The 288,358-nt window shown below is 40.2% G+C and overlaps 3 protein-coding genes and 1 long non-coding RNA gene across 10 annotated transcripts; 2 read left to right on the top strand and 2 right to left on the bottom strand.

Moving 5' to 3' along the window:
* Nucleotides 1–712: 712 nt before the first annotated feature.
* KIF16B (kinesin family member 16B) lies at nt 713–140,349 on the bottom strand. Of its 6 annotated transcripts, none has more exons than XM_062610903.1 (27): nt 140,235–140,349; nt 124,352–124,421; nt 123,236–123,349; nt 118,994–119,110; nt 114,324–114,421; nt 113,639–113,748; nt 112,871–113,013; nt 111,357–111,525; nt 111,042–111,173; nt 107,770–107,945; nt 105,833–105,898; nt 101,502–101,561; nt 74,861–74,980; nt 74,254–74,305; nt 72,861–72,998; nt 68,373–68,455; nt 68,085–68,173; nt 60,669–60,701; nt 60,277–60,330; nt 56,454–57,809; nt 52,896–53,066; nt 51,972–52,077; nt 51,315–51,365; nt 44,024–44,146; nt 37,711–37,800; nt 17,268–17,351; nt 713–2,127 (listed from the first exon to the last, which is right to left on the bottom strand). In XM_062610903.1, exons 1-27 carry the CDS (start codon nt 140,279–140,281, stop codon nt 1,969–1,971), a joined length of 4,011 nt encoding a protein of 1,336 aa, XP_062466887.1. In that variant the 5' UTR covers nt 140,282–140,349; the 3' UTR covers nt 713–1,968. The 6 variants fall into 6 exon arrangements, 5 of the variants coding, with proteins under 5 accessions (XP_062466887.1, XP_062466905.1, XP_062466896.1 ...); XM_062610932.1 differs by lacking the exon at nt 713–2,127 and adding an exon at nt 26,190–26,253; XM_062610936.1 differs by lacking the exons at nt 713–2,127; nt 17,268–17,351 and adding exons at nt 25,045–25,298; nt 26,190–26,253.
* A 23,732-nt stretch (nt 140,350–164,081) lies between these two features.
* LOC134159689 (uncharacterized) lies at nt 164,082–167,770 on the bottom strand. The gene is made up of 2 exons (XR_009963258.1): nt 167,715–167,770; nt 164,082–164,682 (listed from the first exon to the last, which is right to left on the bottom strand). It is a non-coding gene; the product is annotated as an uncharacterized LOC134159689 (long non-coding RNA).
* Nucleotides 167,771–167,956: 186 nt separating this feature from the next.
* SNRPB2 (small nuclear ribonucleoprotein polypeptide B2) lies at nt 167,957–176,128 on the top strand. Of its 2 annotated transcripts, none has more exons than XM_062610963.1 (7): nt 167,957–167,983; nt 168,187–168,274; nt 170,020–170,192; nt 172,101–172,241; nt 173,485–173,538; nt 175,122–175,210; nt 175,743–176,128. In XM_062610963.1, the coding sequence occupies exons 2-7, from the start codon at nt 168,211–168,213 to the stop codon at nt 175,900–175,902; spliced, it is 681 nt and encodes a 226-aa protein (XP_062466947.1). In that variant the 5' UTR covers nt 167,957–167,983; nt 168,187–168,210; the 3' UTR covers nt 175,903–176,128. The 2 variants fall into 2 exon arrangements, with proteins under 2 accessions (XP_062466947.1, XP_062466938.1); XM_062610954.1 differs by lacking the exon at nt 167,957–167,983 and adding an exon at nt 168,086–168,109.
* A 1,354-nt stretch (nt 176,129–177,482) lies between these two features.
* OTOR (otoraplin) lies at nt 177,483–183,493 on the top strand. Its single transcript, XM_062610976.1, has 4 exons — nt 177,483–179,026; nt 179,509–179,648; nt 180,244–180,354; nt 183,213–183,493. Exons 1-4 carry the CDS (start codon nt 178,903–178,905, stop codon nt 183,234–183,236), a joined length of 399 nt encoding a protein of 132 aa, XP_062466960.1. The 5' UTR covers nt 177,483–178,902; the 3' UTR covers nt 183,237–183,493.
* The last annotated feature ends 104,865 nt before the right edge of the window (nt 183,494–288,358 follow it).

Genomic DNA, 288,358 nt, shown 5'->3' on the forward strand with positions numbered 1-288,358 from the left:
ATACTGGAAAGGTGTAAAATAGGTACAGGGCATGATAAGGATCACAGGGTCAGTGATGAAGGGCAGATGAAGTCAGTTCTCTAGTGCAGAAGTGCATGAGGGAGACTGGGAATGGTTTGGGAATCCACGGGTTTGGATTTCTTCACTATGAGGGTGGCGAGACACTGGAAAAGAGAAACTCTGGATGTCTCATCCCTGGAAATGTTAAAGACCAAGCTTAGATGGTGCTTTAAGCAACCTGGTTTAGTGGAAGGTGTCCCTTCTCATGGCAGGGTGGTTGGAACTAACTGATCTTTAAGGTCCCTTCCAACCCAAACCATTCTAAGATTCCATGACTGGAATGCTTAGCTTAAAAACCTGGCTCCCAACTGAAGCTATTAAGGTGCCCAAGTCAGACAGTCAGATACAGTCAGGCATATCCAAAGACATTAAAGTCTACCCTGTTGATAATAGGGCTCCAGTGGTTTAGAAATTTTACTCTAACATTTGCTTTTACTGAAATGAATCAAAATAATAAAAACACTCTCAAAATTTAAATGATCCAGTCTAATATTTTTTTCTTTTCTCCCCCCTCCCCCTCCTCTTTTCAGTCAGAAGTGCTTATAGTAGCAGACTAGACTTAGTAATAGAACCCGGTTATTTTTATACATCGTATTAAACAGGAAACATCACTGTTTTTACAATTTAGGTTATGAAATAAAAATGTCACCAGTGTTGTTACTTTAGGTTTTAATGATCATTTTCTACAACATGAAATAGTTTGATTACCAAGACCTGCCGGTAGTCAATGATGGTAACTCACAAATAATGCTTCACACACCTAACAAACATCACACAAAACGTACCTTTCGTTACGTGTTTTAATAACTGGAAGTAGTTTGATTCTGATTTTTATACAACCAGTTATATATGAATATGTACACATATTCAGTTCCAGTCACAGTGTGTGTGTATATATATATGTATATATATATTTGGATCTGCAGCAATATAAAATGAGCTTTACCTGTATATACATGTGCAAGTCTGAATGAGTCCTGAGTAATTTTAAAGCACTATTAGTCAAATCCAGTAAATTTGAAACTGATGCAAATGAAACTCAGGTTTTACAGTGTTAAGCTATTGTGAAGATGCTATTTTTCAGGAAAAAAAAAGAAATATAGCACTTTGCATTAGCTTTATGCATAGCTCTCAGCTCTGTACAGTGAGTGCACAGTATCCACTCGCAGTCTGGGTAATTAGAAAATCTGAAAAGATGCTGACAGCATTCTTCAGTAACTATTGCTTCCTCTGCTTCTTAATTAATGGCAAGTGATTCGTTCTGCTCCAAAACAACCAAGTGTGGAAGACTTTTACAGGGTTTAAATTATATTCTTTCTGCTGCATATATTTTTGTAAACATTCAAGTTACCCAGGCCCTTTAATTATACAATTATACAGTCAAATAGTTAAAATACATATCTGGGAGGGAAAAAAAGAAATATCAGTGGAGTATGAGCATTACCTCAAACATGACAGTATGCTGTAAGGCAACAGAAGAGGAAGTGTTCTTTAAGAAACAGCTTGGACAGAAACCAAAAGGCTGCTCAGAAACCCTCTGTCAGCATGACACACCACCATGGTAAACTCGAGATGCTCTCGCACCATCAGAACAAATTGTCTGAGCAAATGGGAAGGAAGCACTCCTGCTAAGGAACGGTTCCAAACTCAGCAAGAGAACACAGTATTAACAGAGCAACTTACACAAAAGGTCTCTATACCCCATGCCAGGAAAATGCAGGCACTGATATGAGAGCTGGTAAAGGACACAGGCTGGGGTGTAGATGTCTTTAACTGGAGTTGTTCTGATGCAACTTTCCAGGTATGGAGGAAGATAACTTTTCTTCTTCCCCTCATTTCTCTTGCACGGCAAAAGTGAAGGCACCACTCCAACTGTGCTCCTCTGGCATAAAGGTCCTGGCACAAAAGTTAGCTGGTCCCATGGCTGCTATAGTCAAAAACACCTTTCCTGAAGAAGGGTGAGAATTCGCAGATGGTGTATTTTGACAGAGTTAGCCCCACTTTATCAATGTGCAGTGGAGACGAGGGAGAGTTCAGCATTGCAGAGAAAAAGCTCCTGAGGTATTTCTGTGGAAAGAAATGCAAAATGTCATAAGGCTGATTTGCTCAAACTGATCATGACCTCTTTAAAGAACTAAAACAACAGTGGTATAAAAATAAAAGAAGAAACAAGATCTCCATGACTGTGAAAATTCCTTTTAATAACCATCAGCTTTTAAATCCATCCATAAAACAGGTCTACTGAAATACCTGTATTAAGCTCAGGAAAAGCAGAGAAGTAATATTTTCCACTTTCTTCCTCCACCAAGCTTAGTAACAGTTTTATTCTGTGCTTGTGTGATGCTTTCTGGTTTATTCTGTAGTCATGTAATGCTTTCTCCTAATCATGACCTGCTAATACTGCCGTCTAGCATTACCAAACACTATAGCAGGTGCAAACCTCAAATCCATTCTGCAGGAATTTCACTACATATGGGCAAAAAGGGACTTCAGAAATCCTTCCCTCATCAAGCCTCCACAAGCCTTGCATCGAAAGGGATTTGTTTTGATCAACGCCATCTGCACAAGGATTGTATGACTTCCATATTCTCTCAGAACCTACCAGCATCTTTTCACTGAGCTACCCTCTCAATTTAAGTCTTTTTTTTAAGTCACATAATAAGCATTCCCCTTCCCTTAAGTTAATATCCACCAAACGCTCTGCAACATCTATTTGTACCTACAGAACTCTGACAGATGTACATTAACACCCAGCTAGTTTTCACGAACCTGATGAGGTTTCCTTCACACCTGGGTTGAATTATTACTATCACTTAGCATGGTTTCCTAAGTCGTATTTATAAATTTGGAATGAAACACAGTAGGTAAAGCGGTGATCAGACAGGTGCTATAAAGCACACAATGTCACCCAAAGAGAGACATGTCATCTGGAGTACAGGGAGAAACTCCTTTGCTCTGCCGCAGACTGATCACAGGAAAAGGCAACTTGAGAAATTACTCCCTAATCTTGGATTTAGTGGGAAATATATCTGTAAGACAGAACAGCACAATCTCCTCTAGAGAACACAAAGTTTGCTTATTTCAATACAGCAGCTTTTGCCTAGTGGAAGCAGTTTGTTCAGGAAGCAATCCTAATTATTCACTCTCAAGGAGAATTCCTCCATGCTCTAACAACCTGTTATCTACTGAAGTACCTTGGAAACCAGCTGTATTAATATTACAGAAAGCAGGATAACAGAAAACAAGGGGAAAAAAAAAGGAAAAGAGCAGCTGGCACATCAGCTTTTCTCTTGGCAGGATTGGTGAATTTTCTTTTCCATTCAGATCTCCCACAGGTTGTATTAATGTTCATGGAAAAAAAAAATCCTTATAATAATGCCTTCAAGATGAATTCTAATGGACTAAGAGGTAATTTAAAGTGAGCAACAGATGTCAACATTTGTCACAATTAGTTCAAAGTAGGGCCCTTTAAAAAAAGTCCCAATCCAGTAATGCCTGAAGGATGAATATGGGAGAAAATCAAATGTAAAACATGGCATCCCGTTAGATTTTAGGCATTGTGCTGAAAAGTTACTGCAGTAGTTTCAGTTTATGGTTACTGAAGGCTCAAAATTACCAAAATATCTCGCTGGAGACATTGCAAGACCTATTGCATTCACCTTGGTTTGTATGGTCAGATAATTGACTGTCATGCCTTTTCTGTACAGCCATTACTCATTGTTTTGGCATGATAACTCTAATGGCAGAATGAAAAAATCCTTCTGCTATAAGATTATACTTATCTGACAGGGAAAAACTAGGAACAGCAGGTATACTTATCTTCCCAGATCTCCACACAAGAGCTGCTCAGTGAATATCACAGATTCTCTGAACATGAAAAAGATCCTTGGGAAAATGGCAACAAACAGACCCTACCAGATTATGATGGAATTAATTTTGTACGAAGGTTTCCAGCCATATGGCTTGGCATTATGTGCTCTTCAGCAGCCGCCTCTGAGAAAATTAGCCCTCCTATAAAACCCTTATCTGCATTTGCCCTTGTTTGCAATGCTGATGGGTTAGCCTAACACAAAGCTGACGTGCCCTTGACACAAAGAAGCTGTTGCTTCCATGAAATAAAGGCTGCTCTGCCCAAATATGCTGGCTAGGATTGAAGTCCTGTAGTGAGGGGAACAGTGACTAACAGCAGAAGTGTGTGCTCGCACCACAACCATATGTCTCGATTAAAGAGCTGTGGCTAGGCACTAAGGGGGAAGGTTGCTCTGTCCTGCTGGCTGCAATGTGGATGACAAAGTGGAAGAAAGAGGGAGGAGAGAAGGAAGGGTGGTCCTTATTGGTGCATGGAAAGATGCTTCTCAAATTCAGATGGGATGGGAAGAAAATGAGGGTCACAGCAAGCTGGAAGAAGTGCAGGAGCACATCAACCCCAAGTGCTAGAGACGGTGGAAAGAAAATCTGCTCATAGATCCAAAAGGGACTCGACATGGATTTTGTTTGCAACCCAGGAGGCCACTGCAAGCTGCTGGAGTGGGAGCAATGCTAGATGAAAGGAAGTCCCCTGTCAGGACTCAGTGGGCAGCAGAGGAGTTGTTTTTCAAAGCTTTTATATTAAATCCATTTCCAGCAGCAGATAAAATTTTTCTTTATTTACACAACAGTGTTATTGGTGCTGAGTCAGAACTAGGTGGGAAGCACTCTAGTACTATTATCTTTTGATATGTTCCCTTTAAAAAGCAGAGCTCAGGGTGCCTTCATGGAAACGAGCAAATTTTATACAAATTAATGCTGTGGCTTCCTACCAGCACTTCACCCACAGCATCTAAACCACTGTCCCTAGTATGCAAAACGCTACGTTACAGCAATCCCACTTTTTCTAGGTTTGCATGAGTAACTTGGAAAGAAAGAACTAGACAACTGCTACAACTGCTCCAAAAGGCTTGGGTTTATTAGCCATTTCTGTTTGGTAGCCTTTCTAAACTCCAGCCATTTGTTCTGGATTATTTAGCCTGGTAATCGGTGTTCTTCCAAATGCACTTAGGAGTTTCATTTCACTAATAGTGCTCAACCTGCTATGTTGCTGGAAAATATCCTAATTATACATGTGTAAACATACATGTCTCAGTGTAAGGGCACAGGACCCTGGCAATGAGGATGTAAAATGGGTAACAAACACCAATCATATTGGTTCCTCAGTCTAAACACACATTCAGGAGCAGCACTTTAGAAAAGAGAAACACTTTTTGCATGTACAAAATGCTTAGAGACAGAAAAAAAGATAGAAAAGACAGAAAGGGTAAAAAAAAACAGTCTGAAACAGGAAAAGCAGTGTTTTTTTCTCTTCTCTGCATGCATTAAAACCTTCAGGGCCTGTAACATAAATTTTATGGCAGCCAAACTTGAAAGTTTTAACTTTGTATTTTGCATTCAAGTGTTTGCAAATGAAACAAGGCTGGAGAAGGCGCTGCGAGACCCAAAGGTTTTACGTTACTTGTGAGTTTGAGTAGCTTTCCCTCCCTTTTAATTACATCAACAGCAAAATGGCAACCATTTCAAAAGCTTATTAAAAAGAACTTGAATAGGGTTCACCTTTTTAGCACTAGGCCAGCGTTCATCTTATGCTCAATCCTTCACCAAAGCAAAGTCGTTCTAATGATTTTTGCAGTACTTCGTGACGTGGGACCTCGTAATTTTATACGTTATAACAGAAACCCATAACTTAATTTATTAAAGTTATTACAATTAAAAAGCTTTCTAGAATGCAAAAGTGTTCTTACCATACTTTCAATTGTGGCATAAAAGAGAAATTCAGTTCAATGACATTGTTCTCATAATCCATTACAAACAGCCACAGCCTCAGAGACCAATAGCAGAGCTTAGCAAGAACTGGATTTTCTCATTAAACTTTGGTGTGCTTAAAAACTCATCAACTCTGGGACTTCCAGAAAGCAAAGAAAACTCTGAGCTTTCCCTCTTCTGCCACTTTTTCTAGCAATTAAATAAAAAAACCTCACGTGTTTTAAATTCTTCAAATATAACACATTACAATTAGCATTATGAACATCACCTGCTCATATTTGACAGAGCTGAAAGCACCACAAACTTGAATAAGTTAAATCTTACAAGGCTTTGGGGATTCTTGAAACAATAGCTTCTTTTCTTTGAAACAATACCTCCCTTTCAACATCTACACATCAATGTGGCAGTCAAAAGCTTTACCACAAGGGCACAGAAGGTCACTGGTGGCAGAGACAGGACTAATTAACTTGCTCATCTAACTTCCAGCACCAGATCCGCTCTCCCTTTAATACAGATGCTAGTTTCTCTCAGCACCAATCATATAATTATCCTGTTGACTGGTGTTAAGTGCTGCAAGCTTTAAATCAAATCTTGATTTGAATCATTCATAGAGCAAAGCATACCCAGGTATCAACAGCTGTCTTCTATAGGATAAGAATTTGATTACAAAAGAAGAGACAGACTGAAGCATATTCCCTGACTCTGAAACACCACATCATGCTGCTATTAGGTATTTGCAAAGTAAGATCTTCCCAAGGAAGACTCTAACACAAAACAAGCAGACAGGAACGTGCTTCGCTTCCAATCTGTGATCACAAAAATAAGGATCTGCTTAGAAGACAAGGCACGCAAAGGAAGCCCGCTGTAATGCAGAAATGGGAGTGCATCTCCTGCCTTTGTCTCCTAGAAAGAAATTGTTAGGCATATGCAAAGAAAACTGAACATTTGGGGATCCTTTCCCAAATTAACTAACTTTCTCTATTTAGATCACTGGTACCCTAAAGAGAAAAAACGAATTACTTTAAGGGTGGTTCTTCAAATAGGAAAGACTGCAGCAATGCCAGCTATCAACACTAACTACTGTCTACGGCAAAAAATAAAAGCTCATCTGAAACGGCAACGGTGTCCCACATGAGATTTCAGGCTGGCGAAGGGCCCTGTCTGGGGAGATGCTATACATAGAATCTGATGAGAAGAGATCATGAATCTTCCAAGGAAAAACAGGATTCAAACTTCTCATTGTATCTGCTTCTTCCTTGTGGTTTTGGTTGGGTTTTGTTTTCCTTACCGGCAAAAAGTCAGAGGGAATGAACACACTGTACAGGGAGGTAAACTAGGGCTGGAGTGCAGAAGACAGGAACCCTTAGGAAAAGGGCTGCAAAGCTAAGCCAGCTCTGCTTCATCCAAGACACACACATCTCAAACACCACACAGGACTGGATTACCTGGGTCAGGTGTGGAGGACCAGGAAAGCCATTAGCCATGATATAGGAAGTTTCTTTATGAACTGAATTCAAGGGAGCGAGCTCTCTCATGCTGAATGCCCCAACATTACAAAGCAAGGGGTACTCTAGCTGTCCAAACTAGATGCTTTGTCCAGGCAGGGATCCCAGCAGGCTCCTCCTGCAGCCTGCAAGAGTAGCCTGGTCCTCCAGATCACAACTTGGTTCACCCCAGCTAAGTTTCTGCCCTGTGTCTCCCACTGAAACCATCTCCCCTTTCCTTAGGGACCACCTGAAGCTAAACTGGCTAATTAGCAGTGAGTAACTGCTAGCATAATGCTCTGATAGCCCTCTAAAAGTAGATTTAGATCCATTTCTGAATTTATTAAATTTGAGCAAGCAGGAAAAGAACTGGCAGACAGCAAGAATATAAAATATGAGGTAACACTGCTTTGGAATGCAGCAGCTCAAAAGGATGGGAGACCACATATAGACTATGAGTATTAACTTTACCTCCAGCAGTTCAATATTCAGAACAGCTCTCCATTCACCAGATATTAACTAGCTCAGAAGCATTTTGGCCTTCTGTGGAGTCTTCTCCTTTTTTTTTTTTTATAATAAAGGAAACACGATGCTTCAATTCTTCTCCCCAACACCCTGACATATATTACAAGTTATCATAAGGCAGATCTGAGTAAAATATGTGAGCAGGACAACATGTGATATTCAACATCTCGAGATCTCAAGTGATATTTCAGGCCCTTCAGGGACCTAATGTCACTTCTGGATCCATACACATTTATCTCTTGCACTCACCCTTAGGTTATTACGTGCAGCTGTGATTTCATAGCTATGAGAAAAAGACTTACTGCCTGGGATACTACCTGCTGCCTGAAGGATCTTATTTCTGTGAAAGATTTGGGGAGAAAGCTGCTAAAATTATGACATGAGCACCTGAGCCAATATCTCTTACAGAAAGGCCAGGATGACTGGGTTCTCCTTATAAGAACCTACAGTATTAGGCCACTGTCAAAGCTGTGCAAAGCTTCCTTGAGGAGTCAGGGGTAACAAATGCCTCCAGAATGTATCTATCCCACAGGAACCCAAGACCTTGCTCTAGTTGCACAGGATGTGTGTGAGCAGAGAGATTCTTCAGAAGAATAAAGACAGATTCACATGTTTGCAAATGACAAGTCTCCACCACGTTAGTCATCATATTAAAGGGGGGGTTATTTGCTTCAGATTGGTAAACCTTAATTACGCCCAAGTTCGGATTAACCAGCTCCATGTTGCACAAGCCAAGAATAAAGGACTGACTTGTTTTAATCAAACCCTTCCTGTTCACTTTGATTAGGCCTAATCAGAAGCGAGGCTCTCTACAGATAACGCCCAGGAGTCACTGAAAAAATAGACAGAATTAAGAAATCTAGAACTTCCTAATCAGTATCACCTCACCTTGTGTTTGCAGGTCTTCTACGTACACATACAACTGCACCCCACACCACAATACTTTCCATCCAAACCAAATTTAACATATAGCCATGCACAATGTACATGACCAGCTTTCTATAGCGTGCCTATGTCAAACTCCCCGCTGCCTCACCAACAGACTTTGCCTGCATGAACGTCCTCTTACCACGGGTGGAAAGCAAGCCTAGCACTGTAGTAACCGGTACTGCTGGGGATGCAGCAGCCAGGCACAGCTTTGGGGGGAGCAGAGCACTTGCTGCCTGTGCTGTGGGCTGGCTACGTTTCCTGAGAAACCAAGATTTATGGGTTTCCCTTAACAGAGATAATACATGCATGGCAATTTATGCTATGTTATTAATTATTAGCAAATATCTTGCCAATTTGACTGTGATACACATATGTAAACTCTTAACTTGTTAGGCTGAACTTGTTTGCTAAGGAGCTAGACAGGAGATAAGATTGAAAGCTCCTACCAAATATTTAATGCAGCTCTTTTGTTAGTGAACAGATTTAGCTACACAGCTCCAAAATGTTTAACATGGCTGTAAATGCTGGATCTGTAATATCAGAACTTTACTTTGATAACAAAGAATTTAGCCTTTGCTATTGTTAAAGCTACAAAACTATGGAGTTTGTGGCACTAACACTGCAGCAGTCTGTGTTGGTGGTGGACTTAACCAAAAGCAGATAGAGAAGCAGCAATACCACACACACCACTCCTCTGGGCACGTTTAGAGGTACTTAAATGGCTTTGGAGCTAAGTGGTAAGAATCAAGCTCTCTAAGCAGCTGAATTCCATTAAAAAAAACAGGACTTACATTTTTAGCCCCTTGGGAAACTCTCCCTATGGTTTTTATGTACAGTGTAATGCCGGCTCCTTGAATCAGGGTTAGTTTCCTCCACAACTACGCAGGTGAAAGCAGATTTTACCACTACATCTCCAGAAGTGTTTGAGTGCCACTAAAATGTTAACATTACCCAGGGTGGTACTGAAATTTCCTTGAATTCAAACACCTTTCTGAATTTTCATAATGTACAAGCATTCTGAGAGATGCCAGTTATGATTCAAGGTGAAATTGCTCTCCTAGGCTTTCAAAATCCAAACTATTCATTATAGCTATTTAGAGCATTTTTCTGTGCAAGTCTAATGGCATGAGTACATTATGTTGAATTACTATTATGCTGCATCAAATGAATTAACTTCTGAAGTCAGTCTACGTCCCAAATAACAATATTATTCTGCCTGAAATTAATTTAAAATCTACGGGACTTAATATTTCTCACAACGCCTGCATGCTAAAAGCTCATATTCATTGGCTTTAAGTAGCTTCAATGAAAACTGAACTGTTGGCTGGCAGGAAAAAAAATAACACCAGGCAGCAAGGGCTATGATTTACAGGTGTTCTATCAGTGTGAAGTCTGCTTTTGGAAGTGAACAGCCATATTAAAAAGATCAAAACAGACCTGACTAGTGAAGGAAACCAATCTTTTCTCCGGAGCACAAGTCAAAACAAAGTCCTGTCAAAATCTATTCAGAAAGAACAACAACAGGATTGAATTTACCACGCATCCCTGGGCCAGCAGCGAGAGCGTGTCGTCTGCTGGAGTGGCCTTGGCAAACAGCTACCAAAGCATTTGACATGCATCACCCTCTACTTCCTGTGGTGAAATCAGATACTGGAGGATGACTGATATGCTCACTTTGAAAAGGGATAGCACCAAGTTCAACCCAGCGTCCTTGGTCGAGTGCTCCCTTTATTCATCTGCTTCCATCTGAACGTGGAGAGCCATTATTGGAGACTGATAAGGGTACACAACTCTGAAGCTTGATTTGTAGAAGAATGTTGGGAAATTTATTCTGAACTGACAGCAAAATACATTCAGATGTGGAGCTAAACTGGAGTTCACACTATATGCTGTCACGTATTCTGAACTTATTAAATCAGGATAAACATACCTCCTTATTTTCTGATACTCTGAAATCTCTCAAAGGGAAAGAAAAATAAAAGGCCTCTGTATTGCACATCTTATTTAATTCTTCAACTGTAATGGAGTAAGCATTTTATCACAAAAGATCCAATATCTACTGACTGTAATCAATAAGTAAAATTCCTTTTATTTATCCAGTTTTTGAAGCCAAGAGGGCCCCACATGAGCAGCAGCACCACCCAAAAAAGATGAAGTGCTTTGCTGCTCAGAGGTGCTACAGCTCCTCTTCGAGAGTGCTGCTTCAAAAAGAAAAGCCAGGTGCCTTGGGCAGCCCCAGTGATGCTCTGCAGGATGGGAACCTGACGTGTGAAATTGCTCTCAGATGACTAACTGCAGTTTTACTGTCTGCAGGCAAGGCAGACATCAGCTGAAAAGCAGTTATTTTTGTTCTTAATTTTTTTAAGCAGTTACTAGAGGTTATAAAAGGCACTTGGTGCAGACTAGCTAAACCTAATCCAGAAAATGATTCATGGCGTGGATTTCATATAGTTGATATCCACAAAAAGGCCCAACCACACAAGCTCTTGCTTTTGTGGATGTGTCTACGCTCTTTCCTTCTGTGTTCCCATTGCATCCAAATTCCTTTAATGGGAAATTAAAATCATCACTCCAAGACTCTATAGTTTAGACTATGGGTATGAAACAATCTTCTTTAAGATTATAAAACACTGACATTTGCAGTGGTTTGCTTTTGCACCAGCAGTCATACTGGGTGCATATTCATATCTGTGACAAAAGGAAAAGCTTCCTTTTATCTTTCAATGATCAAGTGTATTCTGAATGCCTTCTGAAGTCTATCTCACTGAGATGCTTCCAAGAACGGTATTTACAACTGCACTGTCACAAGCAAACATTCAATCTGCAAGAGCAGGCTAGTGAGCAGCTGGCTTTAAAGCTCTTCTTAAAATGCTTTGGTATTAGGGATGTTGTTGCAAGTTGAGAGTCTAATAATTCCCTTTTAGTAATCACTTTGAACTGACACATAATCAGTAGCTTTCAATAGTCTCTGTGACTGACATCAGAGCTGGGAAAGATCAACCCCCATTTGACAGGGGTTTTGCAATAGAAACTCCTGTTACTAGCATGTAGCAGGTTGCCTCCATCAAACACATTAAAGGATGAGGCTGTGTAACAAGGGCTGGTGGGATGTACTCATGAAGTTCATACTGAATATTCAGATGATGAATCATCTGCTCATGGCAGAGGGCTGGAACTAGATGATCGTAAGGTCCTTTCCAACCCAAACCATTCTGCGATCTCCAATGTAATTAAAACATTTCTGCCCTCATGACTTCAAGGAAAACCTCAAGCAATGAGGTCTCAAACAGACTCACACACTCCCTTTGCCCAAATTTGTCAACAAATACTTTGAGATCTTTTTCCCCTCGGGTGACTCTTTCACTGTTTGCCACCGAGGTGTTAATTCTGAACCTAACTACACATTTAGATAGCAAGAATGAATTCAAGTTTAAGGAAAGACGCTATTTTCATTATTTCGTGTTTTCCTTAAGAACCAGACTTTTGGAGTCATGCAAACCCAGCAGAATCTCAGCTTTAGAACCTTTTACCAAAAAAAAACCAAATCCCCCAGAAACTACCACCTCCAAAGGAACTCGAGTGAGAATACAAACTAAATACAAAACAAAGCATTTGGCTACTAAGTTAAAGAACTTTTTTTGGAAGCTTAACTTTGACTGTAGGTAACAGCAATATTTCAGTCAGTTCAGTGTCTTCGATGCTCTCCCCCGCCAATTCTACAGATTTGAGAGCAAAATTGAATTATGAAGTTCATACAAGATTTATTCCTGCCTCTTGCATTAACACCTATCATTGAAAACCTCATCAGCAGACATTAGGAAGTGAGGAGGTTAAGGACAATTGTATTATTAATTTTAAATAAATTGAGCGTGTCTACCTTTTAAAGAGCTTCAAAGAATCAAGGGAATAAAAGAAGCGCAGAGACAACGCCAGGAAGATGTATGTGCTCCTACAAAACTTGATGTAAGCTTACCCTACCATACTGTTACGGTTTGACCTTTCATTCTCTGAGCTCTGTAAGTGGCAGCAAAAGGAAACACACGACTCCTACTGACCACTGAGCTCTCTGATCATGCATCCCTGATCAGGGATTTTGTTTGTTCCCCTTTGCTGTCCACAAACAAACATGAGGAAATGCAGGAGTGGGAACGGGGAACGAGAAACAGGGAACAGAGACAAGGAGACAGGTCAAGGCTTGGGGGACTTTTTGCTTTCCTTTCAGCAACAACCCACTGGGATTCTGTCAGCATGACAACTGACTTTTTCCTAAGCGTGCTAGTGACAGCAGGAGCAGAAAAGAAAGCCTTGTGGGTCCATGACTGCAATGCTTCTGACCAAGGGTCAAGAAACACAACTCAATCTGCTATGTCAGCTTAGACTCCTGCCCAGCTTTTCTGGCTGCATAATGGGAAAATGGGGCTAATAATAATCTTCATTCCTACAACAAAGCCTGGGTCTAAGAGAAGAAGAAAAACGATCAGGAGAATGATACGATACGGAGATGCAGTACCTAAAGAAACTGGTATTTCAGGAAAATTTCTTTCTACTGTCATTCACAGATCTAGCAACTCGCCAAGGAACAAAAGATACTCTGCAGTTAAAATGGGAACAGATACACTCACCAAATCACGGATTTCTTGGGATATGCACTTCCTTCATAAAGTTTTTGCTTAAAAAATAAAAAAGGAATATACACCATCTGATTTAATTTAAAAAAGAAAAAGGATCTTGTATTCTTATCTACTGATTTCTAATTGCATGAAGGGATAGATACACACTAACTTGTATTCATTAACTTTAATCAAAAGAATTCTTGGCTGCTTCATTTAAGGCGGATTTAATCAAGCAAGGTTGGCTCTGAAGTGAAATTACAGTCTTTAGACTGTGGAACAATTAATTTAGAGTTTTGCCCTGCAACAGGTCCCTGATGAAATACTGAATTAGCAGATTGCAATAGGGCATTTTGGATAGGTAATTTTAAACACAATTTAGGTGTTTTCTCTTAAGACGTGTAGGCAAAACATTTGTGAAAACTTGCATGTAATTTTTCCAAACCTCTATGGAAACGTAAGATATTGCTCAAAAGTCTTTATACTACACCAAAAAAAAAAGCCCCAAAGTGTTTGTATCACACTAGAGATCAAAGACTTCTCCTCAGGTTAATCTCACAGCAAAACAGTACTCATACTGTGCTTTCCTACCAACAAGGACCAAGAAGGATGGGGAAGCTTTTGGTTATTAAGCATTTGCACCAGCTAGGATAAATAAAAGAACATAATGTTTTACATGAACTTTACATTTACTGTGATTTTAAATCACAATCCTCATAATTTGGGGCTCTCTGGAGTTTTTTACTCCAAGTAATTTAACTTCCATTACAATGAAATATGTCCACTTCCAATCTCAAGCTGAAATAAGGTAACTCTTCATGACAATCTTAAAACACATCCTTCAGCCAGCCCCCCTGACTCCAGTTGACTTGAACGGTACCACAAACCTCACTGCTGTCCTCAGCACTTCTACTGTGGCGAGAACCTCAGAGGTGATGTGTAGGAAAAAAAACAAACTCTTCCTAGAAAACTATCCCACAAAGAAGGTTTCAGACAAATCATAATTAGACACATGGAAGACTTCCCTGACTAAAGCCAAAGCCACTCAGATCAGTAAAGTTTAGATATCTGCACCAGAACCAGATCTCTGATTGTTGTACATTCTGCTAATTGGAAGAGTAGTTTTAACCTACAGTGACTCCCAGGCTATCTGCTTCATTTTCCCAGATCAGACTGGGGAGCTGCAATTTAATTTTGATGTCAAGAAAAGAGCCTGCAAGGCCATTTTAGTAACCAACAGTTAATACCAGCAAATACTCTAGTCAGGCTGTTCGACTGAAATGACAGCTTAAGCTGTCTTACCCCTCACACAGGTGTACACTGGAGTTTGAATGTTAATTTTTATGTGCATACTTAACAAAGAAAAAGGAAACTAAAAAAAGAAACTGCTGTTGCTCAGAGACGTCCTGTGGAAAGCACTGGACTATCTGAAGCTGCACTACCCTGCTTCAATCCAAAAAGTCCACGGAAAACACAACGTGAAGTCACAGCCTATTCAAGATGTATAAATACCTCAAGTAAAAGCTGGAAGAGCAGAGTAATTTCTTTGTCATCCACCATCAGGATGAGACTCTACTAATGATTCTACAATACAGAATATTTGTTCAGAATACTTACTGGACTGATGTTTGTCAGGCTGTCATCTATTTTTAGTCAATAAGGTCAGCTCAGACACTGGATAATATACATTTTTGTTGGCCTGGAAGCTGTTTTGATTTTTCTAAAAATGCTGTATTAGCTCATTAGCTCTTTACTAACCATGTGGAACAGTAAAATCAGCTTTTATATCATACTACAGCCATTACAACACATCACCTGTGAGGCTTGAAGGAGATTACAAAGGGTATTCAGCAAATTGAGGTACAGGATCAAGCATGAAAACCAGCCGAATACAAGCCATGTTTCTGCTTGTTACCAAGGTCTAATGCCTTCACCTTTTACCTGACTGAATTCCCACGTGAGAAATACACTATGGTCAAAGGCTAAGAAAACACATCTCTTACAGAGGCAATCCATCCATTTACTGCTTTCTGGTTAGTGCACTGAAGTGTGCTCAAGGTTCATACTGGACTGAAATCCAGGAGGCAATAACAGCCAGCATTTTAAATAGAACTGGTGTCTGGGCCCTCTTCCACTATCACAGTATAACTTCCATTTTCACAGTGTAATTGAAGATACGCTTTAAGCCTTCAAAGCATTACATGACTTTGGAAACCATGAATACTTAGGTGGTTTCTCTCACCCTCCACCAAGAAGGCTGCAGCTATGTTAGCTGAAACTCTCATGCCGCTGGCAAAGCCACATCAAACCACTGCAAAATATACAGTGAAAAGAAAATACAATGATTAGGGATCCAGACATAATGGAGTATCGATCAGCTTGCTGTGTCAAATTCCTCATGGCAAGGATGGTAACATTTGCTTGGCTCCTTATCCTCTTTATCTAACTTTCCCTTAGGCCACAGGGTACCTTCAGTTTCTCCAACACTAACTGATTTGTCAGGATTACTGGGTGGCATGGCCAACCGTGCTATCTGGTGGCATATGGCAAAACACACTCATGTGAACAGTGGTCATATTATTATGTTTGCAAAATATATGAAGGCAATGAAGTTTTAATGACTTAATTTAAAGACATACGATTTAATTTTAAGCTAAAAATCTGGCTATACAGAGAGCTGTAAGTACCATAACACCATGATTAAAGCATTGCTATACACAGCAGTTTTATCATCTAGAAACATTACAATAAAATCTGTTAGTAAATAAATGAAAGGTCAGAAAGATTAACGGATTAAATCTCTAACTGGTACAAAAATATGCAAACTGAGTACTAGACTGGAACATGGCCATGCCTTTATGCCTTCTATAGAGGACATGAAACAAAATACCCCACATTACATTTTGTACATGTGAGACAGCCTCACATCAAAAGTCAGTGGGAGGATGTTTTGTTGGCAGATCAAAGAAAAGGTGAAGTACATAGAAAAAAAATCAAAACATGCAAGAAAAGATTCCAGTTGGAAGCTATCTACTTTTATATTAATTTCTCTAAATCCCTACTTAATGCTACTTTAGCTCTACAAAGAATATAATTTGTAATGACTTGCATGATCAGGTAATCCCCATGTGGCTACAACAGAGTTGCAGGGCGTATGGCTTAGTCTTTGTTCACACCTCTTCTTTCCCAAAACCCCACCTCCTGCCCCTGGGCTGCAATAACACATTCATTAACATAGAAATTTGAAGACCTAATGTGTGATGGGAGTTAAAATTATGTCACTCACACAGCACTGCAGAACAACGAGAAAACTCCACAAATCCTCATTAACTCAGTAACCTTGTCCACAATAAAAATACTTTTTAAAATTAATCAAAAGGGAAAAGAAACCCAAAACACTCAGAAAGCTGGGTCACAAAATAAAGCTCAAAGATGCCTAAATATTGCATTCCCTCTGTCATATTTGGATATAGTAACTATGATAAAATAGTAAATCTTCAGCTAACAAACTGCATTTAAAGTAGCAATATTTTTTTTAATCTTGTCTTTAACAGAGACCATCTGTCTACAGTGAACACTTAACCTCACCCACAACCTTTCCCCCCTAAATAAACATACCTCCTATGAATATCTCTGAAGAGATGGATTTTTTCATAGACTAGGATTAATTTCTTTTGTTAAGGCATGTTTCATTACTTTGCAACCTACTGCTGCCATCTCCTGTGTTAAACGAGGCAGCAAGTAACTGGATACTTACAAGCAGGCTATTTAGCTTTGACCATATGGAAATGGTTTCTGGTGGTCAAGCAGAGAATTCTCCACCTAAATACCCTGCAGAAGCCTGTTAAAAAGTTGGCATTACCTCTAAGTGACTCCGTCGTTCTGCAATCACTCGTTCATCCTTGTTTCCAAAGAGCTTCTTTGGGGGGAATTCTAAAGTGGCAAGCTGGAAGACATTAAAGGATGAATCGGTATCAGAAGTGACAGGCTCAAATGAGAAAAATTCTCTTTAAACTTCGAAGCAACTGGGAAGAAGAAAATGCCAAATATTCATGAGCTACACCATACGCTATTAGCATATATCACATTACACATTTCTACTGATGTTATTACGATCTGGTCTGTAGTACTGCTAAGTATGTGTTTTGTCACCAGCGAGAGACAGGAAGTGAATTTAGGAATCAGACTGCCACCGTTTGCCCTCATAACGATTACAAAGGTGCCAATTGAATCTGATGTGACAGCACCCACTAGGAAGTGAGAAAGATCTTAAAAGACTGCTTTGAGACTCTTAAAAACTGTGGTCTCCAACTGTACTGCTGTGAAATTCGTCTTTTCTTATGTCGTATTGCAAATGTAAGATCACTGGATCTAAGCACTATCACTGAAGTTATGGTGTGGAAGATGGCATTGCTGGACTCCAGCTGACACCTGAGCCAGACCCAAGTGACCTTTTGTTGTGTCTTGAGCTACAATTTCTTCCTTCACAACAGGGACAGGCTACGAGCATGCACCTATGCTGAGACAACAGCAAAGATAATGGGAAGTGGGACTTCTTGAGCTGTAACGCAACTGTAGCTCAATCACATTCAAATGCGTATCCACGCTGGAAGTGATAGCTTTAATTTCTGAAGAGAATCCCCATGAGCAGGCAAAATCCCATGTATCTCACTGAAAATGAGGCAGCAGCACAACTCCTAAAAACAGCTATTCAGATCTGTCCTTTCAGGAGTTCTTCCACAAAGGTGTTCAAAGTTATCTTCTCATTTCTTTTTCACCCTGTAAGAACCGTGGCAAGCTATACTGGTAAGAGAGAACATAAAATAACTGCCTGTCTTTCTTGTACACCAACAAATAAAATGCTTGAACAAATTCCTGCCAGCTGTATCTGGAAAATACACAAAAAGAGTAAAGAGTTGGTAACAATTACCGGTGAACTTGGTTTGCTAAGCCAGTGCTGCTGGGAACAACGCAGAAGAAAGTAAGTCCTCTCCACGCAGTTTGTGTTAGCACTTGAAGGCACATCAAAACCTATTTCTTCCTAGCTCTCACTGTATGAGACAGAAATGTGCAGCCTCCCATTGGCATTGCTGGAGCTGTTTTGCAGGCAAAAGCCCTGTGTAGAAATGCCTCCTGCATGAATTCTCCTGGCTATTTGATGATATTGAACTAATAAACAAGATACATCATTTTCTAGTATATCAGCACATACAGGACTGCGGAGAATTTACAGCTGGTTACAAGGAGCAGCAATATACTGAATTAAATGAGGAGCTCCATTATTAACATTGAATGTAAGCATCTTTAAAATGCAGAGGAATTCTGCAATACAAATAATTTATTCCCATTCTCTGCTTCAAGTCCAACAGAGACAATTTTAAAGAAATGCCTAGACATCTTCAAATAAGTGACATAAAGTGATGTGAAGCACCAGAGGAGACAGAAGAGATGCCTGCTCTCTGTCAGTCTCGCCAGCACACCCCAATTATATTCCTCAAATTTCTCTAACCATGTCCTTCTCAGTGTGCCTGCTTCTTCATGTTGGCAGGACAAGCAGTCCACAACCAAACAGTTTCCTATAATTATGTCCTTGGGACTTATTTTCACTGCATTACTCACTCCTTACCCTATATAGGATTATAAGGGCTAATATCTTCAAGGACTTCAAAACCCCACCCCTGCAGAAATTATATTTCATTAAACAGGACTGCACCATGTCATTACCAGCAACAAGCAGATGAACCAGCTACCACTGCAATCCCCTCCTGGCTCTGAGGGAATTGTTCTGACATTTATTTCCTAATGAATACTTCCATTATAAAATTTTAAAATAGGGTCTCTTAAAAAACAATTGGCACAAATAAAAAACCAACTGCTTCAACGTCCTCAGACATGCTCTGTAAAGGCAAAGCAAGGGATTTACGGCTAAAATCAGGACTGAATTCTTTATCTAAATTAAGTTTGATTTTAACAGGCTTATGGGGACGGATTGTACAACACTTTGGGACAGGCCAGTCGCTTTCCTAATCTGTTAGCTTTCTGCATACATCTTAGGGGAAAAACAGCTGCATTTTCTAAAGCCAGTAAGTTTTCCTAAACTCACTGAAACCAAAGGAGCTACTCACAGAGTTTTAATATTTCTTCACTCCCAAATCACTATGATGCACAGACCTTTGAAACCAAGCCAATGAAAGACCATTATTACAGTCATAAATTTAATATACAAGAGAAATGCCTCAACCAGTAAGCTCAGCTCTGAAATGTTCAAAGCCACAACATGTACCTAAATGAAAATCATAATTTCACTGCTGGTCAAGACCTGGATCTGAACACTATTGACACAGAGAATGATATATAATAAAAACCTCCAACCAGTTCAGAATGCCAATGTGCCAAACCATATTTGGCCCACATATGTATGTTACTTATGTTTGTAATACACACATGTGCACACAAAATACACTTATACGTACATACATGCAGCTTGGGAGGATTTTGCATCCTGCAGAGGGTACATTACAAAGGTCTAATCACCTGCTGCAGTCACCACCTCTACAGAGCTGGATGCAGAAGGCGCAGAACCTGTGGCCTGCTGGAACATTTCTCTGTTCCACTCTTTTACCAAGGATCCTCTGGTTGCTCTTTTCGCTAAATAACTGGCAGCTGTTCACCTCACAAATAACAAATGGAGACCATTCCTGTCACAGATGACCACCCAGCTATATGACAGAAAATCTTCCAGCCATAGATTTCACCACTTCAGCAGCTCTTGGAAACCCTGAATTATTCCAATGTGTTCTATTTCACTACATGCCAAGAGTCTAATCCCCACCAAAATGAAAAGAGAGACATTCAAAACTCTCCAGGCTTTAGTTTCAGGCTGTCCGAACACTTAATGCAGACATGACAGCAACAGTTTCCACCCAGTTCACAGCTTGAAAATCATCTTTGCAACATGAGAACTAGAACCATTCATGCGGGAATGTGACTTATGCAGTCCTCTATGTGACTGTGTAATTTCACCGTAATAGGAAGCTGATCCATTGTAGTATATTTATATAAAAATACAATATCATTATATTTAGCAGAGGTAGTGTGCATATATATATATATACACACACACACACACACCCCCCCCACTGATCTCTGTCACTCTGATTTATAAAGGTATTCCTTTAGTGTGGGGAGAAATATGCTGGTGTAAGAGTTCCACAAATACAGAGTGATGATAAAATGTTCTCATCCCGTCATAATTCTGGTTTATAAAAGAAGAAAGAAAAGCCCAGCAATATAAATATACTGAAGCAATGACGTTACAACGGTCTATAAAGGCTCTTTGTCCTGATGTATTATTTGACATACAGACTCTGAATGTAATTATATGACTCAGAAATGCAACGATTCCCAAGAATGCTGAGGGTTATCTAAAACACTCATTTAAGTCAAATTGCAGCAGAAAATATTTCAATAAATTCAAATTTTGTTATTACTACTGCTACAACACCTTTAAGAAACTGCACAACAACTTCAGATGAGATTATCACTAATGCACACAGCACAGTATGTGACCGAGCTGCATTTGTTCCATCACTTAAATATGTCAGAGATCTGCAGGTGTAGATTTTGCATCAAGATGCTTGCTTTGGCTCAAACACTGAAAGAGAATTTCACACTATCCAGATTCAGGACTATAAATTATTCTGTTAGAGTTAAATAGCTGTGTACCCTCCGGCTCAAATTAGTTCTTCAAAGGTCACACCTTGACTATGAGATCAGCATTTTGCAGCAACACGACGTGTAATGGTGGGACTCTACAGGTAAATTATTCTACTCCCCTGACAGGTCTGAAGCACGCCCCTCCTCTCCCTGTACCCCTTGCTGCAGTAGCAATGGAAGCATTTGGCAGTCGGTCTTTTTCAGCAGGGATGTTTTGTCGTTTTCTAGTGTTGCTGATGAGGTGATGTGTTTTCTGTCAGGGGAAATTAAGAGGCATATTCCCCAGCCTGGCAGGAAGAGAGAGCTTGAATGATTTCCTGTATGTAGCATGCAAGATTTCTAATTTTTATTTTGGCTGCAGAAGCACTTCCCTACTATACTTCATTATAAGCATCGCTGCAATACGTATTCCATTCTATACATAGGAGCATGCACACACATGCCTATACATACTGTGGCCAAGGCTGGGACTACTCGTAGACCCAAAATGGAAAGTCAGATAGTATCTTAAAATAGTACAGAAACACCTCAAGACCACACGTCAGCACTCCTAATGTCTTTCAGACATTAAACTTTCTACTGTTAATGATGTTTATCCTATCTGGCAATCGTTGCTAGGCAGTAGCAGTCTTAAAGAGAGGCAAACAGTCATTTGCAATTTACTCCCTAATTTCTTAATAATAAATAAAGACTGTGTTTTATTTCTAGGTCTTGTATGACGCGGGGGTATGCTATTTGTCTGTGTCTCAGCAGCCTTATCTGTAGGAAATGATGCTTACTTACCATACTACAGTATTTGTGAGATTAGTACGATCAAGCTTAGACGGTACTACCTCCAGTTGTCAAGGGGAAGGTGCTTCAAACCTAGCAAGTGTTATTCTAGTAAATTTTAAACAGCTTAATGGATTCCTGTACACCTCTCACATTTCAGCCAAGGGACTGGTTTTAACATGGTTATCTGCAGGTTTTTAATGCTGGTAAGAATAGATGGCAGAACAGGAAATGACCCTTTCTTTAGTCCCCTCTTTTATCATACATGCAACTTTCTGACCTTAGGATCCACCTACTTCTGGAAACAGCATATACCTAACAATATCTGCATGGAAGCATACCCTTTTACAGTGAAACCATACATCTTCATAGCCCTCAACTACTGATCCTCAGGAAGAGACGCAAATTTGGAGACTGGCCTTTTGGAAACCAAGAGAGTGCAAATGAAGGCTCCAATACCATGAAAGGCTCAGCCTAGGACAGAGTGCACCCTCACTTCAGGACCTTCAGAAAATGAAATCATCAGTATTTGAGAAGGGTGTCCTTTAGTTTCCATTATATTCAGTTGGAGACTCTTCACTGACATTAACTGAAGTTTGCTAAGGACCTGCTGGACTGAATTCAGTTCAGGGGTTTTATGGTACAGCAGAATATAACATGTTAATAAAAAGCCTTGTACTGTACTTTGCAAAAGATATTTAAATATGTAGTGGACCAAAGTAAAATACCACATAATATAGTCATATAGGCTTGTCACTTCTGAAGCATGAAATAGTTCCAAACGTTATGCTCCCTAAACATTAAAAAAGTGTCATTTTCCAACATCAAGCAAAAATCTACAGGATTGAAACATCTCATTATTTCTGATGGGCAAAAATCTGTGTTTTAGTGCCTACAATATGGTAAAAGATTTTTTTTTATAAGAAGAAAAACAGGGCAGACATTGATGGAGGCTGAGTCATCTTTAATCTTTCATCCCAAATTCTCTTTGTGCTTCAGTGTTTTGATATATTTAAATGGGGGGAAAGAGGGAAAAAAAGAAAATTAAGGAAATGCTAACTATTAAAAAGTCAGTCTTCTTTAACTCTCATGTTACTTTTACAACCCTGAATTTTCTCATTTTTCAAAAGGCATGTCTGACTTTTGATCCTTTGTACCAGAAATCTCTGTCACAGATGAGAAAAATCAAAGAGAAGAATGTGGCATGGTTTTGCAGCCAGTGTGGCTGCACCTGACTTGATTTTGCAGTGAGTAATGAAAGAAAAAAACTGTCCTACTTTTAGTTTTTGAAGTTTAAACAAAGTAACTTAAGCCTCAACTTCTCAAGATGTACTAAGACTCCCAGAGTTTAAAGAAATTGGACAAAAGCGGTACTCTTAACTAGGAACGTGCACTAAATATTTAGGGATTTGACAAAAAAAGTAAAAAAAAAAAAGCTTAACTTCTATATTTTACTAAGATTTTGTCTGAAATAAACCACCTGTTCTACACAATTTCATAAGAGACCTTTAGGCAAAGGGAAAAAGTTAACCCAACGAACAGATTAAATGTTATTTTATTTATAAAGTAGATAAAAATCAGAGATTAAAGATAAATAATTTGAGCATATACTACCCACTAAAAAAGAAACCAACAAAATAACTTAAAAACCACCTTAGTCACATTTTCAGGTAATACAGATCAAACTAAAGTTCAAAGTTGCTTTTCCAAATATGACTGAATGGAGACCTCATAGCAGCCTTCCAGTATCTGAAGGGGGCCTATAAGGATGCTGGGGAGGGACTCTTCATTAGGGACTGCAGTGGTAGGACAAGGGGTAACGGGTTCAAACTGAAACAGGGGAAGTTTAGATTGGCGATAAGGAAGAAATTTGTTACTGTAAGGGTGGTGAGGCACTGGAATGGGTTGCCCAGGGAAGCTGTGAATGCTCCATCCCTGGCGGGGTTCAAGGCCAGGTTGGACAGAGCCTTGGGTGACATGGTTTAGTGTGAGGTGTCCCTGACCATGGCAAGGGGGGGTTGGAACTGGATGATCTTAAGGTCCTTTCCAACCCTAACTATTTTATGATTCTATGATTCTAATACTCCAAACCTATTCTCCTTTAAAAATTAGCAACACAGTCCTCCATTATGTAAACCCTCCAGTGCTTCCCTGATGTGTACCCTATAGGTAGGTGTCTGCCAGAGGACAAAAAAAGATTAGAGACAGTATTTTCCATTATCAACTTATCCAGGGGATTCTTTCATGGATATTCACTTTGCCATCTACTTTTCTTCTTCTATTTCCTTGGAGAAGACTGAACAGCTTTTAACAGCAATAAAAGCCACAATTTATTATAACAAACAAGGATAATTAACCTCCTAAACTAAAGAAAACCCGAGTGACCAGGAAACAGAACTGGAAAAAGGTTGTACATGACCTTCCTTCTACACACAGTGCCCCTGCAGAAGGTCCCCAGTCCAGGCTAACACAGTCAGCTCTTCACTGTCCTTGAGTAGACTCTGCTCCAGCCCCTGTCCCCCAGGTCTTCGTAGTGTTTCTGAGACCAGAAAATCTGCTCTAGGCTCATCCCTGGTGTCTCTGTGAATCCATCAGAGTTGCAGGCTTCCAGCTTTCTGTGTTGTCTCTCCTTGCCGCTACAGCCTGCAGTGCTTGGATGTCAGGCAAACACACACAAAGGAACAAGCATCTCCCTCCTTCCTTGAGGGAGTCTACTCTGAAAAATCCTAAATAAATCAGCCCGCAAGTAACTCCCTTCTGACAAATACACGAAAGATCATATTGCAGAGTGATGCACTGGAGTTTTGTTTTGGGGGAATTTGTTTTGTTTTGAGTTTGTGGGCGTTTTTTGTTTGTCTGTTTCTTTTCTGCTATCTCCTGAGTACAATTATACCACAACTTGGCTTCTCATCCCTTTACAGAATAACCTTTTCTCATCCCATAGAAGCCAGAGTGTACTGGAGACCCTGCTAGGGTTAGCCTGCCAGGCAAACAATACTGCAGCTTCATACTGTACTCAGACTAACTATAATTGCCTGCCTTTTTCCTACTTGATACTCTGCAGCATCACCTATATATATAAATAGGTACCTCATCTACATCATTCCCCTGCAATACTGGCACTAAGACATGCAACAAAGCACAAGCACTTCCATCTCCTCCCATAAGCATATGCAGTTCTATTGTGAGTCCCATTAAAGTCTGGATGCTGCAACTAACCCCCACAGGTCATCTCCTCCATATTCACCAATTCTTCTCATGAGATGCACAAGGTCTCACAGCTCTCCTGTCTCTAACTCCAGGTAACTCTCTTAGAACTTTTAATATCTTCCTGGCACGCTCACCAGTCAGCTTCCTCAGACAGGCATAATTGTTTCTCCAAAGAACATTACAACTTTTTCTGTCACTGAAGAGCGATAAGAACACAAAAAAGAAATTCACCTCCTGTTAACCTCTTACGATGCAAAATTACCACGTAGCACTGGACACCAAATATTTCTCTTTTGCATTTCACTAACCGTGCCTCCTCACTGTCTTTGAACTGGGCCCATATGCCTATCAAGCAATCACCTGTAATTATCAAAAAGGGTTGAGATATCCAAGTTTCTCCTTTTAAAAAGCTGGCTGACCTAGACTCAACAAGTGTTTCTGTAGCTATGGTGAGACGTGGAGTCCACACTTTATTGCGCTATTTTACCTCTATTTAGTCTGCCTCCTGCTATTGAGAAAAATCAAATTGACTGCAGCCAAAGAAGTTACCTTCATTACAGGGGTGTTTTTCTTTCCCTTAAAGTAATTTTGAGACTAGTTGGAATAATAACATACCAAAATGGAGCCATAAACTATGGTCAATCCAATATTTGACAAATTACTTCATAGTTTTGCTCATTATAAGCAGTATGATAGCATTTAAATACAGAATAACTATAAAAATGAGCAATAGGAGATATCAAATTCATGCAAACCTTTCACAGTTCTATAAAATTATGCAGGCTTGGGAGTTTAATCTCTCTTATGAAAATGGGAAACTAACATAGCCAGGGCATCTTTCTAAATATAAACCACTACTTGCATAGCTCAGGATTATCAACCAAGGAAAGAGCAACAAAAACTGGCCCAGACAGCAAAGCAAATATATTAAGTTCTCTATGCAGGTTGCAGAAAGGCAGAATAAGATGGTGCAGAAACTGCACACACCAACCCAAAGGATATAATTATCTCACACATAAACCAGATAAATCCAAATTAAAATAATTAAATACACTTGGAAAATAAGCATGAAAAAATTGTAACATACCATGTCCTTGCAGCCATGATTTTGCTCCTTTGCTCATCTATCCCTTGCCCCAGGATAGAAGTCTCTGGGGAAAGAAACCCAGTACTGCATGGTAGACCACAGTCTAGGACAAGGGCACGTGCTGACCTAGAGAGTCTATGGACAAGTTTAACACACACTATCTATGCTTTTAGCTCATGATTTTGCAAGCTAAACATTTTTTTTTTTCATTTAGTTTCGTGTCACAGTGCTTGGTTATTTCTTTACAGAAACGACAACAACTGCTGGGTTTGCAAGGTCAAGTCTCCAAAGCTCAACACATTAATCAATCTTTATCAATGTGTGGCTCAAATCCCACTTCTCAAAAAGAAGGTGAAAAGGGAATTTTTTGGTGCTCTTTCCAGGGTTTATTTTTCTTTCAAAAATGATTTGGGATTTGATTCATTATCTTCTGGGATTTATAGCAAGGTTATGGAAGCGTCTCTGCAACAGAACAAGGTGGGCCACACAGCAGGCACCATTTGTACTGCATTCCTGCCGATGCCACGTTTGCTACCATGCCACTTAGATTGCACACCAAGAAGTCACAGTACCATTTGATTTAAGCAACAGAAATAGGTTGAGAGAGGAGAATTCACCATAGCAGCTTTCACAGCTCTTCCCAAAAAGATCTGCTTGTTGCATACAAGCTCATCTCAGTGACATCTGGCAGCATTTATGAAACATCCCCATCTCGTGAGCCCAACTGATGCCATAAATTTCAGCCACCCTTGCCTTTGAGAAATGCTAATAATGAAAACTCATCAAAGAGCAGCAATAATTTCTACTGCTCACTAGATGGATGCCTTTCTGATTGCTCAAAATTAATGGCAGATCTCAGGGTCTTAAAGAACAGCTGTCAGAGAGAAATACACCTGCAAACAAACATGCAGTATGCCGCTAAGTTTGATTTGTTACAGATACAAAGCAGCAACTCTCTTAACAAACCGGACTGATTCCATGGAGAAGTTAGCCAGCCTTCTGCATCATTTCAAATGATAAAACTAGAGAAAATGCAGTCCAAGTACACAAATGGGAAGATTAAAAGGAACTACTTAGTCCCCCTTCCAACAGTAACAGTGATGGATAGTCACATAGGTTACATATAAATTTACACTTACATCTAGTCGTAGAGATATTGTAGAACTAGTCACTTTATCACAGGATTAAAAAATAGCTGTAAGCCTCACACAAACTTGGGATTTTTCTCCCACCATCACTGTTGTCCCTAAGTAAAGCTTAAAACAACAGCTAACTAATTAAATGTAATAAGCTGAAAAGATATATTCTCAGGAGTTTGCTTGGCCAAGGATTTTGAATCTGCAGGACAGAAGAAGCAACTATGGGGACCAGAAATAACCCTGTTATGATCAGTTTCATGAGCAATACCCTATTTACTGCTCTTGAGATCCTAGGGTCGTCGCGGTGGTGGAGAATAGATATTTGCTTCCAAGTATAATAAAATTTCTGGATCAAGCACTTGAAGGTCAATGCTTAGAAAGCAAGATCCAATTATATAGTACGCATACAAGGAAAACTGAAAGACACACTTGATCAAAACACCATGGTATTGAAGTCAACATCATTATTTGGGGCAAGGGAGAAAACAGGGATGTGCTTAACTATTCCAAGTATTTGAGTTTGGATTACATTTACGTGACAGTAAACTTCACATTTACTGTCTGCCAGATGCATTCTAGAAGACTAGAATATTTGTCCCCAGCAAGAACTACACCACTGAGCCTGCATACAAGAGATGCTGCTCCTACACAAATTTTAGTAACCCAGGAAAGCAAGAAAAGCTCTAGGACCACAGGAAATCTTTTTTACAGCATCCTTAGAATGAGTTATAGCACGTAAGAGCCTCCAGGTACAATCAGAACGGAAATTATGCTAGTCTACATATGTAAACAAAACCCTACAATACAGCAGTTTGCAATTACTTTAACAATACTGCTATTACCCAAAATTGAACTGAGCTTAAAAGTAAAGGTATTCTTATTTATTCTCCAATTTAAAAATGAAAATAAAATTGGAGGTAGAATTGAATGTACAGTGAGTGATTTATGGATTTAAAATACTGCTAAAGCTTTGCTGCAATTTTTTTTTCCAAAAAAGACATAAGAAGACTAGGATATGCAGTGTTCATCATCAGTTCTATCAGTAATACATCTAAATGTAAAAGGAAAACACGCAACAGGCAGCACAGTTGAAACAAGACTGGTTTTGCTACTATCCATGCTATTTGTTCAAAATTAACCTCAGTATTTTCACAATAGATTTAGAGCTGGGTCCTTATATCCTAAATCAACTGAAACCTAAAGGGCTCTGCTTAAAAGTCTATTTTAAACTGCATATCCCTGACCAACACAGTGAGAACATGCTGTTCTTCACAAAACCCTCCGAAGACAGTGAGACTGTCGATAACAGCTAATGATTAATGAAGCACAAGTCTTCGACTCCTCCAAAGTAAGGTAACCATGAAAAAAAAGAAAGAATGAAAACTCCAATCATCACCTCTGCCTTTCACCAAGCAGGAACAAAATAGAGACACGGAGCTGCAGCCTAAGATGTTCCACCAGCCTATAGATAGAAGCAGCTAAGAAATGGCTCAATCTCAGTAAGCACCTAAGTTTCTTTGTCTAGGAATGGCTCTTCTCAGAGATATATCTCTCTCACAGATGGCTGTTACCCATTTGAAACTAGTTTACTGATGAAGCAACATTAATATTTTGATACCATGCAAATTCACTGGATTATTGAGCAGAGCCTTGAAAATCAGATTATCAAATAATCAAAGCAATCATTCTGTCAAATGGTTTGTGAATTATGAGATGCAGGCCTCACCCTTCTCCAAATGCTTCTTTCAATTTCTATATTACTAATGTGTAAGACCTTTGCACAGCACAATCAATGAAACCCGGCATTCGATGCCTGCCTGAAAGTTAATCTTGTCTCATGATGGATTTACCAGAAGACGTATAAAGCTAATGGTATTTTCCCAGAGAAATGATTGGAAACTCACAGGTTTCACTGGGACAGACCAAAAGTCTCAACATTGACCAAAACACTGGAGGGAGGAAGGAGAAGGAGGACAGATAGAGAAAAAACTACTTCTGCAGACTTGCTTGTACCAAGCCAAGAAAACTTTGCTGCACAAATCTAGCACCCAAACCAACAATAAGTTGACCCATAGCCAGGCTTTCATAAGGCTCTTACACATTCAGATTCAGTTTTACAACAAGAAAAATTCACACACTGAATTCATTTTCCCACTAGAAATATATTGGGAATTGCATATTATGCTGGAAATGCATATGCCAGGGGGGTTGCTGTGTCTCAAATGCTTCAGTCCTGGTTAGCAACTATGAATTCAGACGGACCACATGGAGTAAATACATTTTCCCATAGTCAGACTTGCAGTGAACTACATGATACCATCAGCAGCTGTGTTTTTCATACTTTACTTAGGGGAACAAGTTCTCCTGTTCGTTTGTAGACTGTAGTGAGCAAAGTCCTAAAACTTCTTTTAAAAATAACCAGCAGACAAAACTCTTGGGCTGCAGAAAGGCCAGATCAAGCATTTAAGGATCTACCTCTTAAATCACTTCTGTTGCCAGTGGCAAACTAAAGCTGATACGGAAGTACTACATATATAAATCTGCAGGCTATCAGAATGCTCTGAATTTAATATAATTAGGAATAGGAGCTGGAAATGTGTATGTGACAAAATATGCTGCCTGTGTGTGTACTTCCTATCTGTTAGAGGTGACAAAAATATGACTGTTAAAATTATCTAGACCACAATTACTCTAATCTGTACTGAATAAAGGTGAAGGCTGTTAATGACACGTTTCTATAATACTATTGTAAGGTTTACACACAGAAATGCATCCTAAAAAACACTACTTTGTTTTTCCTTCAATATTTATGTAAAGATACATGACTGAGGCTAGTAAAGTTCCAGACCAGAAAGTAAAAACTATAGTCTGCCATTAGTTTGGGATTTATGTTTCAAAACCTATTATCTAAATGCTTTCATACATACTTTTCATTCTGCCAATGTATTATTTTAATACACATCATGGCACGCACTATTTACAAGTACATCACTGTTGCAAACTATTTTCATTTTAATCTGTGCCCAAATACACTTACCTCAAAAAGAAAAAAAGCTTTTAGAGCGCCTATGCATTCTTGGTGCTTGCCCTGAGGTTGTCATATTAAATGCGTTACTTCTGTTATGTTTTTCCATTGCGTACAAGCAAAACTACAGTTCATATTCTTGATTATTAAAAACAAAGTATTCAAATTTGATGGCTAATATCCAGAAGCGTCCTTCCAATCCAGGCTGAACACATCATTTACTTCTTCACTATATCAAATTTTCAAGTACTGAAATACATCTTTAAATATTGCCATGGACTGTGCTCACCAAGGGTCATAACGCTCCTAGAGGCTAAAAGAACCTGAATGAAGTTTCCATATAGAGACAAACCTAAACTTTCTACAATAATGAGACAGCAGCTGTTGCAAGATTTGTACCATCAGGTTCATTACTATATGCTATACCGTTCCCTCCCTAGTACATACAATTTTAAATTGCATCTTGGCCACAAACATCCTAAACATCAATCTCAGCAATCACTGAACCTGTGAACCGACTGGGACTTCGATCACTGCAGAATGAAAGCATTACAGGTTTCAGAACAAACTCATTGTAAATATCATCTTAGAAGTTTTAGTTACAGAACTTTACAGTACTTGCAACTGGACACTAGAAGCATGCAAACGTACAGAATTTTGCATTCAATGTGAGCATACTACTTAAACACCAGATATTAATTAAATGTACAGTTGCTTATGCCAGTAAATGAGAAAATCCAATGGTAAATCCAGCAGAGCTTCAGGCTGGCCAGCTCTGATGCAACAAGCTTTTCACTTGTGCTGCCAGAGCAGCTCCTAAGCTCCAGGAGCTCAGTAGTTACATGGCAACTGGCTTGCCAGCCCTGCAAGCCAAGTACCTCAAAGTTATTGCTTCTTCATCCTTTTCCCTTTCAAAGTAATCCCAGGAGACTAACATGAATTTCCCATTTAATGAAACACTACAGCTGCACAGTTACAAACCAGAATCAGAGCAGCCAGACAGCCAAGATCCCAGACGAAATGCTGCCCTACGGGCTCTGCACAAGTCTGCTGCCTTAGTGCTCTGTTCCTGGTTTAATTTCTCTGTTCCTGAGGAGGGAGAATTCTGCATCTCTGATAAGACTTTCTAAAGTCATTCAATGATTACATAAATAGACAGAAATGATCCCTGAGGCTAATTGGGAGGAGAAGGGAAGAAGAATAAAAATCCACAACCCCCCAGCAACCATGTCTTGAAAGTTAGTCAACAATTGCATTTCTCTGTCAGTCACCCTGGACACTGACCCTGCAGAAACCTTTTCCAGAATCCAAGAATGCTCTCCTAAAATTAATGGCTTCACCTCAGACTCATCCCCTCAACACTGTCTGTGCCAGTGCTTCACGTTGAAGGTTTCTTCCACTTATTACTCATCAAAGCACCAGATGTATGGACCACTTAAAAAGGAAATGGAGATCCTTCCCTGGCAGTCACCCAAAAGAGAAGAACAGAGGCAAAAGGAAAGGGCAGTGAGATGACTCAGTGGTGGTTACTTGAACAGTTCATGCCTCTTGATTCACCATTAGAGAACTAAATTACTCCTAGACAATAAGTAGTACTAGAAAGCTACCAAAAACCAACTTAAAGAAAGGACATAAAAAGAACTTAAGAAAGGTACGAAACTGGTATCTCTCCTATTTTGATAGCAAACATATACATAGTATTTTGGGTGGCTGCAGGGAGTATGGATGGATAAAACCAGACCTGGCTTCCCCGAGATATTTCTTGTCCCCCTCTTCCAAGAAGCAAAATACTTCCAGTAAAAAACTGACAGACTACTTTTGAGTTTTGAAAAATCTAAAATATTTTAAAATATTAAATAAGCTTGCAACAAATGTTTTTTTAATCAATATATTTTCAAAAATATTCAGTTTCTGAAAAACAGAAATGTTGTGCTGAGTTTCATGCAACTCTTATGGTATGCAAAGCCTGTTATCTCCCAGGTGACAAGAGCCTCGAGTTCACCCAAACAGAATGATACTCTGTCAAACAAAGAGATGTCTGATAAGCAGAGGATATTATCTTCAGAAATGAAGCAATATAACTCTCACCTCTCATTGACATTACCAATGAGAGCCTTTCCTCCAGAACACTACACTACAGCATTTTTTCCTAACAGTTATAAAATACAATCTTTACTGTCCCATACTGTGCGTACCTGAAAAATCTTGTCACCTAAGCAACAGTCTCTAACCCATGATATTGAATCCATGACATGGATGTGTTACTGCAATACATCGTGCAAACTCTTTTCCCTGTCAGGAGTAGCAGACAGAGGTACAGGCAGATGACATGGGAACTTTGGCTTGAAGGTTTAAGTTTATGTAGATGTTCCTGCTGTTTCAGATATGATTATTATACATCCATTCAGTCGTGTAAGATGACAAAAACCAAACCAGCAGAAAAGGAAGCTGGACCAATTACAGCCTAAAAATCTTTAGAAAATTATAAATCATCCTTTTGTATTGTAGACTGTGAAAGATACAAATATGTGTTTATATACAGACCTCCATACATCAAATACAAACACACAAATTATTACATTCTGTTAAATATGTTAGAATTCAATAGCTTTGGCACTCCTGCAGAAATCTTGCCTACATATGAATGTCCTTATCTCCATGAATGAATCTATAAATGCAAGCATACCTCTTAGCTTCTCTTTGGCAGCTCTCCATGGATTCACTGATATTTTAAGTCGAGAAGCCCTATTAGGAATAGAAATGCCTCAGTCGTGTTTTCCTTAACACTATATAGATTTTCACGCACATGGAAAGAGGTTTTAAGAAGACTGACAGGGTCAATAAGCAGAACCTACAGTGAAAGCCCACAAAACCTGCCTTAGATGCCTGATGCAAGTAGAAATTAAGGACTCCCACACGAAGGAATGACTTCATAAACACTGGATTTGGGTAGGGAAAGACAGGCAGACAATTGTTCCTCCGCTGTCCTTTGAAACAGGGAAAAGACAAGAAAATACTAAGAAGAGAGAACTGAACATCACAACCATGAACTGGTAAGAGAAGATTAAGAAGGAGGAAAAAAAGAGAATCTTACTCTCAAAGTTCTCTCTTCGCTATCAGATACACCATTTACTCCTGTTTCTGACTAATAACTAACAAGAAGTATATTCCTTTATAAAGACTGAAACTGAAAACCAAGTATGGTCTTAATTAGAATTCCAAAAAATAGTAAGAGAGTCACTAACAATCTAGCAGTGTAAGAAAGCTGAGGCTGGGCAAGTGACAATCATACAGGCACAGTTAAATGCTTGGTACTTGTTTGCCACTGGCACAATCTTACCCTGCTGCAGCTTCTTCAGTCTTTCAAAATTTGCATGTGACACGTCAGTTACATATTCAGTTGTCAGCAGCCACTTAACTACATTAGAAGAAATGTGCAGGTATATAAAATATACGGCCTATCGTAAGACTAAAAGATGTTAGATAGTTTCTGCTTCTGAAAGAGATACTTTATTTTTTTTAAACCTTCCTAATAAATCAGTTTGCCAATACATTCCTTTGGGAACTCAGTGGCAGCAACACGAAATGCGAGATCAGCAAATTATTAAAATACTGATGTAGTAACTCAGAGCTGAGCAACTAATGAGCTGTAAAGTTCACTTCGAAAAGCAGGACACTCATACATTAAACACGTCCACAGTATTTTCACTGTTCATTATAAATATTAATTTAGAGTTGGATGGTGAACTATATGCAAAATGAAATTCAACTCTGATGGATTCTGACAGCATTGCTTTTAAGGATCAACCTTCTTTGGAATAATACACGGTAACTAAGGATGTAATTTTGCCAAGTTTGGTATTAAAATGCTTTTTAGCATCATGGTGATTCCCAAATTAGGTCAGTGACAGATGAGCAGAAGCAGACAGATGATTTTCAATTTACCAAACAAACTGAACTCTTACTCATGTTGCAAAACCAATCAAAAAATTACCATATATTAAGGCTGCTTTAAATAAAGGTAAAAAATACAGGAAGCCGTCCTCACATATGTGACACTGATGATGACATTCCTTCAAAGAAAATAAACACCAAATCTTTACTACAGAATGTGATACTTCATCCATCACAATGTGCTCCCCTCTGATAAACAAGGACACAGTCGTTTGCAGAAATGCTGATGAGTAGAAGAAACCAACTGCGTGTTAGGCAGGTTACTTCTGCTCACAAACCTGCCATTTCACCTTGGGGTGTCTGAAGTCTCAAATCCATAGACACAACACAACGCCCTGTACTATGTGAAACAGAGAAGACAACATCAGTGCTGCAATGGTTTCCAGAACAGGTACTTAAGTGACAGTACCTATATAAAAGCAGCAGACAACATAATCAAATGCTTATCTTACTTCTCTTGAACTTCAGTGTGCTTTGGACCTTGCAAAGATACGCATTCTTGAACTTTGCTAATAATTTATTGAAGGTTGTTGTGGAGGCTTGATAAAGGCTGAAGAAGACACTACTAAAGCTACCTATCGTTTCAGAAAGTAACACGACTAAGCATTTCTTTCAAGCATATCAGAAACCAAAACACGTCACAATTCTTCTCCAAAGTGGAGAAGGGGGATTTTAGGGAAAGTTATGTTGACAAACTTCTAAGGCTCGGTATTTGCCCCGACTTAAAAAGTCGTTGAGAAGGGAACAGATAACTCAGTAAAACATACTGTAATGCATTTCCTTTGTGGAAATTAGAGGTTTCATTATCTGCACAGTTAAGCAGCTAATCCCATTCATGTACTACATGTGAATCTCAGTAAGTTTACCTAAGACACATATGGCAACACAGAAGTGTCAACAAGAAACAAACGGGCATATTAAACTAGAGAATGTATTGACCTTGCAAAGCATGACCACAGACAGAAGGCAATGAAAAGAAAAAAGCAGCAAATTACCTATATAAGCTACCTATTAAGTGAGTGGTATAGAGAATATAAAATATAGATAAAATCCACAGGAAAAATATTAATCTATTAATTACAGTGAAAACAACTTCAGCTGCGAAGACTCCAAGATGAAGAAAACTATGTAACTTTGCTCTAGGCTGGGTATATGTTATACCCAGTTATATGTTCTGTTAAAGTCTCTCTGGATGACAGACTTTATTTTGACCTAGTAATACCACTCCTATGTTCTTACAAACAAGTCATTCGCCAAAAAACCCACTCCCTCCCATAAGGCCAGAAAAGCCTGAATTTGTACTGTGAATCACAAATACTTGATCCAAAGAGGTGACCTTAGTATGCTGCAGCACACGGGACGTTTTAATAGTGACTTTAAGAACATCAGATTCCTCCTGAATCTGACTACTCCATCCAAGAAAGGAGGTGCTCTCCCTCTGACGTAACTAACAACCAAATTCAATTGTTCCTTAATGGGTTGTCAGTACCGATAACAGACTGAAAAAGTGTACTCAAATACATTCTCTTAAAAAGGGAAGATCAGTCTGCAGAGGGATTCAGGTGGTCCTTTTCTATTTCAGCTGGATGACTGCCTAGCTGTTTTTTCAAGAGTTAGATGCAATTAGGATATTACTGTTGACAGACCAGAACTCTACCATCGAAGAGGAAATGGCAATTCATTCAAATCAAAAACACAAGACTGATGTTCATTCACAAGTAATATTTTTAAAAGCATTTGTGGACAGAGAACATTTAATCTTTCCATTCAAAACTCATTTTCACCTTTAAAATTTTTCTGACAATCAGAAAAGATGACCTAATTTTCTTTTTCTTTTCTCTTTCTCTCATTTTATTTTCGTCCAAACTTCCCCTCAGATATTTGGCGCACGGTAGTTTCAATCTTTGCTTTCCAATTTGTTTCAGAATGGGAATGATCTTACATACCAAAATATCCACAAAATACAGATCTACATATTTTACTCTTTAAAATTCAAGGGGTCAATTAGATTTTAGCTCAAAAAAACACATCAATGAAGACAAAGAAAGCATTTCCACACTACTGCACTTCTCTCTTTCTTGAACCATGTTAGTATTTTTCAGTATATTGCCCATGAATATGTGACTCGGGCTTCTTTACTTGTGCAACTCTGAAATCAAGATCATTTCCATTGCTTGAATGATTTATTTCTTTCAATATCCAAGGCAACAAGTAGAAAGGAAGCAAAATGTTAATGATTAAAAGTTAGATGTGAAACCAAGAAGTGTAATTTGAAACAAAAGCTCAGTGCAATGAAATAAAGCTCTGTCAGGCACAGCTCCTCATATCCTCAATACCCAGTGTCTCTGAGGTGGTCAGAAAGATCAATTTTCCATTTTGCAGAAACCTGGAAGCCACTATTACAACAGGGTATCTGTGGAACAACGCTTTTTAAATGAGGAGTTGTCAGGATGACATGATCTGACTGCAAGTATCTTGCAATGAACAAAACAGTAACCTCCAGGGAACACCAGTCAGCAGTAAAGGGAATTAATGGCTAGAAGCAACACATGGAGTCACAGTTTCACTGCAACATCCATCCTGCACCTAGCAGCTTTGGAGTTTTAAACTGCTGAAGGGGCTGCCAATCTTACTAGAAGCATCAAGCTGAGAGAAATCATAGAATGGTTTCAGTTGGAAGGGACCTTTAAAAGTCTAGTACAATCCCCCTGCAATGAGCAGAGACCTTTAACTACATCAGGTTACTCAGAGACCTGTCCAACCTGATCTTGATCACTTCCAGAGATGGGGCATCCACCACCTTTCTCAGCAACCTGTTCCAGTGTTTCACCACCCTCACTGTAAAAAAAATGCTTCCTTCTGTCTAGTCTAAATCTCCCCTCTTTTAGTTTAAAACCATTACCCTATGTCTTATCGCAAGAAGCCCTGCTGAAACGTTTGTCCCCATCTTTTTTACAGGCCCTCTTTAGGTACTAGAAGGCTGCTCTAATGTGCCCCTGAAGCCTTCTCTTTCCCAGGGTGAACAAGCCCAACTCAATCTGTCTACATAGGAGAGGTGCTCCCACCCTATAAACACCTTCATGGCCTCCTCTGGACTGGCTCCAACAGGTCCACACCCATCAAACCCATATCTCTCCACTTCAGAGAGACGGATGCTGTGGGGGACCATGTCAAAGGCCTTACAGAAGTCCATACAGACAGCAGCTGTAGCTCTTCCCTTGTCCACTGATACAGTCATTCCATCATAGAAAGCCACTAGTTTGATAAGACAGGACTTGCCCTTGATGAAGCCGGGCGGGCTGTCTCTAATCACCTTCCTTTTTGAGTAAACATTGTCCAAAAAACTTACTTTCAAGTCTCTACCTCCACCCTTTTCTACAAAAGAAGTTTTACCAAAACTTACCTCTGGGTACTTCATCTTTAAAGTTTTATGCATTTCTCGAAAACGGCTGTACCGCCTGAATACCGTCCACGTCTCATCCAGGACCGTTATCTGTACCAGACAATACAAAAACAAGAAACAGAAGTAAACCCACACAACACAAAAAGCTATGCAGTATACAAGCTTATCAGATTAAAAGGGGCAATTCTTAGCTCCCTTAGTCCCATTAGGACTTACAAGTTCACCTAAGTTTTTAATCATTACAGTGACAGAACTGTAATTAATAAGGAGCATTGATTGCAAAGCAAAAAACCACTACACAATGAATACACATTTCTGGGACAGAGTTCATTGCTGAATAGAATGGGATTCCAATTTATAGGGTAAATAATTGTATATGCCAGCTTTCAGTAGAAGATATTCCTTTAAAACACTCCTGGTCTGTGTCATCATTATGTTGATGAACATCCCATTTACCCAAGAAGTTTCATTAAAATCAACAAAACTGCTCCTGTGAGTAAAGCACACAGCAACAGGAGTGAAAGGGGACAGCAAGCCAACCTTAGCAAAAGTTATTCCCAAAATCCTCATTCGAACTGAGAAACCAACAAAAATACCAGGGAAAGAAAAATTTTCACTGTCTGAAAGAAAATGAATTGAGAGAAATATCTAAGTGGGTCATAAAAATGCTGCGACTGAAGCCTTTGATTTTACAACAAAGTCCTTCTATAGCTCCGGTGATCCAAGGCTACCAAGAAGCAAAGCTGCACGGATTTTTCTACACCACCTAGCAGAGCTGGAGAAAGCCAGCCAGCATTGCCTAAACCTGGAAAAATCGTTGCTTTTTTAGCCTAACAGGCCTAATATGTGATATTACCTCTGCCTACCTATGATTTTATGCATGAAGATCAAAATAAGCATTTTCATAAAACACATTCCATGAAGACACAGGCTTTTTTATCTTACAATGACTCCTAAAATTAACAAGTAGTTCTTCACTATTGAGCCTATCAAAAAGTTATGGAGGTAATGGAACTTGCAATGGAGCAGGATAACTCAGGAGGAGAAAAAGAGATCAGAGCAATAAGTCCAGAGAAAACCAGCATCCACGAACCACTGCTGACAAGTGCTACTCCATGCTCGCAACAAACTCATCTCTGCTCCACCGTTCTCCATCCCAGCCTTTGCTGCTGTATAAAGAACATGGAAATAGGGGAAGTGTTTTGGAAACCAGAAATTGTTCTGTATCTTATGACATCGGGAACCAGGCTTGGATTTCTTTTTCTCCTATCTTTGCCTCTATTTTTAACTAGAAGATGTTAAGTAAATAAAACTGGCTTGCTCAAAACTTACCACACAGGTTCTTCTAGCACATGTCCACAATGCAAATTCATCATTTCTGATAAAATTCATCTTTCATGCCACCAGCAAGCTTAACTGCAGTAGTACACTTATACATGAAAGACTATATGTTGTTAAGAGTGTCTCAAACTACAAATCAAGTGAATGGATTTAACATGCACAGGCAGGTTTAAGTAAAAAAGTAACTATTCAGGAATATGCATGTTACACTGACCTCGATCAACCAATTAACCATTTTGTTCTGAATAATTATTTTGATGTAGCTTAGTGATTTCAAAGTAAACATTAGAATGCAATGGATAATCATAAATACGTTATTCATTCCTGCTTTCTTTTTGCTTTAATTTTGTATTTAAAATTTTCTGAGTGGTGGAATTTTGCTGCAATAATTTCATTTGTACATGATTTTTTTTTCCCTAGGGTTGTCACAGCAGCATGCCTTTAAGGGACCAATCTAGCGCCAAGCATTCAGGACTTTTCCAGCTGCACAGCCTGGGGAAGAGCAGGTATGCCAGCTTGCCAATGATGTTGTTGGCTGTGCATCTGACAGCTGTCTAGGTGATAGCATGATACCAAACTTACCCAAATCAAGCTGCCTGCAGCCAATTATTTATTAACTTTCTTCTACAAAGTTTAATGAACAACTTGTTAGAGACAGACAGGAAGGAAAACAGCAAAGCCATATATCTGTCCTGCCTAAGAACCGAAGGATTTTCTCTGGAGTGTTTTCTGGTGGCTTGGTTTGATCCTACTCGGTCCCTGTCATCCTCTGTTTTCTTTCCTAATTCTTGTAATGGGAGGTAATGCATTGCAAAATTCTATTGTTACCACTCATATTATTGGTAAGTGAGTTTCAAAGCTAAATAAAATCTTCACTAGTCCCCAAAGCTCAGCAATAATGTTATTAGGACAGACAGATCAAACTCCACTCACATAATGAGGAGAATTACAGCACACCTGGCAGAACAATAGCATTTCTAGAACAAGGCCTTTTATTCCTACAACCAGTTTGGGCTGGGATTCTTTTCCCCCATTCAAAAAAGATGTATGACAGACTACGTGCTCTTTAAGTGCGGGATGGGGATATATGCAGATCTATGAATACAGCATTTGAAAAGCTCTAAATTGCCTAAAAATACCTTGCAACCTTTATTTATTGTTGAAGATATTAATCTGATAGAGTTGAGGGAAGATGGGGCTTTTTCTTTTTTCTAATTTAGGTAGATACAGGGCATGCATTTTTTTCCTTACAAACTACACATCAATGAGCACTGCTCCTGTTTCACTCCCATTCTGCAACAGTTCACTGCGCTCAGTAAGAAACTTAGACTAGAAACATGGACATTTTGAGCAGACACACCACAGCACTTGGCTGAACAGAGCTGCTATTGGACATGGCGAAAAGCACTGCTTTGGGGTGCATCTGCCCAGATCATCTCCTCTAGAGAACTCGCCAGAGATGACTGAAAGGCTTGAAACAAGAAAAAGCCAGTTTTGAAAGAATATAAAACAGGATAAATAAAATGAGAGAACTGAGAACAACGAGGGAAAGAGGAATAAAAATGAGACGGCTTATCTACAACTTTCCCTCTTGCCAGAGGATCCCCTGCAGGGCTGCGCTTGATTCCAGGCTTTGTTTCCATCATCTGCCCTCCGGAGAGCTTGCATGCCTTTATGTGAGCTGCAGTTCCCCCTTCCTTCCTGCCTTGCTGCTTCTTCTGCTGTTCATAGGTACTGTCTGCGACCCCAGGCACTGCCTGGAACAGATACCAACGGTCTTATCGATACAAAAGCTCTTCCCACATGCTATTGCTAGCACAGCAATATTCTGCATATCACAACAACATGAAAGGAAGGGGAGAATACAAGAATAGTTTTCTGGTATTCTAATTCAGCTCAAACATAAATATGTTTAGGCCTGATTAAGTTACTACTGTTCCATCATGTCTTTAAAGACAACAATAAAACTATCACTCAAATGGAAGGGTTTTTGGAAACATAATCTATTCATACTGAATACTTAACAGCAGACCAGCACGAACAGCTCCATGCCACCCTTTGCTCGAAAAGCAGAAGGTGCTATCTTAACTGTAACACAGCATGCATTTGTTTCCATTTTGAATTCTCTCCAATAGGCTCTCCTGGGACTCGCTCAACATCTTAAAGTAGGATCTGTATCCAGTGGAAGAACCCGAGTGGACAGACCATCTTGCTGGCCTGATATCAAATGCTATATATGTCTAGATGCTGAAGCTGCACTAAAAGAAAGTATTTTTGGATGGTATGTTAGGGTTGAAAGACTTACGAGCTTTCTGCGATGCTGCCAAGAAAAGTACAACTCACTCTCTTTTGGCATACAAAGGAAATAGTCTTTACTATTGCATGTCATAAGAAGAAATGTATATGTTGGTCTTATTTAGAAATTTATTAGATTTGTTCCTCTACACAGCAATATACCAGGATTTAACTACAATGACTACAAACATCTGCTGAAGAAAACACTTCTGAGATGCCTAGGATTCAAAAGTTTGGGAACTGTCTTACAAGTCGACTCAATCATCCCTTGTCTCTGTCAGATTTCCAAGTGCTGTTACATGCAAACAGGTCAGCCATCCATTTTCCCCAAAAGCAAGAGGAGCATAGATGTAGAAGGCTTAATTGAGACACAGCAAAGGACATGAGATAAACCGTACCTCAGCCCTTCCCTAAGTCTGACACATTCTGAGGAGATCATCTGAAAATAAACCTGAATAAAGTAATGCTGAAACTGGGAATTATTTCAATAACTTGACATTGTATCCTGACCCATAAGGAAGGGATGAAATAAACCGATACATGTTCTCTCCTCTCTGCCATGTCTTCCTATTTTCCTGATTTTTTTGGGGGGAAGAGGGGTAGGAAAGATGGGGGGGGGATGTGGGTGGAAATCACTATTCCATGTATTCAGATTTCTCACAGAATAACTGTAGCAGCAGCTGAAGATTAATACAGATCAAGGCAGAGCTGAGAGCTCTGCATTGGAAAGGTTTACAATACAAAAGTTTGTGGAATGTCTGTGGATTGTAGCTTGGAGCCAAATCCAAAAGCAAAAGCAGCCCACTGTGTCACACAGAGACCTGGAGAGCACAAACAGTTGATCGATTTGTGTAAAGGAATAACGATAAGAAGCAACCGAAAGACTGCCAAACTAAGGTCCATAGGAGCTTCAGTAAAATATTTAGCGCTCTAATGAGGTTGACAGCAATGAAACACAATTTATTAAAGTGATACCCCTTTCCCTACCCCATGTGTCTTCGTTTCTTTGCTTTGAACTTCATCAAAGCAGTTATTTAAGCAGCATTTTCTTTATGAGGCAGCCTAGAGATGAGACAGGAAAGAGATAAAAGATTGTAGTGGCTAGTACGGTAGAACACCCATTTCATACACATCACTCTTAGCTAGAGCATCTGTCCATTCCATGCTATTACTGAGGTTAGTTAACAAGTCCTGCTTCTCACAGAAACAAATACAAGCAACAGAACGCTGGTGCCTAGTTTGATATGTATTTGTACCTCTCCCTAAATATATCCTCCTGTTCCTTACTGGTTATGAATCTCACCCCTTTCAACACTTTTCTTCTACTCATTTCCTTCCAAGTCAGTCCAAGTCTTTATGCAAGTACTTTTTCAAGTGCCCCTTCATCCTAAGATCCTGCAGATGCTTACATGTGTTTTAGGGATGAGGAGAGAATGCTTGAAAGAGAAATCCACCAACTTACCAATAAGAGAAAATACCTTTTTACTTTTTCTACTTTCACTAACCATTACCCAGTTTAGTAAATCCCATGTGCTGAAAATAGTTGTAAAGCACAACAATCCTTGGGGAAGTTTCATATGCATTTAACTCTTCTCTCAGCACCTCTTTGGCTCTGGGCTTTTGCTGGCCCAAGGAAATTCAGTTCAAGGTTCAAAAGGCAAAGGGAAGTATTCCATCCGTAAAGGTTGCAGTACGTTTCAAGATGAAAATTTAATTAGCACAGAGCTAAGATCACCCATCTTAATAAAAGCCTTTGTAAAAGAGAATGTGAGCACAGCTCAAAAATGGTCCTTCTTATCATGAGGGCAGGTCACTCATCCAACTTTCACCAGATAACGAAGCATCTGGCAGCACATTCAGTGATGGTGGCTGCCAACTGTATCTGATACCATGTATGTCAGTTATGCTACGTGTCCACATGCACTGGGAACACATTTCCAATTAGACTTCACATCTTGCTTTGAAAAAACACTGGCTTAGTACCAGAGGAAACAAAATGAATATGCATTTTTTTCAGCATTTCTGCACAGATCAACTGAGGAAGCCACCAGAATGGAGGAGAAACAGTCTGGAGAAGTGAGACCTTGGAAATGCAGCATGGGAGGAATCAGAACAACAAAATGAGCCTGCAAGGAATCAAGTCTATGCTGCAGATATGTGTAAAATGCTTTGATTATGCTTTCATTATTACAGGTAACTATTTCAAGTCTAATCACTTGTATACCTGACACATCTCAATAAAGGGCTTCCCTTCAACCAATATGCATTTAATCTTCATTTCTGCAACACTTTCAACTGAATTATTTGACTTTGGATCTGGAACTGCTCACCCCAAGAATCTGACCACCAACCTCTTGTGTACAATCAATCCGCTTAGGCAATGGAAAGAGAACCAAAAATTGCACTTAGTGAACAAAAAATACAATTCAATGGGGTCAGTAAGGTGATTTCTGGAACCTGCAGATTCTCTGGTATGTTTCCAGCTGCTGTTTCTATCTTCACTAACTGTGATGCTGACAGTGAACACCAACAGTTGGACAGAGCAAACCAGCAATGACTAAACAAAAGGCATTCATCTATTAATACTGTTACCATGAGATGCTACCATTGTACAGATGCAAGCAATGTGTGTACAGAGACTCCAAACATTAAGGAGAAGCAACTGAAAAGCACTCACCTTTATTTCAAACTCATAGTGTTCATCCTTTCCCTGCCCACACAGGACATAGCGTGGAATACTAATTTTAACAGGGTCCTTTAGGTCATCTGGATTTGCTCCCAGTGAACGACAGACCATCCGCTTTCATGTGCATACCAAATAGGGAGAACAAAGGAAAACCAAAATCACTACATAAGGAAAAAGAGAAAAGAACTTCACTAAAAACGAGAAAATGTTCTTGTCCAGAAGAGCAGGGAAAGAGAGGATGGAGGAGGCAGAAATAACTTCTAAAATGAAGGAATTATTTGAAAACAAAGTGTTTCTCCTTTTATAAGCCAGCCGCAGCATTTTTTTATGCATGAAAAAAATGAAGGTGAAGTGTCCTCAAAAATACTGTTTCTTCTTTGAAAAGGCATTTTCAGCTTAGATATCAAAACCAAGGGAAAGCAGAGGACTTTGTGCTAACCCTCTTAAAAAATAGATATATATTAATCAAGCCTTCACAGTCAACTATGCTTTTTTATGTCTTTATACAAGAAATGTGTTTACAATATCATGCATAGCTGCAGGGGATCTAGGCAAATTAGAAAAAGCTCTTAGGTTTTAAAGATCCAAACTCATTTCATAATTAAGTAAGGTACAAATAACATAGCAATCCACTGACAGAACAGCTTCCTACTATTTTCTTGAAATCACATCTAATTAACAGAACACTCAACCATGATAAATTTGTATGGTCTGGACAAAATGATCTAAACAGGTATGTGTAATGAGGGCACATTCCATGGACTAACAGCCAGATGGAATCTGTAACTCTGAGTTATGTCAAAAACAAAATATCTTTGCAACTGAAGAGATTAATGCTTTGCAGTGACTGTGTCCAAAAGGAGCGTTAAGCATTTACAGTGAAGAAGTACAGAAATTGCCTTGTCGGAAGTCCTCCACTTTTTCAATTGAACATATTTGGTCTGAAAACATTAATGAACTTGTACTTAAAAAAAAAACAGTACCATGACAAGTGTAAGTTAACAATAACAAAAAAGATTGAATACTATCACTTCAAAGATTTGCCCATGTTACATGTTTGTATTTAATGAAGCTATCCGTCACTTGATCTGTAACTGTATTCTCAATATTCATTTTCAGTCCTTTAGCAGCTACCATAAGGCATGTTGCTTAGTCAAAACTCTTCTATCTTGACCAACATTATTTCCAAATGTGAATATGGCTCGTACTTCTGCTCATCAACACTTGGGTTCTTTGTAGCAATTCCTGGTGATTTCCAGTACACACGATACTGTGTACGAACTGGAGAAAAGTCTGATACTCATTCATAAATGCCTCTCAATGCTGTGTGTTTCAGAGAGCTTTTTGGCATCTTCACCTGGCTCTCAAGAAGGAGAGGCTGTTATTTTATTACCAGTCAATTACAAATGCCAATGTCATTTCCCTTACTATGAGCATTAGTGAAAAAGAAAATACAAAGCAAGTGAATTTTAGTTCCTATTAACTGACTTTATCTAGAGAGTGTTTTCCACAAACGTTCTTTTTTTTTTTTTTTTGTGAAAAAATAAGAAAGTTTGTGTTTGAATGGAAAAATATTTTTAGAGACCTCTATTTAGACAATAAATATTTTTGCTTCTCCATTTTGCCCTTATTCTCCTCACTTTACTGGCTTCTCAGCAAAAAAACATTTCTGGAGCGTAGAAATGTAAGCAATTCTTCCCTTGGGGGAAAAGAGGAGTTCACTGCCTTGACAACAATATCATCTGCTTTAAAACAGCAGTAAAACCATAAACGCACTCTTAAAGCCAACTCTGTCAACAAGTAATTTATTGGCACTCATTTTCAGAGAACTCTTACAAACACCTAATAGTCAGAGAGGAAAATAATCTCATGCTGTGAAAAACATGCCCTAATACATTAAATAATGGTTTGATATTCATAAACATTGGTTATTCCATTACACTTAATTTACAGTAGAATTAAAGCCATTGCTGTGAAGTTTGGGTTTGTTTGGGTTTTTTCCCCTATAAAAGTACAGAATATTCATGGATCTAGATTTGAAAGCAAACACAAAAGAGGAAAACCATGTTATCAGAACACAACATTTAACTTTGGAGTATAATCTGAAAAGGAGTAAGTTGCAGTAACTGCCTTCCTTTAACAGTCTTGATTAAGACAGTCCTCTCAGAGAGCACCACTCAATCCTAACGTTCAGCAAGGCTCAGAGGAAATGCCTTTGTGATTTCAATGAAGGAGCTACTCCTGAACTGGACTGACATGATGTTACACTCAAGTTCATAACTAGTCTGGCTACTCCATGCTCTGAGAGGTATTTGTGTATACTTTTTTTGTTAAAAACTAAAATCATACTTCAAAATAATGTGACACATTTTGCTCACCTTTGGACCCCCTTAAGGTAGTAGAAAATTTTGTTATGATCAAAAATCCCTTATAATTCTCTACCCAAACCAACATTCATCCTTCGAGACATAACTTCCTCATCCAATGAAAGTTATTTCGTTTTGAATCCCACGTGAGTTACATTATCGTGTCTTAACATACGGTAAGAACAAATGGGAAATGTTCTTATGATACTAGAGAGACTGAAGTCTAACTCTTGTCTAGTAGAAGATTTCACCTCTACTGGCAATATGCTTACACAATTTAGAATTTCAGATTAGATACCACTGTTTTTTCTGCCAAGGACCATCTTCCTCAAACAAGGCAGATGGCACATTCAAGCAACAGGATTCAAAAGGTATTGAGCTCCCTTTACAAGGGAAGAGCAAAAGATGGGATACCACAGCTTATTTATTATTTGAACACGATATTGATGACTGGTAAAGAATAACCTTGTACCTAAAGGCGTGCCTCGACTAATGGAAACATTTTACTAATGATCAATTGTTTCATTATTTCTTAGAATGTAATATTAAAGAAACCATAAGATGCACTCTCATGGCATCAACAACCCCATTAGTAAGCAAGCAAAAATAGAGGAAAGTCATGCCAAGCCGTTGTACGGACAGAACTCTAGAGTTACTCCATCAGGCAGTATCCCTGGTTGCTAACTATCCATTTAACGGCATGAGAAACACATACACATGTGACAAACTCCAAAGCATTTGTCTTACTACAAGTATAGTGACATGACCAAGAGTTAAAATGCTATTTAAAGCACAAGTAATGTCTGTTTACACCCTTTTTGTTTCTTTTTTACACCACATTTTCCCAGCATCAAGGGAATATAGAGACTTACTGTATTGTGGTTGAGTACAAGTTAACTATTTAGACAAAATAAACAGGAGTTACTTAAAGCCATGTATTATTTCCCTTCAAGAAAAGGAGGTGAGGGGGAAATCTAAAAGGAGTATTGGATGTTCTTGGATGTTCTCTGCATTATTTTTTGTTCTATTTTACTTATTCCACACAGCCTATACTCTCTTAGCCCTGGGCAAAAAGGGCAAACCCAGGAGAAAAGAGATATGGCAAATCCATAATTCCTGGTAACTCAGCCAACAAGTCTTTTGCACTTGTGAGAAATTTTAATGCACGAGTGAATTAATCCTTAAATGCAAAACTCTGAAACAGAAAAGAATTGCCAATGCTATTCTTTCCAAAATTGTAAGTCTAAAAGCTATAAACATCCTCAGTATTAACAGCATAGAATGAATGTAAGATAAAAATAGTATTTTGAATGTTTTGAAATATTGAAATCAAGGGCGTGAAATAAGTGAGAAGCACGAAAAACAAAGATACTCAGATTCAGGAAAAGGTCATCAAGGAGGAACACAGAACACATTAATGAAGACAGAAAGTACATGGAGGGAGCCAGAAAACAGAGCCAAAATGGAAATCAGGGCACCACTGTAATTATAATTCTGATCCACCTACCACATAAGATAGAAATATTTAGTTTCCTCACTTTCCCAAGGAAACGTATGCACAGTGTATCAAAGACCCACAAAAAGCAAGCAGTCAAGTAATAATTATTTGCTAAGATGTGTGTATCCACCCTACGGTATTCCCTTCCCGGCCCAAAGGACTCTTTTGCCTATTGATTAAAAACGAAAAATTATCAATATTCATTAGCCTCTTATTCTGAATGTATCTAAACGTATTTGGATTTCAACACCTAGTCAGATGCATAATTAGCCAAATGGCTTCTTCACTTGAACTGAATGTTAATTTCCAGACTTCCGAAGGGATATGCAAACTGCTTTGACGAATTGATGGGATGACTGTCAGTTGAGTATTTACTTCTTTTTCACAGTATTTAGAAAAATCAATTCCTGAATCAGATCCAACCTAGCTCTTTCTAGAAAACACAAGTTCAAGTTTTGCGAAGTTCTCTTTGTTTGGCAAAACTACACATCGGATATCATTCAAACTGCACAGCTGAAGCCTGTCAAATTGTGATTCCTGGCTTGAAGCATCCAAAATGTTAGGTGCAGGATAAAAGACACCACTTTCCCTTAAGAGACCTATATGAGTAGTTGTAAGAACGAGAGCTCTATACACAGTCTGCTTATCACAGTCTAGTTTCACTGAGGTATACAGCAGTACACGAACATCACCTAATGAAGGTTTACTATTTCCCATATTTTCATGGAGTAAGTAAACCAGATCAACTAATTCAGTTCTAAATTTACAGGACAATCGTACTCCATTTGAAAAAACTAAGTCATTTACATCCGATGTCCAGTCAAGCGAAATCCGCATCAAATCATCTTTCAGGAGCTGGTGATTTAAATAAACAGCATCATCCACTGCAGAAATCAAAACACCCATTATGTCATGGCAAATTCTTTGAGTGAAGTGTTTGTTATAGGTAAATATTGTGAGTAAATCATCTTCAGCAGAGCATAGAAGATTAATATTCTGTCCAGCAAAGCCAACTTGAATCTCCTTTACAGTGATGATGGGAACCTCACGGAACATTGCCAAAGAACTGTGGTAGACGCCTTGTTCAACTGATGAAACAACAACATACAGAACAGAGCTGAACAAAAGCAAGCAAGCAGGTTCTGGTTCAGATTTTCTACAACTGCCAACAGCAAGCCAATATATACCTTTCAACTCCTCCATTCTAATACAAATTTGAGGTAAGGCACAGGTCAAAAATTCCATTACTTTTTCCAGAGAACAGACCTGAAGCTTCAAAAAGACATCAGGAAAATGCACAAATTTCTGCCTTAACACAAGACTGTTTTCTAGCTCTTCCTTTTTACAACAGCATACAAGTCCTTCAGAGGGCTTTCTTGCACAGGCATCAGAGATTTCTGTTCTTGCACACATTGTGACAGACTCTTGCACAGTGGATTCAGGCTGAGCAACATTTTCAGTATGAGATTTGGTGTCATCAGTAGAGGGGGACACATCTTGATTCACATCTGACTTGAAGAATACATTTACTTGCAAGTTTCTTACAAATGGCAGATTTTTTATTAATGATACTGCTTGTGCACATCTCCCACTTCTGTCACAAAAACTTCCCAACTCCTTAATTGGTTTAGAAACCACTGTAGTGTTGAGTAGCTGACTACTGGTATCTTTGTAAAGGCAGGAAAGCTTGCTGAAAAAATATCCTAAACTATAAGTGTGCTCTGGTCTCACATCAAAACAAGAAGCTGTTGACTTAAAAGACATCAAATCAGAGGCTTCTTGTGCTGCACGCTGAGAATTACTAGACTGGTCTTCAATTGTCTGGTGCATAGTCTTAAATGGACTGTTTTCTTTACAAGTTATTATTTCTGAATGCACATTAGACTGTGAAAAGAGAAGGCATGATGTGCTGTTAAAGCCAGCCTGCTCATTAGCACCCATTAAGGATCCTACAGGAGACAGCTGTTTCAAGTGGGAACACTCAGATTCAGTTCTTGAGCTGTCACAATCCGGAGAAGTAATTATTTTATCATCAAAATGATGGAAATTTTCAACCTTGCAGAGTGAATAAGCCACATTATTTAAGTCATGACTTTGTAAAGAAGTAGATGAAACATTCTGATATGGAACATTTTTACTCTTTAAAGTATTAATATTTTTAGAGGGAATTAAACTACTTTCAGTGTCACGATGACAAGCAAAGCTCTCCTGCTCTGAATTACTCCTTTCATTCTCAAATGCCTTCTCTGATGTAAAAGGGGAGGAGATTCTTCCAGAACCGGAAAATAAATCCCACGTCTCTGTATATGCCTTCTGTCTTTTATGGTCTCTTACTCCTTCGTTTTCTCCAAACAAGTTGGAAGCACAAATAGCATCTTTAGACAGAAATGGAAAGCTATAATGTGGCTGCCATTGTTGAATTTTCTGTTAAAAATTTCAAAAGAAGAAAACAGAAATGCCTTTATGAAACTTTCTGATTTGAACATTTCTTAAATCGAGGACTGATTTTGATTAGATTTGTACAATCATTCAAAACTGATACAATCATTGTACAGTCTCTCGAAATCGGAGAGAGAAAATCCAGCAGAAATGATTGAGTCTGATTCAGGAATGCTTTATCTTCCCAGCTCACCACTGCTTTTGCTTTTACAGTATCCATTTCACCCGGTTTATATTTTCTGTACTCAAAAAACACAGGAAAGTCAAAGGGTGACACAGAAATTTATAAACCCTTTAGTATTTTCCACACATGCACAAAAAACTAATCCTGTACTATCCAAAATAGCATAAGAAGTCCAACACTGTTCAAAAATAACAGTGTAAAAGCCAAAAAAAAGATCAAATTAGAGGTGTTGCGACCCTGCTACTATGAAGGTTTAAATCCATAAAGGTACTTAGGATTTACACACCAAGACAAGTAATTAACCATGTTCCAAGTAAAAGCTAGGCAACCAAATATGGTGGGAGGGGCCTAAGCCTTGGTTTGAAAATACACATATGAATCCTCCATGACAAAGGCAAACTTACCCGATGCTGTTTGCTAGTATTACAGACACACTCATAGTTCATTGTGACTCAAAAATGTGAAGTGTTATTCTGAATTCAGACAATCTCTCCTCACTAAATGCTTTTATCCTCTAAAAATCAGGAAAGGGATACTGTTCCAAATTAAGAACTGTGACAAAACAAGGAAGAAAGACTCACAGTAACATCACACCTTCCAAACAAGGAAAAAGCTATGCCAAATCTGAAAAAAAAAAATCAATTCCAGCTGACAAAATGCATTGCTGCCTCTTTAAGCCATTAATCTTGCCTGTGAATTCAAAATTCTAATTATGCAGCTAAACATTAAGAAACTTAATTACAGGGCATGCCATAATTTAAGACAACTACTTCATTCTGACAAATTATGACCTACCTCATACTTCAGCTTGCGTTGAAGAGTGCCATTATTAAGCCTCTCATTATCCTAAGAACAAAAAAGGTACAGGTGATTATTAAAAAGAGTGCCTTTCTTGTGTAAGTTCATTTAAAAGTACTCGTAGTAAGAGACATTCTTTTTAATAGCCACAAATAACTATTTTCTTCTTAATATTTATTAAACCACTAGCTTAGAAGTCAGTCAACCCAGTCTTTGGATTGATTAGATTACCAGTTCTTAAACGAGAATTTGTTTGCAAGTACACACAATTACTGTTCTTCTTGGATGGAATTTTATCACGGTATTTTACAGACATAAATTAAAGATATTTGTTTTATCTGCAAGCTTTCTATTGCCATTTACACACCATTTCCTGTTAAAAAAAAAAAAAAAGGAATACAACATAAAACAGCCACTAGGGGAAATAAAGGCTATCAAATCTAAAACCAATGGGATTGGGACCAGATGATCTTTAAGGTCCCTTCCAACCCAAACCATTCTATAACTCTATGATCCCTCATTTACTGGTTAATTTGTTTGGTAAATCAAATTCAAGTAATTATAGGCAAAGATGAAAATTATTGAACAACAATATCGAACAAGTGGCTACACAAGGTGCATGGAAGACAGGATCTCCTACCCATCTCTGCTCACCTTTAAACTTTCAGTAGACCAGGATAGGCTAACATCATTATCCTCAGCTTTATGATGAATATTCTGGAGCCTTCTCTGCACTTCTTGTTCAATAAAGGCATTTATCCTTCAAGGTATAGTGGGGAGCAGGGGGGAAGTATATTGTTAGATAAAAATCAAGACAGGCTAAAGGGCTCTCTGAAATGCTTATGAACCCTACATCCTGCACAAGTCTTAATTAGCAGGCTTAATGTTAGACCAGTTTTATCCCTCCTTATGGAATATGGACTTTTGAGCAAGTGTTCAGTTAACAGGCAAAGGTTAATGATTTGTTACCACAATTTAATGGTTAAGCCACTACTATGCATACAGCTGTACATACAAATGGCATTGACGGTTAATGCACAGAAGAAGAAATAGAAGACTGAGGTGGCAACTTTAGTTACTTAATGGTTTGCTTTTATCACTTTTATCATGGCAACTTGGACTAACAAAGGTTTGGTCTTCAAACAGAAGAAATGTTTCAAGAGTTGATACTAACAACTTCATGTATGCGTAAAAAGAAAGGATATCAAATAGATTTTAAGTGATACCAGGCTATTAAAAAAGGCTGAAGGCAATTTAATTTACTTTGTTGCTTTAAGCATATATAGAGGAATACCATATAGGCAAGTAACTAACTGTAAACATAACACAAACCTAAATACATTTTATCCAAAAGTTTTCCAACCCTCTATTCTAAAACAAACAGCACATAAGCAACAGATCAGGCTGTTGGTTATTAAAGTCAAATAGAGCAAATGAACTTTATTTCCAGACTAGTTAAGTACAATTACATTATTTAATTAATAACCAACCATAGCAGAATGATCTTTCAGGATATTTCTTTTCTAAAGCTATTGTCTGCATTCTTACCAAAGCAGTGCAGAAATGCAGGTTACCTACCTATCATCAACTAGCGGTGCAGCAGGTGGCTGTAGCCTTGTTGGAGTGGTAGGGGAGGTGGTATGGGAGAGTCTCTCTTCTAATGTGCCATGATTTCCTTTCTGACCACCATCACCCTCATATATTTTTTGCTTCAGCTGCTGGATTTCCTGGTCCAGGCTATAAAGAGATCTTAAAATGTAATTTGCTTTGATTTAGAGTTGATTCCCACAGTTCTTACATGAAGTACTGTACTTACACTGGGAAACATGTAAGATTGTAGATATTCATATTTATGAACACGTAAAAATCCTAATTTTTCTTCAAGCACATTTAGACAGGAAAATAGACACAGCTCAAAAACACTTTACAGCAGCAGTACTGTTAAATAAAACTTAATAGCTTCCAATACAAAAGGTATCTAACTCAGCACATTAAATATTAAGACTATTAAGACTTAACCTATCTATTATGATCACTTGAATAAACTCTCCTCATTACAGAACTCTGTCAATGGACTCAGTTACTAGTTTCCACTGTGAAGTAAACAAACAAATGGGGGGAGAAAATATTATAAGCTCAAAATACAGCAATAATCTGAAAAGAAAAAAGACAACCTAAAACAAGGATGTGGCAAAAGATACTTGTAAGAAAATCTTTACATTGTGTACTACACACATAAATCTTATTTTCCAGTTCTTCCCTCAGTCTGCATATCTGTTTTTGAAAGTTTACTTTCAGAATAAAACATCTAGCATTTATTTTATATATACCTAATAAATCATCTTTTGAAAGAAAACCTCCTCACTTTAACAAATAAATGTCCTACCAGACAGATTTATCCACAGAATATGTAAAATTGGAGCCTGGATTTTTAAGTGAAAATGCCTGACGCACCTAGTATAAAGCAAGAACCACTTCTTGCAATATTTATCACTTAGTCAAATTAAACTGTATTATAATGAAGTAAGCTGCAGAACACACTTCACTTGTAATGTAGCTAAGGTTAGTTTTGTAACACGGTAATAACCTTCCCAGTTTCCATTACAAACTTTGTCTCTAAAGGTAATTATTTTTCTAGAGGTTACTTGAAAATTTAAGAACAGAAGAAAAGAAGTTCCTGCAAAAGCAGGTGAAACTAGGCAAAGCTAGGATTCTACCACTTACCCTACAAGTGCATGCATCTAAACTGAAGTAAAATGCTACAATGACTTTATTCCATCCTGGAGGTTAAAACAGAAAATTGAAGTGATAACAATTGCTGAGGCTTAAACTAGAGTAAAGCAGGCTGAATTGTTACTTCATTTTTAGAGTACTCTTTGCAGCACTGCCAGAAGCTATCTATTTCTTTTGATTAGCAGCAAAACAATCTTGCATCCTGAGGGAAACTGGATAGGAGATGGCTGATGCATATAAGAGAGTGACTGCATCTATGGAAAATCAATTTAACCACAAAAATCAGAGTTATATTAAAGGAAAAAAGCTTATCTCTTGATTTGTATGTAAACATCCTACTACCAAAAGATATCACTTCCTGTAGTTATAAACTTATCCAGCCATGTGATGCATCCACCAGTAAATACACTAAACTGCACCTTGGCACTTGTGAGTGATACATCCTGCTGTTTCAAAGACTTTAAAGTTGCTTTATGTTAATTCTATTGCCCCAAACCTCTGCCATTAAAGACAAAACATATATGTATTATTCCAGTATAAGTTAACTTCAAATTATCATTTTGGGGGTCATCCCTGAAGGTGAAAGAATTTGATCTAACATACTATTTAAACTGTAAAAACCCACCATTTTATCCAGCTATGATGCACTTATACTAATAAAGCATTTCAAATCAATATTACATTTAAACCTTTTCAGAGAGTTAACACTGTTCTGGAAGACAGCACATCATCCCATAATGGTATCTAGATAAACAATAAGAAACATAAAATTCATACGCTTACTATAGCATCAAAGACATTGTGTACGGTGCAGTGGAAATTCAAACAGAACAGTGATAAGCAGCCTGAAATGTTTAACATACTATCATGTATCTTAAGATTTTCTTGTGCCTCAACATTCGTAAAAATATTCTGAATTGAATTTTTCAGGCCCCTGGGCAACTGACTGAAAGACTTCAAAGTTTTATTCAGTTTGTGCAAGAGGGCTTTCAAGTAAACAAGAAAAAAAATCAAAAGGGAAAGAAAAAGAGACCTTTCCACTTCCTTGGTATCTTTTCTAAACCTCAGTCCTCCAGCTGACAATGTATTTTTTTTTACTTATCACACAAGCCAGCAATCTAGTGTGGGCTCTTTTTGTGCAAACTCCAGTTGTTTACAGCTGACTTCAGTCAAGTGAGATGCTTAGAGCAGAAAACGAGGTGTTTGTGTTCAAGGCAATTTTGAAAAATAATGGCAATATCCACAACAAAATGATGCATCACTATTGAAAATGCTTAACTAAAATCCACATAATGTAGCTATGAATAAGTGACCTCTACACAGGGTATAGAAAGGAACTATTCTGACAATGGTTTAAAAGGAAAAGGATACAGAAGAGCTCTTCAATTTGGCTATAGGCAAGTTTCTTTTTTTAGGTCGTTTTTCTAATGAAGCATCTGTTTGAAGGGCTTACGAAAGAAGAGTCAGATAATTACTGGAATATTAAAAAAGCAAGTGATAAATGCTACCTCAAGAAAAAACGTCATTGTTTCATCAATAATCACAGGTTTCAAAGCTCTAGTATTAGCAAACTAGATAACACATTTAAAGATGGCAATCATGCCCTTTTTCCATACTGCACAGGTTAAATGTATTGATCCCAGTGGATTTTTGCTCAGGCTAAAATTAAAACAAAAGGTCTCTTCTTCCTTGTAGAATGCTCCTTCCTTACCTGAATCACTTTTCTCTGAGCCTTCCAGAAGGCTATGTTACCAGATATGCGTATAACTGATGATACTGCTTCTGTACTTAAAAGGGTTTGTCATCCCATAAGGCTGTATTAAAGGCTAGGTATAATATTGCAATAAGCTTAAAAAACACCATCAAATTTTACATGGATGTAGGATGGTTACTCTATTTATTCAGCCCTGAAACTAATAGCAAAAAATTAAACACCTGTTTATTTTGAAAAAGAGAAGTGTTAAGTACATCATCAGCTGAAACAGTTGGCAATCTACTGTAATAACCATCAGTCTGAAAATCTTGAACAAATATCTAGCTCATCTCTGATAAAGAAACAAAATATAGTACATCAATACCTTAAGAGAAAAACATTCTTAAGGGCAGAACATAAGGTTGGCAGTCCCTTCTCAATAGGTAAAACCATTTAAGTACTGTGATGGCTAATGCAAATACTATACTGCCGAGGATGGGATAAGTATCTGAACACAACAGAAATTAAAGAGCGAGCAAGAATCCTTTAAGAAGCAATACAGAGCCTCCATTCTGGGTAAACTACTTGAAACTCATCAAGAAACTCAAATACTGGGACACAGAACAAGTCACTCTCTCAACATCTAAGGTATAAATTGATTCACTTTTAGTGGATAGGTTCTAACAAACAGAAGCCACCACAACACTCACCGTTCCCGGTCTTGTTCGAGGGCTTTCTGCTCAGCTTCTAGACTAGCCTGCAGACCTGCCTGTTCACTGCAGCTATTGTTCAAGGTGGCAAGCTTCTGTTTCTGCTCTTCGATTTCAAAGTCTATTGTTGAACGACGTTGCAAAGCAGAGTGCCTCCTTTCTAACTTGGCAACAGCTTGCTCCAGTGCCTCTCTCTGTTGCTTTTCCCTTGATTCAAGGATTTCTTTTTCCTTTTTCCGTACCTTCTCTTCTTGACGAGCTATGTTGGCTGTAAATTCAAAGGTTTCTTGAAGCTGCTGCAGTTGATTTGTGCTAGCTCTATACTGGGCAAGCCGCTCTTCTTTTTCTTCTATTTCTTTCTCTATTTGATAGAGAGTATTATCTAACCCTAACAAGCCCCTATCAAGGACTTCAGAAGCTCTTTGTTTTTCTTCCAGCAGAGCTGGCAAATGACTACTCTTCAGGTACCCAAGCTGGCGCACTTTGGATTGGAGCCTGTATTCCGCCGACTTTATCTTTTCAACTTCTTCAGCCTTGAGTACAGCATCCACAAAATTTTCATCATCTCTCATGAGATTTAAATGGTCTTCGTGTGCAAATTTTAAGTGTTCCAGAGCTCTTCTTTCATCTGCTATTTCCTTTTCCAGGTGATCCATTTGTTGAACTAAATCTTTCACCAAAATAGTCAACTGTTCCAGTTGTTTCCTTTTAAACTCTACAAAATCATGCTGGGCTTTTTCTAACTCTTCACATTTTTCATCACCTTCAGATCGGGCCTCCTTGACTTTCAAAAGAGATTCTCTAATATCTTCAAGATCTCTTTTCTCTTCTTCAACTCTTTGTACATCCCCTCTTTTCAAGAGCTCTATTATGACCTGCTTCTCTCGAAGCTGTTCTTCTAGATGAGCCACCAGCATCACCTGCTCCCTTTCTTGTTCTTCAAGTCTCTTTTTTTCTGATTCCAGCTTAATATACTGTTCATCTTTTTCCTTTTTAAGTCTTTCTAGTTCACGGAAAATCTGCATTTTCTCTGCTTTTTCATTATGATTAAGTTCTTGTAGTCGCTGCAACTCCTCTTTGACTCGGGCAAAAATTTCTTCCTGCTGCTTTTTCTTTTGAAGCTCTATCTCCTGTTGTTCCCGTAATCTCTCTTCTTCAAATTTTTCTTTTTCAGCCAGCAAATCCTTTAACCTGCTCTCAATGTGAACACTTCTCCGTTTCAGACTCTCTTCCTGTTTTCGAATCTGCAGCTGTACTATTTCTGTCTCTTTGCGTTGTGATTCTACCTCTTGCTGCATTCTTACAAGTTCTGCTTTGTCAGATCTTTGTTTTTCTTCCATCTCTTCTATTTGCTTCCTACAGTAAAACAATTACATGCAATACTTGAAACTTGAAAGTTAAAAAGGTTTGGATAAGGACTTTGCATTATGTATAATGCTTTTTTTAATAGTTTTCTTTTGCTGCAGGTTAAAATCGTACATTGCTTGGAAGTGACTCAATGCATGAGACAAATGATAAAGAGACTCAGTGCATTTCAACATTAAATGTTCTGGATATATGAAGCTAAAGGAAGACATGTTATATAGCACTAATGTTAGTAGAAAATAAGACTATTAATTCTGTCAAATCCAATAAAAATATTCATAAAACACATAAACACATACAGTGAAGAGGAAAAATATGTATTTTTATATATAAATACAGTCTCGTATAAACAAACTCGCATAAAACGACTTGATCAGAAATTTGCCTCACCAAATTCAAGCCAACAGATGAATTAAAACAACATTGTTGCTTTAGATGAACCCAACTGAATTATTGATAACCAGAATTACAAGATTAGGAACAGATGTATTTGAGAGACAAATTACTTTAAGACAAACCATGATACCCTATGCAATCTCTCTTTCAAAGGTTCTATTGCATTCTAAATGAGGATGACCTGAGACTTGAAGGTCATTACTATCCTTGTCATAGAATCACCTGAATACATGTAGAGACAACCTGCAAGCCAGTTGTTTGTTTGAAGTAAAAGACAAATAAATTAAAGGACAAGCAAAACAACTTCAGCACAATCTGAATTCAAGTCCTATAAATGTAACAAAGAGGATAAACATCAGTGATTCCGTTGCACCATTTAATCATATTAATTAGAATAATATCTTCTAATGCTTCAGATTGTCAGGGTTTTTCTGAGTTTAGTTAACTTAGTCCAAGTATATAAAAGCTCTTTCAAAATGGAGCAAACAGTCTACAGCGGAGACGGCAGAAAGTGTCTTTCAGGTTATGAATCTAATCAATGCTGCGATCTGCAATAAGGTGAGAGCTATTACTTCTGAAATCTTAGCAGGCATGATGAGCCAGAACAGTCAGCTCAGTTTGCCTGCTGACAACAATACCTCCTTTGTACTTCAAACTGATTTTGAAATAACTCTCTGATGAACATTTGCTGGCAGTGTGCGCTTGCAGCCCAGAAAGCCAACCATATCCTGGGCTGCATCAAAAGGAGCATGACCAGCAGGTCGAAGGAGGTGATCCTGCCCCTCTACTCTGCTCTCCTGAGACCTCACATGGAGTATTGTGTGCAGTTCTGGTGTCCTCAACATAAAAAGGACATGGAACTGTTGGAACAAGTCCAGAGGAGGCCGCGAGGATGATCAGGAGACTGGAGCACCTCCCGTATGAAGACAAGATGAGAAAGTTGGGGCTGTTCAGCCTGGAGAAGAGAAGGCTGCGTGGAGACCTCATAGCAGCCTTCCAGTATCTGAAGGGGGCCTGTAAGGATGCTGGGGAGGGACTCTTCATTAGGGACTGTAGTGACAGGACAAGGGGTAACGGGTTAAAACTTAAACAGGGGAAGTTTAGGTTGGATATAAGAAGGAAATTCTTTCCTGTTAGGGTGGTGAGGCACTGGAATGGGTTGCCCAGGGAGGTTGTGAATGCTCCATCCCTGGCAGTGTTCAAGGCCAGGTTGGACAGAGCCTTGGGTGGCATGGTTTAGTGGCAGGTGTCCCTGCCCATGGCAGGGGGGTTGGAACTGGATGATCTTAAGGTCCTTTCCAACCCTAACTATTCTATGATTCTATGAGTGTGACTGGTATACCCATACCAGCAGCACGATTTAAGAGAAGCAGAGTTCATAACATGAACTTTTCCTATCAAGATTCAAACCAAAGGCAACTAAACCATAGAAAAAGATATGAATAAAGAATGTAATTTGACATCCTGAGAGGGACTCTTCATCAGGGACTGCAGTGATATGACAAGGGGCAACAGGTTCAAGCTTAAACAGGGGAGATGTAGCTTAGATACAAGGAAGAAATTCTTTACTGTGAGAGTGGTGAGGCTCTGGAATAGGTTGCCCAAAGAGACTGAATGTCCCACCCCTGGAAGTGTTCAAGTTGCACAGGGCCTTAAGCAATCTGTCCATGTGTGAGGTGCTCATGCCCATGGCAGGGGACTGGAACTAGATGATCTTCAGGTCCTTTTCAACCCAAACCATTCTATGATTCTATCCTTTAAAATAACACCATCAAAATTAAGAGTAATATATTACATTTGTATATTCCATCTTCCTCATACCTTTATGTTTGGTATTTTCTTTGCTAAAGATCACAGTTGGCTATCTTTCACTAATCAGTGAGAACGGACAGTTCAAGAAAATAAAACCAGAATCTTCATAGATAACAAAACAAAATAGAATTATTTATATCCAGATCTTCTGCTTGCTGAGTAACACCATGCCTCCAAATTAATGATTTAAATGAGTTTATAATGTGTATATATCCATATACACACATATAAAGACCACAGAGAATGTTACCTTTTACTTTCTAATTTTTCAAGCTCCTCCCGTTGTTGTCTCTCAAATTCCAGCCTGATTTAAAAACAAATAAAGAACACAGTTAAAAGATTATTATTTCCTGAGCATCCCAAAAAATAGGAAGATACAAAGCATTTCAATGTCTGTTTGTAACAGTGGTACAAATCAAAAGTTATATAAAACTACTTTCCACAAGAACAAAAAATATCTCCATTAGAGTTACAAATTAGGTATCATGCTGACACAAGTAGAAACAAAAAGTAAATGAACTTCTGGGGGGCAGAAGGAAATATTTAAAAAGTTAAACAAGACTGATAAATGATTAGCATAGCCTCTGCAAGTTAACTACATGCAGGCATAGGAATCAATACATAGAAATTGAATTTCTCTACCTTAGACAGATCGGTCCTTTTACAGGGAAAAGACTGCCATTGGAGGCAGGGGGAAACGGAGCGATCAATTAAGAAAGGAATTGATAGAAAGAACATATTAGCAGTACAGAATACTTAAAAGTCAACAACAGTTTGCATTATTAGAGGTTAAAGTTGTTAGTTCCATAGAACATTCATCACATTATAACTCACAAGTAAAACTTAAATAATTATTCTTTCTAAACAGGTGTTTGAAATGTCAGTAATGGTTAAACCGATGCTTATCATCCTATGGTTTATTAACTTGGCCACTTCTGAGAAGGGAAAGAGGTATAAAATCATGCTAGGGCATGCTTGTAGTTGTTCTTCCTTTTCCTTCCAAGAAAAAGACCCAAATATCACCATGGTGTAATCAGGGCAACCTTCCTACAAAGTGCAACATTCAAGCACATAACACAGTTCAAACCATTTATCTAATTGGAGATTTTAATGTATTTCGTTTGATGAGGTTCTGAATAATTACGGGAGAGTATTTTATGTCATTTTTAATATCAGCTTATTACAGTTGTACAGGAGTCTCTCCCTTTAATTTCCTTTGCATATTTATGGAGGTTTTTTTAAGGCAGTTTTTCAAAATACATATTGAAAAAGCATACAGAACCTGTATATGGACTGAAATATTCAACGAAATATACAAATAACCACTTATTTCAGGCCTCCTGAAAGGTTAGTGAGACAGGCCATACACACACTAAAAAAATGCAAGACTGCACCACAAGTTAACTTCAGGTATGATGAACTGCAGTTGAAGTTGTCATGGCCACAATTACGTAGACAGGGTTTTTTTTAAATAAGGTATTTTTAATATTTCTTTCTAAAATCATACACATGCATACAGCAAAAAGGAACTGCCCTTGGAAACACGCAAAAAATCATCTCACATTTCTAATTCAATTTAAATGAACTTTGATTCCTACATGCTCAAGAAGCATCTTTACAACCACTGCGATTCTGAAGACTAGTTTAACAGATTATACTTTTGCCTATTTCTCACTAATTCATTAAAAAAAAATGCTTTCTACAGTTCCGAAGAGATAAGCAAATGTAGACTTCTTATACACAACTCCAGATATTCAGAGTTTTCATGTAAATGTTTCACCAACAGACCCTTCACATCTGCATTAGGACAATGGCTAGGAAAGGTCCTATCTCGACATTACAGCACAAGAAGACAAGGCAACAACTTTGTATTTCTAATATGATCACAGTTTCTGCAGCAACAATGCAAAATCCACAGTGTTGAAAGAGAACTAAAAGCAATCTTAAAGGAACTCCAGAAAGCAGAAGCTTAATTCAATGGTTACCAAGAGCTCTGGTTCTCCCCTCACTTTCTTTTTTTAAGCTATACCTCATAAGCTCTCTCTTTGGCTGTGGTCTGCCTCTGGAATTCAAAGCTGTTCATTATCACTTCTTACATAGGGCTTGGCTGACAAATGCCACTATATTCATCATTACTTCTGTCCAAAATAATAGGGACCATGGGGAATATAGCTCTGTTCTGTGGAAATGCAGATGTCCATTGAGCACTGTCAGATGTAGATCATCTTTGCTAACACAGCTGGCAAAGATGATTTTCAAGTATTCCTATGGTTGGTTAACCCTTAAATGAAGTAAAATGTTTCAGACTGGCTAGCATAATGTGCAAAACCCAGAGCAAAACTCTTCTAATATTTTGACTGTCCTATAAAACACATAATTTGGCAAGCATATTTTATATAAGCATAAAAATGGTAACGAGCTTTTGGCTTGAGATCTGATACAAGAAAAACGAGCCATCATAGCAATCAGTGACACACAAAACAGGTCACTAGTGAAAACTCTGCGTTTTTCTCTTTAAGGAAATGTCTGTAACACCTTAAACAGGGGTATAATGACAATCACGTTCACCTGACACTGAAATTAATCTTGGTGGTGCTCAAAAGTTGCTCAGGAAAGAGGAATAAACTATGAAAAACTGGTCCTTTCTTCAGTGAAAATGGCTACTTCACAAAGCCAAATATGGATCATCAGCAACAATCCAAGCAACAGCTTCCAGACACTACCTAGCTATTTTAAAATGCACATTTAATGCATTCTATACAAGCTAATACTCCTATAAAGAGAAGGGCTAGTGCAGCCATGTGTTTTGCTGTCATGTAGATTCAACGGTGCCTAAGAAGGTCTGAGCTCCACTGAAGGCTCTGCTACCATGAGGATATTCAGTGTCTCTGTTCTCTAAGGCACTCACACTGCTGCCTTTATTTCACCAGGGCTAAGAATAATGCCTGTCATCTTTAGTTGGCTGCCTATTTTCTCAATGTATTTAGGAATTCTCCACTTTTGAGACCAGTACCTCTACAATATCTGCTTCAAACTGGTTATGGGCTCAAGGTTCTTTGACAACAGGAGAGAATTCGGGGTTAAGAAGCCAGGCCAAAAAAAATAAATCTCAGCATCACCAAAGAAATCACCGGCTACAGCAAATCACTGCCAGTTTTACAAAGCACAGATGCAAGACTGATGCTTTCCAGTTTAGTCTATCTGTAATAAAAATCTTTTTCACATAACCTCTACTCCTTTTATTAATGTGAGCACTACTGTGAACAGACAAACGTATAAGCTTGAAATTAAAAAGAAAGAAACACAAAGATACTAAAGACTAGAATCCACTCTTTCTTCTTTTGTAGATCTACCACAAAGGAACTTAATCTGATCAGTGTTGAATTAAATAGACACCATTTTCCTGGAAAACCTGGCATATATAGTGATAAAAGCAGTGTAGATAAGCTGCAGAGAAAGAAAGTCAGTTCTACTAGCACAGTACTACAGTAGCTTAATTTACACAGCACAAAAGTGCGATCTGGTACTACATCTGTTAGGAAAGACTGAGGACTGGCAGGAATACAAAGATGTTACAATGCCATTCAGTAGCATAATTTATGAGATTAGTTAAAAAACAAAACAAAACCCCTATGCTAAATCCATGACAAAACCAAGGTTTCTCATGAGTGGTTTTATAGTATAATGTAGTTTACAAAAGGTCCACAAATTAAACCTTCAGCATAAATCTATGTGCAATATTCTATTTTATCCAAAGCTTATTATCTGAAGCAGCGTTGCATGACACCAGATTAAAGACAAAGACTGGGAACAAGCAAAACAAAGAATTTTGCATGTTAAGCCAAAAATTTATGCAACTATATCCACATATGGGAAATCAACAGCCAAACAAAAACCACATACACCCACACCACAAAATTCACACACAAAGGCCACCCATCTGAAAACGCAATTAAAGGTTAACACTGATTTTCATATGGGAAAGACAGATACAGTAAGCAAGATCCATCATTCATCTTCTTTCAAAACAACTGAAAGTAATACACCACAGGCTCTTCTACCATTGACTGCTAAAGACATTAGATCTTTCAAGCTGCTTAGTGCAAGCTATAGAAATTGCAAACTCAGCTATGGGTCTTTAGGTTATCAATACTGAAACTGGAAGAAAAGGTGGTCTTGAAAGAGTTAAATCAGCAACAGGCAGAAGGATAGTCAGCTGCGGAGGTTGCACAAAAAATCCCCAGAGAGCCAGCAACAGAATCTAAATCTACACTGCTGGTGGGCTCTACAACCTTATGTTATGAGAAACTATGATAGTATAGATACTGCAATCTATAGCAATAAAGGATCATACCAAAGGACCACATCCTGCATTGTTCATGGCTAAAAAAAAACACAACCCAAATTTACTATAGGATATTCTTTTCCATCTGCACCTCTCCAGGAAGCAAGATGCTCACCCACATCTAACACCTTGGTTATAAATATCCTGCCTTTGATAGCCAGACATCAGATTTACTGAATGTTCTACCCAGCCTGAACACAATCACCACTCAGAAGAATTACCACTGTAGCACTGAACTTGCTAAGCAGCATTCCTAGCTGGAAGTACAGAGCTCAAGCTTTCTGCAAGCCATCTAACTCTTTATGAATACAATGCCATTGGCTTCGAGTTATTAATAAAGCCTATATGCTTGGGGTCTGCTGTATTAATTTCTTTAATTTGCATTGACTCCAGCCACTTGCTCTCCTTAAAGTAACACTTTCTGCAGAATTATCCATTTTGGACAAGCTCACTGTATGATCAGAAACCCCCGTGTGCTGTCACAAAGGAGGAGATGGACAGAAAACAGTATTAGCATTAACATAAATATAAAATTGCCAACTCCAGCGTAAGCTGAAAAGATGCTGCTGCCCAATTGCTAGCCCTAAAGATGCATCAATTATGGAAGATGCTTTCTTCTACTGATTTGTAAGATCTGGGCTCAGCTTAACTGCAGTGCAAACAGCAAAGCCTACCTTCTCTTTGCAGCAACTGCAAAAGCAGTAAAGAAGACATATCTGAGGTTTGCTGGGGGTTGTTTTGTTTCGTGGTTTCTGGTGTTTGGGGGTTTGTTTGGGTTTTGTTTGGCTTGTTTTTTTTTGTAAATCACTGACCTAAGGATGACACCTGCCTCTGCACTGCATGGGCAATGTGTATTATTAGGCATGGCAGCTATTGTTTTAAACATAGTTGAAGCCTCTGAAGATAGGGGTAAAGGTTTAGATTTTGAATATGCAACCATTGGGAACAGTACTGCTTAATATCTTCATCAATGACATAGAAAATGGACCCAAGTGCACCCTCAGCAAATTTGCAGATGACACCAAGCTGAGTGGTGCGGTTGACATGCCTGCAGGACAGGATGCCACTCAGAGGGACCTGGACAAGCTTGAGAAATGGGACCATATGAACCTCATGAGGTTCAACAAGGCCAAGTGCAAAGTCCAGCACCTGGGTCAGGGCAACACCTCGTATCAATACAGGCTGGGGATGAAGTGCTTGAGAGCATCCCCTCACCTAGAAGGACTTGGGAGTATTGGTGGATGAAAAGCTGAGGTTATTGGTCATGAGAAGCTTAAAACATCAGAAGAAGTGTGACCAGTAAGTCAAGGAAGGTGATTCTACCCCTCTACTCTGCTCTCATGAGACCCTACCTGCAGTACTGTGTCCAGCCTTGGGGCCCTCATCATAAGGACACAGACCTCTTGGAGCAAGTCCAGAGGAGAGCTACAAAGATGCTCAGAGAACTGGAGCACCTCTCCTATGAAGACAGGCTGAGGGATTTGGGCTTTTTCAGCCCGGAAAAGAGAAGGCTCCAGGGAGACCTTAGAGCAGCCTTCCAATACCTAAAGGGGGCCTGTAAGAAAGACGGGGACGAGGCTCTGAGCTATCTGATGTAGTTGAGGATGTCCCTGCTCATTGCAGGGGGGTTGGACTAGATGACCTTTAAAGGTCCTTTCCAACCCAAAAGATTCTACGCTACAATCCATAAACTTCCTTATTTAGGAAAACATATGTAGAGCAATCGGTACAGCATCTATGGATCAACCTCGGATTTATTGATCACAAACAAGTGACAGTCATGCAGACCTACATTCCTGCTTTAATGTGAGCCTTAAGCATAATCCTTCCCTGTGTTTACAAATTATGCAGGACAAAGCATCTATTCCTGCAAGCCAGTTCACAAAGATTAATTGAATGCAGGCTAGCAGGAAAATATCAATAATTAACCCTCTGCTTGCAGTTTGCAGTCTAACAAAACACAGACATGAAGTGTTCAGGAATATGAAGAGTATTTCTCCTAATCTGATCCTCAATTTTAAAAGCAACCACGCTCTCATAATCACACCCAAGAACAGAAAATAAGAGTCACAAGAAGTGTTAGACAGGAAAAATGGCAGCATTTCTAAAAAATGCTGCATAGTATGATAATTTCATTTTATTATTCATACTGTTCAATTTCCAGGAAAGCAAGGCAAGATGTTTGTAGAACTGATAAGGGAAAAAGAAGCTACAGTCCACTACACTTATCAGTGAAAAAGTAGAATTTGCTGCAGTCTATCCCATCAGAGACAATCAAGCAATTCTCCAGACTCTCTTTTTTCCCCCAGATAAATGTTATGGGAAAAGTCCTTCACTATAAGATACAATTTGGCATTATCTGAAGAGTAAGAACTCCTTGGACAGGGAAATCATTCTTAAGCCCACTTTCAACTGGGCCTTGCCCATGCAATTATATTTTGCTGCAATTCTGAAGGACCAGAAGTGAAGCAATGCTGTTACAATCTGTCCTACTCTATGCTGACTGCAAAGTCCAAGTCCATACTGTGAGGTATAACACAATTATTTATAACAGGATTGTAGCAGAGTAACATTATTAGTCAAGGAAAAGCTCACGGTAGCTGATCAATAACCAGAGGTAACAAACAACAGCAAGGAACCCAGAAAATATAATACTAGAAACTGTCACTACAAGTTTTTAGACAGAACTATTTGAAAAGCTAAAGAAATAGAAAAATACATATATAATTTTTTGCTCTCTCATCTCTCTCTGAAAACAGATGTAATTTATCAGCAACTAGCTCACCATCTTGAGATCTCTGTAGGTAGATCAGTAGCAAAAGAGTAACAGTCACATTTGCAGCAGTGTTATTACACATTCGCTGTATTTAAAACATTAACTTGAAGTTATTGCTTGTGCAATCTTCCTAAATTCTAATGGATAAAGAGCAACTCCACAATAAAACATGGGAATAAAGCTGCACTATCCAAGGCTATAATTCAATTTACAGCCAATTTTTCAAAAGCCCATAGGTGGTTAAAGTGCCTCATCTCATACTCAATTGAAAACACAGGCACTAGCTATTGAAAACAAAAAATTAGAACAAAGCACCATCAATTCTCTGTAAATCACTTTAAGAACACTGGTAAAAATATTAAAAACAGCCTCTCTCAACAAGCAGAGTCTATGTCATTGTAACTATAATGAAACTGTTTTCCACACCCTAACTTGGCCACATACTAGGAGGTATGTAAGTGAGAACATAAGACATAGATTTCCCAGCCTTTTTATGCTTGTATTGGGGTTGGAACTAGATGATCTTAAGGTCCTTTCCAACCCTGACTATTCTATGATTACACAAACTCAAAAAAAAAAAAAAAAAATCTTAATTTTCAGTTAAAAATGCATTTTTCTAAGGAAAAATAGTTAATTCTGAAGAAAGTGTAAATGTAAAATTCACCATGGTTTTATTCTGCTGAACTGCCTTGCTACAGTGCAAATGCTGTCTCCTGGGCTCCAGCTACTACAGCTGTCTATCAGTGTCACTTCACCCCATCTTCTAGCATGGAATAGTTCAGGTAACATTTCTGAAAAGTTCTGGCTTCATTCAGGAGCCCATTATTTAACAAGCATAACCTGAGAACAAAATATTGTCTATTACTGACATCTGGAACAAAACAATAAAATGAAGAATGGCTGGAATTTTAACAACCACATTTGGGAATATACTCACCCTGGATTATAAAGCATAACTGCTGACAGGTTCTCACAGGATTTTGAAAGATCTGTCATAGACAAGCTGAAGGAAGACAGCAGTCCACTCTAACAACAGACCATAAAATAAATGTATTAGACAAACACTGATGTGCTTACAAACTCTTCCATTGTCTCTCTTGGTGAAATAATAACTAAAGAATGTGAAGCAAATAATAAAAAGTATTCTACAATAATCAAGGAATGCCTATATGAACAAGAAAACTGTGAAAAGGTTTAAACTTACCGAACACTGATTTAACCTCACCTTTCTTTTCTCCCTTAGCTTAGCAGCTTCTTTGGGGTGGTTAAAGCGAAACATATTGGTTCTTCCAAGTAATATAACAGCACCTGATATAGAAAAATAAACACCACTCACTGACAACATTCTGTACCTGAAAACGCCACGTAATTTTTCAGACAGACTATATAAGCAAAGACCTCCATTAAGCAAGAACAAAATGAAAATGCATTTTGACAATTCAAGTGTATGATGATGCATGGCCACAGCTATGCTAACCGAACTATATAATTTATTCCTTCCTTTTCCTACTTACAAAAATTAAACAAACCACATACATTTACACACAAAAAGGTCTAGCATGTTCATGCAGTTCAGTTAAAGAATAAATATAGGTAGAGGAAAAGTTGCCTCAGTTTGATCTATATACTCTTCAACAGTGCTACTTTGGAAGCCATCGGTAGGTACCAGCTGCAACAAGAATGTCCACAAATATGACTAAGAACAAACTTGTCCATCCACTACTTACTGCAGTCAGGTTTGAATCCACCTCCACTAAAAGCTCCACATCTCCATAATTTGTATGCTCACTTACCTTTTCCTTCTCCATGTTGGAGAAACACCGAAGTTTATTGTCACTCAAAATGGGATTATTAGACTTTTATACCCAATAGCTATTTTCTGAGAGAAGAACCTTGAATAATTCATATTGCTCAACGCACATGCATTATTGTATTTATCAGTTAAGGTACAGGTCACAAATAGATTCTGGGCAATTCTCATCATATTTTAAAGACAACGGCATGAAAATTAATATTTTCCTACTAAGAAGTGCATTGTCAGTGATGTCCTACTACTGTCACATAACATGGAATTCTTCCAAGTTAGCAACTACAGAATCAAGCATTTATTTGTCAGTCAGTATGAGGCATTTCTAAGAAGAAAAAGGTCTCCATTACACTCACAGTATGAAAAAACTGCACTTCAGAACACTTCTTCACTATAAACAAATTCTTACCATCTCAGAATGAAATGCTGTCCTTAATAAGGAATGCTCCTCTTTAAAATTAGCTTGACTAGGAATATCAACTTAAATAAGGTCATCCAGTCTTGGCAAATAAACAGCAAAAGCCCTAAAGTTACGACATCACTTCTTGATACACAACTCAACTTTGGAACACATGAACAGCCTAATCTTAAAAAGAATAACCTTTCATAAATCTGTATGTAGGTTTGTATCGCAAAGTCATTCTGATAGGATCTCTAATTTATGTGATGACCTTTCCTTCAAGTGCGCTGGGTGTATTTTTTATGTGAGCATACTAAAAGGGATCCCTGATGGCCATGACTGCTGTGGTGAAAGGGCTAAAACTGTTTTTAGCCTGTCACTGCTTCATATGCTCACAGTTGTCCCAAACATTTATGCTTGATGACTGCCTGGAGGGGGATTTTGTGACAATGAGGATTTCTATGAAATTCCTTCAGTTACTTTCAAATGAAGATAAAAAAAATAATTGTAAACATTTTTGACCACTTTACTAGGTAGAAGGAACTCTAATTAATTACCTAACATCTAAGATTGAATACAGTTACATATATGTGTCCCTAACTACATGAATTTAAAAGAAAACAGGAGAGAGAGGCTTAACAGCAAGGACATGACAGTCAAATCCCAATGACAGATCGTATGAACAACTCCTAAGTTTCTCTTTTAGTACTATGAACACTTTGGTATTATTCCATCATTAAAAAAACCTCTCCAATCTTATTTCCCACTTAGCAGAGCTTAAATAAGCATCAGCATCAAAGCCTCTTTCGGGAAAAAAAATCTGGATGAAACCCTGCAGTCAAATATTTCCTAAGCACCAGGTTCAATTGGCCACTGTTGTGCCATGCAGCTCTCCATCAGAATGCAAGAGTGTGAAGTGCAGTGTAAATATTGTCATGGAAACAGAATTGGATTGTTATGAGGTTTGCTTTTCATTTATTTACTGTAAACAACGATTCTTATCCTCCTTGAATGTTAAATGGCAAAGAATAAAGGTTTGTCAAATACAGAGAGCACCAAGAGCAACAAAAGCTAAGCAAAACGGACTTTATCATAGAAAGTCCATAGAATAGTTAGGGTTGGAAAGGACCTTAAGATCATCCAGTTCCACCCCCCCTGCCATAGGCAGGGACACCTCACACCAAACCACGTCACCCAAGGCTCTGTCCAACCTGGCCTTGAACACCGCCAGGGATGGAGCATTCACAACTTCCTTGGGCAACCCATTCCAGTGCCTCACCACCCTCACAGTGAAGAACTTCCTCACATCTAACCTAGTAATTTATGGAGCTCTTGATTTCACAATGTAACTGGTTGGCTCCAACACATAAATGACCAGAGAGCAAAGGAGAAAAATTATATACACATACATGCATGCACGTATACATATATAAATATAGATATAAATGCCTGCTGAATGTTATCAAGCATCTTGCCTACACAGAACAGTATTTTGGAACTATGCAAACAACCATATCTATAAGTAAGATCTTACCAACTTCTAAAAGTCACTTCAATATTTTTAAGGGTTTTCTTTTGTTTTCTTTTATTAACAAACTATAAAGCAAGCAACGGGAAGTTATATTAAATACCGAAGCGTTGGCATTTTGGCCTAAAAAGCTGAAAACTTGATTTAAAGTGAGGATATATTAAAGATAAGAGACAGACTCTAATTGTGAATGTTAACGCAGTTACCTCTAGACATCCTACCACATGTTCTTAAGAATAAATAAAATACTGTAGCAAGTCACATTTAACAAAAAGGCCACATTAGCCAGTATTCACAAATGCTGGAAGCAACCTGTAGAAGGAAGTGGTAATTAATTACTATGCCTCTTTTTTTTGTAAACTCCATGACAGTCTAAAAACTTCACCCATTTTCAAATGAACAGTTATTAATGACGAACGGAAACATTTAAATATATCAGCAGTTAATCAGCATTACCTAAAGCAGACATTCAAGGAGGCTGGCACTTCCTGCTGTGAGACTAAATGCTAGCACAAGCTTAGGATGCACGGATCGAGCACAAGTTGTTAGACTAGTTATTTCATCAGTTTTGCCCTTCTGATGTCAGAGCTGTCACCTTGCTCTCAGTCTCAGTCTGGGCGCATGGTCTACAGGACAGCTTATGCAGCTGTTTTTCACAATGTAGTTACTCCGAGCAACCCTTTCCCCTTCTTTTGAGTCGAAAATCTCTTTAGACAGAAATTCATGAGAAAAAGAAAAAATCATGTTTCTGCTCTTCACAGTACAAAAATGAAGTTGTTACATATGTCTGGAAGAGGGAAACTGAATCCAAACTCCTACTTTCTTCTGAGGCAAGCTGAGCTTCTACTGCCTTTGAAATGCAATGAAAAGTAAAGATGAGTCATTGCAACTCAGTTTCTATTGTTTACAGTGTTATTTGCTACCAATGTCAATGTTTCTATTGCTAATAACTTATCAGTGGGATTTACTCAAACATAAGACAAAGAGAACGGAGCTTGCTTTCCCCCCTCGCCACCCAGTATCTGCAACAAAAATGAGTGCATATGCTTTTTGCTCTGCATGAAGAAATAAGATACTTTACAAAATCAATGTCCCCTCTCTACAACAAAACTCCTTCCCTTCTGAAAGCGCAGTTTTGAAGCACTTCTTTGAGTTCAGAAAAGATGCAAGACTTCTCTTTCTCGACACTGCAGTCTTCCTTCGGTAGAATAAGCTTACCCTGAAAGCTCCTTCTAGGGAACATAAAGTGAGATTGTTTTCACAGCCTCACTCCTGAACAGGTCTTCAGCTCATTGCTAAATGGGAAGATATTCTGGGTGCTCCTGTAAAATAAAATACCCTGGCTCTCTGCTGCAGCACTTACCAGATTACTTGTCAGCCAGTCCCTTCCAGGCCAACACAATACACCTTTGTTCCCAGCTCTTTTTCATTTCCAGACTTTAAAGCTTTTATATTAAAATTCTAATTCTCTAAACTTCCTCCATAACGGTTAGCCTTCCCCTCTCTGTCATTTCCCTACAGCTGCAGTGAACAGATACTCCAGCTCAATCTCCTGCTGTACAAAAGGATTTGGCAACAGAGTGCTAAGTATGACAGGTCTGAAGCTCAAAGGAGGGGGCAGGGGTGTCTCTAACATTATTTTAGTCCTATAGAGACCAATATTCTTTTTACTTAATATTACAGCAACCTGAGCAACCTGGCATGGAGTTCACCTTATGTATAAACGTTGAACGAAATCAAAGGGTAACTATTAAATCATGCTCAAGATTATGAAGTGGCTTAAATTAGTAAAGAATTTTTTTCACTGCATGGCAATTCTCTGACAGGTCAAACTCTGTGGCTCTCCTCATGCTTTTGGGCTCTAGTTGAGAAGACATGGAATTAAAATTAAGTAAACAGTAACCCCTTTATATACACAGAGATTTTTTTGTGCAGCTGCCAGAAACAAAACCAGAAATGACATTATACTAGGTAATACCTTGGTTTAGGTGTGTGGCCTCTGTAATCTGAATACCATTTACAGAACACTGCGCCCCATTCAGTGGTATTAGATTCACAGTACCATCAAGATTTTCAAAGATGCAATGCTCACTTTCCAAATCAAGGCCATGAAGAACTAAACACAAAGAAATAAAATAACTTAGTTAGTCCCAAACAAACAACAAGATTACCATGCTGATATTAATTTATTAAGGACACATTACACTACAGACTATTTTTTCTCTTTATCTGGACAATGTTTTCTTCTTTCCTTCATCGCATCCTGCACACCTTAAAGTTGATCCTGTTTGCTGTTTTATTGTAGTGGAAATAAGGGTTGGTTTTAGGTTTTTTGATGCAATGTTCTTGCCTCCTAAGTTTGGCACTGTCCAGCAAATGTTTTTTTCCTTCTAATAAAAAACAGAAAAATAAAATTGATGTATTTGTAGAGAGAGGGTTTTTGGACCAGTTTCACTGCGTAATAATGAAAGCTTCTTGACCTTACAGCAACCATGCTTAAATCTGAAAAGACAGGACATAATTTGCAATTGTAGACTAGCAAGAACGGCTAAAGTAAGATTCTTAAGTTCTATGACATTCAGGCCTTTTATCAAACAGCTCTGCTACTTTCTATTTCTTCTTCAAACTAAGGTACGATTATCTCTACCTGTATTGTTTAATAACATAGAGGAATGCAAGTTTGCTACTTTAATGGAATCTATATAGAAATTTTAATTTCAGCATCTCTTGACCACAAAAATACACCACACTTTTTTACCAAACAAAATTTACCAAACTAAGTTACCCGACTCTCAGTCTGTCACCTGAGAATTAAAAGGATGCAGTTTATTTAAGGAAACTGCCTTCAAGCAACATGTGACAGGGCAGTCCAGGTCTGGCAGTTGGTTGCTTTGATAAGAATTGAGTAAGATAATCGGTAGAAGCAGCCTACCTATATTTTACCAACTTCCAGAATTTTCTTCAACTCAGATCTCAAGTCCAAGGACTGCTTTAGGTATAACAATATAACAATGCAACAATCCTGTCATTATACAAAGGTTAAGAGAATGACTGTGCTGTAATTGTGACAGGTGCTGCATGAAAAAGGATGCTGTGTTTACAGGATGCTATTTCAAGAGAAGCAAGAAATAAATTAGTAACAAGTTTATGAATATACATAAATTTTAAGCCCACAAGCTGTTAGAGAAATCATGCTCTTTGAAGCAAATCCCACATAATTCATCTCTCAAATTTTCTAAACGTTAAAATACTCGAGAACACAAAGACAACTGAAAAAGGGAAAAATACATGAAGCTTTGTTCACATATTGGGACGTTAGGAGAAGGAAAAACAACTGAAGAAAAAACATTAAAAAATGCCAAATCCCATACCAATATCCTGTTCGGTCAAAGCATCTTCTCTGCCAACGTGCGTTTGGCCCTCCTATTTAAGAGAGAAACACACATTATTTCCAGTTAAATCGCCCTTCTGCCCCAAGACAGATATAATTTATTCTTCCTCTTTCTCAGAGTAACCTGAACAAAATACATGTTTACACATACACGAAAAAAATGAGGCAGCATTTTTTAGAAACTTCTCAACAGTCGTTACTATACAATATTATTTTTCAACTATCCTGTGTAGAACCACCTTTGTTGTTTTGAGGGAATTAATCCAGATTTGGATTTCAAGTCAAGCTTTATAACAAGATGAATGACAAACCATATACATGTGCACAAATATTAAACATCCACCTCTGGATAACCAGTTGACCCTAAGGATAAACTTAAACAAGTGAATTAACAGACGTTTTAACTGGATCAGTTGCAACCTCGTAAGAGCTTTTCTCACATAGCCAAGAAACATAATGAGCTTTTCTAACTATAGTGAAGAAATGTAAAGAGCACCAGTTTTTGATAGAAAATTAATATTACAATTTGTCTACTGAACAAAATCACAAGGCATATAAAGGCTACTGAAATACAGGTATGTATGTACCTTCAAGTGGTACAAGATGATACCAGTACTGAGAAGATCATCATCAATGCCAATTAGATGAGGCAGTTCAGAATCTAAAACAACACCTATCCCTTCTTTCCTCAGAGCCAAGGTTTGTTCCTGTAAAGGACAAAAAACATATTTATTAGGATATGCAAGAAGCAGCAATCTTCCTTGTTTTTCTAGACCACATTTAATGTAACATATTCTCTGAAATATCACAACCCCCCTAAAAAGGGCACAGATTTTTTTTTTCTCCTCATTTTAAATGTGACTTTTGTAATTTCATTTAGCATTCCAAGCTTGCTGTTCAGGACATCTGTCAAAGAGTTATTTGAAAGAAACCAGATAAACAGCTGAATTATACCAGATAAGGAAGATCAATCAAGAGCATAACAAAGCAATGTTGTCTAAAAGCAACCTATGTACCACCTCGCATAATGGTAAGGAGAATACAAAACTCCTCAGAATTCAGTACAGCTAAGGAATAGGAAACTGAAAACGCTTTGGCAGTCCTTTATATAAACTGAACCTTCCACAGTAAACCCCCAACATCTGAAAATATGGTAAGCCTCAGCAATTAAAACATCATCCAATGTAAATGAAGCATTGACAATAGCAAATAAACGTAAGAACTACTTGCAGCACATAATTCAACTCTACAAAATTCCTTTGGACCACATTGTACAGCCATGATGCTTTAGAAGCATCATTTAGCAGGACTACAAGTGCGAGACTTCAACCCTGGATAAAACATCGTATGATGAATCAGATAGTTTATGGCATCAATAACAAATCAATTATAGCTGCAAAATTAGTTTTAGTACTTATAAAGTTTATTTCTCAAATTGAAACAAAATCACATGCGCTTCTAGGACTGGAAGATAACAGCAATAGAGACTGTGAACATGTACACACACCACCTTTCAAATTGAATGGGTTTTTCTATATAAAACACCTAAGCCTTTAGGAGTCAAGGAAGACTGACAACCCAGGAAGGAAAGGCAACATCAGGATGTATCACTGCTGTGTATTATAAAGATGCACACTTTTTTTCCTGGAAAAAATGGAAAACAAGTTTTTTGACGGCCACGTGACTATTCCTTCTCCAAGTCATCAATACGCCTTCTCCAGACACTAAACTGTTTGCAAAAAGAACACAACAGAAAGATTGTTATATGTATTTTCCCAAGTACAGCAACTTGCAAATGAAGGAAGAACACAGACGTAATCTCATTCCCTACACATCAGAAAACACCGCCAACACTGATCTGAAAAAGTCTGAAGTAGGGATACACCCAAGCAAGGGAGATGACACAATGTACACAATGATGACACTCCAAAACAAAAATGGGAAACCCCACTTTGGTCATGGATGAATCAAAAAGTTCTCCAGCCTTCAGAAGGAAAGAAAGAACCTGTGATTCATGTTGCCCTGCCGCCCTCTGACATTCAAACTGCACCCAGCTTTTCCTTGATATTATAAAACTGTCACTGCATAAAACCAAAAAATACAGCTTAAATCATTGTTCAGGTGATAAAGTAATTTTAGTCAAAAATACCTATAATTTTAAATATTTATTGAATAGGACATACTATTATACATAATTTATAATGTTCCTATATGATGAGGTTGAGGACTTCAAACACTGGTGGCCACTTAAAGAACCACTGGCACCTCTGGCCCAATGGAACAAATAAATTATTAAGAGATGTACATTTTTTCCCCAGCATAACAAAGCATTTGCCAGCATCCCTGGCTGAGGGAAAAACAGACACCCCAGGAGGCAAAGAAATCATGGGGTAAGAAAAAGCTCTCGCAAATTACTGAGACTGGAGAAAGAAACTTTTTTCACTTTCCAGCTTTTCAACATTAAGACCTTTTTTGCTATATTCAGAAATAAAGCAAGTATAACTGTGATTTAAAATAGACATGTTGCAGATGTAAAATTAAAGGACACAAATTAATGGAGTTTCTAAACTTGTATTTGTAAATGACTACTATTCACACACAGAATGCATGCTGTTGATGAAAACATTATAAATGCAGTGGACAGTAGCTGCAATTAAGTGTAATATTTTTGTCTTTAATCCTCGCTGTAATTTAGCTTTTATCTTCACATACAATTCACTAAAAATTTTGAATCTTAATCAAAAGCTCCTGCAAGGATGCCTCTAAATGCCAAAATGTGCCCTTTTGCCCAAAACTGGTATCACACAAACCTCATAAATCTTTATTACTCTGTTATCCCACAGTGGAAGAAGAAAAAGAACAGAAATAAGTAGGGAAATTGCTCCTCTTTCTTCCTCGAGAGCATAGGAAGGATGTTCCCAAAGAAGGACGGACCTCTTTTGAAATAAATTGAAGGTTTATTAGCTGTTATAAGGCAGCGAAATGATTAGGTTTATTCCATCCTTTGAGTCACTTTCAATTGTGCAACACAATTTTAAGGAGCAGTGAATCCAAAAGTCAAATGACAAGAGCAGGAAAGGTCACTGTCCCTATTAAAAAATATTAATTCAGGAAATTTATGAAATCCTCAAGGTACAGTTGAAGCAAGTTGAATGTACCACACGCATCTTTGCTTGAATTACCCTTGAACAGAAAAGCGTACACTGACTCCCTCAGTATTTAAGATACATTCATAACCTGTGGAAAATAAAACCAGCCAAGTATTTTCCACATGGGAGCACTCCAGTTAATATAAATGGCTACTGCATGAGCAGGACAAAAAGGGTTTCTTCTTAAGGAGTTGCTACATCAAATGGACTCATTTGAAGACTCATTTTCATTGACTCAGAAAATAATTGAGTCAGTACACAAGAAAACACTTCCTTGAGTTAAAGTTAAAATAAGGGGATTATATCGTGCATCTAAATGATGGTCTCTTTGAATTTAGCTCTGATTCAGCAGCCAGAAATATGCTGATACAGTAAACGCATTAGCACTTCTGTGACAGATATAAAAGCTATTGTAAAATCTCATCCCTTTTGCACTGATAATAATTTGCTATATTAACTGATTTGGCAGTATCTCACAGCTAAGATATGTTCTGGAAGTTTAAGAACAAAATCTTTGTTTAAAGTACTTATTTAGGCTGTAGAGTTAATCATCATATATAACTGCCCTTGATAAAGAACACCTCTAAGATACATGGGTTTTCTTTAACAGTATTTCTTTAAATGCACGCACAAAAATGGAACCACGTGAGTTTACTTTTTTAGCAAACCAAATATTGAATTAAAAAGAAAATACAACCAAAAGACATCGCTATTATTCCTTGACCAATCTACAAACAGAGTGACACTTATGCTGTTACTGCTTCAGCAAGTATTAAAGAGTACACGTAATTAGTACACTGACATTTCAGTCACAGAACCTCTTGTAGCAGTTTCATTTCTATTAACACTTTCCAATGCAAAACCTCAATTGTTTTACTTAAATACCGAACAGTTAGCTGCTGGCGCACAGTCCTGAGAATACACTGTGCAGAGTCTTTCAGTAAAACATGACTATTTACTTAGCTAGCACAATGTTCAGATGTCTACAGTTAAATTATGCAAATAACATGTAATTAAAGAAATTATGGGTAAAAATGCTCAATGGCAAAAGTCTTTTTTATTACTATTTAAACAGACTATACTAGACCAGATTCTTACGCTAACAGATAATTTGGGTGTATTTGATTTCATTGGAAATAAACTATGATATTCTGAGTTCACAAAAATGTCTGAAGATACCCAGTAGCCTGGCATTAACATTAAGCTCTCTATAAAATAAGTAGATGTAAACTGTACACAAGGGAAGTTACTCATTCTTAATCGGCTCTCCTCCAGTTATGTATTCAGTACACTTTATATTCCCGCTAAATCACTGGAAACAAGTATTTTATACCTGCAGAAAAAAAAATATTCCATGCTGCTACTGAATTACAACCAAAAAGACACACCTAGACCACGTAAACCTAGTTCATGCACGTGTGCTCTAAGAGGGCTACATTGCCTGAGCTTCCAGAGTTAACCCTTTCAAAAAAGAGAAGAAGTCATAACTGCATGGCAGGCCCATGATGAATGCATACAAAACCTGAAAGGGAGAATTCCTAAATACACAGTGCTTACTTGCATACTTGAAAGGGAGGAGAAAATGATGCAGCAGGATTTCAAAGCCAAAAAGCAACCCCTCATTAAACTGAAGGACACTGCAGACATCAATAATACACAGATACAAGAAATGAACTAGAGAAATAGAAAAGGAAAGGAGGTATTAGTAGACAAAGGCACAGGGCATCTAAGAACCACAGACACAGAAAGCAGGTAAGGTTTCTGGGGAAAGATTCCTATCCACTTGCCCCGTTTATATATTTCAAAATCGAGCACTGTTGTATAAACCATACTTTGCCTAAAGGGCCAGTATGATTTTTCTTTAACAAGGTCTGTCACAAAGGACAAGAATGTTTGAAGTTTCATTTAAACCCACATTTCCTATTGTATTAATGAATAAATATTTCTAAATATACCTTAGAAATCAGTATTATCAATACAAATTCTCATTCTCTTCTGATCCTAATACTTCAAAAATTCTTAAAGCAATGAGTTCTTTAGATACTTTGCACAAAAATCAACGTAAGAAAACATTTCTTATTCACATTTACTGCTTTTTTGATACAATGAATTCCCTTGACACCCTAACTAAATTATCCAGTAATCGGGAACTCAGATCAACAAAACATTATCTTATTATTGTGTGTACCATCTGTGCATTCCACACAAGTCTAATATATCTTTAGAGTTGCAAGATTTTCAAAATATGACATTGGGATATGTGATGCTTTTATTCTTCCTGTATCAGCCTCCATACAGTGGTACATTTATGCGTTTATCTACATTAATCAAACACCCCTGTGAAATATGAATGCTTTCAATACAAATGAAAAAATACTGGTTCTCATCACTTCCTGCTCTTTTTGTTTTTAAACAGGGGAATATTTTTCCTACTTAGATGAGGCAGATGATCTAGCATGCAATTCCCTTCTTATGGAAGCTCTGAAAATGCTGTTTGCGAAAGTATTAAATTCCATATGGCACTGGTAAACAGTAACTGTCCTTCATGTAAATTACTCTCTAACTGCAGTCCTGGACTTCCACTCGCACACAATTCTGCATGACTCGTGTAATTGCTGAGGTCTCAAGTCTGCTGCAAAACCCTTGAAGCATTTCTACAGTGTGGTCTTTAATGTTTGGGCAAATGAATGCAAAGCAGCAACCTGTTACCAAGTCAAAAGTTGTACGAACTCTGATAAAAACCAGTCTTCTGAATGACTATGCAACAAGATGACCACCCTTACACAAAACAGCTGTAGACCATGGCCCAGTTCCATCTCCACGTTACTTCTATTCCCTTCTCCAAACAAATAATTCTATTATTTTTCCATTCAAAGCTTATTCCTCCTTTTTGGGTGGTACAGCCCTAACGTTTGGAGAGGTTTTTAATGGATTAAAAATAGCAGGATTAAAGAGGAATACACTGCAGACAGACTTATGTTTCTATTTACAGAAATTATCTGAATAATTCTAGATATAATTCTTCTGAAAGAAAAGTGCTACATAAACAGATGGACTCTCCTCTGAATTTTCAACTGCATTGCATGTTAATTATTATATTTATAAAGACAACAGAGCCAACTATTGAAGTTGTACTCACAATACTAAGAGGAGAGCATACTAAAAGTACAGTAAAGTTACCAGTAAGCTCTACACAACACCAGAAAGCTTATTTGATTAGTTCTGCAATTTAAGCAAAATTCCAGGGATTTTACCTCTGCTTAAACACTAGCAATGTTTCTCTTACCTGAGGGGAAAGACCTGAAAGTGACCTCTTATGCTATCAAGTGCAGCTCCCGAATACCGTAAGTCACTTTATAGATTACACTCAGGTTCTCATCCCTTATATAATGTGGGGTTTTTTCAAATATTTGGTCTGAACTTACTAATAGTCAGTTCAGACTCATGTATTTTGCATCACCATTGACACTCCGCTGAAACAATTATTGTCCTTCTCCAGCATTCATTCATTGATGCAGTTACTGACACCAGTCAGACCCTCTTACTACGGTTTCACCAGACCAAACTCCAAGCACTTCCTTTCATATGACCAGGCTCGTCATTCCCTGGCATTTAATGCATCCTCTCTCAAGGTCACCTTCCTTGACCTCAATGAGTTACATACCATGTTTCCAGTGCATATACAATTTTTCCAGCACCATGTACAATGGCACCTGAATTTTCCACTTACAGCATGAAGCATCTACCTGATCCTTCCTTCTATTATTCTAAACCTCAGAGTGATCCTGTCCTCTGTCAGATGCTCTGCTAGACAAATTATAGCTCCCCGCCTTAGTATCAGCAAACTTCAACACTTACCACACTGAAAGATACCATCCAACATGATCAAGCGCAAAGATGAGCTCAAACGCCATCTTCCAAAAAAACCCCACCACTACTAACATCCCTCCCCTCCCAGTACCACTGCTTCCATCACATCCTCTAAATAAGGAAACAGTTTCCCATGTGTCTAAAGAGTCAAATGCTTCACTAGCATCCGTAGAGATGAGAACCAGTCCCTGCTTCTAGCGGGGATCACTGATGGACAGAACCAGATCCAGCACATACTGAGCAGACAAACCAGGACCAGCTACCTCTAGAAACAACCATAGACGTTATAAATACTAATTAAATAGTCAATTACTATTTAAAAACCAACAGATTTGCAGGAAAGAAGGTAGTTATGATTGCTCAATTTCTTTTAAAGCCATATGGCAGAAATAAATATACCATTTTAAAGAAGCCTTCACAAGAAAAGCACTCCTTAAAATTAAAGTCTCCTCACTAGTCCAGCAAATCTAAGCCATTCATAAGGCATTATCAGTCAAGGTTTTGAGTCTTTCCACAATTTACTTCAGCGTAACAAACATAAGTCACAGTAGCAGTTCTGAATTTAACATTTGCATTTAGCTTTAAATGTTTAGTTCTGCTAGGCAGTGTTGCAGCAGACTATTTGTCTTTCATTACGTTTTGAGAATGGAGTTTATAATGGCTTTTGTGGTAATTAACGAAGGTATAATCACCTTTTTTTTTCCCCCCAGAAATAACCTGCTAGATTTTACTAGGTCAGTGACAGCAAACGTGAGTTGTCACTTACGTGAAGCTTTTAATGCAAATTAAAGGACTATTAAAAGGTCAGAAACTGCAAAAAATATATTCCCTTTGATCTCAAGGCAAACATTTGAAGATGCTACAAAAAGACAGAATAAAGTGCCCTTTAAAAACTATCAGTTTGATTTTGTGCACTCAAAGCATAATGTAATTGGTGCTTTAAGCCAGCAGAAATGGCATTTGCAACTGGTTGCACCTCACGAAGCGACTACGGTTGTTGATACTCTTCTTTTGTAAAGCTGGTAAACTCAGTTGAGGAAACTAACCTTTCCTTAGCAACTACACGCATCTTCCCTCAATTCAAATTACAGTGAAATAAACTCTATCCAAAACCAAACTCAAATTCTATATTAACAGTGAAAAAGATATGTATACCATAGAATCATGGAATAGTTATGGTTGGAAGGGACCTTAAGATCACCCAGTTCCAACCCCCTTGCCATGGGCAGGGAAACCTCACACTAAACCGTCACCCAAGGCTCTGTCCAACCTGGCCTTGAACACTGCCAGGGATGGAGCATTCACAACCTCCCTAGGCAACCCATTCCAGTGCCTCACCACCCTTACAGTAAAGAACTTCTTCCTTATATCCAATCTAAACTTCCCCTGTTTAAGTTTTAACCCGTTACCCCTTGTCTTATCACTACAGTCCCTAATGAAGAGTCCCTCCCCAGCATCCCTATAGGCCCCCTTCAGATACTGGAAGGCTGCTATGAGTTCTCCACGCAGCTTCTCTTCTCCAGGCTGAACAGCCCCAACTTCCTCAGCCTGTCTTCATATGGGAGGTGCTCCAGTCCCCTGATCATCCTCGTGGCCTCCTCTGGATTTGCTCCAACAGTTCCATGTCCCTTTTATGTTGAGGACACCAGAACTGCACACAATACAAAGCATGAGTATGTATGAAGATATGTATACATATGTATGAACATAAAGAAAACTGTAAACATACACATAGTGTACTGTCAACTGCCTCAAATTCTCTAAATTGCAGCACTTACAGTACAAAGATTGAAAGCCAGCAGAAGGGACACAGGAAGTGCCCATGCCCTTTAACTGCACTTAATGACACTACAGTTTATTTCACAATTTTAACAATGAAATAAAAATTAACAGAATGGAACTAGATGATCTTAAGGTCCTTTCCAACCCTAACTATTCTATGATTCTATGATAGCAATTTAACTGCTTTAAAGAACAGTATAAGGGGACACCAGATGCTTGAACTGTAATTGTAATCGAAGGACCTCAATTTTCATTAGAAATAATAATTGCATCACATGTATAGGTGCCAAACAAGAATCAAACCACCCATTAAAAAAAAAGAGCAGGTCAAAGAGGATAAACACACATAAAGTAAGTGGAAATGGCAAGATGACAAGAGTATGAGTCCCAAAATACAGTCACAAGAAAGAGGTACTATTTGTTTCAAAGGCAAGTGTCCTTTTAAAATTAAATAAGACCAACTTATACTGAGAAATCTATAAGCTGGCACCAGTCCCTCACACCAAGGCCAGAAAAAATATCGTATCTAACTAAAATAATAACAGTAATAAAAAAGAATACTTGAATCGTATTTCACAGCCAAGACAGTCGTTCCAAATATTGACTGAAGGTTAAAGTTCCCATCACGTTTTTGATACGTTCAACTACAACTGAATGGGAAAAGACTCAGAAGGGAGGGATCTCCTGCACCATAATCTAGACTGCAGTATGTTATTATATTATGGCATCCTTGGCAGAGTGCAGTTTTGCCAGACTTGGCTATTTTAAAAATTTAGGGCCCATTTAGCCAGTGAGAGTAAACTAGCACAGCTTTGCCAACTACTAACAGCAAATAACACTTCCTTTAAAGATATGAACCTGCTGTGCCTATAGGGAGAAAATGCAAAGCAGTCTACTCAAACCTCAAGAAGCAATCACTGACCTCTGCATTTTGCTGACTGAACCCTAGCTTGGAGAGCTGTCATCTTTTTTGCACTCTCAGGAAGGCCTCCAGGGGACTACTTTTTGCCAGCTAATACAAAACAGTAAAAAAGAAAGTCACGTTCACCAAAGAAGGTATGACATTTGTCATGTTCACAATATTTTAAAAAATGAGGCAAGTTTCTCTTCTTCAGTGGCAAAGCTTTACATTATCTATATAACCAGCTGAGATGTGAGAATATTAGTGCACAGATGCTGCATATCATGGAAGCCTTGCCTCCCACCTCAATCCTCAGCAACTCCACTACCTCAAAATTATAGATTCAGTGGAGGAAATTCATCCCACTATGTAAATGAAATCAAAATAAAAGACTGATGCACTGACATGCAAGCACAATGTAGGACTTTTCAATGACTTGTAATGACTGGCAAGTAAATATCACCAATCAAAAGAGATGGAGGGCAAATCCACTCTTTCAATCCTAAGCCTTTGAGGCAGCCAAAACACTAATAGTTTCATATTTTCATGAAGTAAATAAGACCTCGTAATGGGTCTAATTTTAACTACTTCAATAAAAAGCAGACTAGGTGTTGGAAACATTCATTTAAATGCTTCATTAACATAAGCTGTCAGAAGCACGTTAAAATTATAATTTAAAAACGTTGCCAACCAGGGCTATATGACATTGAAGACAGCTTGAATTTAACATGTACGATGTCCTTTCTTAATGAAAGTCAGTTGACAAGTAAATTAAGACCAAAAAGATCACTAGTAAATAAAAGTTGATAACTGCCGAATACTACTTGTTCAGTTCAGGACAAACTTTGATATTGCCCTACCAAAAGCAATTTATGGTATTAAATATTTAAATATGTCATTTTAAAAATAAAGAAAACTAAGATTTCCTATTTAATGCAGCCTGTACTTGGACAGAGATTTAAACTTAACTGCCAATATAGGATCACAGAATCACAGAACAGTTTGGATTGGAAAGCACCTAAAAGGTCATCTAGTCCAACCCTCCTGCAATGAGTAGGGACATCCTCATCTTGATAAGTTGCCCAGCACCACATCCAGCCTGGTCTTGAATGTCTCCAGGGATGGTGCATCCACATCCTCTCTGGGTAACTTGTGCCAGTGTTTCACCACCATCATTGCAAAGAATTTTTTCCTCATGTCCAGCCTGTATCTCCCCTCCTTTAGTTGAAAACCACCACCCTCGTCCTATTGCAACAGGCCCTGCTAAAAAGTCTTTCCCTGTCTTTCTTATAGGCCCCTTTGAAGAACTGAAAGGCCACAATAAGGTCTCCCTGGAGTCTCCTGTTCTTCAGGCTGAACCAAATACTCTCTCAGGCATATTTCAATTAAGAGTATTAATGAGTGTCCTAAATTCACCTAATCATTTCAGGCCTCAAGAGAGGGGCAACTTTAAAGGAAAATGGCCAAAAGAAAATTCCTCAGGAAAAAACCCTCTTAGATTTCCCTGAGTTAGGGATACACACAGATAGAATTTCCCTAGGCAAAAAGAACCTTTAACCTTAAAATCCTCCTTCTTTCTGCTATGCTCACTACATATGACCCTGAAACTCATCAAGATCCATCAGACCATAGCCTCTGTCCTCCCCATCTCAGAAATCTGTGTTGGATTTTGAAGCCGTATCTCCAAAGGCTGAAATCAGAAAAAGAAATAATGAGAGACCATGAGCTGATCACATAATTAAAGACTGTGTAAATAGAGGTAAATGGCAGGGGGATTGCCGCAATTCAGCTGGGCATTTTCAGCATCTACATTTCAGCTGCCCAAAAGTGTGACTCTATATTTGCCACATTATCTGCTTCATTTCTCAATGGAAAAAGCTTTCCTTACAAACATTAAGTTGGTATACGTAACCAAAAAAGACAAATGGATGCGTGCTTTCCTATGGGGCCAATTAACAACTCAAACACCAGAAAACTATATGCTCCTCTTCTTTAACACAGATAATTCTTGGTTATGTGACAGTCACTCTGCCTAAGATTTATTTAAAAATAAAATAAAAATTAAATAAATTCAGAGTGTGCCTGTGTAATCAGTAAATAAATGAATATTGCAATGCAACTGCCATATCAATATTCCAAACTCTGGTTTTCTCTGAGTTCCCATTAAAATGCTGTCGCCACAGAAGCTGCAGAAGCACAAATGACAGGTAGATCCCACTGGGGAATGACAAAAAGAAGTAAAATAAGGACATGCCATTCCTTCATGTGAAACATAATCCCCAATTAGGTACCCTGACTTTTTTAAAAAAGCTTTTGGACAGCTTATCTTGTTCTTAGAGCAACAAAGCTTCTCATGATGACCAGGGCATGCATTTCAAATGGTTTCCTCTGACTAGGAATTATTCTTCACAGAAAAACAACCCCACATTCGACTGAAAAAGCAGGAGACACCAGTCATTGCTTTTCCAAAGACTCAAATACAGTATTTTATTGAGGCATGTCAGTACTCTTCTTTGCCCACCATCACCTTGTCAAACCTTTGCGCTGAGCATGCCACTACCCAGTTGAAATTCGAAGCCCAATACTGTAACCTGAGTTCAGGAACGGAAATGAAGGAGGACAGTAAGAAGCTCACAACTGCAGGTAATAAACCAATTTCACTCCTTATAGCACCAGGCTGCTTCTTCACACAATTAAGGTCTGAGCACATTTGGAATGCTACAAAATGTAGCAAGTTGAAACACTGTTCTGTTTTGAAATGTAGCCTATCTCTGGATTTGTTTCCTTATGCTGTGTGAACACAGCTAAGAACACAAGGGGAAATGAAAAACAGTTGAAAACAAAAATGAACTTCCAACCTTTGACAAGCGAAGATTTGCAGAAGTGCTCATGCAGAAAGGTATCTTTTAACAGAAATGTGCTATCCAGAAAATCCAAGAATTTAATGAAACACATTCAGAACAAATCCTTCAGCAACAGTTTCTCCAGATACTGCAGATCAGGCTTTTAAAGACATTAAATCTAAGTGTTTAACAAAAAGCTCTACAGAAGCTGACATTTTGAAGATGAGCAAGTCCTTAACTGGTCTGTTGCAGATTAGCTGGTCTTAATTATGTCTTCCAGATTTACCTAAGGGTAAAAACTCCAGACACAGAAATGGTGATATTCATGGATCAACTATTACTGGGTCAGAAGCTGCCTGAAATCACAAGTCTTTTGCTGAAAAAGTTCCTGCAAAACAATCAGACTCCTTTCACTTTAAAAGGAATTTGTGCTGGGGAAAAGAAAAAATCAAATGCCCCATAGCATTTGGTCTAAATCCTGTGTTTATAAGGTATTCATACCGACAAATCCAACTGAAAGCGCATGGGAATTAGGCGCCTAAAATACCTTCAAGGACTAACTGATGTTTCAGTACCTAAAAGAGGGATAAGCTGAAACACAAGCACATTACCCTGTAACAAATAAAACTCAACCTGCACTCTCTTTAACAAGACTATTGGATGAGTCAGTCACTGCTGACAAGATTTTATTTCCTTCTGGGAAGACTGGAGTGGAAAGAGAAGGATATTAAGTCACATCAGATTGTTAAGGCTCACACTGTTAGAGTACCCATGCTGTTAACATTCTCTTACTATCTCACTAACATCCTCATACTTAAGAGGGAAAAATACAGAAGTTTATCAGAAAAAAAAATATTCTGCATAATAAAGCAATGTTGCTGTGGACTAATTGGAAAAACCTACAATGATGTCAGAAAAATGATTTGGAAACAACATAGGTATATATTCACAGAGCTTTTTGCGTTCGCACTGATGGGCTAAACTACCCAGACTACACACTGAAGGGATGAACAGACCCACTCCTTATTTCTGAACAGTGCATTGGTTCCTGGAAGACAGGCTGACATTTCATCAACAGTTTTCCAGACAACTAGCATACACGTAGTCCTCCTGCCAATATTAGGAAATATTGGAAATGCATGCCAGGAAACATCAGAAATGCCAGCATTAGGAAAGTTATTGATACAATGGTTTAAAACATAGGAAGATTTCTCAAAGAGCAGCATTATTCAAAGAACTAAGAGGAACAAGGATCTTCCACTGCGAAACATGAGGAAACATTCACTGTATGGATGAGATGAACAAGAGGTAGGAGATGAGATAAAAAAAGACTTCAAATGATTGTGAAATCTGGCTTGCACTTAGTAGTAGTAATTCCCTAAATGATGAAGGCAGAAGCAGAGCTGAGTATTTATCTTGTGACGTTTTGAACAGAAACTGGTTACATGAACATCCACCTTGCTCTGCAGGCTGGCTCCCTTACAAAATACCTATCATAAAGAGATCAGCCAAAACAAAACACTGAGCAGCAGCTGAATAAACTTCAATTGTGTCTAATTGTGATTGACAAGACAATTCCAGGGTAAAAAAAAAACACAACCTGTCCCAAGAAAACAACTTTGAAATATTAGAGATTATTTGAGATCCCCATTAAACTGACAGCCTATGTTAACTAGGAAAAGCTGTTTTGCCCTGTATTGTATCAGTGAAGCTACTCTTCCCACTCTGTTAAACAAGCTTTTTTTTGCATTCTATAAAGCTGCATATACAACATTGAATTTCTGTCCTACGTTTTACTATGTTCAGCTTGACACATCTATAGTTTCTGAAATAACAAAATGAATTTTGGATCACCAGCCACAAAAGCAGTAGGTGCTATTTGGGAGGCAAAGAGAAAACAAAAGGAAATGGAGAACGTACCACCACTGAGGAGGTGTATGCTTCAGAATCTGTGGACATGCCAAAGCTACATTTTGTAACATCCTAGGAATTTAATAAAATCCTTTTGAAAACTAAAAACACACTCTTCTTTTATATGAAAGAAATTCATTATTTATATAATCATCAATTATGAAAAGGGATATTGACTCCCTCATGCATACATATGTTAGATAACGCACTAATTCCTATTACTACTTCTCCTTCTAGACACTGGGGCAAAGAAATAACACCATCTTTCTGGCTGCCAGAATCACTTTCAGTACAGTCAAAACAAAAAGTTTAGCATGATTAAGACACTTTAGCCTTCCAAAAGGAAGAAACTTCTACTATCCAAAGCCACAAAGAAAACCACACCTGAGAAGAATCTTCCAGATCAGATTTTTCCTAGAGCATTACACCACATCACCCTCGTCAATCAAGAAAAGCTATTCGAGTCTGCAACAACCAAGATCAGAATCACAGAATGGTTTCGGCTGGAAGGGACCTTAAAAAACGGTTCCAATCCCCTTGCCCCATGGTTACTCTAAGCCCTGTCCAACCTGGCCTTGAACACTGCCAGGGATGGGGCAGCCACAGCTGTTCTGGCCAACTTGTGCCAGTGTCTCACCCCCCTCACAGTGAAGAATTTCTTCCTGATACCTAATATAACCTGCCCTCGTTCAGAAAACTGTAGCTTTGCTGTGAACAGCTTACTGTGAAAGTTCAGGTGCTCCAGCAGCAGCCCACACAGGGCTCAATAACAGCTCTCTGAAATGAATGTCAAATAAAAAGGCAGATGCAGAACTGCTTAAATGAGCAACTGCTATGATAGCAAAGCTAAAATGATGGAAAATTAATGATGCCATTCCTTTAAAGAATAAGGGAATTATACGAGCAGTCCTTAACCTCATAAGGTCAGCTTATCTCTTCCATTCTTTACTGTTTCTCTTTCCCCCTCAGAACCAATTGCCACATGCTCACTGCTGACATGCAGCTGTCTACTAACACACAAAAAACGTATTATAGTAGTACCACCCCATAGCACTACTATTCTTAACATGCTGCAAGGAGTTCCATCAGAAGCCTTGGCAGATTCAAAGTAATTTTTCCAGTAATTCGGCCTTCATTCCTGGAATTACTAGGACAAACTTAACAAGTTGAGATGCCTGGTCCTTGATACTTCAGACCTTGTACAGTCAGAAGTATGCAGGATTTGGTTAACTGTAAGTAGAGGTGCCTGTTTGGGTGCGGCAAGCTTCCTGGTCACTAGCTTGTAAAATCCTGCTTTCCAGTGGCTTATTAAAAAAAAAACATCAAAGCTGCCATTTTCCATGCTGGAGCACCTGCTGCAGGCTGGTTTCTGCTGCTAGCTTGGGCTTAAGGGAAGACTATTCTATCAAAAACAAAACAAAGGGGCACAGAGCATTTTGCTATGTCTCAAGTGGGGCAGGCTTCACTTATTCACACTGAGCATACATTAGTCTCAAAGGAAAAATAAGTTTACATATAGCAGTGTTGACATTCGGGGCAGAGAACCAGACTTCTCTTGCCATTAGTGATCCTTCGTAGTAGGAGGTACTATACCTTCCAGCCAAGAGACAGCAACTCTGCCTTCAATATTCTTCCTTCTGGTATCTAAGAGGAGGAAAGGGCCTGGCTGGAAGAGAAAGAAATAGGCTATCTTAATTCATCCTCTTCCCCCATATGTATTGCAATACAGTTTTTAATTACATGATCATATATTTTCTACAGGACCTGTGAATAATTCATTCCATAGACTGGACTCTGGGAATGAATCAGAAGACTGCAGTGAACTAGACTATTATCTACAGGACTCCTACCTCATTTGCTGCTAAAGCTGAATGACAAATCAGTCATGGAATCATAGAGGGGAAAAAAAAAAACAACCACTAGTCTCATAGCTAATATATTTATTAGCTTTAAAAGCTGTTCTGATTTTTTGTGTATTTCTTGGGAGATGGGAGAATTAAAAAGTGTTTCACTCATCTACAGTTCTGGTTTATTATTTACCTAGACATTCACCTCTACTTCTGTAGAGATGAAACTAAAGTAATAGATTACTTTAAACCTATTAGTCCCTTCTTCAGGGCCAACATGTAACCCTTGCTATTGAAAGAAACTGAAGAAAGAAATAGGACTATGCTACTAGTAAGGAACAACTACCAAGGAGAAAAAGGAAACTTCAGGACTAGAAACACAGGAGCAGAGTATTCTGCAGTAGAAGATGCACAGGCTTGGTTGCCAGCATGTTCTTATCCCTCACAGCCCAGCTACTGAAGTACAGAGTGAATGAACCTGAAGAGACACATAGCAGGCAGAAACTGGACGTGCCCTGTCCTTTGTTCAGCCTGACTGCAACAGTGGCAGATTTGTGTTGCTATCTGCATTTCAGACATCTCTTAGTGGATTCCATTAAAAATATCATCTCTGTAGTTGGGTAGAAAAAAGAACAAGCACATCAGTCCAGTGGCACTTCTACCACAGTATGGCTTTATGAATCAAAGTTATTTGCCAATTAAAACATTAAGTCAGGTGCACAACATTACGATGTATTCAAGGGCCATCAGAAATATGTGGTAATAAACTCCTAAATATGCTGGTATAACCACCAGCAGAATAGAGCTGTTCTAGTATTTCATATCCAATACATATTGCCATTAGAAACAGTTCCTTTGTGAGACTCAAGATAAATTTTTGGGTTTTGTTTAAAATGTTGGAATGCTTCTTTACTCTCCCATAACTAAGTCCAATGATAAATTTACATTCTGTCCTTTCTTGTTCTCGCGTCTCAGCTGATCCTTTAGAAGAAACAGCTTTCGGGGTATATTTCTTCTGTTTTCTGCAGACTAAAACAGGAGCTTCCACTGCTTTCAATTTAGTTCCCTTTTATGCCACAAGAAAATTAATAGAAAAGCAGACCAAATGCCCGGGAGGAATTGTTGAACAAGTGGCATCTGAGCTGTAGAAAGGATTTCAAAAGCAACTCACTCTGACTCCCTCTTATTTGAAAACCGCCTACGAGCCTTAGGGATGGATTAAAGCTAAGCATGGCCTGGATAATCTACAAATGCAGGGTCCCAGTTGTAAGGAGGATGGCAGTGAAATACTTGGGGAGTATGGTTATTCCTAGAAACCAGAGGGCTTCTTATGGAATGCACAACCCAGATCAACCTAAGTATTCAACCCTGCCTTAATCTGTGGTTGGTGAGCTCAGAAGCGGCAGCCCCCAGCTGCGCTTCTCTGATGGTCCAGGTGGTTTCAAGTTGGAAAAAATGGTTTAAAACTGAAATAAAAAACAATCAGTAGGCTTAGGCATCCTCTGATTGCAACCTTCTAGCAGAAACTGAAAGTTAAAAGTGGTCAGTCCACCGCAGAGACATCACAAGCAGCTAAAGAGGCAGCAAGAGAGAAAGGAGGCTTCTTAACAAGGTGAACACAGGTGGCAGGCAGACCTGAAATCAGACAACCATTCCTTTTGAAATCTACTTTTGACTGCTGCACTCAGGCTTCCCCAGGTGGCTGGGACCCTCTCAATAGTGCTTCCTATTAGGAAAAAAGCTACAGTAGATCAGTAGCACCACTTCCCAATTAAGTTTTTTTATTTCCTCTGACAACAGCAAGCCAGTGCTGAGAGTGGACAAAGCACTGAAAAACATCACTGGTGAGTGAAGAGCAATGAGCTGCTCTCCTGAAGAAAAAGCAATTTGTTTCTTGGGATAACCATATAACCCTTTCAAAGCCTGTGTTTGTTTGCTTTTGCAGCCACTTCTCTCCACTGTATTTACTTTCTTCTCAGTTTGCATTCACCTAGGCATACTTATCAAACTGAAGCAAGAGGGATGATGAGGTATAGTAATAATCATCACCTAGTAACAGTGTCCAGTAATACGGTATGAAAAAACAATGTCTATTTAAGGTAAAACAAACCATATTTGGGCAACCTCTGACCAAACTCAAATTCCAAAGCACAAATCTGCATGTTGGCCAATAGCACACAGATCCTGGGATATAAATATATCCATTTTTTACCTTAATGACAAAAAAAACCAAAGTGGAGAGGGAGATACAATATTATGGTTTCATGGCCCTGATTCTGAATCAACCCCCAAAAGAAGAAAATGTCCATCTGTAAAGGTTTTGGAAGAGGGAAGTTATGTGGTATTTAGTAACGACAACTTATCCCAACTTTAAATCTTGTGACTGGACTAGATGATTTAACAGACCACATCCACTCCCACGAACTGCTACACTTGGGAAGTAAATAAATAAAATAATGCACAAAGCCAGGTGCAAGAAAACAAACCCTAATAAAACTGAGAGCTAAACTAGATATTACTTGCCATCGCTGAGGAGGCAGGATTAAAAACGGTACAAAGATTGAGAACAGTAAACATTCCCTTGTTGACAGACAACTTCTTCAAAAAAAGATGGAAAAAAAACCAATAAACTCATTAAATTTTAATGTACTGAAATTCAATTATAAATCTACAGAAGTGATTAATGAAGAGAAAAATGTTAAACAGTTATAAATAGCAGCTGCATATCATTGCCACTGGCTTTTCAACTGCAAGATCCATTAAAAGAGAAGGCAAATAGCAGAAGTGGGCTGGTGAAAGATCTGTATGTCCAAAAGCCTGTTTGCTTTCTCAACTGTTACCTCGTCAAACAGAAGGTACTCCCTCTCCCAGAAACTGTTCTTCTATAGCCATAAACATCAGAGCTACAAAGTTAAGAAAATAAATATGTTTTAAGGGCTATAGCTAAAATAATTTGACAAACATTATAGATACACAGGCGTTTGAAAAGAGCACTGAAAAACGTACTGCCAAATAAGTGCACTAACTTCGCATGTACATAATGACTTTACACTGCAGTCCACCTGTGAATTGCTGCTCGGAAGCATTCCTGTCAGAACAGTTGCTTGGGCTCTTCGGGACCTGCTCCTAAACCAATGTTTTGGCATTCTCATAAACTTACTTCAGTAGATCCGCTCAGCAATGAAAGTCAAGATACTGCAAATCATTTTGCCTTAAAATATCTGAATTAAATCTGAATTAAGCATGCAGAAGAACACGATTTTTGTATGTGCAGTGACATCTAGTGGAAAAAACCAAAACCACATACAAACGGGCTTCTAGAGAAAGAAGCTATTACCATTTCTGGTGTGATTTCTGGCTGAGATAAAGAATTATTAGCACCAGCCCTTTCAAATCTTTCTTAGTATCTTGTCTTCTGCACAACACTCACAAGCCAGCTGAAGGGAATCCTATTAAGCATAACATGTTAATAAGACTATTTAATGCGTATGTACATTTTTCATTCCCATACAAATTCCATTTGATAAACGTACATATCTTACGTAATTGTTGGAGGGCAAACGATTGTTGAGAAAGCAAACATCCCCAGGAAGACAGCTGTTATTCTATTTATTCTATCCACTTTTCTAAAAGAAAAGAAAATCAGCAGCAACATCTGACTTAAATTCTTTCTGCCAGCTCCATAGATATGCAATCCAACTTTAATTTTACAATGATTCTTAAAGCTCTTCCTTAAAAATTCAAGCAGAAGACAGCTTGTAGAAAGGAAACAAAAACTGGAAGTATGCAATGAGTGTTGTCTAATACAGATGACAAATAGAGGAAGTTATAAAATGACAAATAAAAGTTGTTCATATGAAAGTACAGATTTAAGTCTCCCATTAAAAGCAGTCATGCTTCAGACACAGGCAACAACAGATATTCTAACCAAAATGCAACACCAACATGTCTAACTAGCAACAATTTTACTAAAATGATTCACTTACTGAAATGTGAAAAAACCTTAGAAACAAGTGTTATTCCTGCCAAACATACAAATAAACACATATGCCAAAGCTGAAAATGAACAGTTTAAATACAGTATCATGCATATATCATTTATTGTACATAAATGCACACCATTGCTGTAACTCCTCTATTCACTTGACCTGTAAGTCCAACCATTTTAGACCTCTGTCAAAAGTCGCATGTACTTTTTAAGGGCAGGATTAAAGCCTGTACTGGCATCTTTTGTAAAAAATTCATAACAGGCATTTTTCCAATACTGGTAACCAAAATGGTAAAGTTATGAGGTTGATACAAATAATTACAAATATCAAGATGTATTTTGAGTTCATCAGATAATTTTATATGACTTACACATTTCTAAATTTAAAAGTTAAAAAAAGCAGCCATTCACTAGTGATGTAGGACTACATTATGTATCAGGTTCCTAATGTTCTAGTAGTCTTACTATGGAAAAGTAGCAAACCCCAAAAGATTCTGTTGACTGCTAATGGCATTAAATGGGGAAGTGTCATAAGTACTGGTTTTTCACATGATGCACATGTCATGGTTAATGGACTACTAGCATTATTACTGATATAAGTACTTTTTAAAAGTTCTAAGGTTTGCTCTTCAGGAGCCCAAGAGCTTGCACAACTTTACCCTACAGCCATCAAAAAGTGGATTTCATAAACACAATAATTCTACGTGTGAGTAGCAGGTGTTAATTGAGAGCACTTCTCACCTGAGGACTGAGGTTGCTAAAACAAAGACAGACATGAAAAAAAAACGAAAGAATGAAAGAAAAGAACATGAAAGAATGGAAGAAAAAAACAAATGCTCCTTAAGGGCAAGGTACTGGGGTAGAACACAAAATAAGTGAGAAGAGGAAAAGAAGACAAAGCAGTCAACGTTAATAAGAAGTAACAAAAAGGCATAAAACAGGATAACAGTGACGTATGCCCAGCCTTCAGGCAGAATAACTGAGATAATGGTGTTTTAAACACCATTCAGCAACTGTGGTTTCAAAATTACCTGGAATTGCAAATAAATGTAGACTAATGCAGCATTTATATAGAACACAACAAACTGCTCTTGATAGAGTTCACTATGGTATTCAAGCCAGCACGGAAAGGAAATGATTAAAATCAAAATCTTTTAGCTTCTGCCACCCTAATCAGAACCTCACAAAGAGCAATACAATTACTTTGAGTTTCAGTCTCCTAGTGTTTTTGCTGGGTATAGCCAAGATTTCTCAAGAAAGAAAATTCCCCTGTTTATATGTCTACCAAAATAACTGTTTGGTATTGGTCTGTATTTATTCATCACGGCAAGTTAAGAGTATTTCAACTCCCCCCCAAAAAGACATCATATTAAAAAAAAATTATAAATGTTAATGCTTGAGGATAGACATAGTTTTCTTCCCCAGGTAGGAACAACCAATGTTATGGCACAAAAATGTACTATTAACCAGTACTTGATCAAAGGGCACAAAACTCAAAAAGATCAAACAATAAACAGAGTTCAGTAAAATATTTACACAACATGTGGTAGAATGCTGCAGCAGAATTAGTATTATTGATGAAAGAGAGGCCATGTCACTAAATCCAACAGGACAAAGCCAGCTGAAGCAGCTACTAAAAACTATTGATCATGAGAATTAGACACACACACAGAGAAAAGATCCTGTCCTTTTAATAGACTCTGTGAAGCCAGATCTCTGCATCCTTTGACATCAGTTGAGCTCTGCCACACAAAGCTAATGACATGATTAGAATCAAAATACAGGATAACAAAATAAAAGGTAACTCTAAATCAGCTTCAAACTAAAAAATAAAAAAGACCATCTAAATACCTTAACACTGGGCACAAATGAGATACATCAAAAAGGCAAAAGCTAAAAGTCAAACCAATTTCTACCAAGCAGTAAAGGGGAGAAGAAACATAAAAGAAAGTTGGGAAGAAAATACAGCAGAGAATTACATAAAGAAGTATATATTTTTAAAAGATTAATATAAAAGCTGCTAAAGGTTAGGGAAAGAAATTGGAACATGAACAAAAGATGACAAAAGTAAGATGCCAGTAAAAGAAAAAAGATCTCTAGCAGAATGACAACACATGCAGTCAAATATAGCAGCCACATCAAAAGAAGTTTTGTACCAATTAAAGGCTCAAAGGAAGAGAAAAATCGAAAGTTGGTAGGTTACCCTAACATCTTAGAAAGCATCCAGAGAAATTACAGACCCCAGGACTGATCTTTAACAGAACAATACAAAAAGGACTAAACTAAGGAAAAGAGCAAACAGTTTTTCTTCCCTCCTCTTCTTTTTGGGCTTGTGTATGGAAGCACATTAACAGAAATAAAAAAAATCCACAGAAAGGTTCAGTAAGAATGAGATGAAAGGACAATCCTAGAGTTAACTAAGTTCCGAGGTTGCAAGACACCTGAAGATAGAGAAGCAATGTAAAACGGTGCTGTTTTGTACAGTGCAATTCTTTCGACAGCTGGTGACACTTGAGGAAATAACCCAAAGCCTATGGGCTTTACATCAACCATATCACTTTGTTTTTCAATGCAGCATCACTCCACATATTTATTAGATTTATTAAGTATGATAATATCCTCCCTCTGATTAAAAAGAGGGACATGGGAGAGACTGTAATAGTAGGTTAGTAAGCTTAGAATGTCATGTTGTATTATAGTGAGATCAAGGATGAAAACAAACATCACCACTGGAAACAATGCTTGTCACTTCAGACCACCAAGAAGCTGCCATGCTATGAGATAGAGAATACTTCATATAGAGTCAGCACAATTTCAAAACCCCAATGCCCTAATCTTTCTATAATGAAAACAGGAGAATTTGGGCTTTAGGTGTGAGTTGACAGGAATTCATACTTCAGAGGAACCCAGACAGCTGCTCTGCAAAAGGGCTTCTTCCAAACATGACAAAGAAAGAAAGCACACTATCAATACTACCACCACCAGTCCACGATACGTCCAATCTGACAACAGCATCCATGAAGGGTTATACAAGATGTTCACAGCTGATAATGGCATTCAGCCATACAGGCTCTGCACCAAATCCAGAACTGATAACATGTATAGATGAGATAGTTCAACCTAGTCTAGAACACCGATGGAAAACCGCAACTTCAGATGGACTACACAGACACAAACATCAAAGTGGATAAAAGCTACAAGCAGAAATAAGGAAGAACATCGGGATGTTCATGTCAGCTGCATGCGTGGCACTGCGCTGTCTGAAATAACTGGATTTTAAGCTGCCAAATCAAAAACTTGGCTTCACACAGTATTCTCCTCCTTAGTATTTTCTAGCTGGACAGTATTGGATAGTATTTTCTATTCTCTATGAATTATTTTCAAGGTATCATTTAGATGTTGCTGGTCTAATTTAAAACAAGGCTCAAAATAACTGGCAAGGGTGAACAAGTTTGAGGAATATCTTCCCTGCAGAACAGTATGCATCCTACTTTGTCAGGCCTGATGAAAGCATGGCATTCAGTAAAAGCCAGGTAACTTTCCAGCAGTATCTGTTTATCTAGCAGAATACACCAATGTGCCCTACAAATCTGGCTTCCTGTACTATACAAGGCTTATTTAAAATCCTTTCAATTATTTTGGATTTAAACATTAACAGATTTCCCATCAGCCTGTGAGAACAATTCAAAACTGTGTGACCTCTGATATTTACAGTTTGAAAAAGCATAACTACATATAATAGAGTGTGAAATCCCAGTCAGCTACTAGCAAGTGCACTTGCATCTGGCAGGCATATATGAACAGGTAATAGGCAGCTGTTTACATGAATTTTCAAAATCAACTGCCTAAAAGATTTGGTGCAAAAGGTGTTACCTAAAAGCAAAAGGTTTTGAATTCTCGAAGCCTGCTGCAGGGCAGGAACTGAAAGGCAGCAACTATCTCAGGACTGCAAGCCCAGGGGGAGGCAAGAAGGAAGCAGGTTTTCAACATAAATACAAACATGAAGTTCTAAGTACCTGAAGGAAGAATGTCCCAAAAGTTACTGAACTTCTACCAGGGCATGGAAAAAGTTGCAGCTGTGACTGCAGTGACATTCATAAGAACAGTCTCATTTCTCAAAGGGTGCAAAGACATTCTAGTTTTACAAATGAACAATGTGTATGGTCTCCGTGTGCAAATGGGGTACGTCAATAATGAAACGAAAAAGCCAGTGAACTTCTAGCGAGTCCATTACAAGAAACGCCACTGCTCTCTGTAGTTAAAATCTGCTTTCCAGCAACTCGGCCTGGCAAACCTTCAGGTTTTTCCACTCTTATGCTGGCAGAGATTTCAGGAATTGTTAAACAAGAAGTGAACAAAAATATGGATGGCTTCAGTAAAACATTGTAAAATAAAACACTACAACCATGAAATCTCTCGCAGATTTTCAGTTTTTCAGGGCCAAGAAAGGTTTATCAACTGCCCTTAACCCAAAAGTGAAATATAATGTTAATGTATTCACATATCAGCATACAGAACTGCAAAATACAGACGCTGTATGAATTAAACTAACAAAAGCTCAGTACCAGAAATGTACAATTACGACTTCCATGTTTAAGCCCTTTATATTGAGCTATTAACAAATGCAGCCTTCCCTTGTTTATATGAACTGTTCAGTTAACACCTCATGCAATTATGTAATTTCTGTGTAAGAATCAGCGCATTTCCAACATAGAGCTTTAAAAACTTCCCATATGCTACATCATGTTCACTTTCAGAACTGACCAAAATTCAAATTCTCCATGTGACAATGAACTCCCCGATCCAGATCTGAGTGAAGCAATGTACATGTAGATGCTTCAAAATAACACGGAAATTATATAACCCAAATTATATTATATTGGACCCAAAACATCTCTGAGGAATATGCAAACACTAATTCCCAGTTCGGTATCTAGACAGACATTAAGCAGTCCATTCTGTCATGCCATCTGCTCAGCAGTTACCATCCCTGCTCTGTCTCCATGCTGTTTGTGCTTTATTCTCATTTTTAAACACGGAGCCATTCAACTTATTTGGAAGTCAGATAGAAGACACGGTGGTGAACTTAAAAAAAAATTAAAGTAATCAAAAAGTAATACACAGGAAAAAATTAACTACACAAATCAAGTTTCAGGCCATCGATAAGGAGAACTAAAAAATTCCTTCTAAATGCTTGGTGGAATTGCACTGCAAACATGGTTTTGCTCAGCATATACAGCACATCATGAAAGCTTAAACTTCGCTTTCACAATTTTTATTTAACAGAATAGTTAATAATTTTGGAAAAAAAAAAAAATCAGGAAAATAAATTGTGGGAATTATTCCTCTGTGTGTGTGTATGCACATATGGGTGCTTGTATGCATGTATGGAATCATAAAGGGGCCCATTAAAGTACCACCTCAGACTATGACCTTTAACACAAGCCAAATGCCAGTATAAAATCTTACCAGTACAACTGGACAGCAGGAAAGCAAAGACACATGTAGAGAACACAAAAAGTTTTACTCTGCTCTCATGAGACCTCACCTGGAGTACTGTGTGCAGTTCTGGTGTCCTCAACATAAAAAGGACATGGAACTGTTGGAACAAGTCCAGAGGAGGCCACGAGGATGATCAGGGGACTGGAGCACCTCCCGTATGAAGACAGGATGAGAAAGTTGGGGCTGTTCAGCCTGGAGAAGAGAAGGCTGCGTGGAGACCTCATAGCAGCCTTCCAGTATCTGAAGGGGGCCTACAAGGATGCTGGAGAAGGACTATTCACTAGGGACTGTAGTGACAGGACAAGGGGTAATGGGTTAAAACTTAAACAGGGGAAGTTTAGATTGGATATAAGGAAGAAATTCTTTACTGTAAGGGTGGTGAGGCACTGGAATAAGGCTGCCCAGTGAAGTTGTGAATGCTCCATCTCCGGCGGTGTTCAAGGCCAGGTTGGACAGAGCCTTCAGTGGCATGGTTTAGTGGCAGGTGTCCCTGCCCATAGAATCAGAGAATCATAGAATAGTTAGGGTTGGAAAGGACCTTAAGATCATCAAGTTCCAACCCCCCTGCCATGGCAAGTTCCATGGTTGGAACTTGATGGTCTTAAGGTCCTTTCCAACCCTAACTATTCTATGATTCTGTAAGTCTCAGTCTACATCATGCAGAAAATACAGTATGGAAATCTCCAAGTTGCCCTCTTGGATCTGTACTAAATCTGCAAAACATGAGAGAGCACTGTGTGGATTTAACTGCTGCAGAAGTAGTCTGGAGTCATCCAAAGGACACAACACAGGCCAGCTTACATGCATCAGTTGCAAAAATCCCTGTGTTTGGGATTCCAGAGTATGCTTAGGTCAGATGTATCTGTTTGGTTTGATGAAGACCTACTAGAGGAGACTCCACTGAAATCCCATTCAAGTTCACAAGCCATTTCTGACCAAAACATGAATCGGAAGGTCAATGCAAATATCTGTATCCACTCTGTACCACATTCATTGACATACCAAGTGTAAGTTAAAAGGTGATTTTTCACAGGGCTTGTTGATACAATTCAAATACCAAGGAGATGAAGGATCCACTTGCCCTTGCCCCAGGTAATCTTTATTTGCAACTCAATGAAAACATTCAGTTATTTAAAGATTAGTTAGAAATAAGCTGTTTCATGCTGTGAGGTCACGATGGGGAAGAAAAGAAAGCGTTGTGCTAACTCTGATTAATATTATTTAAAAACTTCTTCAAAAATACCACTGTGCCTGAATATTTACCCTTAAAAGCCCTCAAAAACTAATTCCTTGGAATAATCTAAAACAACACTCAGAAAATTTTGTGTTATTAAATAAAAAGCCAAAGAGGGCGACTTAGAACATGAACTTTTTTTAAGTAAGACCACTAAGGCTAGTTCAAATGCCAAGTTGAAAATTTATTTATTTGCCTTACTTTCAGAATATCTTGAGTTTCATTCCACTTGTTTGTCCACTCTTTGGTCAGTTCTTGTACCTAGAAAAGAAAACAAGTATCAGAAATAATCACATCTCTTCAAAGATCCTTGAAAACACATTCTCAGAGAGGACTAAACATTCATGCAGTTCTTCGTGAAGTTTTAACACTTAAACATTTAGATTAAACATATTGCTCCTGCAATAAGTAGCCATTCCTACAACAGCCCACAAAATTCTTATCTATAGTATAAAATGAAACACAGGACAAGGAGAACCACTTCAATGGAAAATGGAATAGGAGGCATTTTCAAAGAAATTTAATAATTCTATGAAGTGCTTCATCAGTCTTAAAAAGTCTACTGCCACAGATCGATCCCTTAGCTATAACAAGCTCCTTTCCTATGGCTCCTGAATAAGCAGGCAGGCATGTTCAGGCTAAAATGCCCTCCAGAAATGGCATGCAGAGGAAGAAGTACACAGGCAGCCTTCAGGAGAAAACAGGAGCAAAGTTTGCTGCTACTCAGAAATCACACACCTGGGGGAAATGAGCACAGAACTGAGAAGCTGCTTGCAAAGGCCCTACAGACTGGGAGAGGGAGAGCACTGGGTGTAGCATCACAGGTTCATTTAGGTTGGAAAAGACCTCTAAAATTATCGAGTCCTAACATTAACCTCAGGACTGCCAAGTCCACCAATAAACCATGTCCCTAAGCACCACATCTACGCATCTTTTAAATACCACCAGGGATGGTGATGCAGCCACTTCCCTGGAAAGCCTGTTCCAATGCTGGACAGCCCTTTTGGTGAAGAAATGTTTCCTAATATCGAATCTGAACCCCCCTGGTGTAGCTTAAGGCCATTTCCTCTTGTCTCTGAGAGAAGGGACCGACCTCTATCTCGCTCCATCCTCCTTTCAGGTTGCTTTAGGGACTATAAGGGAGGGATAAGGTCTCCCCCCCTTTTCTCCAGACTAAAAGGCTCCAGTTCCCACAGCCATCCCTCACAGGACTTGTGCTCCAGGCCCTTTACCAGCTTTGTTGGCCTTCTCTGGACCACATTCCGCACTTCAATGTCTGTATTGTAGTAAGGGGCCTTGTTGAACCTCATACCATCAGCCATAGCCCATCAATCCAGCCTGTCCAGATCCCTCTGCAGAGCCTCCCTATCCTTCAGCTGACCAGCACTCCCCACGAACATGGTGTAATCCACAAATTTACTGAGGGTGCACTCGATCCTCTCATCCAGGGCATTGACAAAGACATCAAGCAGAACTGGCCCCAGTACTGATCCTTGGGGAACACCACTTGCGACTGGCCACCAATAGGATTTAACTCCATTCACCACAACTCTGGGGTCTGCCATCCAGCCAGTTCTCAACCAAGAATACACCTATCCAGGCCATAAGCAGGCAGTTTCTCCAGGAGAACGCTGTGCGAGACAGCGTCAAATGCTTTACTGAAGTCTAAATACACAATGTCCACCGCCTTTCCATCATCAACCATGTGGGTCACCTTGTCATAGAATGAGATCAGCCTCGTCAAGCAGGACCTGCCTTTTATAAACCCACACTGACTGGGCTTGATCACCTGGTTGTCCTGCATGTGCCCCAGGATGGCACTCAGGATGATCTGCTCCATAACCTTCCCCAGCTCCAAGGTCAGACTGACAGAATGATTAGAATTTGCTCTGCCCTTCCTACTCACCCAGTTACCCATCTCATAAGTTAACTTTATAGCCTCCATATCGGAAAAGGTTCTTCTCATTTCAAAACCCTTCACAGAGGGTGCTTCAGGAAGATCCACCTCAAAGCCCTGGCTGACTTGGAGACATAATTACATTAAATCAAAATATACAGGTATATATTCACCCACACACTCTTTCGTGGTCTAAATGACCAGATTTCTGTGCAGGAATTAAATGTATCGATGTCTAAAAACATACACAAATTTTTATTATTTGAATTTACTTTCTCTGAAAAAATGGAAAAAAAACCCCAAACCCCAACTGCTACATCCCTTTATTACTTTACATATAAAACCACTGTATAACAAGAAATTAAAGGTTTTCAATGCAATTCTTTCAAACACCTTCACATTTGCCACTTGCAGTCTACTTTCTTAGTTGCCTTTTGCAGATCAGCTGCAAATCAGTCAATGAGAACTAAAGAAACTTCTCTCACCTCTCCCTGTACCTCAAGATTTCAACAAAGGAAGCACACTTTCCAATGCATCATTATCTTTCCTAGTGCTGCTAATGGGAATGGTAAAACAAAAAAAAATTATTGAAAAGGTTAAAGAAAAACATGAAGAAGGTCTATCCTAAGCATATTCACCATCCCAGAACAACTGTTATTCCTCAGAAACAATTTAGAAGTTGCTCTTACATAAGAACAAATCAACACATTAAAGAAAGCCACCATATATTTGTCAAATAATTTAAATATGGTGATAAAAGTCTTTAGATCTACAGCAACAAATTAATTACTGCACTCATTTGATTATAAAAAAAAGCTATAACCACTGCAGGATCTAGTAAGAATTTTCAGTAATTATGTCTATTGTAATTATCATGACTAGCAATCACACAACCTTCTAATGAAGCTGACAGGAGATAATAAAATATGCTCAATATACTCCCCATGCAGAGGGGCCAACACTTGTGTGCAGGACAAGCAGTGATTATTGTCAGAGCAGGAGTACCCTAATTAGCATATAGGCAGTAGAGTATATTACTCAGCTACTCTCAGATAAAAGCCTTTCATTTGTGCACCAAAAAAAAGGAACATGTAGCAACAGTATGATGATTCATCTCTGATTCAGCTAAAAAGTTTTAAAAACCTAGTATGACTACGACAAAATCACCTTACAACTGAAAGCTCACACCGAGCTTATGTAGGTCCTACCTAAATTACGCAATACAAGAAAGTAAGGATTCCTGTGTGTACTAGAGTTGTAAAATGCGTTCCTAGCAGAAACTAGGGAGATGCCCAGAGTCCACTTTGCAGCTATAGTTCACACTAATACACATATTTTGTCCATTTTTGTCATGAAGTTAATTTTTTTTTATGTATCATTTCACTGAAAAGTATTTCAACATGCCTTATAAAATGGTATTACCAATGGGAATCCTGAAGAGCACAGACAGATACTATGCCAATTACTTAGGTCAACACAGGATTCTCAAAGAAATGCATTTATTCTCTAACTGTAAAGGTGTAAGCAGCACCACTGTAAACGTTCCAATTTAAACCAGCCAAGAAGTCCCTGATTTTTAAAGATGTCATATCCACATTTGATTGGCATCTTGTTGACAGTATTCAGAACTAAGCATTTGCTCTCATGTAGCTGAATGCTTCCAAATACTTTCTGCATCCAAAGTCTGGGTAATCCTATGTTTTTAAAACAGTTTGCAGTAGCTTTAAAAACAAGTAAGTATACAGAAAAGAATCAACACAGAATGACAGAATAAAGAATGAAAGACTGGAAATCAGATAAACGAGAGTACCATTACATCTATAGTCTTTTGGACCCTACATCAAAACTGTCTGAGAATTCTTCTCAGACTACACTGAGCTATTAGAACAACTTGGGATGAGGTACACTACACTAGATCTTAGACCCAGAAAAGACAGCTAATTAGGCACTGAACATATTTGTACAGATCATATTTAAAGACTGAAATTTTCTGAAAACCTACCCCCAACAACACAAGTTATTGATTACCTGAAAACATAAAACAGTTGACCATTTTCCCTATAAATCTTTTGCTGCATTTTCTACACAAGGAATGCACTGTTACTGTGATTACTGGGTAATGATTACTCTGAATTAGTGGCTTTTTCCACTCTATTTACAAACATACTTTTTAATAAGGCAAGCTGGCCTGAGAACAAATAATTTCATTAAATACAACTGGAATGAAAAGTATCAAAGATATACTTTGTTATTACTTAGAATCATAGAACGGTTTGGGTTGGAAAGGACCCTAAGATCATCTAGTTCCAACCCCCTGCTATGGGCAGAGCCACCTTCCACTAGACCAGGCTGTTCCAGGCCCCATCCTGTCTGGCCTGGAACCCTGCCAGGGATCTTATAACGTTATCATATGTTAATTGTATAACAAAATTACAAGTTCACACAGTTTGTTGCTTTGTTTTGTTGGTTTTGTGGGGTTTTTTAAAAAGCACCAAACAATGCTATCTGATGGAAGAAAATCAGTGTGTAAAAAAAAAATAATCCTGAAAATTATCATCTCACATTGAGACCCCCCCCTTCTTTTTTTTGTTTCTTTGGGTTTTATTTAAAAACTACTTATGAAATTATTACTCACCCTTGCTTCATTCTGCTGAAGTTTTTCTTCCATACTTAAAGCTGTTGGAGAATCCAAGAGTGCAATCTAAAATTGTAAAAATTCAACATCATCAAGTTAAAAAAAAAAAACAAAAGTAAAAAGTAACAATTTTGGCAGAATCAAATGAAAGAAATGTAACTGCTCAACTTCTTTGATTATTCAGGATGAAGTATTTTAAACTCCAGTATGTCACTTTACCTTGAAATACTGTAAATGCAGTAATCAAAATCTTGTCAATGCAGATATTACAAATATAAATGATAAGTTTAAGAGCACTATTTTCATTCCCCATGTACACACATGGTCACACAGCTACAATGACTGAAACATGGCATAAGTTTATAATGAGTAATTCCTCGTACATCTATCTTTATATTTCTGCTAAACATGAAAATTTATTATGCACCAATAGTTTACCATTTTGCCATGATACATATGTATCTTGCTCATCTTTAATAAATATATATGAAGGTGACTGGCCTTAAAAGAGGAAAACTGCTATACAACATGTACACATAACCAACACTCATTATTATGTGACCTACACTGAACCCAGCACTGTATTTTGGTAACCAGCATCTTCAGTGATCTACAGAAGCATTTGCAATACAGTATTCTGGGAATATAAAGGAAAACTACAAAAGAAATTATACAGAGATTTATATTCTACTGTGCATACATAAAACCACCTGCTGTTTTATCAACCATCACAAATTCAATTAAGCAAGTTCTCTATTGCCTCCCACACAGCCATGTATCACATCCTACAACTGAACCAGATTTATTTTAACCACTCTTTTACAGCCTGGAACTAGGTCATAGCATTAGATCTTCAAAGGGGTCCATGTTACATCTACTTTGCTAACTCTAAATCAAATCACACTTTGACAATAAATTGCATTTTCCCCTCCTAAAGAATATGAGAGAAACACCAGTATAACAGAGTAATTCAACCCCATAAAGCTAATTGTTTGTAACAAAGCAGAGCTCTCCAATCACCTGCAATACCTATTACTGCTTCCAGCTATGGTCCCATCTTCTTTTTCAGCAAATGTTTTATAGCACAGAATTTAGCTGAAGTACTACCCTTCTATTTAAAAAATTCTGCACTGAACTGATATTTCGCATTGCGCAGCCCATCTAAAATAAAAATAGATAGTTCTAGAAATAAATCTGAAGTATCATTTCAGATACTTCCAACTCATATTTGCTCAAGTATGAAATACAGCAGTCCTGAGTGACATTATTTAGAAGCGACGACTGGCCTGAGCCAATTGCATATTCCTTATTATTTGGTTGGCTTCACCATCCTGGAAAAAGAGATATTAAGCCTAACAGAGCTTGTGCAGCAGATGTTTATAGCTGCTAATACCAAGAGAAGAATAGAAGTGAATTATAGCGCGACACGTTTTCTTACACCACCTCTGAAAATACGTTTACATATTTAGCATGTTACATGCTTTCTAATGTACAGTGCAGCCACACATAAACAAAATGCACTGTTCAAACCTGTGCATACTCCTACATTTTACATTTGCCCATCTTAAATATTTTATACCTTTTTACTTCTTTTAATTAAAGTACTTCTTCATCCACCAGCTAGACCTAGGAAATATGTTACTGCTCAGCTTCCTTATGCTGTGGTGACTACCTGTTCCACAGCACACTGCAATCAAGCTCTGATTATATTAAGAGAAAGCTCAGAGCTTTGGGATGACAATTTTTCCCCTTATGCAAAAAGAGGTAGTCTACTGGCCATATGGAAACTGATTCAATCAGGAAAATAATATTCATTCATAGCCTCATAGAGCTTGTTTACTCAAATCAATATAATGAAAGATAATTATCTCATTACATTCTAGAAATAGATGTTATAACTCAAGGAAAATTACACATAAATTTCAAGTAAAGCTAACCTGATTCCCTTGAGCAAGCAGGGCTTTTAGTCGGGCTATTTCAGCTCTCAGCTCACGGATCAGTTTGACGTTAGGATCCTCATTAATAGTAGGCTTGTTGATGATGTTTTTGGCCCTATTTGCATAGCGAAGTGTACTTAAAGTTTCTCCATAATTGACATCAGCAGGTGAAATAGCTAAGGAGATGAAATCAGAAACAGTTCATCCAGCACTGTATGTTTCATTTAGTAAAGTTAGTTTATATTTTAAAAGTCAGATAAACTTAATGCAGATGAAGAGACAGAAATACACGATTAACCAGTATGGCTACAATTTACACCAGTGCTTCACCTAGTTCCACTGCTTTCATGTTAGTGTAACTCTGCTTAAATAAACACTCTATTAGAGTAGTGTAATAATCAGCTCCAGCAATCAAGTGTTGTAAAGTAATCTTGCTGTCAATCTACTTAACATCTACATTTCTCTGCTAAGCATCAATGTCCTATATGATACGTTACAGGCTTTCTTGCTGTTTTTATTATACAAGTACAGTGGAAAAAATTGAGTATGTAATCATGAAATGGAAGTTATTCCATGTAAAACCACAGCAAGCTCAATCCAAGTTTTGAAGGGAAATTACACAGCATTCAAACAAAGAGCAGACACAAGAAACAAAACAAGAGAAGAGCTTCCGTAATTTACAAACCTCACTGTTCCACTGAGCTGCAGGCATGTGGCAGCACACAGAACTTATCTGATGCCTCAAGAAAAACCAGTATTCTTTTCTCAGGCAAAGGAAAAACAATGGAGTTTAAAAAGAGAAGTGCTGCATCCACAGACATAAGCAAAAAACACAAAAGAGAACACCACACAGAAATTATGCAGGACCAGAAATCTTAATAATCAAACTGAACAAGAGACCCAGAGAATCAGATTATGAAAACACCTGAAAAAATAACCAGGTAACCAAAATTTTCTGTCCTTCCTCATTCTCTCAACAGTAATAAATACTCTTTTTGTGGTAGAGACTCCCTGAATGAGGAGAGATGCACTTGGCAATAGCTCACACTATTACTTCCCTACTTCATCTACTGCCTCCACTTCACTACTCAATTATTCTCTTTCTGGAAAGAAGTTACAATACATTATAGACATATAAAAATACATCCAATTCTGTTTTGTCATAAAAGCCTTTCCTACAGTTTGAGATGATCTTCCTGCTTTTGCTGTGTTTAGTTAAAGAAAAGGCAGGCCAAACATGTCCAGACAGCTTGTCAGGCTCTGTTAGGCAATTCAGCCACATTACCAGTAGAGTTACTGTTGAAGAAAAAATCAACCATCAGGGCTCTGCCTAGGAGAAGCATCCTTAATAGATGAGGAAGTAGCTGAAAAAGCGGCTGGGTTTTGTAATCATTAGTATAGGCACTGAAAGCTCATGGTGTTTCTAAAACCTCTCTTCCCAATCCCTCTGTCAAAAAAAGGCAAGTTACTCAACCATTAACTGAAAAAAAAGCATCAAGAAGAAAGACACCAGCACAGTGTTACTTAAACAGCCAGAAAAATGAAGTAGAGTCTGGTCCAAGATCCTCTTTTGGTACTACTATGATCAGCCTGAGGAAAAAAGTGGCATGGTTTCCAAAAAATCCCCAAAATCATGTAACAAGGGAACTGCTATCCAGAGAATTTGACTGTAAGAAAACAACTGAACAACCAGAATTTGATCCAATGTATTTTAGTCCCTTAATTCTGCTCTCCCACCTTTTCAGGAGAGAACTGTGTCAGCTGAACTGCATTTCATTTGACCGGAAAGAGTGAGAAATTTCAGCACTGCTTTTCTCTTCACTCCTTACATCTCCAACACCCAAAATCCTTAAACATCCCCCAGCTTCACGTCTGGGGAGAACAGAATTCCCATTCCAATTCATTGAAAAATCTGAACCTCATATGCCATAAGTAGGTTTGTAAACCAATTAATCCTTTCAGAGCTTCCTCCAGGTAAGAAGGAAACTGCAAGTTTGACTGACCATAAAATCATAAAAAGAAAAGATGACTGATCATAAATGAATTCAAGCAAAAAGTTAAAATGCTGTGTAGGTTAAATAAAAATGACAGTCCTATATAATGAATGTCAAAGGAAACTGGTTGTTTCTGCTACTAATGCAACAAAAACACAGTTTTGGTAAAACAAACTGATTCACACATTGTGACTAGATATACCAGGCTGGAATTCTTTTTTTCTACTGGGAGTCAATGTCTTCAAGCCTGGGGAGGAGAAGTATGAGGGAACAGAAGTACCTGACTTTATCTAGGTCCAGGTTTGAACATCGACAATGTTCAATCAACAGCTGTCTGAAAGGCAAATCATAGAATCATAGAATAGTTAGGGTTGGAAAGGACCTTAAGATCATCCAGTTCCAACCCCCCTGCCATGGGCAGGGACACCTCACACTAAACCATATAACCCAAGGCCTCATCCAACATGGTCTTGAACACTGCCAGGGATGGAGCATTCACAACCTCCCTGGGCAACCTATTCCAGTGCCTCACCACCCTAACAGGAAAGAATTTCTTCCTTATATCCAATCTAAACTTCCCCTGTTTAAGTTTTAACCCCTTACCCCTTATCGTATCACTACAGTCCCTAATGAAGAGTCCCTCCCCAGCATCCCTGTAGGCCTCCTTCAGATCCTGGAAAGCTGTTATGAGGTCTCCATGCAGCCTTCTTTTCTCCAGGCTGAACAGCCCCAACTTAAGCAGGAGCTATTACTTCAAGTTTAACTGGTCAAATTAGCTAATCATTACACTGTGCATGAGTCAAAGAAACACAGCAATGAGGCAGAGGTCAGAGCAAATGCAAGAACTTAGGCACACACGTTCGAATGATCCTTACTTATGCAACCAGATGTCTGGCACTGTACATACACAACCTGAGTGCCTTGCTACATCTGTGGCCAAATAGCCAAGGATATATGCACCCAAACAGACAACCTGCAAATGAAAAATGAAGCTCTCAAATTCAGGAGGCATACCTGCTGCTGTTCATGACATCGCTAAACAACTAGTCTGTCTCCATATACACAATGAGACCCTGTATATAGTTCTACTGGTGGAAGAGATATTCTGCAGAGTGCAAAAGCAGAGTGTTACTAGAAAACTTAGAAAGAAAAAAAAACATTAATATGTGTAACCAATGTTCTGCTTTAACAAAGCATCTGGAATCTAAATATTTACAGCCACTCCTATTCAGCCTGAACTGTTCAGGATGCAAAGAAAAGTAATTTAAAAACACTTACTGGCAATCATTATCGTTTTAGAGTTTCCTCCTAGGCTATCTTTTAACAACCAAGTCAACACAGAGTCCCTGTAAGGCACAAATACTTGTTTCTTCTTTGAAAGAGGATTTGTTGCATCCTGAGATAAATCAGCTGTGATGTGGAGGGAGGAAAAAGACGCAGCAATTAGGTATATTCATTCATTTTCAAAACCAGGATGCATTAGGCCATTATTTGTATAAGTAAAAATGAACAGAAGTGTAAATAAATAAACAGAAAGGTATTTTGTGACTAAAACAAACCTAAAACAGACAAGCCTGAAAAACTGAGACTTACCTAAGGCAGAAATTACATTTCCCAGAGTAACTAGGGATTTGTTAATATTCCCTCCTTCCTTTAATCTAACCCCTGTGGCACCAGTGGCATCTGCTCTCTCGCTTCCAGCAAGATCTACCAAATGAATCTTGCTAACAGTTTCACAAGGCATTTCAGAATCAAATTTAGCCTAAGGGAAAAAAAAATACAAAGAAAAGTATGATAAGCTATGACATTCTGCAATTTTACTGAAGCCAACCTAGTGATCTTTTTCATGTCATGACTGAATTTAACTTGTTTACAATAGCAGAGCTTCAGAAGATAGGTGTATTAGTGGTGCCACAGAAAGGCATTTAATCCTGAACTGCTGCATAACCCCCACACAAGTTGTTATGTCTATAAATTGTAATATTTGCAACTTTCTAGCCACTTATGGACATACACCAACTGTGAACTGGTACTTACGTGATGCATAGTGAACATGTGCTGCATTCGTTTTATTAAGCTTTCAACATATTATATTTAGCTTTCAACAAGCTATAATATACACAGATGCATTTACACTCGCTTTCTCCCCTGCCTCCAAGTTCTAGTAAGTAGCAATTGCAATTTTGTTCTACAATTTTAACTAAGGCTTCTGCCTAATATTTATCTTAATTCATATAAATCAACACAGATTACCCTATTCCAAACTTCCTTCTACTTTTATAGTATAACAGTGGAACAAAACCTTTTGCTGCCTGCCACTCGTCCTCTCCAGAAAGCCCTGCAATGAGCATCTCATCATTAGCAAACAGCACAGCATTTTGTGTGTCTGTAATTCTGGTAGCGGGGAGACATGAAAAGTTCCATCAGAAGAGCAAACCACCTCCACATTACCTTCCCTTCATCTAGCAGGTTATCCATGGACTGCCTAAAAGCCCTCTCCAAAACAATGAAGAGCATGAATCATTAGAAAATGAGTGTACTCCATCCAGATCACTATTCCCTTGGAAAAAGTGGTAAATCTCTCCATTATTCCATCAGTATAAAACAAAGAATATAAAGAGGTTTCCAACAATAACAGATGAAGACTCAGCAAGAAAACACTCAGAAAACATTTCTACACTTTACAATTTGGGCCATGGAGACAGATTTTCCCATAAACCTTGGAGAACACCAGAGCATAAAATATAGCCCATGTTCAGATCTGGATGGTCTCACCCAACAGGCTCCTCACCCATTCCTGTCACAGCAGTATCATGAAGCACGCCAGTACTGGTCACTGTTATCCAGCCTAAAGTCCCAACAGTTATCTCCTCAAAATCTATTAAATATTTTAAGTAATCACATGACACTGCAAATTTTAAATATTATAATCACCGATAAATGTATTTATAACTCTCAAAACAGTATTTTCTACACTTTCAACTTTCTTGATCACAACATAGTCATTATCTACCCATACTTGCCTACTTGACAACCTTATTTTTTAATTGCCATTATGAATTATTGAATTTAAGCACATATTAAGACAGAGGCTTTAGTTTTGTTACCTGAGTGAAGTTGATTGTGAAAATGGCATGCGACCTGCTACTGACATCATTCATTCCAGTTGCAGCCGTCGTTCTATTTATATTTCCTGCGTCCATAAGCTCCTCTACATCACCATAGTTTTGCACTAAATGTTTAGACAAATCTGAAGAAAAGCAGAGTGTTACAGCACGCTCGTATGTGCACTTGACTGTCTTCAGAAAAAAAGATTCCAATCACCCTCACTACTGCAAAGTATTGCTGCAATTAGGGTTTATTGTCATACTTCATTATCACTTATGGAAAGGAATGAGGCCTCATGTGAACAATGGACCACTTACACGTTTACAGTAAATTAATAAAAAAACATGCAATCTTACTAAAGTACTTAGTGCAATAACATAAGCATAATCCCTCAAGAGACAAACCTTCCCTGGTAGAGGACAGATTAAGACAATTAGATCTTAATAGGTTTTTTCCACGCAAACATTAAAGATTTACAAATTATAGTCAACAAATTCTTAAAACCAATTGCATCTCTTAACATTATTTAAAAACGTGTTAGAAATTTACAAATAAAAACTGTACATGTATAATAATCTTAGAATTGGGAAAGCGAGTGTGGGTACAAAATAAGAGGCTATTCTCCTTTAGTGCTTTTATATCAAAGCACTGTATGCATCATCATTTATATGTTAAAATATAAAAATACCCTGTGCAATTAGACACCACATTTTAGAACATAAAAAGGTAATAAAATATCCAGTGCTAAACACTAAAAGTGTTTTTACCCTCAACATAGGGCCCTTCTTTTGGATGTTCTCGTATTCGTAGATTATTGGTTTTTGATGACTTCCGTCTCAGAAGATCTCTCACACGTTCATTATAAATTTCCAAATAACTGAAAGAAAAAGCATTAGAAAATCGCTGACTGATTCAAGAGTCTCTCAAAAAAGGAAATCCATGTTAATGCTGTGTTTGAAAGCAAGATGCCTGGAGAAGCAAAGAGATGGCCCTGCCCATGGCAGGGGGGTTGGAACTAGATGATCTTAAGGTCCTTTCCAACCCTAACTATTCTATGATAATAGACCCGAAGACAGTAATGACTACAGTGCACTGGTATAAGGGAAAAGGCAAAAAAAGCAAGAAGCAAGCAGAAAAGAAGAAGCCATTGGCAAGATCAGGATCGCTTAATGTCAGCCTGAAATAAAGGATAACAATAAGGAAGACGCTGACCAGTAGCAAAGGCATCTTCACTATCATTTAAATAAAGCAAAATGCACAGCTATTGTATTGGATTTAGAACTATTGTGCATTTTTACTATGACTGCCAACAAAAAAATCAATTATAGGACTGAGGCCAAGCACAGAAATCCATTTGGAAGACACACGTTTCTCCCAGAGATAAAGTGAACAAAGTGGCTGTAACTGAAACTAGTTTGATAACCAGCAAACTATCAACATGTCAAGACCTACCTGACTTCTGTTCGAAAGGATGCCTCATTCCGCTTTGTTTTCTCACTTATTTTGCTGAATAATCCTTCACAGATTCGAGGTATTAAACCAGCATCACCCTAGAATAACAACAGCCCTTACTTCCAAGGGTATATATGCACACATATACATTTTAAAAAAGTAAAACACAAGATCAGTAGTTGAGAGAGTTCCAATATCCAGGAAAAGGGGGAGAAATCAAAACCTTTCAGCAAATCCTCTCTTGCCCTTTATTTAACTGCAGTCACCTTGCCCCTGTAATCCTTCTGTGTGCTGGATTCTCAAATTCTTTGCTATTGGGATATATTTTGCCCCCGTCATGTAGTCCAAATAATTCCAACTGCTGAAAGCAGAAACTGGCTCCTCAGAGCAACATATGCACTGCCTTATCTCAACGTTACCTTTTCTAACTTCTATCTCATTTCACTACGGACTTGGCAACATCTGCAGAAAATGGGACAAGAGCCAAATACATGCACCCTTAATCCATTCTTATTCAAAGCCCTAATCCCCAGATCACAGTTCTTCCTGTCTTGAAAGATGCAGCAGGTCCCATGGATAAATTAGCATGCAATAACAAAATTAAAACTCCACATTCACTGTATCCCACAACGCAGGCAAATTAAATTGGATATTTAATTTCCAAATGCTCAACTCTGAAGTTAGAGTTTTTATGCATTAAGTGCTCAGTTGGTTTAATGAAGCAAACTGAAAAATCACATTCCTTCTCAGAGATCCCTATGGACTATGTGGTTTACTAGCAGCGTTGTGACTATCCATTACAGGGTTCTTGTCACTTCAGCTAACACAGCAGCCAGCAGCAGCAGGATGTCATCTTCTGGGTTAAGCTGGCACTTGAAAATTCTTGAGAATTGAGCCTCATCCCAGTGAGGCTGCTGCTCCACCACTGATGTCAAACACGTCAGGCTGTGAGGCAACAGCTGACAACACTGAGATACCCAGAGACTTAGCATGCAGCTCTCCTCTTCCTTTCCAGCCAAGCAGCAAGGCAGTAAATCAAAGCCAGGGTTTTCCGTAGAAGCAGAGAGGAGCAGGAGAATGCCATGCAGCTGTGGCCTTGGCTCACAAGAGGCTGCTTGCTCCCAGCTGCCCCATTCCCACCATGTCTGAGTAGGTATACAACTAACTATCTGCTGAGCAGAGCAAACAAAGCTCCTTAAGAGCTGAAATGAGTGAACATGGCTCCCAGGAATGAAGAGAAAGGACATACAAATATACAGATGAGCTCTGGGCTCAGAGCTGCAAACTCAGAAGTAGCTGACAAAACAGTCTGTCAGCTGTGATTTGCCTCTAGACCAAAACCACATAAGATTTGATGCGACGGACTAATTCTATGCACTGCTGAGGCAAGAAGTGTTCTTGCTTAGAGTTAAGGCCCTTGCAATTAAGCAAGAGGCAAATGAGGACAAACCAGACCAAACATCCAATATAAGCACAGCTCAAGGCTCGAGGCACCCAGGAGTTTGCCTGGTGGGAGTTTACATATACCAGGCAGCATAAAAACCATGAAGACAGTGGACTGCCCTGAAGCACACTCTTCTGGCAAACATTTCTCCTCTCCTCTGAACCCCACATAAAATCTGACCCTTTCTGCCCAAGCTCATTCCATTCTGCGCCCATGCTGGTCCCCTCTGTTCCCGTTCTTCAGTTTCCCCTGCATTCTCTGTCCCAGCAATCTTCTTCCAGGTGTCATTTCTGAGCTCCTCTTCCTCTTTCCTTTGTCCAGATATAATTTCTGATTCATGGTGCAGTCTCTTCTTTTTTTAATCATACTCTATCCCTCCATTTTGCCCTTTTCCAGCTTCTTCCTCCTCTTAATCAGAGCCCTCCCCAACCAGGGTTAGTTTGAAATAATAATCTATTCTCTCCTCCTATCACACCTAGCCCTTCACCTGAGCATACCTTGGTTTAAAAAGAATAACTCCTAGATTAAGGGAGAAACTTGCAGTTAATGTCGCTTTTTCTGAGAGGGTTGCCTTTAGTAACAGAGGAGCTGCTCTTGCCAATACGTATCAATCTCTACCTCTAGGTAAAGATTCAGGGTTCAATGTTGGAAATTCCCACACACATTTTATTTCATTAAGTTTTTTTTTAAACACGGGAAAAGGAAAAAGACTTTTCTTTCATCTCATGCTTGGAAACACCTGAATAGTTTTAATTAAAGCTTAAGGAAAAAACATGAAAGATCCATCACAAAGTTTTAGGCAAGTCATTAGTGTCTGACATAATCTAGCAACTGCAAAGAGAGTCTTAAAACAGGAAATACTAGCTTTAATTGAGTAACTTCAACCATAGCAATACAGTGATGAGAAAGGAAGAACACATTGTTCCAAGCATATTTATCAGTAAAATGTACATCTTACAGAACGTACATTCTCTATTAGAAACTATATTTAAACATTTTCACCCTTTTCACCCCCTACAGCTCCAGGGCAGGATCAACTACATCACTGATGGTTTTCTTCTGGGTTAGGGTTTCCAGTCATGGAAATCTATAGAACTAAAATAAGTAGTGCACTCCAGAGCTGAATTTTCTCATGAAAAGCCTATGTTACTTCTGTGCTAATCAGAAATTGATATGTATTTCATATTTATATGACATTTTATTGCAATTTATATGTACTGTTTCTTATCCATCTACCTTGGACATAGGTAACAAATCATTCCCTTTCCTTTCTACAGCAGCCTTTCACATCTTGGAAGACTTTTTTTCCTCCACAGTCTTCCTTTCTCTGCATACACAAGTCTGATTTTCATTACAGACCGTATTTTACAGATCTCTGATCACTTCAGTATCTCTGCTCAAGACTTAACTCTAACTGGTCCACATATTTCTTGGAATTACTGCTGCCCACAGTACTGCAGAAGAATGAAGAAGCCTTCAGAGCCAAGAACAGCAGATATTGAAATCAAAGTGAAAACAGAATTCATACTCTAAGGAGAAGTAGGGAAAAAAGAAAATGCATTTCAAATTCAAGTTTTCTTACAGCACTGTAGTCTCTCTGACAGGGCCATCAATTTTCAAGCATTTAACTTGGTGGCTGAGTATATTTTATACACGTTCTGTACAAAGCCAGATTAAAGTATTTATGTCTCATGGCAAGAAGATTAGACCTTTATTATTGAATAGTGTCAAACAAACTTCAGCACCTATTCATTTGCAAAATACCTTGATGATTACAGTCATTACATATAGTAAGGCAGCCTCATAAAAATGTCACTTTTATAAATTTCTGAAACAGAAATCCACAGCTAGGTCATAAGATCTTTTCTGGTTACAAAAGTCTATTTTGTTAAGTATAAAGCTACTTATTCTGTGACAATGGAAAGGGAAAGGTTTGAAGACAGAGGCGCAAAGTGGCCAATCTTACAACATTTCAAACGTGATCTATCGAAGGACAGACAAGTGGCAATATTCCCCTTTTCAATTCTGCTGGAAGAAGACATGATGTATTTTTTCCCCATGATCAGAGAGTGAAACCTATAGAGGCTGCCTGGCAAACAGGCTTCATGAGCCAGCCTTTTTTGAACTGCTCTACTCCCAAGAGTTTAGTGGGTTCTTTCTGTCCTTGGACAGGCATGGAGATAACTGCAAGAAACTACTCCCATCCTTTACTCACAAAATGTCAAATACTCCTCCTATCACATCTTTCTCTACCAGGGTCTATACTGAAGCACTCAACAAGACTTAATCCTAAAAACTGAACTTACTGCATCATCTCACCATGGTTTGCTGAAACTTACATTTAGCTGCTCTCTCCCTCTTTGTACTCCTCACTTTTGCTAAAAGGGGTTAAGGACCTATTTTAATCTTCTGACCCTTCAAAAGAGATATATAAAACAGATCTCTTCAGAAAGGGTTGATCATTTGTGTTCTCAAAATCAGTATCTTCTTTGCTTACAAGCTGAGCATAGAAAATCAGTAATTACATTTGAAATTCTGGGGCTCGCGTCTAACATAGCAGAGCATGACTTAAACACACTTTTCCACCCAAGTATCCACCTATAAAAGAAACATTTCCTAAAACCTCTGATTACTACTAGAAGGTATGATACATGATGGGTCAGTAGTATATGGACAGGATCAGTAATTATTCCATAAGAACATGCTCTTCTAATAGCACAATTTCAATTCATTGGTGCAGAAGAAAAAAACCCACCTACTCAGTTGATGTGGGGTGAGCAGCAGACACGGTATTTCTCTAAAGCTTTTGATTCTGTTTCCCACAACCTCCTCCTAGAGGAACTGATATGTTATGGTCTTAGAAAAGTGGTCCGTGTGGTGGGTGGAGAACTGGCAACAAGCTGCACCCAGAGGGTGGTGGTAAATAGCTCCTTTTCCAACTGATTGCCCAGAGAGATGGTGGATGCACCATCCCTGAAGACATTCAAGGCCAGGCTGGAAGTGGCTCTGGGCAACCTGATCTAACTGAAGATGTCCCTGCCCACTGGACTAGATGGCCTTCGTACGTCACTTCCAACCCAAACTATTCTGAGATTCTAAGTTTCGGCTGGGCAGAATGCCGGGCCATCTTGTCTAAACCATGCTTTTGCCAAGAAAGGTTGGACCAGATAATCCTTGAGGTCCTTCCAACCTGATATTCTATGGATTCCATGACAATACAACATACCGCATTTCCCATCATGGTGTAGGACTTCCCAGATCCAGTCTGGCCATATGCAAAAACACAAGCATTATAACCTTCAAAAGCAGATTTAAGCACATCTGTACCCAGATTTTTGAAAACCTGAAAACAAAGAAATTTTTTTAAGACAACAGAAGCTTGGGGAGAAAAGTTGTCATCAGTCCAGCATGGTAAATATTAAAACAATAAACTACTGCAATATAAGCTATTGACATCAACCAATGACATTTACTAGAGGACAGGAAATTAGTACGTTGAATAAAATGTTAAATTTTACTACCATACTTAGTTTACAGCACTGCAACAATATATTTTCTACTTCTCTTTCTGATGGAGAGCTCCTTGACACAGAATGAAAAAAGTTACCTTATTTTTATAGCTCCAGTTTCTTTCAGCAATCTCAAATACTTCATTTGCTTTTCCTTACTGTTAATATCGCCTCACTTTTTGTATCTTTGCCAGCTCTCTATGTTCTGCAAATACCCAGCCCCTTCTCAAAGGAAATGTTTCAGTGATCCTGTCAGTTCCTTGGTTTGTGTTTTTGGAGGGTTTAGGTTGGTTGGTTTTGGTTTTTTTGCTTTAATCAAGTGCAAGAAAATTACTCATTTTCTCCATATTTCCTCCCTAACTGGCTTTTACATACCAATACTTCTTAGGCTGGCAAATGTGTTTTCCATATGGTAAGTGACTCTCCTTCATCAGCTAGCCCCTTAACTTTCGCACTCAACAGTTACAGACGGGTAACCACCCCTCCTCCACATCCCATTATATGGAAGTCTGCTCTCACCTAATAACTTCAGCTCTCACCAGATGCTTTCACAACCTTCCCCTGTAATATTGGCTCCTGTATCCCTCCCAGATTCCTGACCTTTCATTATCATTACCCCTCATTCCCAGTCATACCCCCACTGGCCCACTGGGCGAGGAGTAACACATTTCTCTCAATGAAAATATTAACCTGGGTCTCCAAATCCAGAGATGACTTTCAAAAATCTCATAGATGTTTCACGTTAATTTGGCTACTATTCTGCAGTATATGTGGTTTAAATTTACCAGGGTCTACAAGTCATTATTAATAGTGAATGGCACATACAGTATGATCGTACCACTCCTCCCTTGAAGGAGTGCTGGGCAATCGCTTTAATCATTAATGCTCAGTTGCAAGCATGTCTTTGGAATACTTAACTTGACCTTCCCTTGAGCAAAGGAGTTACAATGCTGTAATCAGTCATACTTCTGAAAAAGGAAGAGTATAAAGATCAGCTAAAGCACAATTTCCCTTTCACTTGTCATTTGAAAAGTGGCATCTTAGTTAATTCTCCCCCCTAAGTAACTACTCCTGTATTTCCCCCCTGCCCTTTTCCCTTTCTCTATGTCCATGTTTTTATCTCACCAAATCTTTATACACTACTGCTATGACTGCATTTTCCCTTTAAAAGATTAGTCTATACCTTGCAAAGTGATTCAAGGTAGTAGTCAGTGTTTTCTGAACACAGAGGCTTATCACACACAGCTGGAAGAAAATACATTGTCAGGATGGGACTTTGACAGAACCAAATGGCTGGGACACTGGTCTGTCACAAAAGGGCAGCAAATATCAAAATTCTATTAGTTTCTCTTCCTAGAATATAAAGTAAGTAGCTTGATTGTGAATTGCCACTCCCACTCTAATTTTTGAACACTAAACCACATCTTGCATCTAAAAGGCATATTAATGGGGCATGTAGTATTAGACAGACTCCCATCTATTATTTTTTTGCCTTTCAAATGGAAAACTATAACAATCATGAACAAAGCACACTAGGCAACCACATTAACAACAATCAAGATCAATTTTATTCCATGGCAAGATGAGTATGAATGAAAGACCTCCTTTTTCTATGCCACTGGTGCAGTAAACTGGAAATTCTGCAGCAACTTGATAAGAGCTTAACTACAGTCTTCCAATTAAATATGAAATGAATACCACCAGCAAAACAATAGCTTGTGCAGAACTTGTTTAGAAATTGCACTCCCATGGTTTGAAAACTCCTTTTGTTTTCAATGTGTTTCACCCATTGTAATTAAAGCAACACTTGACCCAGGAGCACCAATGTTTTCGTGGCTGAGCAAGCCCACATTCTTACCAGGAAGGATGAAGGAGGCAGTCTGGGGTTGTGAGACACACTGTAGTAACAGAATATTGAACGTGGACATCTAAACCATATTTAGGATTTATTGTTACCATCTTATTACTATAAACCATAAAGCTCACAGCTTAAAACAAGTAAACATTACTCAAGGCTGCTGCAGCCATCTCTATATGGACATTTTAGTTTTACTTTTTCTCTATAAACTCCTGACACGGGCAAGTGATGTTTCCTCAATCTGACCCACCCTGAAACAGGCAAAAGGGCACCAATACGGAAAAACTTAAGGAAAAAAAATTATCACTTTTATATGGAAATCAGACATATCCAATACACCTTGAATATCCATTTATACTAATTCAAGTTTCTTCCATTCTTCCAGTGAGGTCTTGTCTAACATAGCTTTCTAGAAGCATCTGAAATCACGTAAAAAGAAACTGCTATCTAAAAGATCCAAGAATTACATATTCACAAACCTAAGCCACAATTGGTACCTAAGAAGAATTTCTGTAACTACTTTATAGTACATTTTGCAGGCTTCCCCAAACATGCATTGATACATCATTAGTACTGCTTTATGGAGTTGTACTCATCTCTATCTGGAAGAATTCCAAATACAGTAATCAGTTATCGCAGAATTGTATGCATTTTCATGAAACTAAGTAATATTAAACTGAGATCCTAATCAACTTGTATGAGAAAACTTCAGGCAATCTTTTGTTGCATCTGCAGAACCACAACCAAAGTCCCAAGCTTTAACAGAGCTGAAAAATACATTATCAAACTGCTTTAATTAAAATAAATAACTTAATCTCTGCCTGGTCAGCTTCAAGCATTTGCTAAAGTTCTAGTGAAGCCACATGGCCTGAACTGCCTGCTTAAAACCATCCACTGGAAACAAGGGTTCCAATCATTGCACTCAAATACTCCTTGAATTATGGTATTTCTACATCAGTGCCCCAATAAAGGCGTAATTCTTGATGTTTCAGACAATACAGCAAAACCAGTGTTACTTGTAAGATCATCAAGAATTAATAATCCAGAAAGTTTAAGAATATACATGATCAAATGTTTGGATTCAATTCTAACCAATAACTCAGTGAAATAAAAAAGACACTTTCAGGAAAAAAGAGAACCTAACGCTTACACTGATGGTTAAATAGAAATTTCAAGTATAAATTCCCTATCAAACAATTATAGCCATTATATATAATGGCAAAGCTTGTCCTTCTCATAAATATTTTAAAATGGCTTTAATTTATTGCTTATTATTGTTAGTTTTAAATCTGAGGTTTTTTAGGATTAGCGATACCAGTCTCCCTGATCTGGGAGCTAACAGAGCACATCGAGTATATATCCAACTGCCTTACAGCACATTCAAACCCTTGCATTATTTTAAGGGGGAAAAAAAAATATTCTCGCTTGAAGCATCCCAAGTTCCACAAAAACAAAAAACAAGGTAACAATCATGAAACACTTGAACTTTACTCAATAAATTTATTTGGAAATATGAAGTAGCAAAAAAAGGTTCAATGTTCACAAGAAATGCAAGGTCACGAATAATGACCTGAATAATGCCTATAGCTCAGAGTCTGATTTTCTGTTCTGAGTGTGCAGGAAGAAAAGCAGGTTTGCCCTTTCCTAAACTGAATACTCAAAGGAGGAGACTGAACAATCTTCAATTTACACCAAGACTTTGGGACAAAAAAAAAAAACCACTCCTACTAGATAATAAAAATGTTTCTAAGTGAGTTAAAGATCTATCCTCATTTCCCAAAAGTGATGTTTTTAAAAAAGCTTTTCAAAAGCAAATTTAGTGCTCAGAGAATTCTTCTAAGTTGACCTTACAAGCCAAATCAGACAAGAGAACTAGAAAGAAGGCATTTAACCTGCTGTACTAGAAAACACAGCACTTCATGTTAGATAAGCTCGAAAGAAAAGAAAACAAAGCAGAATTCAAATTCTCAGGTACCTAGGGAATTTCTGAATTATACAAGAAGCACTTTCAAGGGAAGGATGTTTCAAAGAATGCTTTCAAGCCAAAGAAAAAAGAAAAGGAGGTGAAAAAAAATCAATTATAAACATTCAGAAAACCTACCATTTCTTGACAAACAAAGCTGGGACTTTTACTGTCTGCTGAGAAATAGGAAAAATCATAGGTAAATGTCTTAGTTCTTTCTCGTCCTGTATCTCCAGTACCACCCTCTGGTACCTATTCAAAAAATAAAGAAAAAGAGCTGGTACAGTACATCCTAATGAAGTAATTAGAAACATTTTACAACAGATAATCAGCAAGTAAATTTAACAGAAGGCTATACACACTTAGAAATCTGTATAATGACAGGTTAGCCTCTTATTCCAACAGTGAAAAAATTAACAACAGATACACTGCATCATAAAGGATAGTCACATCACAGGACAGCACAGCAGGGATTACTTGGATTTAAGCTTACTGCTCCTACCACCACAGTACATTTTTGTCACCATACTTACATTCAGTTAAATCAGCCTTGTATATGCAATTCAGATTATAATAAAGGATTACTCTATGCATATAATTAATAGGAGCCAGAAAGACCTTTGCACTGTAAATAGGATTTCATTGTGGAGCCATAATTAAAATGGTGTTACTTACGTGCTGCTTAAGGCTATTTTCATGCTCAAGACATGACAGCTAGCACTATATTTCAGCAATATGCACTGCAATCTGAATCAATCTAAACAAACTACACACTGAAACCCATTTTCACATATTTGTCATTGGAAACTATCCTGCAAAAATCTATTTGCTGTGCATGATTTCCCTTGCTGACCAAAATGTTAAAATATACCATCAAAATATGATAGCAAGTGATGGGTACTTTGGGTTTAGTTCATTATCATGGGAATTCAAGAATTCTACACATAAAGCAAAGGTTTAATAGCTACCAGGCGTGTACCTGTCTTCTATTGCTGGCTTTCATCTTCCAGCTAAGTAATGACCAGAGTGCTAACCCTTAGAAAAACCTCTGAGATACAGCCTACAGAGTAGTCTTCAGAAAACTGCTGTACAGCAAGTTAACACTTTAACCTGCTTCCCCAAAGAATTACTTCAACGTTGTATTTTAAGAGCTAAGGGCCGCTCTCCATAGTACAGTGAAGACCACTCTTTAGTCCAGTCGTATTTTGGCAGCTATTCAGTTCAGACTTCCTTCTATAAATTGTGTTTACTCACCTTTAAGTTTGTGATTGTCGTTTTGTTTTTTTCCATTGAAATAATAAACTTTGCATTAAGGTCTTTCTCCCTAAACAAAACAAAAAAAAATTAGAGAGACTTGAATATGTTAAAACAAACATCACAATCATCCGCGGTCATCTTTCCACTTGACAGGTTGCTTGCCACAGTCAACTACCAAGTGAATTCATTTCTATTTCATTTTGCTGATTGTCTGACCAATGTTTATGTATTGCTATGGGATGTAATTGAAGTACTTGGGCTTGTCTCCAAATCCCTTCAACTAGAAACAGAGCAGCAGCTTGGGGAAACCTGCTTCAGAAGTTTGACTCTGCAAGTCAGTTACGTGGTTTGCTCTTAATTTGATGTACTCTGATCCAAAGCCCAATGAACTCAATTATGTGGCTTTAAGGAACTGCGAAAGAGAATGTTACAAGATACACCCCAGCCTCTTACCACCAGCCTTGCAGCAGGAGTTCCCATTTACCCATATAGCGTAGGTAACAGGGACTAAACATTTAAACCACAAAAGAGTATTCTAAAACTCTCTTAGAAATGAGGCACTGATTGTATTTTTTGAGCACTGCTGCATCATAGCAGTGCAGGAGAGGGCTCTGCTACCAAGGGAGTGCTACACAGGTTTGTTGCTTCCCAGAACACAGCGATTCCAGGAAGAAGTCCAGTTGTGCAGCAGTGTTTTCATTCACCCAAATCTATTTCCCATCAGTTGTGTCCGTTTTCAAAACTCTCATACAAAAAGCTTAGTGTCTAAAACGAGCACATATCAACTTGCTCGCTAGAGGTGGGATTTCATTATAGTTAGTCATAAAAGTAATACCTTCAGCATAACATCTCCTGTGTTATGAAAAAAATGCACATGAAAAGAAGAGCCAGAAGAGGAGGACTACTACACACATCACACAAAACCTTGCTCCCCAAATGCTAACACACATGTCTGTTCAAAAACCATCTGCTAAGACACCCAACAAACTGGTGTGCCTGACTGGTGTGAAGGAAAGGAGAGGGCTTTAAAGCGATAAAGTGCTGCTCAACCATATTGCACAGTATCTCAGTGATTACTGGATATCTGCTTGCACCAACCAAAACTGAAAAGGAGAAACTTCCTAGTAATCGGAGACCCACATTAAGGATTTTAATGTGACATTTTCTTCCTTGTGGTGCACTGGCTCACCCAGCTCTACACTGTGACTGTGCAGCTATCCTCTACTCACATTGTTTTCCAGTAGAAATGATAAAGAAAAGCAAAATCCATTTTAAAATCTACATTAATGAATAAAGATTAGGCAAATAAAAGTGCTTATTTAAATATCATAGAATTATAGAATGGTTTGGGCTGGAAGAGATCTTAATGATCACCTAGCTCAAACTCCCCTGCCAAAGGCAGGGGGCACCTTCCACTACAGCAGGTTGCTCCAAGCCCCATCCAACCTGGCCTTGAACACTGCCAGGGATGGGGCAGACAAAGCTCCTCTGGGCAACCTGTGCCAGCGCCTCAGCACCCTCACAGTGAGAAATTTCTTCCTGTCAAATATCAATACATTCTTTCTTAAGATAATAAAATAGTTAATTGTAATGATTTGAGCATTAATTCTATGTCTGGATTTAGATTTACCATAGAAAAACATCAGAGTCATGCCTTAAGAGATGCCTTTTAGACATTTCCATGTCACCCATATTAGCTTTTACTAGGTTTTACACTTAAGAGACTGAAATCCTAACATACAGCTACGGGTAATAGATATGGTAATGGAGAAGAAGTTTTCAGTGATATTTTTAAGTAGGAAATAGATTCTGGCATCGCAGTAACACAGCCTGTAGATGGCTGCTATTCATCCTGCTTCCTCAATAGTGTCTACCTGCCTGTAACTATTTGCTCAGCAAAGGTGCCATAGGTAACATGGCCCAATTAAACGGTCTATCTTACTATGAAATGTGTTTCAAATGTTAATTTGTAACCTTCCTCTAGAAGGTTTGGGAGGACTCTCGGCAGGATGAAGTTTGAGCCAGGACTACTTTTTCTGTCTTGATGTCTTCATGCTTGAGTATGAGAGGAAATAATAACATATGTCAGTGTTTTCTTTCCCAGACATAGCCAGCTCTCCACGTTATAAAACCTAAAGGTACTAAATAATCGAAAATTGATACAAAATGTTTTAAGTCTAACACCCATACATGAACTGAGAAGCCTACAGTCATTAATTTGGGAGATAACACTGATAATATTACTAAACATTATTAAATAAGGATTTTAAAGTAAAAAATAAAACGGGGGGGGGAGAGAAAGGCCTTGTGAGGCACTAGCCAATAAAAAAAAACTATAAATAGAATTTTGGTTTTTTTGTAGGGAAAGGAATAGGGAGAGGACAATCTGAAACAGGAATACAATGATCAGAGTGAATAAACCAACCTGAGAAAAGCAAAAAGAATTAACAGGACTCAAGTGCTAAAGCTTCATTTTAATGAGACAGATAAGTATAATGTACACATAAAGGGTTTAAGAGGATCCCACAAAAAAGTAGTTGCCTGCATGATGCCAGTTATTTCCAGGCACTCAACTCAATGCAGTTCAGCAAGGGCTGAATCCCTTTCAAGTTCCACCTTAAGCAAAGTTTCAGGCTGTAAAGAGCTCTACTGCAGCACTGGCTTCCCTCCTGAGGCCTTTCAGAGCTAGGAGAACCCTACTGCAACAAACTGCTCCTCCAGCATCCATAGGAACCACTAAGCCCTACATCAGCCCAGGGACAAGCCCCACTTGCCCCTGCAAGTTCCAGCCCCCTTCCTCATCACAAAGCAACGTAAAGGGGCCAGCTGCCAAAACAAGCTCACAATTAATGCTTTCGTGATTTAAGAGACATTGCTTCCCTCCCAGCCCCAATCTGCTCACACAGCAGTGTTTAGGGACAGCCTGCAGGCTGTTCTCACTGCTGTTTCATATACCACGTGGAGTTCCGGGATCACAAGGGGAGAAAACTCATAACCCGTGATCCCATGGCCTCTAACCAAGCCACAAAGTGATCAAACAGGCAAGTTTCTTGGCACAGACACCAGGAAACATATGAGCTCACTGCTGTTATTAACTCTCTACTATTGCTAAATTCAAACAGTCACACAGCAATTAATTTCAAGAAGGACAGGGGAAAGAAGAAAAGAAAATTAAAAAAGGGGAAAAAATTTGAAAACCTACTTTGAATAATACTGACACTTCATTTTAATATAAATAACATCAACATTAGTACCAAGATATGCTTAAAAGAACTAGTATATCTGTCTTGTAATGGGACAACTTGAAACTGGCTTACTTAAGTAAAGTTACAATTACGTATCTTCACCACAATGAGAATGTGGGTCCCCCAAACTGAAGAGGATTCTGCAGTTATATCAACACACAGAAGCTTCACGGAAGAAGCTCCAACACAGATATCTCTACATCAAGTTTCTTTCTCCCCTTCCCTTATATTCCCTATTTTCAGGGCAAAGACCAGGGCAGTTTTTGCACCTCCATGGGCATCCAGTCAAAATCATACCAATGGCAGCCAAATTGTGGTAGCATCTCCAGATTTCAAGGCAACTTCCAAAGAACGCTGTTCCTTACGTCACTTACCCAGTTCCCCACAAGACTTTCTGAAGATCCCCCCACAGAGACAAAGGGAGAAGTGCAGAGAAAAGCTCAAATATAAATTAACAGGGGAAGCTTTAGGAAAATCCCTATTAAGATGTGCTTGGTCTTTTGCCATGTTCATCTTTAATTCCTTCCTTTAAGGTCCTCCAATGGAAGGTTCAGTTATTTAACAAGTGGTTTTTTATTAATCTATTTTGAATTGTCCAGACACTAGAGCATTCATTATAGCTTATCCCATTAGAAAATCATGATATTACGTTTTCCATTAATTTGGTACTATGGGAATCAGTTGTGATTATCATAATACCTGTCAGACATGACTAAGAATAGAACACAAAGAATGAAACATATTTTCTCTGGGGGATAGGAGGGAGAAACCAAGAAGGACAGGATAGAAAGTGCAATCAGTTTTCACAAACAGTGTTTCAAAAGACCACTTCAGCAAACCTCCCAGGATGCACAGACAAGGACACAGGCACTACCTGAACTGCCCGCAGAGCACCTCTGCGTCAAAGCAGAAAATGGATCTGTAAAGCATACTCTTGGAAATTCACTTCACTGTAGACATCTAATGGACCTTCTATGGGAAAAGGATTATACTGAAGAGCAGATGTGTGATTTTGCTTTTCAGCTACTCAAAAACATAGCTTGAGCACTTGTAAAAGCAACCCAACCATGCTCCATGGCTTTTCTTTTCAGCAAAGTGCCTGTTACTTCTTTTATTCACATTTTAAGCACAGTGTTACAGATTTCCTGTTTTATCACTCTGCTTGTTCACTACCCAGGTGTATTTCTGTGGTCACAAAATGAAAGCACGAGGGTTGCTTCATGACCAGGAGAATTCAAGGTAGATTTAACTGAAAAATAAGCACAAAGTGTGTCACAGAAGGAACCTGGTGTTTTCTTGTAGCTTGGTAACATACTAACTGTACCTTTGCCCTGATGTCCCATTGACCAGGGACACCTCCTTTGTCTGAATAACTCTTGAAAGAACGCTCAGTTCAAACATATGCTTTAAGAAGTCAAACAAAAACTCTCCTACACAAGAAATTCTTTGTTACTTTCTGTACCAACAGGAAAAGTAAAGTTGGTGCAATGTGAAATATCACACAAATTCTCTTTCCTATCCAAAGGTTCTTCTCCAGTTTTGTGCTTTGGGGTTTGTTTTCTAACTTCTTCAGTGCTTATCAATTCATTTTGGACAAAGTACACTATTTTTAAATGTGATTCCATATCTAGCTGCAGTTAAAAACATAAATCTGGTGATTTGTATGTGAAACATATTCATTACCCTTCCGGTTAAAGTCATTTTTGCCACAAACACCAATAACAAGTAGTTTCAATATAACGTTGGCTGAGACCTAAAACAAGAACAAGTCAAACAACCCAATTTTAGCACAAGATTCTGAGAATCCACTGTGGTTTGAGTCACTTGTACTACTACACTGTATAAAAATCACAGTTGTCTGCACAGCAGGGCGATTGCGCTGCATGTCCTGAGCTCAGAGTGCCTGTTGCTGTTGACTGATACAGCTACAAGCCCATAAATAAATGACTGAAGCCATGTATACACTAATTAGTCTGAAAGTTACAACTACACACTGTAAATCAAGCAGCACAACTGCAATCAGATGTCCTTCGCTCTCGGTTTGAGGGAAGGCTCCTACATGGATCCTCTGATAGCGGATAAGGCCTGCAGCCTCCCCCTCTCTCGGGGGAGCTCTGCAGGCTCTTTTACAGCCACTCATTTCTCCAAACAACATCTTCATTATCATCGAGGCCCCTACAAGCTGTCAAACCTGTCTGACATCGGCCAACAGATTCAAAGCTGCCAGATGAGACTGGACCAGCTGACAGACAGGCTATGCCATCTCTCAAGTTTCACCTCAAGAAGACAGACAAGAAAACAGCAGAAAAAATTCCTAGGGACTGAAGAGAAAAGAAACAGCTTTCTATGGGTACGACTGCGATTGTGTCTGAGAGAAAGAAACTGTGCACATAATTGGTACTTTAAGAGAGAGTTGTGCTGTAAAGCACATTTTTGTGGGGGAATAAGGTTTTCTGTGATAAATGTAATCTTACTGATTTGCTAATGCAGACTTATATTGATACCCACATTGCATTTTGTCATAGCAGCAAAATATGCAAACAGTTAAATGGGAGATTCTGCTACCAGAGCTTTCTTCGTAGTGCAGCTGAAACCAGAATAATAAATCCAGTGACAGAGAATGCGGTAACAAGGGAAAATCTTGTACATCTCACCAGAAATATTCCCTAAATTTATATACTAGCACACACATCTCAGTTCTTGTATGAAGGACAACCTAGATTAAATGCCTTTACCTACAATACTGAAAGGCAGGAGTTTAATCTACAGCAGTAAGGCTCTGCTGGAAAATAAACACGGGTGTCCTTGTACTACCTTATGTCAAATGATATCTAGCTTTTGTGGGGGGGGAACTATGTACACCCATAGTGACACATACAGACTGGTCACTACATTAAATCATGTACTTGACCTGCTTTTTAAATTTGCATCTTTAACAATATTATAGGTAGACTTCACCTCCCAACGACTCAGATGAGGCTTGGTGGGCAGACACCTAAGACAATTTTTAACTCCTCAGCAACAGCTAACTTTAAAAAGCTACGGTATCATCCATGCATAATAACCTGAAAAATATTTACTCTTCAATGAGCAGACCATGTCAACAGAGACTTTTCTGCTTCACCTGCACAGATGGAGCATCGAACCAGATTCCGTAATGGTCTTACCAATAGGAGCTTCTCCTGCATAGCTAAGTTTTAAGATACTTATGTGATCCCCCTCTTACACATTCCTGATACTGGCTTTTAAGACAATGTAGCATATGCCCACCTTTGGCAGAAGCAACAGAAAATACAGCTTCAGATATGACCAAGTTGATCTGAATTACAGCCTGGAACATTGTTGTAACTATCATGATGCTATAAAACTTCTCTAAGACTCCTGGATTTTACTTCACAGGTTATTTTAGTATCTTGTTTCTTCTGACCTGTTCTTTTACTCCTGCTACCACAAGTCATAAAGATAGCATTGACTTAACATCCTGTGTACAGCAAAGTACAATTCAAAGAAATCACACGGTTTACCTGCAGTTCCCTTGTCTTTTGGGGCACGAGGTACTCAAAATTAGAAATGCAGGGAAAAAAAAATTGTGCCTGACCTCACAGATCTATTAGCCCCTCGTAAGGCTGCTGTTCTGTCATCCTTTTCCTCTACTGAAATACACAGAAGCCATCTGGACTGAACAACAAACTACCTCAGTTACCTAAGTACAAATATCTTTCAACTGTGTAAGTATACAAAAAAAAATGATGGGTATACTCCAAGTTTCTTTATCTATTGCTTTTTATTCACAATATAAACTCTTTGAAGAAGTGTCTTCATAAAGGCACTATTTGAAGTGTCCGAGTCTTCAACAATAGGAGCTTCTGCCCATCAGCAATTAAGATACTGAGCGCCATGTACGCCCTTTTTCTGTTAGAGAACTCTGAAAAACCCTCTCCAAATAAATAACCCTGGCTTTGTGTTCACAGCTACTGCAAAACAGAGGACTTTGCTCTTCAATTCAGTCGGCTGTTCTTACCAACAATACCTGCTTTCAGATACTCAAACTTTCAAGAGTCTTCAAGTCCAAGAGCTCAGTTAGGTTAACACAGCTGAGTGCTAATCCCATTTATTTCAAAACTGGTCTTAATTTCAAATAAACAAAGCCTGAGAAACCAGCAGACTCACCTTCCTCTCACATCATTTCAGCAGGAAAGCTACTATACAAAGAAACTCATTACTTTTTTCTCTGCTGGTTTCTGGGAGCTCTCAACAAAAAGCTGAGTTTAAAAGTATTATATTGTTCATTGTTTTCATGATATAACATGCCAAGATAACCTGGCAATGTATTTGATAATACTGAAATAAAAGAACTAGGAAACGCTATTAAGAACTAGGTTTTTAAGTCTAAATGCTTAAGACTGTAAAGTTTGGGGGATTAGAAACTGTAAACGAGGCCAGTTTAATTACGTTGCCCCACACATACCCACACTGCCACTGTGCTCTGGCCCCACTGGCACTGGAAGGTCTTTGTTCTTCACTGCTAGGGAGAGGGACAGACAAAACAAGGTAGTGATTGTGACAGATCCCACAGGCATGAAAAACTTTTGAAGCATTTGCACGAAAGCGCTAAAAAGGACAGAAAAATAAGCACATGTAAACTGAAGCTATATGTGGGCTTCCTGATCTCTGCCAGTCCCACCCATTAACTCTTCAGTTAACCCAGTATTTTGCCGAAACTCCTTAGAGCTCCTTCTGCAGCAGTCAAGTCTGCTCCAAGATTTGCTGCTCATCAAGACAAGGATAAAGCTGTTGGGACTCTCCCTCCCTGTTACACCTTGCTTGGTACATGAAAATGGCAAGATCCTGCTGCATACCCTGTTTATTCTCTTTCCTGTGTATAAAGCTGTGCAAAAACCACAACAGAGGAAGTCAGAGCTAGAACCACAAGTGCAGGAGCTACTTAAAATTCACCCAGACCAGGTCTCACCTTCCCACTCAAGCCAGATTGTTTCCTGTAATGAGCTGCTTCTTCAAGCACATTAGCTCTTCCCAACTGCCTCGGTTTTCATTTCCCTGGGGAAGACTTTTCCACAACCTGCACTATCTCATTTCTAGTAATTCCTTAGATACTGTTTAAGCTGATTCATTATAAGCTTCAACCCATTACTTCCAAGATACTATGAAGGAGCAATAACTCAGTATTTAACTCCTCTTTTCAGCATTTAAGCCCTACAAATATTTCAACATTGGCATCTCCTAATCTATTCCAGTAGTTGTGACACAGAGTGCACAGGTATTTTTTTTTAATCAATGATTCCCATATTTTTTCTTGATCTTTTCCAACATAATTCAGATAATGAGGTTCCAGAAACAGAACTTTACAAGATATTGACTAAGGGGCTCGATGGAGGAAACACAAGCCACAACTTCAGTGCTCAGCTCAACAATCTATTTGTGAACAAGAACGGCACTGTGATTGTAGCACACTTTTAAGTTCAAATTCATCAGTTTTAAGCAGAAAAACTGCAAAGATTAACCACAGAGGAAAAGGGCGTAACAAGAGGAGAAAAACAAGCCACTGATGTCCAAAGACCACATACTTTAGCACAGGTGTGAAACACAGAAGAAACAAGCCACCTGACATTCTCTACTGCTTGTACCCCTAAGTTCCAGTTTGCTTCAGCACTACTGACATTTGCTATTGTGGAAAAGGCTAAGGAGAGTCCAACAAGTTTTTCTAGAACATCCTGACCTGTGGCATCCAAATTGCCAGCCAACCATCAGCCTTGGTGCTGGCTTCTCTATTTGGCTTTAACTTCTCATTTTAGCAAAGGCCATACTCATATTAGACACCACTCCTTAACACAGCTGTCCAATACTGCATTTTACCACCCCTTAAGAAACACATAGCTAGACCATCTGCAACTTAAACTCTTCACGAGAACAACTGTTCTGCTTTACATCTGCCGTGTTCTTCTTAAACTACTGAGTAAAATAACTTTGGCATTTTTTCACCCCCCCCTCATGGCTGCTGCTTCTTCCGCATAACCATCTTCTACATAACCAGGCCAGGACTATTTATCTACCACTCATTACCTTTATGCCAAAAAAAACTTAAAACCCAATCATCTCCTATGCCACTATACTGATTAAAAGACTTACATCTCCTCTTGCTTATTCTTGCCACTGACAACCAAGGCTTTTCTGTAAGGCCGCAAGGCTCTTCTCTGTTTTATTTTCCTTTCTCCTTTCCTATTCGTTACAAGTTTGAGTCAACGCTCTGCTGTGAGCAAGCTGTCACTTCTACTTCATTTGCTTCAGCAGCAGGTTCTCCAGCCTTTTCTTAATTTTTAAATGGTCTACTTGCAGCTTTGTAACATATCTTACTACATCCCTTTCTTACATATATGAGCCATGTTGATATCATTTAGAGGAGCCTCACAATACATAGTACCTGTGTTTCCTAGCAAACACTGCTAGCTCAATTGCATCCTTACTTCAGAACTACAGCATCAGCCATATCTACCACCACCAAGATTTTTGAGGGTATTTTTCCACACTTGCAAATGTTTATGTCACAATTTATTGTTGGTACCTCTGTGCTCACAGAACACGCATTCTTTCTATGTTGAACAAGCAGATCCCTCCTTCATGCTGGTCAAGAACAGCTCCCTTAGAACAGGCACACACATGCGGCCCATCCACCTCTCCTGTCTTCTCTCTCAAAGTCCTACACCTTAAACACGTAGCCATACAACAATAACTTCATTTCAGATTCTACACTTCTTTCTCACAACTGAACAAGCAAGCGTGCTCTCTCACGTCTGGCAGCCTCACTGTGCTGCCAAGGCCAAATGAGTGAACCAGCCCTTGCAAGAACCTGGCCATACCCACTGGGTATCACCAAGCCACAGCCAACTATAATCCATCTGTTACAGCACATCCTCACTCAGGTCAGGTAAAAGGCAGTGATTATTAAGGAGAGGTAGTGTGTGCAGCCTCATGCTGATGCTCACTTCTCTGGTCCTGCCTATACTAAAGGGCCTGTCCTGAGAAGGTGTGCATGACCATATTGTAGAATAAGAACTCTTTCTACTGTTTGCTCCTTTTGAAGAGATGTGAGAGATAGAAAATAAAACCATTTCTTAGAGACCCTTACATAACTAAAAACACTTTCAATGTCAGACTTCAAGTTCTCTTAGTATCAAGTTTATACAATCCAAGAATTCAGGTCAGAGCCTACACTTTCATGGTCTGATCCAATGCTAACACACTGACGAATGTATGAAGGTTCTTATATACACACATATGTATAGCTTGCTTCCAGGGAGAGAGGTGTATCTGCTCTAAACACTTCCCCAAAGGGAAATGACCTCCAAAGGGAGGTCATTATATGGGTTCAAGGTTCTGGACACAAAATATGGCAAGGTGAAAAAGTCACATTCAGAACAGTTTGCTTATCTCACCAACCCAGAATCAAAGTAGATTTTTATTTGATTCAGACTCACCCACAGATAAAGGCAAAGGCAAGAGAGAGGTACGCTCACCCCTGGCACATCAGAGCCTCACCTATCCTTACAGGTCTTTCAACTTCTTCTCATAAGGAAATTGTATTGATTATAAGGCAAATAACAAGCACCATTATGAAAATAGGAAGTTCAAACAGCATCAGAAACAGCAAACTCAGCTTGCTAATAAATGGCTTATCCTCATCGGTACTGTAGTCGAGAAAGTGACAGTACTGCAACACTTGGCCATATTTAAGCTCTGAGTTATCTTTCTGCTATCACCCTGGATGCTGCTTAAAAGCAACAACCAGTGCTCAGAAACAGATGCCACAAAAATTTCATCATGCACTTCAGAGACAAATACGAGATTTAACTACGGGTGTCCTTGCTTGTAATCACTGCATCTTTTCTTACTTTACCTGTGTTACCCTGATGTTATACACATACTGTGAAAACACTCTATAAATTCATGAAAATGAAAAATATACACAGTAATCTATATTTTAGACACAGCAATTCATCATGAGCCAGCAATTCATTCCCCTCTTCCCTGCATCAGAAATTCCAAAATATAATCTCCACATACGTCTTTTGCTCCTCCTGTCAATTCAAAAAAGCATGGCTAGTTAATTATAATTTTTATACTCCCAGTAAGCCCCTACCTAAATCACTTGTAAACATCCTGAATGGAAATGAAGACTCCAGCTGGCTCTTTACTGTTTACTTGTTTATCTCTTTCTGCTGCTACAAAAACAATCTAGTCACATGCTCCTTGTAAAATGAAACAGCTTATTTTATATCCCTGTCCTTTGCATCGCTGTATTAATTTGAGCTGTTGAAAACTCTGCTATTGATAGTGAGGCCTGGATTGTGCAAGTAGTTATTTTTGAGAATCATGTAATGTTGGTCCTAAATTCCCCTAAGGTCCTCTGACACCAGCTCTGCATGCAGAGGAGTGAGTTAGACTTAGAAGCATAACTGAGAGGTGTATTAATGTAAAACCAAGAGGTTACATCTAATGAATAATCACACAGAACGTATTTGTGGATTAAAGCATTGGCATGGCTTTTAATCCAAACAAATCCCAGAGTCACACGAAAGCCTTGTCTAAGCAATAAAACATATTTTCCTCTATCTCCCCACTATCAAACATAAAAGCTGTTAATCTTTATGTGGTAACTGTGAATAACTGTGTAACCACATAAAGCACTACAGCCACAGACACAAGTTTCTGCCAGCCTCATCAGTCACTTCTGTTTGTTGAGTGAACCTAAGGAGTGTGTGCACACAGGGTTAAAAATTGATCACTTAAAACTTAAACCAAATAGGAATTTCTGTTTCATTTTATTGGAAGTAAGACTAGAGATGTGAGAAAGTCTACACAGCTCATTTAAATAAACACAACCAGAGACAGCACTGGATAAGCACAGGGAATGAGAATTTACTGCAGTGCAAACCCACATTCTGATGCCAGCTGCATCCTCTGCAGGTGAGGACAGCATAGTATTTGTTCAACCAGTTAAATACAATAATTAGCTTATGCAAACACAAGAAACAAACTTAAAAGGTTAAAAAAAAAAAAAAAAAATATCAGAAAAAAGCTTGTTTTCCTTTCTTACTTCGTGAATGAAAAGCCAAGTAGAACAGAGAAATCAGGTGTAAGAAATGGAGGGGCACAAGAATTAGTGATAGCATCTGAAAGAATCAAGTTAATGTTTCCTTTATTAAATATCAAAACATTTTTTCTTATTTAGCATACATTAGATGCTTTTATCTAACTGACAAACAAGTGTAAAAATGCTTTTCCTGAACACTAATTGAATTCTAGTTTTCATGCAGAGAAAACATGACATAAAATAGAAGAAAAAATTACTCCCTCATTCTTCGTAAGACTCTGAACAGATGAACATAAACCAACATATTTATTTGAACAGTGCAGATGCAGTGCAAAAACCAGAGAGCCAGAACTGGGTTAGGCTTAACAGGACCCCAAATATCTCACGCTATACAGAAGACAGTGACTAGTAACCAGTAACATGAAGTCATCTATTCAGTAAGTGATCAGGAAAGTGCCTCAAAGCTGATTACACTTCTCTATAATCCCGTAATTTTGCCCAGGAAATGACCATGCTGAAGAATGACAGCATCTTGTGAGAAACTGCATTTTGTGGGACCAGATATGGGATTCTCCAGCCAAGTCCTCCAAATGATAAGACAACAAATGAATGCTTATAGTGACTGTTTTGGAAAATAAACCTTAGAAATAATGGTGACCAAAACCATTAACTTGCCCAAGCAAAACAGATCAACCACCCAACCTCACCTCTCTGCAGATCAATACTCAATGAGGAAAACCCAGTCTTCTGTCAGCTGGCAGGTTTTTAGCCACTTTATAGAAACATTAAACCATAAGCACAGACTGAAAGGCCGTCACTGCAATTCAGCATTGAATGAGGGAAACCAAAGGATAGACAGAAACTCGCCAAGTAACTGAATTTTCTAAGTTCATGCTCATGACTGCTTTCAAAGCATAACTGTAAAGCCATCAGACATAATTTCTATTACATTATCCAGAGATACAGTCAAACACCTCTAGTGCAACCTCTGTGTAACACAATTTGGGATGTTAACTACTTTAAGAAGAATGGCCAAGGCTTTGACAACAGCACCAAAATGAAAAATTCCTTCCAGGTCAAGTCAGAGAACAAGAAGACTAAAAATAAATCATAGAAGGAAAAAAAAGACTAAAGTTTATCACCTAAGCAATGGAACAGCAAGTAATCCTTAGACAACAACCCCCTCCCTATCACACGATTCATTCCAAGATGCATGTTCATGACTTATTACACAATTAGCAGGGCTATGACACCACACAGTGCAACTGCTCTATAATGCAAGAGTCTTACCAATAACCATTCATTAACTCTGTCTTCTCTAATTAAAAATGACTCATGGAATAAGCTGTGTTATATGATGAAGCTTTGAACAAACCAAAGCTAATTTAGAGAGACACACAAAATTAAGTTTAATTCTATACAGGATCATGCTAAGGATTTTGAAAACAAGTGCTGCAGAACAAACACCTAAATTGGAAAATCCCTTGGAAAGGAAGACCTTTCCTTTGTAAAACGCTGCAGTGACCCATGAAGAGGAAGAAACCATGGCTAAGAGAAGATAGAGAATCGTAGAATGGTTAGGGTTGGAAAGGACCATAAGATCATCTAGTTCCAACCCCCTTGCCATGGGCAGGAACACCTCACACTATGTACAAGAGAAACTGACAGTCAAAATATGATTATTGCTCCTGGCCTTTGGTTCACCATATCCTCACTATTGTAACAGGAAAAGCTCTTGAATCCTCTAAAGCTTAGGATCTTTAAGATGAAGACATTAAGATGTTTTACACTACACAGCATGAGTCCAGCACTGACTGAAGGAAAGGAGCACCACTGACCCCAACACTGCTCCCGAACTGTAGTACCAATATCACACCAAACAGCAACCATACCTCTGAAAAAGACTGAGACTTAGAAGCAACTTCCCATAACACTGAATCCAGCTTCCTGATGATATTTTATAAACATCAAGCACCATCCCATAAACTGCAAGGTTTTAACTGAAAGACTCTATACAATTATCTTATTTCCACAGTCAGATGATTACCGTTTTTCAGAGTAGGTTTATGCACAGCTACTCACTGTTGAAGACCACTTCTTTATCGCTGTGACCACGCCAGGCCTCTGCCTGCCCTGGTCTTTGGCTCCCTCTTTCCCATCACATCACAATTTCCATAGTTTTCTAGGTATGCTCTGATCCAGCTCTATCCAAGTTATCCTCCCACGTGCAATACAGGCTCAAGGTATAGAGTCAGTGTCTGTGATATTTTTTTACCATGACATTCGCACACTTTAACTCACACTCTATCAGTGTTTCCACTATCACAATCACCAGCCCTTTTCTGCCATGTGCTTTCCATTTCCCTCCCTCTTCTGTCTCAGCAGATCACAGTTCTAACCCACAAACAAAACTTCTCCGTACTACCAACACACTACAAATACCAAGTCTTACCAATACTTGGAAGACCTGCTGTAAGAGAAGGAAAAAACAAGTGTTTATATGGAATAAGTTTAAAAATGTGTAAGAACTATGTGGTCAAACTCAGGGGCAGGAGCATGAGGAAGCAGGAGGGTGCGATGGGATTATTCACCAACCCTGACCTCTAACCACTCGCCTCCATCAAACTGCCTGAACCACCTGAAACCAACCTGCAAGATTTTCCCCTTCCTACCTTCATCAACTTTATTTTCATTAGGTTTGTTTCCCCCTAGACACTGAAAACAAGGCATCGATTGACTGATTTCAGAACCTGGCTAATTATTATTAGTACACCTGCATCGGACCAAGTGAAAGGAACAGTGCGAGCCTGACTGGTTGTTGGTGCTTTTAGAACACTTTTCTTTTTAACTGGCTATGTCATTCCAGAACAAGAGAAGTCAGATCACTGCCAGGAGAACCTGATCGTTTCCTAGCCTATGGTTCTTAAATGATATCATCAAAAATTAACTCTACCATGCATATTATGCACTTCTTTCCCCAAAGAAAACAGTGTTTAATTCCCGGACCCAGCTCAGGAGGTGGATGACAAACTCCTGTCACTATAGTAAATGAGGCAGACTGCTTCTTTTATACTTCGAGGTTGCCTACTAATAACCTTTATCGTAATGCCTCCTCCACACACGTTGGTGTTGCAGACGAACTCGGTAACAACCTCTGTGTCCCAAGCAGGCACAGAAGGGGTTGCAGTTTCTAGATGAAGCAGTCTGCCTTCACATTCAGAAGCCGGCTGCACACCCGTGCCAGGCCCTTGCCCCTCAGCAGCTTCCCATCTTCACCAGAACAACCCTTCCGTTACCATAAAGGGCTCAGACGAACCCATGCTCCAGACCACGGCACACCGGCAGTCCCCGGCGAGCCCCACACCTCCAGCACAACGCGGGGGAGCTACTCCCGAGCCCGCGCAGAGCCGCCCACCGGAGCGCCGAGCTCCTGAGGTCCATGCGGAGCTCTCCGTGAGCCTGCCCCGCTGCAAGGGCTGTCACCGCCCGCGCAGGCGGGACACGGAGCTGCCCGGGCCGCACTCACCTGCGGTTCATGGGCCGCACTCGCACGGCCACCTTCACCGAAGCCATGGCTCATCCCCGCCGGGCCACGCGGGCCCGATCCTGCTCCACCCGCCGCCGGTCCGGCCTCGCCTCGCCTCGCCTCGCCTCGCCCCGCCCCGGCCTGGCCCTCGCCGCCGACCCGCGCCCCGCCCGCCGGGGCCGAGCTCAGGCCGCCCCCCCCCCCGGCCTAGGCCATGTCGCTACGGCAACCGCCGCCCGCCCCCCGGAGCGGCGGGCGGCTATGGGGGCGGCGCAGGGACAAACAAGGTCGCAAGGCGTTGCTGCTCCCGGCCGTGACACCCGCCCTCGGCCGCGCCGGGTGAGGCGGGGGAGGAGGAGGAGGAAGGCCGGCAGCGAGGAGCCTTCGGGAGGAGGCGTGCGGTGGTACCGACATTACTGCGGGTGGGAGGGGGCTTCTCCACAGTGCCGTCCCCCGCGGGGTACAGTTATTTACCTATTTATTCATTCGTTCATTTATTCATGGGGGGTGTGTATATGCCTAGATAATGCATATATATATGTTCAGGCACACCCCTATAAATATATATCTACCCATTATATATTAGAAGATATGTAGAGGGATGTAGATAGGGGTGTCTATATATATATATATATACATATATGCATATACCCCTATATACACCCTGTATATATCTCTCACTTTACATATATACCACACCCCTGTTTATATGCATACCCCTATACACAGACACCTATATTATCTATATATGGTGGAGAGAGCTGTCTGTATAGATACCTGTGCAGATAATGTCCACCTATATGTATCTACATATATAATCATATATATGATGTATGGTATCCTTTTTCTTCTTGGTTATATAGGGGGGCCTATAAGGATGCTGGAGAGGGACTCTTCATTAGGGACTGTAGTGACAGGACAAGGGGTGATGGGTTAAAACTTAAACAGGGGAAGTTTAGATTGGATATAAGGAGGAAATTCTTTCCTGTTAGGGTGGTGAGGCACTGGAATGGGTTGCCCAGGGAAGCTGTGAATGCTCCATCCCTGGCAGTGTTCAAGGCCAGGTTGGACAGAGCCTTGGGTGAGATGGTTTAGTGTGAGGTGTCCCTGCCCATGGCAGGGGGGTTGGAACTGGATGATGTTAAGGTCCTTTCCAACCCTAACGGTTCTATGATTCTATATATACATATGTACATACATACACAGATGTTGAAGAGGTGTGTGTGCGATCCCTGTACACTCTGCCAGGGTGCCCCCAGTGAGACACCACCAGGCCAGGCAGCCGCCACACTGGTACCATCGGGCTGGGGACAGGCCTGGATCCAACACCCCACCATGCCACCCTGCTTGGAGGGATGCACTCAGCAAAGCACAGGCAGACATGGCACTGCCTCAGCAAAGAGAGGGAATGTTTCCAGCAGAGAGAAATGGTGAAGCAGTGGGCATCACAGACAAATAATAATGCATATTTCTATATTTATGCATATAACATCATAAATCTGGGTTATTATTTTTTTACTGCTTATAACAGGGTGCACAGCAGCTCTCCCAGTAAGGATCAGTGCCGACTCCATCCTTTCCTTATAGCAAGAAAAAGATGTTTATGGTCATCATGGAGAAAAAGGGAGTTAAACAATGGAAACTCAAATGTAGGCTAAGGTATGGTGCATGATGGAGAGCCATGCCCTCATCTGCTTGTGCAGAAACACAGCCTGGGCATCCAGCCTGACACATCCTCCCTTAGGGAACAGCCAGCAGCAGCAAGACATCTGGCTCATAAGGGGTAACTGTGTAAAAGACAACATAAAAAAGCAGGATAAGTAATATTGTCACAAATAATAAATATTTTTGTTTGTTTGGAGTTGTCAGTGCCCGGAAACAACACCCGGGATGGAGACATCATTTAAAATGCTGTAGAAACATAGCTGAATTAAAGTCATTAAGGTGTTACTGGCTTGACAAGGCAAAAGTGGCCAATACACAGAAGAGGGTCTCAGACCCGAATTCCTCATCTTTAGGGATGCCTTGTACTAGCAACTTATAGCCTCCAAAAAGGGAAAGGAGTGAGGAAGGGCAAATGACAGGAAAACCTCAGCTGATGAGCAATTAGCGCTGGTGGCAACAGGGATAACATAGATGGATGAGATGCAAAAAGGATGAGAGCAGAGAAAAGAAAGATACAGAAGGGCCCCGTGTTTACACTCCAAAGGTGGGAAGCATTAGGAGTCAGGTCAGAGGAACAAAGCCAGAACAGAAGAGATTTCGAAGATGGCTTGACTGCTGGAAGTGGTCAAAGGGTGGAAGCCCATCAGATGCGGAAACGCAGCTGAAAACCAGAGCTCCGTGGGGTGGAGAAAGGAGGGGATAAAGAAGGAAGCCAGAAAAGTGATGTCCCCAGCAGTGCATCAGATCAAATGAGAGATAGGTGATGTCTGAAGAGAGAGGTCAGGTGCAATAGGTGGTTTTATAGCAAAAGAGAAACCATTATGTGTTCAAATTGCTCAAGAAAGAGAATAGGAGGGATGAGAACAAGAGCAGTCTGGGGCAAGGGGTTAGAAAATCACTGGTGCAGCAGCTTAAAAGAGAAGAATGGAGGAAGAAATAGAGGGCCAGTAATAGGAAAGAAGGAGGAAGGAATAAGATTTGGAGAGAGAAGAGCACAATTTTGGAGACCCAGGAAGCTTTCAATAGCCAGACAGGACCTCTGGCCTAAGAGTCAGACATTAAAACAGTTCTGAAGGTTTGGCAATGGAAAAGAAAGTAGTGAACTTATAATGTGGATTTTTCCTGAGGTTTTCAGCAATGTGAGAGGACAAGCACAGGAAAGATGCAAGGAGAGAGCCGGAGTTTGTGAGGCTGAGACAAACTCCAAGGGGAAAGAGTCAGGAGGAGTTTTGGCACCAGTTTCAGAGTATTGCAAACTGGAGGTCACAGGAGCACTAAAAAGGGAAGGAAAGGATCAACTGTGCTGTGCCATAGAGGTGCTACAGTGGGAGAGAAACAGCTGGGGGCACTGGGAAATCACAGGGGGAGCAGTAGTTGCTTAAAGATCAGCAAAGGACCATGCTGGTGAGTACAGGCACTGTCACACTGCAGCAGCCAAATGTGCAGGTGGGGAGACCCCTGCCACAGCATCAGGCAAATTGATTAAAGCCTGTTGAAAGCTTTAAAGAGGATCCAAAAGATGTATGAAGAGCTGACAGGGAATAGCACAAACACATAAGAAAGGTAAGAATAAGCTCAAAAGTGTGTATAAGAAAAAAGCAGATATGCACAAGCATGCATAATAGGATAAAAGAATAAAAGCCAGTGGTAAAGAAATACAATAAAATGTAATGATTTTCAGCACCCATTAGGGGTCCTAGAAAAGCCAACCAATATGTAGCCTAATTTGTAGAGCATCTACTAACTCCTCTCAGACAGTCAACCTTCATCTCTGATTAGCAAAGCTATTGAAGAAATATATTGAGTTCAGTAAGTACATCTCCTCATGCTGTGCCTTGTGACACCAGCCATTATGGGATACAATGAGCTTCTCAAACCACACAGATCCTCCTGTGAAATGGAGAACACTTTTCCACTTACGTAGTGAGCACCCATTGCAGATGGGAGCTGGACCAGCTGATGCACCTGTAATGCACCCGGCATGAGGCAGCAAAACATCCCAAGCTCCCTCATCCTCCTGCAGTTGTCAGTGACTTGCTGTTTCACAACTTACTTTCCTTTCCTGGGCCAGGACACAAATGCTGCAGGCAGTCAATGGAGAGTGAAGCCAGACCTGGTTTTGTTAAGCAGCATTGACAAACCCTGTCTGTTGGCTGTAACTATAGCATTGAGTGCTTGGGTGACTGCAGTGCAGCCTGGCAGCCGGGGCAGAAAGGCTGGCTCCACTTGGGTTGTAATTCATACAATGCAAATTCTAGCCAGGAAAGTAGGATCATAGAATCCCAGACTGGTCTGGGGTGGAAGGGACCTTAAAGCTCATCCAGTTCCAACCCCCTGCCATGGGCAGCAACACCTTCCACTAGAGCAGGTTGCTCCAAGCCCCGTCCAACTTGGCCTTGAACACTGCCAGGTATGGGGCAGCCACAGCTTCTCTGGACAGCCTCCCTCATAGCAAGTAAGTTTGTCCCAATGTCTAATCTCAATCTCCCCTCTGTCAGTTTAAAGCCATTCCCCCTTGTCCTGTCACCACACACCCTTGTGAAAAGCCCCTCTCTAGATTTCTTGTCAGCCCCTTTAGGCACTGGAAGCTGCTCTAAGGTCTCCCCAGAGCCTTCTCTTGTCCAGGCTGAACAAGCCCAGCTCTCCCAGCCTGCCAAAATTTAGCTGATAGTCTGTTCAGTAAAACTAAGTAGAACTCAGTTCAGTATTGCTGAAGTTAGACACATTCAGCATCCCCACTATTTGCTCCGCTTTAACGTACACCCAGAAGCAGCATAGGTTTGCTCCTTTGACCAGTTTCTGTGTCAGCATACCTCTCTCTTCTGCCCTGGGTTCAGCAATAAGTTAATACTCTCACCAGTTCAGTCTGCCCCACTGAATTATTACACACCGTGTGTAACATCTCCTGCAGTTTCAGTAGGGAGCAAGTTTTACAAGAGGAGGATGCAGGAGGAAGGCTGCTGCTTCCTCAGGGCTGCGTCCTGTAGTTAAACTGCTTGGTGGATGTTTGAAGGGTTGAGGCTATTGGAAAGTCACTCTGTTCTCATCTGGCTTCTGCAAAACTTGCCAGAAAAAGATATTTTTGAGCCCTTTACACATAGGTCAGTTTGTAGATATCAACCCCCAAAACAATATGTAAACATACCACCATAAGCCTTAAAACCCTGGTGGAAAATACAGCTGTCAGTCTCTAAATGCTAAATATTACACTCAGAAACACCTGGCAAAGTTTGCAAACCCAAATAAAAGCCAAGCCCACAGCACATGCGTTCCCAATTACTCCTCTACTCCTTTGGTATAAGTGTCTGTAACAAACACATGGCTCAGAGATGGTTAATGAAGGATTTCCAAGGTTTTTCCATGCACTATCACAAAGACCTACTCTGCTCCCTTCACTCGGAGCTGGGAAAGCCAGTTCCACCTGAGGTAGAAATGATCCTTGGGCTCAGAGATGGGATCTTTGGCACTGCTGTAAGTCTCCAGCCTGCTGGCAAGGAGGCAAGCGGGGCTGTACCTGACTGATGCCTGACCACCACCTTCTGTGCTTCCTTCTTGCTCCTAATTGACCTCTTGCAATGGACCTGCTCATTCAGAAACACCTTCAGGTACACACCATTGTTTCCTGGGGTTGCAAACAGGTCCCAAGCCCAGGAAATGACAGGCTGGACCTTACTAATAACAAGTCTTTCAGTCCCTTCTGAGGCACACTTCCCAGTGGCAATGACCAGTTGCCTTTCCTTGTGTTTATGTGTAAATAGCCTGGAAGGGCAGGAATTAACAACCAATGGTTACATATCACCTGCCATAATGCTCTTTTCCCATCGCAGTCTGAGACATCAACCAGGATCTCTACCTGAGTGTTCTGCGACACTCTTCTAGTTGGCAGACAATGGAGGGGACAGATGGACAGGCATCCCTCTCTGCTTGCCATCAGGCTGGAGCTTGTCACCAGTGTTTGCTAATTTGATGCAGAAAGCTCAGTGCTTGCTGCTAAAGAGATTAAAAGGGTCGATATTTGGGAGAAGGTATTCTCTTGTCACAGATGGATCCTTCTCTCCACTTCTGGAGAATCCCTTGGAGAAAACCCTTGGCCACCATTGTCCTCCTTCTTCGAGGCTTTTCACACCCGATGTGCCACGCAGAGTCAGATCGTTTCTGCTGTCTCCACCAAGATGTGTTGTGAACTCCTCTAACTCAGCCAGGGCAATCTTCCACCTCCTCTGGATGCTCTGATTTTCCAGTCTGTCAAAATCATGAGGAGTAACCAGCCCCTTCCCAGCAGCACACAAACACAGCCCTGTTAATCCATACATGCAGCACGCTTTCCTGAGCTCAATCCCAGGCAAAGTGTCCAGTCTATATTCATACCCACTTTGCACAAGACGCAGCTGCACATCCCCAGTTTGAACTCACACTTGTATTCAGATGGAGGAGCTTGCTGTGGATAACTTCTCATGGGTATGAGTGGCTCCCTGATGAGTCCCGGAGCTTCACTACAGCTTCCCAATGGAAGGTACAAATGGAGCTGCTTGATGGCTGAAAAAGGAAGGATGCCACTGTATAAAGAATTAAACCAAGTGCTGTGAGAGTCCACACTGAGCAAGGAGAATTATCCAATTTCCATCAGGCCTCAACATGCAGTCTCAAGTAAATAAGCACCAAGCTGTCAGCTTGAAATTCTCCTTGGGAGCTGTGCAGTGTTAATGAGCTACCACCGGTGCTGGTTCATATCCCCCTTTGCTCTTTGTGCAGTCACCTTATTCTCTTCACTGAAATGCCATGGACATCGAGCCAGTGCTGCCAGGGTGGGGGTAATGAATTTGGGGCAGCCCAGGAGGGTTGTCTGGAGCTGGCACTACCAGCACCATCCGTGGCAGTGGCCCAGAGAAAACAGCAGCAGCAATTGCAGAGGGTATGGCAGGACCTGGTGCCTTTGGCAGCAGCAGCAGTGACCACTGCTGTGGCAGGCTGTGTGCCAGCACTCTGTTTGCCACAGTTTGGGAAACTGAATGTAATGGTAGGGGGTCCATTTCACTCACATCTTTGTCATCTGCATCCAGTTTGTCACCTGCATCCAGCCCTCTTCTTGACCTTAGCATCATAGAACCACACAATTGTTTGGGTTGGAAAGGACCTTAAGATCATCCAGTTCCAGCCCCCGTTAGAAATAATACAAGCCAGAACGTGACCATTCCTCCCTCACTTGGCAAACGGACCATCAACAGCTCGCCTGGCAGCTGGATGTCACAGTCTGAATGCTGCCCATCTTTCCAGGTGTATCCCTTCCTGGTGTTTGACATTTTCCTATGCCCAGCACACGTTTGGAGGATGCATCAGGAGAGGTTGGTGCAGGGGACAGCGACCTGTTTCCAGTGGAGACAGTACATGTGCAGAGACCCCCCAAATCCTGGCTGGAGAATATAGGGAGATGGCTAGCTGGGTTGAAGCATGTCCTTACTGTCAACCCCGTACACAGACCTTCCTTTGAACCATAAGGAAGGGTACAAAGGGTTTACAGCTGTACTGGCTCTTGAACTGGGACAGCTGGAACACAGCTCCTTGCCCCACCATGGAAGGGACCTAGGAAGCCACCACAGTGCAGCTGTGGCAGGGTGGAGAAACATCAGGGTCCGCATTAAACGCTTCCTGTGGTCTGCTGGACCACACAAAAGAAGTCTGTAAATAGCCTTTGCGTTTGATCATGTGGGGGAATTAATCAAGCAAAGATTCAAACCGCTGGGGACACATCATCATTTTCAAGTTGTTGTGTTAGGCTTGATCCAGAACTGAACCACAACGGCTTCAGCCAAAGCTTAGTTAGAACTGAACCACAGAGTCACTGGGTTGCCTCTGCTGCTTTTGATCTACTGCTAATTGCTTAATTAATTCTTCTGTGAGCTGCTTTTCCTTTTGCTATGCTTTCCACCTCTAGTTTCAAAGCGTTTTAAACATAGTTCATGTGGGAACAAGCAAATAAGGTATAGAACAACAGCAAAACAACTGTACTGCTTATATTTGTATAGATATTGTAGAAGGCGACTTTCTCCTTTGACATACAATTGTCACCTTGAACTCTCGGTGTAAAAACACAGCCTCTCAATCTCTGTTTTCAAATATTACTGTGAGATGGCTTTGCACAACAGAAGCTTGCCCTAATGCAGAAACTTTTTCTCATTACAAAAAGCACCCATGAGGTTCACAGGGTATGCTCCAGCATTTTAATTGTGTTGTTAGCTTCTCAGAAATGAGGTTGGTTTTGTCCCCTTTCCTGCTTCACTTTCAACTAAGGAGCCTGACAAGAAAAAGTGTGGTACAGAGAAGTGGAAATGAAAAATAAGTGGTTGCAGTTGACAGTTAATTTCTGCACAGTTGGGAAGAGAAATGAGATTGTCTATTGTTCAGCTTATTATTTTCCCCAACCACCCCAGAATGCAGCAATTTCTTGTTTCTTTATTAAATACAATAGGGAGATGTTCTGATCATTTTTTCCTTATTGAGTTCTGATGACTTACAATTCAGGACAGTGGCTGAGCTCCCTCGTTTGCTCTGTTTTCTGGTGTATCACTCAATTAACACAGAGGCAATCTGTTTTGTCCAAAAGGTAATACAACAGGGCTTGGTAGGCAAGCAAGCTGCAGAAAGACCTAATAACGTTTAATGAATTATCGCAGTGTTTGGAGATGTTCTGTCGGCAGCACCCTGGGATTTACACAACACATCAACATGTCACTACTTGGGATCGAGAAGAGCCATACATTGTTAGGCTGTGTCAGGGCGCAGGTCATGGGGATACCAGTGTAGTTTTATCCACGAAACCAAGGAAATGCCTTACATAGAGCACTGCTGTTTACCCCTGGCTTGTTAACACACAGGCAGTGCATTCCCATTACTCCTCACTCCAGGATACGTTTTATCACCTTTATTGGCATTAAATTGGAGGTTTGAGGCTGCAAAGTCTGTTCCAGAGAAGCCTCTTCCAGACTTTCGGTGACACAGGAGATTGAGCACCTACCTGTTGGCATCTTGCATCCCAAGCCATGCTGCACCTCAACAAGCCACAGTGCTGGAGGGACCACGCTTGTTCACTCTGCATCCAGAGAAGCAAGACAAGACGATGCTGATGCTGACATCCTCATTGAGCAAGAGACGAAGGCTCTGAAGGACATCTGCCTGGCATGTTAAACCCAGGAGCTCAGCTATGGTTGCTGTTAGGGTACCTAGGTTTAAGGCAGGAAAGTGTCCTTCAGGTATCCTCCTTGGAGGACATAAGCCTCCAGAGTGAGGCCATGAGATGCATGAAAGATATTAAAACACATGAGCAGCTTTCCTTTAGGCCAGAGAAGGTTTGGTTGATGGCACACATGAAAGGAATAAAGATTAACCTTTCTGTATTTCCAGTGTCATTTCTGTTCCTTCTCATGGCAGAAAATCCCTTTTCCTTTGTTGATAGAGGTTCAGGGTGGGAATTAGTGAGCAGTTTATACTGTGGGTTTAGGGTACCTGATAACCCATGGCTGCTTGAGGCTGGACACTGGAAGGCCGTGGGCACAAAAAGTATCACTGCATGTATTTTACAGTGTCTGTTCCCTGATTTTTAGCAATTACTGTATTTCCAATGGAAATGAAGGGTAGTGCTGTAGCCAAGTTCAGACTAAAATAAGAACCTGGGAAAATATAAATTGATGCAAAGCCAAAGGTAAAACATTGAAAATCATTGAGAAATCTTGTACTGACTTCAGTGCAATTTGATCAATATCCACAGGGAAAAGCAGACAAATATATTCTTGGAATAATGTTCCCTGAGAAAACAGTTTAGAGGATTTGGCTAGGACAAATTTGGAGAGAAATAAAGAGATTACCGTGAGTTAGTGTAGAGCATTTATGTCCTAATGCACTGCTTCTACGTGAAATCTTGTTGTATTTAATGTTAAGATTAGGATCAGTGGAAAAACAGACTGGAGTACAGGTCAGCCTTCTTAATAAGATAAGGCTTTATCTGTAATCCCTAGGGAAAGAGACGGTGTAGGTCTGAGCTGCTGAATATGGTAATATCCATAAGAAAACCATTTTAGGAGGTACTTGAAAGGCGGTGCACACATCTTCAAAGGATCTACAGATTCCTCTCAACTGGAATGAAATATTTAGGCAGTCTGGAAAGCCATTTTCCTGATGCTCTCTCATGAAAATAAACATAACCTTCTCTCCAATGGGGCTGGTAAGCCAAGACCACCACCCAGCGTGCCGGCGCGCGAGTCCCGCTGCGAATTTCAAGGGGCAAAAGAGACATTGGGAAAAGAAAAAGCAAACAGAGGCAAGGAGGGGTTCAGTAAGAGATTGCTGCCCAGGGCTGGGGGGGGCAGGCGGGCTCCTGCTGAAGGAAGGAGCCCATAGGAAGCATTGGTACAAAGAGAGTAACTGACTGATGAATACAAGATGTGTTTCTGCACATGGGGTGGACAAGGGAGGGTTCAGCCCATCAGGGGAATCATAGAATCGTTTGGGTTGGAAGGGACATTAAAGATTATCTATTTCCAACCCCCCCCGCTGTGGCAGGGACACCATATCATAAGAAACCCACTGCTTACATCCATCCCTGTAGTTCCTGCCTGTCCCCTGGAGACCTATTGAACTGACTCTAGTCAGTTCAATAAAATAAGCTTAATCATTGGCTTCAAAGGCTGGTTTTGCCTGAATAAGGAGTAAGAATGGCAGGACTGAACCTCTTTAGAAAGGCAGCTGGATGGGTGCAGTTGGTGTGCTCTCCAGAATCCCTATCCATGTAGCTCCAGCTGCAGAGCAGCCTCCATAAGGAAAGCATCCCTTCACAGTGTGCCTGGGGAGCAAACCAATGAAACACACTCCCGGACGTGGTCCCTGGCAGATGGCTTTAGATTAATCTCTTCATTCAGTGATGCAAAATACGCTGCCCATGAGCAGGAATGGGATGTTCAGACAAGGCCATTGAACCTTGAAACTGAAGACTTGGGAAGAGGTGTATATTTTGTAAAGTGTTTTGGGAGAATTTAACACAAAACAAAACCCCATCGGAAAGATTCTTCTCTTCCAAGTCGCCGCTATTACCTGGTCCCAGTTCCTTTCAGAAACAGCCCTTCCTAATAAGAAATGACTCATTTATGATTAAGTAATCTTTAACTTGCAACGTTATTTTTTAATACTATCCAGGGCATTAGGCAATGCTCACTGCAACTCACACTCAAATCAAACCAGGCGAAGTATTTTAACAGAACTACAGCTTGTCATTCTTACTTCATTGTCTTTTTGTGATGAGATAAAATCAGATTAGGATCGCACAAAGCGGAACAAGAAAAACGGGTTTTATGTGTCAGTAACTGCATATAGACGATGTATTTAACACGAATAAAAGGTATGTACGTCCTAAGCAAACGCAAAACCTATTCTCCCTCTAGTGGCCACTGATTCTCCGCAGAAAGAAAAGAGATGGATGGAGATAAACCGTCCCATGCTGGAAAAGAGAGAAGAGTGAAGAAGACCTGAAACAGCTTTTCATTTCAAGTGGCCACTTTTCTGCTTAGCAATGTCTCACTAACAGATCTAACAGTGCTGGTTGAAGACAGCACACTGAGGTTTTGCATATCCTCCTGCACGAGCTACAGGGAGAACTGTCTGCTTTAAACCCACGGTCAAAATGATTCTGTTGGAGCAGGGCCAGCTGGCTTTCAATTGCTGAATTACTGATCCAGTGAAAAAAACACAAACCCCATTTCTAATCTGCCCTATAATATTACATTAAAAAATCACTGCTCGTTACTAGAGCTTCAAAATAAAAGAAACACTAAGACACAAATGTGGTTTTGCCAAGTATTTCTATTGATACCATTTTCCATATGTGATATATGGACTGCAGTGATAGGACAAGGGGTAACGGGTTAAAACTTAAACAGGGGAAGTTTACATTGGATATAAGGAAGAAGTTCTTTACTGTGAGGGTGGTGAGGCACTGGAATGGGTTGCCCAGGGAAGCTGTGAATGCTCCATCCCTGCAGTGTTCAAGACCAGGTTGGACAGAGCCTCGGGTGAGATGGTTTAGTGTGAGGTGTCCCTGCCCATGGCAGGGGGGTTGGAACTGGATGATCTTAAGGTCCTTTCCAACCCTAACTATTCTATGATTCTATGATATGAGGTATAACCAGTATTACAATTATTTAAAGCAATATCACTCTCTTATTGGCAAAAAGCTGTGCATATAAACACATAAATCACTAATACAGTATTTCACCAATACCTGCCTGCATAAAAGCCCTGCTAGCATGTATGTTGGCTGTGAGCAGCATCATTGCTACTATAATGATGATGGCATATTTAGAAATTTCCCATGGGATATTGTTGTACACACACTTGCAGACGATAAGCATTGCCAGACAGAATTTGTGTTCCCCCCCTTGTCTTGGAATAAATAGGGTAATATTATTATTGGCAATAACAATTTATATTGCTATATAAAATGTCTGGAGTATCCACTCAGTCATGCTAGAAAGCCTATGGTAGCAAATATGCTGAAGCATAGCTCCTCCAGTACCAGGGATGTGCAGCCTGAACAGGGAAGATAGGGAGGAAGGAAGGGAAAAGAGATGCACGCAGTCACACAAGAAGTCAGTGAGCACCTAAGAACAGGGCGTTTATGAGCAGAGGTTTTATAAACCATATGCTCACAGCCCAGCACCTGGATGCCACCGACTTGATGGAAAGGGCACAGGCATAGCTCAGTGAACAGTGTGTTAGAAACCCAAGAAACAGCCCCTGCATCCCTCCATCTAATCCTTCCACTGCTTAAAAAGAAGCAAAAGACTAACAATAATAATGCCATACATGCAGTTTTTATCTCGTCTACCTGCCCAGTCTGGCATGCTGCAGAGAAATGGGCCCTGCCTCTAAACAAAAGCCAACCTGCTCATGTATGAAATTGAGTCTAGTAAATCAATACAGTCCTGAAATGTAAGTCAGTGCAATTTTAAGGTGTATTTACCATTCAGAGGCTGAAATGAAACACCTCATAACAGTGTTTAGTCAGAAGACACGTTGCTAATCCTACATGGAAAAGCAGCAGTAATCGGTATGTTCCTGCATGCTGATAGCAAAGGGGAAGCAGCGCTGGATGGTGAAGGTCCTTGCAGGATAAACACAGATTGCCGTTCTCAGGTATTATGTTTCTAATGTGGCCTTAAATCATCTTCCAGTTAACAGAGACCCAAAAGATGTCCCTTTGACGAAGGGCAGCTTGCATGGTCCCTCCATCACAGACATCTTCCAGGTGTCCACCCACCGCCAAGCCAGTGCAAAGCCAGTATTCATCTCATTGAGGAAAGGCACCTTCCTAAAGGCAGGGCAGTGGGCACCTGCCATTGGAGAGGAGCAGCTGTATCCAACACACATGTTTCACAGGGATAAGGGGCTTCCAGGGAACTATCTCACTTCTCACTTTCTCCCTGAATCGGTTTAGAAGAGGCCACTAACACAGAGTGCCTGGGGCTCTGTTTTGTTCTGCTTTGTCCTCTCTCAGAAGCTACCCTTCATGAACAAGCTCTGCCTCTTTAATCACCCCATTTTCACATCCCATCACCTGGAAGGGTCAAAACAACAGGAGCACTTACCAAGGCTCCCTCCTTCAGAAGCCAGGCAATACCTTTCACAAGATTGTTTTTGCTTCTCTCAAGGGATATTTACCAGAGGTTAGTGCACTTTTTTCCTTTGGAGATGATTGCTATCAGCCCTGGAAGAGCTTCCCAAGATTGCTGAAAGGAAATGCCTTATCACAGTACCTAATTTTCAAGGCAATGGCACAGAACAGCCTTTCTACATGCAAGCCCAGAGCAGCACTCAGGAGTTCTGCATCATTTTGCATTGTGGGAAGTTTTTCGTATTATTATGAATTTAAACATTTCTCAGAAGTACTATTTGAATAATTAAGAACAAAATACAAGAGAAGGCTCCAGGGAGACCTTAGAGGAGCCTTCCAGTACCTAAAGTGTGCCTGCAAGACATCTGGAGAGGGACTTTTTATAAGGCATGCACTGAAAGGACGAGGGGGAATGGCTTTAAACTGAAAGAGGGCAGGTAGAGTAGGTATTAGGAAGAAATTCTTTACTGTGAGGGTGCTGAGGCACTGGCACAGGGTGCTCAGAGAAGCTGTGGCTGCCCCATCCCTGGCAATGTTCACCGTTACCCCTTATCCTATCACTACATTCCCTAATGAAGAGTCCCTCTCACCTTCCTTACAAGCCCCCTTCAGATACTGGAAGGCTGCTATGAGGTCTCCACGCAGCCTTCTCTTCTCCAGGCTGAACAGCCCCAACTTTCTCAGCCTGTCTTCATACGGGAGGTGCTCCAGTCCCCTGATCATCCTTGTGGCCTCCTCTGGACTTGTTCCAACAGTTCCATGTCCTTTTTATGTTGAGGACACCAGAACTGCACACAATACTCCAAGTGAGGTCTCACAAGAGCAGAGGGGCAGGATCACCTCCTTCGACCTGCTGGTCACGCTCCTTTTGATGCAGCCCAGTATACGGTTGCTTTCTGGGCTGTGAGCGCACACTGGAGCCAGCTCATGTTCATTCTCTCACCAACCAACACCCCCAAGTCCTTCTCTGCAGGGCTGCTCTGAATCTCTTCTCTGCCCAATGTGTAGCTGTTTGCAATTGCAATTGAAGACACAGTAATGGCAGTCCAGCTAAGGGAGAATGAGCAAGCTTTCCAGGGTGATGGGCACTGTTAACGGCAAGGGGATGTGCAGCTGTTGCTGACGTTGTTACAGCTGAGCTATACTTTCCACTGAGCGTTTATAAAACACACATGGAGTCATTTTAGAAGAGCCATACACGAGAAGATTGGTTTTCTTGAAGATTAAAGGACAGAAGGACTAAAAGCAGGCTTGAACTTTCATCATCCCTATAGGGATGCTGGGGAGGGACTCTTCATTAGGGACTGTAGTGATAGGACAAGGGGTAACGGGTTCAAACTTAAACAGGGGAAGTTTAGGTTGGATATAAGAAGGAAATTCTTTCCTGTTAGGGTGGTGAGGCACTGGAATGGGTTGCCCAGGGAGGTTGTGAATGCTCCATCCCTGGCAGTGTTCAAGACCAGGTTGGACAAGGCCTTGGGTGAGATGATTTAGCGCAAGGTGTCCCTGCCCATGGCAGGGGGTTGGAACTGGATGATCTTAAGGTCCTTTCCAACCCTAACTATTCTATGATTCTATGATTCTATAATCAGCCCCCTGACTTGCACAAAGTCTCTTGTATTAAGAGTCCAGCAGAGCTCAGGGGCACTGTGATTTTCCCACTACTTCGTGGGACTTTTCCCTACCTTGGACGTTTCAACCTAATTACAAACAATCAGTCAGAGTGAAAAATATCTGTTGCTTTAAAAAACACCCTAAATTGTCAGTTTCTCTGAAGTCTTTGCTATAGTTCACTATGCTCACTATGTGTATTGGAACTAATTATTACGAAAGAGTGGTAAAAAAAAAAGAAGCAGAATCATAAAACTTCACAGGATTTTACTACCCTTACTAAGGACTGATGCTAATCCCTTAAAAGTCAGCAGGATAACAGAAAGTGCTCTCTATGGGACAAAACATTAAAAAACTCATCATTTTATGAGTGCACAAATATGAATCTGATGTGTTTCCCACTGAGGGAAGATATTGCGTGCAGAAAACAAAACTATAAGGCTTCACATTTAGATAAAATGCTGACCACTGCATCTCCACCCTCGGGACTTACCAAAGGTTTTGCCTTAATTCTGCTCACAGGCAGGTCTATCTAGAAAAGCTCCATCTTAATTTACCAGATTATATCTTTGCCATTGCAGTAAAAATACGAGCATCCCTCTGCTTATTAACTAAGGTCAACATTTGATGGTCCCTGACCCTCACAGAGGCAAATCATCTTAGTTATGCTCTTCTTACCTAAAAACCAAACAGCACAAATACATTACACGTGAGTATAATTATAGAATCATAGAATGGTTTGGGTTGGAAGGGACCTTAAAGCTCATCCAGTTTCAACCCCCTGCCACGGGCAGGGACACCTTCCACTAGACCAGGTTGCTCCAAGCCCCATCCAACCTGGCCTTGAACACTGCCAGGGATGGGGCAGTCACAGCTTCTCTGGGCACCCTGTGCCAGCGCCTCAGCACCCTCACAGGGAAGAATTTCTTCCTAATATCTAATCTAAATATACCCATGATAGCCCACAAAACTGTATTCTGTGGGGTAGAGGAAGCTTTTCAGAGCTCTAACATGATGCTGTTGTTGGCTTAAGCTTTTCTAACATTCCACATTTCCACAGAACCATTAGCCAAACGACCTTCCCGAATTTCTGACAGCCTGTGCATGCATTCACGTTTGCAAATGATAGAGATCTCGTGTCTGCAAAGCACAGGATTAATGCCGCCGCCCTGCATCCCTATCATCAAGCTGGCATCCCTACACTTTCATTACCGTTTCCTGGCAACAAAGCACGGAGGCACTTCCATGAATGCTAACAATCCATAGTCATCCTGCTTGGAGACCTTTCCGGAGAGCCCTGCCGAAATGAATGAGTGGATCAGTGGTATCTGCTCCTGCAGTATCAGACTCAAACACAAAATCATTTTTCCTGCATGGGGAAAGCATTATTAACATGGTTTTGTATTTAAAAATCACTTCTATCTTTCTTTCTAGGCATTTATTTTTGGAGTCATACCATATTATTTCACCCCAAAGTATAATAAACCCATTTCTATTCACATTGCATAAACAAACCTCATTTATCAGTTTGGTTAGCAATCAGCTGGGCAGTTTGACGGTTAGGTGGGGTTTTTTCCCTGTTTACAGGATCAAGGTGTGGCAATGTGACAAATCTAATACTGGGCATATATACATACGTATTTTTAAGTGGCAAATGATGTTTCCATTTTTGAGCAGAGAGATTGTTTCATTGATACCAAGACTAAAAGACAAAGAGCCATGTCCTGGGATGCTGTGCTTTCTCTGATCTGAGTGATATAACTGAGCCTTCTTAGCACTAAGCTAGGCAGAAGTAAGTAACAGCAGAAGAGCAGGAAAAGGAGATGCTGTTCGTAACTTACACTGTTGTGAATGCACAAGGAGAGAGGACTGCTCCCTCCGAGAGTAAGTCCTTCTTCATGTTCAAGCAGGCAAGAGGCAGTGCAGGAAGAGAGACACAAGTGTTTTCAAATTACAGATGTATTTGCCTTTCTTTTCCCTGCCTCTCCATAGTTACCTGCTGTTCTGGAGGCTCTGAACTGAGCCAAAATGGGAAGGAAAGGGGAAGGGGAAAGGAAAAGGCAAAAGGAAAGGGAAAGAGACAGGGAAAGGGAAAGGGAAAGGGAGAAGGAGAGGGAGAAAGAAAGGGAAAGCAAGTATTCTGAAACCAGGAAGCTTCTCATTTTCCTTTCCATTAGGTTGGGTATATTAGATTATGCAGGGTATCTGCAGTCCTCTGATGAACATCTCATTTGTCTCGCACTCCTTACAACCTCCCTCCCCAGCCCTGGTGAGGCTTTAGTTAATGTTGCAGTGTTTAACTAATGAATGGACGCTTATGCACTGCGTCTGCCTTCCCCCAGGGCTTGCTCATGCCGAAATGCTGCCAGCTTCACAGCATGTGGATACAGAGAAGATATATTGCATGGTCTTATCAAGAAAAAAACACTGCATTGACAAAGAATCGATACTTAGGTTTGTACTGATGCTGTCAATATTGTTAATGCTTTAATGCCCTAAGGCAAAATTTGACTTGGAAAAGATCTGAGTGTGCCCTGGAACACTTTATTTTCTGTGCTTTTCCCTCTGGCAGCTGGCTCTTGTTTGAAGTCAGGGCAAAGAATCCCTTTCGATCATTAACATTGTTCTGTGACCGCCTGCATAGCAAGTTTTTCACCCCCAACAATTGTTTTCTTGGATAAAACTGTCCATGTAGTGAGAAAGTGAGTAATGGGTTTCAATCACACTTGGCAGATCTAAAGGGTTAGCTGCCCCTTGCTGTAATATACGGTTCTGGCTATGTTAGCCTAAAATGAGTTTAAGATGGATTCCCTGAAGAAATGGTTCATGGCATATAATCTGGCTGCCGAGCAGTATTTCTTCGAGTGACAGCATCCCCAGCTGACTTGCTCAGAGGCTGTGGCTGTTGAACAAAGTCAGCTCGGGGACATTTCCTGTGTATAAGCAGATATCCCACAAAAACATTCTTGAAAGACTCACTGAAGAAGGGAAATACAACCCCTGACATAGGAGCTGGGATGCAATCCATGGCTGAGGTCATTTATGCACACGTGTGGTCTCAGTACACAGGGGCAAGAAGTGACACCATTACAGCCGCGATGGACTGGGGAAAATCACACAGAGTGCAAAGCACCGAGGAACAATATTCATCCTCTCCTCACTGACAGACCCATTTTAGGGTGAAGGACAGGCTACTCCTCCCTCAGGGTAGGGATGTCTGCCTCTGAAATTGAGAGTCCAAAGGGGCAACGACAGTCCTACACCTTGTTTGCCACTTAGCTATAAGGAGCAGGTATGTATGCAGCATGATGAAGTCCAAGGGCAACTGATAGTTGACTCTCCCTCATACATGTTCTGGATGGCAGCTCATACCCACAGTTCCTGTTTTCAAGAAGTTAGAGGCTGCTATACCATAGCTGAGAAGCTACAGGCTGTCCCTTGCAGGGCTGTCTGCAGATCAGCAGCTGGTGCCTGGATGGACACTGAGGCAGAGGGAGTCTCTACTGGGAACACCCAAATCCAGTAGAAGAGAATGGGATCAGCAGTAGATTTGTGCCTTTATTTAATATTATAACATTGCATAGGGACATTTCTTCTCTTTCACAGAAAATGCATTTTCAAGCATCAAATTTCTACTTGTCATTACTTGTGAAAGGTTAACACTGCTTTATTCCTAACACAATGTAAGGAAGGACTAAATATTCAGAGTGAGCAATGGACTAGTTAAAAGCTTGACAAAACCAAAACCAAACCAAACCGGACCAAACCAAACCAAAACCAAATGAACCTAAAATATTTTGCAATCAGCAAACAGAAAGGGGCAACCCCTTCTCTATATTGTTTAGCTGAGATTTTATGTAATGCGGAAAAGATAGTAGTACATTTTTAACACTTTACTGCACATTTGGGAGAAGGGAGTGTAGAAGGTGCTACCTAATAGGTACCTCTTCAATTCCAAACTCATACAAGCTGGCTCTCCCCTGCCAGTCCTGCCCCATGCTCTTGGATGGAGGAGAGGTGTGGAGATCCCTTCTCTCATCTGCTTCCCGGCTGCACTTCTCCAGGCATTCTTAGATGGCTTCAATACCCACCTGTATCAAGCAGGGGAGGGAAGAGCAGTGAAATGCTGCCATCCACGTACCTGACATAGAATCATAGAGTAGTTAGAGTTGGAAAGAATCTTAAGATCATCCAGTTCCAACCCCCCTGCCATGGGCAGGGACACCTCACACTAAACCATGTCACCAAGGCTCTGTCCAACCTGGACTTGAACACTGCCAGCGATGGAGCATTCACAGCTTCCCTGGGCAACCCATTCCAGTGCCTCACCACCCTTACAGTAAAGAACTTCTTCCTTATATCCGATCTAAACTTCCCCTGTTTAAGTTTTAACCCGTTACCCCTTGTCCTATCACTGCAGCCCCTAAAGACATCACAAGTGGTAGCGCAGGAGTTGGCCTCCTGTGCTTCTGTCACCTTGATGTTACTGCTTCATGAGCTAGATAAATTACTGTTAGAGCAGTAGTGTCTCCCTGTGCTGGAAATCACACCTTTGGCAGCAACACAGATGTACCTTCCGATAGCAACCACAAGATCACATTTTCACATTGAGCTGAAAAACGACTAACCTCAAAGTAAAGAAGTTGTGTCAGCTGAATGGGATTCTCCAGGATAAACCATCACTTCACACAGAATTAAGGAGGCAGCAGGAGGTGTATGGGAAAAGTTCATAGTTCCTCTGTCTCGCAAGAAAAAAACAAAACACCTTCTGTAAAAGTGCTTTTTCAGTGCTTGAAAATGTTCAAGTGTTTCATCCATTTTATGAAGAACGAAAAACCTTTTCTAAAAACTGAATTTATAAAAACACCCTTAAACAAAAGGGGGTTTTGTCACTACTGGTTCTCTCCTGCAAAATTATGACCAGCTCTATGGGAAATAATTGCCTTTTGGGCTGAAAACAGGACATTTTTATTTGATTTAGGATGTTGACTGCTTAATATTGTACAGCCTTACTTTGTAACCAGAAGTGCAGCGGGAAGGATTGTCTTAATCCACCTGCGCACTTCATTTTAAGCCAGCAGATTCATGTGTTCATATATTCAAGCACCTGTTCTCATTTCACTCTTTGGAGGTGGGAAATTTATTCATTCAGAGTCAAGATCTCATCTCAGAGAGCTGAGATTTATTTTTACATTACTGAAGGCAGGATGGTGTAAATCGTAGCTGAAACGGAGTCTTTTAGAAAGCCAGCGAGCGCAGAGCTGCTCCATGTGGAATTCTGATGGAGAGGAGATTGATGCTGCATTTGATGTCGTTCTTGACCTACAGCATTTGGTGATGTAGGGTGTTTATTTTAAAGGAATGGCACAGGAGAACCCTAATACTTGGAAAGGGCTCTACCACACTGAAGCTAAATGAGAAATAGGCACTGAAGGGCTCTCAGACTCCCAGCACGGCTGCAGACATAAGGCAGCACAACACAGGCAGTCATTTCCACAGCCAGCCAAGCTTTAGAAGCACTGAAAGAATTTATAGTCAGCTCGAGCCTACCAGATATGGCAGATTTACAGCCAATTCAAGTACCAGAGATGGTATGATTTACCAGCACCCCAGTGCCTGTTGTGACTGAGAACTAAATGATTTAAATCAATAAATGTTTAAAGGAATGAGACAATCAAAATAACTCACGAGCTTTATTAGTACCCATACGGGGAACTGGCAGAGTTTAACACAAGCCCAGGCAAAACTTGTTAGAGGAGCTTACTACTGCTGTTTGCCCAAACTACAGTAATTATTAACCATAAGACTAGTAATAAACAAGCTTATTTATGGCTTCATAGCTTGATGCTGGCATGGGTGTTAGCAATTTCAAGGCTCAGCTGGCTTGAGAAAGAAGTGTTTGGAAATCAAAGAGCTTCTTTATGGAATCCTGTTGTTCATAGAGCCCCACACTTGATGCTGATGGTGAGCTGCCAGTAAGCGCTGTGGATACCCTAAGCTGGGCAGACCTCCCTCCTCAGGTAGGGCTGTTGTAACCAAATCTCTGCTCGAGATCCTCCTTCTAGGCAAATCTGTTTCCCTGTCAAGCCATGTTTTCAAGGGCAGGTTTGCTCCTCCATCCAGGACATGCTGTATTCCCTCCCCATCTGGGGAGAGGTTTCTTCAGCTCCACAGTGGTGCCACCAGCTATTTGAGACCACCATGCCCACCCACTGCCCTGCCTTCCAGCCCATGAATGCTGCTTAAAGCAAGTTAAGCTTCCTCCTCACCTCTTTGCTGCAGTATATCTGGGCTGCTGCAGACATCACCTCCAACCTCCTATTGCCCAGCTGCTCCAAGCTCAGCGATACACGTAACATTCCCAGCACCCATCCTCACCTCCCTGCTCCCTCAGATGTCTGCAGTTTGCATCAGGACACATCCCTCCAAGGTGCCTGGCTGCTTAAGCTCAAGACCAGCACTGACCTGTGGCAACTTGACTGGCTCAGGCTGCTATGACACAAGGGCTGTGAGGAGCTTTGCCAGGGCTCCTCTTTGCTAAGGAGCTGTGTTTAGGCCCAGTCTGTGACCTCTGGTCCTTACCTGAGCTGCACAGCAACCGTGCCTGGCCAGGTACCTCACAGAGCACAAGCTGTACACTTGATCTCTGACCTTTCTTGTTGCTTCTGACTTGTCTGGTGGTCAGCAAGCGGCGGCTGAGCTGATGGATTTAGATCTGCTCTTCTTGCTCAGGTGCTGTGAGGCTGTGCCATGCTGGTGCAGTCTGTCTGACATGCTGGGCTCCTGGCTTGCCCTCCTTTATGGAACCACTTGCCCTTGCTGCTCCCTTACAGCATGATGTTACACCAAGTGCTGTTGGCTTCATGGATGACCCAGGCTGGTTTCTCTGGTCATGCTCTACAGTCAGTTCCTAGTTTGCTAGCTCTGCCCTGAACAGGGCTTGCCACACCATGAGAGCCCACCCCTCCTGCACTCGGTGCCCATTGTGAGAGTGTTGTACAGAGCACTGCTGCTCTCCTTTTACCCAGCATTGCAGCCAGGACACCACTGGTGGGCTGAGAACTCATGCACCAGGGAAACTCTGCAAGAGAAGCAGATAAAACTGGTTTGCATTGATGTGGGTGAAGATGTTCACACTGGGGGACTGGTGCTTTGTGAAATTCAAGAAAACAAGTGATGGAAACAACCAGGCAATTTTATACAACTCAGCAGGTAAGTCTTGATTTCATTATACTACAATGTATTAGGATTCAAAAGTATTGAATTTCAAACGCTCAGTGTAAGTCACATCGCTTACACTACATTAGAATGCTGATACCAGTAAAACTAATAAAGTTAACCCAGACTGAAAGAAAAAGGGAAGGAATGTGGCTATTCTTGCACAATCATAAATCAAACCAGTGCATTGCTATTCTCCCCAGCGAAGAGTTACAGCATGGACAGATGGCACTGCCACCAATTAGTACTAATAAAAGGACAACCCCCAGCACCCTGAACTAATTTGGAACCATCTGTATGGAATTAAAAGCACTACCCACATTTTCTCTTTTTCAGTATATTAACACACCAAAAACGAACTGGGAACTACCATGATGATAAATAGCGAATAGAAGGAGTATGCCACCAAGGGCAGTGCTCAGCATACTTGTGATTTCAGAGAAGCTTTTGCCCCAAGGACTGAAGAGATGCAAGGCCCTAAAAGTGTCATCTGCTAAAGGTCTGGCATGTTCTCCAGGGTGCAGAGCTTTTCTTTCTGAGGTTGTTTTTTTTTTTTGGGGGGGGGGGGGGTGAAGGGAGGTGGTCTGTCACTGATGTTAATTGCAGGGGGTTTGTATTAATAGAGCAGTGATAGTTGCTGCCACCTAGTGAGCACTAAAATAAAAGAAACAGAGCTGAGATGAAAAAGCGAATAATTCACTGGTGAACTCGGCTGGCTTCCGTTGAACAAGCTCCTTGTGTGACCTGTCGAGTCATCCTCCAAGTTCTGCTGATTATTTTGCTCTTATTTTTCTTCCTTAGCATGCTTGATAAAACACAAAGATGAAATACACTCATTTCACAGTTTATCACGCAATCACAGAATGGTTTGGGTTGGAAGGGACCTTAAAGCTCATCCAGGTCCAGCCCCCTGCCACAGGCAGGGACACATTCCACTAGACCAGGTTGCTCCAAGCCCTGTCCAACCTGGCCTTGAACACTGCCAGGGATGGGGCAGCCACAGCTCCTCTGGGCAACCCATGCCCGTGTCTCACCACCCTCACAGGGCAGAACTTCCTATTATCTACCTTACCTACCCTCTGTCAGTTTAAAGCCATCCCCCCTTGTCCTGTCACTATATGCCTTACAAAAAGTCCTTCACCAGATTTTTTGTAGGGCTACTTTAGGTCCTGGAAGGCTGATGTAAGGTAGCCCTGGAACCTTCTCTTCTCCAGGCTGAACAATGCTGGATATATATGCTGGATATATTATTCTAGATAAAAATAATTAAATATGAATGTCAAGTATCTAAAATTCAGTCCTAGTTTACTTAACAATGGTAATTTTTATTTTTTTTTTTTTTTAAGCAATGAAACTATTTTCTGTTGCCATAAACTAGAAGTCTATCCAGAGAAACAAAGCTATTTGTTCCTGTGGACTTGGTAAGAGAGAAAGGTGACTTGGTCAATAGAACAAGCAAACAGTTGTATTAATCATGATAGACTGATTTTCCTCTGAAACACTAGTAATAAATACGTGGTTGTGATGGTGTACTCTTCCCTTGGCTGGTGAAGGTCCCTTGACTAAATTACATTGTCTACCTGAGAGGTCTGTCAGGCAGAGTATTCAATAATTAAAAGTTTAAACTGCCAATAATAAATGTCAGATGAATGCCTGGAGGTTCTTCTAGATCAAGCAGTACTACATTCAATCATCTTAGTGATTATCAAACAGCTTTATTAAAAGAACCACAGTACATTGTTCCCTTTCCATACAGTGTTTCTGCTTGCCTCTCTCCCTACCACTGGGTGTTTTATTGTCCCCCAATAGGGGTCAGCTGGGTCCTCTTCCTGAGCGGTTACAGTTAATTCAGGTGGTTCAAATGATGCTTTTCCAAGTGCTTCACCACACATTTGTCAATACTAAATTTCTCCTGCCATCATGTTGTCTGTTCACTTCGCTTTGTTAGTTTGCAAAGGTCGCGTATCCTGAGCCTGTGAACAATGATCTGTAAATCACTGCAGGCTCCTCAGATCCTTCTGGCAATTTACACTAGTGGAAGGCAGTCAGGACAACTGCCCAGCAACTGCTGAATTATAGGGCCCAATTTCTTTTCTTTTGCACCTTCTAATTGAATATAGATCCTGAAATGGTTCACCCTTCAAAGAACCTTTTCTGTCTTAAACATGAGGTTTCACATATACTGACATTGCCGGCGCTCACAGCACCATTTTTGTGCTTCCTAGGGAATTTCCTTATTTTCTGCCATTTTGTTCACTTTGTCCATGTTCCAATGTTTAGGGAGGTATTATCGTGCTCCTTGAGACAGCAGAACACAGCAGTCAAACACTGAAGATCAACCTGGCCATATCACAAAGCATTCACAGAATCTCAGAATAGTTAGGGTTGGAAAGGACCTTAAGATCATCCAGTTCCAACCTCCCTGCCTTGGGCAGGGACATCTCACACTAAACCATCTCACCCAAGGCCTCGTCCAACCTGGCCTTGAACACCACCAGGGATGGAGCATTCACAACTTCCCTGGGCAACCCATTCCAGTGCCTCACCACCCTCATAGTAAAGAACTTCCTCCTCATATCCAATCTAAACTTCCCCTGTTTAAGTTTTAACCCATTACACCTTGTCCCATCAGTACATTCCCTAATGAAGAGTCCCTCTCACCTTCCTTATAAGCCCTCTTCAGATACTGGAAGGCTGCTATGAGGTCTCCACTGCAACCTTCTCTTCTCCAGGCTGAACAGCCCCAACTTTCTCAGCCTGTCTTCATACGGGAGGTGCTCCAGTCCCCTGATCATCCTCGTGGCCTCCTCTGGACTTGTTCCAACAGTTCCATGTCCTTTTTATGTTGAGGACCCCAGAACTGCACACAATACTCCAGGTGAGGTCTCACAAGAGCAGAGTAGAGGGGCAGGATCACCTCCTTCGACCTGCTGGTCACGCTCCTTTTGATGCAGCCCAGGATACGGTTGGCTTTCTGGGCTGTGAGCGCACACTGAAGCCGGCTCATGTTCATTTTCTCATCCACCAACACCCCAAGTCCTTCTCCACAGGGCTGCTCTGAATCTCTTCTCTGCCCAGCCTGTAGCTCTGCCTGGGATTGCTCTGACCCAGGTGTAGGATCTTGCACTTGAGTGGTTAAACTTCATGGGGTTGGCATCAGCCCACCTCACAAGCATGTCAAGGTCCCTCTGGATGGCATTCCTTCCCTCCAGCATATCAACCAAACCACACAGCTTGGTGTCATCAGCAAATTAAACTTACTTGTGTCTGTATAATGTCATGATGAAAACGTCATACTTGTGTCTGTATAATGAAAAGCATATGATTTTCATTACACACACAGGTGAGGTGATAACATTTCTATACCGATAAATTAAAATAACTTTACTTATCCTATGACATTAATACAGGAAGATACCAACTGTGTAAAGCATCAGGCATCATGTGTATGCGGACCAAATCAATGCTGTGAGGATTGCAGAGGGGTGTGAAGCTTCCCCTACAGGCAGCTCCTGCATGTGCTCCTGGCCTAGTTTGGAGAATTGCATCGTATTTAGAAAAGGAAGGCAAAGGAAAACCCCTCAGTGTTCATTACAGGTTTCATAACAAACAACAGCAACAATAATGAAATGCTAGGTTTCCTTGACCTGAGCAAAGGGCAGGAAGATGGAAGAGCAATTGCAAGAAAGGTATTTTCAAGAACCCTGTGCCCTTTGTTTTGTTTCTCCAGCACTGTTTGACAACCTGTGATGAAGGAGCTACCTGTTCAAGCCAGAAGCATGTTCCCAGCCTGTTATATTGGTGATAAATTGTAACTGCTTCCTAAGTTGCTATGGGCACTCTTGCTAAGAAACTTGAAGTAATTTTTGCAATACTTCAAGCTTTCAGACTTTAACAAATGACTGTTTGAGGGAATATGAGAGTACTGCACCTCTCTGTTAGGGGATTAAGAAAACAAAAGTAATCCAAATAAACCTTGGGGAGGAGAAGGGGGAAGCCAAGCTGAAGAATGAATGTCACTTCTATTGAACTGGCAGGCAGACTGTGAAATCCCACCTGAGGAGCAGGCAAGACACAGCTTTTCTGCTTTACTGCATTCAAATCCTGCAAGAATAAATCAGCTGTGCTTAAAGTGACACAGAGCAAGCATGAGTGCTGCACGCTGTGCTGGATCAATTACTGAAGCCATGAATTCCTCTTCACTTTGTGTCAGGGTAAGGTTTTCAGTGCGTTTCTTTTCTCTAACATGTCTTCTCTGTGAACAGCTGAAGGGCTTTATTTTGAAAATCATTTACAGCACGTCAGTAGTTTTGATTCTGTGAGAAAAACTCCCTTAGCTATGCTCACTCAGTAACAAGTAAGTAGTTTTTGAGCACTGTTACTAAATTATGAACTTACATGGACTACACTGATCAATGCATAATATAGCACAGTCAGTGTTTCTGAAGAATGGTGGTTTAATGCATTGCTCGTGCTTGGATTTCAAAGTTAAACTTTATCATGATAAGTACTTCTACAACAGTAAACCAAGGAAAATAATTAGCCCCCTAAAACTTGCCTGGAACTGCTGCCTATCCCATTTTAAATCTGGGGCATGTATGCATTGCATATGGCATCACACTGGCACATCATTCCCCATTCCATGCAATGCTACAAACAGCTGAGGCGCTCGCTCTTCTCTTCCACCAGTAAGTAACATCTCAATGAACAGCTTTTTATCCATTTATTCATATTCAACACACTTTCATCCATGTTTTTCTTTTTAGGCTTCCTAAACACAAGATTTTCTTTTTACTCAAACAAACCCTAGAATCTGGAAGCAATGGTTTTCTCCCTGAAATGCAACTGAACTGAGAACTCTCTAACATTCCTGCTTTTACAAAGCAAGATCTTATTGATTATATTCTCTTTTTGCTACGTTACCAGGTTAAACCCTCACAGCTACAAATTGGTTCCGAAAAAGCCTCATAATTATTCATAGGAAAGAAGGTATGCAGCCCGCAAAATGATTCCAAAAATTCAATGGCCACAAGCTCAGTCTGTGCTGGTTATTTACCCTGAGCTGCCACTACCACAGGGATCCTGAAATACATTGCCCTCTCAGCATCATATGTAAAACCAAACCCTAGCTAATGAATGTCTATGGGCATTTTGAAGTTACTGCTTCCCTTCATTCTCCACCAGTTGCTGTGTCAGCTGCGGTGACAAAAATGAAGCTGTCTGGTACCGGGTAGAGCCGAAGCCTGGGGCAGGAAACCCCCATGTCGGGAAGTTCCAAGCCCCGTTGTGATTCCCGAAGAGCCCCGACTATAATCCCCTGCCCCCCTCACCGCGGGGATGATCCACAGGGAAATGGAGCTCCCCGAAGCGCTTCACCGGCCTCCACTGAGGCAGCCAACAAAGGGAGCTCGGGGCGCCGAGGCCGCCGTTAACCCGTGCGGCTAGCGCCAACAGAGCGGCCGCTACTGCGCAGGCGTTGCCGGGCATCGGCGCTCGGCACATCGATCGCTGCGGGAGCGGCTTTGCCGCCTGCGTCGCCGTTACGCGGGGCGGAAGGGGACGGGACAGGACCGGCCGGCCGCCATCGCGGCGGGAAGAGGTAAGCGGTGTAGGGTTCTCGGGCTGCTGGGAGGAAGAAAGGAGGATGTGGGGTACGGCGGGATGCCGCGGGGCTGCCTTCAGAGCGCCCGTCCCGCCGTCCTTGGGACCGGCCCGCGCGGGGAGGGTGGATATGGAGCGTGCATGTGGCCCAAGCCGCACCTCGGCTGCCGGTAACGGGTCCCACGTGTGCTCTGCCCGCAGGCAGGTGTGCAGCCGCCGCCGAGGATGGACATCAGGCCGAACCACACCATCTACATCAACAACATCAACGATAAGATTAAGAAAGAAGGTATGGGGCCCGTGACTCGTCTCTGGGAAGCACCAGGCACTCCGGCAGTGAGGTGCCGGGCAGGCGGCGGGTGTGAACCGAGCTCTCAGCAGAAAATGCAGCACAACTTTTAGGCCTCTTGTAAGCAGAGACCTTGTTTCTAAGGCAGCTTCTCGTTGCCTCCCTGCTGCATTTGTGTAACTAACTGCACAGGCCAGGTTTGCTTCTCAGTGAATGACCAATGAGAATATCTGATGGATGCTAATAGGGGTGTTGGCATGTGTTTTGGTGGCCTTTGCAGTCCCCTCTTGCTGTGGTGTGGGGACATCTGTGAGCTTCTCATTTGTTCAGTCCTACGCAGAAGTGGTGGACATGGCATGGGCAAGCCTGCTTTGTGTTTTTGCATTGGAGATGCTGCCTTGCAGTTGGTGCAGTGCACTCCAGGGAGATGGCTTCGTGCTGAGGAACTTCAGCACTTCACAGTGTGCTGGAAATAAAATTCTTGCCCTTACCTGGCTGTGTCTTCAGTGTGTAGAACCACCCACTTTATGCTTATGCTTAGTTTACAATCTAAGGTGATTGTGGGTACAGTCACAGTAGTTTATTTGTTACTGTTTGTGAGCAGAGTGCTGGAATCAAATTAGCACTACTTAAACATTGCTTCAGGAAGCTCTGAAAGTGCAAACAGCTTTACTGGGAAATTATTTCTTAACTTGGCAAGATGATTTTACTAAGTAACTTAGGGCTTTGTTCTTTGTAGCATGTTAAGTGTCCTATAAACTAGAATGTCTCCTTTATGACACAGTGGGCTTATACTTTTTAAATGGAGGGTTTCCAATTACCTATGAAGCTTACAGATTTGATTTTTTAAATACAGGTTTAGAAGTTATTTTTAAGGAAAGTGTTTCAATAAAAAAGCTTAAAAATAGAGCAGTTTGGTTGGTCAGGAGCAGCTGGAGGAAGTGACAGTGGGCTGGTATTACCAGCTAATTATTACACGTTACTATTGGCAATAGGGGTTATAACCAGTAAATAAGAGAGAGTGTTCGTATGTTGCTGAAGTATTTCAAATGCTAAGATTTGTGAGGTAGAATGATTACACAATACAGATTATTTATTTATGATTCTATTAGTTTGGTTGGGTAAGATTAAGGTTTTATTTGGTGTGTAGTCAGGTGATTTTAAATAATGAAAATAAATCCATTGCAGCTGTAAGGTACAGTGGGCTCATACAAGAACACACTCAGATACAGACTGAAAAAACACTTCATGTGTGTGAGAGAACTGGTTAAACAGTTACAAACAAAATTTCCAAATTAAATTAGCCTTAAAGTAGTTGTTATTTTGCTGTTGTCTTAAGTGATACCTCTTTAGTACTGCATGTTATGGTATTGATTTTCTGATCAGCCTTTCATGGCTGTCATACATCATGCTTGAATATGTGAGTGTGTGTACATATATGTACATGAAAAAAAATATATATATACTCTTATGTAATTGTTACTCTTAGAATGTAGAATGGATGGCAGTACAGCTTTTTCACTGCATTAATATTTGAGATGTGAAACCAAGTGTTATACGCTAACTTACAAAAACTGGGCAAATAAACTTGGACTCATGCAACAGTTTAGACAAAACTCGCGTAACGTATCGCTGTGTGAGCTAAAGCTGCCAAAAAACATTGCTGAAGGACAGCAAACTCTGTGGAGGTGGACACTTCCATGTAACCTGTTATAATCTAATTTTTTTTTTCATATGGTCAACAGAACTGAAGAGGTCTCTGTATGCGTTATTCTCACAGTTTGGCCATGTGGTTGACATTGTGGCTTTAAAGACTATGAAGATGAGAGGACAGGCTTTTGTTATATTTAAAGAACTTGGATCATCTACCAATGCTTTGAGACAACTACAAGGCTTTCCATTTTATGGAAAGCCAATGGTAAGTTATTTCGTTAGCTTTTTGAAGATTAAAGAAATGCTGTGCTATGATACCAGGGTGGTGAGGCACTGGAACAATGTGAAAGAATTTATCAAAGAAGTGATAAATGCTCTATCCCTGGCAGTGCTCAAGGCCAGGTTGGACAGAACCTTGGATGACGTGGTCTAGGGGGCTGGAACTATGTGGTCTTAAGGTCCTTTCCAACCCAAACCATTTCTATGATTGTATGATAAATTGTTTTGGCACTTATGCCTTGTGTGTTAACCATCATTGTGTACTTGTACTGTTATTCAGTTGTGTCCTGTCTTGTCTTGATGAATACATGCAACCTAGAGGGATGCTGGAGAGGCTGTAGTTAAAACAAAGGGGTTAAACTTTGCATTTAGGTTTCCTAAATGATGGCTGCATGTTTTTCTTTGCCAGATTAAAGCTGTGAACATCTTAAATACTTACATTTTATTTATCATGATAATGATCATGATAAAACATTTATTTTGTTGAACCAATCAAATTAATTGAGTAATATTATTAAATAATAACAAATAATTAATTAATACTAAAAAATAAAATAATGAAACTCTAAGCATCCAATCTACAGTAAGCTTGGTTACTATTTCATTTGTAATAAATAGAATATAATGCTTCCTTTTTGAGGTAACAGTGAGTAGGGTGAAAGAAGTTTTACTTTCCAGATGTGACCAGTGATTTATTTTTGTGAATCAATGGCTAGTTCAGTGTGTGTATGCATCACATCACCAAACCAAGTAACTGAATTTCAGTATAACTTGAGTGAAGCAAATTCACTGGTGGTTGATAGAATGTGATTTAATAATGTACTTGGTAACGTGTAGAATAGCGCAAGGATTGACATGTCGTTGTTGCCTGCTTGGATGATTAGGCATCTTTTAACTCTGCAACTATTTGTGAGGCATAATGATACATGAAGTGTATATTACTGCTGGCTTTCAGATCATGGCTTTGATCACTTAGGAGAGCACAGACAGTTTGTGTTGCTGAGCCACAAGTTTTTTTTTCATTAACACTTTCAGATTCCCCACTAAAATCCTTGATGAGGACTTGTGCAAGCTCAGTTCTGTCATTTACCCTTATCAAGGTTTGAACTCAGTAAAACGCAATAGGAAATAAAAAGATTAAGACTTTATAAGCTTTCAGGTGTACATCCCTCTGAAAATTGCCTGCAGCGTGCATGCTTTGTCTAAGCAAAAAGCATTTTAAAAAATACCTTCAACTACTGTATAATTTTGTATTAAGTCTCACAGTCTCTGACAGTAAAAGTAATAGGATTGTGTGTGTATGTAATACTGCACATAAGTATACTCATAGCTGCCTCTGCATTCCCCGACTACTGCATTGGGCAGCCTCTGTCAGAAAACCAGCACCAATGTGCTGCTGACACGATCTATGCAACTGGTTTGGACTAAGGCATGTACTCGCCTCTTTATTTAAGACGTTTGAGTTTTGCTGAGATCTGAGAAATCACTGTAAAGTTTTAACCCTTAAAATGGGGTTAAAAAGTCCTAGGGTTTTTAATAGAAGATAGTTCAAATTTTGTCACATCCTCACATCACTTCTTACATCTCTTACCTTGACAGGTGCTAAAAAAACACTATTAGATGAATAGAGTTCTGATTTCAAGGAGTTAAAATTAGTAATTTCCATCTTAAGGGGTCTTTTGAGTTCCATAGTTATGTTCAGAATTAATCATGAGGATTAGATACTCTAAGCATATCTACAGTTTATAGCAATATTTTTAATAATATAAGAAATTTGGGGGAAAAAATGTAAATGCACAGAATGCAGTTAACGAAAATGGTATAAAATAATCAGTATCATTAACTGCGTATGTCTTGTTCTGTTTTGTTTGTGGTGGTTTTCCTTTTTAAAAAGCGGATTCAGTATGCAAAAACAGACTCTGATATCATCTCTAAAATGCGTGGTACTTTTGCTGATAAGGAAAAAAGGAAGGAAAAGAAGAAGGCCAAATCTCTGGAGCAGTCGGCAAATGCACCAAATAAAAAGATTATCCAGGTAAGCTGCTTCTTTGGTTAAAAAAGAAAAACATGCAGGGTAATTATTTTATTTTAATTTAATTTTTTTCTCTTATGTGTTGTTTTGTTTTGGTTTTTTTGTGTTGTTTTTTTTTTTTTTTTAGGACTAAGTATTGTCTTTTGGTACCTCTCAGTTCCCTAAATTGTGGTCTATTGATATCTAGTACTCTTGTGCACTCATTAAAAGTTAAGGAGAGGCAGCTGATGATAGTCTTTCCTGCTGTTTATTCCCCCCTCCTTTCCTATTACTAGATGAAAATAAAGATGTAGGGCAAAGGTACGATAAACCAAAAGAGGAGCTAACCTCTTTATAGAAGAGGTAAAAAAGGAGGGCTGTGTCCTTTAATACCAGCTTCAAGTACTCAAACAGCTTTTCCCTTCAGTATTTTAGTGCCCTGTTTGCTCTATAAGCACTGAATGGTAAATGGGAACAAGATAACTATCATAGAATCATAGAAAGGTCAGAGTTGGAAAGGACCCTGTGATCATCTAGTTCCAACTCCCCTGCCATGGACAGTTTAATGAAGAGGGATTGGCTTGAAATATATCTCCACTAAGGGTTGGCCTGGCCTAAACTAATAACATTTAGTAATTTATGTGCTGAAGTATAGCAGAAAATAGTCAGGCACAGAGTTTGAATATTGTGTTACTTAACTACCTTTCCTGTTAAGTCACAAACTGGTATCGAGAAGAGATAAGAGTGTTCATAGAAAGCAACATTTTCTAGATAGAATTTTTCAGGTTTTATTAAAAAGTCAAATCATAATATAGAAATCTCTTAAGAAGAAATAACTACTAGTAGCTAGTAGTAATAGTAATGGCTTCAGTTCTCCTTGCTAAAACAGAGTCTGTGCTGGAAACGCCTATTTTTCTCTTGTTAGGTGTGTCCTGTCTAGGCCTTCATTTCCAAAACTACTTGCTTCCTGTCTATTAAAAATATTATAATGTGGAGAAATAGTGATTTTCTGTATCTGATGACTTGGCCATTACTTATATCAGCTACTACTGATGGTTTGTTTATTTTGATTACCTGGCTTTAGAGTCCAGCAAAATTCATGAACTTTATGTTTACTGTCAGGAATCTTATAAACAACAAACATTCCTTGGATTGTGGCTTAAAAAAACCTTAACATACTTCTTGAGTTGTTCAGGAACATGGTGATACGTGCTTATATATTTCTAACTGAACACCTTTGTAAAACTATTTTGTACTTATTCACTAGGGGGCAACACAGAATTCAGCCAGTGCCCCAGGGACTGCAGCACAGAATCAGCAGGTAATGCTTTTTGTGTGTGTGTGAGTAAGAGCACTAATGTGTAAAATTATTTTATTCTCAATCAATAATAGTTTTACACAAACTCGGGAATCTATTTTACAGCTTTCTTTTTGTTCTGACACATTTGCCTACCAGCCAAATCATAGCAAATAGGCAAAAGAAATTCCACTTTTACTGCCTCTGGCTGACATAAAATAAGAACCTGCAGTTTCTAATTATTATACAGAAAACTGCATTATTAACAAATCCCACTTAATTCTTAAAATTTGGACTGTCCTTAGTATCAGTTGAAGGATACTTAGGTTTGGGGTTTTCTTTGTTGTTAAATTCCCTTTCAATTATTTTGTTCTAGTAGTACAAAAGAAGGAAGAATGCACAGGGTGCCAGAATATCTATGTAAAAGCTTCCTTTCAGGAGTTTGAGGGTCCTCTGCTCACTTGTTTTTTACAAGTGTCTTATTTTCCAAAGGATTGAGTAGAGATGTAGCAACAACTCCCTCTGCTTCACTCATCTTGTCTGCTGAGTGACCTTCTAAATGATTGACATGTGTTAGAAGTAGAGGTAGTAAAGAGGCAAGATGTGCACTAGAGCAAATATTATGGAAGAGTATCTTTGCCTGCCCTGCATCTCTTTCTTGAATACTGTCATTGAGAAGTGCATGCATAATCCACAGGGGAAACGTCTTGCTTCCAGTCTGGATATTATTTGTACCAAGGCATAATATGTGTATGTCAGTTTGCATCAAAGCACAACCCTGAGTAGGTTATTTGTTTGAAGTTCAGAAGTTTATTTTCTAATGGCACTGCCTGGAACACTTCCATCAGCTGAAGGAAATTATTGTGCTGAAGCATTAACTTTGGCACTGTTATCAGAACGTTTGAAGTTGTGGTGTCCTGTTTCTTTTTATTTTTGTAATCTCCTTGATGACTTGGGGAGATTCTAGTCTTTCAGTTCAGTGTCAGCAAACTGACTACTCAGCCTTGTGTCTGGTGGGCTGCTATGTTAGCAGGCAAATCTCTCAGAGACTCCAGGACTTTAAATCTAATGGGGTTTCTAATTAATAAATTCAAATAGAGCACTGTAGTAAAACCATATGGGTTTTGTGGGCTTCAGTTGCCAAAAAACATTCAGTATTTCAGGACTACTGCAGGTGAGCAGGGTATTTATCGTGGCATTTATCCCACTGCTCTTTTGGAAGGATGCAAGTCTTTCAGAGGTTCTTCTGCTGCCATGCAGGTGTCTTGGACAGCACTACAGCCAGAACTTGGGCACCTGGGTCCCACCCTTGACAGTGCTGAGAGTACTGCAGTATCGGCTGTTGACAGAGTCTAAATGTGACATCTAAGACACTGTGTTACTATGATTTTTGTGGAAATAAGAGCCTCTGCAAATGAGTATATCCTTGTAACAGAACCAAGGGGCGCTGTCTGCATATTGCATGAAGGTACACTGAAGTCCAGCAAGCAGTGTTATGAGCAATACTTACAGATATGAGAGCCTTGGTTCAAATAATCATGGAGACAGATGCAGAGGAACAGATAGTTATGTGTAATCTTCTGAGCTTTGATCTTCTGTTGTTGCAGGTGCCTGACAACCCACCCAACTATATCCTTTTCCTTAATAACTTGCCTGAGGAAACAAATGAGATGATGCTGTCCATGTTATTCAATCAGTAAGTTTTGAATAAAAGCACTTCTTTGAATTTTTACCTGTATGCTTTTTCTCAGTTGACAAGCTGACTTTTTAGAAGTAAGAGTTTCTTCTGAAGGTATTTCGGTTCTTTGTCTTACTGCCAGGTTTACAGATGTCAGTTCTGATGACTTTGTTCAGAAAGCAAATCCGATTTTTTTTTATTTTTTTTTTTTTTGTAGCTGGTTTTGATTGTGTAAGTTATCTGCCATCAGTCTGCACTGGATTTCATCTGGTGACTGCAATATTAAAGACTTTACAACAGCAGGAGCAGTTTTAAAACTAGCTTTAGTTGCTTCCGTATGCACACAAGACTGATTAAATTGCTTCCAGATAATGATCCTTAATTGAGGCATGGTTCCAAGACTGGACATGTAAAACCCTTCAATTTAAATCTTTCACTAATAGTTAACTATTATACTAGGAGATGCTTATGATAAGGTCTTACAGCTACTGATAAGAGATGTATTATCAAACTAGGAAATATTATCTGACTCTTTGACCTTATTTTAAAGGTTTCCTGGATTCAAAGAGGTTCGCTTAGTGCCTGGGCGCCACGACATTGCATTTGTGGAGTTTGAAAATGAGAATCAAGCAGGAGCTGCTCGAGATGCTCTCCAAGGATTCAAGATTACTCCATCTCATGCCATGAAAATCACTTATGCAAAGAAATAACCGGATGCTCCTATAAAGGAATTGTGTAGATAGTTGGGTTTTTTTTTAATGCAGTGATACCTTACTCTGTTAGCAAGTTTATTGTTCTCTGCAAAAACTTAAGACTTGTGTACGATTGCCACAACAGCCAGGAGAAACGTTGGATTTCCACAGGTCTACTGGATAGTAAATGTTTGTGTTGAAATACTGATTTTTATAAAATAAATGAAGTTTATGCTGTTCTCAAGCCATGTTGTTCCTCAAATCTGTCTTACTATTGATCTGTTAGGCTTGCATGGCTTACTCAGTATATAGGCTTAACTACTTTTAAGGTGACACTCATTTCTCAGAAGTAAGTGCTGGAAAAATAGCTGTCTCTGCAGAGCAAAATGCGTGAGCAGGAATGCTAAATGCCACCATATTGAGAATAAACGCAATACTCAATCTTCAGCCTCATTACCAAGGGGGCAGCTGCTTTTCAGCAACAATAATTTTGCCACTTGAGAAAAACAGCTTATCATTAGTAGACTCTTTTTTTCTAGGCGTGGGTAGAAATTGATCACAGCACTCCTTGACAGCAGTGTTGTTTAACTTGGTTTTGTCTTCATAATGTTGGCTGGTAGTAGAAACCAACAAAGAAAAAGTTCATCTGTTGTTTTCCCTTCTGCACTTTCCAGCTCGTTAATGTTTTAGGACGAGCTCTCTGGCTCCTTACAAAGACAACACAGATGAGCCTGATGGTCTGTTTCTAGACAGGTTTTTCAAAATACATATCCTAATGCTTCTGGGTTTGTTGAGGTTTTTTTTTTTTTGTTGTTTTGTTTTGTTTTTTAATTGCTTAGTTGGTTTGGGGTGTTCTTTGGGTTTTTTTTTCTCCATATGTCAAAAACCTTTACAGGCCTTGTGTGACATGAAATACACCAACTGACCAAGAAGGCAAATGGTGTCCTGGGCTGCACTGAGAAGAGCACAGGGAGCAGGTTAAAGGAGGTGAACCTCCCCCTCTAATCTGCCTGGGTGAGGCCTCACCTGGAGTATTGTGTACAGGTCTGGGCTCCCTGGTACAAGGGAAACATGGAGTTCCAGTGTATGGCTACTAAAATTACTAAGGATCTGGATCATCTCTCATACGAGGAAAGGCTGAGGGAGCTGGCCTTGTCCAGTGCAGAGAAGGCTCAGGGGGGATTTGATTAGTGTGTATAAATAGCTGAAGGGAGGGTGTGAACTGGATAGGACCAGATTCTTCTGGGTGGTATCAGGTAATAGGATGAAAGGCAATGGGCATCAACTAATAAAAACTTCAAGCAAGCACGATAGCTTTTATATAAAATCTTGGTATACTTCGTAGTTCTGGCACAGTCATTTCATTTCTGAGCAAGTACTATATGATCTTTAAATATAAAACTAGCTCCATAAACCACCTTTTTTGCACAAGACCTGAAAAATCAAAATCTCATCTTCTGCTCCTAGAGTACATTTCAGGATGCTGCCCCTTCCACAGTCATCTCAATTACTGTCCTGCATATATTTTTCATTCTTTTTAGTGGGTTTTTGGGGGTGTTTTGTTTGTTGTGTTTTTTTTTTGGGGGGGGGGATTTCACAAGTGTTCTAATAATAAGTGAGAATGGTTTCCATGTTCTTGTAAGGGAGCAAAAGTGACTGTTATTCCATCATGAACCTTAATTTTTTTTTTTTTTACAGTCATACTTTCATAGGTATTATGCTGTCCTTGCATCCCATTAGTCTCTGTACATGAGACTGCCATTGCATACCACTGATCTTCCCCTGTACTCACTTGGAAGAAGCGTTTGTGTGGAGCTGTCTGCAGAGGAGGTTAGACACTGCATGAGGGAGGCTGGAGGAAGGAGTAATGGGCTGAAAGATCAGAGAAGATTGTAGTGAAGTCAGCTGTAATAGAAAGGTGATGCTAGAAATTGCAAGATGCTCTTTCTTTTAAAGAGTGTGGGATTTCTCATAGCACTTGACAGCTGCTTCTGTTCTGCTGAGAACTGAAAGCTGGTACAGCCAGCAGCTTTTTGGGCTGCCTTGTGAATCAGAATGGAAGCACTGGTACTCTGGAGTGCCATTTGGGGAATCTCCAAGTGTGCTTTTGGTCACTTTTAAGGATTGATTCGGACCAACCTTCTGTAACTCAACAGCAGTGATGTGCATTGCTTACAGTGCAGTAACTCTAGCGGTGGTTCCTTGTGTGCATTTTTGATTCTAATTAAAATACTCTCTACAAGTCTTGCCTCACATAAGTTAGGACAAGGTTTTGGGAAGTTAGATGAATTCTAGATGTCCTCTCCAAGGTGTAAAGAGGGCCTTTTAAGTCAGCCTGTGGCATTGTATGTTGTCCAGCATCTTGCATCTGCAAACTCTCCACTGAGTTCAGTGAAATGTCTGCTGTCCTGGCTTGACCTCTGTGTTTTGCTCTCATGTCTCCCCGTGGAAGGGATCTTGCCTAGACAAGTATGTAGTGCTTGGCCTCCTGCATTTCAAATTTAAATTGCTGACCTGCAAAGCCTTTTTACTGGGTTCAACTCCCTAATGCTCTGCTTACATTTGCAATTGGTTTGTTTGCATCCATGCAGACAAGGGAATCTCTGCCACAGGGTTAACAGTCCAGTGAAGATTACACCTGTCAGTAAGCATTTGTGAAAATGAGTATCTTGAGGATTTGGAAGGATGTAATTTCCTTTGCTGCTTACCAGGGTCTGACTTAATTCTCAAACTTGGCTTGAGGTAAGATTAAGACCATGGACAACTACAGGAAGGCTTAAAACATTTAAGTAATACAGTTGCTGATTGAAATGTTAATACACAATGGCTCTGGGAGGGGATTCAGTTTTGTGATTGGACCCTGAGGTCTTCCTCCTGCCTGCAGCTGCTCTGGTGGGGCGGAATGTCACCACAGCCCCTTCCCATTGGCCTGGTGTGTTTGTCCAGGTGTCTGCCTCTTCCATAAAAGACAGATTGCTGGATCCCGTGTGCGTTCGGCAATCACTGCAGCAAAAAAAAATGACACAAAGTGTCTATTTGGTTGTTTTACTTCTGTGTCTTGGATTAATGTATCCTCTTGTAACTGGGATTTTTATGGACAAGCTTGCCAGCCAGAAGCTGTGTGCTGATGATGACTGTGTCTGTAAGTAATTTTGCTTTACTTTTGAGGACAAAGCAGTCTCAAAAATGACTGTGGAGGTTGGATGCAGTAGTCCGAGGGAAAACTACGGTTAACAGTTATTTAACTATGTTATGTTTGCGTTGTTTTAGTCCACTTTAAAAGCAGAGTGGGAGGGTTTATTAAATGCAGTTTTGCTGCAAAAAGGGCTCTGTAGAGGGCATTTTTCACTCAGGTGTAAGGTAAGTGTAAAGAGAAGGATTTTAACTTCCGCTGTCATGAAATGGCACATTTTTAAGCCGCTACTTTGCTTATTGGAGAACAGAAAAATGAACAGAAAAGTATCTTGAAGACTTTTATTAATTTCAGGAAAACCTACTTTCACCTGTAGAAATAGCTTTACATGTGCACACAAGAACACACACATACTTACAGTTCTCTCTCTAAAAGTATATATGTTTTTAAATTTGTCCATCTCATTCTTTTTTTATGTTTTTTTTTCCTAGACACCATTTCCCTTGCGAGAGCAAAAGAGGATTATAATGCTCCATACTGCAGATTCATTAATATCAAAAAAGGGCAGTTGATTTATGTTTACTCAAAACTAGTAAAAGAAAAAGACTCCGGAGAATTCTGGGCTGGAAGTGTAAGAGGAGATTCTTGTGTATATGAGCAAACCAGAAATAGATTAACATGTATTTCTGTCAAGAAATGGATTCTAATGCTGAGCGATTGTGGGTTTTAAAGCAGCAACTTAGTTTTCAAAGGGACTGTTTAAAATTAAAGTGATTGAGGAGTCTTGAGGGATTTGGGGGGGGAGGGGGGGATGTTTGTTTTTTTAATGAAATATCTTCAATAGCTATATGGTAATTATGAGCTGAACCTTAACAGAAGGGCTCCACAGTTCCTTTCTGTAGCAGCTGAAACTATGGAGGAAAAAGCTTTTATCACAGTTGGTCATAAAACTTAAATTTAAGGGAAGCAAAGATAAATATTAGCTGTACTGATTAAAAATAAAAAAAAGATAAACTATAGATGCCATTAATTTCCTTCAAAAAATGCATGCCTGGATCAGAACTTTTGTTAATGGTTCCTTTAATGTGCCAGCTAATTGGAACCTAGAAAATCTAAAACCAGAGTAAGAAACACTATTAGTAACTGCCTTTGACTAAATTATGAACTAGCTCAAACCAGATGAGGACTGTTTTAAGGTACCTAATTATACATCTCCTTGCTTGAAGGTTTATGGAGAACAGTATGAAGACCATATGGGGACAGTTGGTTATTTCCCTAGCAGTTTAGTCTCAGAGCAACATGTCTATCAAGAAGCAAATAAGACTGTTCCTACAACGGTAAGGAATTTGCAAAAGCCCAGCTGGCTACATAATTATACTTGGCTGTGTAATGCTAATTCGCTGTAAAAACAAATCATAATGGTGGCAGATGATTGTAGCGTATCACAGATGCTTAGGGATCCACTTTTTGGGCCTTTATACAGGCAAATAGCCTCAGTAAAATCCCTAACATAAGCTCTGACATTGCAGATGTTACAAATGCTGCATTAAGGCCTTGATCCTTTTAGAGTGCCTATTGACTGGAATAGTATTCGTTCAAGGCCACATAAGTTTTACCCAAAACTTTCTTGTTTAGAATTTGGATATTGTGGCATACTTCAGTAACATACACAACTGCTCTATTAATTGTATATATAGATGGACACTGTTATATAGAACTGATTTACTGAAAGCACACTTGTTTTCTCCTAACACAGTTACTGGTATGTTAGAAAGCTGAATTAAAAGATTTTTGGAAACACATTAGTGTTCTGTAAATAGACTGTATTTCTGAAGGGATGATCACCCCTCATTATGTCCAGTAGCGTCTTGTGCACCAGACAATTTGTAGTCTGAAACACTTCATAGAGGAGTGGAAGAGGGAGGGTCCTTTCTCAGAGGCTGGTATGGTTTGGCTTACAATCAATGCATACTGGTAGCTTATTTCTATGCTTCAAAAGAAATTGAGTGGTAGGTTTACAGCCATTACCTTCATCAATATTGAATATTTACCCATTTTGAAGCATATGGCAAAATATGATTAGTGTGTCAATCTTAAAATCGTATCTGGAGTCTTTAATCCTAAGATTAAAGATTATGAGATGGGTTTCATTAACACAGAGGAAGTAAGTGAAAGGAAGAATTTTGTTTTCATGTTAATAGTCACTAGGATTTGTGTTATAATGTATCGGGGAAGCTTTGTTTGAGGTAATGCAAATCTTGGATAAGTGATTGCTTTTCTTGACATGACATTAGGTTATTCTGAATTTGGCCCAGAAGCATTGCAGCAATTAATCACTGAACATGAAAGAATGACTAAAATATGTTTCTAAGCTCTTTTCTGTACCATACGACAGCCAGCAGCCGCGTGACAAGCTGGACTGGAAGCAGAAGTAGGTTAAAGCGATAGCTTAGCCTGCAGGCTGAATTGGAGTCCAGAATGGGCTGCTGTCAGGCTGCAATGCAGGACTTTAACTGGAAAGTCATTTTCTTTCACCAAACTAGTGACAGACTTTCACAGTTGTTCCGCCCTTCACATTCTCGCTATGTGGGAACTTTACAATGGAAACAAAGGGTAATTCATGTACAGCCTTTTTTTGTTCTACTGCTCTCAGCTGTATGTTGCAAGTGTGACCCTAAGGATCTCACATTTAAAACAGCCTACAGTGTGTCTTGACCAGTCTGTGTATGGGCATCCTGCCTGCTCCAGAAATATCCCTTAAATGTGCTGTTTTATGCAGAGCTGCTGTTGCACACACCACCACAGATGCCTCTAATACCACCACCTTTCCATCTGCAAATCAGAAGCCAATCTCTTCCTTGCAGCTCTGTAACCTTCCCCCAAGCCACCAGCAATCATTTTCCTCTGCTTTCCTGGCCTTGCACCGGTAAAGCCCAATGCTGGTGTTACGATAGGTTCTCTTGGGAAGGGGCTGCCATTTAGAATCATAGAATCATAGAATAGTTAGTTAGGGTTGGAAAGGAGGGGATCCGATGATGGCCAAAGCTTAATGACTGATCAGATGCGGCACCTGCCCTTGATTGAAGCACTGTGTGGCAGACAAAAAGCATTGAAAGAATGACCAATAGGGAGTTGGATGGGGAAGGTATTAGGAAGAGCATCTGCTGCACTGAAAGAGAACATAAGCTTGGGGGTCTCCAAGTGTCTCTGGTCTTTGTTTTGTTTTTCCCCAAAAAGTCATTTTCACTGTTGAAGTAAATGTACACCATTAGCTACAGAACCTGCAAGTAAACACTTCTGTCTGTGACCTTCTCTCAGCATCCTTTTGTGAAGCACCGGGCAACCCATGCCACTTGGTTGCTGTTTGAGCAATAATCTTAGGACGTTTCTTTTTTTTCCCCTCTGTGCTGCTGCTTCTGAACCGCTGAATCACACTGAATACAATAGACCCAACACAATAGACTGTATGTATTACAGAGCAGTGTTGGATTGCCTGCCTTCTCTCGATTGCTTAGAATTGGCCATTTGCTGGCTTAGATGAGTACTTTCATTACCAGTAAGCATCTGTTCTGGAACAGCTCCCTGTCTTTGCTTCCAGTGGATAGCTATATGCGGTGGTCTGATGTAAATGTACAGTTTGAGCACCCCCATGTAATAATTCCCTGCAACAGAATCAAGACCTACATAGCCATGTAAGATAATAGCAGAAAGTCAGGTCAGAGCAATATGCTGTGGAAGTCTATGCCACGCTGGAAGTTTTCAAGCAGAATACTGGCATTTATTTTCTAGTCACATTTCTCTGTAGCAAGTGGATTGCATAGTCTCAGTCTGTTTAAGGCATCCTTTCATGTGTGATTAGAAGCTGTTTAAGGATAGAGTTATACATGACTAATAAATCCAGGCATGGATGTGGAAATACAAAAGTTAGAGGAATCATTTGAAATAAGAGAGAAGTTGGTATTGCCTAATTCACTTTAAAAACCTATGGCAGGAACAAATCAACCCAGCTACACAAAAGGAATCAAAAGACAAAAAAAAACATTTTCTTTTCCATAATACTGTGAGACTATTATGGTGTACTTTGAATATATTATCCTGTATTCTGCATTTGCATCTACTGTACCTTTGGGGGGTGAAAAGGGAATGCTAATCCTTCAGTAATCTCAACACATCTTTCCTTTTACCTCTTTTTCAGGACATTGATTTCTTCTGTGAATAGCGCTGACAGTGTTTGGGTAATCTGTCGGCTGCTGCCAGGGAAAACTGCCAGGGAGAAACCTGGACACCCTCCCTGAGCACAGAGCCCTTCCTGTGATAGATGTTTGCGAAGCAAGTAATCTTTCTTCAAAACAAGGAAGTTTTCATTTAAAGGGAGTGATTTAGGATGGGGAAATAGTCCTACGCGGGATTTATTCTTTAGAGATTTTTTCACCTGCATATACTTTGTTACTTGTTAATAAAGCTAATAGCCTTTGAGTTGCTGTCTGTGTGGTATAAATATGATGTGTGTGGGATCCTGACCTGCATGTTCCTGCCGTAACTTTACACTATGCTTTAGATCTGAGTGATACCTTCCTTGGGTGACCCATCTGTGACACTGGAATAAATCATCTTTGTTGCAAGAGCTATCCAACAAGTGAGAAATCACCAGTAACTATGTATGGCCATTAACAGTGTGTCAGAAAGAGCATCGCACCCATCTTGTGTGCTGGTGCAGGGCAGGTTCAAGCAGGCACCATAGCTCAGAGGGGTGGGCTAGAGTACGGCTGGGGATGGCACCCACCCAGCACCTACTCCAGCTTGAAGGCAGTTCTATATCCACTTGCTCCCCTATCCTGCTGCTCCCTCTCTGGCTCCAACAGTCAGAGCCAGCACTGGGATGCCCGGAGAGCCGCACTGACTGAATGGGGTGCATCAGCAGATGTAATTTCTTTACGGACAAGCACGTTTCTGCAGCCGCAGAGCAGAGGGGGTCACCCTGCCTCAGAAACAAGCCCGACGCGACTCCCAGCGCACCCTCACATCCGCCGGCCATCAGACCGCCAGCCGTGCCTCAGCCAGCGGAGAACCTTCCAGAAGGGCGGGACCGAGCTCCCGACAGCCAATCAGGATCAGGCATTCTCCCCCCGCCAAGGGCCTGGGCAAGGGTACCTGAGGCAGGATGGCGGCAGGGGTGGTGGTCATGGCCGATCGGGGGGACTTTGTCCCCAGCTGTCTCCGCTTGGATTGGGGAGGGGGGGGGTGTTTGGGCCGCTGGGCTGAGCCTCTCTCCCCCTGAAGCGGGAGGTTGTGTAACTCAGCGTTAAACGTGCCTAAGGGTGAAAGTGGCGGTGGTGGTGGTGACAGCGCTGAGCCTCTGTGCCAGTTTTACCCCAAAAGGTGAGTTCTGGTAAAACTTAATGATTCTGGCGAGGCTGATTGACAGAACGTTGTAGGACTAGATAAAGATCTCTGGTAGGGTGGTCTATGAGCAAACAGTTACTTTTTAATAAAAAAAAAAAAGTGATTTGTTTGTTCCTGTGGCACAGCTTTCCAATATGAGGTGTTTGCAATTGTGTGCGTTCTTTTTAGGTGGGCCTGCTGCTTCATGGAGATGCACCCTACACCTGGCCGTATGTTAGGCGCTGAGAGAACCAGGGTAGTGTGTGCAGCAGTAGGTGTTTGAAGACAACACAACAAAAACCATTAAATTGCCCTGTGAGTATGAATAAAAGCTCTGAAGTGAGGTTTAGCATTTGCTATTGAAAAATAATGAGGTTTTCCTCAAATCATAATCTGATATAATTGCTTACAGTTATTTAAGTACTCAGTTCTACATAGATGTATAAGAGTCACATGTAAAAAGCTGTATATACATTTCTCCACAAAGTTGCCATCCTTTTCACTAACAGTGCAAGAGTTCCAGGTCAGAACTGGACATTCTGTGGTATAGAGACTGGTGTTTGTTAATCCTTAACTCATGTCCTCATAAAGAAAACCTTGCAGACATAACTAGTTTCAGTTCCTGTTTGCTCTTTCACCAGCTTCTTTGAGCTATGGATGCTTCAGGACAGCAAAACAACTAAGAAGAGAAGACATCCTGTGCAGGATGCATACAACACGGAGTAGGTATATATATATATATGTTGTCTTTCTTGAGCCTGCATAAACAGCAGTGTTTGGAGTATCAGTGAAAGACAGCCTATTATGACTTCTTTGGCAGTTACAGTAAGTCTGGGACCATAGTGGCAGAACATGGGCAGTGTATATTTATTTCTCTTTGCTTTTTCCTTAACTGCCATCAGAGACCCTGTTCTGCAGTGATCTCTTCTGTGCAGTAAAATAACACAGCGGGCTTTCAAGGGCCATCAAAGTCTGTCTTTGCTACTTGAAAATCTAATTCTGAGGAAAGTAAGATAAGGGTTCACTGTGTGGTATTCATCAAGCATCTGGCTGCAAAGCAGCATTGTACTGGCAGAGATACTTTTCTACTGAATTCAGTCTCTAATGTGCAATTTTTGATGGTTTCCAATCAAATGAAACTTTACAGCACTTTTTGTCTGTACAATGTTATAGGTACTTGTTTTTGTACATTGATGTTGTAAAATGTGTAAAACTGTCATTTCACAAGCACAGGTGACCTGTGCTACAATCTGAACTCTGGTATGATAAAAGTCAGTGGGGATGGCGTGATTAAGGGCTCCTGAGAAGTGGCATGAGCCCCTTTGGTATGGCACAGCGAAGGGCTTCTGCAGAGCAGCATGATGAAAGTCTTCTCGAAAGCACCACAATGAAGGGCTGCTGCAGAGCAGCATAGTGAAGAGCTCCCCTGTTGCAGCATGATGACGGGTTCCTCAGTTGTGGTGCAGTCAGGAGCTCCTCCAGGACAGCATGATGAAGAACTCCAGAGTGGTGAAGAACTCCTCAAGAACAGTGCAATGAAGTGGTTTTCTGGCAAGCTGTGATGAAGGGCTCTGGGGTGGCATGATGATGTGCTCCTTCAGGGTGAAGCAGTGAGGAGGTCCTTGGGCACAGCACAACAAGGGGCTGGAAGAAGTGCCAAGCCGCACGATGAAGAGCTCCTCCAGAGCACCACAACAATGGCCTCCTCCATCACTGTGTGATAAAGGGCTCCTCCAAGGCAGCAGGGAAGGATGAGCTGTCTGTAGGAAACTTTCGAGTGCTTGCAGTTTGCAGCCCTATTAATGTGAAGTTGACAGTTAAAGATCAATAGTTTTAACACTGAACACAGATCTGTTTTTTGCATTCCACATTCTTAGGTGAAGCTCATTTCAGAACACAGCTTGCCATTCAGACCCCTAAGTGTTCATGCTGTAGCAAACCTGGCTGAAATAAACAGGAACTGACTTTCAGGAGAAGGAGAGGAGAATCAATATTATGCTAGCAGGCAGTGGAGGATGCTTTTGATTTTCTGGTTTATTTCTTTTTCCCCTACAGTGGTTATTGTCACCGCAGTTTTTTACAGAAATCATAGCAGTTTCACAGTTACTGTTTTAGTAGTATGTACACAATCTTCCATGCAGCGTGTGCTATTTATATGACAAGATCTTATCATCTGTTCATTTTATCTCAGCATAGGGAAAATACACAGCTTGATGTGTGTTTCAGTTTTGTGTTTAAATAAGGTTGTGTATGACTCTTGATGTGGCCTTGAACTGCACTTTTAGCTTGTGATCTTGACATTTATTTGGCTGAAGTTAGCATTAAGTTTTCAGCCTTAGGTGGGGATTCAGAAGCTTTTTAACTCCACCGTTGTGTATATTTCAGGAGGGTTGGCTTTGAAGAAGTGTGATACTCCTAAGTCATTACCTGAAGTAAAAAGTTTGTAATTAAGAAAGCCTTCTCGCTGCAATGGGATTTGATCCTGTTTGCCTGTGGGGGAACCGCATTGTTCGGTGAGCACAGGGTGACATCCAGCGGCTGGCTTCTGCCTGGCGGTGAGAAGAAGGCAGATCAGTAGCATCACAGGAGCACTCTAGCTGGGAGGGCCCCTACGGGTCTCCTGCCCAAAGCAAGTCAACATCAGAGTGCTCATAGATTCGCCCAGTATTGAAAACCTCCAAGGACTCTGGGTAACTTGGTCCTTAATTATTCTCAGGGGGAAAATTAGTTTCTTTCTCTAAAACCTGTTCTCATTTATGTCTGTTGTCCCTTTTCCTCCACAGAGCATCTCAATAAAGAGCCCTGGTCCATCTTCTCAGTAAACCCCTTGTAGTTTTGAGGGGGCTGCTTTTATGTCCCCCTGAAACTGTTTCTTCCCCAGGCTCAAGGAGTCCAGCTTGCACAGCCCCTCCTGTCAGGGTTGGTGACCCCTACCCATACCAGTGTCTCTCCACAGAACATGCTCAAACTGCAGAGCAGCAGGCTGTGTTTCTGGTTTGTTCCTAGCAGAAAGAATGACTGAGTTCATGAAGGATTCACACATGCTTATCTAATTCTTTCTTGTGATCACACTAACTTTCTACAGCACAATTTTTTTCTCTGATTACATAGGTTGCTGTAAGCATCTTGTTAGCTATTCTGCTAACAATAAACATGCCCCAGGGCTTATGAAAGATCATAGAATCGTTTAGGTTGGAAAAGACCATTAAGATCATCAAGGCCTAGCACTGCCAAGACCATGCCAAGATGACAAGGTATTCACTCAAGGCTTTCCTGCAATGTGTTTCTTCCACAGACAGCATGTTCTTGCCTTCACAGCTTTGTTGTGCCCTGTTCACTCTTGACAACAAGAGTGCTGTGTGTTCCTGAAGTGTGCTGGCCCTGTGGTGAAGAACAGTGCATGATGTGCCTGTACCCACAGTGGGGTGGTGTTACCACTTTGTCAGCCAGCTACATACAACAAGCCTCAGTGACAGAAAACACCAGGCAGCTGGTTAAGTGCTGAGTTCCTTTTCACACACAGTTTGCAGCATGGTTATTCCAGAAGTGGGATCATTTACCCATCATGCAAAATACCAATATACACACAGAGTCAAGGTATTTTATTTATCTGCTATTTGTGTGAGATAGGGTGTTAGGTGGCAGCTTCACAAAGCTAGCACCTTAGTTCTGCATACATCAGATAATGTATGTTTTTCAGAACAAAAAAATTTTCTTGGTCGGAGTTACTAAATGTATTATTGGTTAGTACTGTATCTTCTACTGGTTAGATTGTCCTCCCTTGCTGTGTAAAGTAGTGCACATACTCTTGGTGGGGGGGAAGGATCAAGCTTCTTCTGTCCTGAATTGAGTCAGTGGTCATGAACTCCCCATGCCACTTTTACCTTTCACCCAGTTACTGCTGTTTCTGTTAACTTTTTGTTTTTCTAGTAATTGTCTAGTCCCCTTTTATCAGTCCTTTAGTGTCCTGGTTTAAACCCAGTCAGACAACTCCTTCACTCATTCCACCCCCACCCCCCCCACCCCCACCTTCTTTCCCTCCCCCTACTCCCAGAGGGATGGAGAGGAGAATTAAAAGAATGCAACTCCTACGGGGTTGAGATAAGAACAGTTTAGTAACTAAGGTATAACACAAATCACTACTGCTACCACCAATGATAATAATGATAAAGGAAATAACAAGGGAAGAGAATGCATCACCTCACCACCAGCTGACTGATAACTTGCCCCCGCCAGCCCGACCAAGCACCTACCAATGCCTCCTCCAGCCCTCCAACCCTGCAGACTCCCTGCCCTTCCAGCTGACTCTCAGTTACATCCTGGCCATGACGTGCTGTGGTATGGAATGCCTCTTTGGTCAGTTTGGGTCAGGTGTCCTGTTTCTGCTTCCTCCTGGCTTCCCCTCTTCCCTGGCAGAGCATGAGGCTCACAAAGTCCTTGGCCAAACCAAAACATCATTGCTATCAGCTCTGTTCCCAGGCCAAAAGTCAAAACACTGCACTGCACCAGGTACCAAGAAGGAGGAAAATGACTGCTACTGCTGAACCCAGGACATTTAGTTTTTCTTTCAAGGTTAAGGTGGTTACTGGGGAATGCATTGCTTGTACAAAATCCTGTTTTGTTAAGTGGTGTTAATACTATGTGAGCCAGGCACTATGATCACTATGGAAATTCCAGTTTCACTGTACATCAGTATGAAGGCTTTGGAGGAGGGAAAATGACATTGCCAGCTGCCCTGGTGCAGGGCTAATGAGGGGCTAATTGCAGCTCTGACTGTGATCAAGGGCTGGGGGGGAGGGGATAAGCAACAGCTGCTATAAAAAGTCACCCGCTTGGCATGGTAAGGGAGAAGTGGGGGATTGCAAAAGCCAGATTGAGGTTGATGTGTATGGCAGATGCAGGAGAGTGCAAGATGTGGTGAACTGTCATCTTAAATGTGGTGGCCTGTGCTCTGCTATTCTCTGTCACCCAGAGTGCTTCATTTGAGTTGACTGTTGCAAGAAGGTATTCTGATACGAATCTGAAACTGCTCATGATCCTTGAGATTTTAGGATAAACCCTTGGTATGGGGGAGCCAAGGTAAGGAAAAGAATAACTGGAGAATATTACTGCTAACTTTGAGGCCTGGGTCATTATTAGAACAGTGCTTGCTATTAAGCTATTCCTGATTTATGTTTATTTATGGGAAATACCTGGTTGGAGCTGAAAGACGGCTTATTTTTATTTCTTCTTCCCTGGTAAAAGGGAGGTGCTTTGTCTTCCGTTAGCTGATACTGACTTGTTTGCAGTGGGTTTTTTTTTCCTCCTTACAGTCTCCACCCTTGCTTGATTTTTCTTGAACCAGCATTGTATGGCTGTCACCAGCCCTCAGAGGTTACTGATGGGTTTGTAAAAGAAGATGGCTTTTAGGTTTAGAAATAGCTGTTTTTTCAGGGGTGGGTTAAAAAAAAAATTGCATTGGGATGGATGAATAGTGTTATGTCAATACAAATCACAAGCAACTGGTGGGAGGCTGATTGTTCTTCTGGCTCAGACTGAAATTACACTGCCAGCCCATGTAAAAAAAAAGCAGGAGCTCAAAATATATGGTATTAGGGAAAACTGCATAAGTATTTAGTACATAGCATGGAATACTTGTATGTGTAATACTTGGGTTTCTCAGCATTGCTCAAACAAAGCTGTGAATGTCTCTGAAGAGTGTAAAAAGGAAAAGAGCACTTAGTCTTGAACAAGTACACAAACTATAAAGCTTGTCTTGCATGATAGTGTGGTGAGAATGCAGCTTAAAGACTGCTCTCCTGTCTGTATGGTAATGCTTGTTTTCATAAAGGCCATAGCAAAGCACTACCCATAGGCCCTTAAACAGTGGAAGTGATGTTAAGATTTGTTAGAGGGTTTCAGATGGGGGAAATTACCATAAAAGGAGATAGGGCTCCACTGCTGTATTTTTAATTGATTAAAATCAATTGGTGGTACTACACACCCACTACTTTTGGGTGTGTAGTACCTCTACTCAGATTTTCTTTTTCCTCCTCCCATATGGCATACCCTTTTAACAGCAGTGTGGAAGAGAATAGCTGCTAGTCCATCTGCTAGTGGCTGTGTTGGAGTACAGCCCACACCAGTCAGTGTTCTGTTAGGAATCAACCAGTTTAAGTGATGTTTTGTTGGCTGAAGGTTGCTCAAGTCACAGGCAGACTTTCTCGAAGTCATAGGTAGAGAATTCCCTCCTCATGCAGTTGGATTGGATTTACTCGGGGGGCTGGACTCTCAGCTGTGACACAGGAAAATCCCGTTTCTGATTTCTGATGTTTGAAACTCTGAGTAACTGCATCCTACTTGTCCTCATTTCTGAAGGTTACTGGCGAAGTTATTGGTGACGGAAAGGAATGGTTCCCAGGTCTGGTGCAAAATGGAGAAATTGTTCAGTAAGAAAGCTTCACAGAAGAAAAGCTTCTACTTTTGTCTGAGTTCTAATGGATTTTTGGAAGTCTTTGAAATGAGTTGTTAGCTGTTCCAGTGAATGGCTTTCTTGTAAGCAATGTTAACTACCAATGCATTCTTTCTTGCTCTTCTCTTTGGAAGCAATGACACAGCTTTGTGTGAACTAAATACAGCTACCTTGATGGCTGGGTTCTTTTTTCAGGCACTCTGCAGGACTTTGAGCTACAAAGGGTAAAATTGCTAGCACTAGTCTGATGTTGGGCTAATTTGATACACTGTATAGCATGTATTGATCATGATGCTAGCCAAAGCATTAAACTTCCTTGTATCTTCTTTGATATGCAAATGGTGCTCTGCAGTGTTCCACATGCTGTCCTGAAAACTCCAGAAGATGTAATAAAGAAATGATGAGCTGTCTGCTTAAAGTATATCTGTAAATATCCTCATCATTTTATATTGCCCCTTAAAAATAATAATTGGCAGTGATTCAAAAGGCAAGGCAGTTCTGAGAAGAGGGACAAGATAATAATTCCTGGAGAAAGCTGAGAATAAAGGACTGAAGCAGTATGGAAAATAATAGGAAAAGAGGAAGATGCAAAGTCACTGTGAGGTCTTTAATATGTCATCCCACTGCACTGTATAATGGGAAACTGTAGAGAGTTGGCAAAGCTTTTTAATTTAGGCTGTAGCTCCTTCTCAAGACTGTGTAAGTAGAGAGCCTAAGCAATGCATGGAGAAGTAAACCTTACCCACGTAGCTGACATGTTTGTTTTCCAGTTCTGCTATAGACCTGTTTTCCTCATCTTTTGCTGCATAGTAGATATGGCCTCTTACTGTCATGTTGCTCTTTCCCCTTGGAATATGATTCATTTTGCTGAAGTTGATATTTTTGCCTGGATTTTGTGAGAGGAGATGGTGAATGTTAGAACCTGAACTCAGTTTTGAGGGGGCATGGGACATTTGGTTGCAAAGATAAAATAGTAAATGTTCAAAGTAATTCGAGGTCATAAGGAGTACTCTATTCATCATGGCCACAGTCTGAGAAAAGCTCTCTCTGAGATCACTGCTGTAACTCAAAGCAAGAACAGCATTGTAAATGTGGGAGTGCACTAATGGGTGAAGTCTCCTGCCTCAGATGATACCAATGGGGGGTGAAAGAACTGCAGACTGAAAGCAAGCAGTGGGAGATTGAAGGATTGGAACAGAGAGATGCATGAAACCTCAAAAGAGCTGAGAGAGGCAAACCTGACATGGGAGATGTTTTATGCGAAGAGAACAAGGCACAGATATTGCAGCTTGGGCTTTCAAGAATGCAACCATCTTGTGTTTAATGACCAATTCATCCTTGAAGTCCCTGGACCAGAGGGTGATGTCTTTGCATTTAGTAACTCTGATAGAGCATGTCTTCTTTCACAGATTTGCTTTGTTGCTTTGTGAAGCTCATCCCAGTCACTGTTGCTTAATCTGCTTAGTGTATCTGCCTGGTTCCATGTTCTGTGTTGCAAGAATACTCAACGTACACCAGACTTAGTTACATCTACATGGTACAAAATCATGTTCTAAGCTATTGATGTGGCTCCTGAAAGCTGCTTGGCCATGTGAAAATGACATTGTACCTTGTGTAAATTAGCCCTGTCTTTGAACTCAGCAAGCAACTTTTGAAGCACACAAGTATTGTAACTCTAATTCTAGCAGCTTGGTTTTAGCTAGCTCAAGGCTTTCCTCCTTATGCTGCTTTTTGCAGTGTAGACAGACTTGTGGATCTTGCTGTTAACTTGGAAGAAAAGGTCAGAGTGTTGTGGCCTGAGTGCCATGCTTTTCAACAGGAAAAGCTGCATATACAGCAGCTTATGCCATTAAACCAAAACAATAGAGAGAAGAAAACAAAATCACTGTCCCTGAGGCATTATCACCACCTCCTTCCCTGGGGGAGACGTTTTTTTTTGCCAGGACAAGTTCAGTATGCTTTCACTAGCTTGTGGTTTGTTTATACTGTAGAGTTGTAAGCAGATGCTACTTGTTCTTAAGGGTTTGAACTGCCACCTTTTGTTACAAATAGAGTTCTGTTTAAAACACTGCTTTTTCTTTTTTCTTTTTTTTTTCTTTTTTCCTCTTTTAAGGATGGAAGTACAGAGGGAAGTAGCTATTCAAGGATATTCAGAACAGGCATGGCAGAAAACTAGTAGTTCTGTGGCTCAGGCTGTTAAGCTAGGTCACGCTGTGTTGTTTGCAGCCTATGTGTAAAGTCATAATGTACTGCTGAGCAAATTCTTCTGTTTAGCTTGTGTTTTCATTTGTGTGCATTAGACACAATGGGGAAAATAGGAAAATATTGAGTGGATTGGAAGCTCATACAATATCCAAGTAAATGTTAGTGTGTGGTGACAATTTGTGGAGTTGCTTCAAATTCCCTGGACATGACCAGTGAATATAGAGAGCCTTGCAAGCCAGCTCTGGAGCTTTCTCAGGAAAAGTGATGTAGCACTAATATCTAGCTAGTAGAGTTTATGGAGAGGAAAAAGTGTGCTAGTAAAATGCTTATTTTGACTCTTTCTGCAAACATAGATACTGATCACTTCCCACCCTCTACATGTCAACTAAGTATCACCCTGTTTGTTGCACAATGAGTGATGGATACACTTCTGTAAGAATTCCTCATGCTGCCTGTTCTGCAGTTCTAGTTTGCTCTACCCTGAGCTGATTGTGGCGCTTCGGCTCTAGCTGTGCTGAAACTTAAATCTGGCAGTAGCAAGGCCCCTGCCTGCAGGGTGCAGTCAGTGGCTTTCTCGTTCTGTTCAAATTGGTAACTGCTGATGGCTAGCTGTATGTGAAGAGCAGTGGTTGGGAAGATTGAGAATGAAGACCTTGCGTCCACTGTAGGAGAGGAACTGGTTCAAGACCATCTTGAAAATCTGAATGTGCACAAGTCCGTGGGTCCTGATGAGATCCATCCGTGGGTCCTGAAGGAGCTGGCAAATGAAGTTGCGAAGCCGCTGGCCATCATATTTGAGAAATCCTGGCAGTCAGGTGAAGTTCCCGATGACTGGAAAAAGGGAAATATAACCCCCATTTTCAAGAAGGGGAAAATGGATGACCTGGGGAATTACAGACCAATCAGTCTCACTTCTGTGCCTGGCAAAATCTTGGAGCAGATTCTCCTGGAAGGCATGCTAAGGCACATGAAAAACAACAAGGTGCTTGGTGACAGCCAGCATGGCTTCACTAAGGGGAAATCCTGCCTGACCAATTTGGTGGCCTTCTATGATGGGGCTACAGAACTGATGGACAGGGGTAGAGCAGTTGATGTCATCTACCTGGACTTATTCAAAGCGTTCGACACTGTCCCACACGACATCCTTGTCTCTAAATTGGGGACACATCAATTTGATGGATGGACCACTTGGTGGGTAAAGAAGTGGCTGGATGGCCACATGCACAAGAGTTGTGTCAATGGCTCAGTGTCTGGCTGGAGACCAGTAACGAGTGGTGTCCCTCAGGGATTGGTGTTGGGACCGGTCTTGTTTAACATCTTCATCGCTGACATGGACAGTGGGATTGAGTGCGCCCTCAGCAAGTTTGCCGATGACACCAAGCTGTGTGGTTTGGTTGATACGCTGGAGGGAAGGAATGCCATCCAGAGGGACCTCGACATGCTTGTGAGGTGGGCTGATGCCAACCTCATGAAGTTTAACCATGCCAAGTTACATTGCTCTGGTTTCCAGTTGGTGTTGTGACATAACTTAAAGCAGAGTTTAAGTTGGTGAATCTACTACTGTACTAGTTTTTAAGATTTTGCATGCTCTTGAGGGAATACATGCAAGTAAAGGCTGTTGGCCTCTTGTCATATCCCACAACAGTTTCTTCACTGAAGCACTGCTGGGATTCACAGAACTGTCCCCAGCCTCCTTAGTGTGTGAATAACAAGTTTTCTTCAAGGTATATAGCTTGTTTCACACATACCATTAAAACTCTTCCTACCTTTTTTTTTTGTCAGCATGGGTGCCGCTGGCATCCCACAGGAGTACAGATTGCAGAACCTACAGAAATACAATGAGCCCCATTTTCTAATCTCAGATGTCTCCTTGAGTAGATTTGTAGAAAAAGCTAAGCCAGCTGGCACTCTCTCCAAACTCACAGTGCCCAGATGGACATGTACACAAGCTGACCTCTTCCACTTTTCTCATAAACCACTGCAGGGAAGAGACTAAGTGAATCAAACAGAAAACTGAATGCCTTTGCAGAACTGGCTGCAAGCCCAAATGTTAGCAAGCTTTGACAGGTAGTGTCAGCCACCCCCTCTAATTTTTTAGGAGAATGCTTTTTGTTTTAATCCTGGCAGGCACCTCTTTTTTTTTTTTAAAAAAAAAAAAAAGGTAAATTGCTTTTTTCTTGTTTCTGATCTTAACTGATGAAGGAAGAAGAACTGTTTGAAGGTAAAAGCTATTAATCTTTCAAGAGGTAAAAAACTCTGCTTCATCCAGTTTTAAATGGCTCTGTTTTCTATATATCAGCCAGCAAACTGACCCATAGGAGTTAGAAAACCAACTCTGAAAGGTGTGGAATAGGTTGTTCTCATGTGTAGAGGTATGGTTTACTTGTGATTCTGTTAGTGAGACTGCGCTGTGAACTGCTAATCCAGTCCTTCAGAGGTACAGCCTTAGTCTCTACTTGTAGAGTACAGGATATGCCTCATGGACAGCTGTTCCTCACCTCCTTTAAGGAGAACAGAAGAGCGCTGTCCTGCACAAACCTCCTGATAGACTTCTCAGTTATGACAAAAGGTTGTGAGTAATACACAATTGTGAGAAGATATTTGGTTGCTGGTGACTAAAATGGGTTGTTTTAGATTTCTTAGTTTTGAGGGACACTCAGTTGAAGTATATATTGTTTAAAAAGTCTTGTGATCTGTTCTGTGATGCATGCTGCCACCACTATTTGTGAACTACCTGGAGGACTTCTTCAAGACATAGAATGAAGCTGTTAGATCAGCTGTTAAGTTCTATTTTCACATCTAGTGTTATTGTCCTCCTTGTGCTGGAGAGTCACCAGATTTATTAAGCAGGATGTTTATTTCTGACTAGTATGTGGTGAGTGTGGTGTCTTAGATACATTTTTGTGGGCTGTTTTTTTTTTTATTTCCATGGCTTTTAATATGGCAGTTGATGAATTTCTGCCTCACAGCTGTAGGTGGCTGCGGAGGCTGTTCAAGTAAAACTTGTGTAAGCCCACTTTTCTTTGAGTACTAGAGCATAGGAACATTCTGTGTTTCCTAGTGTCACAAGCTACCTAGCTACATAGATAATGCTTCATTTTGCTCAGATAAATGTAGGATCTCAACCATGCTGCCTGCACTCTACAGAGTAGTAGTGTGTAACAACTTTAGAAGTCACATTTGTGTATCAGATCAACTCTAAGGAGAGTAGCTGGGTTTAGAACTTGCCTTGCACTGTAGGTGTCCTTGCTCTTAAACTTCAAAGCTTAAGCAGCCTCCTTCGTGCAAATGGAAGTGAGAGCCTTGTGGGCTCTACTGCAGGTGATAGGGCAGTAACTATCATCTTAGTTTGAGTAACTGACTTAAATGCTTTTGGAAAATGCTGCCAGTACACTGGCTTTGTTTTGTAAATTCAAGTGATGTTTTATTGACTGTGTTGCACAGTTGGGGCACTCCCACTTTAAATTCTTGAAGAGACAGAATTGATTGTGAACTTCTGAAACTGACCTGAATTTGTGTAAGAAATGCCTAAGCATGGGAAAAGAGTTTGCGCTGCTACCTGGGGTTCACTTGGATTTTTGACTAGTGGATTACTGGTGGCAAAGACTGGGACAGATACAGGCCAGCTGATCACATTTGGTCTTTCTGTGATTTAGACAAGGCCAGACCCACCCCACTTAAATGTTAACTGTTTTTCTCATTCTTGCCATTGGTATGACATTAGAGTTTCAAAGATCTGTCAGGGGTTGGCAATGTTAAGGCTAACTGCAGGAGGTGTACTGGCAAGAGCTGTGGTAGAAAGGCCTTCAGCAGCATTGCAGAGTTGTGTTGGTGATCTGAGTCTTGCAGTGGTTTGTTGATATGTGCAGCTTAAAATCTCTTCTAGAGGCTTTTCCAGAACTTGCTTCCCATTACACTTATATAGTTCCCAGATTCAGTAGAATTTCATGGAGCTGAAAAGACAATTTTCTCTGAGAAATTGGAAATGGCTGCTGCTGAAGCCTTTGGGACAGTGGAAAAGGTTTCTGTATGAACTGGTATGAGAACAGATCTCTTGGGACACAATACCCTGCTAGCAAAGTGAGTTTGCTTGGGGTTTTTTAACCCTTTTATCAGGCAGGTTGCTGAAGATTCATAGTTTCTTTGCTTTAACCTGTGGGTGCTCAATAAAGGTGCTTTGCATCTGATGCACTAGTTTACTGCTTGCAAGACTGAAGTCTGTTTCATTCATGTGCAGGCCTGTCTCCTCCAGCATGGTGGAAGGGTGGTGATGCCTGGAGGCCTTCAGTTTAACGGGATTAGGCCTGGGGTATCTGCAACTTTCTCTTATGTTCTGGCTGTACTTGTGTGAGTTTTTCTGTTTTCAGCCTGTATTCATAATGTCATAGCATCAGTCTCAGCTGCAGTATTGATTTAATTCGGGGAGATTAATTTGTGCTCTGCAGTATTACCAGCTGATAAGCTTCTCATAGATGAGAAGAGCTCTTAACAATCTTTCCATCAAATACCTGATAAAAAAGGGAAGTCTGTTGGGTGATACAGTGAAATAATAGCTGCATCAGTTTGGGCACCCTTTTGTGAAACAATGAACTTGTACATAACCAGCTCTGTGCAGAACCTTTCCTGGGTCACCTGGGGGGAGTGGACTGACAGGGGTTAGACTTCTGGGAGCTAAGGCTCCTTTGGAACAAGGGAAGTAGCTGTTCAGAGGTAAACCAGGTACAATTGGATATTGGCCTCACTGCTCGGATTTGTTTTGTTCTCTGTCCCAGATCAACAGCTAAAGTCCTGGCTAAATGGGAGTTATAACTGCTCCATAGATTGGTTAGAACAGCTGGGGATGCTGCTGGGCTGGATGTAGGAGACAGCTAAATTCTGGTGAAGAGCTCTGGTTATTGTCTCGTAAGGCTTGAGTGAAGCCTTAGATATCTGCTTTGGTTTTATTATCCTCAGTGCATGGAATTTTTTCACTTGTGTTTAGAGAGTCCAGACTCTCCTCTCTGCCTGTATAACTAATTGAGATTAAAGAAATTATTTGTGAAGGGCTATTTGCATTTCATTTAACAAAACAATAAATTATTAGTGGATGAAAAGCCAGCTGCATCTTGTTAAATCTTTCTTTACAATGATGGACATTTGTTGTGTCATATGCTTATGCAGTACTTTTGATGAGGTTTCTATCTTGTGGGTTGGTAGTCATGTATCAAAATCCTGTTCTATTTCTTTTGTAGTTGCTTGAGATTCTGCATACACAAGCAATGTTATTTCTGTTGCTGTTGATGTATGTCATTTAAATTGAAACTGTTTTCTCAAAGGGACAGCCTGTAGCTGATGAGGAGCTAAAGGGAATAAGGAAAAATCACTGAAGTCACTTTACAAATTGGTCCCATCCTGTTTTTAGAAGGCTCCAATTTAAAATTCAGTAAGGCATAGTTTAAATGTACAGGTCTTTGTGTATATACCTAATCCTAGGTTAGGTTATATTCAGATTTTAAAAAATAATTCAGCATTTAATGCATTTTTGTATACCAGCTACAGTGATTAAATGCTGTGTCTTCACCTGCCCTTCCTGGTTAAAATGAACCAAGGCAATAGCAGATTAAAAGTGATCATTTAGCACATGTAGGAAAAAAGACTGACTGCAAGGAAGAGGGCAATTATTAAGTCTGTCTCAGGGGAAGATGCAGTGAAAGGGAAACACAAGAGCAAGTTTGTAGGGCCAGAGAAACAAATCTGAAGATAATAAAAGAAGACCAACAAAGGCAAAAGGAATAGCTGCTTCTGAATTAGCAGGTAGCATGGAGAAAAAATGTGTTGCAAAAGGAAACTCCCTTTGCATTTATTATTTGTTAATAATTGTTTTGCTGTCCTTAAGGAAGGAGCCTGAAATTCTCAGACAGCCTTTAAAGTTGTGCTTTTCAAAGCACAGAGCATTTGCATCCGTAGGAGTAACATTGCACTATGGTTCTGTAGAATAACAGATTCATCCTGGCTTTTTGTTGAAGTCCTATAATGTAGGCAGGGAAGACTTACTTCTTTCATAGTACTTCTAGGGCTGGTTTGTTTGTGATCTAAGGTATAATTTGGATTATCAAGAGGGTTGGCTTTTTTATTTTACTTAGTACAAAATATTTACAGTTAAATGGCAGGAAATAATGCTAAGATTTTAGTTGATGGGATAGGGTTTTATTTTGCTTTCCTGAGAACATAGACGGGCCCGATCATTGCAGCGTACTGAGAGTAGCAGCTGGGAAGCTGGACGGCGTGAGCTGCTTCAAGAGCCGAGGTGTGCCCTCTAGTGCCTGGCTGTGGCGCGGTGAGGGTGTCCTCGGTTTGCAAATCACTGCTGCCACGAGAGAGCACTTCAAGTCCCAGGTGCCACTGTGTGAATTTACGCTGGTCTCAAGCAGTGTAAGACTTGAAGGCGTCTCTTGCCACACTAGGAGAGCCACAAACCGCCATCTTCAAAGCAACGATGAGCAAAAAGTCCTACGTGTCCTTGGCTTTATTAAAACTCTAGTTCTTCAGGTACTTTTAACTGTACGTAGCAGCATCCCCAAGGAGCATTACTCCCTCTTAAATGGAGGCTTAATAGCGCTATGATTTCCAGAAAGAACAGCAATTCTGTTAGAAGGCCTGTGTATAGAAGACTAATCCTATAATTATAGGAGTGAAAGCAGTAATTTTTTTTTGGGGGGGGGGGACACGACACACTGGAGAAACTAAAGTATGCTTTGTTGCAGTGTGCTGAAGTCTGCTTAATTTTAAAAGTACTTACCAGCAGGTTTAACAATACATGCCCTAGTGTTTCTTGTTTTGCCTTTTAATTTAAAGCTAGATCTTTAGGTTTGTTTTGCCTGACATCTATTCTTGAAGCTTAGCAGTGGCTATAGGCAATGTTTGTCGTGTAGGAGGTGCTGTTGTGCACTTACACTAAAAGTTGTGGGTTTCAGTGGGCAGCCCATGTGCTACGTGCATGATTTGTAGATAACAGGCTACAGTGAAAGGATGACTATGTTGCAAGGCTTTCCAGTGCCTCTCATCCTTGCTTTGATCAACTTCAGAGCCAGAGATATGGCTAATCTTAATGCAGCTTTGTTGTTATTGTTTGACTTTCTTTATGGATTCCGTTGGGAGAAGTTCTGCTTGATTTATTTGCAAAACAAAATATCACTGTGAATGTGTGAGCACGCAGTTTGTGTTCATCACCTAAGGGTGCCTCTTGTTTTTCTGCTCTGTGCTTTTAAAAACCTTTCTTGGTGAAATTATTGGTTTCCATTTTCTTCCATGAGTGTACTACAGACCTTCCTTTAAAGAAATCTTACTTAACCAAAGAAAATCCTAAGAATTAATCCAAAATGTGGGGAATGCAGCTGGACTCTCTAGCAGTACTGAATAGAAAAGCTGTAATACCCTGGAGTGCCTCTTGGTAACCTCTTTTTCTCCTTTCTCCATTTGAAAGTGTTTGTTTGCAACTTCTGTCTTTCTTCCCCTTCTCCAAACCAATTTCTTGAGGTTACCACCACCAAGGAGTAGCAGCAAAAAGGGGGAAGGTAAACGTACAGGAATTTGGGAAGTTTCTGGCTCTGACTTCAGCACCTGGGATGGGGAAGAAGGAGGCTGGACTCTGTGCCTGTCTCTCTTCTGTGCAGGAGTGTGCAGTGTTGTTTGAGAGAGGGCTCCTGAGGCTGTGAGCTGGGTGTGCACTTTGCTACTGACTGCTCCCATGGTGGTGACTGAATAAGGTTCTGCTGTCTGATGACTTTGTCACAATTAATTACTGTGGTTCTGGAATGCTGGACTCATTTTCAGAGAAAAGCTTGTTTTGCTCACCCTAATTCATCATTTATCAGTAGTGCACTAGATAGAAGAAACCTTATAATAAGCTCCAGTTCATCTCTACAGTGACTCAGGTGAAATAATTACTTATTTCTGGGGGGAGAACTTTCTTTTGCAGCTGTGGATTATCTACTGTGGTACTGTAAGAACTTCTTTATCTTATATCTCTGCAAATATTTTTCCATATAACACTGCAAGCTGCTGGCCTTCAGTATGGCTGAAACACTTCAGTCATGCCCAGACTTTGCTGGAAGGGAGTGCTTTACCTGGGACTCAATGTTCTACCAATCATATGGGTTTAAAAACAAGCAGTGTCAACAGCTGTGAATAAAACTCCACAGACTTCTGAAGGCAGAGGCAGTGTTGGGCTGTCTCATTTTCTATACAAACAGTTAAAGTGGTCTTCATGAAGAGAAACATGAAAGTGAGGAGATGAGTGAAACTCTGCTGCTTATTTTTGAGACTTTTTCCTGAGCTACCTCTTGCATTTAGGGGGGAAAAAGGGCTCCTGCCTCTAGGGCTGTCAGGGGTTGTTAGACGAGGTAATGCGTCAGCAGTGTGGAGCTGAGTGGGTGGCTGGCTGCTTTCCATCCAGTGCTGATGGGCCTTGACAGCTTGTACAGTCTTGTGTAAACAAACCTGTCAATTAAAACATGCTCATTGATCTGGTTGAAAGAAATGCAGTGTAGTTTTTCTGAAGTCTGAAACAACAGTTCCCTGCGTGAATCCTTTTCCTGGAAATGCGTCTGTGTTCCCCTCGTTCTAAACGAGAGACAAAAGCAGTAATTATGAGCAGGGAATTTACTTGCCTGACAACCTGGTTAATGGGCCAGTTTTTTTTACTTCAGGATTGATTTTATTTTTTCCTCTCTCCTTAGTATGCACTTATTTCTAAGGTGTGGGTGTAAGCACAGATAAGGACTGTGCAGCATTGTCCCAACTGTTCAACCAGTTGGGAAGGAAGGAGAGAGTTACTTTGTGAATGGTACCTAAAATTGAGCATAATGTACAGTTTTCAGTTGACCAGAAGATTATGAGATCATGCTATAGAATATCAGCAGCCTTCAGGGGAGATGAAATATTTTGTTTATACCTACTTATTCCTGTACTTGCTTGACAGCTGAAAATCAGTAAGGCAAAGCAAGGCATTGAAAAATGCAGTAGGTACCAATGAAGTAGTTTGTGAACAGGGCTGAATACAGAGACTGGTGGACCTAGTAACTGAAACATCTCATACAAATGGTTTTCTGGGGCTTCAAAAGATTATTTTTCAGGTATGTACTGTAGCTACATATGTAGCTATGTATTTTTCAGGTATGTACTGATGAATTGCAGTCAGTAAAAATACCTGTTTTCTACTAACTTGGCCCTCCCAAAAATGAAAACCAGAATCTCAAAGTAGATTTCCACTTACGTCACAGTGGACCTTGGATATTAACCAAAAAAACCCAACCCAGTATATAGAATCATAGAATAGTTAGGGTTGGAAAGGACCTTAACATCATCCAGTTCCAACCCCCCGGCCATGGGCAGGGACACCTCACACTAAACCATGTCACCCAAGGCTCGATTCAACTTGGCCTTGAACACCACTGGGGATGGGGCATTCACAGCTTTCTTGGGCAACCCATTCTAGTGCTTCACCACCCTTACAATAAAGAACTTCTTCCTTATATCCAATCTAAACTTCCCTTGTGTAAGTTTTAACCCGTTACCCCTTATCCTATCACTACAGTCCCTAATAAAGAGTCCCTCCCCAGCATCCTTATAGCCCCCCTTCAGATACTGGAAGGCTGCTATGAGGTCTCCACACAGCCTTTTCTTCTCCACTCTGAGCAGCCCCAACTTTCTCAGCCTGTCTTTATACAGGTTGAGGTGCTCCACAGGGGAGGTGCTCCAGTCCCGATCATCCTCGTGGCCCTTCTCTGGACTTGTTCCAACAGTTCCATGTCCTTTTTATGTTGAGGACACCAGAACTGCACACAATACTCCAGGTGAGGTCTCACAAGAGCAGAGAGGCAGGATCACCTCCTTTGACCTGCTGGTCACGCTCCTTTTGATGCAGCCCAGGATACGGTTGGCTTTCTGGGCTGCAGGCACACACTGAATCTGGCTCATGTTCATTTTCTCATCGACCAACACCCTCAAGTTCTTCTCTGCAGGGCTGCTCTGAATCTCTTCTCTGCCCAACCTGTAGCTGTGCCTGGGATTGCTCCGACCCAGGTGTAGGACCTTGCACTTGGCATGGTTAAACTTTATAAGGTTCCAGTCCACCTAACAAGCATGACATTCCTTCCCTCCAGTGTATCAACCGAACCACACAGCTTGGTGTCATCAGCAAATTTGCTGAGGGCACACTCAATCCCACTGTCCATGTCAGCGATGAAGATGTTGAATAAAACCAGTTCCAGCACTGATCCCTGAGGGACACCACTCATTACTGGTCACCAGCTGGACATGGAGCCATTGACCACAACTCTTTGTGTGCGCCCATCCAGCCAGTTCTTTATCCACTGATCCACCTTATCAAAGGTGGGAAGTAGGAATCTGAAAATGGGGCAAGGAAGCCAGTGGAAGGAATTCAAAGATCGGTGTAACTAGAAGTAAAAAACTTGGTATGGGTTTTTTTCTTTTTGTTACGTATGGTAGGAAATGTTTATTTGGAAGCCAAGTGGAGATCCAACTGGATTTGAATTCTGCAACAGGGATGGAAAGGTGAAAAGCAGAATGAAACGCAAGGGATGAGGAGAATTCAGAAACAATGGTGTGTTGTATTTGGGTTTATCATGAAGAGGGAATAGATGTGTTAGCAGGTGAGGCAAAGTAATAGTTTTGGCCGTACTGAGTGAGAGGCTGTGTGGCAAATGCTGAAAATAGGTGGTCATATTAGGATGAAAGTAGGGGAAACTGTTTCAACAACTATTTGTATAGAATTTACCCCCTGCAATCTCTATAGGAACTACTTTTAATGTGTTACAGATGAGAAGTGTTGTACTGTGGGGCCTCAATGAGTGGGTTTAATTTCTTTTTCTACCTTGGACAGGTACATATGAAGCCCTTGTAGAATTTGAAAGCATAAACGTATAGGAGAATTGCCTTCACTAGTCTGTGAAGATCCTTGCTGTGTGTCATTGGCATGGCCTGAAGAAGATGGGGAAACAACTACTGAGCCCTGGCACAACCTGGGAAGCAGGGAGGTTGTTGATGTAAGTTATATCAAAGGGTTTTCTGCCTTCATTCATTGGGAAGGTGAATGCTAATCAAGGATGACAAGCTTTGTTTGCTTGCCGTAAGAAGGTGACCACGTCAGAGAATGGGGCCTATTGCAAAAATGCTTCTGTTACAGACTAATCTCTGTTTTCAGTTCAGTGGCCATGAAATCTTCATGGAAACAGAAAATATTCTCACTGTTAGAGAAATTGTGAGCTGTTTGATTTGATTGTGAGGTTTGATTTAATTAGATTTTGAACAAATAACCTGGCTTCACTGCATTCGTGTCAACATATACAGCAAGGTTAGGCACTGTCCCAGTGGCAGAAGCAGTTAAGCTATCTTTATTTCACAATATTAATCTTATTTTGGTGAACATTTGCCTTCTGAAATGCAGAGCACCTATGTCCATTATCACTAAATGCATGTCTTCATACAATTCGTAATACATCCTGGTTTTACATCACAAATACTAGTTTGCTGGTGCTTGGATTGTTATTTTTTTAAAACAGCACCCTCCAAAACTGTGTATCTCTAGCATGTTCTTGGCCTTTAGCATTCTTGCTCTTGAAGCCAAGCTCTCTATTTAGTGCTGGTATCTTGCACCTTCTGAAAGTAGCTAAAATTAGGAAGGGGAGGTGCTTAGAAAATGTGGAAAAATAAATTGTTCCTTTTGAATAGCAATTGTTCTGTGTTTATGGGAATGGGAACATCCCCACAGTCTTCTTTGTATAAAATTGAGCAAGTGACCTCACACTGAATTTAGACTGTTTTCAAGTGTCTGTACACATAAACTTGCCTGCTAAACATGGCTACATGAATTAAACACCTGGAGACCATGGTGTCAGAGGGGTTGATACACAGCACAAAGTAGCTATAATATGTGTAAGTTTCTTCTGTTGGAACTTGGCTTGTTTCTCAGCTGATAAATGCTAATTTGTGTAGATCTGAAGTATGTATCTGCTTTGAGAATAGAGGCTTTAAAAACCACTTGAAAAATTGCAGAGCACCTGATGTGATTTTTTTTTTTTATATATATTTTTTCTTTTGGTGAGCTGGTTTAGAAAACGGAATTTGCAGTAGAAAAGCAGCTGTTTATATATATAGATACAAAATTCACTATTATGCAGTGAACCTTCTTTCTAACTTGGGAATTCATGAATATGGATTAGATGGTGGCAGATGACTTCATGTGCCAGCTCTTCTGTGCCTCATTATTTGGGAGTTGCAGCAGCTCATGTCACTTGCGGATCCAAGACTCAGGGTAGCTTTTGCTCAACAGAATTGCTGGAGCCTTATTTCTCTCCTACCTGAAACTTAATGAATAGCAAAGAGACAGATTGATTTATTTTTTTTATCTATGAAGCAGTAATTTAATTTTCAGTACTACATATGTATTATCTTTCTGGCAATTTGCAGCATGCTAATTGAGAATAGAGTCTTTTTCCCACATTTCCATTTTCAAGGACCCTGGAGTCCACAGTCTATTAAACTGTGTTTGTATGTGTATGAATGCAGCTACTTCATTAGCAAAAAGTGTTTAGAATAGTGTGTGAAAGGTCAAGTATTACAAGGCTTTCCTGATAGCATTTCAGGAAGGATGAGTTTTATTTGGAGAGGGAGAGAGAGAGAAAGGGATTGAATTTAAAGCGAGTCTTTAAATTATGAGTTTATATCCCCAGCTGTGGAACATTCATGTAGAACATGTTGGATAAGTAGGCTGCTCTTATAATACATCCTGTACAAGCAGATGCTGCAGTACATTAAATGTACAGGCCAGATCACTGTTCTCTGTCAGAAGGCACGCTAACCAAACAAGCTACGTAAGTGCATGTCCTCCATACAGATAGTCCTAACAATTGGTTATTTAGAGCTGCAGTTTTTCCACTTCCAAATGCACTTCCCTGACATAATAAGCATTATCTGTTGTGATCTGAGAGATGTCAAAGAATCAAAAACCCCTCCAAATCAAATTAAAATCAATATGCTGCATAGAGCCTGATTTAAGATGATCAGAGTGCCGTGTAAGTTTAGGTGCTGCCTCAAGTACTGGTTGGGAATTTTCTGGTATGGAAGAACAGCAACAATTTTCCTTCAGATTCTTTGTAACTCTAAAATGACACATTTAAGTCACTTATAGGTGCAGGTAACACCTAACTCTTTTGAAAAACAAAACAACTTCTCTCCAGTGTGGCAAGAGTCCCAAGCTACAGAGTATCTTGAACGCTTGGGTTTGGCATTTTAATTCCTTGTCTTTGGTTGGTTCAGGATAAAAACACATGGTGGGCAAACAGTCTTGGTGGTCATGCTGAAGGCTATTCTTATTTCTTCAGACTTTAAACTAGAATTTCCATCTTGGTTCTGAGACAAGTTTTCACAGGAACTTGATAGTTTTTGAGGAAAGCTTTGCTTTGGGTGAAAGAGCATCAGAAAACGACCCAGAATGCCTTTTGGCTTCATTTCAAGTGTGTAGAAAATACCAGGCTTTGACTTTCTGCTGTTACTGTGCTCTGTGTTGACCCTTGTGTCTAAGCAAAAATGGGTTTACTCTTGCAGAGCTGAAGGAGAAGCTACTGACAGACTGCAGGACAGGCAAGAAACCACTGGGTGGCATCTGAGACTAAGCAACAGCTCAGCAAGTGGCATTGCTTTGTCGTGCTTACAAGTACAGGGGAAGGGATAGGCAAAATGTGCACAAGCTCCTTGCCGATGTCTTCTAGTGGATTTGTGAGGAAGTGAAAAAGAGGGGAGGGAAAGGATTACTGCAGACCCAAGTATTCCGTGGCCCAGCTTGAGATGCTACTCTAGGATTGCATTGAGGGGCAACATAAACTAATGCATCGTTATGGGATGTTTTTGAAATAACATCTGTGTCCAAAAGCAGCATATGCTTTTAACTATTGTCCTCATTTTCTGTTTACTTCTTAACAAAAAGGTAAACTATTGGGTACTTTAAAGAAAGTGAAATAGGAGAAAGATCTCTATTTATTTTCTCTGGCGTACTGAAAACTTAAATATTGGCCTTCTTCTTCAAGAAGGTTGTAGTGTATTCCCATTTTCCTGTCGTGTGTGTGTCTCATGCTCTGTGATGAAGTTATGTTGGTACGTCAGGATTATAGCTTTAGCAAAAAAAAAGTAAAAAATTTTCTAAGTTGCAGTGGGGTTTTCTCTGATGGAACAGCTCTGCGTTCACCTCATGCTTAGTTTGATAGATTGGTTTCAATTAAGCTTTCCTTAATTTATATCAATAATAATTGTGCTGCAGTTGACTCTGCAGCTCATTATTTGAGGTCTCTGCATAGGTATAGTGCCAGCAAATTCTGAGCTCAGTTGCCCACCCTGAGTCAGGGAGGTGAGGTGTGGCTGCAGCTCTGGGGGGGACCCAAATGACAGCCACATGTTGATATTGTCCCCTCTCTTGCTCTCTGTGCCATGGGGTGGACTGGAGCACCTAGCATATGACTCTTGAGTTGTGTTAAAGCTGCCACTTTAATGTACAATGAACTTCTTCAGCATGTCATCTTGGTAACACACATTTTTAGTGAATCAAACCGAGCCAGCCCCAGAGCAGCATCTGGCAGGTGAGCAGCAGACAGCTTGTTATAATGTCAGTAATAAAGCCAGTTATTCTCTTCCTAATATCAATGAATAATCTAATTTCCCGCTGTATTGAGGAATATTGTGAATTGGCTGAAACTGAAGAGTGGGGACTATGTGGCTGGTTAACAACAGCTGCCCAGAGACTTGAGGTTTGGCAGGAATAACGCCTTTTTAAGACCACCCAGATTCCTAGATGACAGCAATCAGAAATCAAATAGGCAGTGCTAGACCCTGAAAAAGGGTGCTGTTGCGAAAAAATTGTTTGCTTTGTATTTGAAACTGTTTATGGTGTAAGCTTACTTCCTAAAACAGGCAAGTCGGGGACAGTGTCAATGAGCTTATGTTCTGTGCAGATAGAGCCTGGGATGCGCATACGTTCTTCTTGTTCTGGAAATGTAACTTATTGCTGAGACTGTTGCCTTGATTCAAAAAGAGCATGGAAATCATTCACCTAGGGCCTGATGCTTTGCCGTGTGATTGCTTTCATGGTCAGAGTAAAGCTTATCTGCCCTGTGCTAACCCTTCTTCTCTCCATGCTGCAAATTGAAGTAATTAGCAAACAAAAGCCAGCTTGTAGACTTTCCATTGGAGCTGCAGAAGTACAAACAGAGAAAGAAGCATCAAGGCACTTTTTCTTTCTTGTTTAAACATTAAAAATGTCATTGATCATTTTACAGAGTTAATCTTGGAAGGTTTAAAAAAATGATCTAATAGCAGAAAGTGTGAAAGGGTAGGCAGTGAAAAACCATTAGGGTGAATGTTAATGCAAGTGCTCTGGTTGTCACTGGTAGGGATTCAAGCAAACAAGATACTTTGCTGTAGCTTGGCTGAAGAATATTTCTATAATACAGAGAAATGAAGTGTGCATCATAGTAAATGAACTCTGAAGAGCCATTTTCTGGAATCCATTGTTAAAGCTTGGCTGTGTCTGTGTTTTTGTGCTGGGACTTTCCCTTCTTTGCTGTGAGCTATGTGTGTGGTTCTTGTTGATAGAAGAAACATTCTAGGAAGGTGTAGGTGCTAAAGAAAGCAAGTCGCTTCTTTGCTTAAGCGGAGTTTTGCTTGACGTAGCAGCCCAGAAAGTAGGTTGTGATTGCTCCTTTAGTACTGATTTGGGCTCAAATTTGTTCATGAGAAAAACTGTTTTATTTTCTCCCTTCCTCCCCTCTGTTCCCCATTAGGGGTTGAGAGCTTTGTGGATAGCTTTTTGTGGTAGATCAAAACCAGACAGGGTGTTTAAAGGGTACTTGTCTTTCACAGTGACTTGTTTTGCTTTCTCTACTTCATTATGGGCATCTGTACTGCTGTCCTTCATTTTATATAATTTTTCACTTACAATCTTTTAGTGTCTCTTATTTCTTTTATTGAAAGGATTTACAGGCACAGCCATGCTGAGCTCCTGCACCATGTTGCAAAGAGCAGATCTGCAAAACTTACGGCCTTCCTTTCTACTGAGAGCTGGCTAGATGTTCAAGTGCCTGAAATGAGTTAGAGCCACACTATCTGTGCATTGGTCACAGCAGGTTGTAGGAAACAATCCAAGTGAACAGGGTGTGCTGGCTCCATGTGCTTTTACACTCCTTTTGGGTTCTGTGTTGTGCTGTAGAGATGGATCTGTCTGAGAAGGCCCATTTATTTGGCTCATGACAGACTGACTCATGAGCCCCATGAGGCAGGATAAATGGCAAGATTCACAAACGTAAATCAATCATCAGTGGGCCTAAAGATGGGGTTTCTCTCAAGATAGTACATGTTGCTGTTTCCTTTAGAGCACACAGTGCTGATGAATCTGAAAAACTGAGTGTGGAGAGAGCACAGTGCTAGTACCTTCTCCATGAATAAAACATGTTTTTATGCAATGACTGTTTTTATGCCTTGACTGGGGTTGAACTTGTTTTTACAGGTCAGACTCTTACAAATGTCATAAAGATGGAAATTTGTGCACAATTTCTATGTAACTACATAAATAACCTAATTAGCAGTCCAGATTTTCCCCACTTTCTTTTGGCATTAAAGGCTGCTATGAAATACAGCAATTTTTCAGTGAATAAAATTTCTTATTATATTTGTACTTGATGTTAAATGAGTCATGCAGTCAAGCAGTGGATAAGTTTGGGAGAACGCAAAACTATTTCTCTGTGGTGTCATCCCTGTCTTCATTGTATGAGTCATGACACAAAAAAACCCCATGAAACTAACTCCAGCTCTACAGCAGGGATCCTTTGTTGGGAATAGAAATGTAGAAAACAGTCCTACCCCACCGAGTTACAATCTAAATATTGCTGTGAGTGTAAACATCTTAAAATCGTCCTTTCCTGAGCTGCAGCTCAAACAATCTCTGCTCTAGAAATGTTGCTGTTTATTTTTCTTTTTCCCCGCTCATATCTGCTGATGAAATTTTCAGGATTTTGGATCTATCCAACCTCATGTTCAATGATGTTTTGTTTTGTTGAGGGTTTTGGTTTTTTTTTTGAGTTTATTATTCTTTGATGGGAGATACTGAGAATAAAACATTGAGATTAAAACTGAGTGCAAGCCAAAATATTCTTCAGGTAGTTTAAACTGCCTCACCTCCTTCTCTTAAAGATTGCTTCAGAAACAGTGTATTTTCCTCCTCTAATCCTTACAGCTGATCAGCAAAGGCTGCAGTGGTTCACAGGGCAGGCTGCATCAGGAGAGCAAGAATTTCTGGAGGTTAAGAAGAGTTAGAATAACCTTAGCAGTGAAGAAAAGGGAGACAAGTAACTGTTACAGGCAAAATGGGAATAAAACTACAATAATGTTACAGTTTGGGGAGGGCAGTGGAAATGGTAGCAAAAGTCTGGTTTGAAATGCTCAAGCTAGTTCATTTGGCTGGGAAGCTCCCTTAAGAGCTGTATCTGAGGTGTCTCAGTGGTAGCTGGTCTGATCTGCAGTGAGACTGTTAAGATTAGCCTTTGACCCTACAGTCCATTTTCCCATCAGTTTTCCTGAGGCTGTCTGCAGGGAGATGGTGTCTTCCTGTGCATCTTCCCCTCTTCCTCTTCCCTAGGTACATCTGAATACCCTTGACAGTGTATCGGAGAGTGTTTCAGGAATGGCTCTGCTTTGGGGTGTTGTTGCAGCCCTGGAAATGGAATGCCATTCTTGTCACCTGGTCCCAGCTCACCCTTTGTCCTAAAGAGAAATGCAAGGGAGCTTTGGGGTTTGTATTAAGGAGATGTGAGGACATCCTCAAACAAAGTAACTCATACTAGGTGAAGTGTTAACAGAAGGGCGGCCCTGTTCTGGGATGTGCATTTCCTGACATACTCAGATGTTCTCTGAAATCCTTGTGCAGCTTCAAATCTCTTTCTTGCTGGCTTTTTTGTGACCCCAGGTTTAATTAGGATGTTTGGTTTAGCATCTAAATTTTTAGCAATGTTAATTTCCTTTGGGCATGGTTTGTTGAATCCATCTCCTGTCTAGCTGGTAAACAGAAGTGTTAATGAAGTGTTAATGATTACTCTTGTATTTAACTTGCCAATAAACAAATAGCTTATTTTGACATAAATGCTGCTATTCCCTGGAGCAGTGTGTTGGGGGGGGGGGCTTGGGAAGGGGCTAAAAGGATGATATGCAGCCCTTGCTCTATAGATTTTCATTTTACAGGCCAGCTTTTTATATACTTACCATGCTTGATGCTGCATGTTGCAGGTACATGTAGCCTGCATATGAGTATTGTCAGTAACTCATGACTAGGAAATGCTGTCACAGTGAGAGCTGAGTTGATGGTGAGTTTGTGCTGCTTAGGTGGAATTTGGGGGATATTATAATACCAGGCTGACACACAAATAGGAAATAGGAGTAAAACCAGTCTAAATTACCAAAATGAGGTTGTTCAGAAAACACTGCTACCACTTTTGTGTTTGAATTAAAATCACATTCGTCTGGATGTCACTTAGACTTGTACAGTGCCAAAAGAGACATGGACTACAGGGAATTATTACAGGAAGTCTTGGGCCAGGAGGGAGGCAGAACAAGGAAAGAACCAGTCTGAACTATCTACTATCGATTTGTTAGTTTTAAGGCATGTATTTCTGTAGGAGAAATACTACAAAAAGATGGACTGTACGAGTTAAATCTGCTGGTGACCAAGTTAAATAAAACCCAGCGTCATTGCAGAGAAGTACAGAGAAGTCACACAAGGGGTCTCTGCTCTGAAGCCTGGAAAACAAACCTTCACCTAGTCGAGGGCCATGAACTTTGTGATGAATAATAGGAGCTCCTGCTTGGAGCAAATACTGTCATTTTTTAGAACTGAGTATGGTTAAAGAGAAGTGAAAGCAGCTTTAATGCCTTTGCAAACAATGATTAAAGCTGGTCCTCAATACAAACAGCAGCCAGTTCAGAGGATACTTGCAGGAATGGAGGCGGTTGTCTAATTTGGGCTCTGAATTACGGGGAAGTGAGGCATCTTGGCTGCCACTGCTTCTTTCAGAAAAAGGATAACTTTTTCCATAAACATAATATTGAGTATTGGGGCTCAGGGACCCTGTAGGACAGTGGCATGATTTTATTCTATTGCTTTTTGTGACATGGTGCCCTCTTTGGAACAAAATCTGTGCATGAGCTGCTTATTGCGCCTAGTGGACTTGAATATAAATCTCATGACATTGTCAAAAGCACCACTGAATTGCAGACCATGATTGAGCCCCACATAGACTGTAAGTGGCTCACCCTGAAAAAGCTCTGAGCTAATATACAGCCAAGTGAATCAAATACTGTGGTGGTAAAACCATAAACATTTACAGGTTGGGGAGGAAAAAGTGGTAAATGGATATTGGCAAAAAGCTTTGAAGGGGTAAGGAGTGGTATGTTTCTAACAAGGTATGCTAAAAGGATGGCACGTGGGATGATTTAAGCTCTTGCTGATTTTCTCCTACAAGCATTTTGCCTGAAATGCATTGCTCTGAGTAGCTGGATGTGTTGGGTGGTTTGCAGGTGTGGTGGCCTGTGTCTGAGGTCTAAAATCAGAATCTTTTGAAAGGGTCGTCTCGCCTTTTTTTTCAGTGTGGTCAAAGTGTAATGATGTGAATGGTCTTTCTGCATTGTTTCTTGAAGTCTGTCTACTTCACCAAAAATACTTTAAATAACACAAAATATCTCTTGGTTTAGTATCATAGAAACACAGAATGGTTTGGGATGGAAGGAACATTTAGTTCAGCCCCCTGCCATAGGCAGGGATGCCTTCCACTAGACCAGATTGCTCAAAGCCTAGTCCAACCTGGCCTTGAAAATATGCAGCTCTTCAAAAAGCTGCTAATTTCTAAAGATAATGTCTCCAAAACTCCAGTAGAGTTTCATTCTTGACATGTATGGAGATTATGCAACCTCATAATTAAAACATGTTGAAGATTTCCAGGTATATACTTGCAAGTTGGTGAGCAACAATTTGCTTAGAGGTGCTGGCTTTCCATTGGAGAGCAATAGAGCAGAAATACAGAAAGGGTAAATGTTTGCAGGAGGAAGGTAAACTTGTTTGTGATGAGTGCTTATGAGTTGGGTGGTGAGGACAGCTAGCATATGTCATAGAATCATAGAATCAACTAGGTTGGAAAAGACCTTTAAGATCATCAAGTCCAACCATTAAAGAAAATATTTCTGTTCTCTCTGCAGTTTATGTAATAGCTAAGTGCATCAGAGCCTTAATTCAGATACAGTAACTCTGCCTCACATTGCTTCATGCTGGAAAAATAGACCTTTACCAGTGAACCAGAATGAACAGATGCAGTTGCAAATAGCTAGCAGATGTTAGAAGCAAGTGAGTAGGAATCAGCTGAAGGAGCCTGTCTGGGGGGAGTCAGCTCTCCCTGGAGTCAGGAGGTGGGGAAGAAGCTTGAGGAGGTTTTCCCTGAAGAGATGGCAGACAATACTGGAATGACATTTTTAGCTTAACTGAATGAGGTCCCATTAAATTTCAGAAATATCTTCTATTGCCTGCACATTTCCCCCCCCCCCCCCCTTTTTATTTTCCTTTTTTTCACCCAAAAAGGAGAGTGGAAGTATCTTGTGCTGGTTGTTCAGCAGTCCAGGTGAGGCTGCTAGCTTGGGTATACATTTAAGGCATAAGAATGGCCAATAATTATTATTCTTGATTTCCAGGAGCTGTCTAATAATTAAAAAGAAAGTGGTGGCTTTTCTGTTACAGCTTTGCAGAACTGGAGTGAATGGGAGAAGATGATAAATAGGAAAAGGGCCATGTGTGAAGACAGTGGCAATAAAATCATGATTAGTCCCAACTTCTTTCTCTGGAACTCTGAAAGAGCTGATCATTCCCACCCATCAGTTCTGCAGAACTTTAAGCAATCTCTACAAGGGGGTGGGCTACTGAATTAAAAGCTCAAAATTACTGTTGTGGGCAAGATGCTTCCAGTGATGCAGGTTACCTGCTTTGTTACTTTATATAAGGCTTTGCACATGAAGAAACTTTGCAATTTACAGAAATCTATCCTTCAGTCTACTTGTGAGGCCGTGCTGTGCTCTTGTGCTGCAAAACACAGATCCCAACATTAATTAAGAAACTCTTACTGTGGAAAGTCGAAGTGCAGAACGGACTTTAAAGCAGGTAGTTTGCCTCTGTGCTACAGATGAATTGCGGAGTGGGTGGAAAAGGCATTGTCACTGAGCCTGGGAGCCAAAACTCCCAATGTTGTTACAGGAGGAGGTGACTTGGAACAAGGGAGTTGTAACTCCCTGCAGATGACAGCAGGAATCCTAGAACAGCTGAGGTTGAAAGGCACCTCTGGAGATCATCTGATGTAAGGCCGAACCTCTGAGCAAAGTCAGTTGGAGGCTTTTTCAGGGCTGTGTCCATTTGGGTATTGTCTGTCTCTAAGGATAGAGATTCCACAGCCTCACTGGGCAGCCTATTCCAGTGTTCCCTCACCCTTAGGTTTTTGGTTTTTTTTGTTTTGTTTCTTGTTCAGGACAGAATTTCTTGTATTTCAGTTCATGGCCATCTTGTCCTCTCGCTGGAGACCACTGAGAAGAGTCTGTCTCCCTATTTACTAACAGTGTTGTTGGCCCTTCTACCCTGTTTTTATATACACATTGATCCCCACGAGATGTCTTTTCTCCAGGCTGAACAAGCCCAGCTTTCTCAGCCTCTCCTCATGTGTCAGAGGCTCCAAGACCCTCACATTTGTAGCAATATGCAGGCCTCACTCCAGTGTCTGTGTCTCTCAGAACTAGACCTGGCACTGAAGATGTTTCACCCGTGCTGAACAGAGGGGAAGGATCACCTTTTTTGACTTCCTGGTGAGTCTAAAGAGGAATACATGCAGTGATACAGGGTAGGTCTCTTCATGCCTCCACATTCCTGCCCCAACTTGGAGGAGTGTGGTGCCTGAATTCTTCCTGGAAGTCTCTGCAAACATAAATGCCAGGTGAAGTGGATCTGTCTTTGCAGCTCCCCAAAAGGTGCATTATCTCCAGAAAGAGATATTGTTTAGTTTATTACAGTTTGTGCTGACCTCCTGAGTGTGCTGGCTCTTGTGAAGCTTGTACAGGAAGTGAACCCAACTGGGGGGCTGAGTGCCCCTATTTTGGGGCCTGCCATACCCTGGAGGTCAGGTTTCTCACATTTAAGGGAGTGCCAAAGGCCTTCTCTGTATCACAACATTATTTTGAAGGTATATTATTTAAATGAACTCAGGAGAGAATAATGTCCACCATGTAAGTATATATTGGAGACAATAAAGGTGCAAAGAGTATTGAACAAGGTCAACCAAACATCGACTGCAGCCCTTGCTGGGGCTGAGAATCTTCTACTGAATGAACACTCTTATAGTGTGGTAGAATCATAGAACAGTTAGGGTTGGAAAGGACCTTAAGATTAGTTCTAACCCCCCTGCCATGGGCAGGGACACCTCACACTAAACCATATCACCCAAGGCTCTGTCCAACCTGCCCTTGAACACCACCAGGGATGGAGCATTCACAACCTCCCTGAGCAAAAGGTGTTTGACTGGAGATTAGTTATTGTAAATAGAGAGGGAAAGAGAGGCTGATGATCAATATTATGCTTGCCATCAGTTAAAACCAGTCAGTAGAAATGGAGGAGAGCACTGTTTAATGTCAGCCTTACTTTATTGTTAAAATGGGAGAAGTTTTAAATCTAGAGAATATACTGACAGTGTCATATTTTTATTAATGAGAAGGCAGGGAAATTATTCCTGCAGCAGGATCAAACAAGAGCTTATCTTCAACAGTGGTATTTCATTTACAGCCAAAAATCCATTGTGTATCTCCTAAGTAATTGAAGTGACACTACTGGTCCTTACTTCATGGAAAGAAAATCCTGTGCAAATCTTTGGGGGAGAACATATTAAAGGTTTGGCATTAAATCTATACTGAGTCTAGCCCAGCTGCCCTGCTTTGACTTGTAGGTGTGGCTGGTGTTAAGCTGTTTAGCACAGTTTTACTGTCACTTTATTGTAGCTGATGTTACAGATTCCTGATCCCATGCTGTTTAATGCTGTCTGTAACTGTAGCTTGATCCAATATGATCTGTGAAGTCCAGGTGATTTTCGTGAGATTGTCAGTACTCTTAACAAGCAGAGAGTAGTTTCCAGAGCACAGTTAAATACAACTAGATCTCCTATAGGAGCTGTGTCTCTCATCATGAGTGGTTATCTGTAGGCTGGGACTTCACAAGCTCTCAGGAATGTAGGGGTTGCGTGTTCCATACTATCTAAACCCCACTGTAAGTATTGCCCCTTGTGGGGTGGTAAGGAGGGTCATGTGCGCGGGAGATGCTACCACTTCCTTGGAGTAACTGTTGAAAGGCCTGTGGAGCCTGACAGAGCAATTTCCTTCATTTAGGAGCAGACCTCTTTTGCATTTCCCAGCACTAGTCTAGCACAGAAAACATCCTTGTTGTAACTGGTAATACAGCACTTTTTTTAATTTGTTTTTTTTTTTTGAGTGGAGCTTTCCTATGGCATTTACAGTTCAAGCACAAAATAGTTTTCTTTCAGAGCTCACTTTCTGTAACTAGCTTTGCAGGCGCTGGTGAAGTGGTGTTTTGTAAAAGGTGTTCTGTAACATCTTTCTCTTTGGGGGATGATAGCAGTTTTGTGCACTCAGCTTTGCAACAACAGAGAGGAATTTGTCTCTAGTACATGAGTGGTGGCAAAGCAAATGGTACACAAAAATAGCTAATCCTGTTCAGGCTGTCCTGCACCTACTTTTCCCTTTCAGTAAAGTTGTTGAAATATCTAACTCCTAAAGGTAGAAATTATTGAATACATTGTCTTTGTCTGTGATGGAATAAACCCCCAATTTTTGCTGTCAGCTTCTGTGCTTCTGGACTTCTGATAGAGCACTTTAAGGGGTCACAAACAACAAAATTAAAATCCATAGAAAATCTAAGTTTTATGTTTCTGTGACCTTAACCATGTTATTGCACAGGTTGGACCAGATGATCCCTGAGGTACCTTCCAACCTGGTATTCTGTGAAGACTGAACACGTGTTCAATGTATCTATGTGTAGTTCTTGTCTCCACTTGTTAAGATACACCTTTGGGGAAAACCAGATATCCAAAACACTTTTCTCACATTTCCATTTTATCTCATATCTATTGGTGACTCTTATTAACATGTAAAATGTGACAGTGCTGTCATCAGTGTCTTGAGCAAAGACAGGCTATTACTGCAGCAACAACACGTGTGACTGTGTGATAAAGTTTGTGCTTATTGATTGATCAGAGACTGGAGCTGAGGATAAAGCCCACTGTGTTTATATAGAATTGCTTTGTCTGTAACAGATCTAAGTAATGCCAGTCACTCATTCTGTCCTCACAATGGTTACCATTTCCTTGGTTGCACTGATTCACATGCGAACCCTTCCTGAAACATCATCTGTGAAATCAAATCAAGCTTTAAAAAAAAAAAATAAATCAAAATCAACCCAAGCAAATAGTCTTTTTCCTATTCCAAAGAAAAGCTATTCAATATTGTTTTGTTATTTATCCACATATAAACAAGAAGAGGTAGATATGGTTTAAAAGTTAGCTAAATACTTCTGATAGTAGATCTGCCAGTATGGTAGCTCCTGGTAGGGCACAAGGATGGTGCTGGGAAAGGTACTGTTAGCTGACATTAGTGACAGTTTACAGCAGTCCCCCTGTTGACAAAACAGTTCATGTAACCTATGCCTTTGGTATCAATAAGGCTGCATTTAAAAGAAAAATACTAACACCCCCCCACAAAAAAAAAAGAAAAAAAACACACCAAAATTCTCACCCCACCAAAAAACGACTCTAGGCCAGCTGAAAATTTCCTTCCAGATAGGGAGGTATTTTGATGTTTTGGTATCCCCAGGATCTTCAGGTGAATGAAGTCTTCCCATGTAGGAAAGAAAGGATTAAGGGTCATGGTAGTTGGTTAAATATTGAACAGGAGATGGGGTTCTCTAACCTTGTGCTGGGACTAAAGTAGCTTTTCACAATTTCAGGTGTCAGGAAAGTGTGGAAGTTCTTGCCTTTCCCTTTTGGTCTCACCCTGAGGAGTTTAGGCTGAAAGATTGAGTACCAGGGACAAAAACTTCTGGTACAGGATGTGTTATTAGAGTTGGATTTTGTTTCATAGAGATGTAGTAGCTTTGGTTCTGGAGAGCACAGGCTAATGTAGAAATAAAGGAAGAAACAATGAAGATGTCTGCATATATAATCAGGCTTTAGTTCATCCTTTAGGAAATGCTAGTGCAAATCTGGAGTTCCCCTCCTTTTGGAGTGGAGAGAATAAAAAACATCAGAGGTAGCCATAGCTCTTCCTTCTGACTTTTTTGTTCAGTTTTGTTTCATCTCATAGTATACTAATATCAGGTTGCTTGTCATTTCTAGAAAAACTGAAGCTTTTTAGTGTGTCCTTTTTACATCTCTGTGTTTGCTGTCATTTTGGAAATTGAAGGAAAATCAAAGTCCAAAGAAAATGGATTTTGTGCTTCTGTCTGGTAGTTTTCTGGCAGTTATTTAATTTTAAATTACATATATAGATAAAATAAATTGTGATTATTTTTTTTTTCTTTATAAGAACAAAAATTTGGTGGTAGTATTTAAGCTGTAGCTGTGTTCTGTGATTAAAGATTGTCATTCTGCAATTAGGAAAGGTACCAAACACAATCTGCATTCAGAAAAATGAAAGAAAATACTAGTGAACGCTAGTAAAAGTATTTCAGAAATGGGTGTATTGATGCCTTATGAAACAAAGGCACTTTCTTGTGAGCAGAAGGGTCAGGAAACTGGAGAGTAAATCAGTTTTTTCAGTAGACTTCCAAAGAGACTTGACAGTTTATTTTATTTTTGCCTTTCTAAGGCTAACACTGGTGGCCAGGAACAAGCAGGTTAAGAAGATTAAATCCTGGCTTGATCTTTCTAGTAGACTTTACCAGTGGCTGCAGTGGAGTCAAGATTATAACTGTTCTTACAGAGCTTTTCCTAAAATGAGTTAAAATACAGGGAGTATGGATTATCTGTACGATAATACACTATCAAGTCGTTCTGGGTTGCCTAGTTATTGGTAAGCATTTCACTGAAGCATTAGTGACTGCTCTACTGTAGTGCTTTTTGTGGTCTCGTGGAGGTTCATGCTGTATTTACCACCAAGTCTAGGTAGGAATCCATATTTTCCATAAGGGTTTGATCTCGGGTGGTAGCTTGGGAGATCTCAAGCTAAACAAAGGTACTGAAACACTTAAGCATAATTACTATGTAGAGTAAATTTTTTCATTGTCTGTGAACATCAGGTTTTCAATTTGCCTATATGATGCCTTTTAAGAATAAATGAATTGGAAATACATTAATGCTGCTTAAATATGAAAGTATCATGTCTGTACAGCAGAGGAATGTTGGGACATTTCTCTGCTGTACAGCCATGATGTGGGTTACAGAAGTACAAAACTTTTTCTCCTCAGAAGCTGCACACAAACTTTTTTAATGAGAGTATATTAAATACTAGTTTATTAAATTCTAGTATATTTTGAAGAACAGTTTTTCAGCATTCTTAAGATTTGTAAAGCTATTAGAAGTAACCCATGTAACATATATCTGTTGGACCTTTAAAAACAACAGTGTCTAGTGTCCTAAAGCTTTCTGGCTTGGCTGTTCCAGCATGCTCTGCATGCAGTTGAGCAAGTGTAGTAGCAGCAGAGGGTATTGACCTGCTTAAGTTCGGATCTCCACAAGAAACCCATCCGTTTATTTTGGCCAAAATGCCACCTGATGCTTTCAGAGTGCTAAATAAGGGCAGTTTGGCCAGGTAAAGAATTGGATTGATGCTCGGAGGAGTCTTGAGTGCCAAAGTAAACTGCTAGTGTTTCTCAAGACCAGGAAGCTAATGTGCCATAATTACAGATTTAGTCTTATTTTGGATTCTTAATGCTGTTAATACTGTGTAGCTGTGGCCAAGGGAAAAACCAATTTGGTGTGCTGCTGTAGGCTTCTTTTACTGATTATATTCTCACTTTTGCAAAAGCTGTCTCCTCCTTAATATTTTTTCTTGTGCTTTCCTTTTTCCTTGAGGCTTCATTGAGACAAATGGGCACAATACAAAAATACCCTTTGGATGTTATTAAATCATTGTTTGGTGGGGATAAGTCTAAATCAGTAACGCTGCAATTGTGTAGATGTAGCCTTGCCCTCCTGAGCTTCAAGGAGTGCTGAAATTCAATGGGTTATTAAGAGTGCTTTGATCTTGTTTTACTAAATCTGTGGCAGTGTGTGAGCCTTTCAAAAGAGCTAAAAGGACTTGTCTTTGCTCCTTTGTGGGAGGTGTCATCATTATTCAAAGCAAAGAGTCTGCTTTTGAGTTGAACTTTCAGCATTCATCCCATAAAAGAATTCCCCCAACACAGTAATTTCTGTAAAAGTAGCTACTCAGAAGGGTGGATTTTTTTCCAGATGCAGCATATTTTGTGCACAGTAGTAAACTATAGAAAGAGTAATATAATTTATTCATCATTACCGGGACACTTAAAGTTATGATGACATCCTGCCTGGCAAATCTGATCTGAAGTTTCAGTACCAGCAATTTGTAGCCTGGTGTCATGAGCAGCAGGCTCTGGTAAGAGTAAAACAACATGTAAGGAGCTTTTTTTTTTGTTTTCTTGGCAACCAGTTTAAGACCCCTATGGGTTTTTAAAGAGATTTGTGGGATACAGCTTTTAGGCAAACTGGAAATGGATGCTATCCTAGTTGTCATCTTAGCTGAGGACTACATATTTATCATACATGCTGGGTCAAAACTTGGTTATAGTCACACAAAAGATAGCTGAAAATAAAACGAATTAACTGTGTTTCTATAAATGGTCACTTGTAAAAGGGCCCTGAAGCAGAAAATATGGGTCTAACTGCATTAGATGTAGTTTCCTGGAAGATATGGAGGCATGAGGGTCAATGCAGTGATAAAGAAACAGTGGACCATTTCCTAGGAGCTCTTCTTTGTTTAGATGCATTTTTAGTAGATTAAAGTGTTTCTGACTTTGCTCCCATATGCTGTGTAACTCAATGCTGTGTTTAGATCTTATGATACTTATAAAAGCTTTCTCTTGTGTACCTTTGCTTTTATATCTTCTCTTTTACCCAGTGTGTATGATCTGAGCTGGATATTACTCGTTTGGCATCTCTGGTGTACCTGGAGTTCAGCTAATGTTCACTTGACACCCTGAGTGCTCTGAGTAGGGAGGGGTTTGGAAATCTCTGCTAAGAGTTGGGGGGTTTCTGTAAGTGTAGAGCACTCATCTGCACCACTTTGCTAATTGTAGATTGTGCTGTGATTAAAAGGATCGAGAAGGAGAAATTGGAAAGGAAATGAGGCTTAAAACAAAACAACAACAAAAAGCCTGGAGGGTTCCCTAGCAACAGGGATTTATAGAGTTTTTTTCTAGTGTGTGACTGCTTATGAGAATTTGCCCGAAAACCAGAATCAGTTCTCTGCTTTCCACCTGGGGGCATAGGAAAGATAAGTAAATGATTTTGCAAGTCCTGGGTGCGATGAGGAATGGAAGGCTGAGAGAGATTCTCTTTAGGGTTTGCATACTTTAGACTTATGATAATATACTTTTGATTCTTAAAATGACCCTCTAGAAATGTGTTCACCTCTTAATTATGTCCTATTATATATTGTCTTGTTTATTCTCTGTCTCTCAATTTTGTTCTAAAACCTTACACTGAGGTCAGGCTAACCAACCGGTTGTGCTGGGATCATCCTCTCCTGCCGACTCTTCAGAAACAAGTCCAAATGTGATGTTTTTCACCCAGTAGCACAACCCTTTGCATTGTGGGCATAATGTGAAATCCTTCCTACTGTTTCTGGGAATTAATTTTTTCATGCTGAAAATCAGAAGAAAATGCTTAAGTTGTATAATTTTGTTTCTGTGTAATTTCAATTTCCAAATCTTACTAGCTGCTCAGTCCTTGTTAATGTGTTCCACTTTTTCCTTTTTCATGGCTAAGAGTTCATGTTTTGCAGCTGTCTTTTGAGTAACTTTTCCCCAGTTGTCCTTCAATGGTGCAGTGAACCAGCTAGAAACAAGTAGTGAGCAACTGGAAATACAGTACTGAGTTCAAGGAAATGCCTTCTCACTTAGTTGCTGGTGCTGAGATTATATTGTGCCACTGCTCCTGTCATGTCAGTCTTGAAAGAGCTTAGAATCATAGAATCAACCAGGTTGGGAAAGACCTTTAAGATTATCAAGTCCAGCTGTTAACCTAGCACTGCTAAGTCTACCACTAAACCATGTCACTAAGGGCCTTTTTTTAACACTTCCAGGAATGGTGATTCCACCAGTTCCTTGGGAATCCAGTTCCAATGCCTGATGACCCTTTCAGTGAAGAAATGTTTCCTAATATCCAGTATAAGCCTTCCCTGGTGCAGCTTGAGGCCGTTCCCTTTTGTCCTATCGCTTGTTACTTGGGAGCAGAAACCAGCCACCTCATGGCTCCATCCTTCTCTCAGGTAGTTGTAGGGAGCAATAACATCCCTCCCGAGCCTTCTTTTCTCCAGATTGACCACCCCACCCCCCCCCCCCCAAGTTCCCTTAGGCGTTCCTCATCACACTTCTGCTGGAGGCCCTTCACCATCTTCATTGACCTTTGATGGACCCACTCTCTTTTGTGTTCAGTTCTGGGCCCCTCACTACATGACAGCTCATGTTATCTCCAGTAAGTGCCAGAGAAAAAAGTTCCCTAATATTTGCAGGACTTGGATTTCCAGTTCCAGTGTTTGTTTTATACTAAGATTAATTTTTACAGTGCAATATATGAGCTTGGTTGGATCTCTAGGATAAAACTTGCCTGCCTCCCTTGAGCAGTGGAATAAGGCAGCTGAGATTTCAGGAGTATATTTTAAGGCTTTGCTCATGGCCTTTTGTTTAGGTGCCCTGGGAGGATGTGTGCTCTTCCAGTTGTACCTATGTAGAAGTCCTCGGCATCCCTGTGAGGCTCATACACAAATCCTTCTATTACAAATAGCAGTGTGATTACAATTGTTAAGGAAAAAAGTAATCAGAAGTTTGAGAGGTATAACTAATGTGTTTTCCAGCCCTTTGGCATTGCAAAAACACATCCTTATATAAATTGCCTTGGTACACACTGTCCACATCTCCTTGTGCTCTATATACAAGAGGCAGCCTGTGACTGCACTTTGTTAGCCGCCAGCCCTGAATACTGACCTAAATTAAAACTTCATATGCATAGGGACAGTGCCACATTCGGCTTTTTTTCATGTGACTATGTAGGATAATGGGTTGCTATGGTAAAAATTGCAGTGATGACAAGCTGTGTGATGTCGAGCTAATATAAGATGGTTTTAGCAAAATGAAGAAAATACATTGAGAGAAATATTAGGCAGATATTTTGGATGAATAATGCTCTTTATACTTAATGAAAGGAAATACTGTTCTACCTGCATTACTTCTCTTTGGCCAGTGAATCTAAACCAGATGGGGCTCAGGAGCACTGTCATTTCACTTCATACAGGCAATTTATGAGTTTCCTAAGATTAAGCTGAATCACAGATGCTCCTGTGAGTGGAAGAATAGTGTGTTTAGAGGAAAAACAAGTATGAACAGGGAGATCTGCTGGTCTTCAGTGTTTGTTATTCAACTTTCCTCAATCTCATATTGCTACTCTTTTGAGAAGTACAAAGTAGAATGTCTGTAGGTTTTCAGGATTTGTAGAAGTTCAGTGAAGTCCAGTGAATTCACACTAGGGTTTATTAGGCATTAAGCTGTAAAGAAGGGGCATACAGGTACCATTTCTGTTTTTCAAGTGAGCCAAGATGAGCCTTCATTGTTGTTGCGGGATCTTTCAGTGCCTGATTCTTCAAATAGTAGCAATTTTAAAGAAGTCGTAACTACTGTAGATAGGTACACTTCTCACTGCCCATTTCATGCTATTTACAGACTAAAGTTCTATGAACAATTTTTGCTAACTTGTCTGTTTCAATAGAGTTGTAAGTAAATGTGAGATGCAGTAAATGAAGAAAAACTTACTTTTTTTAGTTCTGACGAATGAAGCTGTTGGGAGATGTTACCAAATAATCAAGTCACAACATAAAATTGCTTAGAAATACACTAAGGAATTGGTAAAGTACATGCTGTTGAGAAGGCACCATGACACTTATATGAGTTTTTATGTTTGAATTTAACTTGAAGCTTTCTCTTGTAGTTTTCTGTAGAGAGGATGCTAAAATCTTCTTCATGCCCTGGCAATGATAACTTTTATAAAGTAATAAATTAACAGCCATAAAGTGTGTAGGCTGCAGAGTGGTAAATCTACAACTTGTCTAAGTGCTCAGAAGAAAATGGGTATGAAACTTGCTTGAGTCTGTAAGAATAGAAAAGTTTATGGTCATGGATAAAATGGAGAAAGCAGTATAGTGTTTAAAGAATATTTATGATTGTCATTCACCTGTTAATCCTTTTTCCTAAAGAGAGCTACCCATAACATCAATGTACGATTTCCCTTTAAGTTTTCTTTCTAAAAGGATGAAAAGCGCTCACACTTGACTGTTTACAGTCTGAGCAGATTTCCTGTCTTATGAACTTTTAGATTACTGTGCTGAGAGAAATGGCTGCAGGTTTCATTTAACACTTAACCTTATGACCTTGCATTCATCACATCTTGTTGGTGTCATTTTCATCCAGAAGTTATTTTCAAAGCTTCCTTTCAGCTTTTCTTCCTCTACTTTCTAAAGTCTTTTTTATTTTCCCAAATGGATTTTTCTCAACTCTGGTGCATGCTGGTTGAGGGGATGAATCTTTTAAATCCCTTACATATGGATGGCTGCTGTGTTGTGTCTTAAAGCAATGTGGAAGCACAAGAACACTGGTGGTGGTGTGGTTTAACAACCACTAGGAACATCTCACTGATACTTCTTAATGTCTGCCCCCTTTTTGATGTTATGCTTGCCCTTCCATAGTCTCTCTGGGTCCTAAGGTAGGCTGAGGCTAGGGTGAAGGGCTTTCAGTGAGTTATAACTGCCCCAAATCATTGCTAATGGGAGGAATGAGATGGCTTTTAAAAATGCTTTCTAACAAGCTTTTGTACTTTTTTTCTTGACTGTCTTACATCTTCACATTTCATTTGTTGGGTAACTGTTTTCTGTTCCCCTAAAATGATGTTTACACAGCTCCTGGCCCTGCATTTATTTATCTGCCCTTTGCAGAGTGCTATATAACCTTAGGATCTTCACTATCAGCAACATTACCCCATGCCTGTATGCCTTCTTGTGCTTGGTCTTCCCAGCCCTGACTGTAGATATTCCAAGTGGTCTGGAACCCCTTCTGAGTCACTCCATGCGGAAGAGACTCTATATCCTTTAGGGAAATCCCATGGCAGGTACTACCCCAAATGGGGATAGCCCAGTACCATTGAGAGGGGTCATAGTTTAAAAGTCTCTGGATTGTAAAAAACTTTATGAGTTGTAATGAAGAGGGCTGCAGTTTTAGTTCCTCTCATCTAAGATAGTAAGAAATCTGAGCAGCTTATAAAAAAACCTGTAGACTTATACACGGTAAGACAAACTCTGCTTCTTTACTCATGTTGCTAAGATGGCAGCTTTGTGGGAGGTTTTTTTGGTTTTTTTTTTTTTTAATTTTTTTTTTTTTAGGAAAAAGCTGTATCTGTATTCATCCCATGTCAAAACAAACCTATCTTTTCTCCCTTCATCTGCAGCACCAAAAATACCTTCAGTAGAATTTTAACACAGAATTTAACAGGATTGAATTAGGGGAGAATTAGGCTATCAAGCAAACTGACAGATGGCTTTTCTTCTACAAAGCAAGCAGTTAGAGGCTGGCACAATTTTCTGTACTTCACTATTGAAATATCATTGATTGGATTTCCCTCCCTTTCCTTTTTACCTCCTGTCTTCCCACCCATGCTGCCAGGTTAATTCCCTGGATTCACACATCCTGGGCAGCTGCCTTCAGAGTTGAAGAAGCTGGTTGGTGCCAGCTGGGGTTCAGTGCCCAGATGTGTAGGGACAAGTATGACTTTTTGGTTCATGATCGGGTAGAGATTTCGTAAGTGCTGCAGTACCCTGGTCTATGGGAGGATGTCTCTCTGACAGCTTGCCCTGACAGAGCCAGCAGCCTGTCCCTCATAAACGCTTTATTTTCAGCCTATTCTGATGAAGTGAATAACAAGAACAAATTGAGAGGAGACTCAACAATGTTTTCTTGATCAGGATTTAGACGCGTCACAAAATAGAGGAACAACAGTTGGACTACGTGTTCTTTCCATACAACCTTGTCTCCATTGTGTTGAGATGAGTCAGTGGACTTATCAGGCTCTTTCTATCCTCTAAAAACACCCAATAAAGGGCAGTTTCTTCAGGAAGCTTGTAAGCAAAAGTGCTTTTTTTGTTTATTTCTCACCTTCCACAACCTTATGTGGAGCAGAGGTGCAGGTTTCTGCAGGGGTGGGTGCTTTAACAAATAAGAACTATAATCCAATCTCCTGTTGATGAGCAAAATAAATGGATTTTTCTGTTCAGCTAACATCATGTTACATTTTGAAGACTTGGTAAACAGCATTGTCTGCCAAGATTCATGTCTTAAAATTGTTGGAAACTAGAATACCGCTCTTAGAAGTCAGAGTGAAATACACGGTTTAGATTCGTGTGTCATCCAAGTGTTTCACGGGCAGCTGAATTCATTCTTACTTGTATACTGCAATGTTTTAAATTTGTTTTTGAGTTTTATTTGGAAGTTATTTCAGGTCAAGTACAGAAATGTTTTCTATCATTGCTGTGCTTCATGTAAGCCTCTAAGAGAGAATACTTCCTCAGATTTTTAGCTCTTGTGATCAGAAATGTGACCTGCTGTTCATGTTCTCCAAGATGTAACCCCCTAGTTTTTAGCACCTTTCCTAGGAACCTATTCAATGGGCTTCCTTGGCAGTGGTTTGAGGAAATGGACAGTTCCAGGTAAGCTGGTGTCATGGCAAGTATTAGCTCATGTCTCTTTGCTATCAAAAGAAAATAAAGGACAGAAAATAAGAGCTGCTAAGGCTTGACCTTGTGTTGAGGGACCCCTAGTGAATGACAGTAATTGAGATGAATGTCCCAGCCAATCCATTCTGGTTGCTTTAGAGGAAGTGGGGTCACAAAGGACACAGTCTCATTTGCAGGGCTGGGGGAAGGTGTAAATAGCCCAGAGAACTTGTGAGTCAGTCCTTCAGGTGCTGTTTTGAAGGCTGCAAATAAAGATAGTTTCTGAGAAGTCAGTGTTTTGCCAGTAAGTCAGTGGGAAAGCTCAGGAACGTACAGAGAAGCAAACACCTTCAAATGGAGGTCAAAACTTGAACTTGACTTTCAGTTTAGTTTATTTACTTTTTTGTGCTTGCTTCAGCAGCCTACATAGCCATCATTTCCCACACTAAAGATGCATTTGAAGCCTGGAAGTGTATGGTGCATGTCAGTGATGACAGATACTGTATTACGATGACTATCGTGATTGCAGGTCTAGCCTAGTGCTGAATCGAATCAGTGTGGGCTCCCTTGGACTTAAGTCAGCTCTGCCTCATCAAGGCAGAAGGGAATGTGTCTTCCTGTCTCTGGTTTGGTCTTACACTCGGGAAGTCTTATACTTCAGATCACTATCTGTACCGGGCACAGGCCTATATTTTTAAGTGCCCTTTCTAATGATACCTTGAATTTTTATATCCTTCTATGCAAGTGCAAAATTGCAGTGCAAATTTTATGTGAAAGGCTTAGATTTTTTTTTTTTTTTTCCAACCCACACTGGAGCTGTTTCTTCCTCCCTACTCCATCCCCCCCTGCTTTTGTCCTCTGGGTGCTTTGCCCCTCACTGAGTGTTTTTGTGGTGTTTTGCTTTGTACCATCCATTCCTTCCCTTTAATTTATGTTTTAATTGTATTTTTTAGCATTGCATTAAGTAATGCTTATTTTGGAAGACATTACCATAGTCGGAATTTGCACTAGGAAGAAATGGAGATAATAGCTGTCCTAAGTGGATGTTTGTTTTCTGTACTAAAGTCCCTTTTCCCCCATATGACCTGAGACGAGATTGGTTGTTAGGGATCAAAATTATATGAACCAATGTGTATTTAATAAGAAATAAAGGAATATCATCCTTTTTTTGTCCGGGGCCTATAATCTAGTTCTAGATTGCATTTATTCAATAAGACTATTTTTTTAATTTTGTTTTTCTCCTTCTCTAATATTAAAAATAAACTGCTTTCAGTAAAGCAAAAAGACCAGGCGAAGCTGGTATGATTTGGTAATTTATCAAGTGTGGCTGCCAGGGAATGGGCCCCAAGACCAAAGCAGCTGCTTTGAAAAATATGTGTTTGCTTTCATAATGGAGCTGAAGTGTAGGCGAGTGCATGAGGTATGGAGCTGGCTTATCTCTTGCACAGAAAATGGTCTTAAGAAAACATGCTGATATGTGCACAGTCATAATTAACAATTATGGCAATTTCTCAAAGAGGGGGAAGTCAAATGTTACTGAAAGGACTGTAAGCCCCCCCACGCTGTGTAGAAAGCACTACCCCAGACCTAAGCTGGTAAAGGGAAACAGGAGAAAACAAGCAGAATGAAGCATATGAAGTGAGTTGGGGCAATAGATTTTGTTTAGCACTCTGAGTTACTTCGGTTCTAGCATGGGTAAATATTAAACTTTGGTCCACTGCTAATATGAATTGATTTAGTTCCCATTCTGACCTTCTGTCTGGACTGTGTCAAATTTTTACTGCAGGAGAATCTGACCTAATATAAAATGCTTGTGTTAGTATGACATTAGGAGCTCTTGTTGTCAGTGTTGTCAAAACTCGGTGTAACTTTATTTAGTAAAGTGGGAATTTGTGATCATAGAATCTTAGTTTGTGATGGGAAGTGGCTGAGGAAGCTGCAAATCTGTCAGTCAAGCTACTGCAAAAAGTAAAGTTATTTTCTGAAGATGCAAGTTCTCAGACTGGGAGTTGATGTGTCAGGATATGTGCTGCTCTGGAAAGGCCTGTGCTGTGCACTGGTAGAACAGTTCCTAAATATCAACTTAACAGGATAACACAATATACCTGCACACATTATTAATGCTCCTCTAGCTGTTGTTTCTCCCCTGTAATTCATATCCCGTCTTGCGTGTGGCTCTTATTTTGCAAATAGTTGCTTGTGGTGAAAATGCATGTCTTTCGCACTACCCTGCAGTAATTGAGGGTAAATAACAGTGTTTGAGTCTTTCCTGAAATTTACAGAGATTGCTCTGCTCTTTGTATTCTTTTTTGTCATGCCATGAAAAGTTTTGTAACCAAACATATCATTCCTGCCCATTTCTATCCCATTTCTCCTTAGTGAAGGAGTGCACTCTGCCGTGCAAAGCTGCAGCTTTTTCCTGTAAACTACTTGAAGCTTGCCTGTGTGAGAGCACCTGTGATATTCATACAGGGTTTTTGGGTTGGGAAACCTGTGCGAGAGTCAGTGGGGGTTGAGTGGAGTGTAGATTTTTGTTGTGGCAAATATGTGTTGTCTAGAAAAACTTCTTCCTGTTGAATACAAACATTTAATTTCCCTGGGTAAGTACTTCAGAGGAATCTTGAATCTCAAACTGTAGTAAAAAGGATAGATAATATGATTTATGAAAACTTTTGTCAGTTTTTCATTTCAATTTTTTATTGTACTCTATGGCTTTTGAAAAGCAAAAAGAAGAGCTGAGGTGTCAGACAAAAAGCCCTGAACACTGTTTTCAATAAAAGCCTGCATCTGTTCCATTTCTCTTTTTTATTTCAGTGTAAATACAGATCAGGCATTTTGTCCCTCTAGGCCTTAACTGAAGTCTCTTAAACTTATTCATGCAACAAGTATTCGTTTTACTTGAAATCAAATAATAGGCAAAGTTCATCTATTATATCATTCAAATTTCCGTTTATGGTTTTTCCTTTGCAAGACTGAAGCTACAGGTCATTCTGACACAGCATGCAAATCCTCTATTATTCTTACTGAAGCTAAGGGGATATGAAAAGTGTTTGACATTTTCCAGAATAGCTGTGTTTATGCTGTCTGAAAGATCAAATTGGATGGGAGCTGCAGTGCCATAAGATGAGTAGGAAGAAGTAAAATCACAGGAAGATTTTATGTTGTGGGGTTTTAATGACTTACGTCAAATGCGCTGATTTGGGAGGAGATGCCCATTTTTTTTCCCAATCCTAAACAACACCTCTGTAGCTAATTATGAAATTACTCAGCATTATCTACCATTATAGATTATTATATTCCAAAATCTTAGCTTTATGTATCAGCTCCAGAACAGCATTTGCTTGCAAGATGCATTATAAGTTCTTGAGACAAATCATGTCTTCAGTGACCTTAGACTACTGGTTAATGCAGCATCTGTCATCCCCTGTACTATGGGAGGGTGCGGTAATATTTCTTCATTGCTAGAAATCAGCTCCAAGCTCAACACGTGAAAGAAACCAACTAACTGGCTTGCAATGCGAATAACTGTATATTAACATTTGCTTTCAGCTGTGATTTGCCATTGGTTATTTTGTTAGAATATGCATTTTCTGTCTCAAGAAAATGTTTATTACTGTGTGTTTATGTGCATAGGACAGTCACCTCCCCTTCCTTCTCCCACTCTACAGCATCAGTATTCAAAGCTCAGCACTGCAGTTGAGAGTTGAAAGTGAATTCACTGTATGGAGTCTGTGCCCCTCCAGGGATGTTGCTACAAGATACATGAGCTTTGCCAGACTTTCTCATTTTGCTGTTGGTATCCTTGGGAATGTGGCAATGGCAGATGCCTGTGTAGTGTTGCTGTTCATGCTCATAGCTGGGTGCTGCATGATGCTGCCACGTGCTGTGTAATCGAAGTCACTGAAATGGGCCAGGCGGCAGTATTGCTGCATTGTAAGTCTGTAGTCTGCCACTTGCACACTCCAGCACTTTGCTTCTTTTAAAAATATAGGTATTGGAAAAAGGTCTCAGTTATTCTTCATATAAGGGAAGAGAGTTGGGAGTTGGAGAGGGAGCAGACTATGAGGTTATTGCTGTTAGAAGATAGGTGAGAGATTAAAGGTGGAAGAGCTACAGGAGGAAAGGGAGTTCTGATGTAAATATCACTTGTATTAGCTTTGCTGCTACCGAGTTGCAGGCGATATAATAAATACACTGCAGCCTCGTGCAGTAAAATGTTATAACTCCAGGTACAGGGAATAAAATACAAATTCCTGTTTGGCTTATGTGAAGGTGAAGCATTGCTTTGTGCAAATACTACTAAATTTGCAGAATGTACTTTGCAGGAGGAGTGGATGAATTTTTTCTCCCCACAAAAACACCTGTTTTTTGGAAACAGAGTAATGGTGTCATACCAGTAACTTACAAAAGGTGTTATGATTTAGGGACTACTCTGTGCATGTTGGAACTTAGGGCAGGGCTCTGTCCTCTTCTGCCTGTCCACATGGATCTACATGTAGAAACATGCACTATGTATGACAGCTTCAGGTACTTTGTATAAAAACAAACATGGGAGGGTTTTTCTGTTCATTCTTTTGCATGACTAGAACTGCCTGCTGATACAGGAAAAGAGGAATGAGAATTCAGACACTAGTATGAGTTCACAATGGCTTGTTGGAGATATGCTATCAGATTGTCAAAGTAATGATTGAATCTTGCTTTGGATTTTGATACATCAGTAGGACATTAAATCTGGCTATTAAGACTGTTGTGTCTTCATACTGTGATATCACATTTAAAGTTGTCACGGCGCACAGTTTAAAATATCCCCTCACTCTCAATCCTGTTGGGGCTTTCATCATCTAATTGTTCATTCTGTCTGAAAAATCCAGGCATGTCCCTGAAGGCCCTTCTGCCCTCCCAGGTACCCACGGGAATCCTGCAAGCAGAAGGAAGGCAGAAAGCTATGCATGTCTAAGTACTCCTTGTGTAAGCACGCTGACAAGCACAGGGAGAGATGCTTGCCTGGGATATGGGGCAGAGAGGAGCAGGGTAGATGAAGTGAAAGCTCTTTTTAAGATGAGCGTTGCCATGGAAACCAGTGTCTTGCTCTGTGTTGGACTCTTGTGAAGTGAGGCTCATGTCTGAAATCTGTGATGCAGAAGTGCCTCAGAGGTCCCTGGGGCTGTGCCTGCAAGAAGTCATGCTGCCTGGTCAGGCTGCTTCCATCTCCACAGCTGAGGAGCTGGCCACAGTTCAGTGGCCTAATCAATATCTGCATAAGGTCTCATGGTTTGCTGTGAGGGGGAGCAAGTGTGGTGCATAGTCAGGCCTGCTCTGGATGCCTTCTGAGGAAGGAAGCGTGAACAAGCCTCATGCAACAGGGAATCTTACCCTGTTCTCAAGCCTGGACCCAAGTTCCCTTTTATGCCTTTATTTATCTATCTGTAAAGTAGCATAGATCATCTTTTTTTTTATTTCAAAAAGATCAGGCCAACAATCTTTGTGATCCAAACTGATAAAACCCCTCCATAAGAAAATCTAAGTTAATCAAAGAATGGGCACAACACCTGAAATTGCTAATAAGCTGATAGAAGAGGCATCTGGTACCTCCTTCTGTGCCCCTGCAGTGGAGGGTTTTTCTGGCAGGATGCGTCCTCAAGTCTAGGTACTATCTTACGTTCCCGTGAAATCTTAGAATTCCTACCATCTGCACAGAGTGGCTTTAATTTTTTTGTCTTGCAGCTTTGGGGCATGGAACACATGAGGGGTGTAGTGTGTGTGTGTGTAAGAAGACACTGGAAGGAGGTAAGGAGCCCTTCGTTGGATTTGCAGTCATAAACATCAGGGTAAGTCAGTGTGGCATAGAGCTATGCAGAGGAGACCTGTGCCCTACTTTAAATAGGAACTCAAGTTCAGGTGTCCAAAGGACACATGCACTGAAGTGTGATTAATATTATACCTATAGCTCTTTGGTCAGATTTCTAGCTCCAATTTTGTTAATTTTCTACATGGTGGAAGACAGTCTGTATTTATGAATTGATGTCTGTTGGGTTCAGGCATGTAAATGTACCTGAAAAGTCTCTCAATTATTCTTCTAGGGTTTGTTCTACCTACATAGTAATAGATACTATCTTTATCCTTTGCTTTTTGAATTAGCTTTTTTTTTTTCTTGTTGAAGTTTAAGTCTTGTTCATTCGTCTTTCGTTAAAGGAAGTCAGTGACCAAATCAAAGTTTCTGTCTACAAAGCTGGAATAGCACTTGCACCTTTCTGATGTTGTACAACGTGCCTCCTTCACTTTAACCTGGTGCAGGTTAAAAAATTAATCAGACTGAAAACATGATTCAGTGTTGCGATCATACTTTTGTTTCTGTTTTTACTGAACCTTCAGAGTTCTCCCAGAGAATGAAAGCTGGGAGTCTGAGAGAATTGGACTCCAAAAGCCAGATTTCCAGGAGAAACTTTGGTTCTCAGATGCAGATCTTATTAGATGTACAAATCTTTACAACTTCTACAGAGAATCACTCCTTTTGGTTAGTATTTCTTGGTCTCTGCTCCCCGTGTTTATGAAATGGTGATCTCATGACTTTCTTTCATCACACTAGAGACAATCAGCCTCTTGGCACAGTAAGGAAAGGACGTTTGTACTTACTGTTTGCTTCATACTAATGCTGTTTTCAAATGTTGCTAGTGATAGAGCCATAGTTTTGAACCATCCTTCTGGGATTTTTATGACCTTGCATGCTTCTTTATTGCCTTCTGCAGTTGGTTTATTGCATTTAAAGGTACAGGGAAAACAAGATACCAGAATCCACTGATTTTTAAAAGCTTAGATTCTCTGAAGAATCCAGGAAGAGCAGTTTGGCGACTGGCATTTACAGTAAGCCCCAATACGCAAGTCTTAAAGTTCTAGCAGCTCAGAGTAGGTGTAAATGAGGGAGGTGTGATGACTATGAGATAATTCAGTCTGTTGGCACCCTTCTGTGATCTACGTGAAAACTGTTATGAAATCTTGTAGTTGAATTTATATTAAAAATGAGGGTTGGGGATGTAAATTCAGGGAGTCTGTGTGCAGAAATTTAGGACCCGTGTATTTCTTTAATAGGCATCATGCTATTTATGGGTTGCCCTTGGGAAGGCTCTGGGAGAGAGTAATAATTGCTCACTGCTTCTGTATAATAAAGGATGTTTAATCTCCTTTATAACACTGTATATTGTGTCATTGTAGAAAACCTTTCAGAAAGCCAGTATTTCAGGTGAATTCATGTCAGTGAGGGTACAAAACTGTAATTAGGATGTGTTGACTTAATTGTTCTGGAGCTTGTTGGGGTTCAGCTGGCAACTTCAGTCACTGCTGCTTGAAATGAGGGTAGATAACTGCTCATCCTGGAAAAGTATAAAGCTTGCAAGACTGGGTATTTAACACCAAGATTTTTACTGTCTGGATAGGGATAAGGTTATTATGTAAAAATGAACCTGCTGAGGAGGCTGAAGTGGCTGGTGTGCTACCGTTGTGAAATGCAGAGATGCTTTTTAATAGAGGAAGTTGATAAAAAACTAGTTTTTTATCAGAGTGGAGATTGCTGAGAGTTGTGGATGATGGCAAAGAGAGTTTTATTGTGTTCCAGTTTAATGATGCAGTGCAGAAAAGTCAGTGCTGAATCAGAGCTACTCTAATAATTCATCAGGGTCAGGAGAAGGGTGTTCTCTGCAGTGGGAACACGCTGTGCCTGAGCTCCAGGGGGGACAGTACTGGCCAATATACGAGTGTTCTTCCAGGGCAATGCTGCATAAGAAACAGGAAGAAGGGATAAATAATGGCTGCTATTGAGGCTTGGGTTACTGCTGAAAGGGTTTTGAAAGAGACCATTTCATTGCACAAATGTCTCTTTTCCCAGAGCAACTTGTTCACTTCAGCATGCTGACAGATATGTATAAATAAAGATGCTGAAGCAATGTGCAGGTTATCCCCTTTCCCTAAGAATCCCAGACAGTGTTATTTTGGGGGAAGTGCCATAGTTCTCAATAAATTCCATGAGTTTGAAGGCTAGACACACACAGACATGAGCTCTGGCATCACACCTGCCCTGCCACAGGCGCTTGGTGGTATATTATGAGACCCCACCTGCAGTACTGTGCCCAGTACAAGAGGGATGTGGATGTGCTCCAGTGAGTCCAGAGGAAGGCTGTGAAGATGATCAGAGACATGGAGCACCTCTGCTCTGGAGACAGGCTGAGAGCACTGGGCTTGTTCAGCCTGGAGAAGAGAAGGCTCTGAGGAGATCTTAGAGAAGCTTCCAGTACCTAAAGGGGCTACAAGAAAGCTGGAGAGGAACTTTTTACAGGGACATGTGGTGACAGGACAAGGGGGAATGGCTTTAAACTGACAGAGAGGAGATTGAGATTAGAAAGAAATTCCTCACTGTGAGGGTGGTAAGGCACTGGCATGGGTTGCCCAGAGAAGCTGTAGCTCCTCCATCCATAGCAGTGTTCAAGGCCAGGTTGGATGGGGCTTGGAGCAACCTGCTCTAGTGGAAGGTGGCCCTGCCTGTGGCAGGGGTTTGGAATGAGATGAGTTTTAAGTCCCTCATATACGAAATGATTCTATGATTGATTCTATGATCCTAGTTCTAGTGTAGTAGCAATTCCCAAGAAAACTACATTTTGGCAAATTTTATATGAAAAAAACCTAAAACAACAAACCAGAAGGCAACAAACAAGAAAATAGCACACTAATAAAGTACAATGGGTCATGGCTAAAAAGCAGCCTTCCCTGCAACATGTATAGCTCTTAAAATCAATTTAAAAGCCTTTATTAGAGTTTGTCCTGTGTCAGAAGGGCTAGGCTGAAGCCCGTCAGGAAGCGAGTTGTAGGGTTGTGAGTCAGATGAACCAAAGGAAAAGTAATAGTGTTTAGGAGCTCCAGGGAAATAAAGACATACAGTAATTTGCCCCCCAGAGGAATAAAAAGAGAGAGAAAGGAAGGAAAACAAAGACAACATTTACTGGTAGCTCAACAGCCTCTGTCCTGAGGGGCAATTCTTCCAGGTAGTGTCATGCAGATGATATAAATTTATGCTTTGCAAATTGTTCTGGAGACTGGTGTCCCTTTGAAGAGAGATCCCATTCCAGGCATTTTGTTTCGCATAAGTACAGCTTGTGCAAGTAAGGAAATCTTTGTGCTTTTTAGTGGAAACTGGGGAGCCTGTCCTGTAATTGGAACAAATGCAGGAGGGAATTGCTAGTGTTTACTACACCAGTTACTCAGTATGACGCTTTCTCTGTTACCAAAATATCCATGTCTGCCCTGTTCCAATTCTTGAGGTTTGGGCTGAGCATCTGCTCAGCACTGGTAGGAAGACATATCATGGAATTATAGAATGGCTTGTCTGGGAAGGAATCAAATTCCCTCAGAAGAGATCCAGTTCCAATCCCCTGGCACAGACAGGGACACCTTTCACTAGACCAGGTTGCTCCAAGCCCCATCCAACCTGGCCTTGAACACTGCTAGGGATGGGACAGCCACAGCTTCTCTGGGCACCCTGTGCCAGCGCCTCAGCACCCTCACAGTAAAGAATTTCTAGTATCTAATCTCAATCTCCCCTCTGTCAGTTTAAAGCCATTCCCCTTTGTCCCTGTAAAAAGTTCCTTTCCAGCTTTCTTGTAGGCCCCCTTTAGATACTAGGCTGCTCCTCCAAGCTCTCCCCAGAGCCTTCTCTTCTCCAGGTTGAACAATCCCAACTCTCTCAGTCTCTCTTCATGGGAGAGGTGTTCCAGCCTCTGAGCATCTGGTATACTGAAGGTAAGGTCATGTACAATTGCGTCAAATCTAGAACGTGGTTCTGCTTCTGTGATAGACTTCTAATAGGACTTGAGGCAGCTTAATTGGTGCTCTATGATTGACTTACCCTAATGCTAAACAAGCAGTGATAAAGCCACTTTCCTTACAAGGGTACTATAATGACTAATGCTTTCTCAAGTATTTAGATATGATAAAGGTGAGGAGTAGCAAAGAAAAACAGATGCCTGCTGGTTTGAAATATATTGTGTACAATCTGTGCTTATTTAGCTGTGGTTAATGAACAGTAGCTTATAATAGAGAAGACCTGAAACTAGATCCTTTTCATCATTAAAGTTATGCGTTTCTGGCATCCCCCACTCCTCCTTCCTTCTAATATGCTGTTGTTATGGCAACAATGTTTCTATCAAGAAATTCATATGAACTATAACCCTACTTGCTGTTTTACCTGTTTTGGCACACCCAGCATGCTTAAATGCATGTGTTCGCTTTGTGTTCTCTCACCAGAAGGAATTTTATCATAATTTTGAGCAGAACTTTTCTTGCTCAAAGAGGGCTTTGACAAAACCGTATCTGCTATTAAGTACCAGGTTATTTAACACAAACTATTGCAAACATTTGATGTCGTATTTCCACTTCAACATCCTATAGTTGGGCAAAGAAGCCTTGACAACAGCTTCCTTGCAACTTTTAATAATCATGGGTGAGTGGAACCAGTATCATCAGGTTCACGCATAATTTACTGCAAAGATTTGTATTTAATTTTACTTTCGCACACCTGCTCCTGTGTTCCTCTGACAAGAGCCTTCAGGACTTGCAGCTACATGCATAGCAATGTCAGAGCTAGCTGTTCATCCCCCGTAATAGACAATAACAGCAAAGTGGCACTCTGACAGGATCGTGAAATAGTCACAAGGAGGGCCAAAATAACAGATGGCAGTGAAGAGTTATTTAGTCTCTTAACCAAAAGGAATGGAGGTGTGTGATATTACAAGCTTCCAGATGGCAGAATATGGAAAAGACAGCTTCATGATCTGCTCTTATGAATTCGAACCCCTGCATGTCACTGGTGAATGAAAGGTATAATTATTTAGAGGGGGAGGATGTTTTTAATTTGAGTGATACTTCACTAGTTAGATGTGTTAAGTTGCTTTATGAAGTATTTTCTGAGCAGATAGAGCAGAGGCTTATAGTTGTTTAAGTGCTTGGTGTGCTCACTTATTTTCCTTAATTCTGCCTCAAATCTTAGTTTTTGTTGTCCTGAACATAGCAGTAACTCTTTTCCTTCCTGTAAAAATGGCTAGAAAGCATCTCGCAAACAAATACAAAAAAATAAACTGTGATCAAAAGTTGGCACAGTTTAGTAACACTTCATACTGAGTTGTGCCTTTGTTCACCAAACAAACAGAAGAAAGTGATTCCTCAAGATGTGACAATCTCAGAGGGCTGTGACTGGGAATCCTAATCTTTCTACTAATGAATTGTTTATTACAGTGGGCAGTATCTGCTTCTATGATATGCAAAATACAAAACACATCCTGATGTTGGATGAAGACAATTATGGTACTATCTTTCACTAAGATTTATTTTAAGACTAATCTTGGTCTGCCTTCGTTGCACATCACTTGAAAGGCAATTTGTAATTGTAGTGTTCTAGGTGTGTGAAATACTCATGTGTGTTTGGGGTTTGGAGGGGAAATGAGGGCATGCTCATGTATGGTTTAATGAAAAAAAAATTGCTACTACTCTAAGCAAATACCTTTGAAGATACTTACCTGCTCTTTGTTCCATGAGCTGTATGATTTTTAGTTTCTATGCTGGCTTTTGCAGCTTGTGGTGTTAGTAGTGTTTTGTAGTGTTACTAGCACTGATCTCAGTAACCAGCTTCTATGACTTGTATATAATTTTAGCCTGCAGATAGCCCTCTAAAAGAGAGCTTGATTTCTTTGCCTGTTGCTCTTAGGCTGTAGCTATATATGCTAGTAATTAGTTGTGCTAGCAAAGAACGTGAACCAGTAGATGAAAACGGTGCTGCAACCCTCACATCTCCTTTGTGTGCTGCTTGTCAGGTTTGTTTAGGATTGGATTTAGCCTGGTCTTCTGAACTGAGTGCTGCCATCAGATGAGCTTCAAAGCTGACTGAAGGGTCAGATGTTGATTCAGACTCTTCTCTGCCAGCGAGGTTTGTGAATGCAGTCACTGAGCGTTTTTAGAGATGATGCTGTTATTGCCCTCATGCTGCATAGGGTTCTGTGCACTTCTGCAGGCCTGAGATGGGAGCAGTGACCTTCAAGGCAAAACTTGGTGCACATACTTTCAACTTGTGTTTATCAAATGTTCAGAATCTGTGGATGATTGTTATGGGGCGAGATGAGAATCATAGAATCTTGAAACGGTTTGGTTTGAAAGGGACCTTAAAGCTCATCCAGTTCCAGCCCCTCTGCCACAGGTGGAGACACCTTCTAGACCAGGTTGCTCCAAGCCCCATCCAGCCTGGCCTTGAACACTGCCAGGGATGGGGCAGCCACAGCTTCTCTGGGCAATGCATTTGTGCTTAGGTGTTTGTGTGGTAACGTGTTTACCCGATCACTTCCTCAGTTGGCATCTTGCTCCTCCTCTTGCCTATGTGTATCCAGTGAGATACCTCATACTTTGTGCTACCACTTTGTACCCTGTGCTTTGTCTTCCATCACATGCCAGTGGAGAAACCCCCATCAGGGTGCTCTCATATACTAGACATACTAGACTCATATATTAGACATACAAATGGGGAAAGACAAGAGAGTGGAGAAAGGAAGATGAAAGTTAGATTTTTCTCTTTCCATCATCATTGGGCTGCCTTCTATTTATCAAATGCCACCAGAAAAATTCCTTCTCTGCACAATGTCTTTTTACAGATAAGAACAAGCTGCAACTGCCTGTAGTGCATTTTGACCAGCTTCCACACCTTTTTTAACCACATTTTCTATGTTTATTGTTTTTTGGTTAAGCTAATCCTTCTTTTTATAAGAGGAAATACAAAGATCATCACCTGCTCTGCTGGGTTCCGCATCCCATACTGGTCTCGTTACCAGTTGCACAGTGACATTAGAAAATCTTTATAGGGTGCAATAGGCACTTACCAAAACAAGTATGTTTTTTGCAAAAACCAATTAAATACAGTTCTGTCATTAGTGGTGTTCATCATTCCTTGGCATTCACTAGCTGACCCAGTTGGTTTGCATTGCAAATTAATTTTCCATGGATGGCTGTAAATGTATAACAAGCTATATTATTCATATGCAAATATTCTTTTGATTAAATCCGTCTTCACTTACTAATACCCTAAATCACTTTGATGTTCATTCTTCTACAAGCTTATGAACAACGATTTCAGCCATGCTGCCTTTTTGCGCTGGTTTTTGTCTGCTCCCACAAAGTCTTTTATTTTTCACTCATTAAAAGTGACTACAGCAATGTTTCCTGTGACTAACTAGAAAAATTGGTACCCTATATATCAGAGTTCATCATCTGTTTGATCAGAAATTCAGTTTTGGTGCATTTCTTAAAATTAATTGGAGAACTTTTCCAGTTCAGTTTTAACCTAGGAAAAAAAAGAGTTGAAGAACTTCTGAGTTCTGGCAAGAGAGCTTTTTCACATTCTTACATGCTGTTCCCAAGCTTCTCATTAGTGGGCCGTCAATTTTATAGCCAGAAGGTAGCCTTCTCCCAGAAGAAAACTCTGGGAATTCTGTTTGAAACGGTCATGCTAGTTTTATTTCTACAGCTAATGATTATAAAGATAAACTTTCACGTTAAGCAGTACAGATGACTTAGAGGCTAATTGCCATCAGTTGACAAAAGCCTTTACAGTTTTCTACTGATTTTGGGACCGAGTCTTTAAAAGTTGGCCTGAAGAATGCAAATCCTCATTAATAGGTTTCCTTACACAGCAACGTTGTTGGGTGCCATGTCACCTAAGACCAAGCCATAGTTTAGATGTTGGTCACCATGCTAATGATTCAGGGACTGGACAGATCAATTGCTATTGTCAATGTCCATTACATCTTGCCCTCTGTCTTAATCAAAGAGGCTGGTTCATCTTGAATGAGTGCAAGTGTGGCAATGTGCTGCAGGCAGACAAGTGTCTCGGCTATCTATGGCAAAAACACGTGTGTGCTTTCGTATAATAGACCACCAGAAGGCATAAAGGCTAAGAATATAATTCTTCTGATCTCAGAAGAAACTCATCCTAATTTACATCCATGTAACTGAGAACAAAATCAGACTCTGAATGTCTTAGGAGACATTATCCAATTAGAAGAAAGGTCAGGTTTGCACATTTACTATCTATAATAGTATTTCTCTTCCTCAGTTACTCTTGGTCAGACCTGTGTGTGAAATGCAAATGGGCGTGTGGAGGAGTGAGAGAGAATGTCATCTCATAGAGCAAATTTGAGCAGGAATAGAAAGTCTCCACAGAGAATATATTCAGAGCAAATTTGTCCATTAGTCACTTACCTCTGTTGCTTTTCCAGCTGCCTTTCATCACCTCACTTGCGTCTCCTAAACATTTTTTCCCTTGTGTGTAATTGTAAAAAATGTAAGCTATCAGTAATGCTTTGTTGAGAACAACACTTAATCAGAATTAATCCACGATTCCAAAAGGAAAAGGAAGCAATAAATGTGCTATTTTCCCATCTGAGAAATGGACATAACTTTGTGGTAATGGATCCATTGCTATGAAGATACACTTAACGAAACTGTGATGGATTATCTTGTGAAGGCACAAGGAGTAAACTTGATATATAATTAGCTCTCAAAGTCCTCTTCCATAGAGAAACAGGTAGAGCAATTTTTATCCTCCTGAAGACCTTTCCAGTTCAAGCTCTTCACAGGATAAGAAATTAAGAAATTATGTCTGGAGTCTTAAATACACCAGTTAATACTGGGTTTACATGTAATGAGATTTATGTTAGTACAACCGGAACAGACTTGTAAAGAACTTCTATTTTCCAGCCTAAGAGACTGGGGAGGATAATGGCAAATGAAACTAGTATTTCCATGGCAGTGTAATTTAAGAGTTCTGACAAAGAGAGACTCCTGGGAGAAAGGGTGCAAAGCTAACAGTGTCCCCTCTGCTGCTAGCACTAACCAATGTCTACAATTGCAGCCATGTGATTGAGAGAACTCCACTGTCCTCACACCTCTTTGTATTGTCTCCCTGACTATACCAAGACTGTGGGGAGCCTGATAAAATGAGCCCTGTATATGTGTAAATCTAATCTGACTCACAAAAAAAGCCTTGCAGGAAGTTGGTAATAGTTAAGTCTAAGTCTAAACAGAAAATTGTTGCTAGTAAAACTCATGTATATGACTGGGGTAATGCTGGAAAGCAGCTTCGTTTGTAGGTATTAATTGAGGATCTGTATCTGGGACAATAACATTAGATGGAGCCTTCTTTCTGGGCAGTTATTTCAGTTATGGTCCGTTAAAGGGGTTATTTGATTTATTTAAAGGGGTTATTTAAACTCTCAGGTCAGTACAGTGTGTTGTGGGACTAGGTGAGGTACTCAGGTGAAGTTCTGCATTAGCTTGGATATGTGCTGCTTAGTGCAATTCAGTGCTTTAGAAATCTTCTTAGCCTAGCTTTAGTTCTGATTAGTTATGGGACAGTAATAACACTTCAAGTATGTAAACTGTGAACTACACTGATAGAACTCTTCCATTTCCTGAAGTCCTATGATCTGCGGTTTCACTTTGGTGTTGGTAGGGGGTGTTGAGGTGAGTTGTTAGCGTCTGGAGTCCTTCACCAGGAAGAACAGGATTTTCTTGTTGATGGTTTTCTTCCTTATTGTAGGACATACTTGTTACTCTAGGATGTACTTGGATTCCTTTTTATCTTTCAGAAACACAGTTGTAAACCTTGCTTTTTCTTTATTGTTCTGCAGCTCCATGTTAAGCAAAATGGTCATGCAGAGTAAATTTGAATGTTATAGTCTATTTCTTTGTTCCCTTTGTTACTCCTAAACCAAGTTTTTTCCAGGTTCATTCTGCATTTCTTTAACTGACCATTGGCAAGATTTTCTTAGCTGTGGAGTTCTCAGTGCCAAGCCTGTGCCTGATCTCTTACCATCCCTTGCCTGTACTACTATACTGCATCCTGTGTGTATGCTGCCCAGGCTTCTGATGTCATATCAGGCTACATTTCTCTGTACCACATTGTTAGCCGTAGAACCATGGTGGTACCATACAGAGATAGACAGAAATAAAATTAATTACCCATAGACACCTAGTCAATTAGAAAAAATCCTGTTACAGCTAAATGAAGCAAAGCTGGTTTGTAGGCAGGTCAAAATAAATTCAGGTAGAGCAACTCATTACAAAGGTTATGAGGTCGTACTAGCAATGGTGATACTGTTATCACAGGGCTAGTTGGTTAGGTGCTGCGTCATGAATATATACTGTGATGACTGGCTGTGCTAAACTAGGACAATTGTTTAAAGCTTATTTTGAGTAGCATTTGTTCTTACAAATGAAAACAGCTGCAGGAGGATAACTTTCATTTTTACGCAGTGATTCTGCAACCTACTAGTTTAAATCTGTAAAACATCCATTTCCACCATGGTGTCATTGATGATTACTCATCTGATGACCAGGGGTTCCTAAAAGAGATATGTTCCTAAGAAAAATAATTCATCAAAGAAATTAAAGCAGTTTATGTAACACACTTGGCATTTTGTTTATCCAGTATGCAGTCTCTGAGGAGTTGCAGACAGCTGCCAATGGAAGGTGATGTGTGTAGGTGTGACAGTGTGTGGCTGGGCTTGTGGCTTGGGGATTTTATGTTCTTGTACCAGCCTTCATTTGCTGCCAGGTCTCTCCTGACAAGACATCTGCAGTGAAAAATGGGAGCAATATTTGTTATTCTCTGGCTTACCCCACTGAAATAGTGGAGAGCCAGGAGTGTTGATCTGAAAGTATAATGTTATGCAGTCACATCAACCAATGCATCCTACCTTTATGGTGTTAAGTCTTCAAAAGACATCTGAGAAGGGGTAAGATATACCTCAGTGGAATGTTACTCTACTGTCAACCTTAAAACAGGCTCCTTTCAGTTTCTTCTTGCACCTCTCCTGCCCCCCACTTTTCCTCTGTTTTCTGTAAAAGTGAACATTTCCAACTAATCCCTTCCAAAAGCAGGCTAGGAAAGGTTTACAGGGACACCTCTCTTTTGGCTGTAGCTGGTAACTTTTTTTTTCCTAGGACTGCTTCTGTCTCTGCTGGCTGCTGCTGCAGTTTGTTGGAAAGAACACACCAAAAGCAAACTTTCGTCTATAAATGTCCAAAAGTAATAATTCTAGATCAGTGTCTTTTGAGAAACATCATTTTCCTCTGTAAGCAATATCTAAAATACAAGATTATAGGAGAGGAAATAATGGGGGTGTGATGTGGAGAAGTAGACTTTCTTCAAACTTGGAGTTCCTGAAATATCTTCCTGTACAGGTTGAAGCAGTAAGTGCTGTAGCTGCTGTTCAAGGTAGAAAGTCTCTTGATCAGCCTATATTTAAGCAACATACTAGGGAAACAGGAGGACCAGCCTGCTGACGGGGTAAAAAACTCCAAAATCAAACCATTACCCCAAACAAACTACTGCCTTACTACTGCCTTCATGGGAATCAACTGATATTACCATTTGGTTTGCCTGGGGCCAAAGTAGCAAAGGGGGGGGGGGGGGAATTTTCCTATCTTCAGCAGCTTACAGGTGTCTCCTACCACAAAGACATCCTTTCATCTACTCTTCTTGTCCCTATTTAAGCTATATGACTACAGTGCCTAAGCGAATATGTGATGCCCATGTGACATAAGCTGACCTGACAGCTTTGAAGTATAGAATTGACCTGGATTTTGGGGCTTGCTGGATAGAAAACTCTGAGGAAGTTACTTTCTTTGTTTTGAGTTAGTTTTACAGCTGTATGTTACGTGACAATAAAATATGGCAGTATCAGAGTTATCTGATCCCTGCAGCATTGTTGTAAGCAAGAAAGATGTTTTTATGTTGATGTTTGATTCACTTACCTAAGATGTGAAAATGATCACTAGGATATCCTGTCAAAGGAAAATTATTCTTTATCTTACCCACATTGAGTGCAGAGCCTGAAATTGCCACTCGGGTGTTTGTGTCGGAGATCTTAAATGGCAAAAGATCGTATTACAGACTGTTCTAAACAAACTTCACCTCCTGGTAAACCTGTTTTCTGCAACCAGTTCTGCAATAACCACACATCAGGGAAAAAGTGAGGTTGCTGTTCTGTCTCACTGTCACATCCTAAATCTGTGGGAGCTATCAAAAAGGATCCCACACGGCATGGCTAAGACTTTTTTGGAACAGCATGTAGGACTTTACCTACAGGTCTCCTACTGTGTTTTTCTGAAGGCAGTTTCATGCCTGACAGGCTTCACTTGTATTGATTAGTAACACAGAATGGTGCTTTGAATTTTTCTCTTCCTCTCATACTGGGTGTATTCATGTGGAAGGCGAGCAATGTGCCATATGAGTAATTAGGAAGAATTCTTACTTTGACTTACTGCAGCCAAGGACTAAATCTAGTCATTTATTCTCCCTCTACTTATTCTCTCCTACCCCAGGTAAATGAAAACTTCCTGGAATTAATTCTGGTTGTAGGAATGGAACAGGTGATTATCATAGACTGGAATTAATATTTTTATGTAACTTGTTGCCAACTCGATAGCCCCAGTGACGGATGGTTTGGTCTAGAAATAGAAATGGCTGGGGCTCTAGCTAGTATTTCAAAACACTTCACGACCCTTTTGGAATGCTGGGAAGGAGGAATGTTAGAAACTGCCATTTTAGCTGTGGGAAATGTTCAGTGTTGAATTTTAATATTATGTAAGTGAACTGAAGGAACATCATTCGTACCAAATGTCCTTTAGAGGGCGCTTACTCACCACTGCATTTGTTTCGAACATCTCTTATAATAATGTGATTTAAAAATAATCTGTTACTGCACTAGGTTAGCATTTGACTGCAATGCGTTTGGGCCAGTTGTAGTTACTGACATCAGCACACAAAAGTTGTATATACAAAGTATATACAGCAATATTTCATGAAGTATGCTTATTTTTGTATAATCTGTCAATTTACAGGAGTGCAGTTTCTGCCCAGAACAGCAGGTGCAGAGCAGGTCTATACATCTTAAAAAAAAAAAAGAGCTTTCCCTTATGTAACTGGATTCTGGTACGATTTGGGGTTTTCTTTGGCTCTGCTTCTGCTGTGAGTTTACAGCTGCAATAAACTTTCATGCTTCATCTTCTTCAGTCATCTTCCTTTAAGTAAACTATCGCGTACCTCCTAGAGGTTCAGTAAAAGCCTCTGAAGGGCACAGAACAGCTCTGGTAAAAAAAATGGGCTATGAAGTGCCTATTTTTTGTTGTAAGCCAACTGCTGAGAAATTATGTTCTATTTTCTTAAAAAGATCTTTCTGGTAAGTTTGCCCATAAAGGGCTTGTTTGTAATGATTATAGCAACTGGATGGATGTGCCAGTGGTGTCATCTGATCATTTTCTACCCTGTTTCCAGTGTCTTCATTTTCAGTTTATCTTAATTGGCTGAGGTACTTTTTCATCCCTCTTGATGCTGTTCCTGTAAGGGATAGCTGCCAGCAATAACTTCAGGAAATTTCTCTTGGCAGAGGGCAACCCACTGCTTATAGGCAGTGCTCTCCACTTTCACATTGTCTCTTCCCCCTTTAATATAGCATAAAGTAGTTCTGCATAGGTGGGCCATGGGACAAGTCTCCCTAAACTGGTTGACTATTGAGTACGGCTATGTCCTGTCTTTGCAGTTTCTGTAGCTGTTGAGAGTGTGAAACACCTGAGAGAAGACAAGCTGTAAAGTGGTGCATGTCCTCTGTTTAGAAAGGCAGGACTGGCAGTGTGTATTAAGGCAAAGCTCTAGGGAATTAATCTCTTTCACTGTATCACTTAAAAATTAATGCTTGTTCACAAATAACATCGGATTTGCTAAAATATCTCCATTAGTCCAGACCTTGATATTGGTGTTGCAGTTTTTCTTTCCACATAGAACCTGGAATATGAAGTGGTTGGTATAAACTTGGCATCACGATAATTGGACTGTGCCATATAACACTAGCAGTTATTCCAAAGTAAATGCACGCATAATGTTTCTATCACATGTATGAATGTGAAGTTTATTTATGGCATTGTCTGTTTGGAATGAAAGAAGAGCTGAATTTTCCCTCTTTCCACATTTGGAATTTTTATGTGTACTGGAAAGGTTGCTTAACTGAAGACAGCTGAACTATATCAGCAAAGTTGAGCTTTTCCATATCCATTGAAGAGCTGACCTTCTGCTTCAGTTTTAAAGCCTTCATTTTCCATGTGTAATTAACTCCTTTCATCTGAATCTTGAAGGAGTCAGAACATATCTGAGTGGCCTGTGCATAAACATTAAGATGGTGTATAGGCCACAGACCAAATAACCGGATAATTACTTTGCAGATTCAATTCTGTAACAACATGGGATCTTACAGGAATAGATACCTAAACTTCACATCATGAATTTATAAAGGCATCACTAGTTAGCATTTCAAAACATGCTGAATGTGTGTGCTTCATAAAGCTTTGTGGTCATACACTTGTACAAGTAAAGGCAATTACTTTAAGTTGCTTCTCGACAGCAATGTTGTTGTTTCTTTTAAATACTTCTTCATAAGTGAAATTCAGTCTGTTTGTTTGTTTCTCTCGCAGATGTCATTATGGCACTTTTCAGCTGAAAACAGCTAATTTATTCCAGTGGTGTATAGGGGGATCTGGCTTTGTAATAGCTTTCCGTATCTTGTTAACCTTTGTTTAATATTCATCTAGACAGAGACCGGTGGGACTTAGAAGCACATATCTCTAAGATTACATTTAATTTTTACATCACTAGACAGGATATAGCTTCTGATATTGGAATAAGATAATATTTTTGGAGAGTATGAAATATTGCTCTGTACCTATATCACAGGGTAAAACTGAGTCTCATGAAGTAAGCACTACTTCTTGTGCCTGAAGTTAATTGAAGAAAACATTTGATTACTCTTCCATAGACCTCCAGGACTGCTCTGCCTTTTTTAGGCCTTAACCAGCTTATTGAATACTTTGGCAACAGAGATGATGAGAGAATTCTTTTTCTTGTCTTTCAATAAAATAATAAAATATCTGTTTTATGTATAAACCAGACTTTATTATGACGTGACAAAAGGAGACTCTTGGGGGTTTAAAAGCTTATAGAAATTATCTGACTTCTGTGTCTTTCACAAGAGGTGGTTTTAGATGTTTTGGTACAAAGTGACATGCATATCTTGTGTTTGTATTTTGTTGCTACTGCTGGGGGGATTCTGGGTCTTCAGACATTTTGGGTATCCTTGTCCTGTGTCCTTAAAAGTGCCACTGGGTGGAACTAGTGGTATAGGAACTTGGTAAACAATGGTGACAAAGCTGCTCCCTTCCTGCTGCTAGGGAAAAAAAGTCAGTTTAGGAAAGAAACCTCAGATCGCACAGAGCTGACATCACTTAACATGTGAGAAGTTCCTTCAGTAGCTAAGTGACCCTGCTAGAACCTTCAGAGCTCTTGCCTATGTGCCATATCAGGCATGCAAACCAAAAGAACTGTTTCAATGGGTGGGAGCTCTTCTGTCCTGAGACCTCAGTTGTTTAGTAATTTTTTAGTAGTTATTTTTGGCTACGTTTTAACTGCTCACATTGAAATTTCCTCTGATGCTTTCTAGTGGATTTTAAGGGGACTGTTTCAGCCAAAAAGATCCTGCTGTTCCCAAGTGGGATCCCTTTTAAAAGGAGAATACACTGGCTGTATCAAATGGTCTCATAGTCAATAGAAAATGGTCCAGACAGAGATGCTCCTGAAGAAAGCTACTGCAATTACCGCTAGCAAGCATGTACTCCCATCACATGGGAGTAGAATATTTCTATATATTAGAATATTTCTACCGATTTGATCTGCTCTTGTTGTTAAAAAGACAAAACCAACATCATTGTGGGCAGGCTGACTAAACCAGTGTCTGAAGCTGACCACCTGGTTCTGCAGTTGTCTTTCATGAGAGCTACTTCACTTGTACAAGGGGTTGTTCGCAAAACTCTGGAGTAATAGATTTTGGTTTATTCAGATTTTGCCTTTGAGGCCTGTTTATGGTAAATAAATAACATAATGATACTAATAATGTAGTTGCTCAGACATTGATTACCGCTTCATTAAGCAAGATTACTCACTGTGATCTCTGCACTACAGATTAGGTTTTGATAACTGGACCTGTTCTCTAATGAATTAGAAAAATAAATTGCTGGGCCAGAACACTTAAAAAATAAAAATATTTTGTAAATATGTATTTAAAGTGGCAAAAAATTACCTTCATGTCTCTGTTTATTCAGGATCTAAAATACTTTTAAAGGTAATATTTTTATATTAAAAGCTTTGGGATCCTGTGTCGTAAGAAATCGCTCCGAATCAGTGTTTTGGATTTCTTTGTTTACAAAGTACATAATAAACAATGCTTTGGCACGATAAATTTCTTGCTGATCCTAGGCCTGTTGGAGTTGCAGCCCAGTCTGGTAATCAGCTCTGGAATTATTTCTGATGAACAATATGCTTACAGATACCTGTTTACACACAGACTCAGAGAGGCCAGATCTCTTGTATCAGTAAATGCAGAATTTGCCAGCACATTAACATGACGTGACAAATTAACCTCAGAACGAACTAATGGGTTTTGCTTTAAAGATAAACCCAAACTTGAGCAACATAGATGGTGTGAAGGAATGTATTACAAGGCATTATGCTTTGATGTTATGGCGACTAGACCACCACTCCAAAAGGCTCAGCTTTCTAAAAGATATATCCCCTATTAGAAATGATGGAGCTAATTTTCAGAGTGCCTCTGAGAACTGTATTGGGGTGATCTGTTTGCTTTAGTTTGTGGCTTTTTTATTTTGCTGTGATCCAAATGTTAACTTTCCAAATGTTCACCTCCTTTAAGGGCTTCATCTGAATAGGGTGTTTTGACATGAGTCTGAAAGGTTTATTGTAATCATCTTTGCAATGAATTAAAACATGTTGATTAATACGGTTGCTGTTAACTCCTAGGAGTGATTAAAATGGATCTTGATTCATGATTTGATTCATGGAAGGTTATTGTACAATTTAGAACTTTATGTAAGTCGCTCAATTTAGAGTCCTAATTTTTAGGCTTTTCTGTGTCATACTAGCAAGTATCCTTTCCCTATTTTCCTCTCCCCATAAATAAGGAAATTTCTGGGATCACTCCAGCAAAAATTCCCACCAGATTCTCCTCCTTCCAAATAGGATGCACATTTCTTAATGTTTAAACATGAACTAGATTTCTAGTCTATTACCGTATAGACAAAACTATCAATCTTCAATTATATAACTGACTAAATTAGACTCATGACATTTGAAACCTATAAGAAGAAAATACAGCCCAAGGTGGGACCCTGAATCTCAATTTTCTATTCCTCTCAGACTCTGTTATTAAATACATGACCTTGAATAGATTGTAGAAGTGTAAGTTATTTTTTGTATGCTTAGTTGAACTTGTTTTAACGTAACTGTCTGCTGCTGTTTTTCCAGAGAGCACTCAGAAAAGCCATCCTTTTTCAGTGAGAGTAGATTCAGTGTCAGTGAAATGTCCCCACTCTGAGCTGGTCTTTATTTATAGTATTCTGTCTGCTTTTTCCATTGTGTCAGCTGGGTATCAAACCTCTGAACTGATAGAAAATCTGTAGTAAAAATACTAGCACAAAGGTGATAAACACCTCCACACAAATTACCCTGAGCACTAATCACCTAGGCTTTGTGAGAAGCAGCACATTGAAATGTTCCTGAAATAACTTTACTCTGCCTTCAGCTTTTTAAAAATAGTCCCCAAAACATGCATAAACATCAGAAGCTGTGAAACAGACCTCCCCTGCTAACTGTTTGTAGCTCTAATTAACACAAATTTACACAGTTAGGGAATTTGAATGCCTGCTAGCATTATCTGTATTGTTTATAAATGTGTGTTGTCAGATGTATATTGATAAACTTTTTCTATTTTTTCTCATAGTATCACCATTTCTCCTTTTTCATCTGCTATGAGAGACGTGTAAGCTTCCATTATTATGATTGTTAGATTCATTACAACAGACTGAGCCATAAGGTTTCAGGACAAATAGCAATAACTGGTGGTGTGCCTGCTTACAGGCACAGGATGGAGCTCTTCTAGTCTCAGGATGGTGGGGAATCCTTCAGTAAATTCATTACCTCTTTCAACGATCCAATCCACTGAACATGCAGAGGACTGCGATGGCCTTTATCATTCCTCTTCCCTCTTTCAGAAGTATGTATTTCATGCAAGAAGTCAGAGAGGCTATCTTGGCATGTCTGTAAGCATGTGGATGGGGCCTGTGCACAGTGTCTAAAGGATGAATGAAGGATGTTTGAGTTTCCCTGCTTTCGGCTTGATGTTGGTGGTCAGGCAAAGCTGGCTTTCTCTGCTACTCTAGTGACAGTGACTTTGCTTCTAGAGACTGTCTGAGCCAGAAGCATGGTACCAAGAGCAATGGAGTCTGCAGCATCTCCAATCCCAACACTGGTGGTCTGTGACATAGTTATGTTTATGGTTCCTTTTATCTGTCCTCCATGTTATAGGTGGTTCTTTTTTTTTTTTTTTTTGGGCCCACTCTGGGTTACACTTTGGGTTTGCCCAAGTTTTGAGCTTTTCCTTCCAAGAAACAATTAAAAATTCTTACGCTGCCTCTTATCTCAAGGAGCTTGATCTCGAAATCAAGCACTGAGTATTGCGAGACACTGTGAAAACCCTAAAGTCTGCAGTGGCAAGCAAGTGGGTTTTATATGTCCTTTCATATTTAGATCAGCTTTAATTGTAAACCTCTTGTGTCTTCCAGAATCCCTAATTTACATAAATATTTTTTTCCTCCTTCTCTTTTACCCCAAGTTCATACTTTAGTCGAGACCATATTTTCTTGTAAATTTTCTGGCCTTATACTTCATGCACTGTTGAGGCTAGATGTAGATTCCTACAGTTTGGTATGTAGCAGGATTCTCCAGCTTCCTTACCCTATGGAATATGACAGTTCTGGCCCTTGCACTGAGTTTCTTCAATGTTCCTAAACTCGGATCTGATCAGCTGATGGGCAGTTTTAATGCACCCAGTGCTGCAGAAGGCTCTTGGTTACTGAAGTTAAGTCAAACTAGCACAGAATGCATTATTTAACAGCTTTTGGGAGCTTGTCACATCAGTCTGTGATGGACTGCCTGGTGTCACCTTGCTGTCCCAGGAAACAGAGCAGCTGAGACCTTTTCCTCTCTCTTAATCTCTATCTGAAGTAACAGTTGAAGGTTGCAAGCCTAGCCTGAGTGTGCTATTCTGAATGGTGTTGCAGAAGCTATGGATATGTGAGATACCCAAAACTGCTGTATCACTGTATAAATGTCACTCCTTTACTGTCATTCAGAGGCTGTCAGTCTCTTGCAGTGCCAAAACAGACTCTCTGGGAGGCAGTGTCATAGTGCTCAAACTTTTCCTTGTGCCTTGTCATTGAACAGGCAGCCCAGCAAAGGCTTTGATCACTGTCACTTTGGCTTGGGTTTAGAGGCTGAAAACCTCTGCTCCCCATTGATTTATTTGTATAGTATCAGCAGGGATGAAATAAGGGCCCACTTTTTCATTTGCCCTTCTCACCACTGCTTACAGCTCAGCAGGAGTTGGAATATGGACTACCTCTTCTCAGCCCAGTTGCTCCCTGGAGTACCTGCAGTGAATGCTCTCTTCACACTGCCCCTGTTACAGCCAGATACAATAGCAGTGAGTCTGTGACACACTGCAAATGATGCCCTTTACTATTCAAAGGCAAGATTTAGGTTAGATATAAAGAAGAAATCCTTCAGTGTTAGATTTGTGAGACACTGGAACAGGCTGTCTGAAGAAGTTGTTAATGCTCCATTCCTAGCAGTGTTCAAGGCCAGGTTGGACTGGGCTTGGAGCAATCTGGTCTAGTGGAAGGTGTCCCTGCTCAAGGCAGGGGGTTGGAACTGGATGATCTTTAAGGCTCTTTCTAACCCAAACCATTCTGTGATTCTAAGCTGATTTAAAGAACTGTTTGGAGAATGGCATTTTGCAGCATTCTGTCATTATTTTTATTGGCCCAGCAAAACCACAGGACTGCATCTTTGAAAGCCACCTCATAGCATTTGTTTACCTGTTTGCCTCCATACTGACATGATGGTTGCCTAGAACATTTATCCAAGTCAAGAGACAGTCCCTGCAACAACTAAACTAGAGAAAATCAGCATTTTTCTCCTATAACATCTGAAAAATGGCACATACGGGCACAATGAGCTACTAATCCAGCTGCTGTACATCTGCCAGAACCAGAGCTCACAGATTTATTCCTTTCTGAGGTCATCACTAATGTCTACTAAAAGATACACTTCTTTTCTTTTTAGGTTAAGTAATCGTTCCATGAACCTGGCCACATTCTTTCTAGCTTGCATTACTGGGAGGTGATGAATAGAACTATCACTGCAAACCCATTTTTTTTTTTTTAGTTAAGATTTAAAATTGAGATATTACTGTCAGGAAAACACTGATTTTTAACTTGCTTTCTACAAGTGGCTGTACCAGCCCCCAGCATTTTAAGAGACAGCCTGTATTTGGCTGTCACATAACAGGACTTTCCTCTAAGAACTGAAGTGATGCTCATGTTTTGCTTACAAGCTAATCAGAACAGCAGACAGTGTTTAAAAATGACATTTATTATGACGTTTTGCTAAACAGCAGATGTGTTTTTGCTCAAGCATGTAAATGTCAAGGAGCAGAGCACCTAGCAACCAGTTTGCGAGGTATTTTCAGCGTGCAAAGAAGGTTTTTTGAGCCTGTTGGCAGATGTGCTTCCCTTACTGCTCAACAACTGTCCCAGCTGCAGCTTCAGGTAGATGGGTTGTCTTCCTCACTTGTTCTAATTAGTAATCCACTTAAGGAAATAATAGTGCAGCATGATAGGTGTGCTCTAACCAGATGTCTAATAGCTAGCCCAGGTTTCTGAAACCAGTCCAGAGACCTTTCATGCGGGGAGAGTGGTGGGCTAACAACCCTTCAATATTAAATCTTCATATCATAACATGAGAGAAGGCCTGATGGTCACCCAGTACATTCTTCTCTCCAAAGGCAGGATTTGTATCACCCCTGACAAAAGTTTCTTTGGAAATACTTGCTGTGACAGAGATCCTGCCTTTTCCTGAGCAGGCAGTTAGAAGCGTCACTGTCCTTATTAGCAGGGAGACATTTGGTTCTCCCTTTCTTCATAACTAACCTGAATTTTCCCTTTCATTCTGGCTTCTACTTACCATGGGTATGGAGAACGCATGAGAACTGCTCTTGTGGTTCAGAGCAAGGGTCTGTCCAACACCACAGTCTGCCTCCCAACAGTAGTCAGAGCAAGATGCTCGAGGAAGAGTGTGAAGAGGCTAAGGATATATGACATATGAGGTTGTCAGTTACAAAAGGATGACCAGATCCATTTTGATTCACAGGATTTTCTGAGTATGTTGTGGCTTCTCTGCTTAGTAACTTGCGGTGGATTGCTCTTCTAAATTCTCTATTTGATTATTTGTCTCCTTATAAGAGTTTTTATGGTTTTGAAAGCTTTTACATCTTGTCCTTTCTCAGATGGTTCCTCTTTAGACAGAACATTAATTTCATCTTCTCTCATAGGTCATGTCTTCTCGGCTTACAATCATTTTCAAGTTGATCTATGCCTTTCTTACAGCATAGTTTCTTATGCAGGCCATATTACATCAGCCAAGCCTTCACCCACGCTGAATATGTACCTTCTTTCTGTCCCACTTGTATCTTGCTGATCTCACTAGTGTACTGTGTTTTCTGGGAAGCGTGTTCTGTTACAGATAGCATAATCAGGATTTTTGGCTGTGATTTAAACAGGGTCTGTGACTTGCTTTTGAAGATGCTTCTGTTCTCCTTGAACTAAATGAGACACTAAGGCATTCGCTCTTCAGATGTCTGTGTATGAACTCTGTAACCATGGAGAATATTTATACATCTCCATCTGCATCTGAGAGACCCATTCTCATTCTTACTGGTGTTATTGTTAGCAAGTCCTGACAATGCTTGCAGGAGTCTTAACTTATGCTGAAAGTGACCTTTTCTTTTTGGACTAGGCAAAAGGTTTTTCCCAGGCACAAATTCCAGCCTGTCCCTGCAAGTTTAGAAGGGATGCTCTTCCTTCCTATATAAAAATAAGAGTTTGTGCTTCCTCAACCTGCTGTCAACTAAGTGGTGTGTTCCCTGCAAGTTGCATGTCCAACATGTGTGTCACTATGTGACGGTGCGGTGCATTTAGTACTGTGGGTAAAACAGGAGAAGGAAATCTTTGGACCTCCTCTTCTCATTTTTATATATTTTGTTATGGGAAACATTCTGTAAATCTCAGATGACTGAATGATTGTAACAATACTTAGATGTATAACTTCTGATTCCTAAGCATCCTTTGAATAACTGTTAGACTTCTGTGTTGTAATGGATAAATGCTTGAATGTATCTTCCCCCTGCCCAAATGAAATCAGCAGTCAGAAAACTCTGACTTGGTACCAGTTAGAAAACATTGGCATTATTCTCAATGCTGACAAAATCTTGTTTCTCAGTGAGCTGCAGAGTTCCTCCCTGTTATCAGTCGGTTGGAAGGAGGGTTATAAATGTGACTGTTTTGTGGGTCCTGGTCCTCAGCAAGTACTCTATCCTGGCTCTTACAGCCGTCCCAGCAGCTGAGAGTCTGTCACTGACTTTACAAACTCTTTATCACCATTCCTTTCAATCCAGATCTTATTAGCTTTCATTTGGAGAGAGGTTACCCTGTCATGGCAAAGACCATGAGCCATATTTTTCAGATGCTGTTACTGCATAGCAGCCGAATTGGCCAATGTATCTTTAATTTCCTTTTGGCATCCAGCCAGAGGGAACATGCAATGAGCAATTTCCTCAAACATAGTATCAGTAGTAAATTCATCTTGTTCTGAACCAGCTACGTGATCAAAGCAGAGGCCAGTATGATTTTCAGCTTTGATACTCTGAAATAGAAATTGGAATATAAAGTCATCCTCAGTACTTGGATGTCTGCATTTCCCCTAGGGGCATTTCAAGTGATACAACTGGTTCCTTATCCTGACATTTTCTTAGAATTTCCATATACTGTAGCTATTAGTAGGTTGTTTACAAAGTACTGCATAGTTTACCAAGCCCGTGCAAATATTTTACTTCACAGTAAGGAGAGTCAGTTTAGAAAGCAAAAGCAAACCAGGGAGGATGGTGTTGCATTTCTGAGTCTTTAGAATCGGCTCCTCCATTATTAATTGACCTCCTAAGTTTCTAATCCTGATCTCTACAAAACCACTTCTATTTTCCCAGCACTTCCTTCACCTGCCACTAAATTTTAGTGGGTTTTATCTGATTCTTATCTTTACCTCACTTTATCTTCCCAGTTGCTAGATTGCTCAAGTATCTCAGATTTCAAAACCATTTTCCACACATTATTTTTCCCATTATTTTTTTTTTCAAGTGATGGAAAGCTACATATGCATTACTTAAAAAAAAAAAAAAATCTATCCAAGTCTTTGCAAGACTTCTCCTGAGCTAAAGGTCCTTATACAATCCTTAGCTTCCACTCCACCTGCATCATTGTATTTCATCGTTCCCACTGAATTTTTCTCTGATACTTGTTACTATTGTAAACCCACGCTCTGTGAATGCAGATATAGGACTGGCTTTACTGTGACAAGTTTACAGTAACTGTTACCACAACTTGGCGGTTGTTTTCACCTGCTCCATCCCTTTCTTTCCCTTCAGGTTGCATCTTTGGGGCTGAGACTTGCTGCCCAGGTGAATCCCTGAAACGGTTGGGTGTCAAAGACAGTTGTCTTAAGCAGAAACTCATGTTTTTTACTTCTTGCTTCCTTTGAAGCTGCTGACTTGATCGGTCCATATTTGTTTTATATACTGTGTACATTTTCCAACCCAGAGGTAAACCCACATCTTTCTTTCATACCTCTTTGTAAAACTTTTGTAAGATTCTCATTATTCTTCATGATTGTCTCTGAATGTCATATATGTTTTTGAGAAGGGATGTCTAAGGTAACCCAGAACTCAAGGAGGGGCAGCCAACATTCCCTTTCTCCCATCATAAGTTTGAGTTTTTCTATTTTGTGTTTCATTTTCCTCTCTACCACTGTCGAGCCAGTTTTGAACAAAACAGTTTGGCTGCCCTTGCTTTGCTTTGTCCTCATTATTTTTGGAAGTAGCTCCAGCTGTTTTAGGAGTTGTTAATGATTTTGTTTCTTCAAAAGGAGCATGAATTCGGTAAGCATGCAGACAGGGCTTGCCTCCATCTGGGATATAGTAGCTATTGATAATAAATGGTAAGATAAAAATAAACACAAAAAAATTTCCATCCTCTCTCGTTGGGTTAGGGTTATTTCAGTAGCTGTGGCTTCTCTTTAGGACAAGAGAAAACCTAAAACCTACCTCTCAGCAGGACCCTAATTGCAAGCCATGAGGGAATGGAGAGGAAGAAGGGAGTTTGTGCTGCTGACAGTTTCCTTACATTCAGCTACTATTTTAAGAACAAATATAGAGAGTGTGAAGCATTCTAATGGCACACATCCTCCGAGGAGTGGAGTAATTGTGGTTTTCGGCTCTTGCAACACAGTTGTGATCAAACTTGTCAGAGTTTGTACGATTCTCAGGGAGAAGAATCACATTACACATACTTGGGGCTTTTTTGAGGAACTACTTCTGGTCTACAGAACTTTCTTGTCGAGGGCAGGACATAATTCTTTCATTGCTTTTGCTACTAATGTCATGCTAGATAAAGCCTATGTCTTACCTCTTTTTCTCTCAGAATTTCTGGGGTTTGACTTGGATGGAAAGAGAAATACCAGAAAACGTAAGTGCCACAAAAATCATTTGGGAAGCAGAAGAAATGAGGCTTGAGAAGCTTTCAGTCTTTTTTTCAGTAGCCCAAACTTTGAACATTTAATTCAGTCTTTTGCCGTTTGAGGTTTGCATGTCTGCTTGAGCTTGCCAGTCATCTTCATATTTTTTCATATGATACTGTGTTACAAAGATATTTAAAAGAACATTTTGTAAAATGGTATTGGAAAATGATAGGATTCCATGAAGTCACTGATCAGGATTAAATCAATGACTAATGCTTAAACTCTGTTACAAAATTAACTCTAAGCTCGAGGCAATAATTACTCGTTATTTTGAGTATGATTAAGAACTCTGATAATTTGTAGCCCTCGGTGCTGGTGTGTAGTGTTGACTCAGGGTCAAAGCTGTCCAACATGAGCTAGCTGGAAATCTGTCACCCTGCTATATATGTGTGGGCAGGGTGTTTTGTTCTTATGATCATAGCTGTTAACGCAAATTCTTGGTGAGAGATTAGGAGAAATGATGGAGAGAGGATGCCTCTTTCAACACATCACTGAGCCAAAGCCTACCCTAGCTGAGGCTTAGTGGTTTTCATTCATTTAAATACAAAGTAATTATTTGTTAGCACTTGAACAGGATTCAGATGGGTTTATATCTATTTTCTGCTATGTGCACTTAAGGTAGAGGAGGTACATGAGAAGGTGGGAAGAGCAGGCAGCTCCCATATATATAGCAAACTGAATTTCAGTGGTATCTGTGTCTTTAACCTCTTTGTTTATTACTGTAGCACCAAGGAAATGAGGCATCTGCTTTCACTGATTCAGAAATATCTACATCACCCACCAACTGAGAGAAACTGCAAGAAAAATAATGGTGGAAATGATGTTTTGCAGTCTTCAATTCTCAAAATATGATAGCAGCAGTGATGCTGAGGGACACCTGGTAGAGCAAACAGTGGTCTTTTCATTTCAAAGCCCAAACTGGCCCATGCCCTTTTTGCATAGAATCATAGAATCGACTAGGTTGGAAGAGACCTTTAAGATCAAGTCCAAATGTTACCCCATGACTGCCAAGACCACCACTAAGCCATATCACTGAGGGCCTCATCTATATGGTTTTTGAATGCTTCCAGGGATAGTGATTCCACCACTATCCTGGGAAGCCTGTTCCAATATAGTCCTTCCTTACTTGTAGGGCTATACAACCTGAGAAGCTGTATTCCTTTCTTCAACTTCCCAGGCAAGTCAGCCTGGAAACTGCGTCAAAGCTAAGCCTGCCACAGGAGATTTGAGCATGGGGGTATTTCCTCGTGGCATCAAACAGCTTTGATCCAAGCCAGTAAAAAATGGCAAGTTAGGGTAGAGGAGAATCAGTGATTTGCAACTAGCAGTATCTCTCACCAAGTGTTACAGTGGGTCAGTATGTCTGATGGCAGTAATAGCTTTTAGCTGAGCAGTGAGGAATCTCATTCCTTATGCTCACAAAAAATTAGGTGTATGAATGTTTAAAGTGTATTCTAATGGTGCCCATCATTTTATTGTACTCAAGCTATATGCTCTGTTGTACACAAGCTGTGTGGCTGTGATAAGACTTCTACTGTCTTGATTTGGACTGCTTAATGCAACATAATGAAAGGCTTGGGTTTTGTCTTAGTTTAACCCAAGAGGTTTCCAAGCAGAACTGCCAAAACATATTGAGTATAAACATTAGTGCTGTAAATATTCTATATAAAACATGTAGAAAAAAATGCTCTTCAGGGACTTGCATGAGTAATGCATGAGTAATCAGTTCCTTTCTAATTAAAAAAAAACCACAAATGCATGAATTTAAGTTTTCAAAGTAGGGAAAATTGAAATTTCACACTATTAAAGATCTTATCCGCAATATACATGCTGTAATGCATTTTAATCTATCATCTATATGATGAAAAGCTTATAAATCAAACAGTTGCCCTGTACAATCTCTGTCTACATGGCTTAGCTTAGTTCACCACTGCCTGTTTCATCTCTTCAGGAATACAGCAATACTCACTGTGGGAGTAAATGATACTTATCAACCTTGTATGTTGTGACTTTCAGCCCTTTTCCCTCCAAGTTATTTGATTCTTTTTTCCTTCCTTCCTCGTTGATGTACAGTGTAACAACACTTTTTTTTTTATAACACTGTAATTTTGCTTATTAAATTTTATTGTCCTCCAGTCACTTACTGAAAAAAGCCATTTGGCTTTTTAGCAGGGCTTTGTGTTGTGTGTTGATACTGCTTTTGTTTACTGGGTTCTTGTCAGCAAGTTTTCTTCCTCTGTCTTGCTGAACTGAGAACTGCTGTAGAAAATCTTGAGCTCCAAGGGGTTGTCATCCTCAGCTTCCCTGGTGCACAGGCTTAGTATGGTCTCCATACACTCTTCTGAGTACTTAACTTATTTATACATGAAACCCACTTAATATTTGCCTTGAATGCCATTAGCTGTACTACGGTTCGTTATGCTATTTGTCTTCTCTGTTCTTGATATTTGCACATGGATATTTTTAGTACTTTTTTCCATAATCTGCTTTTTTGACTCTTCCCCTGTCTGCTTTTTATTTGCTGGCTTGCTGAAGCAGAACAAGCCTGCCTAAGTGTAGTGGAGAAGGTCTGTGCTATATGCACAGCTACAGAAGAAACAGCTATTCTTTTGTTACGGTACTTTTCCTAGCAAAAAGTGAGCTTTGAGAAAAAAAGGAAAATACTTCTCTTGAAGGGTCTGAATTTTGTTTGAAAAGTCAAATTAACTGCCATAAAAAGTCACGCTCAGCTATTTAAAAATGGGGTTTTGACCCTCCTCATAGAAAAAGCTTTGGGGTTTAAGACAAGGTGTTTTCCATGTAAGATCGCTGTGGGGATTGGTTCCTCAACACATGGGGCACTGTATGTAGCTGAATGGGCAGGACACATCATACTTTCAAGAAAGGCTTGACATTTTGTTTAGTTTTAACTGAGTGATAAGTAAGGGTATAGGACTGTGTTTCATACTGTGAGGTGGGCTCTTAAGAGCTGCATTTGTTGATATGTGCTTCCAGGAGTGCCTGTTTCTGGTGTTTCCAAGGACAGGGATCCAAGTCAAGCTCCTATTCAAGTCTGTGGGACAGATCCTGAGCAGATGGATATGGTTGTATATAGAGACAACTCTATCTGACCTGAGGGTCTAGATTCAGGCTTTTATATCAATGTTTTGCATTGAAGCAGAGTGATAAGAGACATGAAACCCATGATCACTCTTATATTGGCTGCTGAAAATGAGTGATGCTGCAGTACACAGCCTAATTCAAAAGCACTTTGAATGAGTTTTTCCCCGTTTGTAATTTGATGACACTTTCAGAAGTGCAGAACAAGAAATGCAGCACTATAAGGAAAGACTTTTCTACAGCCATTAAGATGGCTGGCAAAAGGCAAACCATAAAGGACTGTTTAAAGAAAGTGTGTAGCTCTACTGGGAGGTAAATAGAAAGCTTACTCATTTTCTGGTGAAAGTTTTGGGGTTTCTGCTTCAGTGCAAACCAGTATTTCTGTGCTGAGTATGAATTTATGGTAGATAGTTTTCTTTACATCCTCTTTTGGCCTTTGGGTTTAATTTTGTTTTTCATTAGATCAGGAAAGGCTCCCATGAAGGGTGGGGTAAATTAAATGACCATATTTATGATTCTGCCATAAAATATCTAGTGCAAAAATCACAATACTTGTACACTTCTGTTGAATTCCAGGTCACGTTCTTTGTTCAAACTGTGGAAACCAAACAAAGTTGGAATTATTTTAGAGGTTTTAGTTCTTTTTCTATGTTGGAGGCATTATGCTATTCTACATCAGTCCAGAAGTGATCCAGCCTGGTAAATGGTCTCAATCAGTAGCTACTTGGGAAGAACTCAGGGAAAAGAGTGTGTGAAACAATATGTGCCTAAAATGTCTCTCCCTGTGTATTTCTTTTTAGCTCTTGGTAATCTGGTGAGTACTGTTTTCCACACTGTCTGGGCCATCCTGATTAATATCCACTAATGATGAATGAGTCTAATTTCTTCTTCAGCCTATTTATATTTTGGCTTCCACAACACTCTGTTTTGGAGAGCTCTGGAATTAAAGGAAGCATTGCATAGAGGAGAAAAAGATCCTGTTTATTTGTTTTCAGTTTGTTGCCAAATAATTTTGAGTCCAAGCACAGGAAACACAAGTCTCTCAAGCCTCTCAAAACCATCTCACATTTGGGCCAAACTCTCCCACTTCCCTAATGCTAAATTTTCACATATGGTTATAAAGAGCTCAAAACTAGTGGTCTTTCAGTAGTACCGGTATTACTAAGCCTAGGGCTTTAAATCCATGTTTTAAATCATGCTTTAAATATTGTGCTTGTTTTAGCTAATTAGTTTTGACATTGTAGGTATACCGGTTCTTATAAAGGAGAATATTCTGTTATGGTGGCAGAGGGATCCTGTGCTCTGTTGTGGAGTTCTCAAGAGAAATCTGTAGGGGATTGATTGTTAGGATTGATTGTTAGGGTTGTTAGATTTTAGGAGATTGATTGATATTCTGAAAATACTTACACCAAATGGTAAAAAGCAGTTAAAGATTTCTAACAAGTCACACCATCCATTCTGCAAGCATCAGTGTTTTATTTTGCATTGCATTTTCCTCTGCCAATTTTGCTTTCCTTCTTCAGAAATACCTGCTCTGGTTTAAACAAATAAAAAGGCAGGGGGCATAAGTCAGGTCTGTTCTCCGGGTGCTGTGTGATAAATGGTACAGTTCTTATGTGGTTATCTCCAGGGAAAGGTGGCTGATGGTGAAAAGCAAGAGCATGTCCCAGGAAAAACTGCATGCAGTGGATCATTGTTGTACTGTTTGTACACAGCCATTTGATTACAGTCGCTACCTGAACAGGGTATGATAAGACAGAGAACCCAGTTAACAGTCCACCATGAGCAGTGATGATGGTCTTTGTGTGCTGCCAGGGTGAACTCAGATCAGGGTTTAGTTAGGCTGGAGGCTACTACATCTACTGAATATTTTCTCTTGGTGGCAAGAGTTGTTGGCCTTGTTCCTTTAAGGGGAGGAAGTAGCATGAAAAACAAAATAAAGCATGAGTGAAGTTTGCTGACAGCAGCATAGGGTGGATTGGCTTAATTCAGTTTCATTTTGCTTGGTGATTTACTTTATAATTACAGATCTTTTTTACTTAAACCCCCAATGACTCCATAGGAATAGAGCAAGTGTGCTACTAATTAAAAATAAACAAACCGAACAACAAACTTGGGATGACTCAGTTCTGTTGTTTCTAGATGCCCTTGAAGTCAGAAACCTCTAGTAAGAACAATGTGTTCTTTTCTGTAAAGATATGCTTATGTACCTGCCTGAATTGTGGCCTCAATACAGTTACTTCACACAGATGCAAAGGGTTTATAATGTTTGTTTATTTACTTTTGTACTGATATTTTTCAATCAAGATTGTATTTCTTAAGCAAGGTTTTATTCAGACCACTGTCTTCCTAAAATAACTTGCTGTATTTCAAGAGTGATGTCTCTCAGGGATCAGTGTTGGGACCGGTCTTGTTTAACATCTTCATCTCTGACATGGACAGTGGGATTGAGTGCGCCCTCAGGAAGTTTGCCGATGACACCAAGCTGTGTGGTTTGGTTGATACGGTGGAGGGAAGGAATGCCATCCAGAGGGACCTTGACACGCTTGTGAGGTGGGCTGATGCCAACCTCATGAGGTTTAACCGTGCCAAGTGCAAGGTCCTACACCTGGGTCAGAGCAATCCCAGGTACAGCTACAGGCTGGGCAGAGAAGAGATTCAGAGCAGCCCTGCAGGGAAGGACTTGGGGGTGTTGGTCGATGAGAAAATGAACATGAGCCGGCTTCAGTGTGAGCTTGCAGCCCAGAAAGCCAACCGTATCCTGGGCTGCATCAAAAGGAGCGTGACCAGCAGGTCGAAGGAGGTGATCCTGCCCCTCTACTCTGCTCTCGTGAGACCTCACTTGGAGTATTGTGTGCAGTTCTGGTGTCCTCAACATAAAAAGGACATGGAACTGTTGGAACAAGTCCAGAGGAGGCCACGAGGATGATCAGGGGACTGGAGCACCTCCAGTATAAAGACAGGCTGAGGAAGTTGGGGCTGTTCAGCCTGGAGAAGAGAAGGCTGCGTGGAGACCTCATAGCAGCCTTCCAGTATCTGAAGGGGTCCTATAGGGATGCTGGGGAGGGACTCTTCATTAGGGACTGTAGTGACAGGACGAGGGTTAACAGGTTAAAACTTAAACGGGGGAAGTTTAGGTTGGGTATAAGAAGGAAATTCTTTCCTGTGATGGTGGTGAGGCATTGGAATGGGTTGCCCAGGGAGGTTGTGAATGCTCCATCCCTGGCAGTGTTCAAGGCCAGGTTGGACGAGGCCTTGGGTGATATGATTTAGCATGAGGTGTCCCTGCCCACAGCAGGGGGGTTGGAACTTGATGATCTTAAGGTCATTTCCAACCCTAACGATTCTATGATTCTAAGAGAGATGGGCAGGTCTCAGTAGGACTGAAGTACTTTTCAACTTGGAGTAGAGCTATGCGTTTGGAAATGGTTGTGCTGGTGATTACTTCCAAAAGTCATGCAACTCTATTTCAAGAAGTAGGACAGTGTGTCTTGCTACTAAGAAAATACAGCAGCAAGTAGGTATATTCTTGGTTGTCTCTCTGCTGTTTGTTACTTGTCAGAGATGTACTATTTTGCCTACCATAATTAGGGGGTGTAACAGCAATCAGTCCTAGCACTTCAACTGGCTTTGGTAGCTTGTGACAGATTTCCCAGTAACAGATTTCACTGAGTTCCTATGACCTTCTTGCTGGTTGCAGCATTGTGAAGACTGTATAAATCACACTAAGCTTTTGTTTCATGATAGCTGTTCAACATGGAGTGGTCAATTTTGTTATATTGAGCAGAACCTCGGTGTTCCCTGGGCTGACATGATATTTCCCAATACTATGGGAAATCAATGCCAGTTTCACCCTTGTCAGTTGTAGGGATTCCTTCCTCTGGAAAGGGAGAAGCCAAAAGTATTTAATTTAGGTACAGGCAGACAAAGGCTGGTAAAACAGAATTATTGCCCCATTTCACCCTGAGAATGCGTGCAAGCCTGGTCCTCTCCCCAGTGCAGAACTGCACGTGTCCTGCTGTAGAACTGGGAATGAAACCTTGAGTTAACTAGAAACTCACCCTTCCCCTTGCATCTTCAAGTTGCTGATGTTACTGTGTGCCATTGTGCTCTGATAAACCCAAGCCCAGCCTTATCCTAGAAAATGTAGGTATTAAAGGTCTAAGTTGAAAAAGTAAATTTTAAAATGGCAAAATAAAGCTGCTTTTGCAATTTTGATAGATTGACAAGTTGTAAGCAACGGAAACCTGCATCTTATAATGGGAAATGTTGGTCAAGCCTAGTTGGGATAATTGTAAAATGGATTGTATATAGTCCCTTGTGAGAATAACAGTAATGGGGTTAAAGAACAAATCTACAGTGGTCTCTTTTTCTGGTGACAGAAAATCCTGCTGGTTTCAGGAATTATGCCCATGGAGTCTGTGCAAGGACTGAACCAGCAGAGATGGCAGGCTCATCCTTTTATCATTCTCAGGACTTCTGTAGCTACAGCAGTGTTTGTAGCTGCTTTCTGACCCTTGCTGGAGAGGCTCATTCTCTTTGCTGTGCCTGGGAGTTTTCAGCACTGCTCAATGTGAGATTTAGGAGTTTTTTCTTTGGCAATTTTCCTTTGTTAAATCCTGAGCACTCTGGCACTTGCTAATTACGTAATTTATTCATGTTCACATCGGGTTTCCTCCATGGAAAATTCAAAGATACTCTCACAAACATGCCTTGCCCTCTTGGAATTGTGTCCAATAAACCTCTCCCACTGGGATCTCTGGTACAGCCGCATCCAAGAGATACTTGTTTGCTTCAGTTTTGTTGCTCTCTTGTAAAGCTGTTCTGTGTTTCTGCAGGTAGTGCTCTCATTTGGGCTGCAGAAATATTGCTTGTATTGTCCTCTTCACTAAGTATCTGAGAGCACAGAGTTCAGCAAAGATTTCTCTTCTTCTCTAGCCTTATGCAGGCTGCTGCTACTTTCACACTATGTAGCTACTCTTGAAGAGTCAGATTTATACCCTCAGATTGTTACAGGACTTTGCTAGAGCTTCAACCTGCATTGGATCTGGTCCTTCATACGTGAAGCCTGAAAGTGTGAGCTGCAGGTGTCCTTCCTGTGGGATCCAGCAGCTTTGCAGTTTCCCTCCAAAGCATGTAACTTCGTGCGTGCATCAAAAGGAGTTGCCTTGGAAACAGACCCTCTGAGCCTTCATTTAATTTCAGAGGAGCAGAAGGTCATATGCCGAGTCAGCAGAGCTCTGTGTCAGGTACTAACAGTGGGGGGAGACTTAGTAAGACCAAAGGTACTTTTGTTTCCAAATGTCAAGAGAATTGAAAGTCATGTGAGAAGCAAATGATAAATTTCCTTGTTGAAGGTAACAGCTGAACCAAGTGCTTTGCTTTCATGAGGGATGAGGAATCAGTTTGCCAAGAAACTACCATGTCTGCACCTATTTAATCATGCTGCTATCACTGATGACATTATCATCAGTGTGGTCATGGGGACATGTCCTCATGTCCCTAATAGCAAACGAGAGACCTAGTCTTGTACATCTCCAGCCCAGTGTAGCTGTGAAGAATTACATTGAGACTAAGGAACAGTTACAAAAATCGGACCACGCTTTTGACAGGTCTAAACACTGCTGCTCCACAAAACATGTTTAATGAACCCCACAGCTCAGCATGGAGAGGTGTAACCTCACTTCCACAATCTTTTTTTCCTACCTTTCAGTGATCTATTTTGTGTATCTGATAGCAAGTGGGACTGTTAAAATCCTGTTCAATTAAACACAGCTACTTAGAAGGTGAGCATACTGCTACTGCATAGAGCCAATACAGGCACCTTGTCAGAAGAGCCCTGGTGGCTGAATAAGGTGTAGGTGGTCAGCTCTGTGCTGATGGTGTGAGGAAGAGGACATCTGGTTGTTATGTCATGGGATCCTGCTTACAACTGCCTCTGTATGCAGAGAGGCAGCAACTCAATGTGGCAGTGGCAAGCACAGGTGGACATTCTAGCTGTCTGAGGTTGGTCCAAAGGGATCAAGAGCACTCAGCCATCCAGCAGCACTGTGCAGAGAGTGAAAAGCCCAGCTCTTTCCTGTCCTTTTTAGGCATTCTGCTCTAGCTTTTATTGTTCTTAAAGGAGAACTAGAGAGAAGTGATTTAAAGGCCATAACTAAGCTGTATATGCACAAATAAACCAGGAGGAGAAAGGTGTTAAGGGGGAGAGTATTCTTAATGTTTTTTCAGTCTGCTGACTCACACCTACCTGTCTAGTTGAACTAGAGCATTGGCATCACACTTCAGTTACTATTCTCCAAAATCCAGGTAGCTTATGTGTGACTCCCTGCGCTGGACCAGGGGAGATGGAAGAAATAGAGGGGAAAAGACAGACTGACTTGGAGCCATCTATCAGTTTACTGATATGTCATTTGGCCAACAACTTGATATTGACCTAGCCCTCTGCCTGCAGGTGCTTATGATGCCTGTTGTCCTGCTTAACAAACAGTAGTGAGTATGGTTACCATTTAATCTGCCACTGTTCATCTGACACTATTTCTGATGAAGAGTAATTTCCTACCCCATAATTTTCTGACTCTCCATGTGGATTGGCAAATATAAAAACAAGATCTGGGTTTCAGTTCTGTAATGGGCAAATACAAAAACAGATTTTGAAGAAAGCAGGCAAGCTTGAAACCAACTTAAAAGCAGGCAGTGAAGTTGTGGGTAACAGTCTGTGCTTTACAAAGTCCTTAACAAATAGGATGTTGCTCACCACCTACCACCATTACATCATGGGTTGATGGAGCTTGTTGAATCTGGGCAGACCATTTTATTCAAAACTACTTTGCTATGAAACAGACAGGTTTCTAGGTCATGTTATCCCTGAGGGGTAACTTGTGAGATAAGAAATGGTTTTGATGAGAGAACAGGCAGAGACTATCTGTTAGTGACTGCATATTGGTTCTCCTGACACTGGCTCTTGACTCAGCTGTGACATTTAAAATGAAAAACTGGAAAATCCGAGACAGAATGGCAGCCATAATCACTTTAGATATGGTACAAAGAGGATTGGAAGAAGTCAATATGTTGTTGTGTTACTCTCATGTTAGGGCTAATTAGAAGAACAAAGGATCGAGTGTTCCTGCTCACTCAAAGCCCTGGTTTACTGCCCTGCCAGCTGCTGTGCTCTGCCTCCCTTCTTTCTTGGTATAACCATGACTGAAGAAGCAAGTTTTCCCATGGAGAATGTGTGCAAGTTTCTCTCACGCTGCATCTTCAAGTTGTGTTGTGCAAATCCATGCTGTTCCTGACTGCCTCTGCACTTCAGGCCAGTCCTGCCTGTCAGGGTAGGTTATGCCTTTACCTTCACAGCCATTGTGTGATTGCTGTCAGGAGCCCTCCATGCAAAATTGTTCCTGGCATGAAGCATACATGGCTCTGAGGATCCTGCTCCATTTGAATAGGCATGGGACTTTCTGTAGCAATGTGAAAACTTACATGCTGGGTACCTCCACAGAGTCTTAGTAACCTTACTATACCAACAAGAGAATGAAAAGGAGCTTCAGGGTAACTGTGTGCTGGGCTCCCTTAACTGGGAAAAGAGAAACCTGTTTGTACAGAGCAGTGTCTCAGATCACCAAGGCTTGCAAAACCTCTGCATGTCCTCATAATCAGGTTGAGGTTAAATGGGAGATGTGTAAGAAAAATCCTCCTGGAGGTGATCATTATTTATAGTTCCTTAGGTGCTGTTGCCAGAACAGCCCTATTAGGCAGCTACTGTATGCAAAAAGGGTCACTTTCTGACAGCTTGAACTACATGCAGTGCTGCTGTGTTCGGGCATGAGAGACTTCTGCAAGGCCAGCTTGATGCCTTGTTATTTCTTCTAAGTTTTGCTTTGAAGGTCCTAAATAATGTACAGACTCCTGATTACCATTTTGTTTCATTTGCAAAACCAAGGAATGCGAGAGTACGCTCTGCCTAGTTCTTAAAAAGCAATATCAGCCCTATTTTTGTTTATAGTAACAAGGTTGGTTTTCCCCCTTTCCAATTTTTAATGAGACAAGCTTATGTAGCACAAAATCATACTTGGAAAGCTTTCTAATTCAGCTTGATTGGAGTATGATGAAGATCTGAAACTTATGTGTGTAGACAGAACTGGAAGCAAGAATTATCCAGTAGCATTATCTTTTAATGGCTGTTTCTATTTTTGTCCTGAATTCATTTGCTTAGAATAATAGCTGAAGTGTTATGCAGTATGTGGAGAAAGAATCACTGATGGTTCAGTTAGCAGACAAAGGGATAAATAGTCTAAATTTCATGGAGACTGTTAGATGAATTTGTTTAATGCCAAATCAACATTTTGTTTGTTTTTAGCTAGGAATAATTAAGCAGGATTGGTGGCTAACAAGTTACCATCAAGCTAAAGTGAACCACGGGCAGAATAGATGAGTTCACACTGAACAAAGAAGCAACATGGCTGTTGTCAAGTATCGTGATTATCTCGAGGTACCTCAAGATAATCAGTTATTCATCTTCTGAGGTATTGTTCTGTGTTTCAGAGCTGAAAACTTTTAGGGCAGCAATTTAGGCTGAATACTCATGATAATAAGGACAAGTATCTGAACCTCTTTGTCTACAGGATGCATTGAAAATGAGGTTTTTGTGTTGCTTATGAAATATGTATACAGTGGGGGATATTGAATTTTTATTGGGTTTCAGTATATTTACAGTCATTTATTTTCTTTTTCTCTCTGCAGATAACCCTGCATCTGATGTATGAAATTTAGGTGGGCTTTTAAAAGATTTTGGGCAGATTGAAGAAGCTACAAGGTAAAATCTATCTTCTGGTGGTTTTGGGTACATTTACATGGTCTCATAAAACAAGTGCTGTCTGTATGTGCAGCTGTAATAAGACCTTCAGTTTGGATTTCATTGGTCAGGTATATTTGATGTTCTGAAGATGAGCTCCAATGATTAGTTTCTTTTCCTCTCCTCTATCTCCTACAGAGATCATTTTTTATTACTTATTCAGCACAGTCTTCTGTTTATTTGATAATGCAGCTGCTGGTATTTGTGCCATGAAACCAATTGTCTACTGAAAGTAAGTGCCTTGTGCTGGTTGTTTGTATAATGACTGTTTTCCTGCACACTTACACTCAGGTTCATAAATGCATGCTGTTCAGAGCTTCCTACTATAGTCATTTGCAAAGGAAAAATAAAACCAGACCAGGCAAAGCTCTCTACAAGTTGTGAGTAGAGCTTATCCATGTAATGAGATCACTTTGAAATGGATGCTACTGAAAAATGCATGGTGTGTAACTAGCTGCCATTTCCAAATGTCACAGAATTCTTTGCCCTTAGAGAGGGACAGCAAAGAGGGGATCAGGTTAGCTTTAAATTTAATATGGCTTGCTCTCGTGGTATATCCAGGCTTAGAGCTCAGAAAGAGGAAATGGATTTGATTCTGTAAGTCAGTTTTTTATTAATGTTGTAAGATTGCTAATGATTTGGGTAAATTGTTTAATATACATTTGCATATTTTTTTCAGCCTGTATCTTTTAGTAGATCTTACTTTTCTTAATGGATTGCTGAATAACAACTGAACCAACTACAGTAAGGTGGACCATGAGTTTCACCTAAATTATATTAGCTTACCATCTTGTGTCAAGGCAAGAAATGAGCCTGATTTTAAAGATGTGTGTTTTATTAAGACCTAAAAGGAGATACGATGAAAGCTCACAGGGCAGGTGTGGGGGGGATAGGGTTGGCATGGAGGGGCCCAAGAATAAAACCAGGGGATCAGAGGAGAAGATAGAAATTAAATTAACCCTCTGAGCTACCATTGTCAGTTAATCATTACACAAGTCACCAATTCCACTGAAAATTAATTCACTAAAACATAAAATAGAAATATTTCTATCTCATTCAATAAAGCCTATATACAAATCAACTGGAGTTGTGCAGAATAGAACCTTTTCTGCAGCACCACCAAAAAAACATCCCATGGTTTTCAAGTGTAAGAAGTGCAGTTGCTTTGATGGTATTACAAAGGTACACTCCCTTGATTAACATATTAAACAAAGATGTGCCACCTTTTCTTTGCATTGGCATGCTTAACAAACGGGTTAAGTACCAGTGATGTATCCTTAGTTAGATACGAAGACACAGATACGGATATATATGCATACAATAACCTAAAATACATCTTTCCTGACATCTGCCTAGGAGGCCTATTCTTAATGACTTTTCCCTATTCCAAGACATTTCCAATGGCTATGTAAGGCAAGCTGAGCAAAGTGTTCATCTTAGTTTATCAGTGCTAGGAAAGTGTTATGTTTCCTGTCTCAACAGACAGCATGAGGAGTTAGTCCTTTGTTTCTGGTTATTCCTTCACCTTGTCAAGCCATTTCTGCCTATTGAAGAAGAAATGAAAAATCCTAGTTTGCAGGAGAATTTTTTGTTACCATGTAGGCCTTATTTGGGGAAAAACTTCCTAAGTGCAAACCGGCTTGGAGATCTGCTCAGCCCTTCTCCTTTAGAAATATCTCATTGTCTGAAGAAACTCTTTCTTTAGAATAGACTAAGTAGAATAATTGATAGTACACTAAATCTGATGTTTGGATTAGACAGCTTGTACAAGAATAGAATCTTTCATTTAGCTTGAATGTGCTTTAATGAGATATTCTAAAAGTGATTGGGTCCTTCGTTTTAAATAGAAGGCTCCAAGTTGTGGAATGGGCTTTGATCCCTACTGCCCCTGTTCCCCCCTGAGTCAGGTCTGCTTTGGCCAACACAGCAAGAAGGGAGACTACCTGTGGAATGGCTATCATTGTGAAGCATGGCAAGAATGATGTCTCTGACCCAATGTGTGAAGTGGCCTCCCAAACAAATGTCATTTTGATAACACAATGCTGATTTATAGCATGCTGCACTACTTCATCTTGCTCAGGATCAGGGTGCCAATCTGTAAGCCCGCAAAGCATTTTGATCGAAGCTGATGGAGCGGACAAAAGCCATAGGAAAGGAGACAGGAAGGTAAAATGCCTTTTTCTCTCCATGGACAAAGAGAGGAATAAAATCCTATTGTCCTGAGTCCCGGTCCCCTGTTCTGCCTCAAGACTGCTCTGCTGGAATCAGCTCCCTTGAGATAGCCCACGTCATAAATCTCAGGTCTGACTGACCATGCTCATCCCCTCTCTCCTCTCTTGGGCTGATCAAATCACACAGTGGGGAGGTTAATTCATCTTTCACAGTGGGAAACCACACAAGATTCCCAAGTGCCTGCACTTTCAGCAGCTCCCTAGATAGTCATTCCTGCCCACTACCAATGTCACTGACTCCAGGGCTTTTCTGCTCATTCTCTAATCCTCTTTAATCACATAGGGCAGTGTGAGATGGCATTCAGCTTCTTAGCTTGTTTTTCTTGTTAGCCTTTCGTGCTTGATTCAGATATTTTGAAGTTATGCAGAGACCTTAAATGTTTTGATGACTTGGAAAGAGAGCAAGACACGCAATTAAGTGCAACAGATCTATTCCTGTGACAGAGGACCTTTTAGTTTGCCCAGCCAGGAGCTGTGTAATTCAAGCAGCACAACAAATTAATACCTCATTGATGACTTCTGTGGTCTGGGGGTGTATTAACTAAAAGCTGTTGTGCACGTCAACAGGAAAAGAAGTATGTTTTCATCAAATAGCAGAGAGCTTGCAAAGTTGGGGGCTGGTAACTGAAATGTGAACACAGAATTACAGTCATCCACTCTTGGGAGGAATGTGTATGAGAAGGGAAACTCAAGTAGTCTTCCTCCAACCTAAGAGTATTTCAGACTAGACTGGAAAAAGGCAGTAGAATGCTTCAGGAGGCATGTAGAAACGGTACTGTTCAGCACGTTCCCCAGGGCAGAAGAAAACTGCAGTTTATGTCCCTTTCCCCCATAAAGGGAGATATGCCCCGCGCCCCTGTATTTGGGGATTTGACAAATTTTGGTTGAATCCAGCGCTGACACCTCTGAAGTCTGGCTTATAGGGATGGTCCAGCAGCTGGAGCACTATGCGGTTAAAAGACGATTCTTTGTAGATGTTCAGCTGCAGGACAGAGTAACCTCTCTGATTTCTGGAAAGAACTGCCAAGGCAGGGGATCAAAACTTGTTGATGTTTTCTGGTTGGAGAGAGTTCACTGGTGTTGGTATTACTAATGCCTGTTAGAGAGTGGGGACTCTGTGAGCCTTGAAGGGCAGTTCTAAGATCCTGCTAGGTATCTCCTGTAATTGCTCAGTATGCTGTCTGGTTTTCTTTTCTGTTTCATGGGCTATAGGCTGCATGGCAATAATTCCCTTTCGGAAATGCTGCATGTTGGTATTCACAGAGGGGAAGAAAACCCCCAAACCCCAAAATTCTTTGATCTTCCAATGTAAATGAGGAAATTTTTTTTTTATTTTTTTTTTCTGGCTACCTGTAACCAGAATGAGTTCAGCTTCTTCCCTCCCCAGTTAGAATCTGTGCTTTTATGCCATATGGGTTTTGATTTTTAATTCTAAATCAGTGCTGCTGTCAGGAAGTAGAAATGCGGTGTAGCTATCTCAGGTGTTAGGCAGCTGTTAATGTCAGTGGGTAATGCAAAAGCAAGGATCATTTTTAACTTAATATAAATCATTGAGGGCTCACAGTTCTGCTAGCATTTGGCCCTTAAAAACTCTTGCCTTCAGTCTCTCTATACCAGCTGGCAAAGAGAAACAGATCAGGAGTGCAGGCACGTTTGCATTCGCCACCATTACTGGATGATGAATAAGGTGTCAGGTGAGGTTGTTTACTTGGAAAGCAAATGGGAGGAAAGCAACCCTATGAGAGGAGACAGTCCTTCAGGAGGAACACAGTTGCTGAAGGAGCACAAAGCTGCCATTAATTCTTCGCAAAGTATTATTTATGTGAGTTAGATTTCTGTGACAGAAAAACTTGCATTTAAGTTGTAATATAAAAACATTCCAGATATTGGTAATTGGATAAACATCTATTGGGGGGTAGGGGAGGGGAGGTAATCTATGAACAATATTTTCTATTTTCTTGTTTATATTGATCTCCATCAAAAGTGTATTTCTGCCACAAGCAAATTTTCTATCGACTGAGGCACAACAAATCCCATAAGTTATTTGGTAGTAGGAAAAGATAAAAAAAAAAAATTAAATATCATGGAGGGAGAGGCTTGCTATTGCAGGATTTTTTTTCTTCTGGAACTCGATTGAAACAACTTTCATGTAAGAATTAGAGCTGACCTATGTCTTCATGCCAAAACTGAAATCTATGAGGGTTATATGGTCTGGATGCTTTGCTATAATATCCTCGTTTTAAATGTGGTCTAACTAAAATTACAGCCCTACTAAAATAAACATAAAAGAAGAATCTTTTTACCCTTTCAGAAACTTTTTGTTTTTCTTGGCGTGAGGAAACTTTGATAATTACATTGTGTTATGTTGTATTTAATGTTAGAAATGTTGATTAAGTTCTTCCTGAGCAGGTTGTGTATCCCTCCTTAAAGAACAGATGCTTATACAAGACCTAAATTATCTCCTGACAGGTTGTTCGGATCAGTGCAATTAGAGACCCATTGCATACACAGAGAGCTAAGTCTCATATTCGCTGGATAGCTGTTTTAATGCATTGGTAATGAGCATATCTGAAAACATTTATTATTGCCAGGATAGTTTCAGAGTGCTGACAGTTGGAAGTTGCTGAGCTGATTACCTGGAGCATTAATGCATTGCCGTTCCTTAACCCAACTCTGGCACTAAACCAGAGTAGTATTACTATTTCATAACATACAGTTCTGATAGCAAAACATCTTGAATATGGATGAGTAGCAGAGAAATGAGAAACGCAGCCTGAGTCAGATCCTCAGCCACTGCAAATTGGCCCCACTGGGCCGAGGATGTGTGTTGCAGTTTTACCTTGTTCCTTTGAGAGCTTCCCACTGGACAGCTGCGGATGAGGAAAGCAGTTTTCTCACACTGTAGATTGTAGATGAAAAGTATCAAAATGTTCACCCTATATATTTTTAAGCCAGAGGCCTGGGAAGCCAAGCTGGTTGCTGCTGCTCCCAGGTGCAAAAGTACTGTTTAAGTGGGAGATAACTGTGACTGCACCCCATCTCTCCAGTTCCTTCTGAAGCAGCACATTAAGGCAACAACTCTGTCTCAGCCCTTTCTCTTTTCTCTTGCTATTCAGTTTGTGTCACAGAAGTAGCCCTGCACAACTTGGTTTCCGTAACCTTTCACTACATGAGAGGAAACCTAGATCCAAACCTGGCTGCTTACATGAACACAGGAATGGCTCTAGGGCTTCAGGAATGAGACACTGTGTCTAAATCCATGATGATCCCTACACAGCATGGACAGCTCTTCTATTTGTTTGTCTCCATGGTTTTCTCTTCCTAGCAGATGCTCTTTCAGTCATCTGTGAATCAGTAATACAAGGTCCAACTGCAGTATGAATGATAGGGACCTCCTTCAACATATTTCTTCCTGTTGTTGAAGTTTTGAGTTGTGAAGTTTTAGTTCTAGACACAACAGAAAAAATAGCAAAGGTTTTTACCATTCAGGAGATTAATTGTACCTCTTAGGGACCAGCATTGAGCTTTACCTAAGCTCATCCAGGCAGAAAACGAACAAAACCTGCTATGCTTGTTGCGGGAACCAAACCCTACCAGAAACAACTCTATCATATCAGGGACCCATTGATAAAGAGCTGTGCAGGCTAAACCTTATCAAGAAAAATACAATTCTTGTAAATACTAATCTGTTTCACTCAGAGGCAAGAACATCTGGTGGTTTGTAACTTTTAGGATAAAGTAATTGAAATCCCATAGTGCAGGCTAAACCGGAAACCAATTTTCAAGCGGACTTTAGCAGTGAAAGAGGCACCCATTTTCCTGCTTTCAATTTAGAGGTTGGGTAACTAGAAGAAAGGCAAAAAATGTAGCATTTTTTTCCCTGCAGCTTTTATCCTCTGTAATTGAAATACACCTGGCTGTAGCATATGTTTCCATATCTGCCAAGCAGGCAAAAATGGGATTTTCAGAAAGTATTAGAGGAGCAAGGCAGAGAATCACAGAATGGTTTGGCTTGGAAAGGACTGTAATATCATCCAGTTCCAACCCCCTGCCATGGGCAGGGACAACTTCCACATTGCTCTAGGGGGTGTCCAGCCTGACCTTGAACACTGGGCAATTGCACTGGGAGCAAAGTGCTGAACTCTGCTTGAAAATAGAAAGGAGCAAGACATTTAGCTCTATTTATGCCAAAGAAAACCCTTCTTAATGATATATTCAATCTTCAGGTCTCATTCACACAGAGCTGGGTGGGTGTTTTCCTTATGTGTTGTGTTTTTAAACCTATGTCCTTCAAAGGAAGGCTCCTAGGATGGAAGAGAGATGCATCTTACTGTATCCAGCAAGGGACTTGGGTAATAAGAACTGGGCTGGTAGCCTTCAGACATACTCAGGTGGATCCCATGTCCAGTAAAATGCATGGGGAGAACTTGGCGTTTGAGAAGAATATCAATTCTATTCCAAACCAGATAGTAAGAGTTAAAAAGAGGTGGCATGAATTGTGAGCCTGTTCCAGATTCAAAGTGAAAAATCAAAAGCTGCCTTACAGCACCCTTTCTCTGCAGCTATTTCTATTTTGTTGGACTGAATGTGCTTTTCCTGCTACTCCACTTAGTTGTGTGTGTTTTGCTTTTGCTGACAAACCTGCACATTTAGGATGAAAACAGTTTGCAGCTGATTAAGGATGGTGTGCCTGGCAATTTCTTGCTAATCTCTCTTACTGTGCACTTTGTAACAATGACAGTCATGGTATAAATCCTAGTTTAAATCAATACCTGCAAGTGCTAATCTCTGAAGAGGAAAATGTCAAATACCTCCTGCTGTATGCAAGTACTCAAATTGTATGGCATCAAACATTAAAGGCTACCTAAATTGTTCACCTTTTTTGTCCTTTGCCCAATGCTTTGTACTCCCTTTTCTAGCATTCTTTGTCATTAACCATTCTCACATAAACAGTGGCTTAGTGCTGGTGGGTGTCATGAGATGACTTACAGAGCAAAAATGTGTGCCAAAGACATCAAGCTGTGTGGCTCGATTGATAGCCTGGAGGGAAGGAATGCCATCCAGAGGGACCTTGACATGCTTGTGAGGTGGCCTGATGCCAACCTCATGAAGTTTAACCATGAGAAGTGCAAGGTCCTACACCTGGGTCAAGGCAATCCCAAGCACAGGCTGGGCAGAGGATGGATTTGGAGCAGCCCTGAGGAGGACTTGGGGGTGTTGGTCAATGAGAAACTGAACATAAGCTGGCTCCAGTGTGTGCTTGAGCCCAGAAACCAACCATGTCCTGGGCTGCATCCAAAGGAGCGTGACCAGCAGGTCGAAGGAGGTGATCCTGCCTCTCTACTCTGCTCTCATGGGACCCAACCTGCAATACGGCATTTAGCTCTGGGGCCCCCAACACAAGAGGGACGTGGACCTGTTCAGGCGATTCCACAAGAGGAGGCCACAAAGCAGCTCCATAGGGCTGGAGCATCTCTCCTCTGAAGACAGGCTGAGAGACCTGGGCTTATTCAGCATGAAAAATAGAAGGCTCCAGGGGAACGTTAGAGCAGCTTCCAGTGCCTAAAGGGAGCCTACAAGAAAGCTGGAGAGGGACTTTTTACAGGAGCATGTAATGACAGGACAAGGGGAAATGGCTTTAAACTGGCACAGGGGAGGCTGAGATGAGATATTAGGCAGAAGTTCTTCCCTGGGAGGGTGCTGAGACACTGGCACAGGGTGCCCAGGGAAGCTCTGGCTGCCGCATCCCTGGCAGTGTTCAAGGCCAGGTTGGACAGGGCTTGGAGCACCCTGCTCTAGTGGAAGGTGTCCCTGCCTGTGGCAGGGGATTGGAACTGGAGGAGCTTTAAGGTCTTTTCCAATCAAGCCATTCCATGATTGTCATTTCTGGCCCTGTGGTGGAGCCACCAGTGGTCTGAGCTCCCGTGCAGGCACTGGCTTGAACAGTGCCTTCAGCTCTGGAGTCCACCTTCTTCCTCGCTGCTGGGACCTCTTCTGAGAAGTGTTTATAAAAGCTCTGTTAGCTGCACATTTAAGCTCATTGTAGCACTTGCGGTGACTGGTGCTAGGATTCCTGGGACGAAAATCAGTGGTAAATTTAGTCTCTGTTTTTGGCCCCAAATCCCAGATTTGAACACTTACAGTCAGCATCCTACCCCACACCCATGGATGCTTTCCTTGCTCATTCACATTAGGACACACAGTGATTTTAAAAGCCTGCTCTGTGCTCAAAAGTGCCAGTAAGGAAAGCAAATACATGAACTGTAAGACTGAAAGGTTGCTTAGAAATGGGTACATAGTGTGGTTCAAGGTAGAAGGCTTTACCTGCCCACTCTGCATCAGTTCCATCTCTGCAGAAGTATGTGCTCTGATTCTTAAATTAAAATTATTGCTTAGACCATATTAGCTCGTAAAACTATTTCAGAGTGTGGAGAGAATTTCTGCTCTCACTGACATCTTTGGTCCTCTTGAAAGGCAAGCTGTACCTTAGTGCATTTGGGACCCTGATTCTAGGAAGTACTTGAAATTATAGCTTTTTTCATGTTTGATATTAACAAGCTGGTAAGGACAAACTCTATATAATTTCTACAACCTTTAGCAATTTGTTGTTTTTTTTTTTTAATAAGTACATGCCTGAATTTTGTTTGTCATTGCACTAGTTCTGTTGCTAAAATATTGAGGCAAATTTCAAAAATCCTCAGTCTCTTTTCATTATATCCTTAGCTAAAAGCAGCACTGATGATATCTCAGCCCAAGGAGGAGCCAAGGACTCTGTGTCATTAGCATCTTCAGGTGTGTCCAAGTGCTCTGTTCCTTAGTTTCAGAGAGCTGCTTCTGAAACATCTAGAAGCTCTCCAATACAAGCAGCAGAGCATGTGTCAGGCAGAAGTACTTAGAGCTGAGGGATTCCTGCAATCTTGAGAAACAAATTAGCAAAGTATTAACAGATCAAAGTCTGCAGCTGCACTGGATGAAAGGCTTCCTAGGAACAGACACCCACATTTTGGTTGTGCTCTCTTAGTTCTGGAACAGCACAAGAGAGGGATGACTGTTAGAAGGGCACAGTATTTCCAAATGGAAAATCATTCCAGGTGCCCCAGCAATGATCAGGTCTGTGGAACTGACTCTTACAGAGGAGTTGTGAGCTGGGGAGAGCAGTTCTTAGAGGAGAATCTCTGTTCTGAGGATATTTCTTTGTGGTTTCCAATAAAAGCTGCTTTCACCTGCCGTCTTTGAGGAAGTGCCCTTGGATTGTGCATGCTCACGTTGGTCTCCTGTAAAAACAGTCCAAAAGGCTATACCCAACAGCTAGTGCCTTTTCACAGCTCTGCAGCTTTGAGGACTGCCACTTTTCTGTCATTTCACAAAAAAGGCTGTAGTTTTTCTGGTTTATGGCAACTGTTGGAAGCCAGGAGCAAATGAAGTGTTGGAGAAATAACACAGGCTTATAGTAGTAAATTTGCACCTTCATATCTAAGACAGCTAGTGCCAAATTCTCTTCACATAAACAGTCCTGCTGGGGAGCACCAGGTTTGTGTGAAAGCATATTTTGGGGCACAGGCTGCTTTAGAGATGTTTACTACCAAATAAAACCAGTGCAGAATTGCAGTCTGTGCTGCCTCCATTGCAGGTGAAATTTCTGCTGACCTCAGTAGGAGCTGTGCTGTCTGCTGAGGCTGAGGCAGCACCTTTCCTTTTCCTGGAATGACGTGATTGATCCATTTTAAGGGACGGGAGCATCTCACACCTCAACATTTTCATATTGCGACAAAGATTAAATGTAATTCAAGGCACCTCTGAGGAATTTGTGTGGTGAATCTAGTAGGCGGTTTGAACCTTACTGTGGCTCCAGGGAACAGCATGATAAATCAACACCAGTTGGTTTGTTTGCAGAGGCTTAAAGGCACACTGTAATGGTGCTATCCTGAAAAGGTGCTGCATTCCAGCCCCTGGTGATGAGCAGAGTCTGCACTGGCTGATTAGTCAAAGCTGGTTTCAGGTGCTTTGCAAGATGCAAAGTCAAATATTAGTATCAATAGATATGGAGATGAACATTTAGGCTATTAGACAGCTGTACCAGAAATGTAGGCTGTTGCAGGGAACCCACCTGGAAGGAGGCAGAGAGGAGGCAGTCGGTTTGCCATGACAAAGGGATGACAAAGAGAAGTACATGTTGTTTGCATATCTGCTCAGCTTTCTTATTTCCCATAGCAGTTTCTCGTACTTTTTTTTTTGATCTTTGCACATATCTTGGCCCCATCTCTTCTCTTTGTATCTCTTCTTTAATGCATTTTTTCTGTTGTATATTGCCTTTGCTTTATTTTATCTTTCTCTTCTTTCCTTCCTCCATCTTCATCTGCATTTCCATTGCCTTCTTTCCTTGCTTTTTCTTTACCTAAGTCTCATGCATGCTTTCTCTTTAGCCTCCTGAATTTGCCACTCTTCATATGTTACTTTCATCTCTACATTTTCCTGGGCAGCACGCAAGGGACGACTGGTAGAATGTAATCACCTGGGCCATATCCAAAGGGGAGCAGTACTGCAACTTCTTCAGACCTTAAAACCACTGCAATCCTCCAGGTACCACTTGGCTCCAAGAAAGGAGAGGACCAGCACATGATTCCTCTTGTGCTGATCCAGGTAGTGTTGTGCAGGGGAGCTGCAGCTCAGTTATTTCTTCTGGGAAGCTCCCAGACTGCTATTCCTTCCCAATGAGGCCCTCTAGGTACAATAACAACCTGCGCCTCCATATTCAGATCAAGGCCTCACCTTTAGGTCTCCTTTACTGTTGTCTAGAGAAGTTAAGATCAAGACATATATTTGGGGATGTTTTCCCCCAGTCTAAAGTAATCAGAACTGGTAAAGTTCACTACGAAAGGCACAAGCATTATCCTACCAGAGGGGTGTGTACTACAGAACAGGGGGTAGCATGCTGTACTGAAAATCCTCTCTGCCTTTGGGAGGGTTTCTGTACTCAAAAAATCAGCTGCCATGTTTGGCATTTGCTCAACTCATAGAACTTAGTTATTGGCCTGTATCATGGGCTTGTGATTTATCCATTAGCTACCCAGCTGTCACCCTTTGATTAAATGCTCTGTGTTAGCTCTTTGCCTTTCTTCAGAGCAGATCTTTTAATTGTGATAGGGGAAAACCAAAGTTTGACAATATTTTTTCCTCAATTCCACAAGGGGAAACGAAACTTCCATGTAGATTAATTCACACACACACGTATGTTACTTGGGGAGGAAGGAAAGAGGGAAGCCTTATGAGCCCTGCCTTATCTTCTTTTAAAAGGAGCATTGGAAGCACGGTATATACCAAGAGGTGACGGTATAAAGAACTGGGAGTGTTCGACCAGGTTAGCAATTCTAACCCCCTTCTTGCTGAATGCATCACATTACAGCCTTTTCCATAAGCTTCACAAGGTATATCTTAAAACCTGTTTCTATGACTTAAAACCTGTTTCCCACCTACCACCTATAAGACCTCACTCCTTTAATGCTTTTCTTTTAATTCTTGATCTTTTAATTTTCAGTGTAATCTTGCTTCAGTATGGTTCATTAATGCTCATTTGTTTTTATAACAATACTGCACCAGTCTTAAGTGTCCCTTCCTTGTCAGTGCTTTCCCCTAGATGTGGGGTTTTTTTTGTGATTTGGGGGCTTTTTAGAGCAGCCCCATCCCTTCTCTTGTGTTGCTTTGTTTGGAAAAAGCCCAGCTGGAGTTTTCAGCTTTCGGGCAGACTCTTGGTTCCCATGACTGTCCTTGTTGGGTATTTTGCTTTGGAAAGCCTGCAGCAGTTTCAATCTTTCATGAATCTGAGTAACCAGAGTCATTCCCATTATTACACATATTCTCAGTGCAACTTATCAAATTCTTGACTAAAGAGAGATCCTGCTTTTGTCAGAAATGTTAAGTAACTAATAAAGTACATTGATTGTCAGCAGAAAGATAGCTAATAAATGCTTCAGTCTCAGATGCTCTTTCACTTTAATCTTGCAGCAAATACTGATTTTAAGATACTATTTCCTTTAGATATGAGTAGTTCATATTATAACTATGCCTTCTTTCTAGAAGGCATTTTCCCATCTAGCCTTTGACTGAATTTAGTTTGTGTGTTCAATAAATTGCAATTCAGATCTGGTATCTTTGCCAACTCCTTGGAGGTCAAGAAAAGTGCAGTAAGCCCCTGTGCCTATAGCCACAAAGCCATCCTTCTACCCTGCTGTTGTAAGCGCCAGCTCACAGCCTACTGCTGCTTTGATTTCCTGGTGACCTTTCATTTCAGTGCTCAGCCCTGTTGAGACTCTCATGAGGGATGCTACAGAAAGAAATGGAATTGCTTCCCAAGCAGAGAAATGCCAGACCTTGAACAGGCAGCCAGAGAAGGCAGAGGTTAAATTACTCCGAGAATGGTCTGTTCTTGAGAAGGAAAAGCTTATTTCTCTGCAGAAAAGGTGGAGTCCCTATGGGCTCCAGTCAGTTGCTTCTGGAGGGAGCAAACATAGGGAGGGTTTTGCATTTCCTCATTATCTTTCATGAAAATGTTCCAATATTGGGTGCCTAATTTATGTAGGTGTAGGTGAGGGGTAAATCTGAGAGGGAATTCAGTCTCTGAATTCATGTACTTGAACCACAGAGCTCACTTTCCCCTTGAGGTCATGCTGTCATCACACAGGTTTTTCTTTTTAAGTCTTATTGTCAGCAGCATTATCTGCCATGTATATGTGGGAAGTTTTATTAAGGTGACTAATATAAGTAATAGCAATCACTGTTCATTTTTAAGATTATTATCAGACTAATTATTCCTCAATGGCTTAATGGGTATACTCAGCCCATGTCTATACAGCAGTGTCAAGCTGTGATAGTCACCTGATAGTCATGGTGATTCAATGCCTGATTTTCAAAGTACATACAAATGAATGGTATTGGTCCATCTGAACTGGGCTATTTCAGGAGGAAATGATACTTGCAAGATAGGAGACTGGAAATGACATATTAATCAGGGGCTGGCGTTTGCTGGATTGGGTAGAAGAGAAAACCAAACCAACGGACCAACCAGATTTCCCCAAACTCTTCATGAAGAAGGGGCTGTTTGCTGGCTGGGCCTGTCAGGGATTTGTTTCAGAAAAGAAGAGAGAGAAGAAGGACTGTTGCATCAGGATATCAGTGGTATCTCCTGGTACACCAACGCTGTGCCACATACCTTGGGCTGAGAGCACAGCACACAGCTCTTCTTGCTCCCGCTAAATGGTTCAGGAACTGATTTGTAGACATCTACCTGAGAGCCAGCATATGAGAATTTTACTGATTTTATCTAAACTGTTTCTAAACTGGTTCAGTTGAACAGCTAAATTTTTCTTTCCTGTTGTTTTTTCCCCTGTGTATACTCAAGGCCTTTGCAGATTAAAGATAATAGTTACCATTACTGCTAGGATGCTTTCATTCCTAGAGCTCAAGTGCTTTGCACGGATGAGTAAGTGTTATCAATCTGACTGAACAGTTACACGTGCCTAATTACAAAGACTTGAAGCAATTGTTGAAGAGCCTAGTGAATGACACTTGGGCTGTGCAGGCTCAGAGAGCAGGGAAAGCTTCCTTGACCTACTTCTGTGAGGAGCTCTCTTGCTTCTTGGGGCTGGGAAATGGTAGTGTGTATGTTTGTTAGAGTGAGATGAACTGTAAGGAGGAGTGTAAAGGGAATAAAGGTTGTTTCATAACAATTCTTGCACTTTTGGAAATTAGCTCTGTATAGTATTAAAAGTGAAAATAACTATTTGTTCTTTTCATTTTCTGAAAAGCACTCTATATTTGCCCTGAGGTGGTTTGAAAGGAGCTGGAATGGCCATGTATTTCTCCTAAAACTGAGTGATGTGGCTGCTATAAATCATCTCATTCCTAGGATAAAGTCTGTTGATGATGAGCACTGCTGGTCGTAGAACTGTTCTGACCTCTTGGCGTTGATCTGAGCTCAGGAAAACAGGAAGGGTCATTGCTGCTGACTTAATGAAGTTGATTTATTGAAGCAGAGGCAAATACAAATCAGCTTGTCAAATCAGTAAAGCGGATAGTGCCATCCAGGACACAGAGTACATTTTGTTAAAGGGTCTGTCTTGGAAGAAGAGTATCTGTCTAGCAATGGAACTGAGGCTGTAGCTGATAAGGTAGTGAATGTACAGGAATTTCTTGTGCGATGGGCTGAGTGTCCTCTCTGTTATCTCTCAGAAACGTCGATGTGGAAAGATCATGATTTGTCAGCTGGTGCCTCAGGTCCTCAGCTAAGAACAAGGAGTTCCAGGCTCCAGTCCCTTCTCCAGGACCTTGCTGTATTTCTTATCCAGTGACTCCTGAATGTGCAGTATATACACAGTCTTCTTTCCATGCCTGTGCTTTAGGTAATAACAGGGTAGGGGATTTCAGGATTGCATTTCTGGGTATGGCTAAATTTTACCTCCTTGAAGCTTTAAACTCTCTGTGGGATATGGTACCATTGCACATTGGGTCATAGGCCTTAGTTATAATGCACAGGATTTAGTTACTGGAGTCAGAATGAGATTTCAGTTCTGAAATTGAATTGGACACATGTTTTGCTGAGGTTGTTTCGAAGTGGAAGCTTGATTTCTGTGCTATTGGAAACTTTATTCAGGTTTAGAGATGCTAAAATGTTCATGATTTTTTACTCCTCCGTTTCATGCTGTCAGGCTCCATTAATGGCTTTCACAGATAATTCAACAGCAGTTCAAGTAAAGAAAAAAAAACTACTTTTAAATGTTTTTACCATTTTTTTCCAAATTCCATGGGCCAGTGAGTCAACCCAGTGGTGCAGTGAATTGGCAAAAAGCTCTGGCTTTACAGCTGTTGTACAGCACACAAACGTGAGCTGCGAGCAACTGCTGTCCCTGGTGGAAAGATCTCTGAGAGTGAATCGCAGAAGTGGGGGTGGATCAGAGGGGCTGGGGTGGTTTTCTAAATGCTTCTGAGTAAGCAGAGGCTTTTGGTTGGAGGAACTGAACATCTGGTTATGGACTGTGTTTGTAGTAGTAAACAAAGGAGTTGAGGCCAAAGTTAAGAATAAAATCTCTAACCACATAGGTTTGCTGAAGTGTTGTACACATATTTTGAGCAGCATGGCTGGCACCACCCCAGTGAAACCTATGTGTTTCACCAGCTGTTAGGATATTACCCGTACACTAAAGAGCTCAGAAGAGAGGCACTGAAAGATTTAGAGCAATGCCACCTAGTGATAAAATGCAATCTCCTAAAATAAGTCAGTTTTAATTTTACAGGCTTTAAGATGCTTATTCCTTTACTGTGCTCTCTGGCAATTCCACTTGTTAGCATTGAACTTGGACATCAGAAATTACTTGAGGTATAGTTAGAGCTTCTGCTCAGCACCAGCTTGGATTTGTAGGTATGGCTCATATCCCGCTGAGAGCAGCAGGCAGAGCTGACCAGGAGGAGCCCTCGCCTCACTTCTTTTCTCCTGTTTTATACCAGTCAGAGGCTGAATGCTGATACCACTGCTTGGCAGGAGGGAGTGCATCTGAATCTGGCCATTTTTAGCCTTTGGTGACTGATAGTGAATCATTTTTTTACCCCTAACAGCTGCTTGAATAAGGTGACCATCTGTTCCTTATTAAAAAAAAAAAAGAAGAAGAAAATAATCCTTTGTTCAGTGCTTAATGTTTTGCAGCCTGTATCAGTTGAATATAGGGTGTACTTTGTCCCACATTTCAGCAATAATCACACAGCGACGTCTATACAGAGATACAATGGCATGATTTGGTAAGATCCATGATTGTTGCATAGCAAATAGGACACTGCAAGCTTTTCTTTCCCTTTTCCTGCATAATTTTCTTCAGTTTTTCATGATTATTTTTATTATTGTATTTCCAGTTATTCAATATCTCCCATGCACTAGTGTGACCCTTTAGTAGTCAAAATTTTGACTGTTCTATATTATGCTCTTCCATAAGAAAACTGAATCAGCAAGTTTCTCACAGATTATTTTTGTCTTGTGATGCCCTTCATGATGTTGGTGATCCAGCTGCTTAATTTTCTCATGCAATGCATCACCGTGGTTGAAAGCAATGGCTCCCAAGAGTAACCTGAACAAGATATGGCTAAAAGAACCTGGTAAAAAAAACCCTTGGGCAAAACAGCAATGCGCACTTGGGGAGACAGATGCTTTTTCTTTTGGATTTTAAAATAGTAGTCTGTGGCTCTGGCAAGAATAGTGTCTTACCTGTATTAGGTGAGATACATCCAACCTGTCATTAACCAGACCTTTTGTTTCCTTTCCCATGTAAATTCCATTGTCTTGAATTTGAAACTGTTGATTTCAAATAGAGTGTCAGTCTCTCTTTGGTATTGTTGTATTCTCTAAAGTGAAACACAAATGGAAAAATTGATGAATCCCAAGGCTTCCCTTGGGATGCTGATGCAGCTCTGCTCCCATTGACAGGTAAGGGTTGCAAGGAGCTGAAAGTTACTGAGGAGTCTCTTGAACGTCACCCTGCCTTGAAACCAGCTTGGTAGTTCTGATGGAAAGTAGGTTCTCACTCCTTAAAATCTGGTTGTGTAGCAGAGTAAAGACAAAACCAAAATCAGACCCAAAACAAAACCCCAAATAAACTAGACTTCAGTTTTGCCATACCAAGATGTTTATTGAGGATTTGAACTCTTATCTGCTCCTCAGGGCTTCTTTCTTTTCTACAAGTAACATTAAGATGTAGGCAAACGCCATGTTTTTGCAGTGGTTTACAAGTGAGCTCTTGATCAGAGCCTGCACACATTTTTGTGATGTTCATTATCGTTATCTTGCAGCAGAAGTAATAACAGGTAATGCATTTCTTTATGAAGAGAATGAGGATCTGAGGGAAGTGTTTTTGCTAATGATTTACTTGCTCATATTTTTAGCTTTTTTCTTACACTGCCAGAATTGACTTTTTCAATTATGAATGTGCAATGAATTGTTTAGGAAGCCATGATACTGCTGAGTGTGACAGTATGTGTACATACACTTCATAATGATTTGGGAAAGTGCAGCACTACAGAAAAGAAGGTGTAGGAATAGATGTGTTTGTTTTCATGCCAAAAATGCAAACAAAATTATTTCTGCCAGGGGAGAATTTCAAAGAACAGATAGGCTTTGTCATCTGTCTCCCACTGAATTTCAGTAGGCTTTGTATGGCCTGCCTTTTAGAAAATCTTCCGTTTTTCTTTACAAAAGGCTGTTTATTGTTGTCTGCAGCACAGCACTTCTGAACTCAGCCTGGAATGAGGTTTTATTGTATGAACAGTCTTAGCAATTGTTACACAAGGTGCGTATGAGATGGAGGGAAATATCTGAGCTTTCATTTCTCCCTATGCCTTTCCCTGTGCTAACCGGTTTTGTGCCAGCTGTGGCCTTCAGCACACAGCTCTTTGTGGCACAATTGATGGCAGAGGGCTGGGCTGGTGGGTGGTGGTGGCCTACACCCAATGCCACCATGCTGGGTTGTGGCACACTCTAACCCTCCCAGTGCCCAAGCTGGCATCTGTAGAAGACTCTCTGCAGCATCCTCTAAGCTTTGTGCCCCAGTTTTTATCCTGTGCCAGCATCCCAGATCCAGCATCTCCATACCAGGAGTGTGAGAAGGTCACTGGTTGTAAGGGAAAAGGTTTTTAAGCAGGGCCTGGGAATGAGGCAGCTGAATGTGACAAAATCTAAAGGTGGCTATGCAAAGATCCTGAAGGAAATGAACCTTAATAGGGGTAAATATCTAATAACTTGAAACTGTTATTCTGGCATGATGCTTTAAACTACTTTGGGGGGTTTCTTTTCTATTTTTTATAGTGGTGATTAAGACTTTTTTTAATCCATGATGACAGGAAGGAAACACGGCTGGTTTGCAGCCTTTTCCAGGGAGGGAGGTGAACTACAGGTGTGTGAAATTGGTACAAGAAAGAGCACAAATTCACCTCAGTCATGTACCAAGCTACTTAATTCTGGCAGTAATTGGCAGCTGAATTACAAGGAAAGTGATCGAAGCCCAACAGTGGTGGGGGAGACTGTTTTCCTGTCTTTGCCTCTACTTTTCAATGGGCTGCAAGGCTTTTATTTGAAACAGAATATACAGAAGTTTTG

This window comes from Pezoporus occidentalis, unplaced genomic scaffold (genome assembly GCF_034315485.1).
Source record: "Pezoporus occidentalis ecotype Australia unplaced genomic scaffold, CSIRO_AGI_Poc_V1 ctg10, whole genome shotgun sequence".
Taxonomy (NCBI): Eukaryota; Metazoa; Chordata; class Aves; order Psittaciformes; family Psittacidae; genus Pezoporus; species Pezoporus occidentalis.

Excerpts from the sequence above, each read along its gene's own strand:
- KIF16B (XM_062610903.1), bottom strand. The coding sequence starts at position 140,281 with ATGGCTTCGGTGAAGGTGGCCGTGCGAGTGCGGCCCATGAACCGCAG. Across the intron at positions 68,174-68,372 it reads AGCTAAGGGAGAAAAGAAAG|AGTGGACTGCTGTCTTCCTT; the intron begins GTGAGGTTAAAT and ends GTCTGTTGTTAG. Across the intron at positions 53,067-56,453 it reads CTCGAACAAGACCGGGAACG|ATCTCTTTATAGCCTGGACC; the intron begins GTGAGTGTTGTG and ends TTACATTTTAAG.
- SNRPB2 (XM_062610963.1), top strand. The coding sequence starts at position 168,211 with ATGGACATCAGGCCGAACCACACCATCTACATCAACAACATCAACGAT. Across the intron at positions 168,275-170,019 it reads CGATAAGATTAAGAAAGAAG|AACTGAAGAGGTCTCTGTAT; the intron begins GTATGGGGCCCG and ends TATGGTCAACAG. Across the intron at positions 170,193-172,100 it reads CATTTTATGGAAAGCCAATG|CGGATTCAGTATGCAAAAAC; the intron begins GTAAGTTATTTC and ends CTTTTTAAAAAG.
- OTOR (XM_062610976.1), top strand. The coding sequence starts at position 178,903 with ATGACACAAAGTGTCTATTTGGTTGTTTTACTTCTGTGTCTTGGATTA. Across the intron at positions 179,027-179,508 it reads TGCTGATGATGACTGTGTCT|ACACCATTTCCCTTGCGAGA; the intron begins GTAAGTAATTTT and ends TTTTTTTCCTAG. Across the intron at positions 179,649-180,243 it reads GAGAATTCTGGGCTGGAAGT|GTTTATGGAGAACAGTATGA; the intron begins GTAAGAGGAGAT and ends CCTTGCTTGAAG.